At 45.0% G+C, this 259,848-nt stretch overlaps 3 protein-coding genes across 28 annotated transcripts; 2 read left to right on the forward strand and 1 right to left on the reverse strand.

Annotated features, from left to right (window-relative positions):
• Positions 1-112,171: 112,171 nt before the first annotated feature.
• Positions 112,172-173,886, forward strand: SUPT20H (SPT20 homolog, SAGA complex component). Of its 24 annotated transcripts, none has more exons than XM_053301184.1 (24): positions 112,314-112,467; positions 114,587-114,680; positions 119,886-119,921; positions 121,599-121,657; positions 121,759-121,825; positions 127,357-127,486; positions 129,667-129,770; positions 132,768-132,884; positions 133,005-133,058; positions 134,731-134,870; positions 136,311-136,467; positions 136,555-136,611; positions 137,058-137,129; positions 141,475-141,629; positions 148,390-148,422; positions 149,603-149,723; positions 156,851-156,946; positions 157,409-157,517; positions 158,515-158,670; positions 160,657-160,726; positions 161,486-161,640; positions 164,354-164,412; positions 166,200-166,310; positions 173,418-173,886. In XM_053301184.1, the coding sequence occupies exons 2-24, from the start codon at positions 114,678-114,680 to the stop codon at positions 173,712-173,714; spliced, it is 2,358 nt and encodes a 785-aa protein (XP_053157159.1). In that variant the 5' UTR covers positions 112,314-112,467; positions 114,587-114,677; the 3' UTR covers positions 173,715-173,886. The 24 variants fall into 24 exon arrangements, with proteins under 24 accessions (XP_053157151.1, XP_053157159.1, XP_053157156.1 ...); XM_053301181.1 differs by lacking the exon at positions 156,851-156,946 and adding an exon at positions 168,025-168,130 and having other exon boundaries at positions 160,414-160,726; positions 173,418-173,626; XM_053301183.1 differs by lacking the exon at positions 156,851-156,946 and adding an exon at positions 168,025-168,130 and having other exon boundaries at positions 160,414-160,726; positions 173,421-173,626.
• On the reverse strand, positions 173,623-201,986 carry EXOSC8 (exosome component 8). Its single transcript, XM_053301202.1, has 11 exons — positions 201,662-201,986; positions 199,030-199,066; positions 196,902-196,965; positions 188,488-188,561; positions 187,011-187,056; positions 185,385-185,490; positions 185,258-185,303; positions 184,359-184,455; positions 182,743-182,860; positions 179,984-180,090; positions 173,623-174,036 (listed from the first exon to the last, which is right to left on the reverse strand). Exons 1-11 carry the CDS (start codon positions 201,682-201,684, stop codon positions 173,921-173,923), a joined length of 834 nt encoding a protein of 277 aa, XP_053157177.1. The 5' UTR covers positions 201,685-201,986; the 3' UTR covers positions 173,623-173,920.
• Positions 201,987-202,072: 86 nt separating this feature from the next.
• ALG5 (ALG5 dolichyl-phosphate beta-glucosyltransferase) lies at positions 202,073-243,074 on the forward strand. 3 transcript variants are annotated; one of them, XM_053301200.1, is made up of 10 exons: positions 202,073-202,268; positions 204,001-204,172; positions 204,301-204,347; positions 204,439-204,507; positions 213,387-213,479; positions 215,414-215,527; positions 216,883-216,942; positions 221,227-221,378; positions 224,106-224,191; positions 242,844-243,074. In XM_053301200.1, the coding sequence occupies exons 1-10, from the start codon at positions 202,209-202,211 to the stop codon at positions 242,879-242,881; spliced, it is 891 nt and encodes a 296-aa protein (XP_053157175.1). In that variant the 5' UTR covers positions 202,073-202,208; the 3' UTR covers positions 242,882-243,074. The 3 variants fall into 3 exon arrangements, with proteins under 3 accessions (XP_053157175.1, XP_053157174.1, XP_053157176.1); XM_053301199.1 differs by lacking the exon at positions 242,844-243,074 and adding an exon at positions 230,704-231,957 and having other exon boundaries at positions 202,075-202,268; XM_053301201.1 differs by lacking the exon at positions 242,844-243,074 and adding an exon at positions 230,704-231,957 and having other exon boundaries at positions 202,171-202,284; positions 204,001-204,170.
• The last annotated feature ends 16,774 nt before the right edge of the window (positions 243,075-259,848 follow it).

The raw sequence follows: 259,848 nt of genomic DNA on the forward strand, positions 1-259,848 counted from the left end.
AGTTGGCAACCCTACTCAGGAGTGAGGGTCAGGGCCTCATCCCACCCCTGCAATGCATGCTTCAAACAGGCCATTTTAAGTTTCTGAGATACCTGGGGGCAGCATGTTCATTGAGTCCCTCCACACTTTCTCATTACATCCTCTGTCAATGTAAATTTTTTCCTCAGTTGAGACGTACTGTTGAACAATGTGTGTGTGGCACCCTCCATGCATGTGTAAAGCCCAAGGCACTTGCTCCTCCCTGCAAAGGGGCTCATCTCCAAAGCAGGGGGAGAGAGGCAAGAGCATTTCTCTTTCTCTGCTCTAGAAGCAGGGATGGGATGGCCTCCCCATTAAAGGCAGGAAGGGCTATGCCCCCACTCAGTCATCTTTATTACGGTCATAAACCAACATAAAATACAGGGGGTGATTACACAGTGCAAAGTGTAATGCCTAACAATATGTTAAAGGCCTATAGAAACATTAAAAAGCATTTAAATGCATAAAAGGGCATACAATAGCATAAAAAGGCATACAAGACATAAAGGCATATAAAGCATAAAAGGGACAAAAGGGGATGATAAAAAGCACAAAAAGGCATAATTGCAATAAAGCCTAAGTGATAAACACAGGAAGACTATTTAACTCACTCTCTCTCTCTCTCTCTCTCTCTCTCTCTCTCTCTATATATATATATATATATATATATTACTATACTATATATATAAAGTCTCACAGCATCTAAATATCTAAAAGATATTTAGATGCCGTGATGTGTCTATACCTACAAAGATTAGAATTGTTTGGACAATGGTTTTTCCCATGACACTCTATGCAGGTGAAAGCTGGACTTTGAAGAAGCAATATAGAAAAAGTATTGACACTTTTGAACTTTGCTGCTGGAGAAGACTGTTGAGGATACCATGGATATTTAGGGGGAAAAACAAATCTAAATATCTTTTGTCCTTTCTGCCCTATGGTCTGTGCACTCAGAAAAAAGACTATCTAACAGCTCTATTAAAATATGAAAAATTAGAATGTCTCTTAAAGGTAAAGTGTGCCGCCGAGTCGATGTTGACTCCTGGCAACCACAGAGCCCTGTGGTTTTCTTTGGTAGAATATGGGGGGGGGGGGTTACCATTGCCTCCTCCTGCGCAGTATGAGATGATGCCTTTCAGCATCTTCCTATATCGCTGCTGCCCGATATAGGTGTTTCCTATAGTCTGAGAAACATTCCAGCGGGGATTCGAACTGGCAACCTCTAGCTTGATAGTCAAGTCATTTCCCCACTGCACCATGTTAAATCAACTACCATGAATGAGACATCAGATTATACTTGCTATGTATACAGTTTGCATAATTGTTGAAAATGGAGAGTGAGCCTTGGTTTCTGTAATGCTATAGAAAGAAGATGCAGTAGTTTGGCTTATTCAGTGCAGAGCACCAATCATTCTTTAAACCATTATGACGGTGAATTGATTTAAACTCATGTTTTGAAAAACTGACGAGGTTCAACATCCCACCTTCAATTGTCTGAGTGCTTTCATCCATGGCAGTTAATACTTCGAAACTCAGGAGAATTTGGTATTTCCTCTTGCCGTCTCATAGGTTTTTTCTGGATTTCATCCAGACTCCCCCAGTATGGAATAGAGAGTTCCTCAGATTAGTTTATTCTGGCTTTATTCCAGACACTTCCTCAGTCATTTGTCTTTGCTAAAACTTGCTCTGCTCAGCATCTCAACAGGAGGAGGAATTATTTGCAAAATAAGTGAAGGGAAAATGCCAAGGGAATTACTGATGGCAAATAAAGTAACTGGAAAAACTCTGGGCCAAGATATTCCACAGGTGACTTTTTAAAAGTTAACTTATAAGGCACATCAGATTTGTCTGGTTACAGTTTGGTGAGACTGGGTATAACCATGACTTCAGGCTGCTATAGAGGTGGTGGATCCATTGTCAATTTGGTGGGTTTCTAAAATGCTCTTCATCAACTAGCCTTTCAAAGCTCCCATTGATCTTTGGAATAGGGAGCAGACATGATGGCTCTGAAGTAATGTGTACCAAAGCCTGGGTCAATTCTAGAGATGTGCATGGAACCAGTTGGCCCGGTTTGGTTCAAGTGCAAACTCCACTCGAACCCTACTGGGCCAGTTTGGTCCAGCAACCTGGTAAACCCCCTCAAGTTTGGTTCGGTTTGAGGGGGTTCACAAACATTTAAAGGTCTTAAAATTTATTTATTTATTTTACCTTTCCAGCACTCCATGGGGTTCCTGGAGGTGGCGGGGAGGTCCGTAGGGGTTCTCCCTCCCCCACCGGCCTTCTATATGCACCCCAAGAGCCTGTTCAGCCGGGTCTGCACCGGTTCGGGCGGTCTTTGGTGGGCTTTCAGCCTTCTCCCGGTGGGGCAGCAGCCATGTTCGGGGCTAGGCACCTGAGCGCACCCCCCCCCGTGAACTGTTGGGGGGGTTCAGTCCAGTATTAGACCAAACGGGGGGTTTGGTTCGACCTCGAACAGGTTCAGGGGCGAACCTGTTTGCACATCCCTAGTCAATGCTTCTTCATTCCAGGAAGTTGAAGAGAAATGAAACAGCTGGGACAATTGTTTAAGCTGAGCAACAATGGTGATAAATACAGGAATGATCCTCAGGTTGAGTAGGTCAAGTTGATCATTGAATGTAATTATATAGCACAGACATATATAGCACGGATATGGGGAGGGGTTCGGGGTGTGTGTGTGTGCACTTTCATTTTCTCTTCATCTATTATATTTGCATTTTATTGTATTTTATGATCTGCAGGTATTGTTGTAGTGTATGGTAATTACTGGTCGTAGACTGAAATAAACCATTCATTGAATAGTTTGGTGATGAAGGGACCAAGGAGCAAAAAGAGTTTCCTTAAGACTGGGGTGTTAGAGAGTTCATGATAAATGTCTTTATCTGCCCCAGCAACAGCGGAAGTGCACAGGTAAGGAGAGCACTGCTAATCAATATTGTCTGGAAACACAGACTTAAAGTTCCAAATAAAGTAGTTTATTTAGGAAATCCATCAGGGAGATAGATAAGGCCTACATGCTTGGTTGCTAGCTTCATACAGGAAGGGGGGGGAGGGGAAAAGACAGAAGTCTCTCTCTCTCCAGGTGAGAGAATGAAACTTGAGACTAAAAGTCTAACAAAGGGGAATCAGAGTAGAGGAAGCATAGTCAGAGGGGGAATGCCCTTAGTTGCTGTCTCTACCCTGAGTGATCAATAGGTTGCTGGTGCTAAGAGTCAATCCCATCTGGAGTTGCATCTGCAACATGGTGGACATTTTAGGAGGGTTCCACAGGCTCCAAGTAGCCATATACTAAGGAGCATACAAATAACCTAACAGCCTTTACAGATAAAGCTTCTTCCCTGTATGGCTAATCTACTTTTTTAGCAATATATATTCCTGGTTTCTTCCTTTTTAACTGTATTCTTTGGAATTGCTATCCTTTGTTCACTCACTTATTATGGAGAACCCAGACATTTTTGTTGCCAGATCATTGCATTCTGGTGTTTTCTGTATTATCTTCAAGCCTTTCAAAGTGAGAAGAGGGTCTGCTGCAGTTAGATCAATGGCTTTGCACACTTACTTATATCCCAAGTGAATGTGGGTTGTGCAAAAACTTAAGGTTTTCCTACTGTTTCCTATTGTTCCTTGCACAGCTTCCTGCAGACACCTCGGTCTTCTACATTTAAAAAGTTGTTCTAGTAAGAACTAATCTGCCTACTTCCCTTTAACTTTCTCTACAACTGGACTAAATTTATTTCAAATCAAGGTCCACAAGTTAGATCACTTCACCTGAAATGTTCATGCGTCTGCCATCTTGGATTGGGGTAGATGACATCATTACAAACTGCACCATTGAGGTGTTCCTGTGTGTCACTGACTACAACTGTAACTCATTTGGTTCAAATTGGTTAGACAGTCCACAAGTTAGCAGTAGCATATTTGTAATGCTTTTCCTGGTTGGTCAATTGACGGAGAGCCATGGCTGGCTGGAATTCTCCCCTTTGTTCTCACTCTGAAATGTATTGAGCAGGGAGCAGGAGAAAGCTGCATGTGACCTGCAAACACTACCAAGCAATCATGTTCTCCTGCCATCCTCCCTTGCCCATTATTCTTGCCGCTTTGTAGTCAGTGTACAACACTGCAATACCATCTGCTGGATACTAGGAATGCTCACCAAGCTTCTCTTTAAAGATCGTAGTAAAAGGTTAGAGCTTGCCAATCTTTTATCTTTATCAAACCTTGAAAGGCTTTTAAAACACCATTTCAAATTTGGCCACTGCAAGCCCAATGGTCAGGAAAATATAGCTTGATAACACACCGAAAGTGGAAAGTATTGCAACACCATCACTTATTTTCCATCTCTAGAAGTGTAGACCTTGTCAACAATCGTAATGAGCATCTCTACCCAGAACCCCAGATGATACTGACTGATTAGCCCAGCTGGCACATGTATATATCCATCTAACTTGTGTAACGTTTTCCAGTATTTGCCATGGCTATGTACCTCCTTCCTTTCTGACCACATAAATTCCTGTGATCAGAGTACTGTTTTGAGCAATGGGGTCCCTTTGGGCCCCCGCTTTGCTGGTTAAATAACAGAAAAGAGTTGAGGAAAAGAGAAAAACTCGAGGAAGTTGAGGAGGGATTTCTGACTGCAGAGCAACCAGGAGCATTCCCAGGCAGCAATTTTACTTTCCTTCCCCAAAGAAGGGCAGGTGAGCATTCACATATCATCCAGAGTTACATCACAGTCATTGCTAGCTATGGGGAGCTATCAGGTTTTTCATTGCACATTGGAGCTTAGCCTAATTTATATCCCAGTTATACAAATCCACTTTTTGCATCTGAACTCAACTGAAGTATCTGAACTCAACATCTGGGGATGCCCCGCTAGAAGGGAATGTGGGAGGCTTCTCAGAGCTGGAAACCTCAGTGACTAAGTCCACGACAGGTAATGGTGTGGGTCCCTCATTCTTGGAGTTTTCAACCAAACAGCTCTTCCCTGCCCGCACAGAGACTTGTTATGCGAGCGGCAAAGAGTCAACTAGGAAAATTCTTGGCTGGAATATTGCTGGGTGGAACGGGAAGAGAAATGATGCAGAGTTTATTACCTTCATCCAACAGTGGGCTATTCTAGTGTTTCAAGAGACGTGGACAAAAGATGAGATCCATATCAGCGGCTATACCATCTACTCACTGAAAGCCCACTCGGATACTAATAGGGGAAGGCTGAAGGCTGGTTTAGTATGTTGTATCTCGCTAGCCTTTAACGTAGAATCCATCCGATTAGCTGACCTTCCCCACTACACTGTGGCAATTTTGATCAAGGCTAGGAGTGGAGACCTGTTATTGTTCAATGTTTACTTGCCTCCCAGTCAATCAATTAATTCCACTACTACGATTTGGGAACTGTTGGATACATATATAACTGAAGCATTATTGAATTTTCCCCATGCTTCTATAATTCTTATGGGGGATTTTAAATCCAAATGTGGTACCAATGATAAAACATTGATGGCCTCGCATTTTTGGAAATGGGGAGATTGCACAGATGGTGCCTCTCTCACTAACCGTTATTCTAAAGATACATTTATCAACTCATCAGGAGCCCAATTGCTCTATTTAACTAAGATACATGAGTTGACCATTTTAAACGGTACTATACTCCCAGATATTCCGGGGGAATATACGTTTCTTTCCTCGCGGGGAAATAGTGTTGTGGACTATGTTATGATTTCCAAATCTATCCTTCTCTACGTATCCTCCTTTGAATTGGGTGAGCAAATTTTTAGTGATCATCTTCCTATGAACATTTATTTAGACCTTCCTCAGGAAAGGAGGAGTAATTTGTTCCCCTGTGCTTTTGAGGATAGTTCTGCTAATCTAAGTTGCAAAACAAAATGGTCAAATGGGGTAGAAAATGAGATTTCTAGGTTGTATGATTCTCCCGAAGGTAGAGATTTATTTAACTCCATTGTGCAAGTACACCCGGGACCTCAAACAATTGTTGCTTATGGAAAATTAGAAACTGCTCTTATGCAAAAGTTTTTACACTGTAGTAAGCTACATTCTTCACAGGTTTATAGTAAAAGAGCAGCTAATAATTGGTTTGATCTGCGTTGCAGGGCATTACGCAAACAACTGCTGAGTATCTATAGAGAATATAGATTGGGCACAGAACAAATAGTCCCACCAATCTATTATCAGATTAAAAAGGCATACAAAAGTAGTCTCAAATCTGCTAAACAACAAGCATTACATAATGTCTGGAACAAGCTTATTATGGCCACTACTAATAAAGATAGCCATACTTTTTGGAGATTGGTTTTGGCAACCGGCCGGGTTAATATGCCTTGCAGAATCTTGGCTAGATCGTGGGAATCTCACTTTTTTGCGGTCTATAATGATGCCCAGCCTAGCCAGATCTTTGACAGGAGGCCAACGGGACAGCTCCCCAGTCAGAGGAGGAATCCTCTGATTGGGGAGCTGCCCCGTTGGCCTCCTGTCACTCCTGCAGAAATAATGGATTTAATAGGTCGTCTTAAATTTGGAAAAGCTCCTGGTCCTGATCTTCTTCTTCCAGAACTACTAAAAGCCAATATAGAATGGTGGGCTTTAGTTCTAGCTAATTTATTTACATCTATTAATAGTTCAGGAGTTGTCCCAGAGCAATGGAAAACTGCAATAGTTGTTCCCATATTCAAAAGTGGTTCCCATTCAGATCCATCTAACTATCGACCCATTAGTTTGTTGTCAGTGGTTGGCAAATTATATGCTTTGTATCTTTTGGATAAGCTTGAGGCATGGATTTCAGAAAATCAGATTTTCGGGATTGAACAAGCGAGCTTTAGAGCAGGCTGCTCTAATCTCGACCATTGATCATCCCGCACTATCTAGCAAAGAAATACTCTAGTGGCCCCAAATGAAAAATTTTTGCTGTCTTTATCGACTTAAAATCTGTGTTTGATTCTATCTCCAGATACCTATTATGGTCCAAACTTGAAAAAACAACAGTAGATAAGAGATTGCTATTTTTGATGATGCAGCTTTATTCCAAATCTTCGTTACAGGTTAGATATGCTATTAATGGGGCCCTAACTGATTCAATGCCCTCTACTTGAGGGGTCAGACAGGGCTGCGTCTTGGCCCTGACACTGTTTAATCTCTTTATTAATGATCTGGCTCCATTTCTGGAGAGTGTGGATTCCCAAGCTCCGAAGCTGGCTAACAAATGAGTGCCCGTCTTACTCTATGCCAATGACACAGCTGTGCTATCTCAGTCCTGATTAGGTCTGCAAAACTGTTGTGAGCTTTTGCCAGCTACTGTAATGATAACAAACTAACAGTTTTTTTGTTTTTTTTTTAAAGGTCCTGGTTTTTTCTAAATCCAAAAAATTATATAAATGGTTAATAAATCAGAACCGCACTGAGTAGGTTTACAACTATAAATATTTAGGCATATTATTTCAATATAATCTAAATTGGAAAACCCATTGGCTGTCCTCAATTCATATAGCCCGTAATACTCTCAGTGCCTTTTTGCGTTTTTATTACTCTAAAGGGGGTCAGTTTATTCCCATGGCACTCTAGGTATTCCGTGCTAAGATTGTGGCCCAATTACTTTTTGGAATCCCGTTATGGATCCAGGGAGTAACTGCTGAACTGGAGAGAGTACAGTCTATTTTTTTAAGAGCAATTTTTGCAGTGCCTAGGTGCGTGTCTTACTCTGTTCTATGCTTGGAATCTGGGTCTTCTTCCATAGCCTGTAAAGCCTACTCCATCTACTTTTGCTAGATGGAGTAAACTATGTTCAGAGATTCAGGAATTTTCTTTTTTCCAATATTTATGGGTGGATTCTTACCCTAACCCTTGGTTAACATATGTAAATAACAAAATTATGCAACTGGGCCTTTCTCCCTCAGAACTTCTCACTTGGGAACATAATAAGGTGAAGGAAATATTATTTCTCCGGTTGCATGATACTGAATGGCAGGAACTTATGTCTTTGGCCAATAGGATTTGCTCCCCTTTACATTTTGGGATTTTGCCACCTTGGGGAGATAGAGGTGCTAATTATTTAACAACACTGCATTTTTCTAAGTTCCGGGTCTCATTTGCTCAAGCCCAGTTTAACGTGTTGCCCTCTTCTCTTTTGGAATGGAGGTTTGCTAAAGATCATCCTGTTACGGTTTTTTGCCCTTGTGGCGCTGGCCTCCCAGAAACTGTCACCCATGTTTTGTTATATTGCTCTTTATATCGGGATGCCAGAGAAGAACTTATTTCCCCTCTGTTACTTCAATTTCCTGGAAGGTGTGAGCTTTTTTATACATATTATTGTCTCGTAGATTTAAGCTCTGAGACTACAAAAATTGTAGCTAAATTTTTCTATATTGTCATTAGGTTAAGGTCCCTATTAAGCTCTTAATTGCGAGAGCTGCTTATTGTTTTTAAGTAATTTATTATGAGTGATTGTACTTTGTTTTACTCTGTTTTAGCATTGTTTATTGATTGTTGTATCGGACATACTTCTTGTTACTTCTATTTTTGTTGGCCAATGGCTGTAATAAAATTGATGATGATGATGATGATGATGATGATGATGATGATGATGCACTTTTTGCATCGTTTTTGTTGTAGTTGTTGTTGGCTAACAGATTCCCTCTAGGATGCCCCTCTCCCGTGTTTAAGCCCGCTGTCTAGGAGTGCTCCGGGCAAGTCTTTCATGAAATGGGGCCAATGGACAGCTTCTGTAGTCAGATTTTTAGAGAATCAGAGAGAATAAAGAACAGAGCCAAGCAGTTTTCCCTCTAACAGGGATTCCCAGATATTGTTAACAATTCCCATAATCCTCAGCCAAAGGCCATTACAGCTGGGGAATGCTGGGAGTTGTAGTCAAAAACATCTGGGAATCCCTGTTACAGGGAACACTGGAGCCAAGGGGAAATTGGTAAAAAAACAAATTGCTGTAGTTTGTAAGAGAAGCAGGGTTATACATGTCCTTTTTGACTAACTTTTTCTGGGCTGCAAGCAAGATTGGAGACCCACGGGGTACAAGAGAACTTCTGGTTGCTTGTGGGAGTCAGGAGACCCAAGGAGGTAAAAAGAGCACTTTAGGGTCTGCAGCCAGAGATTCAAGCAGCCATGGATCTCTGGCAGTGCATCCACAGAACGTTCTCTCTCAGGGCTTTTCAGTGGAGTGGGTGACATTTGGGACAGAGATCTGTGTAGCCATGATCTCCAGAAGCAGTCCACAGATGTGCTTAATATTTATCTCTGGGATATTGTGCTTAATATTTATCTCTGGGATATTGTGGTGAACTGGTGTTCTGGGTTGGGGTCCTTATATCAAAATTGATAGGCAATGATGTAATAATTGGATATAGTCTAGCTCTATTCCATTCAAAGGGAACTCACAAAGAAAAGTCCCATTTTTGTGGCCCCACGCCATTGCTGTGAAGATACGAAGGAAGCTTCACTCCTTCTTTAGTTGTGCTTCTTCTTTCCATTCTATTGTGTTGGTAATTTAGGGAGGACACTTTACTCAGTTTCCCAGCGATCTGAATCTTAGCTTTTGGCAATCAATTAAGAATTGTAGGTTTCCTCCACTAATTCAACCAATGAGACAAGAAATCACACCCAGCTGGAAGATATATTGCAATCACTGAGGGTGAGAGAAAGAATCACTTCAGCTGCGGAATATTTCCTGAATTAGAATTTTATTTGGGAAGGTCTTTTGGCATATGTATACTGCATTTGGGTGTTTCCGATTTAGCTTTCTCAGAGTCTTCCTATGTCACTGAATTCCTCAAAGACTTTTCCAGTCCATTATTAGGAGGTGAGGGAGAGGACCTAAGCAACTTGCACTCAAGTTGAGTATTATTTGATTCAAATCCATTTTTAAAGTACCTTTTCCAATCTAGTTTCATAAATCTGGACCCACAGTACTGGTTCTACCTGGGAAACTCTCTGGTGTGACCTGGGCTGAAGAACACCTGTGTTCCCACACCAGGGGTGTCACTATAATTGAGCGGATAGGTTCAAAGAACCCGGGCCCCTGAGGGGTCCACCCAGCTCCAGCCCTCCCTATCTTCTTCATTATTTCCCACACCCCAAAGGGCCACCAAAGAGAGGGGTCAACACAGGCCTCATCTCCCCTAGCTATGCCACTGTCCCACACCTATGATAGTTGTGCTACAGAAAATAAGCAGGCTAGACTTGTTTTAGGATTTGTATATTGATTTCCTTGTAATGCATGCATTTGCTGGGGCCATGGCATGTGACTAGTGATGGCTTCTCAGTGCGAAGCATCTGAGCATCTGAAAAGACAGTAAAAGACAGCTTGGAAGGCAGGCAGGACTTCTGATAACATTCCACCTTGGACTCAGAGGGTGCGTGGAAGTTCACTGTGCACTTTGCAGCTCTGCATCTTAATAGTTATTAGCAGGGCTATTGCACAGATTAAATTTAGGCTAAACTTATACATGGCTCTCAGATATATAATGTAGAGCCAAACATGTGCAAACCATACACCAGATGTTCAAGAAGCAATTATCCTCTCTGCCAACTCACGACTAGCAAAATACATGATGATTATACACAAGTTCAGAATAAACCATGTTTATTCCAGGGAATGCTTTATTAATGGTAGCAAGTGTGGATTTTGTCCCTTTTGTTAAGCAGGGTCTGCCCTGATTTGCATTTGGATGGGAGACTACATGTGTGAGAACTATAAGATATTCCCCTTTGGGGATGGGGCCGCTCTGGGAAGAGTATCTGCCTGCTTGCATGTAAAAGGTCCCAGGTTCCCTCCCTGGTATCTCTAAGATAGGGCTGAGAGAGACTCCTGCCTGCAACCTTTGAGAAGCCGCTGCTAGTCTGTGTAGACAATACTGAGCTAGATCGACCAATGGTCTAACTCCGTATAAGGCAATTTCCCATGTTACTAATATTTATATACCACTTTCCAACAAAAAAATTCACAAAGCAGTTTTCATAGCATGAAAAAAATGTAATATAAAAGTACTTTTTATTGGAAATTTTAGCATTTTAGTTACACCAGTCCAGCTTAGGGATGGGCACAAACCTGTTCAGAGGCCCTTTTAGGGGCCTCTGAACTGCAGTTTGAAGGTGGGGGTCATACCTTTAAGGGAGGGGGAGGGTGTCCTTACCCCTCCCTCCACGTTTCTCCACTGGCACTCCATTTTAAAAGTGTTCGTTGGGGCAGCAGCGTACCTGCCGCCCCGTGTCCTCTTCAGCCGAAAGAAACAGGAAGTACCCGGCGCGCATATGCAGGAAGTACCTCATGCCCAGCAAGTAACAGGGAGTCCCTTGAGCCCAGCATACGCGCTCGCACCTGGCATGCACACACGTGCCAGGTACTTCCTGTTACTTTGGGCTGAAGAGGACACAGGGTGGCAGGGAGGGATGCTGCCGCCCAGATGGACACTTTTACAATGGAGCGCCAGCAGGAGACATGCAGCGGGAGAGGAAGGGGTAAGGGCACCCTCCCCGCTCTTAAAAGTATGCCCCCCCGCCTTTGAGCCACCACCCCCACCAGTTCCACACACATCCCTAGTCCTGCTTCTTCAATATAGATTCTATATCCAAAATCGAAGGTTCTTGCTGCAATCATTTTTTAAAAAGCAAAAATTGAGCAGTCAGCGTCAGTTTTTGATCTGACATGACCAGGAACGTAGGTAGGGGAGAGGGGGCCTGTGTTTATCCCTCTCCCAGAGGCCCTTAGAATGAGGAAGATAATGAAGAAAATAGGGAGGGGTAGAGCTGAGGGGCCCAGGTTCATTGAACCCATTTGCTCAATTATAGCAACACCACTGGACACAACACTTTTCATTGTCAAAAAAGAAAAAAGGCAGAGATTAGTTCATACTGAAATAAAAGAGGAAGCTGCAGGCCAAAAGGACCCTTCTGGCTGATACATTAGTGTCAAAACAGGAAGTGGAAATTTATCTTTTCCCACTTAAGTTGCAGCTTTTGATTCTCATCCTCTGGATAGATCAGGAGCCTTTTTAAAAGGAGGCCAGCAGCTTGGGTCAGAGGCTCTGTAAACAAGCCACTTGTGTTGGCTGTAAGCCACGTTAACTTCATCACTCTGTTGTATTCCGCAGTTTGACACACCTAACATTAGCTTAACATTCAAAACCCAATTTTAAAATCTTTTGACTTAGGCTCCTTCCGCTTGATAAAAACTGAGTATCATTTTCACAGTCCTTGAAGATAGTATTATGATTTCCCAAATGAGTCTTTGTTGGGTTTTGTAATATGTCTGTGTGTTTCCCCCTCTGCTACTCATATCAGCCCTGCTTAGCATTTTCCAGATTATATGGTGCAACAGTTTCACAACGAGTCCGTTAAGTGCCCATTCACATTTCTCACTGCGCTGTGCTGTCACCAGGGTGCCATCCATATTTCCATTGCTTTGATTCAGGTTTTATTTATGCGTTTTGGCCTGTAACATTGTAAAGCTGTTGCAGAAAAGTGCTGTGTGTTACCGTTGTATGGAGGCTTTCCCCATGTTTTATGCGTTGCAACTCGGTGTGGTCTGTACAGTTCACTTGGATTTGCTGATTTTTACAGCCGCTTTCCACCCATTCCTGAAATAATTTTGCCGCTCATGGAAAAAAAATGGAAAAAAATTTCAATAGAAGTTCTTGTGCAAGGGTGCAACCCATAATGGTGGAAGGATGCAACTTGTTTCTCATCTGCATTCAGCTTTTTATTTCAATCGCTCATGTTTTTCATGAAGACTTTTATTTTTATTTTTTTGCACATTTATGGTGTGGATTTGCTAGCTCATTCGGCAGATCAAGGATCTGTTGAGATATAAAGCCACACAATATATTTTTCTTAATATATTGCCGCTTCCCAGTTTTTCATTTCTGCCTTCAGCCCTAGGTTTCGGCCACATTTGTCTCTGGAATTTGATATGTAAAGCCGCCCCCCCCCCCCTTAAAAATATATAACTAACGTATTTCCGCTCTGTTTCATTTCCACTTTCGCCCTTGGCTTTTGATCCCATTGGTCTCACGCCCCACTTGTTTGGTGCTTCTGCTTGCACAAAGGAAGCACAAAGGTTGTTGCACCTATGCACAAAAGCACTGAGAAATGTTGTGGTTTTTTTTTAAGTTTGTCACATCAGTGGTTCCCCACCCCCTCCATAACCCTATTGGCTGGAAATGGAGGGGGGCAGTGAATGTGATCCAATATGGACACCTCCTGCCTGGAAAATCCACTGCAGTGATGGGCAATGCAGACAACCAAAACCCTGTCACGATGCATAGAAAACTGAAGTCACTGCACTCACAGTTTCAAACCGCTGCCTAATTCTGCTGCCCTTTGCAACACCATAGCCATTGCAAATCTCGTATTCCGGAAAATGCCCTGGAGAAATCATTTGCAAAAGGGAATCAGCATGAAGCACAGAAGGAGAACTTGCCATGGCCCCTATTCAAACCATCCCCATAACCAGGGACGTAGCTAGGGGAGAGGGGGCCCGTGTTCATCCCTCTCCCTGACGGCCCCCCAGAGTGAGGGAGATAATGAAGAAAATAGGGAGGGGTGGAGCTGGAGGGGCCCTCAGGAGCTGGGGGCCCATGTTCTTTGAACCCTTTCGCTCAATTATAGCTATGCCCCTGCCATAACTGCTTTTAGAAAAAGAAAAAGAGATTCAGAGAAACACTCTAGGAAGGATCTCCCAGGTCACATGCTGTTTGGCCCGAACAAAGCAGAAAAGTAATAACATTCAGTAAGTGTAAATGTAAAACAGGATCCAATAAAATTACTGTAATGGGCAAAAGCAGAAGTTTGGAAAACAAAGAGGCGAGTCTCACGATCAGTAAGATTCGGCTTTAGGGGGTTTGCAGGGAGAGCGGGCTTAGCCAGCTCTCCCTTCAGAGGATTGCCCGTGGAGTCCTGGGTGGCTGGATTGGCTGCCCACACAACTGCCGGCTCCCGTCACGGAGCCAGTGGGGGCTGTGGGGATCGGGGATCCGGGGCCGGGCGGCCCCCAGAAGTTCCAGGATGCCCCGCGCAAGTGCGTGGGGCATCGTGGAGAGACCCCCAGGGTCGGGAGGCTTGTTTCAGCCTCCGGGCAGGGGTATCCTCATGTGTTGCCACGATGCAGAGCCATGGTGCGGCAACACACGATAAAAGAGACGGGGTTAGTGGAGCGCTCGCTCCGCTAACCTTGGCTAAGGGGAAGGGGAATTTGGAGGTTTTGCTGCCGGGAGCCATGCAGTTCCCGTGGCAGCAGACGATCAGCAAAAAGCGGGCTAGGCTCCCTTAGCCCACTTTTTGCTGATCGTGAGCATCTCCGCAAAGTTTTACAATAATTTCAGGTTAACCTGCCAATAATTGCAGGTTAAGAATGCAACTTGCTGTTTAGTACCTCCAACATCAACTTAACAGAACTCATGACAGGCAGGGAGGTATGGAGGTCCTTGCACTCACATTTGTTTTAGGGACACACAGAAAATGTACTCTGATTTCTGTAGTCACAATCTTTGGAGGGGCTGGTGTGAGCCTAGGCCTATCCCATTGTCTCATGCAGCGAAGAAGACGGGGAGCTATCCCATGAGACCAGGTGAAGCCATGTCCTCAAGTAGTGAATGTGCCACAGAGTGGCAAGTGCAAGCATCTCGCTCAACCCCTGCTGCAAGCATCACGAGTGCTCTCACTTCAAGGCTACTGCTACCGCCCCATCTCTGTCTTTCACTCTGAACATCTTTCTAGGACAAACTTCTCTTTGGGACAGTTAGCCTTTTCAAGTATATTCAAGGGCAGATCGGATAAGAAAGACTTGGAAATTAGCCTAATTTCCAAACATAATAACGGCTTTTGATTTGGAAAGATTTGCTTTTGGAAGTGGCGGGGGGGCACAGTGGCAGATTTAAGGAGAGGCACAGAAGGCACTTGCCTTGCCCCCCTAATCCTGCATGACGATTATCAATCTAGTTGGATATAGACAATTGAGGCCAAAATGGCTATCTTGGGCCTCTCCCCCAAGTCTTTGCTTAGCATGATCAGGCAAAAGCAACCATCAAGCAGCACATTACAGACATGGAGCGACAAATTGATCTCAGCAGAGTTCCAAACTTTTACATCAGTGACAGGCTCAGATATTCTGCTTCTCCTGAAGCATATCTCAATCAACTAGAGACCCTAAACCATAGAAGGGCGTTCACTTTGGCTCGCTGCCATGGCCTCCCCTCAGCAAAGCTAGAAGGCTGCTATAGAAGGATCCCTTTTGCAGAGAGACTATGCCCCTGTGGCTCAGGACAGATCGAAACTCCTGAGCATGTCCTTCTATACTGCTTGTTCTGTAAAGATATCCGCAGCTCACTTATCCTCCCATTGCTGAACAAGTATCCAGGTCGTCCAAGCCAATTCTATAGTTTCCTGCTACTCTCTGATTCTGAGCCTGCCATGACATACAGTGTTGCCAGGTTCTGTGCGGCTGCGATTGGCATCCGTCGAAGGTTGACGGGCTGTGAGCCCTTGTAGCCCCAACCGGAATCCCAGTGACTCTGGATAGACTTCGTATTTGCTCACGGCTCCCTTTTCTTTGATTTTATTGTTCTTAATGCCAATTTTTTTGCTTTTATTGTTTTTATTGCTATTATTGCTTTTTTATTGTTCTTAATGCCAAAAATTTTATTGTTCTTAATGCCAAAATTTTTGCTTTTATTGTTCTTATTGCTATTATTGCTTTTTGTAATTTTTAAGCTGGTTTGCTCGGTTTTATTAATATTTTATGCCCCCCATTGATCGTTTTCTCAGTTTTTTAAATCCTCTATAATAGAAATAGTATTAGTTAATTACTAGCCAACATGCACAGAGCATCTGTGCGCTCTTTGGGGCCGGCTGTTCCACCCATATCCTGTACCACTCTTTCTTGACCCCCTCCCTCCTGCCCCTGCCCCTCTTTCCCCCCTCCCCCTGATCCCCCCTCCCCTCCCCCTCCCCCTGCCCCCCCGCCCCCCGCCCCACTCTCTTTCTCTCTCCCCTCCCCTCCCCCATGCTCGCTACAGGGCAGCTGCCCCACTCGCTTCCCTGCCCCTTGCCCTCTCGCCAGCTCTCCTCCTCTCCCCTCGCCTGACCATCCCGTCGCTGCCTCCTGCTCCCAGTGGCCAGGCCATGCCGCCGCCTCCTCACCTAGGATGGGTCAGGCCGTCCTGCCCCCGGCGCCTTCCAGTGCCCAACCGAGGCCGCCGCCGCCGCCTTTCCCTGGACGGCCGGCCAGGCCAGGCCATCCCGCCCCTGGTGCCTTCTAGCACCCAGCCAAGGCCACCACTGCCGCCTCCTTACTCGGGATGGCCTCGCAAGGCCAGGCCGTCCGCCCCCGGCGCCCTCCAGCACCCAGCCGAGGCCGCCGCCGTCCCAACGCCACCTCCTCTGGCCATTTTGCTGCTCGCTGCCGCTGCCACCTCCATTTTTTCGCCCGAGGCTAGAACTCTCACAATGTGTCGCAAGAGTTCCGCTGCCAAATCCAGGAGGACACGCATGCCGGCTAAGAGAATTAAACATATAGATTATCCTTTTTTAAAGCTTTTTTACCCTTTTAGTATTAACATATATGTGATTATTTTATCTGTTTTATAAACATAATCATTCTAAATTTTGGACTTTTTATGAATTTTATGGTTTGCAATCCGTAATTACTATCAGTCCCTTTAACACTAAACTGTATATGAAATTGTATGCTGTTCTCTGACTGTAATAAAGGTTGATGGATTGAGTAGGCACTTGCCTATGCTGGCAAAATTTGAGGAGCGGCAAGCCGGGGCATGCAGTTATTTCTGAGGAAGGAGGGGAGCTGGAAGGCGCTCTCCCTGACTGCCCCTTCCCTCCGCGCAGCAGCGGGCATTGCTAAAAGGGGGGACGTTCCCCTTGCCTCACCACCACCGTCCTCTCTGCAGCCACTGCCAGACCATCCTGCTGGGGCCACGCAGCAACATTTTAAAGGTAAATGGAGGGTCTTTCCCCTCCCCCCACTTGCTGCAACTGCCACTGCAGCCACCACTGCCCGCATCCCGCCACACAGCAGTGGGTTTCAGAAAGAAAAAGGGAGGACTTTCCCCTTGCCCCCCTCCACCCTTGCCCCCTCCACTCTTGCCCCCCCTCCACCCTTGCCCCCCCTCCCCAGCTGCCCAGAAAGGGGAAGCAAATCCTTGGCCTTCTAAGTCCAATAAAAGGCTTAATCTGCCCCGGGGGGAGCAAGAAAAGTTAAGGTTGATCCCCTTTCATTTGAACTGAGCCAGATGTGGAAATTGGCAACTTCATGCAAGGGAGATTTCCTATAGATGAAAATGTTGTCGTTCCTGGTCCCATGCCCTTCTCAGGATTTCTTCTGAGAAATTTTGCATCCCTTTGTGCAAAAAGGGATTTGAAGGAAGTTTAACCATCACCAGGTCAGCTGTGAACAATCATTCCCAAGTCCCTATTGGAGATTCCCTTAGCATGGTGCCTGTCCCTTATCATGCCATGAAAAGGAAGGTATTGAGTAGGTCTAAATCATGCTAATTTTATATGATCAGTCAATGCCAGAGCCAGGTTGGAGGGAAGGGACTGGAGGGTGTGACTGAACCGGTCCAATGGTTTGAGCAGCTAAGGGGTGGGGGTGGGGGTCTTGAGAATCTCTAAGGGGCAGCCAAGGGCTGGTGAGAGAGGTTAAAGGGTTTTACTGCTTCCCCGCCCCCCACCAGGCACAACCCATAGCTCAAGCATGTGTCACGGTGCCTCTTTATTTATTATATAACATATTCATATATCATCCTTACTTGGTGTTTAGAACTAAGTAAGAAAAGATGGGAAGGGGCAGGTACATTTCATCAGCACACAGATGCCTCTGCCATTGCAGGAATGGTGGTTGGGTATGATCATGGATAGCAATGGATCTCTGTCTGCTTCAGCATGATATGTTGGGCCTCAACAGCAAATGAGAGAGTGCTTTAGCATGTGATGTTGAGGCAAGTAGGAAGGCTAGGTAGTTTTGGAGAGATGCGGGGGGAGGGAGAGAGGGAGGAGTGTTACAAATGTACACCTGTGTAGAGTTTAAAATTATATAAGCAGGGGCTACAGCTAAGGGCCAAATAGTTGTTACATGCAGATGCATATAACATCCCCTTGAGAGAGGTGTTCCCTCTAAGGCATGAGCATGTGCAAGTTTTTTGATGTCCGCTCAGTCAATTTTAGATCCCACCCAGGTTGAATCAGGAAAACCCAGTTCTGAATGCATGTGTGCACACACTGCCTTGGTACTGCCACCCTGAACAAAACTCATTCCACACACAAGTGGAAAAAAATAGAGAGAACACTGCTTGAAAGGTTTTTATTTTAATGAAAAGCAGCCTTAGGAGGTTGTAATCAAGTAAAGGAGAGCAATCAGGGGAGGGGGAGGTACTTAGCCCTTTCCCCTCTGATGGTTTTTCTACTCACGATCGCTTCCCTCCTACTGTTTTCCCTCCCATGGAGAAAAAGATATATTAATTATTAGTATAATTTTTACATTTATATCCCGCTCTTCCTCCAAGGAGCCCAGAGCGGTGTACTACATACTTGAGTTTCTCTTTCACAACAATCCTGTGAAGTAGGTTAGGTTGAGAGAGAAGTGACTGGCCCAGAGTCACCCAGCTAGTATCATGGCTGAATGGGGATTTGAACTCGGTCTCCTCGGTCATAGTCTAGCACTCTAACCACTACACCACGCTGGCTATAGAAGTCCTAAGGGCCAAGCTACCTGTGCTGTATGGCTGTCCCATTTCCTCCAGCCATGAACAGTTTTGTTCCTGACTTACTGAACTTGCAGGCTGTCCAGATGGGGTTTTTCTGGTGTGGCAGCTCTGGGCTGCCCTTCAGGTGCTATTGACGTCCATTGGTCCTGAATCCCAGTCTTTGCTGGCCCTGGCCCTCTTTCTCCAGTGCGTCTCAGCCCTGGTGGGTCCTAAAAGGGTACCAGAAGCCCATCAGCAATGACTCCACTGCATTCCTGCAGTGAGCCCCTGCAGGAATTCCTGCATGAGCCCCTGGTGGCGCAGTGGTAAAACTGCCGCCCTGTAACCAGAAGGTTGCAAGTTCGATCCTGACCAAGGGGCTCAAGGTTGACTCAGCCTTCCATCCTTCCGAGGTCGGTAAAATGAGTACCCAGAATGTTGGGGGTGGCAGTAGGAGAGAGGGTGCATAGCTACCCCCTGTCTCGTGTTCACACACACACACCAACTCTAACCACACAATTTACTATTTTTCTGGGTGGACACCAAACTGATCTACCCAAAGCAGGCTTGGTTTGGGTTCTATCATAAACCCAACTGCCCCCAGTTCGGTTTGTGATTGAGCCATTGAAACGGCTTGGCGTCAAACAGTTCATGCACACTCCTACTTTCCTCTCTCTTTTCCCAACATGACCGTTGTGCTAACAGGATGCTTTGGCAACATGTGTATGGCTTCTGTGCTTTGGGACCCTTTCTCCCCAAAACACACACACACAAAGGACCCAAAGAAAGAGCTGTATTATTTGACAGAGATATGCCAGCATGTCTTCAGGAAAACTGGTAATGACCTCTGGATCTCCATGCTCATCATGCAAAAAGGCATGATCATGAATAAAAGATTGACCAAAATGGCCATATAACTGAGTCTGACTGCTATTGACAAAACTTAGCAAAGATTTCTCAACAACAACAAAAAATTAGTTCAGACCATCATCACTTCACACAGGTTCAAGTTTTCTATTCAGCTGATATCTGAGGACTAAATCCTCTACTTCTGATGAAGCCAGGATGTTGTAATATGTCTTGGACCTTTGTTTCCTTTTAGATATCATGTTAACACTTTTCACACTGGTGGGGTGGGGCAGGGTATACTTGGAGCTTGAAAACTACTGGAACTTTGAGGAATCTAGACTAGCCTCTCTGCAGTGCTCTCTCTTGGGGTAACTGCTGGAGTTTGCGCTGTGTCATTCCCTATGTTCCACTCCTTCCTTCCCAGCATCTACAGCACTCATCACATTCTACTGAGCAAACTAAGCAAGTTAATATTCTTCCTTCCTCTCTCAGCTACTGCTGTCATTGTCTTTCTCTAGGGCACTTTCCAGGTTAACCCTTGCCACAACATCACTACGTATCTGCAAGGTGTGCTTCTGTACTTCCTGTAATAGTAAATAAATATCTGTAGTAGTATTGTGACACCGCATTCCCTGCATTGATAGCAAGGTGCCGTTCACATTTCCAGTGCTTTGCTTCAGATTTTATTGCCACGTTAGAGTCTGGTGGCGCAAGTACATAGCTCTATTTCCCCGTTGTGGAGCTTTCGCAAGACTGCTCCCCCTGCTGGTGACTTTGTGCAATAGCCTTTATTTACGGTTTCAATATGCTCTGCCCAGCATCGAAGCATTTTACCGCAGCTGAGGGGTAATCTGGAATGTGCCCTGCTTCATTTAGTCTGTATTAAAACTACTGTGTCAAAACTACTGTGTCAGAGGTCTGGCAGACACACACAAACTTCACTTTTTACTCAACAATGCCCATGGGAAGGGGAATCCAGGAGGCTGGCTGTTTGGCTAGTCTCACTGAGAGACAAAACCAGAGAAAATAAATCCCTGGATTTGTTTTATGTGTGTGTGTGTCAAACCAAGCAGCTCTACATGACCGAAGCAAGGGTCTGGCTTCCCTCCCTTCAGGCTGCATTCTGACACCCTCCTTTAGCAGTCAGCATAGTCAGGTTTTGCTCTTTTCATGTCCTCCTCCCCTCGGCAGCTGCTCACCCATAACCTTTGTCCCCTTAAGGAAAAACTGCTGCATCAACCTACAATGGTGGTTCGTATTGGCTACCCACACTGCCATGGGAGCCACGCTTTACATAACTCACTCCCCCTAAAACTGCTCCTATGCTGAAGTGTTTAGAGACATGTCAATTTAGCCAAAAGCTATTGGATTAATCATTTAATTGACTAACAAACATGTAATTAATCAAGTAAAATCCTTTAATCATTTGATAGCTCTAAGAGATGGCAGTATTTCCCTGGTGGAAAGCTTTAGTTGGCGAGAAGGAAGCAGAACTGCCACCCTAGCAGCTGGCTGATACCAGGTCACCTGGCAGGTTTATTTGTTTCAGAAATAAACAGAAAGGGATCCCCCACCCCACCCACCCACAAAGTATAACGGAATTATCTTTGGGCCAAGCAACACATTACAATACAACCACGTGTAATTTTAGTCTGGGAGCTATTTTTCTGCTGCAGACAGAGTATCCTGGGAACTTGAGATACAGCAGGAGGCTTTACAGACAGGGCTTTTATTTCGAATCCATTCCAGACTGGAGTGTGCCAGTCCACTTATTAGCTGGATTTACCCCGAAGTCCCTGCGAGCTATCAGGGACCAGGACAGACAGGACTTTGTTTTCCCCGAATGGAGGCTGCACATTCGGGTTTATGTCCAGCTTTTAAAAGGTGGGGGGAGGGGTCCGGGGCTTCTGTTTTGCCCTGCAATTTCTCTGTGATGTGTGGGGTGGTCATGCCAGTAAATCAGTGTTTTTCAAAACTCAGTGAAGGGAAGTTTGACAGTTGTTTTGGGTATGGTCTTCTCTAAGTGATTTGCAATTCCAAGCGCAGGGGTGTGGGAGGTGCCATTGCAGATTGGTGATACTCTGTTGAGGGAGTCCAAAAGGGGAGGGGAAGGGAGAAATTCCTGAGTTAAACAGAAGCACAAACTGCAAAATGTGTGCCTTCCAATGTTTTACATGGGCTTTAGATATGCAGAATGGATGTAACCTGAGCCCTTTTTTGTCTGATTGCATTAGGTGGGAATTTTTTTTGTCTGATTCCATTAGGCTGATTCCATTAGGTGGGGTGGGGACATGAGGTGATGAATGCAGTCACTTACAAAGGCAAGGGTTAAGCGTCCTGCTGTTTTATCCAGCTGCTGCTTGGCAACTCATCATGCTGTCCTTCTTCTCTTAGCTGTCAAACTTTTTTTAAAAAAAAAAACACTCTCTTGCCTCTTCCTCTGTGGTGTAATTTGTGATTGGTTGGAGGAAAAACCTGGAGCAAGTAGGTGGGAACGTACAGGAAAAAGATCTGCCAAGGAGTGTGAGGAGGAGCCGACAGCTATGTGAACTGTCAATTTAATCCCCCAAATAAAACATCGTGCGAATCTGCTGCAAAGCAGATTCGCTTTTCAAATGCCCCACGGCATGAAGCCATGTGTAAATAACTCCCAGGCTTTACCGTGAGTTTACTGGGAGGCTTTACTGCGAACTTGAAGTTGTCCCCCGAAACCAACACAAATAGTGGATTTTTTTACTTCGGATATAAATCAGGCTACACTCTAACACGCAGTGAAAAACCCAAATTGTCTGTGAACCTCTCCCCGATAACACACAGGGACTTGGGGGTAAATCTGGTCGATTTGTGAACGCACCCCCTCCATTCCAGAGGGGATGCGAGTGTGAAAAACTTCCTGGGGAGGGAAAAATGATTTATTAATCTTTCCCTCCTCAGCTGCTTTCCCTCTGGAACTCCTTGTTCCTCAGTCACTCACTCCCCCTGCAGAATGATGTAAAGTAAACACAATCCAAGAGGAAGTTAATAAATTGTGTGGTTAGAGCTGGGTGAGGAGGAACACTAGGCAGGGGTTTGCAAGGCCCCTCCGACTGCCACTGTTCCACAGCAAGGATGGAATGCAGTGGAGTCATTGCAGTTGGGCTTGTGGTTCACTGTCAGGACTCACCAGGGGTGAGACTCCTCGCCCTTGGAGAAAGAGGATCAGGACCCCAATGTCAGACCCAGCAAAGACCGGGATTCGAGATCAAAGGGAGTCAATAGCACCTGAAGGGCAGCCCAGAGCTGCCACTCCAGAAAAACCCCATCTGAACAGCCTGCAGGAGCAGTGAGTCGGGAACAAAACTGCTCAGGGCTGGAGGAAATGGGACATCCATACAGCACAGGTAGCTTGGCCCTTAGGAAATCTATATCTTTTTCTCCATGGGAGGGGAAACAGGGGGAAGGAGGCAACTGTGAGTAGAAAAACCACCAGAAGGGAAGGGGCTGAGCCATTGCTCTCCTACACTTGATTACAATCTCTTCATGCTGCTTTTCATTAAAATAAAAAATTCTCAAGGGAACGTTATATGTACCTGCATTTAACATCTAGTATGGCTCTTAACCACTGCTTAAATAATTTTAAACTTTACATAGCTGAGGTTTTGTAACACTCTTCTCTCTCTTTCCTCAGCATCAAATGCTGAAGCCCTCTCTCATTTGCTGTTCAGGCCCAATAGATCATGCTGAAGCAGACAGAGATCCATTGCTATCCATGATCATACCCGACCACCATTCCTGCAACGGCAGAGGCATCTGTGTGCTGATGAAATGTACCTGCCCCTTCCCATCTTTTCTTACTTGGTTCTAAGCACCACCAATGTCAATTTAAAATTACAGTAATCATGGTCAATTATTGCTAAGTTCTGGGACATACTTTTACAAAGGATGTATAAATTTCTGAAAGTCTCTTCTTGCCAATTCTTAAATTATCTTATTGGCTTATTTGAATCCATAGACTAACATGATAAAATTCAGAGAAGGATTAATGACAAATTTTGAGATTCCAGAACTTTGGGCCAAACTCCATTGGAACGATAACAAATGTGCATTAGTTATTTATCCTGTTTAATCATTACAATGCTGCTTCTGCATTATAATTTCTATTTAAAGATTACAATAAACATAAATACTTGCCAATATGTTAACTTCTCTGCATTGTCTCTTGCATTGTCCCGCAAGCAGCCTGGGTCCATGGACACTGCCTTTGCTGACCGCCTACACAGAGCACAACTTGCTCTTTTTTTTTTTTTTAGCTTGTTTGTTTTACCTTGATATGTTTTCTCAGAGGGGTGGAAAATAACTTCATAAGTATGCAAATTATACTATAGATATTCAAGCTTTGGAAGACCACACAAACTGAAACACTTTACAGGTAAGTGGTTCCCAGGGGGATAGTTTACCTTTCCATGCTGATATTATTAGGGTCATTAAGGCTTTTCCTGATGGCAATAAACAGTGCTGTGACAGCACTTTCCCAAGCTCAGTTTTATTTATTTATTTGAAACGTTTAATATACCGCCCACTCTGAAGACTCTGGGTGGTGTACAAAAACTTAAGAGAGCAAGACAGCATTAAAATTACATTCTAAATTAAAAACTAAAGTAACTAACATAAAGAAAAAAACCAAAAAGGTAAACTACAGGGTAAAAGCCTGGCGAAAAAGAAAAGTCTTCAATAGAGATTTAAAAATCAATAAGGAAGGAGCTAAATGAATCTGAAGGGGAAGGGAGTTCCAGAGAAGTGGGGCAGCAACCGAAAAGGCCCTTTCACAGGTCCTAGCACCCCAAACCTCTCGGAAATCAGAGACCAGTTTTACTCTGTTCCCACACACTTCAGCTGGCTTCTGTAGTCCTAGGTAGATAGTACAAATCCACACTCTGTTCACATGCACAGCAGGTTCCTAGCACACCTTTCTCTGCACCACCAGAGCTGGCCAGGTCAGCAGGTGGTGCTGAGAAAATCGTGCGAGGACCCTTCTGTGTAGGTCCTTTTCTGTGCCCAGAAAGAAATAAAGAAAACTTAAGTGTGTGCTATGAATGAGATTTTTGTAAGGATCCTTCAAAGGTTTCCTTTTACTCTTCTTAAAACAACCAGCAGTTTGAATCCTTTATCAAATGCTTTCCCCCCACCCTGCGCTTTAAAAAAAATCATTTTGTTTGAACCATGATCAGAGGAATGGTCACTTGTGTGAAATATGTGGTGACAACTTGGTCCTGCTCAGCATGCATTGTGTTTGATGAACTGTGCCAGGATTTTGAAAATGAGAAATGAATCAACAAGAAACTTGAGCAGAGCTTGTTCTAAAATACAACAGAACCTAGCTTGATCAAATCTGTATATTTTAATCTGGTGAGTTGAAATCTTGGAATCAGGAGAATGTCATCCAAGTTATGAACATAGGAGTGACAAGAATACTACCTAGAAATGAACCATTTAATATGCCAGAAAAGTTTTGTAGAATGCAAGAAAACCATGCAGTGAACTCATAAAACAAGTTGTGTGTAATTCAGCTTTAGCTATAGTGAAATACACAAGCTCACTGGCAAGGACAGTGTGAGCCTATACCTGCAATGGAGCCAGAGGGTGAATGGCTCCTAAAGCAAGAGCAGAGGAGAGGCCATGCTGCCAGTGATCTTGGCAGGATCAGGCCCCCGAACCGGCTCGGTAGAGGGATAACAGCTGGGATCACCAAGCTCCCAGAACGCTTACCCTGGAAGACCAAACTCTCACTTGCAGGTGAGGAGAAAGATCACTTTGTTCTGGAAGCTGCCAAAGCTTGAAGTCCAACTGGCTCACTGGAGCTTGTGGACAGCTATGTGGGACAAGAGTCTCCTGGTAAAGCAGAAGACTATGTGGAACAGGAGTGGAAATAACTCCTGAACGACCTGGGCAACAGGAGAAGTGCCATCCCTTCAGGTGAAGAGGGACTCTGGCAGAAGTGACCCCAGGGGTGGGGGTGAAGTCAACCTACCTCGGGGGGAGGTAGGAAATCAATAATGCAGGCTACATTGAAACTTACCTGATCATTTGTTGATATGTTATAACTCCACCCTGCTGTTGCATCCATGCTCCCCAGTGGTACCCCAAGTCTATTTGATGTGGCCTGTAGAATCCAAGGGAAAGAGATGTGGTATGCAAGGACAAGGCAGTGGAGCGGAATCAGGAATATTAATTAATAGTTGAATGAAATAGCTATTATGTACAGAGAGGCAAGTGCAGTCTGCCTTCCGTGTTCTTGCTGCTGGCTGTTTTTTTTAGCCCCGCCTCTCCAGGACTGGAATATATGTAACTAAAGCCCCATTCAAAAGCTGGCCTGGATCAAGGAATGGATTAATCAAAAACACCACATGGCCCTGTCCCTGGAGGGCTTGGGTGACATCATAGGCAGCTTGAGCATCTTTGTGAAAGCAGTAGAGGACATTATGGAGAAGTACAAGAAACAGGAAGCAATCATACTTATACCTCCTGCTCTCCCATTTCTCTGAATGTCCAAAGCAATCTGAATTCTTAATTTTATTCCAAATGACTCCTCCCTCCTATACAGGAGAGGAAAAATGGGGAGGGCAAATCTCAAATGCCAGGAACTGTATTCCTGGCCTGACATATTTCAGCTAGGTCTTTGTCAAGAGCTCTAAAGGACAAACATGTTAACAGGCAATTACTATATTTTCCATAGTTACAAAAACATTACTTATATCTCCAAAACAACACATATTGAAAACACAGAAACCTAACAGACTCAAATGAAGCAAGACAGACAACCCAAACAAAACACCTTATATCACTATGAAACACTGAATGGATTATTAAATAAATGTTATACAACAAAAGAAAGCACTGTTCCAATTTGAAACAATATTTTCTTTTGTTGTAAAGTAAAGTTTGCCATCAAGTCAGTGTCGACTCCTGGCAACCTGTGGTTCTCTTTGGTAGAATACAGGAGGGGTTTATCATTGCCTCCTCCCACGCAGTATGAGTTGATGCCTTTCAGCATCTTCCTATATCACTGCTGCCCAAGCCAGCCGCTCACCAGCCCGACTGGGCGGTGCAGCTTGTTTGCCTCAGCCCCCTTCCAAGGAGCACGTGACACCGGGGAGCCCTTGTGATTGGCTCCCCTGGTGCTCCAGGGGTGGGGCCCAAGCAAGAAGCAGCACAGAGTGCATGCGCCGAGTCAGTCAGACCGACCTGGGATGAGGGTCACAGCTCGGTGGCGTGGAACGCAAGTTGACCTGGGATTACCTGGGATGCGGGTCATGCTTACGGGGCCCATTGACACCCCGGGAGGGAATGCCTTAGTTAGCCAGCAGGGATTTCACTCACTCGGGAGGCCATTCTGTTTCCCCTCCTGCGGTCGGGTCTGGTCTGCTGGTCGGCCACAGGCAGGAGTCTGTTTGGGGGGAAGACTCACAGCTGGGATTGGCACTAGGGCTGCGTGGCGGTGCGGGGAGTTAAGCTAGGCTAACGCCCGGGGAGGTAAGCTAGACTAACCGCTGTGGCAGGTACAGTATGGAGGGAAGCAACAGGCACAGCTTAAAATTGGTGATGCACCTTAGGCATCAAAGAGGAAGAGTGGATCCCTTGAGGCTTGACTGATCAGGGATGCCGCACGGCCCCTCTTCTCTGCATAGCGACATCTTTCCGTATGGCTTGGCAGCGTCAGAGGGGTATCATTAGTAACAGAGATCTGACCTTAGGGCTTAGGAAGGGCGGCACCTGCTTTGGAGCGAGGGAGCCGCATGGAGCCAAGCTGCTAACGCCATAGTCGTCTAGGCCAAGGCGGCCACTCTCACAGCCGGCTTTCTAGGAACCGCACTGTGGTTAGTGGAGCGCCAATCCCAGCTGGGCGCCATGTTGGCACTTAAAGATTTATGTCTCAATAAATGTGGCCAATTTCACCAAAGAATCTTGTGTCCATGTCTCCTTGGGTCTGGGTGCAATATAGGTGTTTCCCGTAGTCTGGGAAACATACCAATGGGGATTGAAACCAGGAACAGGGGCGTATCTAGGGTGGGGAAGGCAGGGCACGTGCCCCAGGCGCCACTTGAAGGGGGGCACCATTTTTTTAAATTAAAAAATTTAAAAATGGCCACCCAAAACAAAATGGCCACCGTGCATGCTCAAATGGCCTCTTTGAGTCCCTAGGCCATGCCAGGCCTCGCAGAGGCCATTTGAGCATGCGTCGTGGCCATTTTGTTTTCAGCCATTTTTTAAAAAAAAAATTTTTAATGGCCACCGCACATGCTCAAATGGTCCCTGCGAGGCCCTAGAGGCCAGAGGGGGGAGGGGAAACTTTGCAGGGGGCCCCCCCAGCCTTTAGGAAGCCCCTCGAAGGGGCTACAGGTGAATTGTTTTTTTAAAAAAATTAATATAATGTAAGTCACTGTACACATATTCAGATTGGCACTATGTACAGAGAATCAGGGCTTGTGAATACTGAGCTGAAGCTTATGAGCTAGGATTGTATTCATTTGCTCTTACTTTGCTTCTTGTGATAAGTGAGTTAAATATAATATGGCTATTAATGGTGAGTTTGTCTTTGAATCAGTGTGAAATCCTTAGTTTTAAGGCCCACTGGGAGTTTCTTGCTCTCTTTCTCTCATTTGAACTGTCTGAAATACTAGAATATATTCCAAGCAGGGACACAGTTTACTCTGCATATCCTTTAATTATTTTCAGAGTATCTGGGAAAAGTCAAATTCTCCATTTATTTTAAAAACTTATGTAATAGTGATGCTACAGTGCATAGTAGAGAATTAGATAGGCACTTCTGTTTAGTCTTCCAAGTATACCTCCACATAGTATTTGGGTATTTCATGAGCTCCAGCATACTGAAATTTGTAGTTTTCCAGCATTTTTTGGTCTGGCTATGTCCACTGCCATATAGTTTTTGAAATATTAAAAGACTAACAAGCTAGACTTGTATTTTTCAGCTGATATTATGGGTGTCAGATGTTTGGACAGGGGGCCCTTGTGCATCAGAAAAATATGTTCCAAAGGGCTGTGAAACCCTCAAGGACATCTTTTGGGGACACACAGTGGGCTTCAGAGGGAAGGGGAAGTCAAAATGTTCATTTTGACTGTCATTGGACAGTCTCCCACGAGTGCAATGGAGCAGCAGCAGTCTGGATGCTGACATGGATTCACATGTGCCTTGTCAGCATTGGTATCAACCAGTGTCTTTATGCCACCTTTATGCATTATATATTTTGTAAACATTCCTATGGCAAAATATAGTGATGTGCGGTTCGGTCCGGATCCGGACCGGTTCGTCCCGAACCGGTCCGGATCCGGCGGTTCGATCCCGGACCGAATCGGGCCCTTCTGGGACCAATCCGGACCGAATCCGAGTCGGTTCGGCTCCGAACCGGCTCGGGTTTCCCGAACCGGTTCGGGAGTTCAATTGAGTCTCTGGAGTCAGTGGAGTGTCCCTTTAAAGTTTGAAGTGTGTCCTCCATTTTGTGGCTCATTCCTGAAACTTTTGCTCCTAGCATCCATTTTGTGATGCTATTTTCAGGCATTGTATTGGCTGCGCTATTGATCCTTTGATTGGCCAGAATGAGTCCTTTGGTCTGGTAGGCTGCTTGGCTGTTGCACTGTTGAGAGCTGGCACCCTGTTGGCCGTGGGGGGAGTGCAAAGGTGGGGGCTCCCAAAGGAGGGAATTTCAAACCTATATAAACCCAAGCCTCTTCTCTGGAAACTTCTCTTGGCTGCAGTTGTGGGATCATCTCTGAGACCTTGCTTGCTCTTTTGCTGCTGGTGTCTGCTGTGAGTCCCTGCTGACTGTGTGTCACATTAGTGTGTGTCTGTCTCTCTGCTCTCTCTGTGTGTTGTTGTGTGCCACCTTGTCCATCTGCCCTCTGTCTGTCTCTGTCCAAACCTCTTTAATACTTTCCCCTCAACTTTTTCCAACTTTTCCTGTTGTGTTTTCTGTTCTCTTCACCCTTTCTCTCTCAACCCTTCTCCCAAAGTTTTGGCTTTCCCTCCCCCCCCCCACCCCCATCTTCTGCATTGCTTTCCTGTTTTTGTGCCTTGCCTGACTTTTGTTCCACTTTTTGAGTTTCATTCAATTATTGCTTCTGTGTAAATTTATATATTTGCTGATTTTGGTTTTTAATTAATAACTTCTGCTATTGTTATTGCTGGCTGCCTGTCTGGGTTGTGTTTCTGAGGATTTAGTTTATATTATTGCTGCAATTTGATTCCTTGTGTTCTGATTTTGATTGTTAATTTGTTCCCCTCTGGCCCTGCTCCTAGCTTCCCCCCCCTCCCTCCCTCCCACCCAGATAAGATTGTTTCCCTCCTGTGCTGCTGCCTGTTGAGCCTTGCATTCTTTGGATTTCTTTGTGGAATTAGGTTCTGGTTTTGGTTTTGCTCCCTTTGTGTGTCCCACCCACTCCCCCAGTCCCTCCCCCTGGTAGTTGTTACCCCCCCCCCCCCCGCCCTGAGACTTTCTGGCTGCCCTTTGGTTTCCTTTTTTTTACTTTGTGTATAGATTGTTTTGATTCAAATTTGATTGTTCCCCTGTGTGGTCCTGCTCCTAGCTTACCCCCTCCCTCCCCTCCAGAAACCCACTCCCCCCACTGCCACCTCCTCCTCCTCCACTCCTGCCCTGCCTGCCCCCTCCCACCCAGACTGAGTGTTGTTCCCCATCCTCCCTGGTGCTGCTGCTGCTGCCTGTTGAGTCCTGTCTTAGTTACTTTGGTTTTTTGTGTGAAATCAATTAGCTTCTTTTGGTTCTGGTTTTGCTGTGTGTGTGTCCCATTCCTCCCTGCTGGTTGTTGTTGGTTCCTCTCCCCCCCCCCAGACTTTCTGCCCATTTTTCCCAGGTGTTTTTTTTGGGGGGGGGCTTTTTTTCATATTGTTTGGTTTGCTTTGATTGATTCATTGATTGTTCCCCTCTCTGTGTGGCCCTCTGCTCCCAGCTTCCCCCCTCCCTCCCCTCCAGAAACCCACTCCCCCCACTGCCACCTCCTCCTCCTCCACTCCTGCCCTGCCTGCCCCCTCCCACCCAGATTCATCCCCCTTGACGCATACTAATCCCCCCAAAACACACCCTGCCCTCTGGTCTCTCCCCCTCTTGCCCCCCGACTCCCTGCTACATACCCCAGACCCCCTGAAACACACTCCACCTCCCAAACACCCTCTGTTGGTCTCTCCCCCTCTTGCCCCCCGACTCCCCGCTACATACCCCAGACCCCCTGAAACACACTCCACCCCCCAAACACCCTCTGTTGGTCTCTCCCCCTCTTGGGACCGTCACCGCTGCTGCTGCTGTCCTCCTCCCACACCCGAATCCCCCTCCCTGCTGCTACATTACAGCTCCTCCTCTCTTCTTCCTCTCTCTCTCTCTCTCTCTTTCTCTCTCCTCATCCCTTCACTTCTTCTTCCTCCCACAGCTGCAGCCACACAGTATCCTACCTCCGACCTCACCTGGAGGTCCCCGCCATCGGTTATTTTTCTTTTGAAAGTTGTTTTATTTCATTTGTCTCTGCTTGGGGGTGAGTTGAGCAACAACACATAAATAGTGTGGTCTCCTCACTTCTGCCCCTCCATCGTTGAACTACCCCGGTTGCCTGTGCCTCGTGCGGCCGCCCTGTTGTGTCCCAGCCCAGGGGGTTGGCTGTTGGCGGCGCATCCGTGACCAGCAGTGAGCGGCAGGAGAAGGACCGGAAGAAGAGGGGTTAGTGCGTGTGCAATTGTGCACCTTTTGTTGCCCCCTTTCTCTCCCTAGCTGGCGGTTTTAAATAGGGACACCCCTATCTTGAAATGCATTTGGGTGTGGGGAGGAGGGAGAGGAGATGTACCGTTGTAACTTGTGTCTTCATGCCCAATAAAGAAATTGCTGCTGCTGTGTGTTGCGTTGCATTGCATGCGTCTTGCAGGTGGTTTTTGAACAGGTGCCTTCTTCCAGAGTGTTTCCTTGCCTCTGGGGCAGTCTGAGTGGGGTCAGGGGATCGGATGCTGCCACTACATGCTGGGCCAATGCCATGCCAGAGTGCTTCCTTGCCTCTGGGGCAGTCTGAGTGGGGTCAGGGGATCGGATGCTGCCACTACATGCTGGGCCAATGCCATGCCAGAGTGCTTCCTTGCCTCTGGGGCAGTCTGAGTGGGGTCAGGGGATCGGATGCTGCCACTACATGCTGGGCCAATACACACATATGATGATGATGTTCAATCCATGATGCTGCCATCAAGTGTTTGCTGCTGCTTGCTTGCCATGGCATTGGGCGGGCAGAGTCACAGAGTGGGTGGGTTCAACCTCTGTTTAGGTGTGACTGGGTTCTGGTTTTGGTTGTGTGCAATTTAGAGTCACTAAATAGGCTGCATTGAGTTTGATGCTCCCCCCACAGGAGCATTACTTGAGAACCACCCCCCAGAACCCACACTTTGTGTTCCAGTTCACTAAATAAGGCTTTCCTCCTTTGATCTGCAGGTTCCCAAGCGTTGACTGCGTCCCTCCCCCACCCCCGGTAGGTGCTGTGCCCTCCCCCCATCCACTCTCCCCCCCAAAAAAGTTAAAAACTTGCCACCCACACCACAACTACTCCACCCAACTGCCCGTGCCACCCACACCAGGGGTCCACCCTTTAACCCCCTATTTTTTTAAAAAACCCTCCCAGACCCATCTCCCCAATTGGCTTGGTTGACTCCCGAGTTCCAAATTCTAAAAGGACACCCTCCCCCTCACTTCAATTGGCTTCCCCCCCCCCATCAAAAAGTCTTCCTTTCCCCCCAATTGGCTTCCTTTTTAAAAAAACAAACTCCCCCCCCCCGCCGTCTCCAAATCAGCTGCCTTTTTTTTGGCCCCTAAGCCCCTCCAAATTATTTTTTTGACCCTGTCTCTGGCCTTCCTCCTAAAGTCTCCCTCCTTCTGACCTAGCAGCATGTCTGAGCGCCGTGTGGCGGGCAGGGCTCGCTCAAGGCTGGCAGGCAGAGGTGGGAGAGGCCAGGTGCGGGGTGCGCCTGCGGCACGGGGAGGGAGAGGATGCGGGGAGCCTGAGGACACCCCAGTTCTCCCCATTGGAGAATTCTTTGCTCCGGCCCCATCTTTGGTGCGCAGGATTCAGTTCCCCACGCCTGCTGCCGCCAATCGCGGCAGAGGCAGAGGCACCGTTAGGGCTGTGGCGGGTCCCTCCTCGCCGGCGGCACCAGGTGCTGCTGAGCTACCGCCAGTTGTTGAGGTGGAGGAGACTGTGGAGTTGGAAGAGCAGGTAGAGGGCGGTGAGGACCGTGCGGCTGGCAGCGATGCAGCCAGGTTCTCCCTCCCTCTGGGGCCCCTTCCCCCTATCCTTTCGCCGCTCAGTGGGGCCCCCCCTCGTGAAGCCCGACACTCTGGTGGGGAGCGGTCTGGCGAGGTGGTGGAGGAGAGGCCTGCCTCTCCGATGCCAGTTCAGCCGGGCCCTTCCTCCGCTGTGGAGGGCGGAAGGGGCGGGTTGGGTGGCAGCAGTGGGCAGGCAGCGGCGGCCGCCCCCCCCTAGGACTGCAGCCACCCTGCGAGAAACGGCCTAGGACGGCGCCCAGGGCGCAGGAGGCCAAGGGCAGTGGTGCATGGGTGCATTTTGAGGTCCCTCAAGATGACCCATTCCACGCCCGCTGTGTCCACTGCAGGATGCTTGTCAGCCGTGGAAGGGACCCTGCGCACCTGGGTACGACGCCTATGTGGAGACACATAGAGCGTCACCACCCAGGTCTCAGGGGACAGGCTGGCAGCGCTAGTGCGCCTTGTGCATCTGCCACTAGGGTGGGCAGCGGCAGTGTGCCAGCCAGTAGGCAGGCTACACTGCCCGTCCAGCGGTGGACACAGTCCTCGGGCAGCCAGCGTATTGTTCGCGTGGACCATCATCACCTCACCCGCCTCATAGGGGAGATGATTTCCACCGATGACCAGCCGTTTCAGGTGGTCGAGAACAACGGCTTCCGCCGGATTCTCCAATACCTGGCTCCCGAATACGTCATCCCCTCAAGGACCACGTTCAGCCGGAACGTGGTCCCCTCCCTGTACCGCCGGTGCAGGGAACTCGTGTCGGCCGAGCTGCGTGCAGCTCCGGCCGGGACAAGCGTGCATTTCACGACTGACCTTTGGACCAGTGTCAGTGGGATGCACGCTTCTTTCCTGGCCCTCACTGCCCACTGGTGGGGCCCGGAGAGTGAGGGGACCTCCGCGGGCGATGCTTCCGGGTCCGGCGCGGCTCCTGCTGCACTACGGCACAGGTGGGCCGTCCTGCACGTGGAGACGATGGACACGAGGCACACCGCGGAGGAGGTGGCGGCCGTACTCGACCGCCAGATAGAGGAGTGGATTGGCGGGTGTCCACACCTCTCCCGCGGCTTCATTGTCACCGACAATGGAGCCAACGTTACCGCCGCTGTCGAGACAGTCATGGACTGTGTGAACATACGGTGTATGGCACACACGCTCCATCTGACCGTCAGGGACGCCCTTGGCCTTAAGGAGCTGAAGGCGTCCCAGGAGAAGGGGGCCCGCCCCATCCCAGTTGCTGTTGCTGCCACGGCCACGCTTGTGGATAAGTCTCGCAAGCTGGCCGCCCACTTCCACCGCAGCGAGAAGTCCAGGAGACTGCTTCGCCAGAAGCAGGATGACCTTGGCCTTCCTCGCCATCTCATCCCTACGGATGTGGAGACGCGGTGGACACCTTCCTCCTGTTCCAGCGCCTGTTGGAGCAGGAGAGAGCCCTTTTCGCCCTGGCGAGGGACGAGTCCTTGGATGTCTGCGACTTCTCGAACGCAGAGTGGAAGCAGATGTCCGAGGCGGTGTCGGCACTCGAGCCCTTCCAGCTTGCCACGAAGGGCTTGTGTGGCGACACCACTCCCTTGAGCCAGGCGCTGCCCACAGCTGTTGGTCTCGAGAAGCTGATGGGTGGACTCCATATCTCTCTGACCACGCCAGAGGGTCGTGCTCTGGCTGGGAGGCTGAGGTCTGGGGTTGACAAGCGGCTCGTTGATGTGCTGGGAGACAGGGAGGAGTATGTCCTCGCTTGTCTCTGTCACCCAGCCCTCAAGGGCAATGCCGTGAGTGCCGACGACTTGCCCAGGTGGAAGGGCATCCTGGTCGAGAAGGTTAGGGAGGAGGAGGCCGCTAGGGCCCGCAGAGACCAGGGTGTTGGTAGTGGTGCGGGGGCAGCCCTCGCGGCCCAACCCGCACCCAGCAGCAGCATGGGCGGCCAGCCGGCGTCAGCTTCCCCTTCCCCTCCCTCTTCCCAGTCCAGCAGCGCGGCATCCCAGGCGGCGCCATCGCAGCAGCCATTTGCTACCGACTCGAGATCCGCCCAATGGTTTCAGCGGTTCTGCTATGGCGCCATGCCTGGTATGCGGGAGGCTCGACCTGCCAGGCCCCCCTCCAGTGCTGAGCAATGCGTTGCGCAGTACTTGGAGGAGCCTGTGGAGGGAGACGGCGTGGACTGCGCACAGTTCTGGGCGAGCCGCCGCCAAGTCTGGCCGGACCTGGCGGTGGTGGCTGTGCGCCTCCTCTCCTGCCCCCCAACCAGTGTCCAGAGCGAGCGGGTGTTTTCACGTGCCGGGGACGTGGTGACACCCTCTCGCTCCCGCTTGGACCCTGGTCTGGTGGAGCAGCTGGTCTTCCTTAAGGTGAACCTCCCCCTGTTGGGCTACCCCAAGCTGGAGTTTGAGCCGGGCGAGTGATTACCGTGGGTTGCCCCATGGTTGGTCACCTGCCTGGCTCGACCTCTGTGCTTATCCCTACCCTCCCCCCTTCCACCTCTAGCTGAGCTGACGTGACAGATGCTGAGCCGTGCCAGCCAGTCGCAGCATGTAGTGTGCCCACACAGAGATGCAGTTGTAGTAGTAGTTGTAGTGCTGCGACTGGCCAGATGTTTACAATGCCCACGCCCACCTAAAAAGAAACCCAATGCTGACCAGCACGGGCCCTTTATCTATCCACCTGTCAGCATTTGGGGACCTGGCGTGGGCACGGCACACCCCCCCCCAAAGTAGCACAGCCCACAGAGTAATAGACTTAGCGGCAGCGGCGGGTATACGTTCAAAAATGCAGTGTAGATATGTAAATACTGTATGTAAATAAACATGTAAATAAATTTTTCTTTTAAAACCCCATGTTAAAATCAAGCCTCAAAATTATGCAAAAGAAAGAAAAAAAGGTGACAAACGGAGAACAAAATGATGAATGCCAAATGAATTGATTTTATTGAAAATGTTACCAGAAATCATGTGTGGGGGGCTTGGTTTACATGGAGAAAATGATTGGGTGATTTTTTCAAATGAAACGAATGAATTATTATCATCTTATGTTCATCTTGATTGTGGTCACTGTTGATGTTGGCTGATGGCAAAAAAACCCAAACGATCAGAATAGCAATGAACTGGCTGCCAACACAACATATTGATTGATAACTGTGCAGGGGGGGAATTGGGTCTCTCTGTGTGTGTGTGGTGCAGGCTCAGTCTGTCTCTTCCTGTTGTGTGTCTGTCTGAATGGATGCCTAGCACTGTCTCTGTGTGTGGATGCTTTCTGTGTGTAGTGTGGTGTGTGTCTGTCTACATGTTTTTTTTCCTCCCCCCCATGCCTCCTTCCATCCTTCCCCTCTCATCCTCTCCCCTTCCTCTTCACCACCTTCCATCCTCCCTCCCTTCCAGCCCACCACCGCCTCACCTGCCCCTAACCCCGGTCTGGCAGATGATGAGAGTCTGGTCTCTCCCACCGAAGCACACACGTGAGCATGTGTGTGCACAAATATGTGGCTGACCAACTCTGAGCCGGACCCTCCCCCCTTCAATCCCCTCTACATCCCTCTCCCCCTCCCCTTTCCTCCCCCCTGCCTCCCTGCCTCCCTGCCTCCCCCCTCCTAGCTAGCAGCGCACACATACACACACAAAACACCTGTGGTGGCAAACACCACCAGCACACATGCACTCACACTGGTGCCACCACCTCTGCCTTGGGCCTCTGTGTCCTTGAGCAGATATGTGGTGGTGGACCAGAGAAGCATTTCTTTCCAGCAAGGCAAAAGGCATGCACTCACTGCACACACACACACACACACACACACACACACACACACACACGAAGAGGTGAAAAGACGAGAAGAGGCAACTTCTAGAACCAGCAGCAGCAGGTGAGTGTCGTGTAATTGTGTTGCTTCCCAAGGCCACTGCCCATGCTCAATGCTCAGTCTGCTGAAACTAAAGAACTAGCTACAATCATCCTTCCTCACACGCAGCTCAGCTGCACAGCACACTGACTAACTAGACACTACAGCTGGTGGTAGAAAAAACAGAAGTCTAGATTCTAGAAGATGTCCTGGTGGATTTTAAACTTTCAAATCTGTGCTAGGATTGCCTTGCCTCCTCCTCCTCCTGCTGCCTGTAATTGTGCCCTCTCCCCTTGCAGTTGCGCCGTCGTGATGGGTTGGTGATGTGCGTGCGCCGTCTACTTAGCTCTCTCCTCCTCATGTTGGCTGGGCTTGCCAGGCACTGGCTGGCAGCAGCTGTTGGCTGTGTGCTAGGCTCAGGCTGTGGCGCGCGTGACTGGACTGGGAATGTTATTGTAGCGGCAACACTGGTTGTGGTGGTAGCAGTAGTAGCTGTTGTTGTTGCTGGGCTGGTGGCTGCTGGCCTGTGCTGACTCTGCGCACTTGGTCTGGTCTGGTCTGGTCATTTGGATGCAGATGTAGGGTGTGTGTGCATCATCCATGCGGAACATCAGAGCAGAGCAGAGCAGGTTGGCTGGCTTCTGTCTGTCGGGCCTAGTCAGTGGCAGGCACTGAGTGAGGCGGTGGTTTCTTTGGGCATCACGTCACCCATCATGCAGAGCGGCAGGTCTGCTGCTCTGCTGCTCCGCCTCCTGCTTCTTCTCTGTGTGTGCTGCTCTTGTGCTTAGTGTGCTGCTCCGCTGCTGCTGCTGTGCTGGCAGGCAGCACAGCAGTGGCCTTTTTGTTAGATCAGAGAGTGGGTGTTGTCTCTCTGAGTGTCCTCCTCTTACTTGCTTGGATAGGAGTGGTGGTAGTAGGTAGGCATTAAGATGGACTGACTAGGTGTTACGTGTTAGGGCGCCCAGAGAGAGGGGCCAAAAAGATGGGGTGGCAATTGTTGGGTTGCTCCTAGTATTATTGGTGAATTTCTGAAGAAAAATTTTTTTTCCATTGGCTAGAATGGGGGTTCGGGGCTACCCCAGACCCGCCTCTGTGGGGTGGCAGCACCGCCAAAGTGGGTCCGGGGCCATGGCAAAAATGCCCTCAGTCCCTCCCAGCAATCCCCGTAGAGATAGGAGTGATGGTTCTGTTGTTTTTCTGAGGTGTTCTGAGTGAGTGTGGATTCTGTGATAGCAAATGAGAGTGGATTCATGGTGTCTCATTGGAAATCTCATAAGCTATCATAGAATCTACACTCAGAATACCTCAGAAAAACAACAGAACCATCACTCCTATCTCTACGGGGATTGCTGGGAGGGACTGAGGGCATTTTTGCCATGGCCCCGGACCCACTTTGGGGGTGCTGCCACCCCACAGAGGTGGGTCTGGGGCAGCCCCAAACCCCCATTCTAGCCAATGGAAAAAAAATTTCTTCAGAAATTCACCAATAATACTAGGAGCCACCAATTGCCTTGGGATTTTTGGGGTGGAGGACACCCATGGGTGGCTACCACCCACCCCAGCTTTTTTGCCCCTAAGGGCTCCACATTGTGAGTTATGGGCAAAAATTTATTTTTTGAAAAAAAAATTGTAAAAAATCAGAGGAAGGTCCAATCGACTTGAAATTTGGGTGGCAGGTAGAACACAATGTCCCCTTCAAAAACAGCCACTTTTTGTGATCCGAACCAGTTCGGTTCAGATCTGAACCGGTTCGAAACCGAACCGGACCGGGGGGGTGGTCTGGCAAAACCAAAACCGAACCACCCCGGTCCGGTCCGGACCCGGTTCGGACCCGAACCGAACCGGGAGAACCGGTTTTATGCACATCCCTAGCAAAATACATGTGTTGCTACATTGTATTCATGACAGAATCATGCCATCTTCTCCATAACTGGCCATTGATAGCCCCTGATATAGTTTGATTGATTGGTCAGTCAATAAAAGATATTACAAAAACAACATAAAATGCTAATGCTGTTTCCTTTTAAGGAAATTGAAGTGTGCTCCTTGGACTGCCATGTAAGCATACTTTGAATCAGTGTCCTTGAAAGCATATTATGTGTACAAATAAGGCCTAGGGGTGTGCATTTTGGAATTTTCTTGTTTTGATTTGTATCCAAATCGAAACATCCCCGTTTTGTTTTATACCCAAATTTTCTGAATCTGAATCAGCCCTGTTTTGTTTTGTAGCCAAATTTTCTGAATCCGAATCCGAATTGATTTGGATTTTTTAAAAGGGTCCCAGGGCAAAAAGAGTGGGTGGTGGTGGTAGTGTCCAATGGGTGGAAGCTACCACCCAAATTTCAAAGGAATTAGGCAAAGGGCTGATTTTTTTGGTGAATTTTTTTAAAGTTTACACATCTTTAAGAATTTTCCCATAGGGAATAATGGGGATTCCAGCAAAAGTATCGCTTCAAATCAAGGGGAAAGGGATGACCCAGAGCAGAGTGTGGTGGGTGGTGGTGCCCAATGGGGGCAAGGAAACTTCCAGAATTATTTCAAAGGAATTGGGCAAAGGGCTGATCTCTTGTGATTTGTTGAAGTTTACATGTCTTTAAGATTTATCCCATGGGGAATAATGGAAGTTTCAGCAGCCCCATAATTCCACTTGGTGGGCACCAGGGTTGCCTAGAGCGAGGGGTTGTGTAGTGCAAATAGGGTGCCAACCACACCCACACCCACAAGCCTGTGGGGTACTGGGTTTTGTTGTTTCTGAGGTGTAGATTCTCTGGTAGCATGTGAGATTTTCAGTGAAAAACAAGAATCCACTCTCATATGCTACCAGAGAATCTACACTCAGAACACCACAGAACCAGCAGAACCCCATAGGTTAGCAACCCTTCCCCTGGCCAATGTGGGGTCAGTAAAGAGTGGGAAGAAGCAAAAGAGCCAATGGGGAACAAGGAGGGAATTGTCAGCAGGTCAGCCCATGATTTAGGTCACTGATCAGAAGGCTGGAAGGGTGGGAAATTCAAAGAGATGTCAAACACAAAATGGAGACTGATTCAGAGATCACCACAAAATGGAGGTCCGAAACAACAAAACATTTTGTAGCTGAAACAGGGACGTTTTGTTTTGTATACAAAACTTTTGGATCTGGAAAATGGGTGTTTTGTTTTGTCTACAAAACATCCGAAACAGGCTGTTTTGGGTACAAAACGTTTTGTATCCGAAACGTTTCGCACATAAGCCCTATTCACAAGTTACGTTCAATGCACAAACAATGGTACACTTCATATCTGTAGCCTGTGTTTGAGGGGCCTGTACCCAGGTCCAGCTTTTAAATGAATCCATGTACAAGCATTCACAGAAAAATGTGTACATGTGTAGCATCTGTAACATATGAACATAATCTAACATATGAACATAATCTAACATCTGAATAGGGCTATAGATATAAAGAAAATCAGAATTTATCTGATGGCCTTTTCAGCTCAGTACAGAAAGGAGTGCTTACACATGCATTGTAGAATGTGGAGCTGGTTTTATCACCTTTTTGAGACAGAGGAAGCTACTTATGGATGTGGATTTTAAAACATCAGCACATGTGGTACAAGAAGTCCATATAGAATTTTGTGACCCCTTCTTTGCATTTGTGCACCTTTTGGAAGCTTGGAACTCATGAAGCTATAAAACGAAGGGATTATTGAAAGAATAGTTGGGTGCTTTTAGATTTTATGTATTAGCCCATATGAAATATTAACATAATGGGTATTATTGGTTATTTTAATGTGTATGTATATGTGAATTTTGATGATTTTAAGGATTTATGTATTGATTTGAGTATATATGTGGGTAATTCTAAAACAGTATATATTAAATATCCAGCAACTTTCATCCTTTGGTATGTTTTGAGAAAAATCCTTACAATATTAGGTTGCAGTTGAATGTGTCCCCTTAATGTCTTTTTACAGATTTATTTAATATTGCATACAGCAAAGGTTTTGTGTGGGTGGGTTCTTGTGGTACAATATAGTGTTTCTATTGGACTCACCTAGGTCCTTCTTCTTTTTGTTGCCATTCTTTCACCTGAAACATGTCCTTTATTTTTATTTAATTTTTGTTGGGGGGGGGACTCTTTAAAAAGTTGAAAAACTTCTGTGGAGAGGGGTGGGAAAGTTGACCTCATGACTGTAAACTATGAGAGCAGGTCGGCCCTTCCCCGTGCCAGGGATGCACCTAGGCAATTGGGGTGCCTCCAGCGGCCACCCTGCGCCCGCCATGCCATGCCTCTGTTTTTTGTTTTTGCATAATTCAAGCCACCATGGCATGAGTGTGGCTGAGGGGTGGGCCGGGGGGTGAGCTGAGCAGGACTTGCCTCCCACCCCCCGGTGGTGGTGACTGGAGTGACCACTCGGCCTGTCCATTCGGCCCAGAGGCTCTTGTTTACTGTGAGGTGCTACAGCGCACCAGTGCAGTTAAAATAGATTGCCACAAGCCCATGATGCCACGCGCTAGAGCGCCTCACAGTTATCAAGAGCCACTGGGCTGAATAGACAAGCCCAGCGGTCACTTCGGACAACACTGGGGGAGCAGGCAGGCAAGTCTTGCTAAGCTCACTCCCCAGCTGCCACTCCTCGCTTAAATTATACAAAACAAAAACACCGGACGTGCGGTGTGGTGAGGCGGGCACAGGTGGTTGCAGGAGGGGGCCCCCCCCTGACCATTTGGAGTCTGCCCCTGGAGGCCATGGACCAGGGCCCCAATGTCCGGGGGTAAGAGCGCCTCTGCCTCCCCCAACAACCAGTCAATCCTCAAGGAAAAACATTCTGAGCAAAAAACACTCTGAGCAAAGTGACTTTCAACAGCAACTGAGTGCTTCCGTATTTCTATGTGACACCTTTTTGCTTCCTGCTAAAATAATATACTGGAGAGTAATTGCAGTGCTGTTGGTGGCAGCAGCAGCCAGAGGGGCAGGAAGTGAGGGATACATACCAGCTGACAGAATGTCAACAAAACATTAAGCAAAAGCACTTCCAACAACAACATACGGTTTAACTATAGTGGCAGAAATAATAGCTGTAAGGAGGCAATCACTAGAATGCCTAAAAATGTAAGAGTAGCATCTTTAGCAGGATTCATCCATCCCCTGTGGGGCCATGAGCTACCATGGTGGGTCTTTTGAGAGGACAGAGAGGAGGTCCCTTTGTTCATTTTAATGTGCAGTACATCAAACTATATGCAGCAGAAACTAAGATTTTGTACAGTTGGGCCTATTGAGTTTAATAAGGAAGTGGGTTGTTTCCTAAGAAGAAACAGAGGGGGCGGGGATAATTGTTTGCTTTCCATTGTCATAACCTTATAATAAAAGTACATTACAGCCTTCTGTTGCGTCCTCTCATTCTTTGTGGGCCATCTTTATTTTTTGTGCTTCCCCTCTTTCTTTGTCCTTCTTTTTTCCCCTCCCTCCCTCTCGGGCACTTTCGATTCATTCGCCTTTTTCCTTCTGTAAGCAAATTCTGAAGGAAGGGGATGCTTGTGGGTAGGGGTGGGCTGCAGCCGCTGCTTGTGCAGTTGGACACAAAGTTTATAATAAACCTGCATGCTTCCTCTGTAACATGTAAGAATGCAAAGGCAACAGCCACACCCACTGCATGTCCCCAGCATCTGGGATTCTGCCTGTGCACCTGGAGGTTCTCTATAGCCATCATGACTAATAGCCACAGAGGGATCTCTCCTCCTCCGTGAATGTTTCTAACCCCCTTTCAAGCCCATCTAAGCCAGTGGTCATCACCACATCTAGAGGTGGTGAGTTCCACAAGTTAATTGGCTTTCTTTTTGTGTATTCTGAACAGAGACAGGCCTCAGTGCTGAATGTGATTTAGAGGAATTTCCTAGCTAAAGGACTTCAGCAAGTGATTAGGTGGAAATCTAATCTAAGTGATTAGGTGGGAAATTAGCTGGGGACATGCAATGGATGTGGCTGTTGCCTTTGCCCTCTTACATGTTACAGAGGACTCATGCAAGGCTTATTATAAACTTTGTGTCCAACTGTACAAGCAGCAGCAGCAGCCCACCCCTATCCACAAGCATCCCCTTCCTTCAGAATTTGTTAACAGAAGGGGAAAGTCAAATGAATAGAAAGTGACATGTGGGGAGCAGGGAGGGCAGGACTGGGATGACTCGCCCCTGGTGCTCTGACACTTTTGAGCTGCACCCCCAAGACAGTGTTTGGATTCAAACCAGAGCCAGCATGGCCAGTAACAGTAACTTGTGATTTCACAGTCAGCCACAGAATTCTGCCATCATGGTTCCCCTTGGAAACCTGCGAAGATTCTGCAGCAGGCTCACTTGGCAGCGTTTTAGATTAGCTGAAGCATCTTTGATAAATTGGCTGTCAGTTTATTAGCAGCTTATCAGCTTAGTTGTCAAGATGGGTGGCTGTTGGTCATGTGTGGCCTGCAGGCAAGTCTCTGGCATGGTGGGTGAAGCAAAATCTAATGGCGGTGTGGACCTGGTTTTTAAAGATGCCCTTCCGTTGTTTTAGCCTGTCTGGGCAGAGAACTGAAGCCCAGCCTGCTGTGTTCACACGTGTTTGTGCTCCCTGTGGGAACTTCAGTGGTCACAAGTTCACCACCACTATTCACACCAAACAGCTTCTCCTTGAAATGCAGGCGGCCCTCGAAGGTCACCTGCTTGGCTGATTTCTACTGTGTTTCTTAAGCTTGGAGGTCCTAGACCACTCAGGAGCTACTGGCTGGCTCCTGTGGGCCCACTTGGGGGGTTGTGGGGAAATCCTGTCCACCAGTTGAAGCTGACTTCAAAAGCTGCCCCCCAGCACTCCCATGTTATTTCCAAGAACATGCCTAACCTTTTCTTCTTTCATGTTCCCATAGGTCTCACCCAGAGGCAGAACCAAAGTGAGTTGCTCTCTTCTCTACCCTTGACTCCTCTTAATGCTTTTGGCTCTGGTGTGGCCAGCTGAAGGGATGGGCGTGGGGGGGGGGGAGTGATGAGCGGGAGGTGTTCAGACATAGCCCAAACCCAGGTGTGGCATACATTGCCTCATCAAGGTGAGCCCATCTCCTTTCCATGTTCAGAATGCCAGTAATTGGCTGCTGAATCAAATGCCAATTTCATCAACTGTCTCCTTGATACCTTTGGCAGGCTGCCTCCCTCCTATTTAAAACACAAAACAGCATGTATGTGTCCCTTTGGGGGGGACTTTTTAAAAAGTGGGGAAACTACACTGGAGAGGGGTGGGAAAGCTGGCCTCATGTCTGTGAACTACGAGAGCAGGCCCACCCCCCGCCCCGCCACAACCAGTCAATCCTCAATGAAAAATACTCTGAGCAAAATGCAGTGAGTGACATTCAACGGCAATTACATTCACTGCTCCCAACTATGGAATCATCCAAAATTAGCAGGGCCAGCTAGAAGGATTAGGAGAGACGACATACTTGGCTGCATGCGAATTAAAATTAGAGGGAGGGCACATACTAGTAATACCCCTAGTAATACTAGTAATACCCCTAGTATTACTGGGGGAGGAGACCCCCTCTTTCCTGTGATTTGCTACTAAGAATATTTCTCCTTATCTCTGCAGGGATGAAGATGAAGAGGGGGCACTGACAGGTAAGTGGATGATGAGAGTGCCTGCTTCTCCTCAGGGCTCCCCAGCCCCCCAGGGAAAGCCTCCTTGGAGAACTGTTTCTCTTAGACAATGGAGAGAGATGGGCAGACATCCATCTGATGGATGAATAGCAGGAGGGCAGGTTCAGCCACCTCTATCCTTTGCTGTGGATGCAGCCAAAAGTGTTAGAGGAGATGGGGGGGTGCTCTGTGAGTCACATCTAGCTATCCTCCATTCAAGGAGGAGATGGGGAAAGGACTGTGGCAGCAGGCAGGCAGGTTTGGTCATTCTCCTTTAGAGATTGCCCACTTTTGAAAAAGTCCAAGGGGGAACCCTTTGCCCACACCCAGCCCCAAAACATCCTCTGGGTCTTTTTCTCCCTGCCTTCAAGAAGAGGAAGCTAATTATTTCCAAAGTATCTCATTTTTTGACAATTACATGGGTCAAGATGGAATTGGAGGATCACCTGAAAACAAGGGCAACATTTCCTGGCCAATGTGCTCTGAGCTTGGTCCAAAGAGACTCTTTCTTTCTCCGACAACAGTTTTCTACCTCTAGGAGCCAGGCCCGCATTCCTGAGATCACAGCTTTGCTTCCTGCTTATGGCATCCAGGCAGATTTTCAAGACCCCCCACCCCACTAGGCCAAGAGGCTGTAACAGGGGGTTGGTTCGTGAACCAGAGATAGTCCATGTCAACCATCAGCTCCCATTCTGCTCAAAGGAGAAGCTTCTTTCCTCACACAGAAGGGAGAGCCCATAGCCCAGTAGTGGAACAATTGCTTTGCATGCACAAGGTCTCCTGCTGAGACTTCATCATCTTCCGTTAAAGGATCTTAGCTAGCTAGGAAAAGGCCTCTGCCCAAGAGTGGCTGCCAGCCAGACAAGGGCAAAGAGAGCCAAGAGTATGACTTGGTAGAAGGCAGCTGCACTTGTATGTACAGCAGACAGAGCCTGGCCATTGCACTCCCTTCTGAAGTGCTCTTGGTGAGGGCTGTCTTGCCAGTCAGTGCTATGCAATGTACTCCTCTTCATTCCTTGCTTGTTTCCTTGGGTGGCCCACCTCACCCACAATCCCAGGCTACTTCCCTGCTGGCTAACCTAGGCAGAAAAGGGAGGCCATTTCTATCAGGCCTACAAGCCATGATCATTTCCTGATTCCTGCTTTATTTCCTCTCTTTCAGGTCATCCCAGAAACCCAACCCATGTTGCACCATTTTCTGGGGGACTCCCCAATGTTTTGGGGGACACTCTGGGGAAAGAGCTCACTGACTCCGTGACTGAACCCCTTCCACCACCTCGTATCACCAACAACATCCTGGGGGAAGAGCTCACTGAGGAACCCTCCGTGACAGAACCTCTTCCAGCACCTCGCATGACCAATGACATCCTGGGGGAAGAGCCCACTGAGGAACCCTCCATGCCAGCACGCGGTCCAGCACCTCACATCACCAACAACATCCTGGGGGAAGTGTTCATTGAGGAACCCTCCATGCCAGAACCCCTTCCAGCACCTCGCATCACCAACAAGATCCTGGGGGAAGTGTTCATTGAGGAACGCTCCGTGCCAGAACCCCTTCCAGCACCTTGCATCACCAATAACATCCTGGGCAAAGTGCTCATTGAGGAAACCTCGATGCCAGGGCCTCTTCCAACACCTTGCATCACCAATGACCTACTGGGGAAAGTGCTCATTGAGGATACCTCAGTGCCAGGTCCTTCCATCCTCACAGACACTCCAAAGGAAGCAGCTTCTGTGTCAGAGCCCTTACTAGAGCCTTCCATTGCTGATAATTATCTCCACCAAGAAGTAGAACTCCTCAAAGGGTTACAGCATGACTATGTCCAGCAGCGTAAGTATTGTGACACCTCAGAAACCTTTTGCATATACACCCAGCACAAAGATCAGCTGCAGTTTTGATACCCAGCCCAGATGATGGACTAAGCCCTAACACTGCCCTTTTTGCAAGTCACCAGTACTCAGCCTGGTCAGCACATACAACAATTGTTCCTTTTTGTTCTATTTGTTGCAGAACTGAGGGTTCGCCGCATTTCCCAACAGTTCCCTAGTTCTCTCCAGGCCATCAACCTGCAAATTGGACACACGCGGACAAGGCTCATCCGCAGTGAAGTTCGGCTGCAGCGGTGAGAAAGGGAAGGTATGGTCACAGCATGCCCCTGAAATTGCTGCTAGGCTAAGAACAGCTCTTTTGTTTATTTCATGTTGAAATGCTTGATTTGAGTCTGCATCTAAGGTTTCAGTGGGGAGGCCTGTGAGTGGGTTGTCAGTGCTTGCTGAAGTGTTCCTTCGTTTTCTGTCTTTCATGTGTCCAAGCTCCAGTGCCTGTAATCCAAGCAGCTTCCCAGAGTGAGCAGTGAGGGCAAGTGATGGTGGGTGTGGTAGGATGTCAGCCTTTGCAGGTGACCTCCTGCTTCTTCTTCTCTCTTGCAGATGTTCCTGCAGGCCCTGCTGCACTTCTCCAGCCCTCTGGGTCTGATTCATCATTGTCCTCTGCCTCCCTTGAGGTTGCCTCCATCCCACCCTCCACCTCTTCCCTCCTCCTGCATCCCTCTCCACCTCCTCCTCCTTCCCCACCTCCTCTGGAGCCAGACCTCAGCAATGTGAAAGAAAATCTGCAGAGTTTGGTAGAGATGCAGCTGCGTGACCATAAGTCTCACAGAGGCAGCACTCCATAACCTCTACCTTTTCCATCCTCATTGTGATTTTACAATCTAAAAAACTTATAGTCTAAAAACAGAGGCAGGGATACAATAGAAGAAGTAGAGGGAAGCTGAGGTGGGGGCAAGTGGGGGAAAGATGTGTATGTATTTCAGCTGCACCTCCTTAGGACCAGGGAGACCCAGCTTTGAATTCTCATCCAGTCATGAAACTCTCTGGGTGACTTTGGGCCAGTCACTTGTCCCACAGCCTAACTTACCTCTTAGGGTTATTGTGAGGAAAAAATAACCATGTATAAACCTCCCTGAGCTGCTTGAGGAAGAGCAGAATATGAATGCTAAAAGGAAAACAAATATCAGCCCTTTTGAGTTTAAGCTGAGATGAAACAGGAAAGCAAGGAGGAGGATATACAATTGTGCATATTGCAAATCCTCCTTATAGTGTCATCAATGTACATGGGCAAAAGTTCTCTGCCACCAGGAGCATACAGTCTAAAGTTTGGCTTTGGAGAGAGAAGTGAGGAAGAGGAGGAACGGGAGAGGAAAGCATATGGGGCATTCAATTCAAGCCGATGGAGCTGCCTCTACTGAGGCATTACGCCAAAGGCTGCGCAGTGGAGGTGGGTTTTCAGGTATCAGATAGGAGAGAGATGAGGGGCCACATCTGAGTGGCTGTTCCAGACCCAAGGGTCAGCGAGAGGGAAGAGAAAGAGTTGTTTTAGAGAGCAGGAGACCTTCAGGCAGAGAAGCTGGAAGAGCAAAAATCAACTTGACGAGGTGCAAGTTCACCGGGGGGGGGTACATAGCCATGGAGGGTTTTCAAGACAGAGAGGAGGAGTCTGTGCTGGGCATGGAAGGGGACTAGAAGTCCCTGCAGGGACTGACATGGTGGAGGACAGGCCCCTTCACCCTGTTTGTTTTCTCTCCTTCAAGGCCAAAGAGACCTCCACAGCTGCCAGGAATGCTTACAAAGCTTCAAGGCACTGAGGGGACAATTGAGGCGGCTAAGGAGCAGACTGGCCAGGGTGGAAGCCACTATGGGGATCGTGGTTCCTCCAAGGGAGCTGGACGTTGCTGAGGAAGAAGGGGAAGGCAAATTAAAAGAGACAACTGCGCTACTATTTACATAAGTAGCAATAAAATGATAGAACAGCAATAAAACTTGCATATTTATTGTTGAAAAAAATAAAATGTTTTATTTTAAAGAAAATACATTTGTCTTGCTTTGAATATTCTTTGGGTAGAGTTGGGTAAAAAGGTCTTTGGGTCAAACTCAGCTACAGAAAAGACTCTCTTAGCCAGTCCACTCAGGGCCAAGAGATGTTTGAGAGGTTCAAGATGTAGCTCAAGATAGACAGTTCCTTGCCAGGAGGCCCATACAGAGCTTGTCTGCCCCAACATGTATGGCTAGGAGGCTGGATTTTGGCCCTGAAGAGGGATCTGCCCCGTGTGGAAGAGGTTGGAATGGTGATGCGGAAGAGGAAGCTTGATTTAGGGCAGGGCTGCACAACTCCAGCCCTCCAGCTGCTGTTTGGCTACAGTTCCCATCAACCCTGACTATTGGCTACTGCGACTACTGGGGACTATGGGAGCTGTAATCAAACAACAGCTGGAAGGCCAAAGTTCGAGGCCAAATGTTATTCTCCAGCCCTCTTTTTTTCCACCAAGAGCCAAAGCAGCAGCTGGAGGCTTAGATCCAGGCAGAGTCAAACTGAGTGACTGATTCGGCCCTGGGGGAACAGCTAGGAGGTGGCACCTCCATTTCCTTTGCAGGAAGAAAAGCCGAGGGGGTGGCTCTCTGTAGAGCATGACAGGAAAAAAACAAAAAAGGCAGCCTCCATATCAGGCCACCTCCCAGGACCTTCCAGCCTTGCTTGTACTCTGGCAGAAGAACCCAAGGAGACCACCTTTATATCATGAGAGCTCTGTATCAGACCTCCACCCAGGGCAATCCATCCCTGCTGATACTTCAGGGAAAGAGAATGAAGAGGCCCCCTACATAGCAGGCTTCCTCCCAAATGCAGGATCAGCAATGAGATTAGACCTTTAGCCTCCAGGCTGTTTTTCTGCCGGAGAAGAGAGAAGAAGGAAAGCCTGAAAGACAGCACTTGTCACTGCAGATGTTAGATTTGATATGACAATGAAATAAGACAGCAATGCAGGGACCACTGCATTAGCTACACAACTCAGTGGTCGAATGCCTGTCCTTGACCATCTCTAACAGCCCTTAAAGATGGTCAAGTGTAAGGACAAGAATATGTTTGCTCTTGAGGCTCGTTGTGCATGCACTGAGAAGAATCATTAGAATCAACAGAAGATGCCTTCTTCATGGGATACATTGGGCTGGGTGTTTGCACCTAGAACAACACATCACCATGTGCTGTGCCCATGAATGCAGTAATGCAAAGAGGTGATGTTTCAGACAAATGGTGCGCCTGATTCAGACAGCTCTAGGCAACAAGCTTGATACACTGGCAATGATTCAGGAATATCATCCAATCTTCAATGTCAGTTTCCTTTTAAAAGTGAAGAGAGAGTTTCTGTAATCCTGACACCATTATTACATTTTATTAACATTATGCTAACTGGATGGTCATACATTGATTTTCTGAAAAGGATTCAATTTCCTGGCCAGAGTGACCAACATTTAGTCTACTAATTGTTTTAACTTAAGAGAAATAAACAGCTCCAGGAGATATGACTGTTTTGGATGCCCCTTAATAAAAATGGAACTACTTTTATAGAATTTCCTTATTTTGCCAAGACCAGATGGCTGAATTTTGAAAGCACATTTAGCAAATAGTTTCTCTCTCTCTCTCCCTCTCTCTCTCTTTTCTTCTGATAGAGAATAGTTCATATCTGTATCAATATATGCCAGCCCAGGGCCAACTCCAAAAGTAAATGGGATATTTGGCCCAGGGGTCGGGGAGCCAACAAAACAGCAGCTGAAAGTCCCTTGCTGTTGCCTAGCAACTAATACACATCCCTTTGCCTTGGCTCAGCAAAATTGCCAAATCAGATCTCAACATGGACGTCACAAGCCACTGCACACCTAACCACGACAGTGCCTGCAACGAGGCAAGAAAGGATGCATCTTGTCATGTTGTTTCATGTTTCATGTTTCATGTTTCATGGATGCATCTTGTCAAGAGAAAGGCACACCACCTGCATTCAAGGGTGGAGCTTGGGGGGGGCAGCCAGGGCACGTGCCCTAGGCGCCACTGAGGAGGGGGCACCACACCAGTTCCTGCCACCCCCACCCCATTGCCCACCGGCCCGGCCCCAGGGCCCCTCAGCCACTTGCCATCCTGCTTGCCTTGCCCTCCGGCTCTGGCCTAGGATCCGAGCGGCCTGCAAACTGCAGAGAGCTCTTCTCCCCCCCCCCGCCTCTCAGCTGATTGGCAGGTGGGCGGGGCTTCCAGAGAGGCCTCTCTGTAGGCTTCCCTGAAGCCTGAACTTGGCATTCCCCTGCAAGCCAGGAAGGAGGCAGGATGGAAGAGTCCTCTGCAGCAGACTCTCTGCCCAGACCACCCAACACAGCTTTTGCAAGGTAGACTGTGAATTCCTTTTTGTGGTTACCCTCCCCCCACCCCAGGTATATAGGGATCTGCTTGCCATAGGGCTTTGATATGGGTGGGGGGGGAGAGACTGAGAAGTCTCTGAATATTTAATTTAAAAAAGATTGAAAAATTTCTGGCTTTAAATTTCTGGCTTTTTACTATCTAAAAAGGCCTGTTGCTTGTTTCATGGCAGAAAATTACAAAAACTTCTGGAACAAACAATATTATATTCATTCATTCATGTATAAATGCACTTATGTTCAAGTTGTTTGGCAACCCAGAAGGTCTGAGTGAGAACTGTGAAGCATGTGTTGTGCTTTTATTTTATTTTTCTTGTGTGTGAACTCTCTCCAATAACTCACAGGACTTCAGGGTACATCTGGCCAACATTTATTTTATTTTATTTATTTTTACATTTCTATACTGCCTTTCGTTAAAAGAAAACCCCAAGGCGGTTTGTGAATGCAGAACATGTGAATGCAGAACCTCCATTTCAGAGGAGATGTGTGTTAAAGGGCTTTAAAAGCCTCATGTGAAAAACCTCCTGCAATCAAACTTTACTGAATTTGTTCAAGAATTCTGAGAAAACAAACATAGGCTCACCCTGCATGGTTGAAAGTCTCCTTTGCTAATCTGCAGCGAGGGGGCCATTTTAATAATTAGTGTTTCTGGTGTGTTCTAGGCATTAAAAGTAGCACAAATATATAGTACTCAATGTATATCACTATATATTGTGAAGTGTCCGTGTGTGTATTCAGTGAAATGTATTTCCAGGAAGCATACTTATTTTGAAATATCAGACTTAAATCCTTGGGGGCCTGGGGTGCATGGAGGCCCTGGACATTGAGGGGCTGGTGGCCCATTTTAAAATCTCATCTTGGCCCATTCCAACCTTGCTATGCCCCTGGCAGTCACTACACATGGGTTTCTGCACAACACCTGCACAGAAGAAACTTCCGAGTAGAAAATGTGTCTCTTGTAAACTGACCTTGAATTTTCCATCCATGACTGGGATATCTGAGATTTAGAATCAATAATAAAAGAACAGCACACTGCTTGTGATGTGAAGGGGCAAATTACAACGATTTCTTAGTCGGGCAGTCGGTTTTGGCCCTTAGTCGGTTTTAGCCCTGGCAGAACTTGGCTGTCTGCTCCTGTTGAAAATTCCTCTATCTAGTGTGGCAAACTAATGTATCCTCCTCCCTCCTGGTGTCAAAGTAAGCATTAGTGTGGTGAATGCACATATACCCCATCATGAGCCAACAGTCATCACAAGACAAAGGCTGGCTGGCAGGAATCATTCACTGGTTTATAGACACACACACACACACACACACACACACACACACCCCACCACCACCACCTTCTTCCCCTATTTTGCTAGTGGCTATTTGGGCAGGTGATCCTCTAGTCTAGGACAAAGTCATGTTTTTTAAAAAGCATGATATGAGACAGAGAAAATGACACTTGGAATCCTCACATAACTCCTGACTGTTGTTCTAAGTCTTTTACAGAGATGGCTCATGTTTTCAGGTTTTGATCAACAACCATGCCTAGATGGTACAGTGTTCCTTTTAACAGGGATTTCCAGATATTGTTGACTACAAGTCCCATCATTCCTGTTTGGACAAGGGCGCAATTTCAGTGCTTGCCCTAGGCGCTATTTTCCCTAGATACGCCTCTGACCAGGAATCTCTCGCTCCCTAGGCAAGTTACTTCCCTGCTGCATCATTTGGTATACATGTCCCTTAAAAGTTGAAAAAGGTTTTTTAAAGACTTGTGTTGCTCCTTGGGACTGAAATCTGTCACAAAATCTCAGCTTGCTTATATACACATCCTTTCAGAAATTCAGAAGATATTCAACTCTTAAGGGAGTTTGTTGTCACACTCCCTAGGACTGTCCCATTCCTGCAAACACTAAACTTCTAAGAACAACTTTACATATATTAAAATACCATTTAAAAATCATTTAAAGTAATATTTTACTCATGCAAACTTAGTCTGGATAATAAATCTTCCACATCTATATATTTAGGTGGCTATTACTACGTGTCATGGAGATGCAGCTCATGGCCCCGCCACTAACATAAACCTAGTTGGTGGGGAGTAGACAGGGCCTTTTTGGTGGTGGCCCCTCGGCTTTGGAATGCCCTCCCTGAAGGACTTTGTCATGCTCTCTTCCTCAGTGTTTTAAAAAAATAATTAAAAACATCTTTTTAAAGAGGCTTTTTAATGTTTTATCTGCTGCTTATATCTGGCAAGTTCTTTAGTTTTTATAGTTCTGTTCTTAACTTTTTATTAATAACTTTTTAATTTGAAACTTTTTTATAATTGTAATTTTAAATGTGCTTTTAGCCTGGTCTTTTAATTTGTTTATTAATCTTTTATTTTACAGTGTATCTATTTTATTCATGTTATGAGCTGCCCCAAGCAGTAGTGTATGGGGGTGGGGTTAATAAATATTTTAAATAACAAAATAAAATCTCCTTAATAACCATCTACCTTTTGAAGCTGGTGATGCTAAATTCAAAATAACTGCAGTGGACACCCCCCTCCCCACTTCTCCCAGTGTCAGAGAAAACATGATCAGACATCCAGGCATTCTCCCCAGGGAAACACAGAAGTTCAGGAGCCCATGGAAGGAAGGGGGAGACATTAATCAATAAATGTCAAGGGAATCGTTTTACTGAGGTTTATAAAGCAATGAATTGTTATGTTTTAATCAACCGCCTTTTGGCTTCTAGAACAAGGAGAATTTGGTTTTGCATAATTCTGTACAAAAGCAATAAATTACAATGTTAATGTTGTTACATATGTTGACTTTTTAACAACATATTATAAAAGTATGTGCTAAATATGTGATGTTTAGCAAGAAAAGCAAACAGATTTGACTCTGCACTTCTCAAACAATGCCTGCAACATTCCACTAGTCTTATTTTATTTTAGCACTTGGCAACAAATGAGGATTTTTAATTGGAAAAGGCTTTCTTTTAATTTTCAAGCCTGCAAACACTGTTTTCAATCCATAACCGCTGGATGTAATTTGTCTTACTCTTTTGTTGTGCCAGAAACAGGATGCCATTGAGTTGATGTGAATTATGGCAAAAGAATATACTGAAGTATACACTTTGGTTTGTGACTTTGTTGGCAGAAAACAACTTAGGAAAAGAGGCACATCATACAGTTCCTCCTTTTTTTCTTTTTACCACCCCATTTCAGTCCTCAGCTATACTATATGTTCAGCTATACTATATGACAAAAGCCGGGCTATCCGGCGTGGCAGCCCCAGGATTGGCCTCGATCCTGATGCTTCACAAGACCAGGGTAGGGCTGCGCAAGTCCAGGTAGGGCTGCTTCTGTGAACAGCCTTACACTATAATGCACCTTGGCCAGTTTTCCTTAAGCTGAGACATAGAAAAGGTGGGCAAAAATGTACCTGTGCAGCACTGCAAGCACCAGGATTTCTAATGGACCAGGAAGTACATAGGAACATAGGAAGCTTTCATATACTGAGTCAGACCATAGGTCCATCTCGCTCAGTATTGTCTACACAGACTGGCAGTGGCTTCTCCAAGGCTGCAGGCAGGAATCTCTCTCAGCCCTATCTTGGAGAAGCCAGGGAAGGAACTTGGAGCCTAGATGCTCTTCCCAGAGCGGCTCCATCCCCTAAGGGGAATATCTTACAGTGCTCACACTTCTAGTCTCCCTTTCGTATGCAACCAGGGCGGATCCTGCTTAGCTTAAGGGGACAAGTCATGCTTGCTACCACAAGACCAGCTCTCTTCCCAAGTACAGTGAGGGAGCGGCATAGCAAGTGAGCAGCGGCGGCAGCAGGAATGGCTGGCCAGATGGCCAGCAGGGGGGAGAGGGAGGCGAGGGCAGGATGACACCATAGGCAGGGGCGGTGTGTGTTCTTTGGATGCATCTGCCCAATTATAACTCTGCCCCTGTTGCTTCTACAGGCTGTCTCTGGACACTTCATGCAAAAAGTTGCTGAAGTGTTTACTCTCTGATTTGGAAACAAATGCTTGAATAAATTTCTGTCCTGAGTTTATTGCAATTTAGTTTCTCTAGCAGATCCAATAGATTTCCCCCCCCAGAGTAAAAAAATATTCTTGCCAATCACATGCCAATCAATCATGGAATTAAAGATGCATTTTATTCACCAACGAAAGTGCCTCTTGCAAACCACAAATCAAAAGCAAAAGTAGTTCCCTTGTGATTTCTGAGCCAGGAGGCCAGGCAGGACTGTGTATCAATAACATTCCTCCAGGATGCACAAAACAGCAAGGGTATTGTGAATGTATAAATAATTTGGTGCAAGTATTTGTAGACAAACAACTTTTTAGTGACATGGACACTTTTATTGTTCAAGTTAGAAACAGCAATTTCACAGGCTCAAAACCACAACTTCTGCCAAGTCATAGTTAATACTTTGTACATATTATTTATGTACTTAAATGTTGGTCCCAACTTTCCCCAAAGGCTCAGGGTAGCTTACATTTTAAAGCCAAAATCCCAATAGGGATGTGCATGGAAGTGGTTCAGAGGCCCTTGGGCCTCCAAACTGGTTCGGGTGACCAGCGGTTCCGCCGGTTCAAAGGTGGGGGTATGACTTTATGGGTGAGGGAGGGTGACTCACCCCTCCCAGCACTTTCCCCTTGCCAGCGCTCCATTGTAAACCAGTCAGGTGGGGCGGCAGCGTACCTCCCTGCCGCCCCGTCCCCTCGTCGGACCTGAAGTAAGCGGAAGTACCCAGCGCACAACACAGAACACACATTTCAAATGCAGTGCAAAAATGGCCAAAAAGAAGGACTGACCCAGAATCCACTGCTAGCCACAGTGCCTGCGCTGCAGTAATATCATTGGCACAAGTTGCTCTCTCTCACACACAATTATGACTCCTTACTTCTTAACATTGCAACAGCTAAATAAGGATTCTGCAGAATCCTTATTTAGCAGCAAGCATAGCCATACACTTAACAAGAGCAAAATCAGGCACATATTGACTGAGTACACCTTGCAATGCAGGTTGCAGAGCAGACCAGAGCAGTGAGTGAAGCACAAATTAGTCTCAAGGCTGGACATGGAGCTCATCACAGCAATCACCAAGAAATATCACACACACACACATGTGCCATTGCCCATTTCTCACCACAACACTATCTCACAAACAAAACAAACCACAACTCAAGGAAGGAAGGCACCCAAGTGTCTCCACTCCATTCATCTGAGATCAAGCAAAATCAGATAGTTATAGCAGCAATAGCACAGCTTATTATACTTGGAGCTGAGAAAAGGAAACCACAAAATCAAACCTTTCCTCCTTTCCTGATGTATCCTCTTCTTCAAGAAAGGCACTCTATAAGGGCTCTCTCTGCCGCCCAGTCCCTTTCAATACATTTCAAAATTCCCTCCTTTTGTGTTCCAGCCCCCCTCTTTCCTCCCCCCAGTCAATGGGGGCACAGTTGCCCAAGGCAACATTTCATTTGTTTGATAATAATCCAACCAAGAAGCAAGGAGATCGCAAGCCAATTCGAAGCCAGTGTAAGAAAACCAATCAGCAATGGAAAAACAGGCTTCCAAAATGTCGTTTGAAACGTCAAAACATTTCAGCTGAAACAGGGTTTTTCTGCTCCATGATTGAAACAGGCCCTTTATTTAAAGAAGGTTCCGTTTCAAGCTTGAAACACTTGAAACAGTCCATTACAGGTTGAAATGTTTCGATGTTGAAACATTCTGCACATTCCTACTGAAGATATTACTGCCAAGGTAAGGATATTCCAATATAATAAACTTGCAGCTCCTGATTCAGAGAATGGAGTACTTCCTGCTCCCCCTCATAAATGATTATCTTCTGCTTTCCTGTCTGGTAGAAAGAACTCTTACCCAAGGAAAGTATAAACTAATTTTCTGCTCTGTGTATCCTAGACTTTTAAAGGTGATTGAAGAAATGAATTGTCAGTAAAAGATGGAGGGCAGTATTTTTCCATGCCAGATCTTCTAAAGTGTACCCTCCTGCAAATGATTGTTCTACCTTTTGTTTTATTTGTTTGAGCTTATATATTGAACAATAGCTCTCAATATAAGTTGCATCAAGATACAGTTCAAAAGGTTTTCAGCCTTGGCTTATTTTTTCCACAGGCACAGATTTTTGCATTGTGTTTGAAATGTGTGTTCTGTGTTGGGAGGGATAGATTCCCTTTTACTTTGTGCTTCTGCAGTGTTTTTCAAGGCAGGGTTGCAAAATGTATCGCAAATTGCAGTGCAAAACTTGTGTGCAGTGCACTCTGTGAGTGCAGCTCGTTCCGGCCATAGGGAACAATGGGGGAACTCAAAACACCCCATTGTTCCCCATGGGTAGCTCCCAAGGGACACCAAAGTAAGCTGTGTGGTAGGGCATGATGGGTACTACCTACCACCCAACCCACAAAATAAATGGGCAATTTTAAACACATTTTCAACCTTTCCCCCAAACCCCCATATGATCCTATGGTGCAATGGCTGAAACACTTGAAACATTTCCTGTTTGTTCCATCAAAACAGCCGGGGTTGGCCGCTGTTTCGATGAACCGTTTCAGCCATCTGTGTTTCATTTCAAGCTCAATACAGAACACAAAATCTGTTTCCTGCATATCCACAATCTGTAGCTGCCACACCTCACACAATTGTTCAAGTGCAATTCCAGCATTCACCATAAGCTGGCAGAATTTGAAAAATTAATTGTTTCCAGACATGAGCACTGCAGACATAGCATCTCTGTTCTTTAGAAAGGTATTCAGTGCTTACAATAATCCATTTTATGCAACAACAAACAATTGTGGTGGGAGCAGAGGTAGAGGTTTAGACAAAGAAGCATGATCTAATATTTAGTGCTTCTCAACTCTACATCACTCAGTACTAATTAGAGAACTATCTTTCAAATTTTTATCTGGCTAATATTTTTCACTTCATAAGTTATTAATAGGCAGCACACCAACTACTGTTGGAGAGAATGTGGCTGGCCGATTAGAGTCTTGAAAAATTAAATACTGACAAATCACCAGGGCCAGATGGCATTCACCCGAGAGTTCTTAAAGAATGCACATTGTTGATCTCCTAACAAAAATATGTAACTTTTTCCTACAACCAGGCTCTGTGCCAGAGGAAATTACAGGCCAGTTAGCTTAACTGTCTTAATATCTGTCCTAGTTAAATTGATGGAAAGTATACTTAAGGATATATTTTTTAAGCATATAGAAGAACAGGCCTTGCTGAAGGAGAACCAGCATGGCTTGCCTCACCAACCTCTTGGAGTTACGTGAGAGTGTCAATAGGCATGTGGAGAAAGGTGACCCTGTTGACATTGTGTTGTATTCTATCTAGTAATCTTTTGTATTTTGTTGTTTGGATGTTTGTCCAAGTGGGGATCCTGTAGAGTGTGTGTGTGGGCAGTGTGGAGTCAGAATGAAAGAGGGAAAGGAGAAGGAGAAAAAATGGAGTTGCTTCTGAATAAAGTCTTAGTTAAACCAGCATAGTATTTTCTTAGTATATCTGGACTTTCAAAAAGCTTTTGAAAAAGTTCCTCATCAAAGGTTTTTTACTAAACTTAGCAGTCATGGAATAAGGAGGCAGGTTTATGTGTGGATTGGTAACCGGTTGAAGGACAGGAAACAGAGTAGGAATGAATGGACAGTGTTCACAATGGAGGGAAGTAGGAAGTGGGGTCTCCCAGAGAAATGTACTGGGATCAGTGCTCTTTAATCTACTTATAAATGACCTGGAAGTTGGGGTAAGCAGCAAGGTGGCCAGATTTGCAGATCACTAAACTATTTAGGCTAGTGAAATCCAAAACAGATTGTGAGGAGTTTCGAAAGGATCTCTCAAAACTGGGTAACAAAATGGCAAATGCAGTTCAGTGTAAGTAAGTGTAAAGTGGTGGACATTGGGGCAAAATCCCTCAACTTCACATATACACTGATGGGTCTGAGCTGTTGTTGACTGACAAGGAGAGAGATCTTGGGGTTATGGTAGACAGCTCATTGAAAGTGTTCACTCAGTGTACAGCAGCTGTGAAAAAGGCAAATTCCATGCTAGGGATCATAAGAAAGGGGATTGAAAATAAAACAGCTAATATTATAATGTGTTTAGACAAATCTATTGTACAGCCACACCTGGAGTACTGTGTACAGTTCTGGTCACCATATCTCAAAAAGAATATTATACAACTGAAAAAGGTTCAGAAGAGGGCACTCAAGACGATCAGGGGTCTAGACCATCTTCCTTATGAATCAAGGCTACAACATCTGGGGCTTTTTAGTTTAGAAAAAAGGCGTCTAAGGGAAGACATGATAGAGGTCTACAAAATTGTGTATGGTGTTGAGAGAGTGGATAGAGAGAAACATTTTTCCCTCTCTACGAACACTAGAACCAGGGGACATCCCACAAAACTTACTGCCAGGAAATTTAGGACTGACAAAAGGAAAGAGTCGAGTCAGTGTTGACTCCTAGTGACCACAGAGCCATGTGGTTTTCTTGGTAGATATACAGGAGCGGTTTGCCATTGCCTTCTCCCGCGCAGTATGAGATGATGCCTTTCAGCACCTTCCTAATGCTTTTTCACACTGCACATAATTCATCTATGGGATTCTCTACCATGGGATGTGGTGATGACCACATCATGGGATGTGGCGATGGCCACCAGTTTGTATGGCTTTAAAAGGAGACAAATTCATGGAGAACAGATCTATCAATGACTACTAGTCTTGATGACTATAGGCTATATCTCCATGCTCAGTCAGGATCGCACCCTCTAAATACCAGTTGCAGGTGAGCAACAGCAGGAGAGAGGGTATGCCTCAAGGTTGGAGCTATAATTATGTACAGGTTCCAAGAACTCATGTGCAGCTGCCGACTGGCCGCCGCGTTCAGTGTGGCAGGCATGTGGCGGCGGCCCCCACACCCCCTTTCCCCCCACTGTGTCTGACACCCCTTTTCTCCCCACCACATGTAGCTGCAGCAGCAACAGAAGTCTCCCTCAGGGAGCAGCCCAGGGTAGACTGACCTGCTCCCGCTCAGCCACCACTACCATCACATGCATGGTGGGGAGGATCACACTCTCTTTCTCCCCCACACTACCCCTTGGACACCACACTGCTGGACAACATTCCTCCTATTTTTTCCCCTCCCACCCCCCAAAACTGCAAATGCTTTCCTGGGAAGGGGTTGCGACTCGCGAAAGGCTGGTCAGTCTGGGGATCCTGGCACTTTAGAGAAGGGCCAAGGTCGGGAACGCTAAGGTCAGCGTTTCCACAGTTCCGTCTCCAGAGACCGGAGAGATGGCCAGAGTTGTGTTCCAGCAATCCCTTAAACGGGATTATCACACGTCCAGGAGACAGGGATGCCACGGTGGGCGAGGGTGAGTCGGCTGCACCTGGAGCCACCTATGCTCTTCCTACACCACTGGTATGCCTTCATTGCCACCACTGGTATGCCTTCATTCTTGCCTGCGGGCTTCCCAGAGGCATCTGGTGGGCCACTGTGGGAAACAAGATGCTGGATAGATAGGCTTTGGGCCTGATCCAACAGGGCTGTTCCTTTTTCCATTGTAGGAATGCACTTCAACAGTTTTCATACAAAATAATAATTCATATATTTAAAAATTGGCTGGCATGATAATGAAAATTACTCAATGTATTTCCAATGAAATTAAAAGGACACGTTAGTCAATACCTAACATAGCCTTTTAATTTCAATGAGACTGCTTTGAGTAATCTTCCTCATCATATGGAGTATGGTAAGTATTACCTACTATGGAGTATCTCTTACCTTTTGATCCTAAGGCACTTTTGCTTGGAATTCTGAACATGGAGGAGATTCCTGCAATTAAAAAGGAATTTCCTCCATATTGTTTTCTTTCTTCTGCGAGCCAGAGCCCTAGTTAGCCTTAAGATGAAAAAGCAAACACCACCCTTTTTTAGGGAATGGTATAACAATGCATGGGATTTACTTACTATAGACAAAATAACAGTACAATTGAAAACTATATTGAATTCCAGGCATAACAATGTAAACTGCTTTGTGAACTTTTTGTTCAAAAGCAGCATGATAATAAGGGCTGGCATGGTGAGAAAAAACACTCAAAGTAGTCCCAGCAAAATTAAAAGCATAAGATTGGCAATGCCCAACTTGTCCTTTTAACTTCAGTGGGACTACTTTGAGTAATTTTCTTCATCTCAGCCAATCATCATCATCATCATCATCATCATCCCCTGGTGAGGCACTACCTTGGCGTGGTTGTGGGGCTTGCATGCTCTGAGGAAGGTGAGAGCTATGCCAGAGGTCCAACCATACTGTACAGGTCTCACCAGAAGAGCCAGACAAAGAGTGCCTCTCCTATCAACAATATGGTGAGACATAACTTTAATAAATCTATACCGGATCGGTCGTCACCCGGGTAAACAAGGACCGCGCCAGGTGCTGGAGTCCCTGGACATCTGGTGGCAAGTGGGCTACAGGATTCAGGATCTTCAGTTGAGCAACCAGGGCTGGAGACTGCAAGGTTACTGGAAGAAACGTCGCTTAACCGAAAAAAATATACAAAAAATGCCAACAAGGAAATAATGATCTGCTATTACAAGTCTAGTCCAACTAGAAGAGGTTATTTAAAAAGAATGTACCAAATTTGGAAAGAGAAGCAACCAGATACAGAAATAACAGAACAAAGGCTAGCAGACCAGAGAAGATTCATAATAAGAAATAAAGTATTCACAGGAGTTGAGCTGGAAGAACTGCAAAGAGCAACACAAGCTCAAGATATGGAAGAAGAATTACCACCAACTTGAGAAGTTGCTCAGGCGCAGGTGGAGGAGGTATTGGAAATAGAGGATGCCACTGTTGCTGAACTGTTTCAAAATCAAAACCGGGCAACCTCCCCTTTGCCTTCACCTCAAAAACCCAAATGCCATTTAACAGAAAAGCAACAAGAACCAAAGCAAAAAATAACTGAGCACATGAACCAAACAACCACCAGGGTTCAACTTCCAGCTCTAAAAACAGTTGCCAAAAGACAACTTGCTCAGGCATTAAAAGATGTCAATGCTGCATTTGCAGAAATAACAACCAATAATTTGCAAGAAACAAACCAACTAATGTACAGTGCAGAAACAATAACAACACAAGAGCTCGGATATAAGATCAATGGACCTGTAAAAAAAGAAAGCAGTACATCACCTAAATGGAAGATTGGATTAGAAAATAAAATCTCCAGGCTTAGATCAGATGCTAGTAAATTGAAAGATATGAAAGACAAGAAGCTGAAGAATGAAAACACCAAACAGTATCTGATCCAAAAATACCACCTAGATTCAAGGAAAATTAGAGAAGTCCTGGAAATAATAAAGCAGCAAATAACAGCAGTGTCAAAGAGGATTAGCAGATACGAAGCCAGAATTACGCAACACAGGAAGAATCTCCAATTCCAGTCGAATAAGAGACGTTTCTACCAAAGCATAGAAGGAGAAACTGCAAGAAACCTAGAAACATCAAATAAAGAAGAAACAGTGCAATTCTGGGGAAAATTATGGGACAATCCAATAGATTATAATAAAAAAGCAGGCTGGATGAAAGAGGTCGAAAAATGTAACCAACAAATGCAAGATCTAATAATAACAACAGAATTAATAAGTGAAAGAGCAAAGAAAATTAAAAATTGGACTGCGCCAGGTGATGATGAACTGCATGGCTTTTGGCTGAAACATCTAACAAGCCTTCATAAACAACTATCAAAACAGTTCAATCACATTTTGCAAGGAGGTGATATTGAACAATGGCTAACAACTGGGAAAACTCATCTCATCATGAAAGACCCAGCAAAAGGTGCAGTTCCAAGTAATTATAGACCGATAACCTGCCTGCCAACCACGTTCAAATTATTAAATGGAATAATAGCAGATGAAGTGATGCAACACTTATTAACTAACAAACAGCTTCCAGTTGAACAGAAAGGAAATTGCCTGAACACCAGAGGCACAAAAGACCAGCTGCTGGTTGACAAAATGATTTTAGAAAATTGCAAGAGAAGAAAAACAAATCTAAGTGTTGCGGGGATTGACTACAAGAAAGCCTTCGTTTCGTTGCCTCACACATGGATACTAAAATGTTTAGAAACAACTGGTGTCAGCAAAAACATTCAGATATTTATTTTAAAAAAGCAATGAGCATGTGGAGTACACAGTTAACAATCAATGGCGAGACACTTGGACAGGTTAGCATTAGAAGAGGCATTTTCCAAGGGGACTCACTATCCCCTCTGTTGTTTGTAATCACCATGACCCCACTTTCACAAATACTAAACAAAACAGGCCTCGAATACCAAATATCTAAAACATCAAGTCAAATCAACCATCTGCTGTACATGGACGATCTGAAGTTGTATGGAAAGTCCCAGTCAGAAATCGAATCACTGCTAAACACTGTCCGTATTTTCAGTAGCAATATAGCAATGGTGTTTGGACTAGACAAGTGTGCTGCATTAATAATGAACAGAGGGGAAATAAGAAAAACAGAAGGAAAAGAACTACCCAATGGAAACAACATCAAGAACCTGGAAGAGAAAGAACATTACAAATATTTGGGCATTTTCCAGGCTGATAACATTGCACACACTGAAGTTAAAAGAAAAATTGGAAGTGAATACATCAGGAGAGTTAGAAAAATCCTCAAGTCCAAACTCAATGGCGGGAACACCATACAAGCCATCAACACCTGGGCTATACCTGTTATCAGATACACTGCAGATATAATAGACTGGACCCAGGCAGAGCTAGAGACGCTAGATCGTAAGACCAGGAAAATCATGACCATCAATCATGCTCTGCACCCTCGCAGTGATGTAGATAGGCTATACCTCCCTCGCAGCACAGGTGGAAAAGGAATGCTGCAAGTCCATCAAACAGTAGAGGAGGAGAAAAGAGACCTTGAAGAATATATCAAGGACAGTGAAGAAGATGCACTTCAAATGGTCAATAACGAGAAACTATTCAACACCAATCAAACAAAGCAGGCCTACAAGAAAGAACAAGTCAAGAACTGAGCAGAAAAATGGAGAAATAAGCCCCTGCATGGTCAATATTTACACAATACAAGTGGAAAATCAGACATCACCAAGACCTGGCAATGGCTTAAGAATGGCAACTTGAAGAAAGAAACAGAGGGTTTAATACTGGCTGCACAAGAACAGGCACTAAGAACAAATGCAATAGGAGCAAAAGTCAAAAAATCCACAACAGCAAGTGCCGCCTTTGTAAAGAAGCAGATGAAACAGTGGACCACCTAATCAGCTGTTGTAAAAAGATCGCACAGACTACGAACAAAGGCATGACAAGGTAGCAGAAATGATACACTGGAACATCTGCAAAAAATACAAGCTACCTGTAGCCAAAAATTGGTGGGACCATAAAATTGAAAAAGTTGAAGAAAATGAAGATGTAAAAATATTATGGGACTTCCGACTACAAACAGACAAACATCTGCCACACAATACACCAGATATCACTGTAGTCAAGAAGAAAGAAAAATAAGTTAAAATAATCGACATAGCAATACCAGGGGATAGCAGAATAGAAGAAAAAGAAATATAAAAAATCACCAAATACAAAGATCTACAAATTGAAATTGAAAGGCTGTGGCAGAAAAAGACCCAAATAATCCCAGTGGTAATTGGCGCCCTGGGTGCAGTTCCCAAAGACCTTGAAGAGCACCTCAACACCAAAGGGGCCACATAAATCACCATCAGCCAATTACAAAAAGCAGCTTTACTGGGAACAGCCTATATTCTGCGACAATATCTATAACAATTGACAATAAAATTCTGGCATCCTAGGTCCTTGGGAAGGACTCGATGTCTGGATAAAACAAACCAGTCAATAACACCTGTCTGACTGTGTAAACAAGAAATAATAATAATGATGTCTTTTTTTAGATACACACACCCTTCTTTTAAACAAAAGCAGACGCTGTTTAATGGAAACAATGAGACCATCTCAGTAAGTGACCATCTGAATTTACCTCTTTGCTGACTTTGAGTTTCTAATATTTTACTATCTATTCCCCTGAATTGCTATTACAAACAATTAGTCTGTAATATGCTTTGGAAATTGTACGCCGCTCTACTGTTTTGCAATCCCTGCTGTTTTAGTCTTTGTATGGTTTAATTTGTTGATATTCCCAACTGTTCCTGAAGGAAGCTGTGTTTTTAAGTTAAAGAATTCTACCAAGAAAATCTTAAACGCAACAAGAAAGTTGCTTTTTTAGAACCTTGGAAAAGACTTATGCAATAAAGGTCAGTCATTACTGTTTGTCCTGCCACATACACCCCCATTGCCCTCCTAGTCAACTTGCAGCTCACCCACCCACAGGCCTTCCTGAAAGTGAACAGCTGCTGACAAGCGGAAGGACTCCTTTCTTAGGGTTACACAGATGTCACCATTTCCTTCTAACCAACTAACCCTGGGGTGTAATCACACAAGTCTTAGTCACTGTCAGAGAGGCTGATCAAGTGAATCATAGACTTCTAAGGTTGGAAGGGACTTTGGAGATCTTCCAGCTCAACTTCCTACACAGTGCAGGAAAGAGGTGTACATGGTTGGGTAAATCAGTTCCTTAGAAATACTAAAACTTATGTGAACATTAAGTACTCAGTGACTCACTTGTGGATGGATTCCATAGAAATGTGTTCTGTATTATGTCATTTGACATGAAATTTTTGGCTGTGGTAGTTGGTCTAGTATGGCTATCTCATCATTTGATGTTGCATGCACTGACCAATAAACATCACATTTGAAAAAATAAAGATTAAAAACATTCAAAAATGTTAGTATATTATTAATGGTAAGCAAGTCTTAGCTTGGTCAGTACCTGGATGAAAGGGGGCCTAGAAACTGTTTAAGCTGCTCTGAGCTTAGGAAAGAATGAAATATTATAAGAAGCTCTGAAGTACTTGAGTAATCTTAATCTATGAAGTTAGACATAATGAGAACTGAAAAACAAAGAAGCTAATCTTCTTTCCTCATCCATTTTAGTATTTTTGCCCTCATATGCTCAAGCACCTCTCTGCAATCTTACATGACCTGCTCTTCTTCTTAAGTTCATGCTATTCCTCTCCTTTCTTCACTCTGAGGCCGAGTTCAGGCATAGCATGAAACCAGAGGTTGGCGAACCTGAAATTTCAATTTTAAACTGTACCGTGACTCACCAAGCTCCAATTCATCACCCTTATCCCTGGCACATTTTCCTTCTGATGTTTTCCTTCACTCTTTCTTCTCTACCTCTTGCTCTTACCCTTCAGAGATGGATTCCTCAGCCTCTTGCTTTCTAGTTTCTTCTCACCAGCCCTTCTGATCTCTATTCCTCACTCCATTTTCCATTCACAAAACTCATTGATGTGAGTTTGTGCTGTTTACCTGGTTTTTCTAAGGGTCAAACATGCAGTTATTTTTGTTTAAAAGAAGTGCAGTTTATTTTTGTTTAGAAGAAGTGTGTTAAAATATGAAAACATCTATTTCACAAAAGAATAGCCATGGGGAGCCTGATTCTGATCAGGACACAGCAGGGTGTGTTTCCCAGACAGCAGACTTTTACTACGAGGCTTTACTGCAAGTTCAAAGTTGCCCCCCAAAATGATGCAAAAAGTGGATTTTTACACCCCCGGACCTTTGAGGATACCATGGACAGTCAGGAAAACAAACAAATGGATCATATAACAAATCAATCCAGAATTTCCACTCAAGGCACAAATGACCAGGCTCAAACTATCATGCTTCGGACACATTATGCAAAGACCCAGCTCCCTTGAGAAGTCTATAATGCTGGGAAAAGTTGAAAGACAGAAAAGAAGAAGACATCCAGCAGCAAGGTGGATGAACTCGATTACGACAGCAGTGAATGCACCACTGAGAGACCTTAAAGGCCAAGCTGAAGACAGATAATCCTGGAGAGAATCTATCTATGTGGTCGCTAAGAGTCAACACCGACTTGATGGCACTTAATCAATCAATCAATCACACTAACATGTAATGAAAAACCTGAATCGTGTGTGAAGTGCTCCCCAATAGCTTGCAGGGACTTAGTGGTAAATCTGGCCAATATGTGAACACACACCCTCCATTCTGGAGGATATGCAATCTAAAAGCCCTGTGTAGAAAATGCCCAGGTTAACTTTTTCCCCTCAGGCTGCTTCTCCATTAAAAACAACTCCCTTCAAGCATTACCACCTTTGGACAATTTTATGAAAGGTAGTATATAAATCTAACAATTAATAATAAAAATATATTACTTACCCCTAAAGTGGAAGTTTGGAGGGTTTATCATCAAATCCTTTCACCCCTCCCCCCAAAATGCCATGCTTTCTTTTATACACTCTTAAACTCAAGTTGCCCTTTCAGTTATTTCTTCTCCTCTTACCATTTCTAATCCTGAGTTGACTTGCATTTTTGTCCAAGAGAAGAGATTTGTCTGAACAATTGTTGCTTCTTTATATTTTTTTTCTCTTTCTTAACTGTGATGCGTTTTAGATTAAAATTCTTCATCAATATGGCTTTACTACATCCCAGATATCAGGACAATTCACTTAAGAAGTGACATTAAATTGAAAGAACTCATCACACTTTAAGTAATCGTCAGAATGCAAAAGGACATTATCTGACAGACACACATTTTTATTACTGGGACAAATAGTAGCATGGGGGTGGACTGTTTTTCTCAGGAAAAAAAGCTCAAAGTGAAAATAACATATACATACACACTGCAGTCCCAATGCAGATCATACGCTCTCACCTCAGAGGCTATTTGGGGGCGGGGTGGAGATGCATCTGTACATTTATTTATTTATTTATTGTTAAATTTATATACCACCATTCATTAAAAACAATCCCACATTTCCTTTACAACACTGCTTACAGCAGGCTCAGACTGGCACACAGGGCAACAGAAATTCGTAATCTTGATTCCTTACTGACCTTCAAGAGAGCCCTTAAAACCTATCTGTTTGGCCTGGCCTTTCGGGGTTTTTAATCAGTTTTAATTGTTTTAATGTTAACCTGGTTTTCAGGGTTTTAATTGTTTTGATAGTTTAATTGTTTTTTAAAATGTTTTAAATTGGTATTTATATTTGTATCTCTGTTTTAATTATTTTTAATTATTTCTGTTTTAATTGTAAACTGCCCTGAGCCACTTCGGAAGGGCAGTATAAAAATCGAATAAATAAATAAATAACAGGGCATATTCCCAGTACGCCCCATCCGCAGGGCATCCCGTGTCCCGCCGCACTCGGCAGCAGTGAATACTCCCAAGTACCCATTCTGCTCAAAACCCAGTACCCTCCCCACATACATTCCACCGCCCTCTCAGTGCCCCCAGTCCAGCCCTGGCTTACAGTGTTTTAAAAGACATATTGAAGCCAGTAGGCAGTAGCATCACTTCAATGCACACTTCCAAAACCACATTGCATCATCAAGCAATTAAAAGAAACAGTTCCCCAGGGAAGTACGGAGTCCTAAACTGCTTCCCAGAAGCATGCTTCTAGAGCAGGTATTTATTGGCTTGTGTCTTTTATGTACCTTTTCCTAGTTCTCAAAATTGTCCTGTTTTCTGATCTAAAACTCTGGAGCCCCTCTGGGGGCCTATAAAAGGAAGATGAATCATAGGCGCATATCACACTAGTTAGGATGGGTAGAAAAATAAACATAGATAAATAAAACGGGGCATTCCACATGACCTCCTGGCTGCTGCTGCTGCTGCTGCTGCTGCTGGGCTCACTGCGGGGAAGGCAAAAGCTCGCCTACCTTCCCCAGCAGACAACCAGCCGCCGGCACCCTCCACTCTGCTGGGATGTGCACAGAACCTGTGGGGGACTGTTCAAAGGGGGGGCAATACCTTTAAGGGTGGGGGAGGGTGCTCTTAGCTCTCCTGCCGCATTTTCTCCACCGGTGCTGCACTTTCAAAGGGTCCGGCGAGCAGTGTACCTCCCTGCTGCCCCATTCCTTTGTTGGACCAGAAGTGACAGTCATGTGTGCATGTTGGTGCGAGCGCGTGCACATCGCATGCACGCCCCATGTGCGTGCAAGCGAGTGTGACGTGCATGAGCATGCACCCAACATGAACACATGCTCCTGGTACTTCCTGTCACTTCCAGTCTGACGAGGAAACGGGGTGGCAGGGAGATACTCTGCTGCCCCACAGGACCCTTTGAAAGTACAGTGCTGGCAGGGGAGACATGGCAGGAGGGGTAAGAGCACCCTCTCCCACCCTTAAAGGTATCCCCCCTGCCTTTGAACTGGCCAAACCGCCAATCATTCAAACCTGTTCGGAGGCCCATAAAAGGGCCTCCAAACAGGTTTGTGCACATTCCTACCACACATCCACACAAGTGTCGGTGCAGCAACAGCAGGAGCTGAGAGTGGGAGGACTTCCCCCCTTGGCGGGCCTGAGGGAAGCCTCTTAACCTGGCAGCGATCATCCAGACAACCACCTGTCAAGGCTAATTGAACCACAGCTAAACTCCAGGTTAAAAAGCAAGGCTAGGCACAGGGGCAGTGCTGAGATGGGGCTCAATCCTGCGTTTTACATGAGCAGTCTAGCCCAGATTGGACTGCCCTAGCCTAGGCTAGGTTGTGTGTGTGAGATCAGCCTCAAGGCCTGTCCAGTGTAGCAGAAGCTGGAATTTGGTCCATAGTTTGTTTGTGGTCCTTATTGTGCAGAAATGTTATTGAATATGTCCAGCCAATAGGTGGCACTAGCATTTGCTAACAGTGATCCTAATTAGAGGCAGAGACTTTTCTTGTTGAACCTGTCTCTTCCTGTAACATAATAAAAATAAGTCTTTCCTATAATGGCTGCCTTCCTTTGAACTCCCATGACATGATGCCAGAAGTTTTGAATGCACAAACATAGGAAATGGATCACTTTCCTGCGCCAGAAGCCTTCAGCTTCAACAATCCTGCTTTCTGGCCAGAATGGAAAGAAAGATTTCCCTGCTTCAGACTAGCTACAAAGCTCCACAGAGACAAAGGCATTGTACAAGTAAGTCCCCCTCTTTAGGCCATGGGAAAGGAAGCAAATAACATTTATAAATCATTTACCTTTGCTGAAGAGAGTCATAAGAATGACGATGAGACTAAGTTAGATGACCACTTCATTCCGAAACAGAATGTGCTCTATGAGAGGGCTTGCTTTTATGAAAGGACTCAGTAGCCTGGAGAAAACGTTGAGTCATTTGTTAGAGGACTGTATGAGCTCTCTGAGCACTGTGATTTTACAGACGGGAAGGAAGAACAACATCTCAGAGACAAGCTTGTCCTTGGCATTCTAGATAAGGGGCAATCAGAGCAAATGCAACTCACAGAAAATCTAATTCTTCATAAAGCCATTGAAATGGCAAGGCAATCAGAGTAAATAAAAGGGCAGATCAGAGAGCAGAGGAAATCTGAAACCAGTTTGGAAGAAATAGCCTTTTATCCACAAAGATAAAAGGAAATGCAAAATTTAAGTCTGTAGCTGCAAGAGCTGAACAAAAGGAACACCAAATAAAGCAGCCCAGCCATTTCAAAAGCACACTTCAGCAAAAAGGCATACGCTCCCAGTCTGCATGTATATGATGAGGGAGGATGCATGACACTAGAGGAATTTCTCCAGCTAGAGGAACTCAGTGCAAGAAATGTTTAAAAATAGGGCACTTTGTACTTGCATGTCATACACAAATGGTACAAGAAGTTACCACAGAAGTGGAGGGCCAATTTTTCTTAGGCTCCATTCCCTCCCCCCACCCACCCAAAGACTCTGAACCTACCTGGAGGATTGATTTAGCAATGAATAGCAACACTGTAAATTTAAAAATAGATTCAGGCGTGGATGTTTCCGTTATATATAAGAGCCCCTGGTGGTGCAGTGGTAAAACTGCTGCCCTGTAACCAGGTTACAAGTTCGATCCTGACCAGGGGCTCAAGGTTGACTCAGCCTTCCATCCTTCCGAGGTCAGTAAAATGAGTACCCAGAATGTTGGGGGGCAATATGCTAAATCACTGTAAACCGCTTAGAGAGCTTCCAGCTATAGAGCGGTATATAAATGTAAGTGCTATTGCTATTGCTATTTCAGAGGAGACCTATGCTAGCCTCCAGAATCCTCCTCCCCTACACAAAACAAAGACTGTTCTATGCAGCCCAGGAGGTCCCTTAGACTGCCTAGGACACTTTATAACACAAACCAGTCAGAAAGGCAACCAATATGAGTTTTCTGTGTTTGTAATTAAAGGCCATGATCTGAATAATCTCCTTAGTTATGCAGTAGCTACCAGAATGGGGCTGATGAAAGCTGAGAAATAGAAGGGGTGTTTGGGGACATTGGCCTACTCCAGGGAGAACCTGTAGACATTGTCTTAAGACTGAATGCTAAGCCATATAATGTCCACGCTCCCCACAGGATTCCCATTCTTTTATTCCACAAAGCTGAAAAGGATGAAGGCACATGGCATAATTAAAGAAATCACAGAGCCTACACCATGGTGTGCTCCAATGGTCCCAGTCACAAAGAAAAATGGGGGGAGGGATCCGTATACATGTAGATCTGAAAAGGCTCAATGAAGCAGTAGTTGGGGGAAAATATGTTGGAAGTTAAAGGAGAGGCATTATTGATGGAGATTTCTAAAAAGAAAGAGAACTTTTATGGGCCAAGGATAAGAAGAAGATTACTCAAGTCATTAAAATGCTTCAGCAACAGCTCTCTATGTTAGTATTAAATCAAGTTGAATGGAACTTAAAATATGCGAAGCAAAAGTCATTTGAATTTGCAAACAAACCAGGCAAGTTGTTGGCTTGGAAAATTAGAACTGAGAAAAAGAATAAGTATATATCCAAGATACTAACAAAAAATGGGCTTTCCTATGATGAAAGGGAAATAAAAAGGGAATTCTTTAGATACTATTCTGAATTATATAAAGGAAACAAAGTAGAAGATATACAAATCGACAAATTTCTCAAGACACAAAATATTCCAAAACTTTCTAAGGAACATATAGAAATTATGAATGCACCGATATCAATAATGGAAATAACAGAAGTAATAAATCAAAGCAAGGCTAATAAGGCGCCAGGGCTCGACGGGCTACCAGCTTCATACTACAAATCATTTAAAGATCAAATATTACAGCCTTTGCAATGGCTGATGAATGATATTTTGCAAAGAGGGGTTATGCCAGAGTCTTGGAAGTATGCCAATATCGCAGTAATCCAAAACCGGATCAAGATTTAACGCAAGTCAAGAACTACAGGCCAATCTCACTCTTAAACAATGACTACAAACTTTTTGCCGCCATTTTGGCAAGGAGAATGCAGGTTATATTAAGACTTTTTATTCATGAAGATCAAGCAGGTTTTTTGCCAAAACAGCAATTAAGAGATAATGTGAGAACAGTTTTGAATGTATTGGAGTATTACGAAAAACACAATGATAAACGATAGCTATGATTTTTCTGGACGCAGAGAAAGCTTTTGATAATGTCTCCTGGCAGTTTGTGTGGAGGCTATTAGATGTAATGGGAGTGGGTAACAATTTCATTAGGGCTATCAAGACAATCTATTCAGAGCAATATGCTAAAATTATTATAAATCGGGAACTATCAGACAATTGTAAAATACAAAAAGGAACTAGACAAGGATGTCCACTTTCCCCATTACTTTTTATATTAGTACTAGAAGTGCTTTGTAGAAATATTAGAGAAGATGATCAAATACAAGGCCCAAAAATTGGGAAACAGGAGTATAAACTAAGAGCCTTTGCGGATGATGTAGTGTTTTTTCTAGAAAATCCATTAGAGAAGATCGGAAGACTCGGAAAAAATACAACAATTTGGCCAACTAACTGGGTTTTATATAAATAAGACTAAAACGAAGGTGTTGACAAAAAATATGGCTCAGAAATCTAAGGATAGATTTTTTGAAATAAATGAACTGAAAGTGGAGAAGAAAATTAAATACTTGGGCATCTGGTTGACAAACAAAAACGCTTTGTTGTTTTTAAATAATTATATTAAAATATGGAATACAGTAAAAACTGACTTGCAAAGATGGTCTAGAATGAACTTATCTTTAATGGGAAGAATTTCAGTTGTGAAAATGAATGTTTTACCTAAAATGCTGTTTCTTTTCCAGACTATTACTATAATTAATATTTTAACTTATTTTAAGCAATGGCAAAAGGACATAACCAAATTTGTTTGGCAAGGGAAAAGACCAAGAATTAATTTTAAAAATTTAACAGATGCTAAAGAAAGAGGTGGTCTTACCCTGCCAGATTTAAGGTTGTATTTTGATGCTGTTTGTTTGACGTGGTTAAAAGAATGGATAACATTACGAAATCCTAGAATACTTGATCTGGAAGGATTCGATAGAAGGTTTGGATGGCATTCATATTTGTGGTATGATAAAAGTAAACTACATAAAGATTTTCTTAATCACTATGTAAGAAGAAGTCTAATGAGAGTGTGGGTAAAATATAAAAAATGGTTGGAACCTAAAACTCCATTATGGCTATCCCCAATTGAAGCTTTAGCACGTAAAGAGATAAATATGCAACCGGAATGGGGTACCTATAGGGATTTGTTATGTTTCCAAGAAAAGGGCTGTAAATTAAAAAACCTAATTGAAGTACAAAATTTGGTTAGTGATTGTTTTCAGTATCATCAGTTAAATGAAGTTTATAAGAAGGATCTTAAAGTTGGATTTGATGATCAAATGTCGAGATTTGAGAAGGAGCTGTGTGAAAATAATGAAAAATTAGTTTCTAAGATGTATAGGCTGTTCCTTTTGGAAGAGACAAGAGATGAAGTGGTTAAAACGACTATGATAACATGGGCTTAAGATGTGGATCATAATATAGATATGGCAGCTTGGGAAAAATTATGGGAAATGGATTTAAAGTTCACTGCATGTTATACTTTAAAAGAAAATTATTATAAGATGATGTACAGGTGGTATTTGACACCTAAAAAATAGCACTAATGTATAAAAATGTTTCAAACAAATGCTGGAAATGTGGACACTGTGAAGGAACTTTTTTCCATATGTGGTGGTCCTGTAGGAAGGCAAAGGCCTTTTGGGACATGATATATAATGAGTTAAAGAAAAAAATTTAAATGACATTTCCTAAGAGACCAGAATCCTTCCTGCTGAGAATAATGCAAGGAGAGTTTTCCACAAGAAATTTAACATTCTTTATGTATGCAACCACGGTGGCCAGAATAGTATATGTGCAGAAATGGAAGGATAATGAATTGCCCTCAAAAGAAGATTGGTTGATAAAAAATTTGGAATATGCTGAGATGGCAAAACTTACAGTACTGGAATGTTTTAAAGAAGATTGGAAACCATTCTTATTATACCTAAAGAACTATTTTTCTAATATTGATTTTTCAACAGGGTTTGAAATTTAGTAATATTAGCAGGTTGAGTAAAGTAAAATCGAGTTTGTAAGGTATAGGATATATGTTTTGAATTACTACAGCAATGGTTGAATTGTATAGTTAGTGATTCGTGCGGATTGGTGAGTGGGAAGTCAACATTTGTTTAATTGGATGTAACGAGATTGTTAAGATATTGTAAAAATCAATAAAAAATTTAAAAGCAAAAAAATTTTTTTAAAAAAGAAAGGGGATTCTCTTACCACAGAGAATTTCCAACAGGTTAAGGAGCCTAGTATTTTGAGCTGCGTGTACTGCAACTAGAGAGTTAGGTTTGTTCCAGGAGATCTAGTGAGATCTAGCGTGGACACTTTGAATTGCTAATCTACAGCAACTGCCTTTTTGGAGCCAGTGAGGATGGCTACTTACCTAGAGGGAAAGCTCAGGCTGACTATCCTGAACGCAGACAACTATTTGGAATGGAAAACCCGACTGAGGCTTGCATTGCGCACTGAAGGACTTGAGAAAGTTACTGAGGAAGACACACACACACACACCCCAGAAGGAACCACAGCTGCTGAGAAGACTGCTAGAGAAAATTGGCTGCTCAAGGATTCTAAAGCTGAAGCTTTGATCGCAGCTTCTGTGAGTAAAAATTACCTTTACACCATATGTGATCTTGGAACCTCAAGGGAAATGCTAAGCAAGCTAGATTCCTTACATATGAAAAAGGGGTGGGCATACACCTTTAACTTGAGAAGGAAAATGCAGGATCTCCAGTATAAAGACGGGGACTGTTTTGGCACGCATGTTGGACCACTTTGGGACTTTTTCTTTCAATTTAAAGCTGCAGGGGAGGAATTTACAGAGAGTCAGAAGCTGGAAGCTCTGTTCCTAAGCATGCCCCCCAGCTATAGCAATATAATCAGCCAATTAGAATTCCACACCACTCTAAGCTTTGAGGAAGCAGTACAAACATTATCTTCTGAAGCAAACAGAAGAAAAGATTTGAATTCTCGCTATGAAAGTGGCAGCTTGGCTATGAAAGTGGCAGCTTGCCAATTCACAGCTGCCAAGCTGTGAATTGGCAAGTAACTTTGCTCTTAAAGCAACAATTGGTCATTCCAGAGGAAACCCAAGGTGGGGAGGGAATGCTGCAAGAGGAAATCGCATGGGCCCCCCACATTTGCATACAAAGAGGTCTGGCTTCATTGCCAAGGAAACTCAGTCCAGAGAGAGAGGTCACATGCCAGCCAGCAGGGAGACTGCTCCTGAAATGAGGCCAACTGGGACTAATGCCTTTAGATGTTTTCTGTGTAACTAATTTGGCCACAAAGTGGCAAACTGTCCCAAGAATCAGACAAAGAAAAGTAACTTTACAGAAAGGTATTCAAACAAGAATTTTAATGTTTGCCTGATGCAAAGTGATGAAAAGTTCATTTTTGATACTGGTTCTTCGGTTCATATATCAAATAATTTGGATTTCTATACTGAACTGTTTGATATTCCTGAAGAGACTGTTTATTTGGGCAATAATACTACAATTAAAGCCAAGAAGAAAGGTGAAGGAATTTTGTATTGTAAGTTACTGGATGGATCTGTTAAACCTTTTTTTCTTTTTTTCTTTTTTGAAAGATGTTTTGTATATCCCTGGCTTCTCAAGCTCCTTGCTTTCAATATCCAAGCTAGAGAAACAAGGCTGTGAACTGTATATTAAAAATGGACAATGTGTTGTTACCCAGAATGGAGAAGTTTGCCTTGTAGGCTCTAAATGCAAAGGCCTATACAGTGTGCAGGAGCAACCTGTATCAAAGACAGACAGAGAAAGACCAGCCCAGTCTAAACCTGAAGCATACCAGCCTAATGAAGTGAACCTTGCTAAGTCATGCCTGCAAGAAAACTGCTTGCAACTGTGGCATAGACACCTAGGACACAGGAGCTATGAGTCAATCCAGAACATGAAGGAAAAGGGATTAGCTAATGGCATTGATTTTGTACCATGTGACATTGTAACTAACTGTGTTTGTTGTCTTGAGTCCAAAGCAGTTAACAAGCCATTTCCTAAGCAGAGTGAAAGGAAGACCAGAAGACCCCTGGAGCTGATCCACAGCGATATATCTGGACCACTACCAGCAACCATAGGTAATCAAAAATATTTCTTAACAATCACAGATGATTTCTCACTATATTCAGTTGTGTTTCTACTAAAGGAGAAATCACAGATGCTCGAGAAACTCCAGGACTACGTGGCCATGGCAAGCAACAAATTTGGCTGGAAGCCAAAGATCCTGCGCACAGACAATGGAGGAGAATATATGTCCAGCGCCACACAGCAGTTCCTGAGAGAACATGGAATCATGCATCAAACCACAGTAGCTTACAGCCCGTCCCAAAATGGAGTCTCAGAAAGAAAGAATAGAAGTCTACTGGACACGGTAAGATGCATGCTTGCTGACGCACACCTCCCACAGAAACTCTGGGGAGAAGGCATCATGACTGCTACATACTTACAAAACAGAATGCACACAAAGCCTGTAGGAACAACACCATATGAACTTTGGCATGGTCATAAGCCGTACATGATGCATCTGTGTGTCTTTGGAAGCATGGCTTACTCATACATCCCAAAGGAAAAAAGGACTAAGTTAGGGGCTAGGGCCACAAAAGGGATTTTTGTAGGCTACTCAGCACAATCCAAAGGCTACAGAATTCTGGATCCTGACACCAACAAGATAACCATAAGCAGAACGCTGTATTTTGATGAGAATGAAAGAGCTACACCTTCAGAGGGAGCATACACTGAAGCAAGCAACCAGACCAAACACCCTGATGACTGGATTATGCTTCCTGATCTCAGAGGAATAGAGCAGGAGGAGACAGCAGATCCAGATCCAACCACACTCGACACAGAGACCCCCAGCGATCCACCAGACGCACCTGCAATAATGGAAGAGACCACAGAGGGTGAGGTGAGGCGATCAACGCGCTCAAACAGAAGTGTTCCAGCCCCGAAACTGTCCTACCTCGCAAGAACAGCAGAGCAACCAGAACCTTCATCATGGGAGGAAATATCCCAGCTACCACAACCAGAAGCCCAGAAGTGGAAACAAGCTGCAATTGAAGAGCTTGAGGCTCTACAGAAAAACAAAACCTGGACTCTTACTAAGTTACCTCAAGGAAGGAAAGTTATAGGCTGCAAATGGGTTTTCAAACTCAAACATGATGCTGATGGTGAGATTCAGCGCTACAAAGCCAGATTAGTAGCAAAAGCGTATTCACAGAAATATGGAGAAGATTATGATGAAACCTTTGCACCAGTGGTTAAACATACCACAGTAAGGACTTTGTTAAGTATTGCTGCTAGCAAAGGAATGCATGTTGAACACCTAGACGTGAAAACTGCATTCTTGCATGGCGAACTAGAAGAGGACATTTACATGCAACAACCACCAGGTTTCTTAGAGAAAGGCAAAGAGGACTATGTATGCAAACTGCAAAAGAGCATTTATGGTTTAAAACAGGCTGCCAGAGCATGGAACATAAAACTAAATGATATGCTGCTTCAAGCAAACTTCAAAAGAAGTGACGCGGATCCCTGTCTATAGACGAGATGCATAGATGACAAGTGGACCTACATTTTGGCATATGTTGATGATTTGATTCTTGCCTATGAAAATCCAGATGACAGCAAGGAAATAATGCATCATCTGAACAGAGATGTGGAAGTCAAGCAACTTGGCAACATTACACACAGAAAATTAAAGAAATTACAGAAAATTAAAAATTACAGAAATTACTTGATAAACCTGCTCAGACTGGAAAATGCGAATCCTACACCAACTCCAATGGAAGTGAACTACATAAAGCAAGAAGATCAAACTGAGCCACTATCTGACAACCATAGATATCATGAAGCATTGTGTAAGCTTCTATACATTAGTACACTCACTAGGCCAGATTTGAGTACAGCAGTTGGCTTACTTCACAGAAAGACTGCATCACCAACAGTCAAGGACTGGAATGCAATTAAGAGACTTGTTAGGTACCTAAAGGGTACTGCACACTTTAAGCTCAAGCTACCAGCTAACAGTCAACCAAAACTAGAAGCATACGTAGATGCAGACTGGGGTGGAGACCTAACAGAAATGAAATCCACCAGCAGTCACATAATTTTCTATGGAGATGGAGCCATAAGCTGGTCAAGCACAAAGCAAGACATAATAGCATCATCAACCACTGAAGCGGAATATGTATCAGCTGCACAGGGCTGTCACAAGATACAATGGCTGTGTCAACTACTGAAAGACCTAGGTAGAGATGTACCACAGCCCATACCAGTGTATGAAGACAACCAAAGCTGCATTCAACTCTCCAAACAAGAAGATGTAAAGAGGCATACCAAACATATTGATGTGAAGTACCATGTAATGAGAAGTCTGCCAAAGGATGGACTAATCAAGCTGATCTACTGCCAACAAATGAAATGCTTGCAGACATACTCACTAAGCCACTACCAAGACCCTGCTTTGAAAAGCTGAGAGAGAAAATGAATCTTGTGAACTGAGTCACGAGACATCGAGAGGGGGTGTTGGAAGTTAAAGGACGTTGCGCTGTCTCTTGTCTCAGACAGTGGGGGACAGACTAGTGAATCAGAGGGCTAGAGGGTCAAGACATTGGTCATCCCTTCTCTATTGCTCTGACACTATCCCTTTGGATATGTAGATTGCTAATCTTGGGGACTAACTTCCTTCCAGCCACTTCCTCCTTCCTCTCTCTCTTCCCTACCTGTCCTTCTACCTTGCTCCTCTCCCTGCACCATGTGAGCAGAGAAGATGCAGAATCCATCTGCATCCAGATAGATAGATAGATTAGAGATCCTAACTCCTCACTTTACTATCTAGAATGGAGTTCCTTAATAAATGCCTTATATATTGATTTGAAACTATGAATTGGCCCCAAGTCACTTTACTCTCAGCATACACACATGCCTAAGTAAATTCCGCTGTGTTGTGCCTCTGTGCACTCTGCTATAATGAAAAGGGATTCTCTTACCACAGAGAATTTCCAACAGGTGTGCTCCAATGGTCCCAGTCACAAAGAAAAATGGGGAGAGGGATCTGTATACGTGTAGATCTGAAAAGGCTCAATGAAGCAGTAGTTGGGGAAAAATATGTACTCCCAATGCTGGAAGATCTACTTCCAAAAGTGACTGGGGCTAAAGTATTTTCCAAATTAGATGCTTCAAGTGGCTTCTAGCAAATATCTCTGACAGATCAGAGTGCCAAACTAATGACCAACACCCTTTGGGAGATTCTGTTTTCAGTGCTTGCCCTTTGGGATCACCAGTGCTCCCAAGATCTTCCAGAGGAAGATGACAGAACTTCTTAGGGACATAAAAGGGGTCATGGTTTTCATGGATGACATTTTAGTACATGGTGCATCACTAGAAGAGCATGATAGAACTCTAACACTCATCCTAAATCTGATCCATAAGTCTGGATTTAAACTAAACAAAGAAAAATGCATTTTCTGCCAAACTGAAATAAAGTAGGGGTATGCGAGCTGGCTCGACCTTGAGCTGGTTCGATTCAGTTTGAGGGCTTAACCTCAAACCGGAATGGGCTTGGCTTGAGGTTGAGCCAACCCCCCGGGCCAGTTTAGGGGTGCCAGCGACATTTTTTTTAAGGTGGACTTACCACCACCGAGGTCTGCAGTGGCCTCAGGGGGTGCTTCTGTGTCTGCAGAGGGTCTTTGGAGACTCCTCCTCCCCCACCAGCCTCCCTCCGGTCTCCCACGGGCTGGTTCAGCCCATTTCAGGTCCATTTTGGCACTCAGTGTGCAGCACTGCGTGTGCAGCAGCCATTTTTGAGGCCGCTGTGCATGCAAAGGGGCCATTTGTGTGGCTGGGTTCCAGCCATGCAAATGATCCACGTGCATGTGCATGTGCGGTGGCCTCAAAATCGTATTGTCATGCCACAAACAATGAGGAAATCCTAGACCTTATTCACCAAGGCCATCAGGTCTTAACCAAATGCCATGAGCGCGCCAAGCAGACAGTATGGTGGCCCAGTTTTGAAAATGACTTAAAGACCAAAGCCTCATCTTGCGATTATTGCAGAAAGAATAGATCAACTCAACAAAAAGAGCCTTTGATTATGACACCGTTGCCTGCTAGACCTTGGAAGGACATTGCAGGCCTGTGTGAATTTCAAGGCCGACACTATTTGGTCATTGTAGACTAGTTTCCACAGGGCCAGCGTAATGTCCGAATGCTGGCACTGCAATTTGCCTGTTCCCCAACTGGAGTTGAGGGAGGAAGCTCCTCCCTCACTCTGGCTGCTATTAGTTGTGCAGGCTATCCTTCAAGAAAGAAGGAAGCCCACACAGCCAGTTCCTCCTCCTCTCTGCTGCCAGCAAGACTGCAGAGAAGGCGCTCTCTGTTTTGTTAGAATGAGGACAGGAGAGCAGGGGAAGGGGGTGCAGAACCGCAGGTCCATTGGACCCACAGTTCCACACTATGTCCCAAGGCAGCCATGATGTCTATGGGGATGTGCTCCCACAGAAATGGAAAGAGGTCATATGACCACAGTGCTGGTTCAGTTGCAAGGGCTAATTTTAAAAGGCTGGGGAATACCTTTAAAGCCCTAAATAGAGCTTGGGTTCAGCATACCTAAAGGAGAGCTGCCACCCATACTTTCCTCCTTAACCTCTGGGGATGATATCATGTTCTCTGTATCTCTGTTTAGAGGGACATTCAGTCTGTGAATGCACAGATTAGGGGACATCCACACTGTCCTCTCAGTGGTAGCATCTACATTGTGAAGCAACTCTGGGTTCAGATTCAAGAATAGTCTTTTCCCTAGTGAAATACATATTTCTTTTATTTGGCACATTCTATACCACCTCATATGTAAATCTCTGGGCAGTGTACAGTTTAGTGAAACAGATGTAATAAACTCCCCAAAAAGTCCAACATTGTCACATTTAATTTCAGAAGAGGAAATCTCTCAAAAAAAAATTTTTTTAAGGAAGCTGAAAGTCAAAATAAAATATATATGGCAGATTAAAAAAGGTATGAAGTCCAAGAGCATGGTGAATGAGCAGGGCCAAGGAACCTATAAAGACCTAGACTTTCTTTCAAAGGCAAATGTTCTCCTAAAAAGAGAAGAACAAAAGAGGGCACAATTTTGCCATAACAAATGCAAATTGACAATACTGCAAAAGAACTTGGACAGATACCCAGGTTGTTGTTGTTACATTTATATCCCGCTCTTCCTCCAAGGAGCCCAGAGCGGTGTACTACATACTTAAGTTTCTCTTCCACAACAACCCTGTGAAGTAGGTTAGGCTGAGAGAAGTGACTGGCCCAGAGTCACCCAGCTAGTTTCATGGCTGAATGGGGATTTGAACTCGGGTCTCCCCGGTCCTAGTCCAGCACTCTAACCACTACACCACGCTGGCTCTCTGAAGAACCAGGACAAGTACAGATGTCAAGAGATAACATCGTGCTGACTGACAGCACTGAAAAAGCTCGTAAATAAACATGTTTTTCTTCTAACAAAAATATGCAATTCCCCAGTGAAATCACCCCCTTTGCCAGGGGATCAAACGGTAGCTAATGCAACACAATTTTTTTCAAAAATAGACTTGACAGCCACCTCTCAATCTGCCTTTTGCTGTGGCCTTACTTTTTAAAAAGTCAGGCCAGGGCAAAAGGCCAGGGCAAGGTGTCTGGTTGAGTAAGCATGGTTGGAGATAAGTGATATTTAAAGTTTGAGCCTGAGGCACCCAATCTTGTAAGGGTTTATGGGCAGGCTACTTCAATATATATAGCAGAATATTTCAGGAGCTAACTCATTCCCATTACAGCAGAAGCTAACAGGGTCTCAGGGGCAACTGCTTGTAAATGATAAGCATGGAGACTGATTTAAGGTTAAACTATTCTACTTCATTTAGACATTCATGATGATAGGAAAGACGTATACCTTACCTGCTAGAGAGACCTAAAGAAGCATTCGGGGGGGGGGGGGAGTCACTCCCAGGAAGTTCCTAAGTACATTCTATCAATTGAGTAGTCATAGAGACAGAGATAAACAGGAAAGAGAAGGAGACCTTAACTGACTATCACTATCACTACTCCCAATGCCCCTAGTGGTCATTAGAGTTATCAGTTCCAAAGGCTGATGGCATCTGGAGCTAGATCTCCAACAAGCACTCCCTTTAGGAGTGAAGAGGACATGATGCAGCTTGGCCCCTGCACCCGCCCAGGTCCAAGGTTAGGAGGCGAAGAGGCAAAGGCAGAATCCAACAAGCATGTTGGAACTCCAGTGTGCATGATTGCCCTTGTGCAATGACACTTCCACTGGAAATAATGGAATTAGTATTGTTGGGCAAGTGCAAATGCACAATTTAAAAAATTTGTGCAAGAGCACTCGTGGGTGCCCACAATCATATTGATGATTCAGTACCACCTGTGTTACTCTGCTCATCATGTCAGTCAGTGTATACTTAAAATGCATATAATCTGGTAAAGACTGTTGCCATCATGAGCTCTCTACCATCTAAAGAGAAGAATGCAAATAGCAGAGGGTGGTAGTGAGGGCCTTAACTTTTTTTAAAAGTTGTTCTAATAAGAAATAATCGGCCTGCTTTCCTTTCACTATCTCTACAAATAGACTACATTTGGTTCAGCTCAAGGTCCATAAGTTAGATCTCTTGCACCTCAAATGTTCATGCATCCACCATCTTGGATCAGGATGGATGTCATCATTACAAACTACACCACTGAGGTGTCCGTGTGTGTCACTCACTACAGCTATTCCAAATTTGGTTCAAATTGGATAGACGGTCCTCAAGTTAGTGCACTTTTGCTTCAAAAGTTCACACGTCCACCATCTTGGATCATGGTGGATGACATCATCACAAGCTACACCACTGGGACAATCTCCTCACGTCAGGCACTGTGGGTTAGTCAGCTGGGGAGAAAAGGCCCATGATGTCTGCTGCTCCAGGGGGAAAAGAGCTGCTGTGCAAGTTTGCTTCTAGTCCTGCTTGCATTCTCTTTTGTCTCTAGGCAGCCTTGGCCTCCAGCAGGACTCAAAGAAGTTGTCAGTCCATGCAGGGCCAGAAGAAGGTGCAGGATCCAAAACAGGCAGGAGTCAAGGTCAGAGCAGCAAGCAGGGACCAGAAGACGACGAAGACAAATCAACACCAGCAATCAGGGAAACAAAAGCAATATATAGGAGCTTGGGCCAAGTCATGACACAAAAAACACATTGCTGAGATCATGTCCTTTTCAGATAAAACAGAAGGGGACAGAGCAAAACCGCATAAAGAGCAGACGGGAGCCTGTGCCAGCAGGTCAAAGAGTCAAAAGAATAGCATACATCAGGGGAGAAATTCAGTATATCGGTGCTTGTATGCCAATGCCAGAAGCCTCCGAGCCAAGATGGGTGAGCTGGAGTGCTTGGTTGCTAACACAGAAATAGATATAGTGGGCATAACAGAAACATGGTGGAACAGTGAGAACCAGTGGGACACTGTTATCCCTGGGTATAAACTCTATAGAAAGGACAGGGAGGGGCGCCTTGGAGGAGGGGTAGCACTGTATGTTAAAGAAGGGATAGAATCTAACAAGCTAGAAAACCTAGGTGGACTAGAATCCTCCACAGAAACCCTGTGGGTGACAATACAAGGCCAGAAAGGGAACATGCTACTAGGGACGTGCTATCGCCCTCCGGATCATAATGCCGACAGTGACTGGGAGTTGCAGGAAGAAATCAGGGAGGCGTCAAGGAGAGGCAGGGCTGTAATTATGGGTGATTTCAATTATCCACACATAGACTGGGTAAATTCACATTCAAGTCAGGACAAAGAGGTCAGATTTCTAGATACGCTAAATGACTGTGCCCTAGAACAGTTGGTCATGGAACCAACCAGAGAGAAGGCGACCTTGGATCTAATTCTGAGTGACACCCAGGACCTGGTGCGTGACGTCAGTGTAATCGACCATTTAGGGAACAGTGACCACATTGCCATCAAATTCAGCATACATGCGGGGAGAGAATCACCAAGGATGTCTAACACAGACATTTTGAATTTCAGAAGAGGAAACTTCTCCAAAATGAGGAGTATGGTGAAAAGAATGCTGAAGGGGAAAATCAGGAGAGTCACTTCGCTCCAGAGTGCATGGAGTTTACTCAAAACCACAATACTAGAAGCCCAGTTAGACTGTATACCAAAAAGGAGGAAAGGTACCACTAAGTCCAGGAGGATGCCAGCATGGCTAACGGGTACCGTCAAGGAAGCCATAAAAGGGAAGAAGACTTCCTTCCGAAATTGGAAGGCCTGTCCAAACGAAGAGAACAGAAAGGAACATAAACTCTGGGAAAAGAAATGCAAGGTGACAATAAGGGAGGCAAAAAGAGAGTTTGAGGAACATTTAGCCAAAAGTATCAAGGGGAATAACAAAAACTTCTTTAAGTACATCAGAAGCAGGAAACCTGCCAAAGAGGCAGTTGGACCATTAGACAATGACGGAGTGAAAGGGATTATTAAGGAGGATATGGAGGTTGCAGAGAAGCTGAATGAGTTCTTTGCATCTGTCTTCACGGCAGAGGATACTGAGCATATACCTGTTCTTGAACCAGGCTTTTTAGGGATGGAGGCTAGAGAGCTGAGTCAGATAGAAGTGACAAGGGATGATGTTCTAAACTGTCTGGAAAAACTGAAAGCTAACAAATCACCAGGGCCGGATGGCATCCATCCAAGAGTCCTCAAAGAACTCAAATGTGAAATTGCCGACCTCCTTGCTAAAATATTTAACTTATCCCTGAAATCGGGCTCTGTACCAGAGGACTGGAGAGTAGCAAATGTAACACCGATTTTCAAGAAGGGATCCAGGGGTGATCCGGGAAGTTACATGCCGGTTAGCTTAACATCCATTCCAGGTAAATTGATGGAAAGCATCCTCAAGGATAAAATTGTAAAGCACCTAGAAAAACAGGCCCTGCTGGGAGTGAGCCAGCATGGCTTCCGCAAAGGTAAATCTTGCCTCACCAACTTTTTGGACTTCTTTGAGAGTGTCAACAAGTATGTGGATCAAAGTGATCCAGTTGACATAGTCTACCTGGACTTCCCAAAAGCTTTTGACAAAGTTCCTCATCAAAGACTCCTGAAGAAACTTAGCAGTCATGGGATAAGGGGACAAGTACATGTGTGGATTGCTAACTGGTTGAAAGACAGGAAACAGAGGGTAGGTATAAATGGAGAATTTTCACAATGGAGGGAAGTAAGAAGTGGGGTCCCCCAGGGATCTGTACTGGGACCGGTGCTTTTTAATTTATTCATAAATGATCTAGAAGCAGGGGTAAGCAGCGATGTGGCCAAATTTGCAGATGATACCAAACTCTTCCGGGTAGTGAAATCCAAAACGGATCTCTCCAAACTGGGGGAGTGGGCGACAAAATGGCAAATGCGGCTCAATGTTAGCAAGTGTAAAGGGATGCACATTGCGACGAAAAACCCCAACCTCAAGTATATGCTGATGGGATCTGAGCTGTCGGTGACGGACCAGGAGAGGGATCTTGGGGTTGTGGTGGACAGCTTGTTGAAAGTGTCGACTCAATGTGCGGCAGCTGTGAAAAAGGCCAATTCCATCCTAGGGATCATTAGGAAGGGGATTGAAAATAAAACGGCTAACATTATAATGCCCTTATACAAAACTATGGTGCGACCACACTTGGAGTACTGCGTACAATTCTGGTCACCACATCTTAAAATGGACATTGTTGAACTGGAGAAGGTACAGAAGAGGGCAATCAAGATAATCAGGGGCCTAGAGCACCTTTCTTATGAGGCAAGACTACAACACCTGGGGCTTTTTAGTTTAGAAAAAAGACGACTGCAGGGAGACATGATAGAGGTCTATAAAATCATGCATGGTGTGGAGAAAGTGGAGAGAAAGAAATTCTTTTCCCTCTCACACAACACTAGAACCAGGGGTCACTCCATGAAATTGATTTCCAGGAGGTCTAGGACCAACAAACGGAAGTACTTTTTCACACAACACGTGATCCACTTGTGGAACTCTCTGCCACAGTATGTGGTGACAGCCAACAACCTGGATGGCTTTAAGAGGGGTTTGGATAACTTCATGGAGGAGAGGTCTATCAATGTTTACTAGTCAGAGGGCTGTGGGCCACCTCCAGCCTCAAAGGCAGGATGCCTCTGAGTACCAGTTGCAGGGGAGTAATGGCAGGATAGAGGGCACGCCCTCAACCCCTGTCTGTGGCTTCCAGCGGCATCTGGTGGGCCACTGTGCGAAACAGGATGCTGGACTAGATGGGCCTTGGGCCTGATCCATCAGGGCTGTTCTTATGTTCTTATGAGACTGAGGAACAAGAGCTTTATGGCTTGGTGGACGGAGCCCCTGGGAGTCAGCTGACTGAGTGCTCAGATGGGCTCATACTGCAGCCTAGATGATGTCCTTGAATCACTGTACTCAGTGGAAACAGAATACTGGTAAAGCAGGAGATACTAAGAACAACCCCGCTGCATCAGGCCCAAGGTCCATCTAATTCAACATACTGTTTCACACAATGGTCCACCAGATGTTTCTAGGGAGCCCACAGGCATACCTTATGAAGGCATACCCTCTCTCCTGCTGTTGCTCCCCTGCAACTGGTATTTAGAGGGTGAGATCCTGCCTCTGAGCCTGGAGCAAGAAGAACTGAGCCTTTTGAGGCAAGGCTACAGCGTCTGGGGCTTTTTAGTTTGGAAAAGAGGCAACCATGGGGAGACATGATAGAGGTGTATAAAATTATGCATGGAGTAGAGAGAGTAAGCAGAGAGAAATTTTTCTTACCAGCCTGGTTGGCTTTAAAAGGGTCAATCAATGGCTACTAGTCTGGTGGCTATCAGCCACCTCCAACCTCGGAGGCAAGATGCCTCTGAATATCAATTACAGGGGAGCAACAGCAGGAGAGGGGGCATGTCCTCACCTCTTTCATATTGGCTTCTCAGAAGCATCTGGTGGGCCACTGTGGGAAACTAGATTGGCCTTGGGTCTGATCCAACAGGGCTGTTTTTATGTTCTTCTATAGCCTATAGCCATCAAGAGTAGTCACCACTGATAGACCTGTCCTCCATGAATTTGTCTAAGCCTCTTTTTAAAACCATCCAAACTGGTGGCTTTCACCTCATTCCATGGCAGAGTGTTCCCCAGTTTAATTATGTGCTGTGTGAAAAAGTATTCCCCCTTTGTTAGTCCCAAATTTTCTGGCAATCAGTTTCATGGGATGACCTCTGGTTCTAGTGCTATGAGAGAGGGAGAAAAATTTCTCTCTATCTACTTTCTTCACACCATGCATAATTTTTGTAGACATTTATTAGGCACCTCCTTAGACACTTTTTTTCTAAACCAAAAAGTGCCAAATGTTGTAGCCTTGACTCATAAGAAAGGTGCTCTAGACCCTTGATCATCTTGGTTATCCTCTTCTGTACCTTTTAAAGTTCTATAATGTCCTTTTTGCAATATGGTGACCAGAACTGTGTACAGTACTCCAAATGTGGCCGCATCATAGATCTATATTATGCATTATAATATTAGCAGGTTTTTTTGCAATCCCCTTCCTAATGGCATTTGCCTTTTTCACAACCAAAGGGTAGCTTAGGGAGTCAGGTACAGCATTAGAGGGTGCTTCCTCTCTAGTTGCAGGGGTCTGCAAAAGGCCTCTGATATCTAAAATAGACAGCCCCACACAGCCACTCTTGGCCGTTCCCAAGACTCGCAGCCGAAGGTCTTCATTGCCTGTCATTTTCCCAGCAGGTTTTTGCACTCCTTCACATTCCTCCTTCGGGCAGCAATCCCATTGAATCAGCCCCTCTGGATCTCCCTATGCCCAAAGGCAAACAGGATATCCTCCTGATACCAGCTTCAAGTATCAAGATTGGCCCATCTTTTTGGTTAAAGTTCCTTTATAGACCAGTTTTGACCACTCAGATAAGCTTATCTATTTGTCTGGTTCCTTTTGAGTCCATCTCTCCCCTTTTAATCCAATTTTTCCATTGTCACACATGGGAAGTGCTTCTAAACAATCAATAACTCAAAATATCCCACCCAGAAACCATTTTAGTAGTTTTTGTCCTATACATTGTCCCTTCCATGTTCTCTGACACATGGAAATACCCTGCATGTTCAAATGAAATTATGATTTAAAAGCATCGTTCCGTATTCAATAAAATATCATTTTTATTCAGATTTAAGTCTGTGGGTGTCAATACAATGTATCCTTACTGTCTGGTCAAAGCAAATTGGTCCACACTGCCCATGGAAAATAAATGGAATCAGAAGGGCTTGGCAGGTGGGCGAGGAAGGTTTTGTTACCTTCCCTTCCGTGCAGATGATCCATGGAGGGCACTGGATGTGCGGATTGAGCACCCAGACAATCCTCCACTACCTCCAGCAGTGCAGAGGGTTGGTGGCTAGAATGTGTTGTCCCCCCACCCCCCGGGAACTCCCATAATACACCGTGTGAGTACACAGTAGGGATGTACGTTTCATTTTGGATACAAAACATTTTGTGCACAAAACAGGCCATTTCAGCTGTTTTGTAGCCAAAACAAAACATCCAATGCTCAAAACAGAAATTTTTGTAGCCAAAACAAAACGTCCCTGTTTCGGATACAAAACGTTTTGTTGTTTCGGCTGTTTCAGAACTCCGTTTAGCAGTCGGGAAAAGTCTTTCTCCTTCGGTCTCCATTTTGAGTTTTGACATCTGTTTGAATTTCTGGCCCTTCCAGCCTGCAGACTGGCTAGCAAAAGCATGAGCTGATCTGCTGGCAATTGTTCCCTTATTCCTTTTAAGGAAATTTGAGGATAAAATTTACCATCATCGGCTAGTGGGGGGCATGCATTTACCTTCATTGGCCAGTGGGGCAGTGTGCATTTCATTGTTGTTGTTTCACACTGTTGTGCGTAGATCAATTGCATTTCGGTGGGGTGTGTGTGTGTGGATATGCATGACCTTTGGAAATCTGACTGGTTCTTTGCAAAGCTCTGCTGTTATTAAGAGCATAAGAACAGCCCTGCTGGATCAGGCCCAAGGCCCATCCAGTCCAGCATCCTGTTTCGCACAGTGGCCCACCAGATTCCACTGGAAGCCAAAGACAGGAGTTGAGGGCGTGCCCTCTATCCTGCCATTACTCCCCTGCAACTGGTACTCAGAGGCATCCTGCCTTTGAGGCTGGAGGTGGCCCACAGCCCTCTGACTAGTAGCCATTGATAGACCTCTCCTTCATGAAGTCATCCAAACCCCTCTTAAAGCCATCCAGGTTGTTGGCTGTCACCACATCCTGTGGCAGAGAGTTCCACAAGTGGATCACGTGTTGTGTGAAAAAGTACTTCTATTTGTTGGTCCTAGACCTCCTGGAAATCAATTTCATGGAGTGACCCCTGGTTCTAGTGTTGTGTGAGAGGGAAAAGAATCACTCTCTCTCCACTTTCTCCATGCCATGCATGATTTTATAGACCTCTATCATGTCTCCCTGCAGTCGTCTTTTTTCTAAACTACAAAGCCCCAAGTGTTGTAGTCTTGCCTCATAAGAAAGGTGCTCTAGGCCCCTGATTATCTTGGTTGCCCTCTTCTGTACCTTCTCCAGTTCAACAATGTTCTTTTAAAGATGTGGTGACCAGAAGTGTACACAGTACTCCAAGTGTGGTCGCACCATAGTTTTGTATAAGGGCATTATAATGTTAGCCATTTTATTTTCAATCCCCTTCCTAATGATCCCTAGCATGGAATTGGCCTTTTTCACAGCTGCCACAAATTGAGTCGACACTTTCAGTGAGCTGTCCACCACAACCCCAAGATCCCTCTCCTGGTCCATCATCGACAGCTCGGAGCCCATCAGCATATACTTGAAGTTGGGGGTTTTCGTCCCAATGTGCATCACTTTACACTTGCTAACATTGAGCCGCATTTGCCATTTTGTCGCCCACTCCCCCAGTTTGGAGAGATCCTTTTGGAGCTGCTCACAATCCGTTTTGGATTTCACTACCCGAAAGAGTTTGGTATCATCTGCAAATGTGGCCACATCACTGCTTACCCCTGCTTCTAGATCATTTATGAATAAATTTAAAAGCACCAGTCCCAGTACAGATCCCTGGGGGACCCCACTTCTTACTTCATTGTGAAAACTCTCCATTTATACCTACCCTCTGTTTCCTGTCTTTCAACCAGTTAGCAGTCCACACATGTACTTGTCCCCTTATCCCATGACCGCTGTGTTTCCTCAGGAGTCTTTGATGAGGAACTTTGTCAAAAGCTTTTGGGAAGTCCAGGTAGACTATGTCAATTGGATCACCTTGATCCACACACTTGTTGACACTCTCAAAGAAGTCCAAAAGGTTGGTGAGGCAAGATTTACCTTTGCGGAAGCCATGCTGGCTCACTCCCAGCAGGGCCTGTTCTTCTAGGTGCTTTACAATTTTATCCTTGATGCTTTCTATCAATTTGCCTGGAACAGACGTTAGGCTAACCGGCCTATAACTTCCCGGATCGCCCCTGGATCCCTTTTTGTAAATCGGTGTTGTTGTTGATGTGTGATGTTGATATTATTTGGGGTGGATTTGGGGCAGAAAGGGGGCTTTGGGAGCAGAAGAGTGGGTCAGGTGGTAGTGCCCCAAGGGGTGCCTGATGCCACCCAGATTCCAAAGGAATTGGGAAAAGGGCTGATTTTTAAAGAATTTATGAAGTTGACATGTCTTTGGGGTAGATTCGAGGCAGAAAGGGGGCCTGAGGGGCAAAACAGTTGGTTGGGTGGCAGTGCCCCAAGGGGTGCCTGCCACAACCCAGATTGCAAAGGCATAGGGCAAAGGGCTGATTTCTTAGGAATTGTTGAAGTTTACACTTCTTTAAGGTTTTTTCCCCCTAGGGAATAATGGAGGTTTCAGCAGACCCATAACTCCACCTGGGGGGCACTGGGGTGGCCGGGAGCAAGTGATGGTGTAATGCACATAGGGTGCCAACCACCCACATGGGTTGCTAAACCCATGTGGTGCTGGGTTATGTTGTTTCTGAGGCATTCTGAGTGTAGATTCTCTGGTAGCATATGAGATTTTCTACAACAAAATGAATCCACTCTCATATGCTATCAGAGAATCTACACTCAAAACATCTCAGATACCAGTACCCCTTGGGTTAGCAACCCATGGGGGTGGTTGGCACCCTATGTTCTCTATACCACCACTTGCTCTGGGCCACCCTGGTGCCCCACAAGTGCAGTTATGGGGCTGCTGAAATCTCCATTATTCCCTATGGGGAAGAACTTCAAAGATGCATATACTCCATTAAATCTTTAAAAATCAGCCCTCTGCCCAATTCCTGTTAAATATTTATGGCAGCTTCCTTGCCCCCACTGGGCACTACCACCCACCCTACTCTGCTCTGTGCCACTCCTTTTCCCCCCAACATGAAGCTATACTTTTGCTGAAACCTCCATTATTGCCTATGGGGAAAACCTTAAACTTCAAAAATTCACCAAAAACCAGCCCTTTGCCCATTTCCTCTGAAATTTTGGTCATAGCTTCCACCCATTGAGCACTACCATCCCCACCCACTAGTTTTTCCCTGGGGCCATTTTTTAAAATCCAAAATGTTTTGGATTCGGATTTTGCAATTTCGAACAAAGAACAAAATGGGTTTTTTTCAGATTTGGGCCAAAAACAAAACAGAAAAAAACCAAGACACACAACCCTAGTACACAGTGCATTGTGGGTAACCCCCGCCACCAGGTCTGGCAGACAACCGAAAAAACGGGAGCACTTGCTCCCTTAACCACATTTAAGCTGCAGGCTCCGCAGGCAGGTTTGCTGCCATGACAGTGCCAGCAGCTTCGTGCCTCCCACTGCTTCTCATGAACAGCCAAGAGGGGGTTTCTTACAAGCAGCCTCATCAAATTAGTCAGCTTAGAGCATCTTTGTTTGTCAAGATGTGTAGCTTTATGTTCCTCCAAATCAGCATCAGTACATAGGTATTTTTGGTGCACCAAGATGGAAAAGGAGTATTCCTCTCAGCATCTTTTCCAGCAGGATTGCTTCATGCTTCTCAAGGAAAGCCTGCAATCTGATCAGGACTTCATATTCCCCTATAAATGGCATTTCAAAACTATAGAATTATATAACATCATTATATAATCTTGATTACTCAGACTTGTAACTGTTAGAAAGGCATGTTGTCGCGAAAAATTACTTTGCACCAAGGGTGATTCATGCTTCTCAGGGAAAAATTCTGGACACTTGCTCAATGGTATGTGTTTTAACTTCCATTTCCTTTGTGCTTGTAAACTTTAAAGTGCTGCCATTGCTTCTATGGAGCATATCAATCTATTCCATACAACTGGCCCATCTTTTAAGTTCAGAATAGTCAAATAACCCCCAAAATGTAACAATAATCCCTATAACTGATGATAGCATGTGAATTCCACCACCCCCTTTTTGTATGAAAGTAGATATTCTTCAAAGGAGATTAGAACAAAGGAGTCTCTATATGATGTCTCCACAAGAGGCATGAAATGTGTTCTGGATTGATCCAAAAAACATTCAAAACATTGAAAGATCCTGCTGAAGTCAGGATCCATATAGCTGTAATGCAGACATACATTTACACTATTAGCTAAAAATAAACACTTGGACAGCACAGGGAATGACATTGTGCATTCCTGGCTCCTAAAGGATAGGCTTAGTTTTTCCTACTTCTCTCATACATAGATCACATGGCAACCTATATCCTTCCCTGCCATGTACCTTGTACTAAAAATCCTAAAGGATATCTACTTGCCAATCTACTTAATTTGCTGGAAAGCTGTCTGCTATATTCATTCCAACAAAGTGAAGCAATTATTTGAAGGTTTCCATACATGAGTGACTTAACACACAAACACGCACGAGAGATGCCACTGCAGTTTAAGCTCCTTTTCTAAGGCATAACACAAAGCAAATATTATAATTAAAAGCTGGGGGGAAAGTGATCACAAGCTACAATAAGAAACAGCTGTGCTATTCCACAGTTCCAGTCAAGGGTGGGTGGCTAATTTATGAATTTGTCATCATCAAAATATAAAATAAGACTAGCAGCCGCCTACTGATAAGTGACTTGGAATCAGAATTGTCATAAACAGGGTCCTCAGGGCTCTCAAGCTTACTTGGGGACCTATGTTCACCACCTATACTGGCTCTGTGTACACATTCAGAGACAGATCGCCCCCATCTTGACATAACCATTCATTTGTAATGATGTGTTTAATGTCTAGGAGACAGAAACACCCAAGGCTTAATTTTGGCTCTTTAGAGCCTACAAATGCAACGGCTTCTTGTCTAATTTTTCTAGTTTCTAGTCAGAGTCCAAAAATGAGCCTAGAATATTGTGTTGATGGCTTCAAGTTCCCAGAAGAATCAAATGTTTTAATGTAAACCACCCTGAGCCTTTTGGAAGGGCGGCACACATTTTTAATAATAAATAAATAAAATAATAAATAAATAACTACCCAAAGAGTGGCCTGAAGGTGCATGAGACTTTTCTACTCTATAGTCTGCCTATGAAGCTAAGCAGATCTGTCTGCATAAGTTGCCTGGATGGGACACTGTCTGTCTGGAAGCCATATGTAAGCTATTCTGGGCTCTGTTGGGGAGCGGAGAATAAGACATGCATATGTTATGAACAATAACCATATCCCCCCCCCCCCATTTATTTATTCTGATGAATTTACACTGATCTAGGTTTTTAGGATATTTCTCCATTTCAGATATTTTTCTTTGGCCTCGTATTGCATTTGTTAAGCACTTGAAGGAAAGTAAGTACCCCAACCCCCACTTTTCAAATATGTATAACAAATTCAAAAAACAAAAGCAGAAAAAAATAGAGTGAAAAATTAGACAAAACAATAATGCCTCTAAAATATAAGAAAAGCTCATTTAAACATGTTGTAACGTAAAATTGAAGTATATGTAAAAGCAAAACATGACATAGGATAAGAAAAATTAGATAAACTGTGCCACCATTTACATACAGACTCCCCTGGAAAACCATTCAACAATTTGCAGCAACCAGCTATTTGAGAAAATAAAAATGGCTTTGAGTCTCTTAGGTTGTATATATGATGACTTTGCAAAATCTATATTGTTAAGAAACCGTGACCATTTCTCCAAAAAGAAATAAGTAAACACTGGATATAAAACTCCCTTATTTGCACAGAGAGATGAATGGTTCTTTTGGATCTCTAGGCGGCATTCAATACCATCAACCATGGTATCCTTCTGATCACCTGAGGGAGTTGGGGATAGGAAGAGTTTTACGAACTCCTAGTGGTTTCATGAACCACTGCTTTGTAGTGGTTCCGTTCCTATCTCTCAGACAGATTCCAGATGGTGGAGCAGTGACGATTCCTCTTCAAAATGGGAGCTATTATATGGGGTCCCTCAGGGCTCCATTCTGTCACCAGTGCTTTTTAACATCTATTTATTTTGTTTTGTTTTATTTTTAAATTTATATACCGCCTTTCATTAAAACAATCCCAAGGTGGTTCACAGAAAAATTAAAACAAGACTAGAAAAATACACAGTTAAAATATTAAGCTAAAATATAAAAACATGAATCTGACTAAAAATTTAGAATACAAGCATACAAAATACAATATACAAAAAAGCAGCAATAAAGATAATCATATAAAAGCCTGAGTAAAAAGCCAAGATTTAACACACTTTCTAAAAACTGTGATGGAGACTGAGGAGCGAATAGCCACCAGGAGAGCATTCCAGAGTCCGAAGGCAGCAACAGAGAAGGTCCTGTCATCTATATGAAACCACTTAACATAACATAAGAACAGTCCTGCTGGATTAGGCCCAAGGCCCATCTAGTCCAGCATCCTGTTTCACACAGTGGCCCACCACATGCCGCTGGAAGCCGACAGGCAGCAGTTGAGGGTATGCCCTCTCTCCTGCAACTGGTACTCGGAGGCATCCTGCCTTTGAGGATGGAGGTGGCCTATAGCCCTCTGACTAGTAGCCGTTGATAGATCTCTCCTCCATAGATAACATAGATAACACTCCATAGATAACACCTTGCACCCTGTATGATCCCTTCTTCTGTATGATCCCCATCATACATTGAGGCCATCTGGAGAGGTCCGTCTCCAGTTACCACTGGTACGTCCGGTGGTGACTCAGTACTGGGCCTTCTCTGTAGCTGCTCCTGGCCAATGGAAGGCACTCCCGGCAGGTATCCACAGTTTAGTCTTGCCAATGATCAATGAAAAGCCCTCATTGTGTATGGAGTACTCTCCGATAGCTCGCAGGGACTTCAACTTAAAGCTGGGAGATATGTGAATGCACATTTGCCCTTCCATAGTTAATCAAAGTAAAATTGCCATCTGGGAATGCTCTAGGAGGAAGGGCGTTCCCTTGGATTTTGTCTGTGGGCTTCCCAGAGGCATCTGGTGGGGCAGTGGGTGAAACAGGATGCTGGACCAGATAGGCCTTGGGCCTCATCCAGCAAGTCTGTTCTTATGTAAAGTGGATGCTCTACTGAGCCATTCATGGGTGTTTTCCCAGTTACAAGCTTTGCACCAGTAGAAAGTGTTGCAAAGTGTCCCGGAATGGTGCAATAGTTTCAAACCGTGAGTAAAGGGTTGTTCAATGCTTTGCTGTAGGCTGTTGGCCTACCACATTGCTGTGCACTGCAATGTGGTTTTCAGGTGGTGGGTGTCCATATTTTCTTTGAATCACATTATCTGCCCCCTCCTCCTGCTCCATTTTTGGCCAATGGTGTTGAAGACGGGGCAGAGGGATGACCTTTAAAAAAAAAAATCTGGACTGCTGTGCAAAGCCATCAAGAGTGCAAAGTGCCGTTCTAAAACAAAAATGAAATTGTGCAAGTGCTCCAGCAAAAGAGCCCCTACAAACATGGCTGAAAGGGTGGTGGCGGGGGAGTCAAAGCAGCTGTCCACCTTGCTTTTTGCCCCCCAAAAGCAGTGAGCAGAGCAAGCCCAGGCAGAGCCTCTCAGAGCCGCCTTGCAAAGATGGTAAATAAATCAAATATAAATAAATAAATAAATAAATAAATAAATAAGAGCCTCCACCGCCACCTTCACTTGCAGCAAGCTCAGTAGAGCTGCCACCTGACCTCTCCCTGAGCCCTGGGGAGGCAGGAGCGGGGAGCGCTCCAGCGGACAGCAAGGAGGAGCGGCCTCCCAGCTGCTCACTGCTCCCGCTTTACACAATGGAATATTGCGCGGTGGGGGGGGGAATATAAAAGATAACATAAAGATAAAAATAAAATTGAAGCGGGAAGGGGCAATACGGACAGATCACACAGAGCCCCACTGAATGAACCATCCACACCACTTAGACCACGGAAACATTGTTGCCATCCTCCTACAGTGGAAGAATACAGCTACTTTCCTACAACGCAGATGCAACATTGCACCAATGAAGCGCAGCAAAATAAAACCCGGAATAGGGCATCAGAAATATGGGCAGCAACTTACTGACAATGATGGTGGACTGCAGGCAGTACGGAAGCACACTTAGTGGACAGGCTGAGAAACGGTTGCGGCGTGTAATCTAGAAACCGCCATGGAGTGAGTATCTGCAAACAGAAGAGCAATTCAATCAAAGGCGGCGGAGTGTTTTTCTTTGCAAGAATTCACATCAAAACCAGGGATATCTTTCCTTATCTTGTATCTGTCTTCTTGTAAATACACTATTATGTTAACTACTAATAGTTCACTATTATGGATACCAGTTGCACTACATCTCTGGTGTGCATTTTTTGTCTGTGCTTGTGGCTGCGCATGGTGATAAAACAGACGTTCTCAACAAAAACAGAAGTCCCTTCTCTAACTTTAGGATGACTTCATGTGCAAATTGTATTTCTGTTTTTTGTTTTCTGGGGTGCGGGCACTGGTGCTCTGTCCCAGCTCCTTTTCATCCCGCTTCAAGTCTTAATGTTAAGAACAGGGCTCTGCAGTTTTGTATAATGCTACAGAATGGGTGAAGACACATTTTTTTCATTAAGTCTTATTGTGGAAAACTGAACCTCCAGAGTGTCCCCATCTCTTATTTTAAAGTCCTTAATCTTTTTATCCAAGCTTTTTAATTGAACTGTGGTTTTAAATTGTTCTAAGTTTTTTTACTTTTGTGTTTTAACTTGTTGTATGTTGTTGTAAACCGCCCAGAAATGGGGTGGTGTACAAATTAGTTTGATAGATAGATAGGTAGATAGATCTGGGATTTTGTTGGGAAATTCCCTAAGAACTTGCCCACCAGCACTTAGGAGGGCAGTACTTCGTAATACTAAGAGATTAACTATTGGCTTGTTCACCCGATTGCTGGCAGGATTGGGGAGGAGGGTGCACTTCTCATTTTTGGTTGTCTGCTTGCAAACATTAAGGTAGGAGGCAGGGGAAATGATCATGTGCAAGGCAACCATTGGGGAGGACAAGCACACCCTACACAGATTTCGTCCCCAGCTTTTTACTGAGGTAGAAGGAAAAGACATCCTACTCAGCTTCCAACCCACACACAATCATTCTCCCTGCCTCCTACCTTAATGTTTGCAAGCACATGACTACCAATGGGAAGCACGACTGGCTCACCTACCCAGGTTAGGCACTTTTTGTTGGACCTAGCATCATCAGCACTCAGCCGCAATGTCTCATAGTGACCAGGCCGGGGTGTGTGTGTAGGGTCATGGATAAAAGTGCTGGACTACTCCCCTCTTTGTTCTTGCAGTGTTAGTCTCCATTTTGTCTCTTCACAGATGGCTGTTTGTTTTTAAATCTCTCCCCTTTCCACCTTAAGCTAAGCTTCCCTGTCCTTTTGTAATTTCTAAATCAATTCTTGTTGTTCTTCAAACTTAAAGAACTGTCTCCAGACCTCTTGCTTGGCTGAATTCTCCTCAAACTAGCTTTGCTCTGCCAATGGGAGTTGAACTGCCATTTCCCCCCTAAACTTTTCCTATGCCGCCAGCAGTCATGTGAACAGGTCTGGTGTCAAACTCCTTCCCCTTTGAAAACTGAATAGAACCTAGCTGGAGAGAGACAGAATTTCAGCATTTTCTTCTGTGAAGACTAGTAGACAACCTTCCCCCTCAGACGCAGATGGGGTGCTGAAGCTGAGAAAAGTATGAATACAACAAATATTTATATACCACTTTTCAGCAAAAGTTCCTAAAGTGGTTTACATAGATACACATAAATCAATACATAAAATGGCTCCCTGTCTCCAAAGGGCTCACAATCTAAAAAAAGAAACATAAGATAGATACCTCCAGCAACAGCCACTGGAAGGATGCCGTGCTGGGGATGGATAGGGCCAGTTGCTCTCCCCCTGCTAAATAAAGAGAATCAGCACTTTAAAGCGTTAGCAGGGAGCAAATTTGGCTAATCGGTTAGCAGGTTCACACATTTTGTGAACCTGCTGTATCTGCAGGTCACCCTGAGTCTGCAAGTACTTCCCATTTGCCTGTAGGTTCTCCATCCATCTAAGATTCCCAGCTCTCTCAGAAATAGTATATAGTAGGGATGTGCCATTTCGGCTGTTTTGTAGCCAAAACAAAACACCCAATGCTCAAAAAAGAAAATTTTGTAGCCAAAACAAAACGTCCCTGCTTCGGATACAAAATGTTTTGTTGTTGTTTCGGCTGTTTTGGAACTCCATTTTGCAATCGCAAAAAGTCTTTCTCCTTCAGTCTCCATTTTGAGTTTTGACATCTGTTTGAATTTCCAGCCCTTCCAGCCCGCAGATTGGCCAGCGAAAGCATGGGCTGATCTGCTGGCAATTGCCTCCTTATTCCTTTTAAGCAAATTTAAGGGTAAATTTTACCCTCATTGGCTAGTGGGGCAGTGTGCATTTACCCTCATTGCCCAGTGGGGCAGTGTGCATTTCATTGTTGTTGTTTCACACTGTTGTGTGTAGATCAATTGCATTTTGGGCGGGGGGGGGGATGTGGATGTGCATGACCTTTGGAAATCTGGCTGATATTTTCCAAAGCTCTGCTGTTGTTGATGTGTGATGTTGATGTTATTTGGGGTGGATTTGAGGCAGAAAGGGGGTTTGGGGGGCAGAAGAGTGGTTCAGGTGGTAGTGCCCCTATGGGTGCCTGCTGCCACACAGATTCCAAAGGAATTGGGAAAAGGGCTGATTTTTAAAGAATTTCTGAAGTTGACATGTCTTTAGGGCAGATTTGGGGCAGAGAGGGGGCCTGAGGGGCAAAACAGTGGGTTGAGTGGCAGTGCCCCAAGGGGTGCCTGCCACAACGCAGATTCCAAAGAAATAGGGCAAAGGGCTGATTTCTTAGGAATTGTTGGAAGTTTACGCTTCTTTAAGCACCCCCAGGGAATGATGGAAGTTTCAGCAGACCCATAACTCCACCGGGGGGGCACAGGGGTGGCTGGGAGTGAGTGGTGGTGTAGTGCACATAGGGTGCCAACCACCCCCATGGGTTGCTAACCAATGGGGTGCTGGGTTTTGTTGTTTCTGAGGTGTTCTGAGTGTAGATTCTCTGGTAGCATATGAGATTTTCAACGACAAACCATGAATCCACTCTCATATGCTACCAGAGAATCTGAATCTACACTCAAAACATCTCAGAAACAACAGAACCCAGTACCCCATGGGTTAGCAACCCATGGGGGTGGTTGGCACCCTATGTGCTCTACACCACCACTCGCTCTCGGCCACCCTGGTGCCACCCAAGTGCAGTTATGGGGCAGAAATTATGGAGGTCCATCATTCCCTATGGGGAAGAACTTTACAGACATGCAAACTCCATTGCATCTTTAAAGATCAGCCCTCTACCCAACTCCTTTGAAATAATTCTGGCAGCTTCCTTGCCCCCACTGGGCACTACCACCTACCCTACTCTGCTCTGGGCCACCCCTTTCCCCCCAACATGAAGCTATACTTTTGCTGAAACCTCCATTCTTCCCTATGGGAAAATTCCAATACTTCAAAAATTCACCAAAGATCAGCCCTTTGCCCAATTCCTCTGAAATTTGGGTGGTAGTTTCCACCCATTGGGCACTACAACCACCACCCACTAGTTTTTCCCTGGGGCCATTTTTAAAAATCTAAAATGTTTTGGATTCGGATTTTGAAATTGGTGTTTCGAATTGGCTGATTTCGAACAAAGAACAAAATGGGGGTGTTTCGGATTCGGGCCAAAAACAAAACAGAAAACAAAACAAAACGAACAACCCTAGTATATAGATCTTTCTGGATGAGCCAGAGAACATCTGGTGTAAAAGATGCCAGTGTCATGAGTGACACTGTGCTCTACCTATTCTGTACCATACTTACATGACAGGCATGTCTTGTCCTGTCATTCTGCTCTCCTTTTCCTTCTATGGACAAAAGCTCCTCAAGGATGCTTCAAACATACTCAATTTCCTGCACTTCAGTGTAAGGAGAAAAAATGAAAATCATCATGCCCGTCAGCAGTCATTATGGCTTCTCAACAAATGTAGATGAAGCACAAAAGATACATTTGTGATCATCATCACCACAAACAACTGTCTACATTTTTGGAAATTCAGAATGTTTGCAGCAAAAGAGAAATACTGACAGTATCCTGAGAGGTTCCAGCATGGATATGCTCACAGGCCGGAACAGTCATTAATTCCTGAGGCAGAACTGGCAACTTTACTCTAAGGATTTATAAGGGCGAGGACAGATGTATATAATTTGATTGGGGAGCCTGCTGTGGGTCTGAACTCTCCCCTTTGTGGACAGACATACTAGCTCCCAAGTTGAACTGAGTTCAAGAGCAACTTATTATTCCCGTTTCCAGGAACAGGCAGCTGTGAAGAGTGCTGATTGGTTGGTCCTTGCATGAATCATGACACCACTCCCCCTCAAGCAATGTTTCAGGGGTTGTTGTGGTTTTTTTAATGGCTATTTTTAAAACGTGCCAAATAAATGTTTAAATGGATAAATATGCTGGCTGCCTGGGGGGAAATCAAAAGCCTGCCTGAAGCATGAGAGAGGGACAAAAGCCCATAGGGGAATAGGAAACAAGAACCTGTCAGTAGAGGAGCAAGTGTGGGAAGGAGGAGAGATCACTCTGCAGCAGACAAATCTCCACCCAGTTTTGGAGGAAGTGTTCCCCCTAAGACAGGGCTGGGATTATGGGAATTGTAGGCCAACATCTGCAGCAGGAGGGCCAAAGTTGAGCAGTATATGTTAAAAAGAAAATCTTAACTTTCATTGTCTTAGGTAAGTTCGAAGGTCTCTTTGTTGTATACTCCGAGGCTGAGAAACAATAAGATCGTTTTTACTAACATTGGATATATAGTTATGGACTTGTTTGTAAATTTAAACATTTTCTATCCTACCTTTCCACAAAACATGCTCTTTAGGGCAGCTTAAAAATCTCATTAAAAATGAGCAATATATTCAATAAAATAAAAATTCAATTTAAAAAAATCAGCAATATATCACAACCAAATGAAAACAGGTTAAAATAGCAGCACTTCTTGACCAAGTGAAGTCAAAGGAACATAGGAAGCTGCCTTATTCTGAGTCAGACCATTGGTCCATCTAGCTCAGTACTGTCTAGACTAGGGGTGTGCATTTTTGAATTTTCTTGTTTTGATTTGTATCCAAATTGAAACATCCCCGTTTTGTTTTATACCCAAATTTTCTGAATTCGAATCAGCCCTGTTTTGTTTTGTAGCCAAATTTTCCAAATCCGAATCGATTTGGATTTTTTAAAAGGGTCCCAGGGCAAAAAGAGTGGGTGGTGGTGGTAGTGTCCAATGGGTGGAAGCTACCACCCAAATTTCAAAGGAATTAGGCAAAGGGCTGATTTTTTTTGGTGAATTTTTTTTTAAGTTTACACATCTTTAAGAATTTTCCCATAGGGAATAATGGGGATTCCAGCAAATGTATCACTTCAAATCAAGGGGAAAGGAATGACCCAGAGCAGAGTGTGGTGGGTGGTAGTGCCCAATGGGGGCAAGGAAACTTCCAGAATTATTTCAAAGGAATTGGGCAAAGGGCTGATATCTTGTGATTTGTTGAAGTTTACATGTCTTTAAGATTTCTCCCACTGGGGAATAATGGAGGTTTCAGCAGCCCCATAATTCCACTTGGTGGGCACTGGGGTTGCCCAGAGTGAGGGGTTGTGTAGTGCACATAGGGTGCCAACCACACCCACACCCACAAGCCTGTGGGGTACTGGGTTTTGTTGTTTCTGAGGTGTTCATTGTAGATTCTCTGGTAGCATGTGAGATTTTCAGTGAAAAACAAGAACCCACTCTCATATGCTACCAGAAAATCTACACTCAGAACACCACAGAAACAGCAGAACCCAGCACCCCATAGGTTAGCAACCCTTCCCCTAACCAATGTGGGGTCAGTAAAGAGTGGGAAGAAGCAAAAGAGCCAATGGGGAACAAGGAGGGAATTGTCAGCAGGTCAGCCCATGATTTAGGTCACTGATCAGAAGGCTGGAAAATTCAAAGAGATGTCAAACACAAAATGGAGACTGATTCAGAGATCACCACAAAATGGAGGTCTGAAACAACAAAACATTTTGTAGCCGAAACAGGGACATTTTGTTTTGTATACAAAACTTTTGGATCTGGAAAATGGGTGTTTTGTTTTGTCTACAAAACACCCGAAACAGGCTGTTTTGGGTACAAATCATTTTGTATCCGAAACGTTTCGCACATCCCTAGTCTAGACAGACTGGCAGTGGCTTCTCCAAGGTTTCAGGCAGGAGTCTCTCCCAGCCCTACCTGGAGATGCCAGGGAGTGAACCTGGTGCTCTTCCTCCGAGCTATGGCCCCATCTTATATCTTAACAGTGCTTGCATATAATCACCCATCCAAATACAAACCAAGGTGGAGCCTGCTGAGCAAAGGGGACAATTCATGCTTGCTATCACAGAACCAGCACTCCTATTATGTAAAGTTGCCTTATGTACCAAGTCAGACTGTTAGTTATTTCTACACAGATAGACAGCAGCTCTCTAGGGTTTCAGGGTGTCTTTCCCAGCTCTACTTGGTGATGGCAGCGACTGAACCTGGGATCACCGTTTGCATGCAAAACACCAGTTCTACCACTGAGCTATAGCCCCCTCCCATAACCTAGAGCAATAAATATTAACCACCATCATAACAACAATAATTAATAATTGTCACACATTTGCCTTTGGCCACAGGCTCCAACTGCCTCCCTTTCTCTGCTCCTGTTCAAAGACTTTCGAAGTAGCCTCAGAAATGCTGGGGAGGGGTTAATTGTCACCCTATTCCTCCACCACCCATCAGTGGGAGGGATCAGATCACTCCTTGCAGGGAGTCTCTAGGGCCACCCACTCCCATCTCTCCTGACCTCCTCATCCCTGGCTGTCCAAACTTTAAATAAAGCCCTGCAGTCAAGGTGATCCCAATCACCCTCTCCCAGCTCCACTCTCTCCAATCTAGCTGCCTCTGTCCACCCTCCTTCAGCTGTGGCCCATCTCGCTGGCTGTTGAGGCCCTCCCTTCACCTCTTCGCCACCAGGAGACAACCTGCTGGGCCATGCTGGGCCATCAGTTCCCGGGTCTTCTGGCCAGGGAAGGTCCCAGTCGGCTTTGATTGTACCCAGGTGTGTTGCAGCCTCCATCTTCTTGGCCCCGCAACCGGGTGAGTAATTGGGCCCTCCCGCGGCCGAGAAAGCCAAACAATAATAATAAACCCTAACCGTAAAAAATTGGATGAACAGGACCGACATGGCACGTGAACATCCCGCAGGAGGGAATTCCATAGAGGCAAAACCACAGAAAAGGCCCCTACCTCTAGTAGTAATTCACCTAACCTCCAAATACCCTGGTCCCAGCCTGTTTAGGGCATTATCACTGTTCCCTCTAACAGGGATTCCCAGATGTTGTTCACTACAACTCCCAGCATCCCCAGCTGCAATGGCCTTTGGCTGGGGACTATAGGAGTTGTAGTTAACAACACCTAGGAATTCCTGTTAGAGGGGACACTGGGTTTTATAGGTCAGAATCAGCACTTTGAATTTTGTGCAAAACAAACTGGGAGCTAATTAACACCCTTCAATAAAAGTGAAATGTGCTTGTTATGGCTGGTCCCCATAAGCAACCTGGCTACTATATTCTGCATCAGCTGAAGTTTCTGTGGAAACCCAGTTTCAGGCATCATCCTCTTCCCACACTGCACCATCTGAGACAGGATTACTATTAAACCTCCTAGCACTGACAAAACATAGCCCGTCACTGTGTTGTGGCATACAAGGTGCAACCACGATGTTGCAGCCACTTTTCCACACGGTGGCCATGTCAGTCAGGATCTTCCCCATTCTACCAGGAGTGGAATGCTTTCTCCAATTTCACTACAGACAGAAAATGAGATTGCCCAAACACCCAAAGGACAGCCCCATGCACATCTGGCAAGATGTGCACATCTGGCAAGAGCTAGCCAGAAAAAAACTACAGCAAAACTGGCAGCAAAGGCGCAGCTGGAGTGAGGGAACACAGATGACAGGAATTGTACTTGACATGGATGAGAACATTCTCCAACCAGTGTTTTGTTTGTTTGTAATATGCGTCACCAGGAGGGGAGGAGAATGCTTAAGATGATTGTCCTCCAAATCACAAATTCTTGCCTCACAAATTTCTTCACACAGGAATAATTCACATATTCATATATGGTTCTGCATGGCTAACAGAGGAAGCAGACCTCCAGAATGCCTTAACAAGCTTACTTAAGGGAGGTGGGGGTGATGAATTGAGACTTCTGTTATACACACACACGCACGCACAAGCAGCTGATAGAATCTATTTAACTTTAAAACCAAGTTGATACCATCATTTTCTTTCAAGATCAGAGACAGGGGCGTAACTATAATAGGGCAAGGGGTAGCAGTTGTCTGGGGGCCCACTGCCTTGGGGGGCCTCCCAGAGGCAAGTGACATGACTGACTCCTCCAGCGACGCACCTGCCCGGGCCTCCTTCAGTTGTATTCATCCTCTGAAATTGATGTGAGTGTTAAGACCTGGAGCTACCAGAACAGCCTGTCTTTCTCTAGTACCATTAAATGACTTGCATCATCCACAATTTACAAAACTTTTAAAAAATAGTTTAGGATGATGTTCTATTGTGGCACATAGGTTTTATATAAATATATATTTATATATTTAAACCTATATAAATTTTACTATGCTTTTTGTTACCACTCTTCAGCCTCTTTTAAGATTAGTGATGAGCCCGGACCGTTCCGAAGGCCATTCTACAGGCCTCGGGACCGGTCTGGACACGGGCGGTTCGGGGTTCGGGTGATTCGGGGTGGGGGGTTCCTTTAAGAGAGGGGGGAAGGTTTACTTACCCCTCCCGCCGCTTTTCCCCTCCAGTGCCCGTAGTTCTGTTAATAATTGGGGCGGCAGGATACCTCCCTGCCGCCCCTTCTCCCGTTTGGCTGCTGATCAGAAAAAGTCCCTCATTGTCTTGACAAATCTTTCTTTCTGTAGGCTAGAGACAGAAAATGTTAATTTCCAATTTTAAAGGAACCTGAGCAACTGAAAGTTATTTTGGAAACCAAAGGAAACAGTAATTAACAGGTATTCAGTACACCATCAACCCCGCTTGCATCTCTCCCTTCATTCAGTAAGACCTGTTACTAAATTATGCATACTGTTCACTTTGAGCATGTGCTGAGTATCAGACCCCAGTCCACTTTGTAGGAGTCCAAGTATGTCCACAATTTGTGAGCATATGCAGAGTTATAAATTTGTTCATAGATTTGATAATAAAGTTAAATAGATGCTATTAGCAGCATGTGGAGTGAAGCAAGCAACAATCCAAGGAGTCTCAATTGTTTCTATCCCCCTCAGTGATGGCTGGCTGCTATTGCTTTTTCTATATCTTCTTCTCTTGAATGAGGATCATACCGGGAAACATAAAGGTCATTTCTGGACAGTCAGCTGCTGTGTTGAAGAAAATAGAAAAAGACCCTCATGAGAATTTTGGATAATATTTGAAAGTTCAGAAGAAATGCCTCAGAATTCCCCCTGCCCCCTTATATTCTCATATTCTATGAGATTTTGGAGAATATTTGGGGGGCATAAACCTTCTAAGTCTGAAACCCACCCCTGCACACAAAGCTGCTTTTTAAAGCCAGCTCTCTCCCAGCAGTGATTACTTCCAGTTCCTATACTGGGAGTCAAGGGCATAGACTGGATACCTGATTCAGATCCTCATGTGTCTCTATTACACCCCAGTAAAATGTGTATTAAGATTACAATTCCTGATGGTGGAGAAAGCAGCCTGTGAAAGGAGCAGTAATGCAGTCCTGACCCCTAGTGGACAAATAAATAATCGGGAAACCATTACTACAGTAGTCAATCCCATGGTTCAAGGGATTTTCCTCCAGATTCCAGGGGCAAATCTATCATTGTGCATCCATGTTGCAAGAGCATGGGCCATCCAGGGCCCGGTGGAGGAAAGGGGGCTGCCCTGGGCCCAATGGTGTTTAGGGGAAGCAACCGCATGCCCTGTCCATAGTGAGACCTCCACCCACCCCACCGTTCGCCACTTGCCCCACCATTCACCATCTGCCTGTTTAGGTCCCCCGTTCACCCTCCCTCCCTCCCTCCCATCAGCCACTTGCCTCTGCATCCCCACAATCCATCACAGTCACTGCCACTGGCTTGCTGCCCTTTGCTTGCCATAGCACACTATGATGGCACTACAGTCTGGCACCCAGGCCATGGATGGGAGTGTGTGAGATTGCTGGTGGGAGTGGTAGCTGCCAAAAAATGTGGACATGGGCCACCACCACTGCCAAATCACCTGCATTATGGTGCCTGTCCAGCAATCTTGCATTACCACCACCCATGCAAACCAGATCTCTCAAAGACACTTGGAGGTTATCTAAAACCATAAGAATAGAACATCAGCTGTAAGATTAAGGAAGGGGGGGAACAAACAAGCCTAATAAGAGGGTGCCAGCGTGTAGTACAAGGTAAGCAATACAAGGCAAGAAGGATGAATAAATAATGGGGAAACTATTACTGCAGTAGTAAGTCCCATGATTCAACGGATTTTACTCCAAATTCCAAATTGTTTGGAGATTTTACCACCTTGAGCTGATCCTAACAAACCAAACAAAAGCCCCTGCCATTTCATGTTACATAATAAATATGTGCCAATTAACTTCAGTGGAATGTTATATATATACACACACACACACACACACACACACACACACACACACGGGCTCTAAATCCTAAAGTGAGTCATAGCAAGGTTGGAATGGGCCCAGAGACAAGATTTTTAAATGGGCCCCTCGCTGATATACACACACAAACACACTCCACAATATATCGTGCACTCACACTCACATCCCCATTATGAATATGGTGAATATCTAGTTCACATTGAATGTAGTTCACAGGGGCGGATCCAGCAGGAAATTACAGGGGGTGCAACAAGAATTTTCCCCCATAAAAGATGCCCCCGCCCCATATATATATATATCTTGGGGCTTGGATTTTCTCTCTCTTGCAAATACACTATGCCAGGGGGTGTCCAACTAAAATTAGGTGGTGGGCCAGATTAGATTCTGATGCACCTCTGGTGAGCCACACATAGCCTTGTGCCCACCTCACACTACCTATCTTCTTCTTCCTCCTCTTCCTCCTCCCTGCTCTTTCTCTCATTCCTCCCCCCCCCACGTTAAATTAGCTGAATTCACTACTTTTTACACTAAAATACACTCAGGGAAAGATTGTTTTTTTAAAAAAAAGTTTTAGAAGAAATTCAGAACATAGCTGCTAATACCAGCTTTTGCATGGAAAATCCTATCACTCTTCCTCTCTCCCTTACAAAGATGTTGCTAGGTACTTAAAAGATCCAGGGCTTTGGCCCACAGCCTCCCACACATTTTGATAATGAAACCCTTTCATGCTCTCTTAAAGGTATTCAACACTCTCCTCCCCACTAGCTTGCTTCACAGATAAAAATTAATTTCCTTTTTCTCCCGCATCAGATTTCTCCTGTATCCTACGCACACAGCTGAGAACCAATGTGGTGTAGTGATTAGAGTGTCAAGACTAGGACTGGGGGATTTGCGTTCCCCATTCAGTCATGAAACTCACTGTGGGATTTTAGCTGAGATTCACACTCAATCCCCTCCAAACCTGCCTCACAGGATTGTTGTGAGGATAAAAGTGGGGAGGAAGAACATGTACACTACCCTGACCTCTTTGGAGGAAGAACAGGATGTGTCATTTATATAAATATATGAATGACTTTTAGCCACATGCACTCCAGTCCTAAGCATGTACTCAGAAGCACATTCAAATAGCGTTTTTTACACCAATCACAGCAGCATGCAATTCAGTTTGATCTTTTATTTAGTACATTTCATTTAAGCACGAAAGTAAAATGCAAAAAAAAATCATATGCAACTATAGCGTATGTCTATATACTACAGTATATATACAATGTATAGTGTGTCTATATGCTACAGAAAGAAAAGCCACCACTTCGATTTCAAATAGGACAGCAGAATGTCATATATGGAGTTACCCCAATTTTGCAGAATTTAAAGACAACCAACCATTTCATGTGCAATTTAAGAAGGAGTTTCTTAAGAACTAATTTGCAAAGCCTTATTTTGAAGCAAGTGTATACACAGTACAAAAAGAGACTTTTGGTGGGGGAGCATGCTACAAGCACAAAGCAAAATAAAATAAAATAGTAATGTTTAAAAGGGGAAACATGTTAAGAGAACAATTTTCTCATATTTTGCTATTTAAGCCATTGTGAGAACTCTTGCTAAAAAAGCAGCATATAAATATTTTTAATAAGGGCGGGGGGAGAGAAACCAACACACACAGAGACCAGATTAGAGCTATAAGCAGTGTAACTTCAAGAATAACCCCTGCTAACTTGGCAAAGAGGCACCTTTTAACATGGTGATTCTCTTTTATTTAGCAGGGGGAGAATAACTGGCCCTATCCACTCCCAGCACAGCATCTCCAGTGACTGTTGCTGGTATCTATCTTTAAAAAAAAAAAAAAAAAAGATTGTGAGCCCTTCAAATTCAGCATAACATCTTATTTATTATTTCTCTGTGTAAACCGCCCTGAGCCATTTTTGGAAGGGCGGTATAGAAATTGAATGAATGAATTAATGAAAAGGAACAAAAACATCCATTTTGACAGACCATCCCCACTCACATTCTTTTCAAAGCTTTTAATATTTTTGCACTAACTAATTTCCTCACAACAAGGTATACTGTTGGGATGGGGAGGGTTTTTCTTGCAAGTTTGCACTAGAATAGTTTTGGCATACTTTGAAAATGTTTTGTTTTTTAAAAAAGCTTAAGAATTCTCTCTCACACACACACAGGATGGGACTTTTCTCACATGTACAACACACACACGGTTCATGGGGGTGGGGGGAGAGAGCGAGCAGCATGGTAGCTTGATCAAGGGGAACAAATCACACACAAACCAAAGAAACAGCAAAGGATTCATTTTTTACAAATTGTCTTCTTACTTTCATTCTTGGAGGAAGACCAACAAGCCAACAGACAGCTTCCTGGGCTCTGTAGTTCCATAAATTTCAAGTGGGGGGCGGAGCACAAGATGCCAGGAGAACCAATAGGGCTGGGAGAAAAGTTAACCCTTTCTTGACTCTCTGCTACTGCCGAAGTGCAGATCTCCAAGAGACTCAATATGGGACTGGCCAGTCCAAGCGGAGGGCTCGGTGTGGAAGGAACCCTGGGACTCTGACTGAGCCTTAAAGCTTCCCTGGCTGAGAACTCTGAGGCCACCTCGGCCTCCTTTGGCAGAGGAAGGTGGATGGCTACACTGAGAGCCTGACATAGTGGTGCCACATTTTATCAGACTCTGAAACTAGTTAGCACCTCATGTAACACTAGTTTACATGTCCTGCAGCATAATGCAGGCACTGCCCATGCCACTGTGGGGCTTCAGCACATGCAGCAACAGTGCTGTGCAAGAAGGCAATACTGGTACTGCTGACTCTTGTGCAATTGTACATTGCACAGTACTTCCATGATTCCCAATCCTTGTGTGAATGGCAAGAGGTCAGTCGTTCTGGTAGTGCCCTCTTGCCTAGCACTGTCACCATGTGTGTTGGATCCCTGGAGTAACACAGACAGTTCTGCATAGCACACATTACACTGCGTAAGCCTCTGCCTTCAACTGAAGCATAACCACAGAGAAATAAAAAGTGTCCATATTGTGTGAATCTGTTTAACTGCAGTAGTGTGTGCTCCAAGTATCTATTTGCTAGGGACCATCCATATTTTCTGCTAGTGGTCTGTTGTATTCTATCCAATATCTTTTATGTTTTGTTGTTTAGAAGTTTGTCCCAGTGGGGCTCCTGTAGAGGGTGTGTGTGAGGGAGTGGAGTCAGAAAGGGAAAGGGAGGGGAAGGAGAAGGAGAAGGAGAAGGAGAAGGAGAAGGAGAAAATGGAGTTCTTTCTGAATAAACTCGTAGTTAAATCTATATACAATTAATTTGTGTTCGTGAAAGAAGCAGCTATAAAATGGTCCCTGGTAAAACACTGTTCCAAGTGAGACATTAGCCCAATTCAGACATTATGCTGTACGAGTGTACAGATGTCTGTACACATGTTCATGTGAATGACTGTTCCTCTTCCATTTAAAATGTGAATCTGGATACAGGCCCTTCAAATTCAACATAACATGCGGATGACTGTACCTGTGTACACTGTACACCTGCTGTACAAGCATTGAACATAATGTGTGCATGGGCCAAATATTATTGGGGGAGTGGGGAAGCTCCCTTTGGCATCAATGGAAGCTTTCCCCCTGGGAAAATAACAGTCATGGAGAGGTATAATTTCAGCAGGGGCCATGGTGGGGGCAAGGGGTTAAAATTCCTCCTGTGCAATCCCAATCAGGATTCACCCCACCTAGTTAGCATTTCACACACACACAGTTACACATACCCCCCCCACACACAATTGCATGATTTTTTGTAATGTGTAGAATGATCCTACTTCAGAAGCCAGTGCAAGACAAGTCAGTGAAAAGAAAATGAAAGTTACCTATATTTCTAACTTTACTGCTATTTTTCTATAAAAAGTGTTTTTAAATGCAATGCAGTATTTAAATAATACAAACTTCAAGACAAATCCCAGAGGGGTGGCCAATGTTAGTCTCTTGTAATAAAAACAACCAAGAGTTGCAACAAACAGATTTACTGTAGAAGCTTGACAAAGTGGGCTGCGGTTCAGGGTAACTGGTGCCACAATAAAACTGTCCATTTTTAAGGTATCATATAGATGACTATCTATGAAAGGGAAGCATGATTACAAACTGTTTCTGAGGTTAATTCAAGGTAAAGTGTGCCATCAAGTTGATTTCAACTCCTGGTGCTCAGAGCCCTGTGGTTTTCTTTGGTATAATACAGGAGAGGTTTACCATTGCCTCCTCCTGTGCAGTATGAGATGATGCCTTTCAGCATCACTGCTGCACAATATAGTACCAGCAGGGAGTTGAACTGGCAACCTTCTGCTTGTTAGTTAAGCAATTCCCTGCTGCACCACTTGATGTTAATTACCAGTCCTTGGTAATTAACTATGCCACTTGATGTTAATTACCAAGGTGATTCAAAAAAGTTTTGCTAGTCTCACAGACAGTCACTGGCAAACCTGTGGACTACAGAAGTCTCCTAACTGTCAAGTTAGTGAAATTAAACACACAGAGACTTCGTTGTCAGGACAAAGGAATTCTTCAAACAAATGTCTAGCCGCAGACAAAAAGGATGCTGCTCTCTGCTGGTGACAACAGAAACAATAATATATATTTTTAAGGAAGTATATATATTGCTCAAAAACAATTGATATAGTAATTTTATATAATATTGTATAGATACTAATATATTATATCAATAATATAATTCAGGAATACAATATTGAAATCAGAAGGGAAAGTATCTGCTTATGTTTACACAGCTAGGAATTCAATAAGATCTAGGGACAATTCAAAACCCTGCCTTGCAAGCTAACGAGTAAGAATTTCTGATAGATTTATCTTCAGGGTAAGGGCACTGGCTACACATAAAGAGACTGAGCATGCTCTTTCCTTGCCAGCTCTTCAGGCATTTCACAGCACTTCCAAATCGCCTTAAAAGACACCATTGTAGCCCTACCCCCTCTTTGCATTTCAGAGTTATTCCGTTACAAAACAACACATATAACGACATCTGATGCTTTTCTGCAGAATTTGAATTTACTTTTTTCCTGTTTTGAAGAAGGTAAGAAAATATGCGGGGAGTTGTGGGCAGAAAGCAAAGCGGGCTTCCTTGGATCCTACGGAGCATGCGCGGCTACATTTGAGCATGCTCACTTGTACCGGAAACAAGGGTCTGACGATTAAGAGAACATTACCCTACACCGGAGGGAGGCTCAGGAGGTAGGTCGGTGCCAGGTGTGTGTGTGTGTGTGGTGGTCCCTCTGCAGGCAGTGGCTGGGGGGGGGGGGGTGTCCGTCCTTTTGCAGAAAGGGGCGGGGCGGGCACCTTGCGGCCGGGGCGGCTCCGCGCCCACCACCCCCCCAGGCAAGCAAGCGAGAAAGGAACGGAGGCTGCTCCTCTTCGCCTCCGACTTCGTTCCTGTTTTCTGCCGCTTAATGTTCTGAGAGGTGAAGTGATTCGGGGGTCTCACAGGAGATGGTGAGGGAGCGCGGCAATGCCCTCTGATGTGGTTATGGTACAAGTGGCTCTTGGCTTACTGCATCTCCTTGCATCCACCCACTTCCTTTAAGGAATCCGAGGCAGTGTGTCTGCCCTGAAGGGCCCTCCCCTTAATCTTTCTCCCCCTTTATCCTCACAACCCATCGAGGTAGACTGGGCTGAGAGAGGATGCCTGGCTCAGAGTCGCAGACCTTTCTGTGTGCCTGAGCAGGGATTTCAACCTAGCCGCCTTTTGGCCTGGTTTGATGCACTGTCTCCTGCCCTGAATGTAGGACTTCAAAGGTCGTTAAAAGACAAACCAATTTCTCCCTTCCCGAATACTCACATTCCAAGAAAGGGAGGGCAAATAGAAAAAAGGTTTTGCAAAAGTAACGTCAGAATAGTCCTGATATTTATTTAAATAATAACTGAAAACATCAAAAACAGTAAAATAAAGTGAGATCTCACCAAATAAACCGAGTTGTATTTTTTTTAAAAAGACAAAAGCCAAGCATCCAATATATAATATACAAAATATATAAATGTGAGACCTGAAGACTGCTAATAAATAAAAATACTTGAATTTTGGAAAGAAGGAAGTTCTAATCCAAAATGTAAGTGGACAGTTGGCCAGTGGTAAATCATTGGCCAGACACATTGAGATTGTGAATATGGAGAGCACTGTGGAAGCACTGCCTACACTATCACCTGTTGTTATTGTTTTTTTACCAGTGTCTTAGGAATGAATGAATTGTTATGAATTGTTCACAATAATGGAAGCTTACTTCACTGAGAATGAGAATTATTTATTATTCAATAACCATTATTCATGAAGAGAGTGTGCGCACACTTGCATACCAGAACCAAAGCCAACCCTGTCTTAATCTAATAGGACTTTAGACATGAGGATATTGGGAGTTGTAGTCTAGCAACAGGGTTGGTTGCCCCTGCTGTACCCACTTATCTGGGAGTAAGTGCCATTGAACTCTGCAGAACTCACTCCTAGTAGACAAAAAATTGTGTTGGGTGTTGTCTTTTCTAAACTAAAAGACAATCTCATACATTGGCTGTTATAGGAAAAATGTTAATTTTGGTTGCCCATTTCTAGACAATTTCAGCATTACTTATTTACTTGCTGTTTTGTTTTCAATCCCTTAATAATTTCTAATGTAATTTGCCTTTTTCATTGCTGCTGTTTGCTGCTATATATCTTAACTGAGCTGTCTGCTATGATTCCAAGATCTCTCTTTCTGGTCACAAACAGTTCAACCCCCTTGAATTATATGAAGTTGGGGTGGGGGTTGCCCCAGTGTGCATCACTTTATGCATTGAAATTTTATCTGCCTCTGATAGCAGATTTCTGAGCTTCTTGGTTACCCTTAAGTGGGCTCAAACATGCTCCCATCCTTTGCATGTGAAGCAAGGAAACCGTTTTGGTTGATGGTTTAGGACAAGCTGGGATTTCTCATGATGCCTGGCAAATCCTATTTTGTTAGTATTTTCAGTCATTTTGGGATACAGTATAATTTTTGTGTGTATCATTGAATGAATTTCGAACTTTTGCCAAAAGGTTAGGCTTTCCAACACAAACCTCCTGTGAATTTGATCTAAACCTGAATGTTGCTAAATAAAATTCAACTTTTCTTTTCTTTTTAATCCTTTAGATTAGATTTGGAGAACGTATGTTCCCCAATTTGATTTAATTCTAGCACAAATATTTGGTAAGCCCTATGGAATGGGCCCATGGTTCATCTCCAGTGTGCATTTTCTGTGTGCTCCTAAATGCTAAGATAAAATTTCAGTAGACTGTGCCTCTTTTCCTTAAAGTGATATACATTTTTCCTTTCCTCACTAACTTCAGAGTACCTCAAATGGACATAAAAATGTGACATTCTGCTTTCTGTGCCAAGCTCCAAACATTTTTATTGACTTCTCACTAGGCATCAGCCACCATGGTAAGTTAATTTCTTGTTGTATTTTGAAATTCTTTCTTTGAAATGTGTACTGGATGCAGTGTTCTCTCTAACTCTTTTCATCTGTGATTTTTGTTTTGGGCGGCAGTATCAAGGCTGTGTGTGTACACACAGTGGGATTTTTGTTTTGGGCAGCAGTATCAAGGCTGTGTGTGTGCACACAGTGGGACCTTCCTGATTAAACCTGAGTGGGATCTAAAATCAACTGGGCTCATATCAAAGAACATGTGAGCGCATGCACACACGCATGTCTTAGAGGGAACACTGCTTGGATGGAGGAAGTCTACTGTTTTCTTCATTTGCAGTTAAATTAACAACATGAAGCTAGTTTCAGTGAAACGCATATCCTGCAAACAGGAGACAAGTGTACTCATGTGCGCCTGCAGCCAAGGTATGCATGTGCATCTTTTTTCAAGGCTCCTTTTTCCAGGAGTGAGAAAAGCAAGAAGATGTGTATGTTGTTTTGCTCTAATAGTGCAAAGATTATACAGCAAAATGTGTGGATGCTGTAGATGATTCGTCGGAGCCCAGCAGGCTCAGATCTGGAAGCAGTGAGTTGAAGGGGCCAGAGGTAAATAGTATGGTGCAAGGGGTCAGAGGCGGGTAATGTAGTCTGAGGCAGGCAAGAGGTCAAATCAGGTAAACCTGAATGGCCAAACGTAGGAGATGTAATCTGATCAGTGGCAAGTTTACAGGAGTCACCAGTCTGAGCGTGGAGGTAAGACAGTTTCTAGAATTCCTACTTTGTCAGACAAGGGCCCTGTTATTACCTAACTTGCTTGAATTCATATCCTACATGCAGTTGCATGTCCATGACCCAGCGCACCAATTCACTTGGGATACTTGTACTTGAAGCTGAGGGAATTGTGCAGATGCTCGAGGAAACTCTTTTCGCTACCACTGGGGAAGTAGGCAGCTACCTGCCCAGTGGAACAAGCCAAAGTTGCTAGCACCAAACCTTGTAAGCATGGATAACTCTTCAATCTGACCCAGACAGTGAAGCATCAACATACAGTACTTTAGAGTGGGGGTTCCCAACTCCAGATGTTGCTGATCCCCATCATCACTAGCTATAATTTATTGTGACTGAAGGGATGGTGGGAGTTCTAGCTCAGCAACATCTGGAGTCTCCACAGGTTGGGAACCCCTGCCTTAGAGTGACAGAGTAAGAAACAAGGACTTTTTGAAAAGGAAAAAAAATGTTTTTTTGGTTTTTTTTTTACAGAGCACAGTGCCAGAACCTGGTTTTTAAGATGGTTGCAGTAGCAAGATTGAAGGCTCTTTCCAGAGAGAGAATAGGAAGGAGAGGGAGGCAGGGGCTTGCAGATGATCTAGACTCCTGCCAGCAACCTAGCTGCTGCATTCTGATTTTGTCTTTTTTCTGCTTTTCTCTTGGGCAGCATTTTTCTTGGTGCACTGCTGTTACAGTTTGGTATTCATTTTCATTGTTTTTATTTTATTATTGTAAGCCATCCTGGATTCTAAGAAAGGCTGGTTATAAGTCTTCTAGAACCCAATCAATTCCGTACCAGCTGAAGTTTCCAGACACTTTCTAAGGTAGAGTGCATTACAGTAATCCAATCTGGATATAACCAAGATGTATGACTGGTAAGATCTACTCTTGGAAAGATTGTAGCTGGCACATTAGCCTAGCTGGGCATATGCACTCCTGACCAAAGCTGTGATCTGCTTACTCAGGAGCAATGTGGGCCTAGGGGAGTTACTCAACTACTCCTTAAGGGTAGTGCAATTACTGAGGCGGTGCAACTCAGTCCAGAGTAGGCTGACCACTTTACCATGGTTAATAGATTGTCTGCTCCTTTTTTGTAGCATTTCCCTCTCAAAAGCAAATTCTGCACTCTTGCTTTTGTTATCAGCTGTGGTTAAGGCTAATGAATTGATGATAGACCAATTAGGATGGTCTACCCAAAAAGGCTGCTGGACCCAGTAGAGTTCCAAAAGGCCTTGGAGGATTTCAAAGTTGGTGCTGCAGGTAATTCTGTTGATGCCCTAGTGGGAACCTGGAATAAGGAACTTGCCAGAGCAGTAGACATTATTGCTCCTAAGCGTCCCTCCAGACCCACTTCAAAGTCGGCTCCCTGGTATACCGAGGAGTTGCGAGGGTTTGAAGCGGCTGGTTAGGCAACTGGAGCACAGGTGGAGGAGAACTCGGCTCGAATTTGACAGGATGGAGCATGTGACCCACTTGAGGGCTTACGCGGAGGCAGTGCGTACGGCAAAAAAGTTCTGGTCGGTTCGCATTGCTTCTGTGGATTCACGTTCGGTGGAGTTATCCTGTGTAGTGAGGAGTCTAATTTCTACTCCTTCTGTTTCTAATCGGCTCCCGGAGGTGCTCTGCTGTGATGCCCTCAGTGGGTTCTTTGCAGACAAAATCTCCTGTATTCGAGCCGACTTGGATTCCACTTTTTCTGCAGGGTCTACGAAGGAGGTGTCCAGCAATCCTTCTTGCAGTATTAGGTTGGATCAGTTTCAATCTGTGATTCCTGAGGATGTGGACAAGCTGCTTGGAGCGGTGCCGTCCACCACTTGTTCTCTGGACCCTTTCTCGACTTGGCTGCTTTGATCTAGCAGGGAGATTATTCGAGGAGGCCTGGTGAATATCATAAATGCATTGCTGAGGGAGGGTAAGGTGCCTCCATGCTTGAAGGAGGCAATAATTAGACCGTTTCTTAAGAAGCCTTTCCTAGATCCCTCGGCGATGGATAATTATAGGCCAATCTCTAATCTCCCTTGGTTGGGCAAGGTGATCGAGAGGGTGGTGGCCAACCAGCTCCAGGCGATTTTGGAGGAAACTGATTATCTAGACCCATTTCAAACTGGCTTTAGAGCGGGCTATGGGGTTGAGACAGCCTTGGTCAGCTTCATGGATGACCTATACCGGGGAATCGTCAGAGGGAGTATGAATGACTCTGTTGGTTCTCTTGGATCTCTCGGCAGCATTCGATACCATGGACCATGGCATCCTTCTGGGTCGCCTGGCAGAGTTGGGAATAGGAGGCACTGCTCTGCAGTGGTACCGCTTCTATCTCTTGGGCAGATCCCAGATGGTGGAGCTTGGTGACAGTTGCTCTTCTCAATGAGAGCTGTTATATGGAGTCCCTCAGGGCTCCATTCTGTCACCAGTGCTTTTCAATATTTACATGAAACCTCTGGGTGAGGTCTTCAGGAGATTTGGTGCTGGGTGTTATCAGTATGCTGATGACATCCAAATCTACTTCTCTCTTTCATCTGCTTCATCAGGAAATGGCGTTCATTCCCTAAATACCTGCCTACAGGCAGTAATGGGCTGGATGAGGGATAACAGATTGAAGCTGAATCCAAGCAAGACAGAGGTGCTCATTGTAGGGGCTCAGAATCTGAGGGATGAGTTAGATCTCTCTGTGCTGGATGGGGTTACACTCCCCCGGAAGGAGCAGGTACGCAGCTTGGGGGTACTCCTGGATCCAGGCCTCACTCTGGTAGCTCAGGTGGAGGCTGTGGCCATGAGTGCTTTTTATCAGCTTAGGCTGATTTGACAGCTGCGTCCATTCCTAGAGGAGGATGACCTCAGAACAGTGGTGCACCAGCTGGTAACCTCCAGGCTTGACTACTGTAATGGGCTCTACATGGGGCTGCCTTTGTACGTAGTTCGGAAACTTCAGTTAGTTCAAAATGCGGCAGCAAGGCTGGTCTCCGGGGCAACCCGGAGAGACCATATTATGCCTGTTTTGAAACAGCTGCACTGGCTGCCGATATGTTTCCGAGCAAAATACAAAGTGCTGGTTTTTACCTTTAAAGCCCTTAATGGCTTAGGTCCAGGTTACCTTAGAGAGCGCCTTCTTCGGTCTGATCCCTACCACACGCTAAGATCATCTGAGGAGGTCCAGCTCCAGTTGCCACCAGCTGGTCTGGTGGCGACCCAGAGGCAGGCCTTCTCTGTAGCTGCTCCTGGACTGTGGAATACACTCCCTGCAGACATCCGTAATTTGAATTCTTTATTGGAATTTAGGAGAGCCCTTAAGACCTACCTGTTCTGCCTGGCCTTCCAGTGTTCTTAAATTGTTTTAAAGGGTCTTTGATGTTTGTGAGCCGCCCTGAGCTATTTTGTAAGGGTGGTCTAAAAATCAAACAAACAAATAAATAATGAGGATCAACCATGATTTGAAAACAAAATGATTGGAAGCCAATTCACAACTCTGGTTAGCCTTAACAATGATTCTTGTCAGTGCTGACATAATATTCTAAAGCAGGACAGAACTATTTGCCCTCAGGTAGGAGGAATGCATAATCCTGTAGCTCACTCATGATCTCTTAACAATAGTTATTAATAGTTAGTTAATAATAATATTAATTCAGCTGTACCAGAAGCACTGCCAGTTACAGGTGGACCTCGTTATCTGCGGAGGTCCTGTTCCTGTCAATTTCCGCAGATAATGAAACCACTGATAACAAGGCATTATTGAATGAATGGGAGTTGCGGCCTAAGGTTCCTGGAGGGCAGAAAAAGGCAAAGTAAGGCTGAAATAGGAGCAAAAAAGGAACGTACTATGCCCTCCAGCTGTTTAGCAATGCCCATGCAAACCCCCAATTTGGCCAATTTTGCATGAAAAATAGCAGATTATTATTTTTTATTTTTACGTATGAGCCACAAAATGACTTCATCAAAATGGTGGCTGGAAATGACCTCAGAGGTCATTTCTGGCCACCTAAGAACTGTTGGTACGTGGATTTTAATCCTTCATTTAACCACGTATACCAAGGTCAGGTGTCCATTGCCCTACTGCGGTTGTTGGGACCATTTGTGACCAGGTCTACCTGTATACGTTGCAACTTTCTATTCTGCTTATATGCTGTTTTTGCAATCCAAAATGTGGATAAGCTTTCAGCTATTTAAATATTGTCTAACTTTATATATTGTATGTGATGGACTTATTAATAATTTGTTACTTATACCCCTGTCCTAATCTTGTTTACTCAAAATTCTGCTTGATTTCAATAGGATTTATTTCCTATTCTTATTCTAAGGATTGCAAACTTAGAATATTAAATAAGGTGTTCATTTTTATAGATCACAATGCTTTACTTGTTGAATAATCCCTGGTCATAGCAGTGATATATTAGAAGAATCTGTATAATGATTTAATCAGTTAGCATGCTTTCTGAGATATCTTTTTATCATTCTTTCAGCAGCAAGCTTTAGAACTTGCATTGGATCGTGCTGAGGTAAATAGTCATCATATTATCTACATTATACATTGGTTTCATGATTATAGTATTCTGTGGAAAGTGCTGGTACTGTTGTCTGTCACAGATTCTCTTATGTATCTGGAATTGTGGGTTTTCCTCATTCATCACTAGAGAACCTCACAAACAGCAGTACCAGCACCTTCCACAGAAACTATAATAATATAAGGCCCATTCACACACTATGTCCAACACTCATATAATGAGTGTACAGTGTACACAGGTACAGTCATTCACATGTTGAATGCAGGTACAGAAATACACTTCCTATTTGTACCATGCATTTGAAGAACCTGTATACAAGTTCACTTTTAAAATCAGCACTGGTAGTCACACAAAAAATGTACAAGTATATAGATATCTGTACACTTGTACAGCATAATATCTGAATCGGGCTATGGTATTCCACCATTTCATTATGGTGTTGATCTATAGATACTTTATTCTCACTTAAAATTACATGCTCTCAATTTATAGAAGCTTCCAATAAAATATACCTTTCATATATTTTAAGAAAAATTGTAGGCTGATGGTAAAACCAAATTATTCCAGAAGAGTATAATAAAAAGTTGCTATTTGTAGATCTCTGCAATGTGAAATACTATGGGTATAGAAAACACTGCAGAAACTAAAGTCCATAAAACGAATGAATAGAAGCCTGCAGACAAAATTATGACTGGTAAATTCCTGTACAGTAATACTTTATCTTCTGTCTGTCACCTAGCTATCCTGTCTACAAAGCATCGGATATTTTTTCTCCCCAGTTCCTCTCTCCCTTCTCCCTCAGTGAGAAGAAAGCACAATGTGTGGCAAGGCTTCATTGCTTAAAGCATAATCCAATACGATAGTTTCTTTTTAGATTGTGAGCCCTTTGGGGACAGGGATCCATCTTATTTATTTATTATTTCTCTGTGTAAATCGCCCTGAGCCATTTTTGGAAGGGTCGTATAGAAATTGAATGAATGAATGATATAGTTATTTTGTTATAAATTAGCTGTTGAAATAAAGATTCTGGGTATTCAATAATTTTAAGAAAGCAACACTTGTGACTTCCATTTGTGTGGCCTATATTTATTTATTTTTACATATCCCACCCAACTGACCAGTGTCCTCAAAGCAGTTTACAAAAAGAGTGTTAAAATCAAAATCTAAAACAATAAAAACAAAAATAAACATGACAATCTAAAACAATTAAAGAGCCAGTAAGCTGATACAGAGCCAGTAGCACAGCAGCAGTTACAAATTAAAAGCCTCCCAGAAAATGAACATGTTTGCCTGGCCTTTATTTAAGTGACGCTTTCTTAAAATTATTGAATACCCAGAATCTTTATTTCAACAGCTAATTTATAACAAAATAACTATATCATTCATTCATTCATTCATTCATTCAATTTCTATACCGGAGGCCACCAGGTCTCTAGGGAGGGGGTTCCAGGATTCCTTGAAGGCGGGAAAGGCTCTCTCCCAAGTAGTCATTGGTTGCACCATTGTGGGCGACAGCACCTAGAGGAGAGCCTCCAAAGTTAATCTTAAAGAATGGGCAGGAATATATCAGAACAGTCTCTCCTTCAGGTAGGCTGATCCTAAGCCGTTTTGGCTCTTAAAATTGTTTGCACATTTGTACACCTTTAAGTGTGTATTGTTTGTTTGTTTCAGTATATCATTGAAAGTGCACGTCAGAGGCCTCCCAAGCGGAAATATTTATCCAGTGGAAGGTAGGAAGTATTTAGTGCTTACTGTTTATCTTAGCTGATATAATGGTTGTTTAAGTGTGAGTGTTCATATGCCACCCAGCATAATTTTTTTTCCAATTTAGAAAATCTGTATTTCAAAAATTATATGAACTCTATCTAGAAGAATGTGATAAGGAGCCTGAAATAAAGGTAAGTTGAATTTATTTGCCAAATACCTAATCTGTGCTCCCCGACTGGTAATAAGCATTTTGTCATGGGGCAATGAAAAGCCCCACTCTCTGCCTGTTTCCAGTCTCTGTGTCTTTGCTCAGGAAGGAAAGTAGCATTATTTTGCAGTACTAGCTATTTGAAAACCAATAAACTCCTTCTATATCCCCTTGGATATAATAATCTCGGATAGTAGTAATCCTTTGTGCTTCTTCATAGGGTGGTGGTCAGTTTATCCCCTGCCATGCTTCACGGCACAGCTAGCTATCCTCATACTTGTAAAGTTTTGCATAGGGTGAAACAACCAAGTCCATGTTTGTCCATGTGGAATTTTAATTAATAGTATCCGTCAGATAAACGTCCATCTCTTGTTCCAGGCTTTCTTGGTAAGTACAAACCAGAGCTGAGAAAAGGAAATATGCCATTCTCCTGCCAAACCCCACCTGTAATCAGTTTAAATGTCTTCTAAACATCTATAAAGTTAGCTACTATAAGCTTTCTTTGGGAGTGACTCCAGAGAACAAAGAGCAAGCCACTTGTAGGTAAAACTCTTCTCCCAGCACCCATGATTGGAGCAAAAACCGGAGAGCAAACATAAACTTAATGTCATTTTTTTTAAAAAAAGAATTATTTAAGAAAAATAGTTTGGAGAGCTTTCGAGGTAACCTGTGACAGCTGCATTCTCAGATGCTGGGTCAAGGACATCTCTATGGGTTATTCTCTTCATGTGCTCCTAGGCAGGACTATGTCAATTAGCTAAAAGAAACAGATGACTACAAGAGCCTGAGCAGGATAGCCCCACTCCAGTTCTTTCTGTCCTGCGTAGCTCCAGGCAGCTCCAAAAATTTTCTCCTCTTGATTGCTAACCCTTCTTATTGCTAATTTTCCTTGGCTGTCATACTCAGCTTTATTTCAGATTCCTACTATTTTGTGTCCTTTTTTCTCCTTCTAAAAAATCTTAAATAAAAAAAATACCTTCTCTATTTTCACGTTGGTCCCCTAGGCTTTTCTACTTGGACCCCTCCTTCCCCCTGCTATGGAGCATGCAGGAGGGTACAGAATGATCCTGGTGCCAACAGAAAAAGGGCAAAGTGGCTTCCTTAAAGTAACCAGGGCACTTGGATCGCCACCTCCACATGTGTTGGTACCGGCCACTTCAAAGCCACTCAGACCAAATGTTTACTAGGCCACTGCGAGTTTCCCGCCTTTGAGCTGCAAAACTCGCAGCAAAATGGCCCAGCGCACCTCTGGGAGCAGCGAGACCACGGAGCAAGGAGGATCATTGGGAGTGCAATCGCTCCTTTCAGCAAGGCTAAGGTGAGCAGCAGCATTTCCCCTGGCACACCCTACTCCCACCGGAGTGGAGATGAAGGCCTGGGGATCTTCTGAGGTGGCAGCAGGGAGCTCCATTATGGTGCAAGCAAGCAAAAATTGCATCAAAAAAGGAGAGGCCTCCCAACTGCCAGTGAAGGCACGAATGACGTTGGCAGCAGCAACAGGGTGACTGGGACCAGACACAACACCTGAAACAATCTGAGAAGCTGCTGAGACTTCACCTTGTGGGGAGTAGCCCTTTTGTGGGTCTCTCAGAACCAGCCCTCCTCCAATGGCAGGCGGGGTTCAAAAGTGCGTTTGTGGACACTATCCACTAGATCAGGCTCCAAAAGAAAAGTAAAAAGTCAAAGAAGTGTAGAAGGGTCTCCTCTTCATCTGGGAACACAACTTCCTCTGATTCAAATAGCCCATCACCCAAAACGACAAAGAAAAAGAGGAAACATGCCACAGGCTCGGATTAAAAAAGAATAAGAACTCCTTATCCTCTAAATGCAAAAATATTAATCAACGTTCCTCTGACCTATCAGGTCCGGACTCTGGGGACCCTGACCTACTGAACCCTATGCCCTTGGTCTCTGATAAGCATAAGCATAAGGTCACAGTGACCCCTTGATTGATTTAGAGACTGACCCTGAAGGAGAGGCAGAGGGAGGAAACCAGGACCCTGACGTGGTCCCAGACAAGGAGGAGGGGGTGAAATATCCAGACCCTGGAAATGTCTCTTAGTGTCTGTGACATTTCTAGGACATTTCCCTGGAAAGGTCTCATAGGGTCTGGGGACAAGGATCCAGACCCTGGAAATGTCTCATAGTGTCTGTTTGTCTCAGAGGACTTTAACCCGCTTATGACAAGGGTTGTAACCACTGTTGGGTAACAAATGAAGGTAATGCCACAATCAGCACAGTTGGCTAAGGGTGACCTGGTCTTTCCTAAGTCAAGACCTAGAGACATGCTATTACCCATGCCCGATCTTTTTACAGAGGTAGTAAAGCAGGAATGACTTCTTCCTGGTGGCTAATAGGAAGCTGATGGCTGTAGCAAACCACTATTACACTTTCCAGCAGGAGCCATTAGATTTGCTTAAAACAGCATCCACAGATGCACTGGTTGTGCAGTTAATATTGGAATAGTTGGTACCTAGGGATTGTGAGGCTACCCTAAAAGATCCCTCAAACAAAAAAGCCGAATCTGCGCTCAGGTGGGTGCATGATAATTTCTCATTAGCCACTTGTTCCTCAGCCACAGCCTCCATGGTAGCAAGGGCATCCCTGTTGTGGGTAGATGACTTGCTAAATGACCCACATTCTCATCCAGTTAAAATAAGGCAGCAGTTGGTTAAAATTCAGAAAGCACAAGCTTTTGTTGCACTAGATTCCATTAGGTTCTCTTCCAGGGCTTCTGCAGCATTGGTAGTCAGAAAGAGGCATCTGTAGTTAGCTGGCAGGTAGATGCTGCCTCCAGGAACAACCTGACGGCAGTGCCTTCTGACAACGCCAAGTTGTTTGGCGAGACAACACTCAAAGATATTTTGATTAAAATGAAAGATAAGAGAAAAACAATGCCTTTGGCTCCATGTAAAACCGACAGGCCCACCTGTAGAAAACCATTTCAGCCCTTTTGAAGTTTCTGGCCTTCTTTCAGGGGCCGGGAATGAGATTGCAGATCACAGCGTGGTGCTTGGAACCATCCACGCTTCCCCTCCAGAGGTTTTAGAAACAACAGACAGGCCTTTACTCAAGGGAAACATACCAAGCAGCAACACTGACTTGGGCCATACCTGGCTGTGGTGGGGGGTGGGCAGAGTTCTTCTACTCTTGGGAAATCTCCATAACGGACAAGTGGGTTCTCAGCATAATTCAGAGGGGGTACAGGATAGAACTGGATGCGCGGCCTGCCCACAGATTCCTTCCAACACTGACCGTGCTCTCACTCTATTACCAAACACACAGAGCTCCAAAAAGCAATTCAACATCTGGTGGGTATTGGAGCAGTAGAGCCGTTATGGAGTTCCTTCAAGAGTGGTTCCACGCTGTAAGGAGGGAAAGAACATCTATTCTATCTTGTTTGCCGGCCCCAAAAAGGACGGCTGAAAAAGGTCAGTCTTGGACTTAATGTATCTGAACAGGTGGGTCAAGTGTGAAAGATTTGGGATGGAATCATTAAGATCTGTGGCAGAAACGCTCTACCACTTGGATTACCTCTCATCAACAGACCTGAAGGAGTCGTACTTACACATATCGATACACCACAGTAGCCGTCATCTTCTCAGGTTCAAGAATGCCAGAGGACACTACCAGTATGCTTCTCTTCCATTCAGTCTATCATTGGCCCTTGGGTCCTTTACAAAGATGTTGGCTCTGCTGATGGCCTACCTCCATATTCAGGGAGTCAGGATATTTGCATAGTTAGACAACTTTTTGATCCAGTCTCCTTCAAGAAATTGTCAACCAGGCAAAAAGCCAGATGGTTCCGTCCCACGGGCTTCAGCACCTGGGGGTGATGATCAATACGAGCCAGGACTGTCTCTGTCTGTCTCAATACAGATTCCACAAAGATAAGGGCAGCACGCTCAGCTCCAACAACTCTATTGCTCACACTGGTGCGGATTTTGGGTCTGATGGTCACGACCGTGGAAGCTGTCCAATGAGTGAGGTTCCATTTAAGAAACCTGCAGTGGTTTCTGCTACCACATCAGATAGCCATCTCAAGGAAAAAGGTCCCTACTACTGCACCTACCTCCCCATGTCTGTCAGTCTCTACAGTGGTTGTTGCTTCTTCAAAACCTGTTACAGGGCGAACAGTTTCTGGACCTACTCAAGGTGTTAGTAACTACAGACTTACTTCATTTTGCCCACACCAAAAAAAGAAACAATGGCACAAGTTGGATGTTTGTCAGTGCTCCCCAAAATATATAAAACATTGCTCATCCTTCAGGACTACAGATTCATTGTTGGTATTATTTTTACCTGGTTGCAGGGGGAGGGCAGTAACTTCCTCGACCATCGCCTGATGGATTAGAACCTGCATTGTACTGGCTTATGAGACACTGCAGCTTCGTCTCATAGGCCTTCGGCTACGAGTATAGTTGTGCACTCCACAAGGGTGTGGCTATGTTGGCTGCTTTTTCAACAAATGCTCCGGTCTATGAGATTTGTAAGGTCGCAATGTGGAAAAACCTTTCAACATTCACGAGACACTACAAAATGGACACTTATGTTTCTGCACAAGCAGCATTTGGTAAAAGAGTTCTTCAGCTGGTGCTTCCCCAGAAGTAAACAGGAGCACTCCCTCCCAAGGTGACGTACAAGCTGTCGTATGTCCCATAGAGATGTCCTTGACCCCAGCAGCTGAGAATGGAGCATTGGTTTACTTACCATGAAGGCTTCTACTGGCTGCTGGAGTCAAGGACATCTCAGCCCTCCTGGCTTAGCACACTTGGGAGACCATCTTATCGACCTTCCTGGCATTTCCAACTACTCGGATATTACAAAGTACACTTCAGCTAATGGATGCTAGTGTTTTCACATCAGGTGGAATATTTTTCACGAGTACTTTGAAAGTCTGTTCTCCTGTTATCTGTACATTCATTTTTCTGGCATAACATTTGTTGTTGTACCCATTTAGAACTCTGCCTGAAAGAAATGGGGTGGGGCTATCCTCCTCAGGCGTTTGTAGGCATCTGTTTCTTTTAGCTAATTAACATAGTCCTGCCTAGGAGCACATGAGGAGGATAACCCATAGAGATGTCCTTGACTTCAGCAGCCAGAAAAGAAGCCTTCACGGTAAGTGAACCAATGCTCAATTCTGCTGACATTCTGTATAGTGTAACTTCAGTGCTATCAAGCGACCAGGGCTACTGTCCCCACAAAAGGCAAGCTTGGGGCTGTTGGGGGTTGAGCTTTTGCAAAACTCCTTAAAACAACGTGTGGGCACTTACATCACATTGTTTCCAATGGAAGTCATGCTGCAGAAGTGCCCACCTGCTCTTTTAAGGAGTCTTGCAATGGCTTGCTGATGCCGACGTTTCACAGTGCAGAATGTCAGCCAGTGTCTGTCACCCAGCCAAGTGGAATATGAATTACGAAACACAGGTAGACCATGATTAGAGAATGGTGGAGTGTAGCTCATAATGCTGTTAGTTGCATTCATTGTTTTCATGAGAGCTGCCTATTTTAAAGCAGAAGCTGAGACGAAATGTGAACTTGCTGGAGAAGCTGGTTATGCAGGAGACGTTGTCATGCCTGGTAGTGAACCTTTATCCGGGGAACGAAGGGTATTCACTAATGCTCAGAGGAAAGAATGGCTCAGGTAAAGATAGTGCTGAATAGCCGTTGACCTCTTGGTTATGCTTTTTGACTAAGCAGTACTTAATGTGGTTTTCTTAATCGTTAGTACTATTATTGTCTTCAGCTAAGAAAACATGCTAAAAAGCATCATTCTACACAATATTGTAAACTTTTTTTGACTTCCTGTGTACTCCATGTCTGTATTACTTTTCCAGCAAGTAGTTCTTGCTGTATTTAATAAAATAAAGTTCAGGCTTGCCTTTCTCTAGATTATTGATTCATTGAAATCATTTTTAACCTTCCTCTCCACTGCATGCATCTATCTGTCTATCTGTCTCTCTATTTTTACACTTACAGTGAGGGAAATAAGTATTTGATCCCCTGCTGATTTTGTCCGTTTGCCCTCTCACACAGAAATGACCAGGCTATAATTGGAATGGTAGGTTTATTGTAGCTGTGAGAGACAGAATAACAACAAACAAACCCTCAAAAGCCCAGTGCCCAAAAGTCAGCGATGGATTTGCATTGTAGTGAGGGAAATAAGTATTCTATCCCCTATCAACCAGCAAGATTTCAGGCTCCCAGGTGTCTTTTCACTATATGCAGGTAACAAGCTGAGATGAGGAACACCCTCTGTAAGGGAGTTCTCCTAATCCCAGCTTGTTACAGTACCTGTATAAAAGACACCTGTCCATAAAAGCAAGCAATCACTCACCTTCCAAACTCACCACCATGCCCAAGACCAAAGAGCTGTCGAAGGATGCCAGGGACAAGGTTGTAGACCTGCACAAGGCTGGACTGGGCTACAAGACTATCGCCAAGCAGCTTGGTGAGAAGGTGACTACAGTTGGCACGATAACTCGCAAATGGAAGAAACACAAAATAACTGTCAATCTCCCTCGGTCTGGGGCTCCACGTAAGATCTCACCTCGTGGAGTTGCAATGATCATGAGAATGGTGACAAAGCAGCCCAGAACTACACGGGGGGAACTTGTCAATGATCTCAGGGCAGCTGGAACCATAGTCACCAAGAAAACAATTGGTAACACACTACGCCGTGAAGGACTGAAATCTTGCAGTGCCCGCAAGGTCCCCTGCTCAAGGCAGCACATGTACAGGCCCGTCTGCAGTTAGCCAATGCACATCTGAATGATCCAGAGGAGAACTGGGCGAAAGTGTTGTGGTCAGATGAGACCAAAATCGAGCTCTTTGGCATCAACTCAACTCGCCGTGTGTGGAGGAGGAGGAATGCTGCCTATGAGCCCAAGAACACCATCCCCACCGTCAAACATGGAGGTGGACACATTATGCTTTGGGGGTGTTTTTCTGCTAAGGGGACAGGACACCTTCACCGCATCGAAGGGATGATGGACGGGGCCATGTACCATCAGATCTTGGGTGAGCACCTCCTTCCCTCAGCCAGGGCATTGAGAATGGGTCGTGGATGGGTATTCCAGCATGACAATGACCCAAAACACACAGCCAAGGCAACAAAGGAGTGGCTCAAGAAGAAGCACATGAAGGTCCTGGAGTGGCCCAGCCAGTCTCCAGACCTTAATCCCATAGAAAATCTGTGGAGGGAGCTGAAGGTTCGGGTTGCCAAACATCAGCCTTGAAATCTTTCTGACTTGGAGAGGATCTGCAAAGAGGAGTGGGACAACATCCCTCCTGGGTTGTGTGCAAACCTGGTGGCCAACTACAAGAAACGTCTGACCTCTGTGATTGCCAACAAGGGTTTTGCCACCAAGTACTAAGACATCTTTTGTGAAGGGATCAAATACTTATTTCCCTCTCTACAATGCAAATCCATCGCTGACTTTTGGGCACTGGGCTTTTGAGGGTTTGTTTGTTGTTATTCTGTCTCTCACAGCTACAATAAACCTACCATTCCAATTATAGCCTGGTCATTTCTGTGTGAGAGGGCAAACGGACAAAATCAGCAGGGGATCAAATACTTATTTCCCTCACTGTATATCCCACTCTTCCTCCAAGGACATGGTTATTTTTTTATCCTCACAACAACCCTGTGAAGTAGGTTAGGCTGAGGTAACTTGTAAAACTTAAAATTACAAAGCTATAAGATATTTTGCTGCTTTTTGCCAGAATTAGTATAAGGAAAGGAAGCATTGTGTTGTCACTAACTCTTGTAAAGAAAATAAATACCATATTCTTGCTGAAACGTATTCTTTTATTTTAATGCAGATTCAGAAACCATTCGGCTTCCTTATGAAGAGGGAGAGCTGCTTGAGTATTTGGATGCAGAAGAGCTGCCCCCTATCTTAGTTGATCTCCTGGAAAAATCTCAGGTTTGAAAGACTTTGCAAAGGGTGGTATCAGTTGCAGTTCCTGTATATAGTATATGATCAGTTGGCTCTCTGCACCCACTTTCCTTTCTGGAGATCAGCTTGTAGAAATGTGATGATAGTTTTTAAGGGAAACCTTTTTCCCCCTAAACGTTGCCATGGTTCTGTTGAATAACATAGTTATAACATTTCATAAAGCTTTATGGGCTCAGTTCAGGCATGGCACCAAACTCTGGTTGAGGGCATAACTGTAGTTTGGCATAATGTCTGAATTGATACACTATGGCTGAATTCAGATGTCACATGGAACCTGAGGTAAAACCACCTCAGATTGGTCCAGTGTGACGTGATAATTAATTAATCAATTAATCTTTATTATGGTCTCAGACCAGCATAAAGTATAGGAGTGATTACATGGTAAGAGTAAGATTAAAGAAATGCTTGCATAGATAGATACTTTATTTACGGCCAATGGCCAAAACAAACTTGCATATAAAATAATATATATAAAAACACTAAGTCAGTGTTAAAACGTAAGAGTGATTACATGTTAAAAGTGAAATTAGATAAGAAAGGATTACATATAGAAATTAAAAATTAAGAACATAAGGACTAATAATACTAAAAGGACTAAAAATAGTATGCATGAGGGCCTCAACACCTGAGAGATGATAGAAGTAAAAGGCATAAAATTGTAATAAGATTAAAAGGTAGCAAAAATATATAAAATCCTGAGTAATAAGACTGGAAATCTGCCAAACTGACAGTATAATGAGCAGTAGAAAGAGGAGGCACGTGAGCAATTACAGCACCTTCCCAGAGTCACAAAGAGTCAGATTAAGGCTGGAGGGGCTCACTGCCCATCATCTGCTGACAAATGCTGATCGCAGCTGCACAGTACCTGGCAATGCTATATGTAATGGCAGGCTTAGGGTCGGAGAGTAGCAAGGAGCTGTAGAATTGACTTGGACGACCTGGGTAGTTGCTTAGCCATGGAAGAATGAGAGAGTCACAAATGTCTCTATAGAATGAGCAGTATAGGAGGACATGCTCAGTAGTTTCAATCTGCCCTAATCCACAGGAACATAGTTGCTCTGCAAATGGAGTCCCTCTATAGCGGCCTTCCAGCACTGACGAGGGGAGGCCATGGCAGTGAGTCAAAGTGAACGCTCTTCTGTCGTTAGGGATCTCCAGTTGGGTGAGGTATGCTGCTGGAGAGGCAGAGTATCTAAGCCCGTCAGTGATATAAAATTTTGGAACACTGCTGAGATCAGTTTGGCGCTCAGTGTCTATAATGCACTGTTTGATGGTTTCTTTTGCCTGATCGTAGCCCATGTTGAGCAAGGTCAAGGGGAGGCCTAATGTAGCTATTTTTGCCTCAGTTGTCTGAATCCAACTAGATTGGTAATCGTCATGTAAGGTTGCGGTGGAGACGGGGGGTGGGGGGAGAGACCAATGGGCAAAAGGATAGTCTGAGCCAATAGCAGAGTGATCACCCACACCCTAGCCTTAAACTTGATCAGGCCTGTCTCCAGGCGCAAAGTGGCATTGGAGACACATCTCGTAACACGGAGCACTGCTCTCAGGAATTTAGATTGTACACGTTCCTTCCAGACATTATAGGCACAAATAATAAACTTCCACATGGCCTAGGCACTGTCAGTAATGAGACCATATTTGAGAGGTCTAGAAATGATGTGTCTTTTGGAAAAGGAAAACAAAAATATGAACCTTAGCTCTGAACATCTTTACATACGCCTTAGGACATATGTAACAAATCCCATGGTACATGGCACATCTTGTGAGAGTTCTGACAACACTCTGCGAGAGAGAGAAAGTGTTCTCCTACAGAGTAGGAGCTGAGGAACAGATGGAGGGGCAACTGTTGCCAAGGAGGAGCTGGAGGGCTGAAGAAAGAGCAGTGGCATTGCTCACTCCCTCGGTTCATTCCCTCAGCTCCAACCACTGGCCTCGGATGCCTTGCTGAGTCCCATCCAGTCTGCATGGATGGCCCTGGGTACTCTCTCCCGCCCCAGCTTGGCCATCCTTCTCGTGAGGAGACTCGGCAGGACATCAGAGGCCAGCAGTTGGAGCTGAGGGAGTAAGCAGTGGTTGGGTGAGCTGAGTGTGGGGGATTGGAGGAGAAGGGGTGGCTGAGAATGGGGTGGCTGACTCTGAGCAATAAAGCAGGGACTGTGGTGGGACTTGAAGGAGAGCAATAAAGTCCTAGCATGCAGATGTTCTGCACTGGGCCAGCTAGAGGAGAATGTTTCAGTATTCAGAAATACAGTCATATTGTGCCCTGAATACCTGAGTAAATTCACATGTCTTGAACAAAATCCAGAGTATCTATTATATTAATTCTCCTGGGTGTGCCTTGGAATGTGCGTCCCAGTGCCCAGCTGATTGGCTGGGTGGCGGAGGCGCCTGATTGTCTGAGGCGCATCCAGGAAGATTGGTTGCCACCGCGGCAGCAGACCTGGCCACAGAGGCCAGAGGTAGCGGCAGGCCCAGCCCGGACAAGGAGGCAAGGCCCAGGAGGGGGGAAAGAAAGTGGGGGCGGGGGAGAAGTGGCGGTGGGGAGGAGAGGCGGCTAGGCCCAGAAGCGGAGACTGTGACAGAAGGTGGGGGGAAAGAGGTAACCGCTGGCCCCAAAGAGCACACAGATGCTCTGTGTGGGGTCGGCTAGTTTATTTATTATGTATTTATCATATTTTTATACCGCCTGATATGTATATCTCTAGGCAGTGTACAAAACTTAAAATATTTAAAAGTTACAAATTAAAATATATGACAATAAAAACAATAGAATAAAATTATTAAAACAAGTTTTAAAAATTATTACAATTCTTATTAAAAGCCTGAGAGAACAGGAGGGTCTTGAGGTTCTTCCTGAAAACAAACAGAGAAGGAGATGCTCTTATTTCAGCAAGAAGCTGAATACTTGAGTAAAATCATAATGGCCTTGTAAGAAATAGATTTGTTTTGTTTTTAAAATAGATTAATATTTTCCACTGTGGATGTGTCATAACGGAAATACGTGACTATAGACAGTCTGGTAATCCGAAATCTTCAACATACCAAAGCAAGCACATTCTTTTGCGCCCAACAATGCAGGTATGCTCTTCCCAGCTTCCAAGACTGGCATTGCTGTAATTTTAGAAAAGCAAACCTGATGCTTCATATTTAGAAATCCTTTATTTCATGAGTACCTAAAGGTTTCCCTCCTTCTTCTAGACCTTGATTTGTGATGTGCATTCCATTACAAGTGACAACCACAAATGGACGCAGGTAATGCATTAGCAACATCTTGGGTGACTGCAGTGTTAGTTTCAATGGGTGGCATTCACCCTTGTCTTGAGCTAGCATAAATTAGCTGTTGCGCTCATGTAGACACAGCACATGGACCTTGCGCAAAGAAATGCACCTCTGTTCTAGATGAAACCTTCTGCTAGTGCAACCTGTTATTCAATCTATTGTGATAGCTTCTTGCATGATCCCGTATATATATTCATATAGGAAATTCTGAGCTATGTGAATTTGAGTAGTTCCTCTTCCACTAGCACAAGAGAACTTCAGACTGCAGGTGGTGGTGGTGAGGGGTTCACATGACTGAACGCTCTTACACACACACACACACACACACACACACACACCTACCCCTACCCCTACCCCTACCCCTACCCCTACCCCTACCCCTACCCCTACCCCTACCCCTACCTTGAAAGAGAACACTGTCAGGGAGAAAGCTAGACTGGAATCTTGTCCTGGACAAATCTTCTATCTGTATATTTCTCTTAGGCGTACCCATCGCAAATCCCATGCATGGCAGCTCTCGCAAGAGTTCGTGAGCAGCCGCTGGATAACAACGGGGATGGGCAGCAGGGAAGAGAATGGTGACAGCAGCCAGGCCAGGGGCCCTGTGGTGGGGGGAAGATGGTGGTGGGTGGGCCAGTCGGCCAGCAAACAGAGAAAATGGTGGGGGTGGGCGGGCAGAAGAAGAAGGTGGCTGGACGGGAAGAAAACAATGGTGGCAGTGGGTGTGGGGGGAGCAGTGTGGCGGCGTGGCAGCGAACTAGAGGCGCAGATGCACTGCACCTGGCCCAGCTAGTAGGGTATATTTTTTTATGAAGGAGTATTTAGTCATACGGGTTTCCATCTGCAGTCTAAAGTGGCACAGCCCAGACACAGATTTCTAGGCATAGATTCTACCATCTCAGTGAGAATGAGGCTGTAGTGAATTGAAAGGTTAGTACTATTCCATGTTTTTCTAGCGATCAATATTATTGGGTATGATAGCATAATAATCCAGGTTAAAAGTCAATAAAATGTATCTCATAGTATTTGTATATAAGCACATGTGAAGCTGTTTAGTGATTTTGTTAAAGATAATGACAAAAATGCTGTTCTAATACAGAAGGACCTTGATATCCATGGATTCAACATCCACGGATCTGCAGTTGGGTAATAGACACCCAACCTTGGCATACATGAAAAAAACCATGTCAACCGCAGAGGTAATTTCTGGCTGCCATTTTGTGTTCCCGAGCCTCCAAATGGCTCCAGTGTTTTTTTAAAAGAGAGAGAGAACAATTGATTTTCAGCTGATTTTCAGCCAATTTGGGGGCACAGCGTGACTCGGGGAGTGTTAGGAAGATTCTTATAAACCCCCCCCGATTTGATATTTTAAAAATGCCCCCCCCCCATGGGAACCTAACCCCAAATTCCTCATTGCCGCGGTGACTCAATATTCATGGTTTCCGTATCTGGGGTTGTACAGTGGAATGGAACTCCTGTGAATATTGAGGTCCTCCTGTATGTTCACTGTGCAACCCAATTCAGTGCATGTTTCCTTGAAAACAAATCCCACTGAGTTCAGTAAGAGTCACTTGCTAGTAAACATGCACATGATTGTAGCCTTCGTGTTTTAACCACTTTTGAAGTTTCTTTGTTTGTATTATAGGAAGACAAACTTTTACTAGAAAGCCAACTTATACTAGCTACAGCGGAACCTCTGTGTCTAGATCCTTCAATCTCAGTAACTTGCACTGCAAACAGGCTCCTCTATAACAAGCAGAAAATGAATACTCGCCCAATGAAACGGTATTAGAAAGTGGTAATCTGTGTTGGATCTTATAAACATTTTTTAAAGATGGCATAGGTTTCTGTCGTGGGAATAATGTTTAGCTTTTATTCAGGTTTTGTACCATTTTAGCTGATTTTTAAAAATGCCTGAAGTGACTGAGAACATTTGCTACAAGTTTCTTCTACTACTACAAATATTTATATACCGCTCTTCAACCCAAGTTCTCAAAGCACTCTCCAAAGAATCAAAAACAAAACAAACCCTTAAAACCTAGATTGTTCACACATAGAGGCTATTCTCCTGACCTCTGAAAACCGGGGCTGGGCAAGGGGAGCCCAGCCCAGTTTTCGGAGGTCATGTGCTGCAATGGGAGCCACGTGCCTCCTGGTGGCAAACCTCCTTTACTGCCCACACCCGTAAAAGAGGTTAGCAGACCGAGCGCTCTGCTAAACCCACATCGGAGACCCTGAGTCACCACAGCGCAGCTCTGCAGCAACTCATGAGTAGACCCCCGACTGGGAGGCTCCTACAAGCCTCCCAGCCTCGTGGGTCTCACCAGAATGCCCTGTGCGCTCTCACAAGGCATCCTGGGATGTCCGGGGGCCGGGAGGCTCCTGATTTCTGCCGCCCCTACTGGCTCTGTGACAGAGCCGGTAATTGTGTGGGTGGCCGATCTGGCTGCTCAAGGCAAGCTCCTTTTTTATGGGGCAGTGATGGCAGCAGGAGGACAGCCATGAAAAAGGGTGTTGCTGAAAATGGGTTGGAGCAGGTTTCCCAGTGCCGCCACCGCTGCCCTCAGATATTTATATACTGCTCTTTAGCCAAAGTTCACAAAGCCGTTTCCATAGAAAAATAAATACATAAATAAGAGGTGCCCTGCCCCCAAAGGGGGTTCACAATCACAATCTCAAAAGATACATAAAGCAGATACCAGCAGCAGCCAAGGGAGGGATGCTGTGCTCGGGTTGGAGAGGTCCAGTTGTTCCCCCCCCGCTAAATATAAGAGAATCGCCACTTTAAAAGGTGTCTCTTTGCTCAGTTGGCTGAGGTCATTCTGGAGTGATGCTTTGGGACTGGGGGAATTTCAGTGGCAAGAACGTTTTCCACGGCTTCCACTCCTCCTCGGATTGCAGTGGTGAACGGAGGAGAAGGCACAACAGTAGCAGCGAAACTCCAGTGTCAGAGTAGACATTACATTCACTGACATTACATTGCTCTGAAGCAATGCTCTGAAGAATCAGACATTGGATGAATAACAGTGATGCGTGTTTTCCAGCCTTCTGGTGCTGAGGGCCAAGTGAAAACTTAAAATGGCTGGGGAGAAAGGGGATTGAGGATCCTAAGCATGATGCCATACGTGCTTGTGTGAATGCAAGCTAGTACAGATGTGATCCTTAAAGGTGTTCTTTCCAACAGTCTCTTTAATATAAAGGTGCTCTTCCATTAATATTTTTTAGGTGCTTCAAAAGATATTCCAGGTCATCTATGAATCGACAGCAGGAGGTGTCTCACTGCCCAACTCCCCTGCAGCTCAGGTTGCTTGATTATTTGCAAAAAAGGAAGGAAAGAAAAGGAGCCCAACAGTATGACCTCAAAATTTCCAAAGCTGGAAATGTATGCATATTTTTAAAACCTAAGATTGCAAGCCAGATACATTTATTCTAATGGCTACTGTTCTTATATCTTTCTTTTTCTTTTTAGTGTGTAGATATGTGGAAACGGAATCCTTGCTACTTGATTGCACCATCTGAAGTTGATGTAAGTTTACAGCTTTATAAAACTGGCAACATCAGTAGAATTTCACTTGTCAGGTTTGTCTCTCACTTCGGAAAGGGGAGGAATGATAAAACATGCCTTCTCTTTTAATTACCATATGTACTGAGAGAGGAAGAAATCTGCAAGATACACATAAAAACTGAATTTAAAACCTTGTCTTTCCTAGAAATTGCTCATCCTCCAACTTGAGGATTATTATACAGATATAACTGGAGAAATGGGAGGATTTATTTGTTTGTCTATTTATATAACTAGTGAAACCCTCATTGTCAGATTTCTGCACCATCATCAGTATGGTGTTTGTGTTTAAAAATTTGTCCTTTTTGTCCACTTCTGTTGCTCCATTCCTAGTTAAGAATGCTCAAGCAATAATTAATGCTGTTATCCGTTCTCCCGAATTAATTCACTGTGTTCTAATACTTTTGAAGGTGGAAAAATATGCTAAAGTGGAGAAGTCTATGAAGCCTGATGACTCGCAACCAAGTGTCTGGCCAGCACACGTGAGTTAACAGTAGACCTTTAGTTAACTTTTTCTCATAGTTAAGAGACGTTTTGCTCCAAAAGATAAGAACATAAAGAACAATCTGTACTTGAGTGTATTTAGGTGACTAAGGGAAGATTCTAAAAAGAACTGAGCTAGTTTGAGGTGATGAAAGAGGATGTTCTAAACTGTCTTGAAAAACGAAAAATTAACAGATTGCCAGGGCCAGATGGCATCCACCCAAGAGTTCTGAAGGAACTCAAATGTGAAATTGCTGATCTCCTAGCAAAAACATGTAATTGATCCCTACAATCAGGCTCTGTGCCAGATATCTGGAAAATAGCTAGGCTTCCAAGTTCCCAAGTAGCTAAGTAGCTCTGATTTTCAAAAAAGGATCCTTGGGGGATCCAGGAAATTATAGACTGGTTAGCTTAACTTCTGAGCCAGCTAAATTGATGGAAAGCATACTTCAAAGCAGACAGAATTGTTAAACATATAGAACGACAGGGCTTGCTGAAGGAGAACCAGCATGACTTCTGCAAGGGCAAGTCATGCATCACTAACCTTTTGGAGTTCTTTGAGAGTGTCGACAGGCATATGCATTAAGGGTGATCCAGTTGATAAAGTATACTTGGACTTCCAAAAAGCTGAAATAGATATAGACAGGGGGAATGTGTCCCTGTTGGTTCTGCTGGACCTCTCAGCAGTGTTCGATACCATCGACCATGGTATCCTTCTGGGCCGCCTCTCGAGTATGGGAATCGGAGGTACTGCATTGCAGTGGTTCCAGTCCTTTCTTGGGGGGAGGGTCCAGAAGGTGGTGCTGGGGGACTACGGCTCAGCCCCGTGGCCATTGGCCTGTGGGGGTCCCGCAGGGTTTGGTCTTGTCCCCCCTGCTGTTTAACATCTACATGAAACTGCTGGGAAAGTTCATCCGGGGATTTGGACTGAGTTGTCAGCAATATGCGGATGACACTCAGCTCTATCTCTCCTTGTCATCTGATCCTAGGGAGGCGGTGGATGTCCTGAATCAGGGGCTGGAGGCCGTGATGGGTTGGATGTGGGCTAATAAACTGAAATTGAATCCGGACAAGATGGAGGTACTGTTGGTCAGTAGGAGAGCCAATTGGGATGAGGAGACTTTACCGGTTCTGGATGGGGTTGCGGTCCCCCTGAAGGAGCAAGTACACAGCTTGGGGGTACTGCTGGACCCGGCTCTGCTTTTGGAAGCTCAGGTGGAGGCAGTGGCCAGGGGTGCCTTTGCACAGCTTCGGCTAGTGCGCCAGCTGCGTCCCTTTCTCAAGAAGGCAGATCTGGCCACAGTTACCCATGTCTTAGTCACGTCACGGCTGGATTACTGTAATGCGCTCTACGTGGGGCTGCCCTTGAAGAATATCCGGAAACTACAGCTAGTACAAAACGTGGCAGCTAGGGTTTTATCGGGAGCTGCCCAGTGGGAGCACATCACACCCATTTTGAAAGAGTCACACTGGCTGCCAGTTTGTTTCCAGGTCCAATTCAAGGTGCTGGTTTTGACCTTTAAAGCCTTTAACGGTTTGGGCCCAGGGTACTTGAGGGACCGCCTGCTCCCAAGGGTTGCTGCCCACTTGGACAAGGTCATCTGAGGGGGGCTCTGCTCCAGGTGCCAACAATGAGGGAGGCTTGGCTGTCGTGCACTTGGGACAGGGCCTTCTCTGTTGCTGCCCCCTGACTTTGGAATGCTCTCCTAGTGGCCATTCGCTCCTCGGACTCCGTCACCGTTTTTAGAAAATCTTGTTTTTAGAAAATTGTAAAATCTTGGCTTTTTATCCAGGTTTTTACATGATTGTTTTATTGCTGCTTCTATGTGTTTTACTTGCGTATAGATTTTATGTTTGTATTTTATAGATTTTAAATTAGATTGGTTTTATATTTTTAGCTTAATATTTTTATTGTCATTTTTATTGTATGTTTTTTAACTTTTGTAAACCGCCTTGGAATTGCTTTTAATGAAAGGCGGTATATAAATGTAACAATAAAATAAAAAATAAATACATAGGGAATAGGTTTATTACTAAGAAGAAGATTCAACAGGAGCATAAGAACAGCCCTGCTGGATCAGGACAAGGCCTGTCTAGTCCTGCATCCTGTTTCACACAGTAGCCCACCAGATGCCTCGGGGAAGCCCACAGGTAAGAGGTGAGGGCATTCCCTCTCTTCTGCAGCTGCTCCCCTGCATCTGGTGGGCCAGTGTGTGAAACATTATGCTGGTCTAGATAGGCCTTGGGCCTGATCCAGCAGGGCTGTTCTTATGTTCCTGTTGACTCTTCTTCCTAGTAATAATTCCCTATTACAATTTTCCCACCATCAGAACCTGGTATTTTTTTGAAATTCTTTTTAGAACAAGATGACAGGTTTGGATATCATGGCGAATCTTGGCTTCTTTTTAAACAAAGATCAGAAGTATAAATGTTTTTCTCCTCATGCATAAACCCAAGGATGTTGGATAGAACCAAAATTATACCATGGTTCCAAGTATGGCATCTGAACTGGGCCACAGTCATTTGTCTTGACCTTTTTTCCAAAGGTGGAATAAAATTCAATTAAACTACTTCTCAGTCTGTTGGGTATCAACTACATCCACCTTTTTTTCTAACTGTTCACATACACATGTAGAGAGAGAGTTTCTATACAATTTTCCAACCTGCTCACATCACCTTGAATTATCTCTTCCTTTTATTTCTAGGGATGTGCATGAAACAGATTTTTGCATTTTGTTTCAAGCTTGAAACACAAAAGGCTGGAACATTTCAAGTGTTCTGGTCATAGGTAACAATGGGGAAACTCTAAACACCCCATTGTTCCTTATTGATAGCTCCTAGGGACACCAACGTAGATTGGGTGGTAAGGCATGATGGTTGCTACCTACCACCCAACCTACAAAAGAAATGAGCAAGTGGGCAATTTTTAGTTATTATTTTTTAAAACTTCTCCCAAAAGGCAGAGGTTGCAAAAACACTGCAGAAGCTCACAGTAGAAGATTATTATTAGAAGATGATGATTAATTAATTAATTCGATTTCTATACCGCCCTTCCAAAAATGGCTCAGGGTGGTTTACACAGAGAAAGAAATGAATAAATAAGATGGCTCCCTGTCTCCAAAGGGCTCACAATCTAAAAAGCAACATCAGATAGACACCAGCAACAGTCACTGGAGGTATTGTGCTTGGGGTGGATAGGGCCAGTTACTTCCCCACTGCTAAATAAAGAGAATCACCACATTAAAAGGTGCCTCTATGCCAAGTTGCTTTCTCACACACAATTATGACTCTTGCATTACTTCCTAGCATTGCCACAGCAGCACCTTTAGCAGCAAGCATAGCCAAAGAGCCAGCGTGGTGTAGTGGCTAGAGTGCTGGACTAGGACCGGGGAGACCGGAGTTCAAATCCCCACTCAGCCATGATACTAGCTGGGTGACTCTGGGCCAGTCACTTCTCTCTCAGCCTTCACAGGGTTGTTGTGGGGAGAAACATAAGTATGTAGTACACCGCTCTGGGCTCCTTGGAGGTAGAGCGGGATATAAAATGTAAAATTTAAAAAAAATTAAAAAAAATAAGCTCAACTAGAGCAACTTCATTTTGACTGAGTACACCTTGCAATGCAGATTGCAGAGCAGACCAGAGCAGTGAGTGAAGCATAAGTTAGTCTCAAGGCATGGAGCTCATCACAGCAATCACCATGAAATATTATACACAGAGATTGAGAGAGTACTCACTGTACAGTTCTTGCCACTACACTATTCTCACAATGTGGCTTCCAGCGGATTAGTAGCCATTGATAGACCTGTCCTCCATTAATTTGTCTAAGCCCCTTTAAAGTCATTCAAGCTAGTGGCCATCACCACATCCTGTGGCAGAGAATTCCATAGATTGATTATGTGCTGTGTGAAAAAGTCCTTCCTCCTGTAGGGGTCGGGTGGGTGTGTGAAATACCAACCTAATTCCAATTTCTGCAGACTGTGCGTAAACCAGGAAAAACAAAGAAATAATTCTTGAATAGGTATCATGTTGCACAGAATAAAAAGTAAAGTATTTACTTTTGGATAGAGAAACCATAATATATCTATCATTTCCCATTCCCCAACCATCTCTTAACACTCTGGGGGATAACCTTGGTCACAACATCTCTGCTAATTTAGCAGAGCTCTGACTCTGCCTGAAACTTTTATTTTGTTTTTTAAATTCTCTTTGTGATTAGGGGCTTTGAGAACCTCAAATTCTTGTCTTTGAAGGGCTGTCCAGTGGGTTAACCTTATTTTAGTCTGCATATTAGAAGAGTCTTTCAGAAATTGACTGCTTGTATAAATTATTTTTCTCTTTGATAGGAGGTAAAAGATGATTATGTCTTTGAATGTGAAGTTGGCAGTCAGCTTGAGAAAACAAAACTGACCATTTTTCAGTCATTGGGAAATCCATTATACTATGGTAAAGTACAAATGATTAAAGGTGATGAAGATGAGAATCCAGCAACTCCATCGCAGTAAGTGGCTTTAATCTTAGTTTTTAGAAGAAGTCATGTTGGTTGATATCCAAACAAACACTGCATTTGCGCCCATAACATTTTGCATACACAATGGGGCAGGATGACTTCCATCTGTGCCTCCCAGAAATATGTCCCTGAGGGTCCACAGTGGGGTGCAGGAAGAAGGGAGGGTTGACAAAATTCTTCTCTCCCTCATTGGATGTGTGAAATACTGGTCTGGATTTCAGCCACTGTCTACAAGAATGACTTTTTGAACAAATTTCTGCTGATTTATGGAATTTGCTTTTTAAAACCTTTATATTACAGAAATGGGGGTGGGGGTGGGAAATACTTCAAAATGTAGTTGGTTGACATTTTGCCTATTCATGTACAAACTGTTGAAGGAATCCTAAAGGCTTAAATTTAAACACACTTCTGAGAGCAAAGGTTAAAGGTGACAATTTAAATGTTAACACTTGACACTGACTTGTATTTAATTCAGGTCATACACATAATTGTCTAGTCTACTGTAATTTCTGAATTTCAAAACCTGGTTCACACAGAGGTCTAAGATGATCCCTCCATATGTGTACTGAAACCTGCTGCTGACTGTAGCACTGTATAGTTGCTACATTTGGCCAAAGAGCCCTGTTCCAACCCTCCCTCTCCCCCTGCTATCCACTCACTCATCTGATAGCAGCATAAGAATTCTTGCAGCATCGGATAAGAACAAGGAAATTGCTGCAGTGTATTTAAGGTTGAAATTACATATTTAACGAATGCAGTTAACTAATGAGTCAAGTTTATCACTAGTAATAGTAAGTTTATTTCGGTCCTTAGACCAGCTTAACATTTAAAATTTACAAAATATTCAGGTTGCTAGTACAAACTCTACGAAGTTTGGATGCAACAAAATAAAACTTGGCCACATTAATAGGGGTAACAGATTTAAAATTAGACAGCAAAAAATCCAAGTAAAATTGATCTGTATGGCCAGGATGATTCTTTAAGAGAGGAGCAGTGAACCTAATACAAGCATCCCTATAAAATTGACAGTATAGAATAACATGAACTGACTCTATATCCTCTGAGCCACAAGGGCTACGACGCAATGCATACGGAACTCATTTATATTTCCCGTGTAGGAGTGCAGATGGAAGGGCATTCAAACGTGAGAGGGTCAAGCAAGTTTATCACTGTAAATATGCAGTGAGGAGAGAGTCAGAAGGTCGAAAAGGTACAGGCAAAGTCATTCTGGGATAGTCCAGTAACCATTTGTTCTTCGACATGGTCTCTGTCTTCTACACAAATGGGCTATGTGCCTGCACAGAGACCTTGTCGGAATCTAACAAGCTCAGTTCTCCTGCTTCGGGTGGGAACACCGCCCCCAGCCGCTATATGCAGCTGCGCCACTCCTCATCCCCTCAGTCTTTCTTGGTCCACGCTTCAGTGAACATTGTGGAGTCTGCAGCTCAGCAATGAGTAGGATTCAGCTATCCTCTTGTTTTTCTCCCTGCTTCTTTGATTTCTTTCTTTTAAAAATTCTCCATGTAGTAGTGTTTTCTGTTATTTGCATTTTGTTTTTGCAGGTTTTTCCCTACTTTGGAACTCCGATCCCGGCCGGGACAGAGTGTGGTGGCTGGTCGGCCTTCAGCATTTATGCCGGGTACAACAAACTTTAAAAAATGTGTCTGCTGTGGAACTAAGATCCCTTCCCCCGATACTCATACCGAATGTCTCTTCTGCTTGGGGGAATCCCACATTGTCGAGACCTGACTTCATTGCCCAACAGTTCATGAAGCAGGCTTGCAAAAATAGGGCTTCTCACCTGCACACAGCCCTGTGGGATCTGGCTCTCCATTCTTCAGAAGCCTTGTCGCTGAAGCGGTCAGTGAAGATGGTTTAATCAATGCAATCGGAGTGTGAGGAGATTGAAAACCGAGCCTCGATACCGGTTTTGCAAGTTACATCGAGACTTTTCGGTGGGTCATCACCTCCCTTCTATACCCAAGAAGAAGAAGGCGGAGGAGGTTCCTGCATCGGAGGCCCCTGTTGCCAAGAAGACTAAAGTGGCCTCGGATCATACCATGCAAGAATCATCCATGTCAATGCGCCCTAGTTTGCCTGTGGTAATGGAATCGTTCAATGTGCCCCACAATCAAACTTGGTTGATTAGAGAACTTTTGGTGGCGACGGAGGAACCAGGATATGCTTTGTCAGAGGAGGCGTATTCGCTGACCAGGCCTGCAGAAGATGCCTCATGGCTACCTAGAAGACGGTCACCCTCTCGGGCCCAACAAGAGCACGTTCCCCCTAGGGACCGTTGTACCCATTGAGAACGGGAAGAACACCCCTCAATTTACAGACGGGACCGAACCTGGGACTGGTGTGACCAGTCTTATCAGGATTGATACCGGGCGCCGGAGTATCACTTCCCCTTGAGCGCAGTTGAACCATCAAACAGTGAATTGCACCAGGACTCCGAATCATATGATTGATAACAAGTAGACTGGTAGTCTGACTATTCCTATTATGCCCGCTCCTACTATAGCTCCTGCTACTCAGAGGATCCTGCATATGGGAAACCCTTGGCTATGAGGGGTTGGCGAGAACCCCCCTCATATTCAGAAGGGAGGCCACGTTCCCACTCACCGCAACGCTCCCCGAGGGACCGTGCAGAGCATCGCAAACTGCCCCCTTCAGTTCCGGTGATGTGATACCTCAGGCCATCTTGCCTTCCCAGATGCCAGCAACAGGACTTTCCGCTTCGGTACTGGACAGTCAAGGTAGCAAGCCAGGCTCCCCTTCGGGTGCAACGCCTGTACCACAGGACTCTTATGAGAGCGATGTTATGAGAATATGAGAGCGATGTTAGCTTACAGGACTCTGAGGTGGTTTCTCTGGGATCATCCCCGCTCGACGTCCAGTTGGACCCGAAGCCAGTCTCCCCGTTGGAGGACCTCAAACTGTACATGACTTATGTGACGCAAATGGCTTCAGCCCTGGGCGTGAACCTGGGGAACCGATAGAAAAGAGAGCTGGACCTGTTGTTCAGCCAAGGTACTGACCGCTTTGCCTCTGAACCCAGCATTGTTAAAAGTCATTTGGGGTCACTGAAGGAAACCGACGATGCTTTCCCAGCCTAACAGGTGTCTGGAAAACTTCTATAGGGTGAAGTTGGACAATGATACATCATTTCTGAAGAACTACCCCACCCCGAATTCAATCGTTATGGAGGTGTCCCTGCAAAGGACAAGAGTCCACAGCCAGATGGCACCCAGTGAGAACTGGGTGGCAGAAAGTTAGACTCTTTTGGGATGCGACTTTACTCCACCTCAGCCCTACATTTGTGGGTGACCAATTATCAGGCTTATAATGTCCGATATAATCATTTTTTGTGGGAGAAGGTGAGTTCCTTTCTGGATCTCCTCCCACAGGGCAAGAGGGATCCAGCCAAATCGTTTGCCCGCAAGGCTATCCAAGTAGCCAAACAAGAACTTGATTCAGCCCCACATTCGGCGGAATGCGTGACTAAAGTGATGGCAACGTCAGTGGCGCTCAGACGACATGCTTGGTTGCGGTCATCGGGACTGTACTATGAGGCCTGGGCTAGCGTCAAGGACCTGCCCTTTGAAGGCTCTAGCCTCTTCTCTGAGCACACCGATGATACACTCCAGAAGGTACAGAAATTGAAGAGCACAGTGCACTCCATGTCCTATTCTTCCCTGACTAGCAAGACACAGAGGACTGCTAAGTGGTCGCCTTATCAACCGTGGAAGGCCCCATCCCAGCAACAGTCACCTTCGGAACAGTCCTCTCGTGGCAACAGGTTCCAGCCAAGATACAAGTTGGGTGGCCAGCCCAGTAAGCCGGTCTGTATCAATTATCTAGAGCTGTTGGCCATTTCCAATGCTCTCAAAAGTTTCCTGCCCCTAATTGGGTGTCATTCAGTGTTAATACAAACAGACAATACGATGGCGAAATCCTATGTCAATTGGCAGGGCAGCACATCCTCGAGGATCCTACTGTTTCTGGCACTGGACCTATGGCATTGGTGCATGGCACATGCAGTGTCGCCTCAGGCAGTCCATATTCAGGGTGCACTGAATGTCCAGCCAGACACTCCGAGTAGTTGGCAGTGGCCTCCAACGAGTGGGCATTGCATCAAGGTGCAATGAGGGACATCTTTCATCTGAGGGACATATTTGTAAATTGTGGGGGGGGGGTCCAAACTCTGGGCCTATTTGCTTCCCAGGATAACACATAGTGTGCCCTCTACTGCTCCGGGCAAGGGGATGGCGAGGGTTCTCTGGGAGATGCCTTTGTCCTGTCTTGGACAGACCCTCTTCTATGTGTTTCCCCCGTTTCCCCTCATTCTGAGGGTCCTGCGCAAACTGAAGGCGGATCGGGCCAGGGTAATTCTGAGAGCCCTGTAGTGGCCCAAGAGGCCTTGGTTTCTGACTCTGAGGCGCTTGGCAAGGGACTGGCAACGTCTGTCTGTCCAACCGGACCTGCTGTCTCAGGAACAGGGATGGGTGCTTCACCCAGATGTTCAATTCCTCCATGTGTGGCAGATCTTGCCGACTTCCTGTTGAGACTTAAGGAAGTTTTGGTTGCTGCTAGAAAGCAGTCCACATGGAAGTCGTATGATCACAAGCGGACCCATTTCACTTGCTTCGCTTCCCTTCATGGGTTTGATGCCTTTAACCCATCTTTACAGGCTATTCGTAATTATCTATTGTCCCTTAAGGAATCTGGTTTAAAGTTTTCATCTCTTAAGGTGTATTTGGCTGCCATTATAGCACATTCTCCCTCTGACCACACATGTTCCTGGACAATCCAGTTATGTCACCAGCTTGAGACCTGTTGATAGTTTTGGCTGGTCTACTATGGCCGCCGTTTGAGCCTTTGGCTTCAATTTCCTGACCTGGAAGGTTGCCTTTTTGGTGGCCATTACCTCTGCCAAGGGGTTGAGTGAGTTAAGGGTCCTGAGGGCTGACCAGCCATATCTTCAGTTCCATAAGGACAAGGTTGTACTCAGGACGGATGTCAAGTTCTTGCCCAAAGTGGTGTCTGTGTTTCACCTTTCGTCCCTACTCACTTTGTCCGTGTTTTCTCCAAATCCTTCCTCGGATGAGAAAAGGAGGTTGCACCGTTTAGATGTTCGAAGGTCATTGTCCTTCTACATTCAGAGGTCTGCTGAGTGGAGAAAATCTCATTCTTTATTTGTTCTGTATGATGGGCCCCGTAAAGGTCTCCAAGTCTCGGCCCAGTCCATGTCTAAGTGGATAGTTTCCACAATTGAACTTTGTTATCAATTGGCTCATAAGCAGTTGCCTGCAACTATTAAGGCACACTCTGTTCTGTCAGTGGCGGCCTCTGTGGCCTTTGATCAGGCGGTCTCGTTGGACGCTATATGTCAGGCGGCTACTTGGGCTTTGCCCTATTCATTTATCTGTCATTATGCTATTGATACCAGAGCATGGAATGATGCTGTATTTGGCAAGAGTGTCCTGTAATTCATTTTCAGTTAATGTACTTGTTTCTACAATAAAGAATTCTGGCAAATTATATATTGCCTCTGTTTTTCCCTACTCCTCAGGTGCTTACTTGTTATGCACTCATTTGTGTAGAAGACAGAGACCACGTTGAAGAACTACAGGTTGCTCATATGTAACGTTGGTTCTTCTAGTGGTCATCCGTACTCCTACACGCCTCCCTGTCCTCCCTGCGGGGTTAGGGAGTTCACTGAAGCTGGACTCTGTGACTGAAGGGATGAGGAGTGGCGCAGCTGCATATAGTGGTTGGTAGGGATGTGCACAAAACTGGTTCACCCGGTTTGGTTTGAATTCGAACCGGGAGGGGGATGTTCAGTTTTGGGTTTGCACAAACCTCCAAAAGTGGGTGGGGTGCTAGTTGGCACCCATGGGTGCCTACCACCCAATCCCCAAAGCAATCGGACACACGTATATTTTTAATAAATATTTGAAATATTTTTAATTTTCTCAAAGGGTATAATGGGACTTGAACCAGCCCACAAAAATTTCAAAAATTCCTAAAAAATCGTACGAGAGTCCGATTGCTTTGGGGGTTGGGTGGTAGGCACCCATGGGTGCCAACTACCACCCCACCCACTTTTGGTGGTTCGAACCGGTTTGAACTGGTTCTAATTGGAACACACACACCTCCAATTTGGTTTGAATTCAAACCTGCAGCTCTAACCTGATGGCTGGTTTGGCTCGAATTTGAACCATCGAACCAAAGTGGTTTGAATTTGAACCGGTTTGTACATCTCTAGCGGTTGGTGGCGGGTTCCCGCCCAAAGCAGGAGAATTGAGCTTGTTAGATTCTGACGAGGTCTCTGCACAGGCGCATAGCCCATTTATGTATAAGTACAGATGACTACTAGAAGAACCAACGTTACAGATGAGTAACCTGTAGTTTGGAAGTGATCTCTTGATGATTAGAGAGGAAGGATGGATCCCAAAAGGCTATTTTTATGTTCCTGTGCTCAAGGATCCTGTTTGACAGACCATCTAGTTGAGCAGGATACTTCCCCACCATGTCCAGACAAATCAATCTAGAATCTACTAGCCAGGGTATGAAGGCAACAGCCTCTCCCTGTGGGTCATCCCCAGCGCCTGTTGTTCCCGTGTATATTGCTTCTGAATGTCATGGTTCTATTTAGCTAACCTTGCAAATAGCCTTTGATAAAAAAATATACACTTCATTTCATCTGTTCTTTCTACGTTAATTACCATACTGTGTTCTCTTTCAGTTTTCTTATTGGCTCAAAGTCAGAAGCAGAAAGGTAAATAAGCAGAGTTTTCATGATTCCACATTTTTCCTCAAGATATGATGAATGCTATTTACGTAGTCGTGAATGCAGTTGCTCTGCACAAAACACAGAATATTAAACCTGTAAACCATAATGTGTGGTTTCCAAGTTTATCTTCAGCTTTGTTGGTATAATGCCTAGTTTGTTTTGTATTATCCTCCCTGCCTTAAAGAGTCCTGATGATTCTAGATAGAAAGATGCTCTGGAGTCTTGTGTCTTTTTTCTTTCTTAAAAATTTCCTTGTATTCCCTTGCTGGAATGTTTTTCTACATCTTGCTAAAACCTCTTGTTGCCTTTTTTCTGTGGAAGGTGTACTCTTACCCCTCTTATAAGTCAAGGCAGTTTGTTGTGAAGTTGAAATTACTTCATGTTAAAACATATTGCCTTTGTTTAAACAATACTCAGTTTTACCAGGCTCTCATCAGTTTTATGCATGTTTTTTCAGAAGTAAGTTCCACTGCGATCAGTTGAACCTATTCCAAAGGAAATATGCATAAGATTGTAGCTTTCACCATTTAATCTCTCTCTCAAAATATATTTTTTTAAGCACCTGTGCCTGAAGAGGTAACGTGTAACTCAAATGCTTGAACACTTTGAATATCACTATAGTTGGCCTAGTGTAGCTTGCAGATGAGACTTTTCTTTGTGACTGCCCAATTTAGTTACCAAGTCCTCGCAAGGGGGTTGGCTCTCATCCATGCTTTTTTCTCTGCCATTTATTGGAAGCGTTCCAAGCCCCACCCATTTTCTGTTCTATCTTCCCATCATACTCATAAGTTGGCCCTTGTGCACAAGTGAGCCTTTGCTCCTGTGCAGGCTACAGTCTCCATTCCTGGCTAGGGGACCATTAGGGCTTCTGTCCCCTTGGCTGGGCTGCATTCATCTTCCAGCATGGATACTGTTCTTGAGCCCTGTGGCCTCAGTTTGGTGCAGATATTGTGGGGGAAGATTTTGCACAGAAGTTGATCACATCCAACTGTAGTGTTTAATTTCAGTCCCATATTTTGTTGACTGAAAGCAATGAACAGGGAACGAGAGTCCAAGAATAAAAACGTCCTTACATTTCTAGTTTTGTGTACCCTGTTAGACAACCTGCATGTAATACATCTACAATTGAATGAATGAATGAATTGTTTTTAATGTTATGTTACAGAGTAGTCAACCAGTACCAGGAGCTTCTTCAAAATGAAGCCAAGTGCTCAGTAAAGATGTATCATAACTCAAGTGGATCAGTCCACCATCTGGGTCAGCTTTCTCCTGGCAAAGAAATGGAAGTAAGTTATTACTGAATAATAGAAAACCTTTTTTTTTAAAGTGCCACTTATACAGGATTCCATTTAATCTGTGTTTATCATATGCTCACTTTTTAGTAATTTAAGTGCTTGAAGTTTGACCCCTCCACACTCTGCATCTGCTGTGGATTGTTTTCCTCTGGTGCTGGTGTGCATACTTCCTCCTTGAATATTTCCTCATGACAAATTAAACACCAAAATATTGTGAGCAGCTTTCCTGATTGCTGAACAGGTTGAACTGATTTACTCTGTCTAGACCAGCTGAATCTGTCATTTTGGGAGTTCAGGTACCATCACCATGTCATATAGAAAAAGACCGATAGCAACATGATATAATCTGGCTGCAGCTCTGAGAAATTGCTATTTCTCTGCTGGAACTGGGACACTTGGGGTAGTGCCAGACACAACTGGGGTAGTGCCAGACACAACACAAATGGCTACTCCCTACGTAAAATCCAACAACTGTGGAGTATGGTAAGCTACTTGACCTGCCACTGTTGGTCATTCTTCCCAGCCTCGGAGTACTCTAAACCTGGCAAAGGGTACAGCCCCTATTTTCCAAATAACATTTTGAGCCCAGCACAGTTGAGCAAGACAAGGTCACTTTCTCTGATGCCTGGAGCCGAGGACATCTCTCATTGGGTTATCCTTTCCCACGTGCTCCCAGGCAGGTCTAATGAAATTCTGTTACTAGCCTTAAGAGCCCAGGACGGATATCCCCGCCCAGTTCTTTTAGTCCCGCTGTGCTCCTAGGCAGAGATTGTTTGTATTGCTCCTATTATTACTTTAATACTTTAATCTTTTAAAAACTTTCATCTTCCTCAGATCTTTCTCCTTGCACCTTAACCTTAACCTATCTGTATCACTCAAAACAAACAAACAAAAAACCCGTTCTGTCGTCCTTTACCTCTGTGTGTCTTTTTCAATGTCTGTTGCCTGATGGAGAGACAACAGGCTATTAGGCATATTTTAGTCCCCATGGGGAGAAGGACCTCGGGCTTCCCTTTGCTACTAGAGTGCTGGGTTTGCCTCCGCTGCAATTAGCTGCCGTGCCATTAACGGCTGCACCATTGAATGAGGACACCAGTGCAGGGGACGCCGGATTGGGTCCCCTGATCCCCGTGGATAAGGACGCCAAACTGGGTCCTTCATTACTGGCCCATGCGACGAGGAGCTCCATGAGGACAAGAGATTTTCAGCCGGGTAGCGTGGGCCAGACCTTGGTCTCGCTCTCACCTGTCCTGAGCTTGCGAGAACAAATAGTAGTCATTGCAGCCGCTGCGACATCTAGCAGTTCTGCAAATGGTGGCTCGGCAATTTCAGCGGGAAACCCTGGAACCACCACGACTCAAAGCAGTGCTTCTTCCACGGACTGCCATGGAGCCAGATCCAGACCCAGAGGGCTAGAATCCTCTTCGGTACAGAGAGGAAGTAACTCAGGACCAGTGAGATCCCTCCTTGTCATGGCTAGCCAGGGACCCCCCTTACCTAACCCTCAAGCTGCCCTGGACTTGCAAACTGTCCAAGACTTGCAACCTTTTAATCTGCCTTTAGATATGCCTGCTACCTGGCAGAATTGGATTAAAGAAACTTTGACTGTATCTTTGAAGCAGGTTATGAAAAAGGGGGAAAGACCCAAGAAAAGGGGCAGGGATCACTCAAAATCTCCCTCCTCTTCTGAGGAGTCTGCCTCCCAGCTGCCCAGAAAAGCTAGGCGCAAGAGAAAACATACTGACGTTGATGGTCTTAATAGTTCTCATCCACAGGATCGGGTTGAATTGGTGGATTTAAGAGGTGGTCATTCATCTGAAGGGCCTGGTGGGAAATCCCCTGATATCACATCTAATAATCCTTTGCCACCACTGCTTCCAAATGAGCCACTGACTCTTGTTTACCCTGTATCACCAATTCCGTCTGGTACAGGAACTGCTCCAATTACAGTGCCTACTCCCATTACTGCACCAAATCCTGTTGCAGTGCTAATACAGGGAAATCTTCCTATAGATAAGAGGGGAAAGGAGAGTGGTTGGATGATCAGGATAACCCTGCATCCACACTAACTTAACGCTTATTTTCACAGGAGGATTTTGGCCCCCTAGTGTCTAGAGCCGTCAGTGCATTAGACTTTCAGACACCGAGCAATCCAGACTATGCTCCCTCTACTAAGGGATCTCTGGTTTTTCCTAAGCCTAAAAGCAAAGAGCTTCTATTACCACTGCCAGATCTGCTGGCTGATACGGTTAAGGAGGAATGGCTACTCCCTACGTAATTGTTAATTGGTGGCAGTAGCCAACAAACATTATGCCTTTCAGCAAGAGGCCATGGACATGTTCAAGGTGCCTCTGGCAGATGCCCTCGTGGTTGCACTATTAAATGGGGCATTGTTACCTAGGGATGGGGAGTCAGCCTTAAAAAATCAAAATTAAAAAATTGAGGCTTCTTTTAAAAGGGCTAATGAGGCCTCATCCTTATCCATTAGGGCCTCAGCTGCCGCATCCATCTTAGCCCGGACATCTATGGTATGGTTAGATGACCTCATCCAAGACCCTTCTACTGACATATTTATGAGTACGTTTAAGGCACCAGCTTATTAAAATCCAGAAGGCGCAAGCCTTTGTCTCAGATGCAACACTGGATGCCCTAAGATTTTCCTCCAGGGCTTCTTCAGCTATGGTTGTAGCATGTAGACAAGAGCATCCCCCTCCTAGGAGGTCTTTTCAGTTTTCAGTACCAGTCCTTTGGGGCTTTTCGACCTTCCTTTTGAGGGAAGGACAGAGATTCCAGAGACCAGCGTCCTTGGTGGAATAGACAGCGGGGTGGTAGGGCCTACAAATAGGGCAGACAGGCCTTTACCAACCAGCCAAAACCTCAAAAGCAGCAATGACGCCCCGTTGGGGAGTCTGGGAGGTCGACTGTCAACCTTCCTTCAGAAATGGCAGGAAACGACAACTGATCTGTGGGTACTCTCAACAATAGAGACAGGCTACAAGATAGAGCTAACAGGAGTTCCTCTCAACAGATTTTTACCAACTCCAAGATCACGTCGGCTTGTCAAACACTTGGGCCTTCTAGACGCCATCCAACACCTAATGGTTATAGGCTCAATAGAACTTGTACCTACCTATCAACAGGGACAGGGTATATATTCAATAATTTTTACTGTTCCCAAAAAGGACGAGTCTCTCAGGGCTGTATTGGACTTAAAATTCCTGAACCGGTGGGTTCCAAAGCGCAGGTTTCACATGGAATCCCTTCGAACAATAACGGAAGCATTGCAACATCTGAACCTGTTAGCTTCCATAGATCTAAAGGAAGCCTATTTACACATCCCGATACACTCTGAAAGTTGTCATCTGCTCCGCTTCAAATACTGTGGGGTGCATTATCAATACAAGGCACTTCCATTCGGTCTGTCCTCAGCCCCAGGAATATTTACCAAGGTGCTGGTACCTAAGACTGCAGGGAGTACGCATTTTTTGTTACTTGGACAATCTGCTTCTGAGGTTTCTGTCCGAACTGTCGGTGGCAAAGGATCTTCACATGACGTTTCACACACTAGAACAACAAAGGTTCCTCATAAACACAGAAAAGAGCCACTTTCTACCTTCTCACTGGATTCATCATCTCAGCGTGTTGATAGATACCCATAAAGACAGACTATTCTTACCAGACGAATGGGTAAGGATGTTAAAGCAGGAAGTCACAGAGGTTCTGCAGGCTCTCCAGGCCAGACTGTTGTCCCTTGCATGTCTTCTGGGTCTAATGGTGGCCACACTGGATTCCGTACCATGGGCCAGATATCACCTGAGACTGTTACAATGGTTTCTTCTGAAGTTCAGAGTACCCATCTCCAACAAGATCAATATAGCCATCTTTGTTCCACAAGAGATTCTAGCATCCCTTCAGTGGTGGTTGATGGATACCAACATCAGACGAGGAAAGGAGTTCCTCAAACCAACTCGAATCATAATTACAACCGCCTCCAGCAAAACAGGATGGGGAGCCCATTGCCCATACAGAACAGCCCAGGGTACTTGGTCAATGGAAGAGAGGATGCACCACATCAATTGGTTGGAGTTACGAGCCATACACCTTGCCCTGATAGCATTCCAGGGCCTGCTTATCAACAGCCATGTGTTGATCAGAACAGACAACATGACCGCGAAGGCCCACATAAACAGGCAAGGAGGAACCAGATTGTGCTCTCTCCAGACAGAAGCATCCCTGATAATGTCCTGGGTAGAAGTTCATCTAGCATCTGTCATGGCTCACCATGTCCAGAGGGATCTCAACTCCATTGCAGACTGGTTGAGTCGGGAACAACTGCTACCTGGCGAATGGGTGCTCAACAGGAGGATCTTCATGAAGATCACACGATGGTTCAGCCCTCCAATGGTCGACCTCTTCGCATCAACATTGAACAAACAACTTCCCAGGTTCTTTACCCGGTTTCCGTGTCCGCAAGTGGAGGGAGTAGATGACCTATCAGCCAAATTGCCTCAGGAACTACTGTATGCATTTCCACCGACTCCACTCCTGGCCAGTTTCCTTCACAGAGACTGGTTACTCAGGGCACAAATCATCTTAGTAGCCCCTTACTGGCCCAGGAGGCCATGGTTCCCAGAACTTATATCACATGGCCATACAGGAACCATGGCTCCTTCCAGTGTCGGCAGATTTTCTCCATCAAGGCCCAGTCGAACATCACGAACCAGGCTGGTTTCAGTTAGCTGCCTGGAAACTGAGCGAGGAATACTAAGTAAGTCTGGATATTCTAACGCCTTGAGTACTATGCTAGCCTCCATGAGAGATTTCACCAAGCGTATATATCAATACATGTGCAGAGCGTTCCTACCATGGGTGACAAGGCATTCAATACCTCGTGGTGCGGCATCCGTTAAAGATCTCCTCGCATTTCTACAGGACAGATTAGATAAGGGTCTCAAAGCGAATACCTATGTGTATTCTCGGCGGATTCTGTATGTCTCATTCCAAATCCATTCGTCAGGCCAAAGGTGTCTTCAACCTATCACCATTCTCAGGATATAATACTGCCATCTTTTTGTCCCAAACCAGTCCATCCAAGGGAGCAGGAATGGCATAAGTTAGATGTTCACAGATGCTTAAAGATGTATTTGAGGCGCACAGAGGGGTTTAGGAAATCGGAATCCCTCTTTGTTAGTTTCTTACCAGCTTCAATGGGAAGCCAAGTATCCTCACAGACTCTTGCCAGATGGATACGTGCTTGTATTTCCCTCGCATACAAATCTCAACAACTTCCAGCTCCAGAACACATTCTAGCACATTCAACCAGAGCGGCAGCCACTTCTGCTGCCTTCTCGACTAACGCTCCAGTACATGAGATACGCAGAGCTGTAACTTGGAAGGTACCATCGACATTTACGAAGCACTACAAGATTGATGTGTTTGCCACTGCACAGGCGGCATTTGGTCACAGGGTGCTTCAACAGGTTCTTTCTCTGGAATAGGCAGGGATACTCCCTCCCAGAGAGTTTTTGGCCAGGGTTTTGGTATGTCCCAATGAGAGATGTCCTCGGCTACAGGCATCAGAGAACAGAGCATTGGTCTTCACTTACTGTGAAGACTCCTCCTTTTTGCTGGAGCCGAGGACATCTCGGCCCTCCCAGGTGGTGTCCTGACCTACTCCATGGGAAACCTAGAAGTTTAAGAGCACAAGTCTTATTTATGTGGGATCTGTGTATCTTCCACTGTTTTCATCTGATATTTATATATATGTTATTTATTTATTATTACATTTATATCCCACTTTTCCTCCAAGGAGCCCAGAGCGGTTATATGTTACCTGGGGGGTTTTGGTAGTTATTTTGTTCTGTGCATGGCCTAAAAGTTCTTTTGGCCTAAAAGAACTGGGCGGGGGTTATCTGTCCCGGGCTCTTAAGGCTAGTAACAGAATTGCATTAGTCCTGCCTGGGAGCATGTGGGAGAGAATAACCCAATGAGAGAAGTCCTCAGCTCCAGCATAAAGAAAGAGCCTTCACAGTAAGTGAAGACCAGTGCTACGTTCTCTCTACCTTCCTTCCTCTTTCTCCTGGTTGTGGAATGATTAGTGGGGCACACATACCATTCCTCTGTAGATGGAAATTTCCGCTGCCTATTTTTAAAAAATATGGCTGTTGCAGTCTTTCATGTGGCAATTTAGTCCAGGCTCATTAGCTGCCTCAGGAGATGAATGAGAAGGGGAAAGGTTCTGAGCCATTTTGTAGAGGAGGGCTAGAAAAGAAAACCTAGGGAGGGTATAGGGGCTGGAGTTCTTTGCCTCTCTTGACAAAGGATTAGGCACATCTAAACTAGCTGTAGTACGCAGACCACATGTGATTTCAACTTCTTGGCATCTTTCTACATTTTTTGTCAGAGGAGTAGTTTTTTATGCATGAATAGAGCACACTAGTCTTAAATCTATAACTGTGTGTAGAATGTATGTGGAGGGAATGCCAGTCTGTTGCAGAGACCCCCATGGGTGGGCAGGGGGCAGAGATGTGAATTAATTCCATGTGAAGGCCTGACCAGCTGATATTGGCAGATGGGTTTGGGTGGGTTTTGTTCCTGCTCCAGTGTTGTTTCCAAATGCAGAGCTTTTATTTTTCCTATATGAGTGAATAGGAGGCATCCATTTTAATGGAAGAAGTAAAGAGGGTGCACTTGGGGACATAATTAGGATGGAGCTAAACCTGCCCACTGTGTCTCGTGAACCCAGAATCCAGGGTTAAAAGCAGGTTTTGTCCCTTCTTAGCTATATCTTGGATTACAGCCCATATAATTTGTCTAATAGAACCAGAGCAGCCCCCATTGACATAATCTCATCCTATCCTCTGTTTGTTGGCCACGCTGGAGTATGACAGAGTGTTAAGAGCTGACAGATATAGATTGAAGATGCCATTACCCGTGGGTTAGTGAACACACAAATAAATGATGAGGGACACTTGAGTTCATTCTCTCTTCTAGCTGAGAAAGGGAAGAACCAAAAATAATGAGACTAGAGGAAAAAATTAATATCCCCTGAGAAACAGAGCAGAAAGCTGATCCTGCAGAATACTTTCACTGTCTGCCTCTCATTTGTCCACCATCAGAACAGACTGCATGATGAAAGAAAAAAAAGTGGAGTGGCTCTCAGTCCAAATTGCCTGAGGAAGGAACAGTTTGAAGTTTTCCTTCAAAATGAGATGGTAACATAAATGAAACTAATACTCGGGGTCCCCCCCCATCAAACATAAGACCCCAAACCGTATTATTATTTAAGATATTTATACCCTGCCCCTCCAGTACACTACTGCTCGAGGCAGCTCACAACACATACATTGTAAAATAAAACATTAATAAACAAGTTAAAATATTAATACCATCAGGATTTAGAATGGTAATTGCTCCAACATTGACTGAGTTAATGTAGGGTTGAATTTGCATGCCATAGCAATGAGGTTGCGTTTTTACACTGTGATTCTTTGGATTTCACTCTGGTTCTAAAATCTGGGTTTTCTGTATATTTTCTGTCAAAATATAGTGAGATTCACATTAAGCTTTCCTAGAAGTAGTAAGTGGAATTCCCTCGCTCTGAAAATGAATGTTTTACATCTTTTGATGTGTCAATGTAGCTTATGCTTCTGGTGGGGCTTTTCTGTTGTTTTTAGCAGCCTGAGAGTGTGTCTGGTTTTATTCAGTCTTCAGTGCTGGGAAAAGGTGTGAAACATCGACCTCCTCCTATCAAACTACCTTCAAGTTTGGGAAGTAGCTCTTCAGGTAAATATTTCTTTGCATTTCTGTTTTGTTTTAATGATTGAGAATTATGAGGAGAGGGGTTTTGCTTTCTAAGTGTGGCTTTGCTGATAAAAAATGTATGTTAGAATGTGCATATATATTTATTAGGGATGTGCAAAAGGTTTTGAGTGTTCCAAGCTCGAAACAAAATGCCCTTAAAATAAAAAGCCTCTTTTGAGCTCGAAACAAAACGACCGCCTTTTGAGTCAAAACGTTTCAAGTATTTCAATCGCTATTTTGGAGAGCTGTTTTTCCAGGGAGAGCTGGTCTACTGATTGGGGTCAGCGGGTAGACTAGCATGTCGGCCCGCCTTAGAGGCTTGGCCTGCCTGCTAACCCCAATTGGTAGACCAGCTCTCCTTGGAACAACAGCCCTCCAAAATGGCGCTCGAAACATTTCAAGTTTGTTTCATCAAAACAGCCAGCTTGGCCATTGTTTTGACGAAACATTTCAAGCATTCTGCACTTCGTTTTGAGCTTGTAACAAAACAAAACATCTGTTTCATGCACATCCCTAATACTTATAGTTTGCCTCACTTGCCCCTTTACATGCTATACTCTGCTCTGGCAATGACCAACTTCATCAGCCTGCGTGATGGGACCCCACTGGCTAAAGCTGCTGAAGTCACCCTGGTCATGACTTTATTGTGTCCTCACCACAAGCAGTTTGACAAAAAGAGTTCTCCCCACTCCAGCTGAGGAGGCCAGCAAGTGCCTCTTCCAAAGATAAATGAGAGGTCATCATTGAGGTATCTCATGCTTCAAATCATCACAGAGATGGAGAGGACAGGCTCCATCCCTGCTTCAGACAAATCCAGGCAAAACTTGGTTATTAATGCTGGGAGTGGCAATGGCAAAACTCACTGTTTCCATTGTGCTTACTTCTTGTGTTGTACACCTGGTGGAGCACATTTAAGTGAGAAAAAAATCTTTCTGATGTTGACTTGCAGATCATAACATGGATTAATTGTGGTTTTTAGGTAATATTTTTAGTGCACAGCAGTCAAGTGGCCTCCTAAAATCCCCAACTCCTCCTCCCCCCAAGCCTCCGAATGTGTCTCGGAAACAGTCTCTGGATCTGAATCAGCTGAGCATGCTCTCTCCAGCTGCTACATCTCCTGCAAGCTCTTCACAAAGTGAGTCCCGCCCTAAATTCTCCATTAAGTCTTCGTAGCTTCTCATGGTACAATTCCTAACCAGCTGACTGGAGAATCTAAATGTCCAGCATATCCTAAGTTGTATATCAAGTTGTGCAGCACTTAAGGCAGGCATCTTGTTGACTGTATGTACTTTGTTTGCTGTAACCGTACTTGTTTTTCTGTATAAATATATATGTATGCACGCTTTGTGTATACGTTTTAATCTGTTTTATGCAACCAACGTTGGTCTCTCTCTTTGACACAACTTGATGATTGATGTGACCATTGAAGCTTCCAAAATACAGCTCCACTAGTGTATCAACAGCAACTTATTAAGATCAAGTTTCACTGACATACTTTTAAGTAGCTAAAACATTTTGAATGTCATCAGAAATGGTACAGTTGTATCTCTGTGTATGTATATAACATGATCAGTCCCAAGGTGGCAATACAATAAACTATAAATTGATTTTTTTAAACACTCCTACACTGTTTTACAAATCATTACTGGTGAAAAAAAGTGTGAGAATAATTTCAGCACACCCATGACATTTGTTAAATGTTTCTTTTCTTACTTGAATAACAGCCAAGCTGAATTTTTGGACAGAATTACTGAAGGAACAACTTGTAGATTTTAGCTGAGTTTAAAGTATTTATGTGTCTTATGAGCAGATTTATAAGGGAAAAGAGAGACTCCACAAATGTAGCTTATAGATAGTTGTCTATTTAATTATTCACTCAGCTGCACAACATAGTCTTTTGACTTGACTGTGGCATAGTTTTAAATTTTTTGGATGGCTCAAAAGGTGTCAAGAAGGTTTTTCTACCTTCTTCTTTTGCACAAAGAAAACTTGTAAGGAAGCTTTGATCAACTTTTCCAACAGTCTGATCCACACACAAACCCCCATCATCTTTTTCTTTTCTTTTTTTACATTGATGGTACGAATTGTGTAAATCTGTTGCACATAATTGCTGCTGTAAAAAAGGGTTTTCATCATAGCTTCTGGACATTCACATTTCTTTCCTTTCTTTCTGCAGGACATGAAAGCTAAATATAACAAAACATACAATAAAAACACCTCGAGCTTTTGAGTGTTTTGTTTACATGCCGAATTCATTCTCATATATATATATATATATATATATACACACACACACACACACACACAAATATATACATAAACATACACACACACGCGCGTGCGCACACACACACAGAGACAGAGCACACAATGTTTATCTTCTGCCACAGGCATTGTTACTTTCTTCCTTTGAGGTCAGGCAGGCCAGTTCTAGATAACTGTTTTTCTCAGTTTAGTTGTAGTCCGTGTTTTTGTTCAGTCTATGTTCCTTTCTGTTTTAATATTTTGCCAATGTGCAGACATTACATTCTATGTGCTGGACAAAGGTTTTTTGAAGCAAACCATTTTGATTAAAGAAATCCCTCTGTCTGACCTGAAGGTGTTCATGGCAGGCGCATGGCTTAAGTGTGTTGTCAGTGTTAGAGTGACCTCGTGGAACAAAGAGATCAGGTTTATTTGCAGCATTAAGCAGAGTGATGTGGTTTATGTGCCATTTGCTGCATCCTTGCATCTGTCAGAAGTAACCGTTATTAACACTTGTCTACTTTCTGGGTTTTGTTTTTTTAACTGGAGCAAACTAAGATTCCCTTAACTTTATTTTACAAAAGGACTGGCCTTTTATAACAAACTAGCGCTTTTTATTTTTCTCAATGAGCAGGGACTGGAACTCCTAAACCATCTCCTCCTCCTCCAACCAACACCCCTTCATCGACCCCACACCCTCCTGATGCTCAGAGCTCCACTCTGGTCACCCACTCTGCCACCCCTCCTCCCCAAGATTCAGGCTTCGCCCCTCAGTCCACTTTGCTAACCCCGCTTGCTCAGCAGCAAATGTCTCTGAGCCAGGCACTGCCTGTAATGACCATTCCTCTTTCCACCATGGTAACGTCCATTACTACAGGAACCTCCTCCAACCAGGTCATGACAAACACTGCAGGACTTAACTTCATCAATGTAGTGGGCTCTGTGTGGTAAGTTGGTTTCAGTACAGTCCTTCAAAGTTTCTCTCACTTTTTATTAGCTTCCATTAATTATGCTGCACTGAGTGTGGCTGATGCATTAAGGGCTTGGGAAGAGTTTGGCCGTTCATCTAATTGAGGGCCAGGTATATTGTATGATCGAAAGAAAAGGCTCGTTAACTGTTAACTGCCTTCTTTATGTGAAAGTGAGTGCTTTGTGCATCAAATTCTTAAGCCTGGATAAATAATTATAATTATGTGAGTGAGGCACAAAGCAAGAATTTGCTATGAGCTTTATAACAACACTTCTAACTGGCATACAATTTGCCTTTGGATTTGAGAGCATTCCCTGCTTTATTCTCACAGTCATTGGAATAGTATTGAAGGAACAAGAGAACTGCGTGGTGCTGTGCATTTCACATCCCAGGCAGTTCTTCATGTCTTCTCCAAGATGCCCTTTCGATGCTCTGCTAACTGCATGGGAGCTGTTTATCCATTAGCAGCTCCCGTGTGGCTAGGAGGACATCTAATCAATGTGGTATGGGCTCAATTCGTCCTTTTAAAAAATCTTAGACAGAGAAATGTATCTTCCAAACATGTCTACATGTTTTTGTAGATTAATGAGGCCTAATAAAGTCAACTGGGGGCTATAAACTGTATAACCTCATAGCTAATAACTGAATGGCATTGCTGTGAGGCATTGCTATCCCTCTGCTCCTTCAGGCTGTGTTATGCTATGCTTGTATAATGTCCACTATTCCTTTTGTACAGTGGAGCACAGACATTGATGAGTGGCTCAAACCCCATTCTGGGGTGCAGTACTGGTGCAATTACCCCTTCAGGCATAAACCTAAGTGGCATTTTACCATCAGGAGGTCTGGTGCCAAATACACTACCTGCTACAATGCAGTCCACCTCTCAGCCAGGTCAGTATGAATGTCACCCATGGTTGTGTGAGGATGGCAGTAGTGCATGGCAGGAGACTGCTTTTACTTTATGGAAAACAATGAACAAGAGGATTGATTGATTAGTGAAATTGTGCCATTTAGTACTTGGTGATAGGAGCCGCATCTGACTTGAATTAGGATTTACAAGATCTGAACTGGTGCTCCCCCAGGGCTTGGTAGAGAGTTCTATTATGCCAGATGGTGCTAAACCTCTGAAGGCTGAGACCCAGAGATATTTATGCAAACAGTTGCTACTGTACCCCACTTCTGTCTTTCTCTGTATCACTTAGACACTTTCCTCTGCCCGCTTCAAATCTTGTTAATTCTAGGAGTCAAGTGCCACACTATGTGGGATCGTAGCCAATCGTGTCTGCAGCATTACAAAGGCAGAGCAAGAGCTTTGCCCTCGCAGTGAGTTGGGAGACTATCTGTGCTGAAAGCTTGCCACACAGCCCAGTGGGCGGGTGTGGGGGTGAGGAGGACAGGGAAATGATTTTTGCTTCTCTCCCCTTCTTGCAAAAGCCCTTTTTGCTTTCACAGATGGGACTCTCAGGGACATATTTGTGGAAGCGGAAAGGACTTTTGCAGGGAGGGAAGAGAAGTTAAAATGGCTTCTCTATCCAGCGTGGTGTAGTGGTTAGACTGCTGGACTAGGACCAGGGAGACCCGCGTTCAACTCCCCATTCAGCCATGAAACTAGCTGGGTGACTCTGGGCCAGTCACTTCTCTCTCAGCCTAACCTACTTCACAGGGTTGTTGTGAGGAGAAACTCAAGTATGTAGTGCACTGCTCTGGGCTCCTTGGAGGAAAAGCGGGATATAATAATAATAATAATAATAATAATAATAAATAATATCCCCCTCCCCATGTGCTGGGCTGTGGGGTAAGCTTTCAGTGTAACTAATCTCCCAGCTCCCTGCGAGGGTGAAGCTCTTGCTCTGCTCTTGTAATACTGCAAATGTCAGCCAGTGTAAGGTTTGGTAGGCCCTTCTCTGTTTTCCCCTGCCTGCTAAGCCTAGGCAAGTAGTGATACCCTGTCCTTGGAATGCTTTGTCAGTCTTTATACAAGGCACCCACTGTTTCAAGTTTTAGACACAAGGTAAAACAGATCTTATTTGCCCAGTCATTTTAATGTGGTGTATTGTTTTATTGGCTGCTGCTTTTGGAGTTTTTAGATGACTTTGCTGCTGTGCCTTTTTTAGTTTTTTGCTTTTGTAGCTTGTTTTATCTTGTTTGGTATTTATTTTCTGAGTATGTTGCTTTGAAAATTTTTTGATGAGGCAGGGCGTCACTGTATTTAAACAAATAAAATGTGCTTTTACCTTTTCTTTCCATGATGTGCTGAGGGTTTAGGAGCAAAGGCTGGAGAACCTATTGGGCGAGGATTCAAAATTGCCAGCTTTCTTTACACCGATGCCAGATGTGTTGCAGAGGTGCACTGCAGATGCTCTGTACCAGTCTGCTGAGCCCTAAGAGCTTAATATAAAATGTACTTAAAACCCACAGAGCTCCTTTCTTTTCCAATTATTTGCATCGGCTGCAGTTGGAAATCTGTTCAACTGACTTATCAGATATTATTGACAGGTCAGCTGACCACCTGTTACTTGGCTGTAGTCAGATACTGGCAAATATTTGATGAAACCAAAGATGCCACTGTGTGGGTGGCAGCTTGTTTTCTGTCTTTTGTTAGCAAGTGCAAGAATGAGGCCTGTTGTACCTTAACCTAGCAGCATAGTAAAGCTTCTTCTATTTCCCACCTGCCATAACTGCAGGCAGGTTCCAAAAATGAACACAAGAGCCATCACAGTGATAAAAGTCACACCCATGACACTATCTTGCTTGCTGAAGGAACCTGGTTTCCATATGATCCAGCTTGCTGGCCTATAAAGCAGCTGTAAGGGACTGGGTTCTCGTCTAGAAAGCTTTTAACTGTTAAGTTCTGAAACAATGAAATTAACTAACTTGTTTTTGTAATCAGTATAAATATCAGAAGTTAATGTTTTGAAAATGCTTGACCATTATTCGACCAGTCAATTGACCAAATCATCAACTCGAACTTTAAAAACTAGAGAATAAGCAGGGGGGATCTGTAGTTTGGTTTGAAATTAAGACAGCACTTTTTGCTTTATACAGGCAAGCCCCATTATTCATGGGGATTCCGTTCCTTGACTACTACCACAAGTAACGAAACTGCGAGTAACGAGGCATTGTGCCTATGGGAAATGGGGGGTTAGGTTCCAAAATGGACAAAAAAGGTTAAAAAATAGCAAAAAGACAGCCAAAACAAGTGAAAAAGGCTAAAATAATTGAACATGTTTACTGCAACGTGCTCTGCAGGATCTACATGTGCCCAGGCATGTTCCCCAACACTGGAAAAAGAAAGCCATAAAAAGGAAATAAATGAGCCACAAAATTGATCCTACTGACAAAATGGTGGCCAGAAATCACCTCCCACTTCTGGCCCTCAAGGAACCGCGGATACACATGTTTTAACCCTTTTGTATCCATGGATAATTAAATTGGGTGTCAATTAGATACCCACAAATACACAAAACTGTGAATCGCAGTTCCGTGAGTAACAAGGTTTGCCTGTAATTTGTCATGTATTATTACTGTTATTGCCTAGCAATTCTGTTTTCTCCCAACTTAACATGTAACTAAATGCAAAAAATAATATTTACTTAAATCTCAGCAGGTGGTCCTTTTGGTTTAAAAAATGCTCCAGGCCTTCACCCTTTGAATCTGCTACAGGTAATTGTATGGTGAGGTACTTAGAACCATTTTCTATGCTGGTCTATCTAACTAGGCAGTTAGTTTTGGTGTGAATGCAATGACCTGTATCTCCTTTGACCAGTAATGAAAAGCATAGAGGTTGTTGAAAATATTTCATTTGTTTGTTCCACATATGCAAATAGAAGCCTGAGGCAATGCAGAATTTGCTAGTGTTGAACCTACTGAGGAGGTTGTGCCTCATACTTGTTGATCAAGATGAGGGTAGAGCACTCTGCACATTATCATAGATGTGTTCTCAAACTGTCATATGTATTAAAGAATCCCACCCAAATAATGGGGACGAAACAGAATGCAAAATGAATAGAAGTTCTAGGGCTGAAAAATGACTTCTAAAACTGGTTCCCAAGCCCGGTACTAGTGACTCCAGGTTAAATTGAAGCTCCAGTTCTGTGTTTCTTGCCAAGAAAGTGGCCTGACTTTTTAATTCTGGCTCCTGTGTATTACATTATATGATTCAAGCTATTTTATTTTCCTTGATCATTGGCCCTCTGGAATCATCTTGGCATCAGGGACCAGATTTCTGTTTGAGAAGTGATCCATGAGAACAGAAATGGCTGGTTCAAAACAGCTCTTGACATAACTATCTCTGCCAGAATATGGAGTTGTGGCAAAGATGTGTGGTGATTGGGCTACTTAAATCAGGCTGGCTCCCTTGACACTTGAATGAGGAAATAAAGGACAGGAAGGTGTTGCAACAAAAAAATGAGAAGGGGGCTTGAGGGTGGAGTTACATGTTTGATGGAGACCTGGGTTTTTGAAGGCAGTTATCTGCTGAAAAGCTGTGAAGGGATTGGGGGAAGACTATAAAGGGCAGTGTGGGAAGCGGGGAGCAAGAACACAGACAAAGGTTGAGCTCTCTGGCCCATGATTTCTCCACTGCAAACTGCCCAAAGAAAACAATGCCAACATATTTATATACTGCTTTTCAACAAAAGTTCCCAAAGCAGTTTACATAGATATAAATAAATAAAGGTGGCTCCCTGTCCCCAAAGGCCTCACAATCTAAAAAGCAACATAGGTTAGCAACAGCCACTGCAGGGATGCTGTGCTGCGGATGGATAGGGTCATTTGCTCTCTCCCTGCTAAACAGAATAACCATTTTTAAAAGCACCACTTCCAGAATGTGTGGTGCTCTGACACAGTGACTGGGTAGGCAGTTTTCTTTGGGCTGCAGAAAGTAGGGCTGTTCTCATGACCATTAATTGGGTAGGAGAAGCATCCTACCCTAGCTCGGTAGCTGTGTGCACTCCCATTTTCAGTTCACGTGTAAATTAGAAACAAGGTTGGTGGCGCCAGTGTTGTGTGCTTAGCAGCAGCTGGGTTGGAGGACTCTCTCCTACCCAGAAGATGTACTTAGGTTTTTAACAAGGTAGGAGGAAGAGTCCTCCGAGGCTTCTCCAACCTTATTCACAATTGTGAGAACAACCCTAAAGTAATTGATGGTAGGAGCTGTATTTGTTTTGGTGTTGACTTCTGTCCTAGTTGTGAACTTGATCTTGATGCACTGCCATGTTTTCTTGAATTGGAGATGAGGAAGGGACCTTTCAGGGGAGCTTTGTAGCAAGCTTTATTTTTTTTTAACATCGCTGCTGACATCGCAGCAAAATGGGCAGGACTTTTCAAGAATGACACATGGAATATACAAAGAAGCTGAAAATATATGTATATATCTACATTTTCATTTGTCGTCCTCACTGGAGAATAGTGAAACCTGACCGACACCTCTTGTCTTTAAACCTGAACAGCTTCCAGGTGGCTCGCTGATTTTCAACCCTCTCCAGCAGCACCAGCAACAACTCTCCCAGTTCTCTTCTCAGCAGCCTACAACCTCTACTCCTCAGCAACAGGGTGATCAGGTTGGCATACCTGTAGCAATGCATCTTCTATTCAGTCTTTGATAATGATAATATGGCTGCATACTTGAAAACAATATCATGAAAACATAGGACCAATGGGGATATGTACTTGCTCTTGTGATCCACCTTGCAGTGTTCTAGGGTCAAAAGAGTTTTGGTTACTTGTTGCTCATATTGGCATGGAAAGGACTTGGTATAATCATAGCTGAAGCCTAACTCAAGTGGAGTTAACCTCAGTTAGCTGTACTGTTGAGCACATTAAGCTGTGGTCAGCCCATTGACCCGTCTAGCTGGTCCTGTCTATTCTGACTGGGAGTAGCTTTCACGCAGAGGTCTTTTCCAGCCTTGTTACTTGACCTTTCATTAACTGGAAATGCTGGAGATCTTGTGCATATCAAGCCTGGCTACTGAACCAAGCTGTGGCCCTCCCTCAGAAATTCTGATCATTTGAAGTTGGCTTATGCAGAGTCAGACCCCTGATCTGCGTAGTCCAGACTGAACATCTGAGGCTGACATCTGACGGGCTGTGGCTCTCCAAGGTCTCAAGCAAGAAGTCCTTTCTACACCTGCTACACCTGTGTGCTTTAATCAGACAGACAGACAGACAGACAGACACACACACACACACACACACACACACACACACACACACACACACACAATATCTGACAGCAATTGGGGTGTTTCTTGACTCCCACCAATAACTCAGTGCACACATCTTTTCAGATGATTAGAAATGAAGATAATGAATCTGTCATGCTTGGAAAAGAGACACAAGCGTGCTTCCACACAGCCATCTTATCAGTTCCACACTTATTCTAAGTGCTGTGGTGCTAGGGATTGTTTTGCCTAAGGAAGGCTAATAAGGGTTTGTGTGGGACAGACAAGATTACTGAATATAAAACAACTTGTCTCTTTTGAAATCAAACAATTTAAGTTAACTGAAAGTTGCTCATCCACCTGAGCAGATAGGATCAGGAAAATCAATGAAAGGGAAAAGATAAGTTTGCAATTGGTTATTCTTTTTCTGCTAATAGATAAAAGCTGATTTATAAGGGTTTGAAATTGAGAGAAAAGTAGTGTTTTATAGATATGCAGGCCTATCTTTGTATTTTTGTCAGACTCCTGTCAAGCTCTTGAGTAGATTGTTTCATCAGTTGTTACTTTACAACTTCAAAACGGAGATTCATACATAGTTTGTCCAATGCTGACTGCTGTTTAAATGCACATGAAAGGCAGGAGAACCACCTTTGTTCTAGTAAATACCTGGAAAACACAGTGGCTATTAGGCATGATAGCTGCCTTGCTACTTTGACAGTGAATTCTTGGGGTTGCACTTCACCTAGCATGTGGTCTTCAAATTACACCATTTCGTATGGATAGCTCAAAGTTACTTGAGAGGAGTAATCTTTCAGACGTGTTCATGGACCCACCTCTTTTCTAAAGATGGGGCAGAAGTGGTCCTCTGCAGGTGATGTCTTCATAGCCCACAGACATTCACTGCATGGGTGACAATAGAGGGCCAGTACAGATGGATTGCTGGTTTTGTGCAAATCAGTAGCCAACTTGGGAATGTGGAGTTTCTCATCATTTACATGCTCGCAGCCCTTGACACCTAGTTAAATAGCTTGTTTTAAAAGGGAAATAAAATAAACTTAACAGCATATTCTAGTGCCATGTAAGAAAGCAAGAATCAACTTCTGTTTTTTGCCAGGGTTCTGAGCAAGGTTCCACAAATCAAGACCAGGCCTTATCTGCACAGCAAGCTGCTGTAGTTAATCTGAGTGGAGTAGGGAGTTTTATGCCGCCTCAGGCAGCAGGTATGTATATTCAGGAAGTATTACCCTGGAGCACTCCATTACAAATCTGTTTCTTGCTTGCAGAAAAAACCACGGATAGTAGCATGTCCTGGTAAATATTCACAAACTCTGCCATGTAGTTCGCATATTATAACCGGGTCTGTGCAGCAGTCTATCCCATGGGTTAGGTTAGATTAAAGGGAAAGAAGTAGATGCCGCTGCATGCCTAGCAGAAGGGACACATATTTGATATCCAACAGGATGCTTCTTGCACAAGTCTTTGTTTTGCCAAAGCTGTAGAGCAGAGGGAGACCAGGAATTTGTTTCAGAAGTCTTCCTGGAACTCCAGGAAGAACCCAAGACAGACTGTCTGGAGCAAAGTTTTGCAGACAGCCTTCAGACCCAGATCAAGTTAGCTGGACATTCTGGATCTGAAACTTTTCTTCCATACACAGTAAGGATCTTCTGCCAGTAGAGCAACACTAAAGGACTAGATATTGCCCTGGAACTGTAGAGCTGTGCTGAATATACATTTATTTCTGTCCTGCTACATCTCAATAAATAATACTGAAAGTACTATAGTAAGGCTCCCTGCCCCCTTTTATCAGTTTTACTAGAAAAACCATTTAGCTTCTGAACATTTGTGCTGAGGTTCATAGTAGACCTGTGCATGTTCCAAACGTCGAGATGGTGTCTGACCTGATCCCACAAATGTTGGTTTGGAATAGGGGTGTGCACAAAACCAGCTAGCCCAGTTCGGTCATGACCCAGCCATGCAGAGGCCCATTGAGCATGCACAGTGGCCTCCAAAATGGCCACTACGACAGGGGTGAGGCCCAGAACGGGGCAAAGACAGCAATTTACAACATAATCGAGGCCAGCAGGGGGAGGGGGAACCTCTGGAAACACACACACCCTGCAGCCTCGGAGAGGCCCCCAGTGGGGACAAGTTTAAAAAAACAAAAAATTTAAACTTAAAATTGTGAGCCCCCGCATCCTACCAAACGGCCAGCGGGAGGGTCTGGTCTGGCACCAAACCGGGGGCAGGGGTTCAGTTCGATATCGAACCATCAAACCAAACATGTTCAAACTTGTTTGCACAACCCTAGTTGCACATCCTTTGGACCCTTCGTAATGTTGGGTTGAAACCAGATTTTTTTCCATAGCAAAAGTCCCCATAAAAGTCTCAGGAAAGTTCTTAAGTCGCAAACCTCCCCCAGCTAAAAGGGGAGCTCTGAAAGCTGTCCCACAAATAGGTAAGGAGGGCCAGAATCAATGTATTTAATTATATATGATTCCAACCTCCCTTTGATTTAAAGTTAAATTTCAAAAATTAACCAGAAATTCATACTCACTGTGAAACCCTGAAGAAAAATAATGTAACACCTAATACACAGGGGAAGTGATGTTACATCAAATCTAAGCAGAAGTGACGTAATATCAGAGAATCTCAGAGCGGAAACCCAGAAACTGGCTGCGTTATTTTTGAAAACATTTTTTAAAACTGTTTTTTAAATGTTTTAAAAATGGGCTAAAAATGTTTTTAAAAGGAGATTAATGCATGGGCAGGCAGACAAATAGAGGGCAGAAGATGGGTGGGTTTTTTTTGGTGTGTGTGGGTTTTTTTTTGCCAACTGTGATCACAGGGTGGGGGTCGGGGGAGAGAGCAGACTCCTGCTGCCATTTGGAGCTTTGGAAAGCTCTGGTTTTTCCTGAAAGAGGTTTGAGAAGTCCAAACTAAAATGAGCTCCCCTAATCTGGATAAGGAACTCCTATGATCGACACTGCAGTCCTAGTTTATAGGCACCAGAAAATGGGAAACCAGCATTAAGAGATGCTTCAGACTCTGGTGTACACACTGGTTTGTTCCTTGGTTGTACACTTGAATTTTCAAACATCCATCAGTGTGTATCAGGGTGCAGAATATGGAGAAATCTGAGGTAAGTGAGGAGTTGTCAGAAGCTGAGTTGTACAAATTCAACCTTCTTTGCAGAGTCCTAATTTAGTCTTATTGCACTCCCATGAACGAGTCTGACATGATGTTAAATGAGTTTGCCCTGCACTTTTTCTATTTTAATGGTACAACTGGGGGCACAAACTAGATCAAAAGTATAGAAAGGTTTTAACACTTTGTGTACCAGTATGGGTGCTCCTTTCGCTTGGAGAAAAAAGCTTCCATTGGTACCCAAAAGAAATACCTCCAAATAGCACATATGGGATGGGAGTGCATGAAGTTCCCCCTTCAGTTCTTCTCTAGTTCTCTACTTAGAAAGAGAGAGCAAAAGCAAAAAAAACTGCATCAGAAACCTTGGAAGTAACATTTGATTCTCAGTTTAGACTAGATTCCTGAAGGCACTCTGTATTTAGTGGCTTTTGAAATAAAATTTCTAATAGTAGATCCTAGGAGTGTGGTTTACTTGATAATCAATAAATAAAAGGAGCAATGCATCATAAAAAATAGTACTACTTTGAGTCTTGGAGCTAGACGTTCTGCAGCACTCTGATTGATTTCAATGATATTCTAAAAAGCTGCTTTCATTTCTGAAAATACTGCATAAGGAGCACTTCTTTAAAGCCTTTAAACATTTAAATACAGTTATTTTGTGTTCTTACAGGTTTTACTCAATACTAACCTTTCTGATCTCTTGTCTTTTCTGTCCCTATATCTTCCTCTCCTGATCCTTACAACTCCACCCACACCTTTACCTGCCTGCTTTCCTCTTCTCCTTTTGTAGTGTTGTCTCAGCTTGGCTAGTGGTGTGCCCGAACCGGTCCGGCAGCCATTCCAAAGAATGGCCGAACTGCCGGACCGGTCCGGCCCTGCCTGGTTCGGGTCCGGGTGGGGGGTATGTCTTTAAGGGCGGGGAGGGCTTGCTTAGCCCTCCCGCCTCCTTGCCCCCGCCAGCGCCCGTATTGTACAGTATAGGGGCGCTGGAAACCAGCCAGCCCCCCCCCCCCCGCCGCCGCGGCGAAATAACCCCTAAAACCAGCCAGCCCTCCCTCCCTCCCAGCTAGCTGCCCGCCCACCCACTCACCCAGTCGCTCACCCGGTCGCTGGATAAAAAGCGAGAGGAGCTCCGGCACAGAGCTCCTCTTGCTTGGAAGGCCTCCAGCAGAATGGTGGCTTGCGCGCGCATGCGCGCGCCGCAAACCACGCCATTCTCCGGAGGCCCGGTCTACCTGCCGGGAAAGGGCCGGGTAGACCGGGCCTCCGATCGCTGGGTAGACCGGGCCTCCGATCGCCGGAGGCCCGGTCTACCCAGCGATCGGAGGCCCGGTCTACCCGGCCCTTTCCCGGCGGGTAGACCAGGCCTCCGGAGAACAGCGTGGTTTGCGGCGCGCGCAAGCCACCATTCTGCTGGAGGCCTTCCAAGCGAGAGGAGCTCTGTGCCGGAGCTCCTCTCGCTTTTTATCCAGCGACCGGGTGAGCGACTGGGTGAGTGGGTGGGCGGGCGGGCGGGCAGCTAGCTGGGAGGGAGGGAGGGCTGGCTGGTTTTAGGGGTTATTTCGCCGCGGGGGGGCGGCTGGTTTCCAGCGCCCCTATACTGTACAATACGGGCGCTGGCGGGGGCAAGGAGGCGGGAGGGCTAAGCAAGCCCTCCCCGCCCTAAAAACAAGGCCCCCCTTCGGTGCCGGTCTGGACTTCTCCAGACCGTGCACATCCCTAAGCTTGGCTGTCCCATAAACAAACCTAGCCACAGCCTTCTCCAGCAGAGAGTCCGGTTTTCCTCTGTTTTAAAGTAGAGGCAGATACAAGTAATCCAGCAACTTCACCCTGACTGCTTTGAAAATACAGTTCTTGGCTCTAAGCACAAATGCCCCTTCTCAATTTAACTAAAACATCAGTGGACAATACAGATGCTGCAGTTCAGCACATTATGAACAGCAATTAGGTTTCTATCAGGGGCATAACTATAATAGGGCAAGGGGAAACAGTTGTCTGGGGGCCCACTGCCGGCAGGGGGCAGAGGCAAGTCACAGGACTGATTCCCCCAGCTGTGCACCCACCTGGGCTTCCTTCAGTTGTATTCATCCTCTGAAACTGATGTGACTCTTAAGACCTGGAGCTACCAGAACAGCATGTCTTTCTCTAGTACCATTAAATGACTTGCAATTTATTATGCATTTTGTTACCAGCCTCCTTTAAGATTTCTTTACTTCATGAACTGAGCTTCAGTGACGGAGGGGTCATTTTAAAATCTTGTCTCTGGGCCCACTCTAACCTTGTCACACCCCTTGTTTCTATCATTCTAAAAATGTCGTGACTGAATTTTTCTCTGGCCAAACGTGCCAGTTTCCTGATTGGCAATATTCAAGGAGTGTTTGTGGCATGCTGGTAAACTACATTGTGCCTCGTGCTAGGTACAGACCTGTTAGCCTCAGACAAGGATACTATACACTAGATTATCACAAGAAATGTAATATTGCAATTTCACGTAAAAGTTACTGTATACTTTGAACAGCCCTGATTCATATATTTAAAAATCCTTTGTGCACAGGAAGTAACATTTGAACTGGTGGGCGTCCATATGGATGCCCAATCTCAGTGAGGCTCTGTTCATGGACTGCTTGGAAGACTGGATGTCAGTATGGATGCCCTGGCTTATGTAGTGTTTCCCACATAAAACTGTGATGAGGTGGTTCCATGCCGGAGATGTTTCCATATATTAACTAGAACATAGCTTTGAGGGAAAGTATTACAATCTATGGTGTATTTAATCTGCAGTTGCTGAGTTCCTGGAAGGAGTGAAGTTGTCCCCTCTGGAAGGTTATAGAAAGGCCCTCAGCAGGTTTCTGTGCCACTGGTGCTGCTTGGTTGTCTTCATTGTCTCCATATATAGTTCCTCTTGTGGACCTCTAGCTTGTCAGCACTGAGTTGCAATGCCAGAGATACCTTGTGCTCAAAGGCCCTGGCTGAATGACTTGTGGAATGACTTGCTATGCCTTACATCCTGTTCAGAATCTGGCATGTTCATATGAGGGAGGAAAGACTGAGCCAGTCTTTTAAAAGTTAATAACAGGACTTTTCAATATTGAAAAACCAAAACTGTGATGAAATTTCAAAAAAAATTTGCAGAACTTTTGGTACTCCCCCCCCCCCACACGGCATATCCAAATGTCTCTGCCTGATCATTGTTAGACAAATGAAAGCTAGGCAACTCTGGACTGTCTAATGCCTTACATGCTGCAGAAAGCTAGCTATTGTCTGCTCCTGACTTGCTATTCCATTGTTTTAATTCTGCCTGAAGTGAAAAAGCAGCTCTAAAAAGTGACATATTAAGTTTCTTTCCTTCTCCTTTCCTGGCAGCAGTTGCGATTCTTCCACCACCAAATGGTTATGGTGGCAGCGGCGGCACAAGCAGCTCAGCTCCAACACCATCATTCAGGCAGCCAGTCAGGAAGTAAAAAGAAGCACCTCAACACTGTCAAAGTCCTAAAACTTGCATTTGAGATTATATCTTTAAAGGGATTTTTTTATTATTTAAACAAAATAAAATCTTTACATTTTCTGGTGGAGTTGAATTTGAGTTTATACTGTGAAGCATGCAAACTGTACATGGCAACCAACCAATCTTGTGAGATACAGAATTTTTTTTCTAATTAGCTTAACACTGGTTTTTGTAAGGAAACTAAAACATTTTAAAGTAGCGTTTTGCCAATTTGCAAATAGGCAACACTGTACATACTTGAAGACAGAATATCTTAAAATAATGGACTTTGGAAAAGGATGTTTGAAATAAAGGGACTGTGAGCACTGTATAGCCAATACTTTTTTTTTTTTAACAAATCTTTAAAGTGATCACTGCTTGTTTATGTTGGCGTTACACTTTTGATCACTTTATCCATTAGTTTCTTCACTTCTTTGTGTCTTGTCTTTGCTCGACTGATACAGTCTTGAAGTTTTGCTCCCGTCAGTGCACTTCCTCCTAACAAGGAAACAGGAACAAAGACATGCACAATGAATATTCCATTGCCTTTGCTTTTGAACACTACAGCTTCTTTCACTGGCTGGTTTCATAATAATAATCATATTAGAGAGCGACACATGACAAACTGGATGCAGAGTCAGTGCCAGTTCATCGCCATCCGTTACTAGAGGTGAAGGCAATGAGCCACAGCTTGCCAGCCCAGATGCAGCCTCTCCCCCCCCCCCCTTGCCAATAGATGGGGCCTGCTGATCACTGCCTGCATGCCACGAGGCAGCACTTCGCATGCATTCAAGCACCAGCCTCTCTTCACCACCATGCGAGTGCCCGCTTTCTCTCACACTGTCTCTATCCTCCGTCTCGGCAATTTTAGTGCTTGGTGGGGAGAGACAGTAAGCTGGCAGTGGCAAAGAAGAGAGGTCAGCGTGTGAAGCTGCCAGTGTTTGGATGCATGCTAACCACTGTCTCATGAGGTGCAACCAGTGGGGGAGAAGAGGGCAGCATCTGAGCCCCTGAGGGGGTGCCCAGGGCCAGGTGCCTACACTCGAGGTGTGCTCGTTGCCCAAGACAGTTGCTTCACGTGGCCGCTTGACAGAGCCACCCCGCTGTGCCTAATACAACTTAATGCTGTTTTTGTTTAAATGTTGCATGAAGTTCTTCATTAGCCAATATTTACGAGAGATGGAAACGGAGCATTGTTCTTCACTTACCATGAAGGCTCCTTCTTGATGCTGGAGCCGAGGACATCTCTCTTTGAGTTATCCTCTCCCACATGCTCCCAGGCAGGACTAATTAAATTCTATTACTAGCCTTAAGAGCCTGGGACGGATAACCCCGCCCAGTTCTTTTAGGCCAAAAGTGCAAGTAGCACAAAATCCTGAAATAACTACCAAATAAACAGGTAACATAACATATATATCAATATAGTCATAGATAGGTTGTGCCCTTAAACTTCTAGGATTCCCATGGAGTAGGCCAGGGAGGGCCGAGATTTCCTCTGCTCTAGCAGCAAGAAGGAGCCTTCATGGTAAGTGAAGACCAATGCTCCGTTCTCTGATGCCTGGAGCCGAGGACATCTCTCATTGGGACATACCAAAGCCCTGGCCAAAAACTCTCTGGGAGGGAGTGCCTCTGCCTACTCCCGGGGAAGAACCTGTTGGAGCATCCTGCAACCAAATGCCGCTTGTGCAGAGGCGAACACATCAATCTTGTAGTGTTTTGTAAATGTCGATGGTGCCTTCCAAGTTGCAGCTCTGCATATGTCCTGCAGTGGTGCATTCGTTGAGAAGGTGGCAGATGTGGCTGTCGCTCTGGTTGAATGTGCTAGAATGTGTTCTGGAGCTGAAATATGTTGGGATTCGTCTGTGAGGGAAATACAAGCATGTATCCATCTGGCAACAGTCTGTGATGAAATCTGGCTACCCATTGAGGCTGGTAAGAAACCAACGAAGAGGGATTCTGATTTCCTAAATCCTTCTGTGTGCTTCAGATACATCTTTAAGCATCTGTGAACATCCAACTTGTGCCATTCCCGCTCCCTTGGATGGACTGGTTTGGGACAAAAAGATGGCAAAATTACATCCTGAGAGTGATGATAGATTGAAGACACCTTTGGCCTGAAGAACGTATTTGGAATGAGACGTACAGAATCTGTCAAGAATATGCATAGATTCTTGTGGGAAGATAGTGCATTCAACTCTGATATTCTTCTTGCAGAAGTAATTGCCACTAAGAAGGCAGTTTTGTAAGATAACACTCTTAAGGGTATGGACCTGATTGGTTCAAAGGGAGCAGTTTGAAGAGTCCATGATGGAAAATGGTGGACCACTAGTGGTGATAAAAGGGTCACACCCCTAAGGAATCTTTTGATATGGGGATGATTTATCACCCTGGATTTAGAGAGACCTGCTATAACCCTGCTAAGGATGCAGCTTGCCTTTTTAAGGTATTTGCTTTGAGGCCCTTATCTAACCCGTCTTGGAGAAATGTGATAAGGTCCTTGATGGATGCCGCACCACGAGGTATCGAATGCCTTGTTGCCCATCATAGGAAAGCTCTCCACGTGTATTGGTATATACGCTTGGTAGAATCTTTGGTGGAAGATAACATAGTATTCAAGACGCTGCTAGTATAACCAAACTTGCTTAATATTCCCTGCTCAGTCTCCAGGTGGCTAGATGAAACCAGCCTAGCTAGTGATGTTCGACTGGACCTTGGTGGAGGTGGTGTGTTGACACCGGAAGGAGCCATGGTTCCTGTGTGGCCATGTGATATAGTTCTGGTAACCATGGCCTCCTGGGCCAGTAAGGAGCTACCAAGATGACTTGTGCCCTGAGTAAGTCGGACTCTGCGAAGTAGGCAGGCCAGTAGTGGAGTTGGTGGAAATGCATATAGGAGTTCCCGAGGCCATTCCGCTGATAGGGCATCTACTCCCTCCGATCTGACCAACACATGGTAGTTGATAATCAGGAACCGGGACGCTATCAGGGCAAGGTGAATAGCTCGTAATTCCAAACAATTGATGCTGTGTAAGCTCTCTTCCATTGACCAAGCGCCCTGGGCAGTTCTGTGTTGGCAATGGGCTCCCCATCCTGCTTTGCTGGCGTTGGTAGTAATTATGACCGAGTTGGTTCCAGGAACTCCTTGCCTAGTCTGATGTTGGAATCCATCAACTACCACTGAAGTGATGTCAAAATTTCTTGTGGGACAAAGATGTTGATATTGACCTTGTTGGATATGGGTACCCTAAACTTTAGAAGAAATCATTGTAATGGTCTCAGATGATATCTGGCCCACAGTACAGAATCCAGTGTGGCCACCATTAGACCCAGGAGGCATGCAAGAAACAACAGTCTGGCCTGGTGGGCTCGCAGAACTTCTATGACCTCTTGCTTTAACATCTGTACCCATTCTTCTGGTAAGAACAGTCTGTCCTTGCAGGTATCTATCAACACGCCGAGATGATGAATCTTGTGAGAAGGTAGAAGATTGCTCTTTTCCTTGTTTATGAGGAATCCATGTTGCTCTAGCATGTAGAGTGTCAGCTGAAGATCCCTCACCGCCGACAGTTCTGACAGAAACCTCAGAAGGTCGTCCAAGTAACAAAAAATGCGTACTCCCTGCAGTCTTAAGTGTGCGATTGGTCATGTACTCCGCAGTATTTGAAGCGAAGGAGATGACGACTTTTGGAGTGAATTGGGATGTGTAAATAGGCTTCCCTTAAATCTATGGAAGCTAACAAGTCTAGATGTTGCAATGTTTCTGTTATTGAATGAAGAGATTCCATGTGAAACCTGTGCTTTGGAACCCACCAGTTCAGGAATTTTAAGTCAAATACAGCCCTGAGAGACTTGTCCTTTTGGGGAACAATAAAAATTATTGAATATATACCCTGTCCCTGTTGATGGGCAGGAACAAGTTCTATTGCACCTATAACCATTAGTTGTTTGATGGTGTATAGAAGGTCTGAGTGTTTGACAAGACAAGGTGATCTTGGAGTTGGTAAAAATCTGTTGGTAGGAGCTGTTGTTAGCTTTATCTTGTAGCCAGTCTCTACTGTTGAGAGGACATACAGATCTGTTGTCGTTTTCTGACATTCTTGAAGGAAGGTTGACAGTTGACCCCCCCAGACTCCCCCAATGGGGAGTCATTGCTGCTTTTGAGGTTTTGGCTGGTTGGTAAATGCCTGTCTGCCCTGATTGTAGGCCCTACCACCTCGCTGTCTGTTCCACTGAGGACGCTGGTATCTGGAATCTCTGTCCCTCCCTCGAAAGGAGGGGCGAAAATTCCAAAAGGACTGGTACTGAAACTGAAATGACCTCCTAGGAGGGAGACATTCTTGTCTACGTGGTGCTGGGGGAAGAGGCATGGCCTTATGCTTATCCTTAGACTCTACCAATACCTCTTTTAGTGCTTCCTCCCCAAGCATCTTTGCCCCGTTATAAGGAACTGCAGCCAAATTTGACTGAGAAGCAGCATCTACTGGCCAATGCTTCAGCCATAAGTTACGGTGTCCAACAACTGCAGCTGCAGAAGCCCTGGAGGAAAATTTTATGGTGTCCAGGGTTGCATCTGAGACAAAGGTGCCTTCTGGCTTTTAATAAGCTGGTGTCTTAGGCTAAAAATGTCAGAAGGGGAATCTTGTATGAAGTCATCTAACCATACCACAGACACCTGGGATAGGATGGATGCGGCAGCCGAGGCCCTTATAGACAAGGATGAGGCCTCATTAGCTTGTTTAAAAGAAGCCTCAAGTTGTTGTTTTTTATCATTTTGGTCCTTTAAGACAGACTCCCCATCCCTAAGTAACAATGCCCCATTTAGTAGGGCTACCACAGGAGCATCTGCCAGAGGCACCCTGAACATGTCCATGGCCTCTTGCTGAAAGGCATAATGTTTGTTGGCTACTGCCACCAATTTACAATTACGTAGGAAGTAGCCATTCCTCCTTAACCGTATAAGCCAGCAGATCTGGCAGTGGTAAAAGAAGCTCCTTGCCTTTAGGCTTAGGAAAAACCAGAGATCCCTTAGTAGGGGGAGCAGAATCTGGATTAATAGGTGTCTGAAGGTCTAGCGCATTGATAGCTCTAGACACCAGGGGGCTAAAATCCTTCTGTGAAAATAATCGCTGAGATTGGGTGGATGCAGGGTTATCCTGATCATCCGACCACTCTCCCTCTTCCTTGTCCAGTGGATCTAAAGGGAAATTTCCTGGAATTGGTACTGTAATAGGATTTGGTGCAGGAATGGGATTAGGTACTGCAATAGGTGTCGCTCCTCTACCAGAAGGGATTGGGGATACAGGCAGGTTCGTAGCCAGTGCCTCATTTGGAAGAAGTGGTGGTAAAGGATTGCTGGGTGTAATGTCAGGGGATTCCCCCTGCCACAGGCCCCTCTGATGAATGTCCACCCCCTCTTAAATCCACCAATCTAACTGGATCCTGTGGATGGAGATTATGAAGACCATCCACATCAATATGCTTCCTCTTGCGCCTAGCTTTCTTGAGTGGCTGGGAGGTAAACTCCTCAGAAGAGGAGGGAGATAAGTGGAATAAGCACGGCTTTGCTTAGCAGCCGTTCCTGGGCTTCCTGCCGAAATCATCGCGCTGCTACTTGCAGAACCGCTAGATGTCGCAGCGGCTGCAATGGCACTCCTTTTTCAAGCAGGCTCGGAATAGGTGGGAGCGAGACCAAGGTCTGGCCCATGCTATCCAGCTGCAAATCATCCCTAGGCCTTATGAAGCTCTTTGTCATGTGGGCCGGCAAGGAGGGACCAGGTGTGGCGTCCTTGACCGTGGGGAGCAGGGGACATGATCCGGCATCCCCTGTATTATCGGCTTCGTTAAGGGCAAACCTGGCGCTCTAGTAGCAAACGGGAAGCCCGATGTCTTTCTCCCCGTGGGGACTAAAATACGTCTAATAGCCTGTCATCTCTCTATTAGGCAATAGACGTTTAAAAGGGGATACACAGAGTAAGAAGAGACACAAGGTAACGGACAAGTGGAGGACAGGACGGGTTTTTTTTAAACGATACAGCTGAGGTAAAGATGAAGAAATAGTATGAAAATATAAAGCAGTAAAGAGCTAAATAGAGAACAACAAACAATGCAAGAGTAATACAAACAATCTCTGCCTAGGAGCGCAGCAGGACTAAAAGAACTGGGTGGAGTTATCTGTCCCGGGCTCTTAAGGCTAGTAACAGAATTTCATTAGTCCTGCCTGGGAGCACGTGGGAGAGGATAACCCAATGAGAGATGTCCTCGGCTCCAGGCATCAGAGAATGAAGATACAACTTATACTAGGATGCAGTTGTAAGCACAATCAAACCAATACCATGTTGCATTTGTTTTTGCAGAACTGAAGATGTCCAAAAATATTTTATGATGGGTCCAATTCATATGGCTCAAACAAGCTCTCAAACTCATTTGTAATAATTTATAAACAATACCTGGTTTATAAACAGAACACAGTTGGCCTTCTTCATCAGTTACAATTGTTAAAGTTCCAGTTGCCAAGTCTTCCTCTTCTGCAGTTGGGTCAACGATCACTAATGTGCTTTTAAGGATTAAAAAACAAACTGGAGAGTGAAGAAATTGTATATAGAGATAACAACCATATTTAAGGTGCTGGACTTGGGGTTTATGCAGTCCAGTTGTGGCACACAACTTTCAGACAGAACAGGACAACCAATGGTGAGCAGCACTGGGCTATCACAATTGTTTTTCTGGGGGGGGGGGTCCAGGCACTCTTTGAAACCATTCCTATGGCAAGAGGTGGTGGTTGTTTTTTTAAAGAGACCCTCACAGTACCACATCCCCCCAAAAATTCTAGATAGCAAATGGCAGTTGGATGAGTGGTTGGGACAAGATTTGAAACCATTCATTATCATATCAAAAATTATCTACAAATACAGAATTTCTAAATCAGTAACTAAGAATACATATAATTATGGAATATACTATAATTTCCATCAGAAGATATGGTAACCCCACCTACCAGCCATTGTCTTTTTAAAAGTTTCAGCCAGTGGGGGTGGGGGGAGTAGTTTAAACTACCTCACTTCAAAGTAGTTAATTACTTTACAAAAAGTGTAGTTAGTAAGTACTTAAATTACTTTTACAGTAGTTTATGCCCATCAGAACCTAGACTAATAATGTTGAAGTTGTAATTTCTAGCACAAGAATTAAGCCATGGGCTAATGTAATTCATAACAGATTGGTTATGAGCCTCACTGCCCATCGAGATTATCTGGAGAGAGATATCTGCAGTTGCCACCAGTTTGTCTGGTGGGCACTCAGGGTTGGGCCTTCTCTGCTGCCACCCGAAGGCTTTGGAATGGGCTCCCTGCTGAAATAAGAGCTTTTCCATCTCTGACAACTTTTTTTTAAAAGGACACATGAAACACACTTATTCACCCAAGCTTTTAAAACTAGAATTGTGGTTTAACTGTTTTAATTTGTTTTATTATTGTGGTAAACCACACAGAGACATGAGGGCATTGTACAAATATATTAAATGAGATTTCAGGGGGTGTTGTACAAATATTAAATAAAACCAGGCTCTCTTCCAAAAGGGAGGGTTATTAATTAGAAGACACTCTATTGTTTTCAGTAGAAGGAATACTCCTCTGAGTGGAATACTCCTCTAATAGAAGGAATATTCCTCTGATTTGCCTGAATGAAGAGGAGTACCAAGCAAAAAAGAGAGAGAGAGGAAAACCAGGAGTAGGCTGGTACAAATAACTCCCTCACACCCAGCATTGTGAGGTCTCATTTTTTATTTATATAAAATTATTCTCACCAAAGAGTCATCAGTTGGGGTTCTCTCTTTGATCTTAACCACTTAGCAGCAATGAGGAAACCTTTTTGAACCTCACATGCAAGCAGACAGCCAGGCCCACAGGAGCCCTCACTGAAACTCCCTGACTAACAAGCTTCTGCTGAGGGTTGGGTCAGGAGGAGGCCCTTGGCAACAACAGCTGATGTGGCATGCGGGGCTGCACAGGCTGTAACACCCAGAAAGCACTACCTTTTCTGGTGGTGGAGGAGAACCGGGGCTTCAGCAGGGAGGAGGGGATGAGAAAAATAGTTTTTTGTTGTGCAAATGCTACACTGGGTGATTCATTTCTGCAGATGAGATTAAGAAACCCAACTTGTCAAAGCGAGCATTAATCAGGCTCCTGTTCTCAGGAGTAGGGGGAGTAGGTGACAAAATGGCAAATGAGGTTCAATGTTGGCAAGTGTAAAGTGATGCACATTGGGACGACAATGTGTCCAACTTCAAGTATATGCTGATGGGATCTAAGCTGTCGGTGACTGACCAGGAGAGGGATCTTGGGGTCGTGGTGGACAGCTTGTTGAAAGTGTCGACTCAATGTGCGGCAGCTGTGAAAAAGGCCAATTCCATGCTAGGAATCATGAGGAAGGGGATTGAAAATAGAACTCCTAATATTATAATTCCCTTATACAAAACTATGGTGCGGCCACACCTGGAGTACTGTGTGCTATTTTGGTCACCATATCTAAAAAAGGACATTGTAGAACTAGAAAAGGTGCAGAAGAGGGCAACCAAGATGATCAGGAGCCTAGAGCACCTTTCTTATGAGGCAAGGCTACAACAACTGGTGGGTCTATTTAGTTTAGAAAAAAGATGACTGTGGGGAGTCATGATAGAGGTCTATAAAATCATGAATGGTGTGGAGAAAGTGGATTGAGAGAAATTCTTCTCCCATTCACATAACACTAGAACTAGGGGTCATCCCATGAAATTGATTGCCGGGAAATTTAGGACCAGCAAACGGAAGTATTTTTTCACACAACGTATAATCAACTTGTGGAATTCTCTGCCACAAGATGTGGTGATAGCCAACAACCTGGAAGGAATTAAGAGAGTGTGGATAACTTCATGGAGGAGAGGTCTATCAACGGCTACTAGTTGGGGGGCTATAGGCTACCTCCAGCCTCAAAGGCAGGATGCCTCTGAGTACCAGTTGCAGGGGGGTAACAGCAGGAATGAGGGCATGCCCTCAACTCCTGCCTGTGGGCTTCTCAGAGGCATCTGGTGGGCCAATGTGCGAAACAGGATGCTGGAATAGATGGGCCTTGGGCCTGATCCAGCAGGGCTGTTCTTATGAGTATAGGCAGTACTCTTCTGCTTCCCCATCAACACTCCTTTAAGGTATAAGTGTTAACATAATTATCTACTTACTCAAATAGCACAAATGATGCAGCCACTGGTTGCTTTCTAACAGTCAGAGGAGTCTTCTCTTTTAAGTTAACTTCTGCTAAACCAGTTTCTTCATTTATGCTGACTGCAGGCAATTGCACTAAAATAATAAGGACAAATATTGAGCAAGCAGAGGTAAGTTCTTGGTATAAAGGGACTTTCTTGATGAGCAAAGCAGGGAGGATGTGGGCATTTGGAAGCAACATGGAAGGGAAGCAGGATGCAGCACCATGCTTCCAATGTATTGTTGCTAATTGTAGATATGCTTACCCTCTGGCTTTGGCTTTTTCATGCCAAAATGCATACTCGAGGAGTCTTGCATAAAAATAACATAATCTACCATTTAGAAACATGCATCATCTGGAAGTAACTTACTGTTCTCTTTACCTGACACTAACAATCAAAGCAAGTTTTAGATAGATAGATTATAAGAACTGCCTTGCTCAATCAGATTAAGGGTCTGCTTAATCCAGCATTTTAGCGCTGGCTCTAGTTTTGAAGGGGCCCTGTAGGTTACTGCTTCATTAGGCCCTCCATCCTTTGGGGACTGTTCTGCAAAAGCAACCATTCTTTTTAACAATGCCATATCCCTACCCTCGTTGCATTATGCAGCAACAGGAGCATTGTATTATTGTTAAAATAAGAAAAAAGAAGATGGCAGCTCTCAAGGAATGCTCTGCTGCCCCTCTTGCCAAGTTAAGCCCTGGGTGCGGGGGTTAATGGGGGGGGAGGGGGCGCATCCACCTCATGCTGCTGCCTTCTGTCTTCCTCCTCCCTCGCCCTCCACTCACTCTTTGTCTTCCTTCTACCCCCTTTTCTCCTCCACTCTTTCTTTTGTCTTTGTCCTCCTCCTTTCTCTTCCTTTTCTCACCTTTCTCCTTCCCTTGCCCTCCACTCACTCCTCCTTTCCTTCTGCCCCTTTCTTTTGTCTGTCATACTCCTCCTCTCACTCTCCCCTTTCTCATCTTCCTCCCTGCCTTGCTCAACACTCACTCCTATCTTCCTTCTGCCCCTCTTTCTCCTGTCCTCCTCCTCCTCCTCCTCTTCTCTCACTCTCTTCCTTCTTCCTTTTCTCACCTTCCTCCTTGCCTTGCCCTCCACTCACTCCTTCGGTCTCTATCCTCTGAAGAGCCACGAGGATGCAATGGGGAGGAGCATGGCAGCATGGGAGGAAGAATAAATACTTCCTTCCAAGCATGGGGTGTAGGGAGAGAGAAACACTGTCAGTGGCCACAGCAGGAAGGAACCAGCCAGCCAGCTGCATCAAGTGGGGAACAATGCCGCTGCTTTAGCACAGAGTGGCAGGAAGAATCCATGCTTGCTGGGGTTGACGCTCAGCTGAGGGGCCAGGAAATGAAGCTCCATGGGATGGATCCAGCCCACGAGCTGGCAGTCTGACACCCCTGCAATAGGCATTCCAGCTCCTGTTCCCATGAAGACATTCACCCTGAGGGGAGTCCATGCCTCTACTAGTTAGTGTTTAGGTCCTTAAGGAGTGCCATCGCATACTTGGAGAACACCAGACGACTTTGGTTTCTGGCTTCTTAATCATTTAAATTCCAAACTTTCATTTAGTCTATGAATATGACCCAACTTACCATTTTTCAATGCTACTAAGAAAGCACACATGCAGGCATCCAGAAGGTTTCCATCGTAGTCTAAGCATATAATGTCGCAGTACAGAACCCAAGCAAGCTAAGGAAATAAAGATCTGCTGATGTAAATACTTTTAAGTATTTGCTTTTAAAGGCACCACAAGAATGAAGCTTTTGCAACAAAGCTGCATAAATCAAAACACTCCTTCACATCTCCTCTCCAAAGAATAAGACTGAAATTAAAGTACATAAAGATGACATATTTGTGATTAAATAAGAAATTAGGACTTAACAAGAATGTTCATTTTCTTTCTAATCCTTGATATACCTACATAGCAGGTCAGCTATTTCGCTGTTACTGTATTTTACGGACTATAAGACACTACGGACTATAAGACGCACCTTAATTTTAATCCAGTTTTTCAGAGTTTTAACATATTAAACTGTTAAAACATATAAGACGCTCCTGAATTTTGGCGGATATTTTTTGAGGAAAAAAGTGAGTCTTATAGTCCATAAAATACGGTAATTAAACTCAGTTCTTTGAAAGGTAGGCAGCATCTGTGCTGAGGAGACCTACAGAACCCCAATGACTGGACCCTGAAAAAGGCTGCTCCAAAAGACTGCGGTGGGGTGGGATCTGGAGGCATGGGGGTGCATGGTCTCTATATTTTTAACTTTTGGAAGGGCAGTATAGAAATCAAATAAATAGATAAATAAAAGTTAGAGGCTTTCCTCTTTAACACTAGCAGCATTAGGAGTAGGATAAAACTATCACAATGAATATTATATCTAATTAGCCTATGTAATACAACTTTCCCACAGATGCTCAACTAGTTATTAACATGGAACCATCTGACTCCCTGATCAATATTCACTGTAAAGACTTAACTTTTACTCACCTTTCCATCTACAATGCACAGATCTTCTTTCATTATTACCTGTGAACTAAAACAGTAATGCGGTGAAAAGGAAAACCCAGTTCCTCTCACAATTTCCTTGAAAAAGTTAAAGCACTGCATTTCTTACTTTTCAATCACATCTGCAATAAACTGGCTAGCTGCCTGAGCCTCTTCCCCTGGAGGTCCAGGTCGAAACCGTGATGAACAAAGTGGAGGTAGATCCACATTAGGAACTAGGCAGGAATAATTAGGAATCAAAGTCAGCAAGAGAGTTAATAAAAGACATTTAGTACAATACTCAGTCCTCAATATTTTATGTTCCAAACTTATCCTTAGAAAAAAGGAAACCTATGAATTTACATGTATCCCTTATGGATGTAAGGAACATGTATATGTATATAAATAGAAACTGATGTACACCCCAGGGAAAAGAGATTCAAGTCCTCCCCCTACTAACACAGGACACCCTAATGAAATAAGAGCCCCTGGTGGCGCAGTGGTAAAACTGCCGCCCTGTAACCAGAAGATTACAAGTTCGATCCTGACCAGGGGCTCAAGGTTGTCTCAGCCTTCCATCCTTCCGAGGTCGGTAAAATGAGTACCCAGAAATGTTGGGGGCAATATGCTAAATCACTGTAAACCGCTTAGAGAGCTCCGGCTATAGAGCGGTATATAAATGTAAGTGCTATTGCTATTGCTAAGTGCTATAAAAAAGGGAAGCTGCCATCCACACAGTGGCATTCTTGGCTCCATGGGATATTTGATACTCTCCCTAGACTCCCATAGGGCATTCCAAGCTCCTAGGATGGCACCTCCTCCCCGAGCAGCAGGCAGGTTCCACTTTTGATTTCACTGCTTGGGGGCGGGGGGGGGGGGACCTTGCTCTCCCAGCCTTGTAAGCTGGCCAGCAGAGCTTTTTCCTTCAGCTCTGCTGAGTTCAGTTTTTTTTCTGTTTCTCCTTATTTTTCTCCACTTTCAGTACCCAACCCTTCCTAGAGAGGACCTGGTTCTTCCTTGGAATAGGGGGTGGGTAGTTTTTGCTTCTGGCCACGGTCAGCAATGGTGATGCTGCATAGTACTGGAGCATGGCAGAGACTCACAGCCAGCTCCGAATGGTTCCTGCAGGTTGAAGGACGTACATCCAGCTCTAGGAGCAGCAGCAAGCTGAGAAGGGAGGCCGAAATGCTCCACCATCCTATTGGCTGACCACAAGGCTGTAGACGGGCACATCTGTGTCCTATGCCAAGTTTGGTAGCAAGGCAACAAGTGTTCCAATGCTCAAGCAGCCTTGCAGATGAACATGTCTACAACCAGCACCAGAAAAGGCAGAAAGTCACCAGGAGCATGGACACTAGTCCTAGTTGCTCCCCCTTCCTATAAGGCAGGCAGACAACATCAGCACAGGTGTCCACCTCACTACAATGGAGGAAAGTGGCATTACCCTGGTGGGGTATACAAGTGGCATACAAACACCAACCCTGCAGGGTGAGCTCTGGGCACTCAAAACTGGTGCAGCATAGATGGCCATGGAGGGAATGAGTAATTAATCCCTACTGGCCCAATTGTATCCATTCTTTGATTTTTCTGGGGATTTGGGAATATTTCATGCTTTCAAATTAAATGCAAGGTGAAAACATGTCAGGAGCACAATTCCATCAGCACCATACATGCTGATGGAATTGTCCAGTCATCAAAACACTTTACTGAAAAACAATTTGTAATTTCAGAGGGAAAGTGAATAAAGAATACTCACCAATATATCCCTTGTTACTGGAATCAGCAGGAGGCGCTGCAAATTCCTGTATGCAGTGTGTTGGCAGCAAGAATGGCAAGAAATTTAAAAATACGTGTTTTATTTTCTGCTGCTTTTAGATGGATTGTTTAAATGCTTTCATTGTTTTGTTGTCTTTTATTGCACTTTGTGGGGATGGGGTAGTATTTTAATTTATTGTAAGTTATCTTGAATTCCCTGGAAAACAGGCAGCGTATACATTCCTAAATTAAATAAATAGTCTTTCTGGATCTTTTCTTAAACCTAACACACATTTTGGGTATCAAGACAAGACTTTGTTCCCATAGTTTTTAATTTAATAAATTAATTATTTAATACATTTAATAAGTTAATTAAATTTATTATTTAATAAATAAATAAATATTAATTTAACATATTGTTGTGCTGCCCACATCCTGTGTCTCTGGACAGTTAAATAGCAGTTTGTTTATTTTAATGACAATCAAACAAATTTGGCACTATTTCACTAAAATCGTGGATTGTTTCTGTGTTGTGTTCACATTTATCAATAATCTAACACATCCAAATGGGAAATCCTCTTAACAGTATTCAGATTCTTTTTTCAAAAAAATTTCCTACAAGAAAACCTTGCCAAACCATATATTCTAATTTAAAGCTAAATTTCCAGTTCTGTCCATTTTTAGACAACTGCAAATTCTCTTGAATTAGGATAATTTATTTCCTCTTTTTTATCCTTCCCGCTTCCAAGATGCTAAGGGCAGCTTACAACAATAGAACATGCATTTTTAAAAATTATGACAGAAACCACTGAGAACTTTTTTTTGTTGAAAAACCAAATACACACACACTTAAAACATGCAATGCCCATAAATGCTTTACTCTGGCTACCAATGCTACATGTATAACTCCAATGATGCATAATCTCTGCCTCAATAGGCAATTCCAACAGAGACATATAGAAGCAGACAGGAGAAAATGAGGCTCGATCAAGGCAGAGTACAATTTTTGAAATTAAGTAAATTTAAAATACACGAATTCTGGATCTAAAAAAAAGAGAGAGAGAGATTCTACCAGCCAAGTGAGTGTGTACCCAAGTGAGTGATTCTACCAGACAAGACAGCCCCAGATTGAATAGGCCATTCCCACCAAGCATAATTCTGTACTTTGCAAACACAAAACAGCTTTATGCCAAAATTGGTTGGTTTCCGTGCAAGCTGCATGCCACCTGAACAGCTGGATCAAACATTCTTCTCCACACACCCACTTCATCACTTCAATGTTTGGAGAAGGCATTCAGGGGACACTGTCAATTAGCTGCCTCATTCTGCTTTTCCATTGATCAACAAGGCTAACAGCAGCAGCTCAGAGGAAAAGTCGTAAGTAAATCAAATAGGGTACTGGTCTATTTGGCTCTACAAAGACTATGCAACTTGAAGTTATATTCACTTTTTAAAAATCTTTTCTATTCATAACTTACAGCCTTTATGCCACATATCACTGTAGTGTTTCCTAGCTTCACAAGGGCTGAGCCATCTGCAGTAGTTATTGAACCTGAAAAGAGAAAGGAACATTGGTAGACTTACCGTAAAGGGTTCTTTTTCAGGGTATAGGGAGGTCATCCTAACGTGATGGGTTTGTCAGCCTCTGCATGCTCTAGACAGGACCAATCAAAATTCAGGCGCTGTTTATATAGTCAGGCAGCTGTCAGTCAATCCCCAGTTCCAGGACTGTAGTAGAGATTTAAGTAAAAGGACAACTGACACCTAGAACGTCAACCATAGCAACCCAAGGAAAAAAATAGAAAAGGTAAACTTTAAACCTGGGAGTTGCCCCACTTCTCTGAAATTCATGAAGAAACAGACACCCCCCATCCGCGGGAGGGCCGGATGACCTCCCTATACCCTGAAAAAGAACCCTTCACGGTAAGTCTACCAATGTTTCTTTTTCTATGGTATAGGGAGGTCATCCTAACATGACAGGACGTACCTAAGCAACAGAAAAAACAGGGAGGGAAGTGGATGGTTAAACCACCTGCTGCAATACCGTTCTCCCCACTGCTGCCTGCGCTGCATGGAAGGACGGAATTTTATAATGTTTAACAAAAGGTGACACAGAAGACCACGTCGCCACCTTGCAAATCTCTTCCAAGGGGGCCCAAAGCAGAGAAGGCAGCAGAGCTACTGGCACTCCTTGTAGAATGAGCCATAACCCCTAGTGGCACCGGCTGGTGTAAAGAATCATAGGCCAAGGCGATCATGGCCCTAATCCATCTGCTCAAGGTTGCTTTAGTGACCCTAGACCCCACAGTGGAAGGTTGGAAAGACACAAGTAAGGCATCAGTCTTTCTAAAAGGACTGGTACGGCCAATGTATATCCTAAGAGCCCTATGCACATCCAACGTGTGCCAAGACTTCTCCTTAGGATGAGATGGTTTAGGACAGAAGGATGGTAGGACCACCTCCTGGCTCCTATGGAAAATAGAATTCACTTTTGGTAAAAAAAGTCGGATCCAGTTTTAAAACTACAGAATCCTTCTGGAAAATGCACAACTCCTTACGTATCGACAAAGCAGCCAGCTCAGAAACTCTCCTAGCCGATGTAATAGCCACCAGAAAAATGACCTTAAAAGAAAGCAATCTTAAAGATACCTCCCTGAGGGGCTCGAAAGGAGGTCTAGTCAGAGCATTCAAGACCTTGTTGAGGTCCCAGGAAGGAAACCTATGCACCAGAGGAGAAGCCAAGTTGTTAGCACTGCGCAAAAATTTGCTATAATGAGGGTGCAAAACCGACGATCCAGGAACATACAGATTTAACACTGAAGATAAAGCTGAAGTTTGGCGACGCAAGGTGTTTGGGCGAAGCCCCATATCAAGACCAGCTTGTAAAAAACCCAGGACCTCCACCACCCCTGCAGAAGGAGAGTGAACCCTGTGCTTAACACCCCAGGCACAAAAAGCTGACCATGTGAATTGATAGACATGGGATGTAGATGGCCTTCTAGCGGCCAGAATAGTATTCTGAACTTGTTCAGAATATCCCTTGGCTTCTAATGCCCTGCGCTCAATCTCCACGCATGGAGTCATAACCATGCTGGATCTGGATGAAGCAGGGGCCCCTGAGACAGAAGATCCAATCTCAGAGGAATGGACCAACGTGGTAGAGTTGACAGGTTCAATAGGTCCAAAAACCACGGCCTGCGAGGCCAGTAAGGGGCTATCAGAATAAGTTTGGATCCCTCCGCCAAGAACTTGGCTACATCCAAGGAGATTATCAGAACCGGCGGAAAGGCATACAGAAGACCCGGAGGCCATGGCGAAGTGAAAGCATCCACGGCCTCCGCTGCAAGACACAAAAAGATCCAACACCAGCAGCCCCAGGTTGTCTACAATCTGATCAAAGACAGCAGGATACAGAGCCCACTCTGCATGATCCAACCACTGGTGACTCAGCCAGTCCACCTGTAAGTTTGCTACCCCGCTCAGGTGTTCTGCCACAACAGATCTCAAATGCTGCTCTGCCCAAGCAAATAACAGATTTGATTCTCGCATGAGAGCCCTGGACCTGGTGCCCCCCTGATGATTCACATGGGCCTTCGTGGTCACATTGACAGTTCTTATAAGGACATGCCTTCCCTCTACCAGGTCCTGAAAGTGGAGAAGTGCCAAGCGAACTGCTTTCAACTCGAGCCAGTTTATGTTGTTCCTCAGATCTGCTTGGGACCACAATCTCTGAGCGTGGTGAATGTGACAATGAGCTCCCCATCCGGACAGACTTGCATCTGTAGTGACAATCAGCTTGTCCGATGTCTCCAAGGACAGACCTCTTTCCAGTGCCGGCGACAGCCACCACTGGAGCGAAGCCTTGACTTTGCAATGCAATTGGATCTTCAAATGCTTCTTTTCCATAATTGCCATTTGGAAGGGCAGGATATCCCACTGAAGAGTCCTGGAGTGCCATCTTGCCCAAGGCGTGCACTCCAGGGACGCTATCATCATTCCCATGATCTGAGCAAGAATCATGGGAGGACAGCTGCGTTTGTGTAGCAACGGTGCGATGACCGAGATTATTTTTTCCTGGTGTTAAGGACACCGTGGCCGTCCGAGTGGTGAACAATGCTCCCAGATGTTGGAGGCACTGAGACGGTTGTAAATGGCTTTTCTGACGGTTTATGGAAAAACTGTGCTCCTCCAATATCTGGACAGACCGCTGCACATTCCAGGTAGCTAAAACCCGGGACAATGAACGAAGAAGCAGGTCGTCAGAATACAGATGGATATGGATACCCTGGGTACGGATGTGTGCCACGACTGCCACCATCAGCTTGGTAAATACCCGAGGTGCTGAGGAGAGCCCGAACGGAAGAGCCCTGTACTGATACTGTCTCTGATTGTAAGAGAACCTCAGGAAGCGGCGATGTTCCGGATGAATTGGCACATGCAGGTATGCCTCGGATAGGTCGATGGACGCCAGAAATTCCCCTGGTCGAACCGCAGCCTTGATTGACTTCAGAGATTCCATGCGCAAAGATCTTTTCCTGACATAACGGTTTAACCGCTTTAGATTCTGGATCGCCCGCCATGTGCCATCTTTTGGGGGCACTAAAAGATCAATGAAAAGACACCTACACATGATTCTGTCACCAGTACGGGTTCTATAGCTCATATATCCAGCAGATGCTAGATAGCTTGATCCATCACTGACCGCTTTGACCAAACCTTGGGTGTAGGTGTTACCAAATAAAAATCAGGAGGAGGTGTCACAAAATCCATGGTGTACCCCTGGCGAACAGTGCGAAGAACCCATTGATCGGAAGAGGCAGCCACCCAGGCCTCTGAAAAATTTAGAAGTCTGCCCCCCACCAGAATTGCATCATTGCTTATGATTTTGTTGACTAGTGTTGGGAAAAGCTCTGGACTGGAATCTGTTGTTTCCTCTGCCACAATTGTTCCAGGGCTGACGCCAGGCAGGTCAAAAGGACTGACCTTGGTTGTCTCTGGTGTTGTCTCTGTATTGATTTCCCTGAGGTCGAATAAAGGACCTGTTTGGACGAAAGGAAAATTGATGCAAGGAAGAGTTCCCACGAAATGGTCTGCGAAAATCACTACACCCCCTGGCATTTTTTATCTTGGTTTCTTAGTAAATCATCTCCATTCTTGGGGAGAATTGTGCCAGTGACTAGGGCCACTACTGCATCCACTAGGGGCACTTTAAGGATCTCCATGACCTTCTGGGCTGCTAGACAGAAGCACTTCATGGCTGCAGAACCAAGTGGTGGAAGCCTTTCTAGAAGCCAGGATTGTGTCGATGACCACTGAAAACAACCAATTTTTCCATAACAAGGACCTCTCAGCTTCCATGCTGAAGCCATGCCGGATTTGGAGGCAGAATCAGGCCCTGAGAGAGCAGGTCCACCCTTACTGGTAAACTGACAGGACCCTCCACTGCCATGGCTACCATTTCTGAAAATCACGGTCTTCTTGGCCAAAATGGTGCCACCAGAAGAAGAGTTGCCCTGAACAAACAAAGCTTGTGAAGACATCACGACAGCAGAGGAACCGGCGGAAATACATACAGCAGCAACAGAGGCCAAGGGACCAATAGAGAGTCCACCATCTCCACCCCACTCGCAGGGAACCATGAGTAAAATCTGTGTAACTGTGTTCTCTGGTGACACAAACAGGTCTATCACCCAACCAGGATGTCAACCAGTGAAACACGTGTAGGTGAAGAGGCTCTGCTGGCTAGATTTCTTGCTGGCTCAGTCAGCTCGCTTGAATATTCGACACCCCACTCACATGATGAGCCCAAATGGATTCCAGATGTGACTCTGCCCAGGAAAGGAGTTTCACCACCAATGCCTGAAGAGAGTGAGACCTGGTGCCCCCCTGGCAGTTGATGTGCACCTTCGTAGACATGTTGTCTATGTGCACCACAACATCCTTTCCCTGCAGAAATGGGCTGCATTTTAGCAGCGCCAAATGGGCTGAATTTTTAGCAGCTCTAGCTAGTTGATGCTGTGACGGCCCTCCTCCTCCGACCACCGGCCCTGTGCGTTGTGGTTGAGGCAGTGTGCCCCCTAGCCCGAGCGACTCACATCTGTGGTGATGAGAATCCTTTGCAGTTCCAGGAAGGACTTCCCCCTGGTCAAGTTTTCTGAAACTGTCCACCAGACCAGCACCTTGCAGAGAGAAACCAGAAGCTTCACACATCTGTTCTGTTTTGATGCAATGTTCATTTGATAAGGCAGAAGGAACCATTGTAACCTGCATAGATGGAGCCTGGCCCAGGGAACTGTATCCATGGCAGCCACCATTAGACCCAGAAGTCTGGACAATCGCAGCACCTGGGCTCTCTGCAATGATGCCAGTTCCCCTGCTAGACCCCTGCGCACCTGCACCCTGTCCTGAGGAAGATACAGACAGTGGTCCCAAGTATTCACCTCCAACCCCAAATGCCGGAGACACTGGGATGGAGTGAAGTGGCTCTTCTCCTCGGTGACCAAAAAGCCATGTTGTTGGAGACAAAGAGTGGTTTTCTGCATTGTTAAGTTTAACTCTTCCGGAGTTCTGGCTTGAATGAGCAGATTGTTCAAGTGACAATGTAAGTGAACGCCCTGAAGGTGAAGATGAACCACCAGTGGAACCAGTACCTTCATGAACACTCTCGGAGCAGAGGAGAGGCTGAATGGCAATGCTCTGTACTGGTAATGTGCTCCCTGATAGCAAAAGCGTAGGTACTTTCTGCTTTCCATGTGAGTAGGGACGTGAAGATATGCTTCCCTTAGATCTGTGGAAGCCAAGTAATCTTCTGCCTGAAGGCAGGACAAAAGTCCAAAAGGCGGCCCCCCACAGCTGCGCCTGGACCATCAGGATTGTTGCCTGGGCCCCTTGGCCTTGTGAAGGAGGATCTATTCTGGGGAGGAAAATGTCATCTGCCCTGTACTCTAGATTTAGTCCAATAAGGCCTATGAGACTGGGGTACTCCCTTGTGTGACAGAATGGGCGGAAGGCCCTAAAAGATTGAGAGAAACTGCAGTTAGATCCCTTGTCCTCCTGCTTCTGGGATGAAGGCAAGGCCTTGTGCTTCTCTTGTGTCTCCACCAAGACATCTTTTAGAGCAGGGGTGGGGAACCTTGGCCCTCCAGGTGTTTTTGAACTACAACTCCCACCATCCCCAGCCATGGTGGGAGTTGTAGTTCAAAAACAGCTGGAGGGCCAAGGCTCCCCACCCCTGCTTTAGAGCTTCATCCCCAAACAGCTCCCCCCACCCCACATAAGGTACAGCTGCAAGGTTAGACTTGGAGATGTTGTCTACTTCTCAATATTTTAGCCATATATTGTGTCTAGCTGATATACTAGCGCATGCAGACCTGGAAGAGAATCTGACATTGTCCAGAGTTGCATCCACCGTGAAGGCGGCAGCCTTCTGCAGTCTCAGGAGCTTGAGTCTCATTTTAACAGGATCAGCAGGCAGATCATTCAATAACTCATCAATCCAAAGCAAGGATGTTCTGGACACAAGGGAGGCCATGGTGCCAGCCCTAATAGCCATAGAAGTAGATTCGTGAGCTCTCTGAATAGCTGCCTCCACCTTTTTGTCAGCCAGGTCCTTGAGGGTAGTGTCCCCATCCTTTGGGACCTCTGCTCCACTGAGGAGGGCCATGAAGCCCATCTGTAAGGGGGACTTTAAGCAATTCTAGAGTCTCATCCTCAAATGCATAAAACTTGTTAGCCAAAGAGGAAGCATGCTTGGATGCAGAGGGCACATTCCATCCTTCATGTATAGTATCAGTGAACCCTTCGGCCATGATAGACTTGGTCTTAGGTGTCTTGGGTTTGGGGAGAACAAGAGAACCCCTGGAGACCACAGGTTCCTGTTCTAAATTTTAAGCCTAAGGCTGCAATGGACTGGTTAATGAGCAACTGAAAATCCTCCATTAAAAACAAGCATTGAGTATAGGGTTTTTTGCATTATCGCCTGATATTTCCCCTTCTTCAACTGAAGAGGAATCCTGAATAGACACAGTACCAGCCATGAGGGATTTGTGCCCAATGGGGTGGAAAAGGTCCAGGGAATCTTTGCCTGAATCCTCCAAGGACCTGGGTTCTCTACTTTTCTTATGTTTCAGGCTCATTGAGGTTTTAAGTTTTTTAACAGATTCAGCCTGAGTTGAGGGAGAGGAAGATGAGCTGCTCCTCCTATGCTCCACCAATTCCTTCTGGGAAGATAAAATGGCCACAATAGTCTGCTGGATGGCATCCTGCATCCAGCTTTTCCAGTCAGGAGGCAGACTGGATGGCCCCTGGGAGGCTCTGTTCTCTGCACCCTCTAGTGGATTTTGTATAGATCCAACTGAGATTGGTGCAGTCCCCTCCCCACTCCCTGCAACAAGGAGCGAGCTCACCTACAGCTGGTAGATCCTCAGCAACCACCTCCTGTCCCACAGCCCCAATGTCTCCCTTGGTGCTGTCCTCCAGGGGGTCTGCAAGCCAGGATGAATTATTCTCTGCACATGCCTCCTCCAAATCACTTGCTCTCTCCACTCTAGGTGTCCAGCCCCTTTGTTGTTTTAAGAGCATGGGTCTGCATGTGGGGGACATAGGAGGCATAGGAGGCCTGGCTTCTTCTGGGCCGGTGAGAACAGAGGAGAGGGGGAGCATGTCACCAAAACCACCCGGTTTCATTTTTGCGAGGGCACTCCTTCGCTGGCTTCCAATATGCTCTGTTTGTGCCCATGTTGGGAGTGGGCATGTTATTTCCTTTTGTGGAGGCTGTGGCTGGGGGAGCTCCAGTAGCTGGAGTCACGCCCGGAGTCCTCCTCTTCTTTCATTCTTTCCGTGACATTAAGAGGGGAAAGCCGCTGTGGCCTGTGGCACCAGCTATGCTCCCTCATGCCCTTTCCAAAGTTGTTTGGGCTGTTTGTGGGTCCTGAGTCCTTGGCGGGAACAATTGGTGCCGGGCTTGCTTGCTATGCAGAGCAAGCACACCGCCCCTCTTCTGCTTTTTCTTCTATGACATTTAGTCAGAGGGGCAGCAGAAGACACAGAAAGGAGGGGAATGGAGGCTAGGTGGGAACCGGGCAGGGGGGAAAGGAGGGAGAAGTGGGGACAGAAAACTTATAATAATTATTATTTTTTAAGGTGGAACCCCCAGGATAAAGGCAGCAGAAGTCTGGGCTGACAAACAAGGGAAAGAACACAACAAGGAAAAGACAAACCAAGCATTTGCAGGACAAAAACAATAGAGCTAAGTGACGATGTCTCACTGGAACAGAGGCAGGACAAAAAACTGAGGACTGCCCACCCAAGGGCTATATTAAGGTTCTTCAGATTTGTTTGTCCTGCCTTGTGGAGCAAGTAGGGGGCATAACCCACGCTGGGTGACTTCCTACACTGGCAGAGAAAGATGAGCTGAAGATTTTGATTGGCCCTGTTTTGGGAGAGTGGGAGGAACAACCCATCACCAGATACACTGCTCCACTGAGGGAGAATTATAGCTGAGTGTCATCAGTATTCTGATGGCATCTCACTCTAACTCCTCAGATGACCTCACTCTGTTTTCAAGATGTTGAAAAGCAAGGGGGACAAAATGGAACCCCGTGGGACCCTGTAGCATAAATGCCATAAGGCCAAACAGTAGTCCTCCTGTGCTACCTTCTGGAATTGGCCATCCACATAGAAACAGGAGGACTGCACACAATTCCCTACCTAAAAAGCTTATCAAGAATGATAGTAACAAAAATTTCCAAGAAGTCCAGGAGAATTAACAGAACAATGCTTGCCTGCCCTGCTCCTGGCAGAAATCATCCTTCATGATGACCAAGGTCTGTTATTACCTGTGTGTCTCCACCTCTTATGCTTCCTATGGAGCTGTTCCACACTAAACACTCACCTATGTTGACAGTTGTGGTTCTGAATTCACCAAGGTCCCTTCCATCAGGCCGACAATTTTCTTTCTAAAATAGATCATCAATTAAAACAAAAAAACAAGATCAGACACACAAATTAAAGTATACAGTTATTTATATATCAGCCTGCAACAGAAGAGCTCCCCTTTCTCTGCTATCTCCCTTGTGTCTATTTCTAGACTGCATTTCACTCAAGACAAGAACGTGTCCATTCATCAATTTTAAAGTGCCATGTACATAGATGGTGCTATAGATAATAAATAAACCAGGCTCAAAGATCAATATACAACAGAAAACTGAGAGCCAATCATATTGTTGATCAAATGGATTCTTTTCTGGGTTTCAGGAACCCTCAATGTCAATAGCTCTCAAACACACCGTGAATGCTAAAACATCTCCATGGACCCAACTACTTCAATGGCATTTTGGGCAAATAGTAGGTTTGCAAGATTAAGTTGAATAATTGGTTATCTTAATCAACTAAAACCCTTTGGTCAATTACAAATAACCCTGATAAATTGGAGAGCAGCTCCTTTTAAGTGTTAATACAAGTACTTGCAGAAATTGCAGCAAGTAAAAGAGGCATTCTCCTCTTCCCTCTCAATATGGGTATATGAAGTTGATGAGGGCTGTGACATGAATGAATATCAATTAAAACAAAGGTGGGTTTTTTCTTTAGAATATTTGTTCATATTAATGCAAATATATATATATTTAATCAACTGCTTAAGACACTTCTACAATTAACCAACTAGTAGATAAAAATCCATCAATGACTACAGTTCAGAGTCACTCTCTCACACACAGAGAGAACTTCCACTGCCCAAATACAGAGTCTTCCTCCATTCCGTCCACAGAGGAACCTCCACCAGCTGACAATCTAGAAAGGCCACTTGTAACAACAGAGCAATATCTGCTCAATTACCGATTAATATGCAAACCAACATGAAATTAATTAACAGTTTTCATTTTTATATACACACCTGATAAATGATGCAATTTGGATTTTCTAGCAAAATTCTACCATCGCTAACTGCTAATTAATAGATATGTTTGCAACAGCATTACTGAATTCAAGATCTTTTGTATGAAACTTAATATGACCCATCTGAAAATTATATTAACTTTAGCATGCCCATTTATATTCATCTATGCTTTCAAGGCATAGTCATCTGGAAAAAATTTTTAATTACAACTTTGAAACTGCCCAATTTGACTGGTACTGTATCAGCTATTTATTCATTTTATGAACTAATACATTATTCAAACTGTTCCATGGAAGATATAACACCGTTGAAGATGTTCTAGTATGGGATTTATTAATTTTTTTGCCACATAGAATTGCTTCTAGGAGGGTTCCAAAATATAATTTCCATCACAAAGAGCGAGTACAGATAATCTTCTCTCAGATTTTCTGTCTAAATGCTGTGGGGGAGTGAGATTAATTTAATTTACTCTGCTCACCATAGATGCCCATCTTGACTATCCACACATAGGTGTAACAGGATGTAAAACCCAATACACGTAAAGACAATGTGATATATTCCACATAAAGGTAAAGTGTGCCGTCAAGTCGATTTTGACTCCTGGTGCCCACAGAGCCCTATGGTTTTCTTTGGGAGAATACAAGTAGGGGTTTACCATCACCGCTGCCTGATACAGGTGTTTCCCATAGCCTGGGAAACATAACAGTGGGGATTCGAACCAGCAACCTTCTGTTTGTTAGTCAAGCATTTCCCTGCTGTGCCACTTCAGGTGGTGCATACATGTGGCAAATTGACAATGCAATTTTGGGTCTTCACACACTGAATGTTAAGTGCATACACCCAATTCAAACAGTACAGCCATACACGGTGTCTGCCCATCTTAGAGACGAGAGAGGCATGACAAGACACCATCTTACTCCCCATCACTCCTAGGGAGATTATTCAATTCCCTTAAAGAGGCTGGAAAATCAAGTGTCATTTGATTTCCAAATCCAAATTAATCCAACGGCCACTGTAGTTCACCTCATGTTAAACAAAGAAAGATTGACAATATTTCCATACCATGTCGGCAGGTATGTATTTCAAACATAAAAAGGGGTGGGGGGGGAATGCACTTTGCACTTACTAAGAATCTCCTGTAATATTCCAAAGGCTCCACAGTTCTGAAACACAACCAGTTTAAAATAAATTAGGGAAAAATGTTTTACAAAAACATCATCCAGAGTCTGGTACATAATTCTGTTCCCAAAGCCTTCTTTCAGTAATGCAGAACATGAAATCTAAGCTTTCAGACATTCCATCATTTGAGTATTATAGTTGAAGAGGTGGACTCCCCAGTGAGAGAACATTACATCCCGAAGTTTCAGGAAAGAGAAGGGGCTCTAAGGCAAAGAGTCGTGAGGTGTGCACCTATTTCTATTAGGATACTATATGAAACTCCCCAAGCTGTAAGAACTTGTTTGTTGAAAAGAGATTTTATATATATAATGGCATGACTCGAGTTAGTGAGGGAGGATGACCCCATTATGCAGCATAATGGCAATGTGATCCTCTAAACCAGAGCTTTTTTAGGTCTTCCCTGAAGATATTATACGGAGGTATCTCTGAAACATTCTGTTTAGGCTGCAATCCCATGCATGCTTAAAGGTAAAGTGTGCCGCCAAGTCGATTTCGACTCCTGGCGCCCACAGAGCCCTGTGGTTTTCTTTGGTAGAATACAGGAGGGGTTTACCATTGCCTTCTCCCGCAGAGTATGAGATGATGCCTTACTTGGAAGTAAATCTCACTGCACACAGTGTAGTGAAACTTACTTCCATGTAAGCACCCACAGGATTGCACGGTTTAGTCCAATATTTCCAGTAAACTAATTTCCTGCAATTTTTCTGCAAACCCAGATTCAAATTCAATTTTTTAAAAACACAGCAGGTCTTGAATATGGCAGAAATGATTAAACAAAATCGATCACCATTCTATATTAGTGCACATTCTACTCTTTTGGGAAGTGCACAAGCAAGCTAAAGATTAAGACATTTTGTCTCTTGTTTCTCCCCTTTCTCGATTTCTGGTTGAAGTTTCAGGCTATGGGTCCTCAAATACAAAGGTCACCCCAGGAGTGTGCAGCTCATAAATGTGCTAGAAAAGACATCATACTAGTTCTCTATACTGTCCTTCCCCAGGCTCATTAATGAGCTATGCTCAGAGGCTACTACACAGATGGACTTGTTAAGCACCACTTCTCTTAAATGAGTATCATGAGCCCCAGAAGTCACAAACGTCGACTCCTCATTGATGCCTGGGGATTCTGCCTTGCTGAGCAAAACGGGAGTTCTTGGGAGTTCTGGGGGCTGGACATAAGAACAGCACTGCTGGATCAGACCCAAGGAGGCCCATCTAGTCCAGCATCCTGTTTTACACAGTGGCCCACCAGATCCCTCCGGGAAGCACACAAGCAAAAGCTGAGGGCATGCCCTCTCTCCTGCTGTGTTACTCCCCTGCAATTGGTAATTAGAAGCATCTTGCTTGATGCTGGCCTATAGCCCTCAGACTAGTAGCCATTGATAGACCTGTCCTCCATGAATTTATCTAAACCCCTTAAAGCCATCCAGGTTGTTGGCTGTCACCACCACTACTACAGTAAGGTAAAGTTGTGCTGTCGAGTCGGTGTCAACTTCTGGTGACTACAGAAGCATGTGGTTTTCGTGGTAGAATACAGGAGGGTTTTACCACTGCCATCTCCTGCGCAGTACAAGATGATGCCTTTCAGCATTTTCCTATATTGCTGCTGCCTCGAACCAGCAACCTCTTGCTCCCTAAGCAAGTTACCTTCCCTCTGCACCATTAGGTGCCTCTACTACTACAGTTGTGCCGTCTAGTCGGTGTTGACTCCTGGCAACTACAAAGCCATGTGCTTTTCTTTGGTAGAATACAGGAGAGATTTACCACTGCCTCCTCCCATGCAGAATGAGACTTTTTGCATCCCACACTGCTGCCCGATATAAGTGTTTTACCAGCAGGGATTCAAACCAGCAACCTTTTGCTCCCTAGGCAAGTTAATTCCCTGCTGCGCCATTAGACGGCTAGCGACTACTACAGTACTGTTACATTGTATTACTTGCATCGATGTCCTGTGAATTCTGGGGCCATACCTAATCCCAGATACATGAGGTTTGCTCTAGTTACAGCAAGCATAAGAGCCTTGCGAGATCAGGCCAAGGGATCATGTAATCTTGATTTCCACAGGGATCAACTGGATGCTTCGAAAAAGATCACAAAAGGACCATGAAAACAACAGCCCTTCCCCACTTTTTATCTGCCAGCAAGCAGACCAATCCTCTTGGAATTGGGATGACCCTTAAGCGGCAAAGCAGGGAAATGCTTGACTAACCTGCAGAAGGGTTCGAATCCCCGCTGGGAAGATGCTGAAAGGAATCATCTCATATTGCGTGGGAGGAGGCAATGGTAAACCAAAGACAACCACAGGGCTCTGTGGGCGCCAGGAGTCGAAATCGACTTGACGGCACACTTTACCTTTTAAGAAAAAGGCCATCTAAGGCATCGCCACCAGATCTTGTGGCAGAGAACATCCATAGGCTGCTCAGCTATTAATTGTGCTCAAGTATTTTCTTTGGCGGAGAGGGGAGCCCCTGCACAGGCTGTAAGCAATCGAAACACCACTACCGCGTGTCCAAAGCAGGGACACTGAAGAGGAGCCCGGTCAAGCTCCCGCAGGAAGGGAACGGAAGGGAGCCGCCACTGACCTGAATCCCCCAGCTGCCGCCATCAGCGTCACCTCAGCGGGCCGCCTACTGGGAGACTACTCGGACAGAGGGAGCTTTGGGCCGCCAGCCGTAGAGGACGATACTGAGGCCAGGCGGGGAGCACGAGACAGCAGGCAGAGAGAAGAGCACTTAGCGTGCACTTCCGGCAAAAACCGAAAAACGCGCCCACTATCGCGATTAGAATATCAGTGGTTCCCAGCCTGGAACCACTTGACGAACTACAACTCCCGTCACCCCCACCTACAATTTATTGTGTCTGGGGATGGTGGGAGTTGAAGTTCCTGAACAGCGGGCGCGAGCCAGGTTTGCCCCGCCCCGCCAAAGGGTTTCCACAATAGAGAGGCCAAAGGGTAGAGCGTCCCCACTCGGCGCGCCCGCTCCGTAGCGGCTTTCAACTTCACACCGGAAGTGAGACTGTGGCGCTCTCTAGTCCCTTCTTGGCGTCCTAGATGTTGCATTCTTCCGCCTCCGTGTCTTTTTGGGCTGCTGACGGCACCTGAGCAGGGCAGGGCGGAACTGGCAGGCGATGGAGCTGTTGTGGCTGCTCGAGGGGCTGGCGGCCCTGGCAGTCGCTGGGCTGGGTCTGGTGAGAGGGAGCTCCGGTACTAGACCGCTTGAGGAGAAGGGCGCAGGCAGCATGACTAGCCCTGCAACAACCGGGTCCCCTCCCCACTGTCCTCCTCCCTGTCTGTCCCTGCCCCATCTCTTGGCCATATGAGCCAGGACTTAGCCTCTCGACTCTTTTCAATGGGTTCGGCTTGGGAACGAGTGAAAGGAAAGAGCAGCTATGAGCACGTGCAAAGTGCCCTTTCGCCCACCGCAACCGCCTTAGGGTCAGAGGACTTGGCTTCCCGGCAGCCTTTAGCCGGGATATTGCTCTCTTCCCAGCGTTTAATAGCAGAAGCTCTTTCAGGCCCTGCAAGCGGATTGCCAAGAGCTTTCTGTAGGTTGTAATCAGAGTGGCAACCTCACTGAAACTGCCCCCTTATCGTTGTTCTTTGTGGCTAAAAACCCCTCTGCCATAGCAGAGTTGTGCTTTGTGGTGCTTCCCTTATTCACTGTGGCAACTGGCTAGAAAATAAGCAGTTACTGTTATGACCTTGTGCTTATAAGCAGCTGGCATAGCTGATTACCATGAAAAGTCACCATTCAGTAATTTGTATCCATGTCTGCAAGACCCAAGTCCACTGTGGAAGCATACAGTATGTATGGACTCCAGCCACTGTTGCTTCTTTTCTCTCTCACTAAAGTGGCAGGACTGGGGACAAAGCATAACGTCTTTTGCTTCCCAGCTTTTCTGAGAGACTGAAATTGAACAAACAGCTCAATGTTTCCCTCAAGGCTAACTTCAGTTCACTGGCAAGTGCCTTGGGTGGGCCCCTCAAGTTTTATCTTAGCAGCAGGGGCAGCAATGTCCCAGATTGCTTCTCAGAGGCTGCCATCTTTTAAAATCAATAATCAATAGTCTCTGTGTCAGGACCACCACATTATTGGTAAAATAGAGGATAGCCACCATGGCTGCTGAGATATGTTTTTGCCCACTGCTGCCTCCACTAAGTTAAGCCCCCACAAGGGTTTCCAGGAGGCTTACTTTGTCAGCAGCAGTGGCTCAGAGTACTTCTCAGTGATAACCACCATCGTTTTTATTTCAAGAGGTTGGGCAATGGGCATGGGACTCTGATGACCCAGGCCCCTGGCCAGTGTCACACTTGGCTGACCTCAAGAACGACAGCTCAGAATCCACTTATATGTTATATGTGCCTTATAGGTAGATTCCTGTCTGCCGATAAGAGTCCTGGGAAAATGCATGGACTTCCTATTCTCTGACACAATTTGAAACAAATAGGTCACAAACTGGAGGTTTATCAAGGTCCTTGGTGGGCTACAGCTTTGAGGGCCTGATGGAAATGTTTGTGGTGTGTTTGTGCCTGCACTAAGGTGCAGTCTTGAACAGCCTTACCTGGGAGTAAGTACCATTGAACTTGGTGAAATCAGTTTTGCTTCTAAGTAAATGTGTAGAGTTGCACTGTAAGTTATTTCTGTGGAATCTTATTTGCAAAAGCACAAGGCACTGATGTAGGCTGCAATTTCTACAAGAGCTCAAAAATGCTGTGTTCCAGTTATTTTAATGAGTTTTTTGTTTTGTGGCTCCACTGCTTTTACTTGATAGCTGCCTTTCCTTGGTTGTTGAGTTTCTTCTTACTATGTGTGATTTGCTTTTCTATTTTGAAATGATTTTCTCCTTGAAAATGCTGTTATGTTAATGTAATGTTATGTGAACTTAGACCTTAGCTGCAAATTTTATTCCTTCATTCCAGATCGTTGTTATTGCACATATAACTGCAGTAAAGACCCCAAATCTTAATCGACATGATGATGAAAAGTTCTTTCTAACTACTGAAGACAAGAAGGAATCTGTGCCCAGCATCCATGACCCTCCAACATGTGAACTTTCAGTTGTTGTACCTTGCTATAATGAGGAAGAACGGTGTAAGGATCAATCCTTGTTTTGTCTCTGTCTCTGTGTAACAGTGTTTTATCTTGACTTTAACTGTTTTTCACTAGTATAGTTTTACTCAAACCAGATTTTTTTATTTTATGGTTTTTTTCCCTTACAGTACCATCAATGATGGATGAAGCTTTAGACTATCTAGAAAAGAGGCAGGTATGAAAGAGTCACTGGTGTTCTGGTCCACATGGTGAGAAAGCATATGATGCTAGGCCAAATGCACAAGTTTCATTTTTATTTTTTGTAGAAGCAAGATCCTGCATTCACATATGAGGTCATAGTGGTTGATGATGGCAGCAGAGATCAAACAACAAAGGTTAGAGAAGTATTTGTTTTCTATAGACTCGAGTTATAATGCTGACTATGTCTGTTTTATTTGAGAAGCAGTTTTAGTTTTCTGCAAATATTTGGAATTACGATGCTAGTAAGATATGGAGGCTCAGAAGCTAGAAAATAAAGAGAAGCTCAAATTCTCGGTTGTTGGGGCCAAGGCCATCTCTACGGGTTATCCTCATCACGTGCTCCAGGGACAGGACTTAAGTTAATTAGTTGAAGAAAGACCCGGGCTGAGGAGGATGACCCCACCCAGTTCTTTCAGTCCTGCGTAGCTCCAGGCAGGCTTTCTTCTCTCGCCGTTTATTCTAGCCTTTTCCTTTCGCAGTTTTCTACCTTGCTATTTTCCTGTGCCTACTATTGCTTTTTTTCCTTCTGCTTACCTCTCCTGCAAAAAAAAAAAAAAAAAGGATTGTTCTTCCTTTGTTTGTCTCCCCACTTCTCCCTCCTCCCCCCCCCCATATGGAGCTATCAGGAATGCCTTTGCATATTTGTGTTCCTGCTGGGAAGCCGAAGAGGGACTTTCCAAAGGGCACTAGAGTGCCCAGTTTGTCCCTTCCACTGCCGCCCCCACCGGCTGCCAGAGTGCCGTCCGAAGGGGAGCCAGTCGCCGCGCATCTCCCGCCCTCGGGCACTGGAACGCACTCCTCAGCCTCTGAGTCCAGCCCCCCCTACTTCCACCAAAAAAGCCAAAAAGAAAAGGAAGCACACTAAGGCTTCATCAAAACAGTCTAAGGCCTCCTCCCCTCAGGCCACCAGGGCTCACTCATCTGAACTCTCAGATCAGGATTCTGGGGATCCAGACCCTTCAAAGCGCAAGCCCGCATTTCCATTGCAGTATGCCATACCTATGGCCTCTGGCAGGGGCTCCCACATGGAGGAGGTTCCGATGGATTCAAGAGAAGAGGCGCAGACACCAACTACCCCTTTGGATAAGGAGGCGGGCGAATGGTCAGGGGGCGAGGGCCTGAACCCTCTCATGTCTCTCAACACCTGTTTGGCCCAGAATAGTGGTGTGCATGGTCCAGACGCAGCATGGTCCGGCACTTGCGGGGGTGTGACTTTAGGGGGGGGTAGTACTCCCCCCCCCGCCGCTCTTCCCCCTCCGGCGCTGGTACATTTAAGAAGCTTCTTGGGGCGGCAGAGTTCCTCTCTGCTGCCCCTGCCCCCGTCATTGTTCATTAATGCCTGCAATGCCGAAGAGCTGGCGGAGCGCATGCGCCCTTCGCGGAGCGCGCTCATTTCTGCTGCGGGCGCGCGCCGCGTGACGTATGCGGCGCGCACACCTGCGGCATAGACGAGTGCGTGCGCCGCAAAGGGCGCATGCGCTCCGCCAGCTCTTCGGCATTGCAGGCATTAATGAACAACGACGGGGGCAGGGGCAGCAGAGAGGAACTCTGCCGCCCCAAGAAGCTTCTTAAATGCACCAGCACCGGAGGGGGAAGAGCGGTGGGGGGGGGGAGTACTACCACCACCACCCTAAAGTCACACACACTTCCAGACCGCCGGAATTCTGGACCGGTCCGGCGGCGTTCCATATGGCCCCCGAACCGAACCACGCACACCACTAGCCCAGAAGACTTTAACCCTTTAATGACTAAAATCCTTACAACTATAGGCTCGCAATCCAAAATCCAACCTGACTCTACTCCCGCTTCTAAGGGTGACTTAGTGTTTCCCAAGGCAAAACCTGAGGACATGCTTCTCCCCTTGCCTGACTGTTTCATGGAGAGCATTAGGGAGGAATGGGCCTTACCCATCTTGGTACGCAAGCCCATGGTGGCAGCGGCGCAGTTTTACTCTCTTCAACAGGAACCAGCATCTCTTCTGAAAACTCCAAATACAGATGCGCCAGTGGCTCAGCTGGTCTCAAATTTGCTGCTGCTGCGAGATGGAGAAGTCTCCCTCAAAGATCTGTCTGACAAGAAAGCAGAAATGGCCCTGAAGCGGGTACATGACAACTCTTCTTATGCTACCAGGGCGTCAGCTGCTGCATCCATGGCTGCCAGGGCTAGCCTCCTCTGGATCGATGACCTCCTTGCTGACTCCCAGATGGTCTCTCCCTGCTTTAGACAGCAGCTGGTTAAGTTGCAGAAGGCCCAGGCCTTTGTGGTGGACGCCACTTTCGATGCCATCAGATTCTCTTCTAGGGCTTCTGCCACATCAGTCATGGGAAGGAGGCATTTATGGCTTAAAAGCTGGCAAGCGGACGCCACCTCTAAGGTTAACGCCAAGAAACTCTTCGGGGAGGCTGCCCTTCAAGAAGTCCTTGTAGAATCCGCTGACAAGCGGAAGACTATGCCTTCCGTACCCTGCAAACAAGACAAGCCAGCATTCAGATGGTCCTTCTAGTCCTTTCTGCCCTTTCGCGCCTCTTACAGGCCCCGGGATCAGGACCTCAAGCTGCAGCGAGGAACCTGGAACCAGCAGCATTTCCCTGCCAGAACCCAGGGAAATAGACAGCCTTCCTCTCAGGCGAAACAGTCCAAGCAACAGCTATGACTTGGGCCAGGCGCTCCTGGGAGGTCGCCTTTCCGCCTTCCTGCATGCCTGGGAGCAGACCATGACAGACAAATAGGTGCTCAATGTGATTGAGCGAGGCTACAGAATAAACAGCCCCCCTCCCCCAGATTCCTACCTACCCCACGCTCAAACTCTTCTACCAAACACTCAAACCTGACCCGCGCAATTCGACACCTCGTGGAGATCGGAGCCATGGAGCGGGTTCCTCAGGACCAGGTGGGGAGGGGTGTTAACTCTATTCTCTTCACAGTGCCAAAAAGGGACGGCTCATTCTGAGTGGTGCTGGACCTAAAATTTGTAAACAAGTGGGTGCGGTACAACAGGTTTCGGATGGAGACGCTCAGAGCCATCATGGAATCCCTACATCATGGGGATCTTCTCTCATCAGTCGACTTGAAGGAGGCTTACCTCCATATCCCGATCCACCAAGACAGCAGATCCCTCCTGAGATTCAAGTATGCGGGCATCGATTATCAATACACCACACTTCCCTTTGGGCTGTCCTCAGCCCCCAGGGTATTCACAAAGGTCCTGGCCCCGCTCCTGGCGAACCTTCGCCTGTGTGGGATCAGGGCCTTAGTGTACTTACTGCAATCTCCTGCAATCTCGCTCCAAGATGCTGGCCTCCGTCGATCTGCAGACTACCCTACTCACTCTACGGCGCCACGGCTTTATTATCAACGTTCAAAAAAGCCAACTGGTCCCTGCACATCGCCTTCGCCATCTCGGAGTTATAATCAACACTCACCAGGATCGTTTATTCCTCCCACACGACAGATTTCTGCTCCTGACTTCAGAAATCTGACAGGCACTGGACTCCCATGCAGTACCCGTGATGTCTCTCACAAGAATCTTGGGCCTCATGGTCGCCACCCTTGAGTCTGTTCCCTGGGCCAGGTTCCATCTTCGAACCCTCCAGTGGTTTCTCCTGCCTCACCAGACAGCCATATCTCTAAAGAGGCAAGTTCTGCTCACCCTTCCTTCAGCGGTACGTCACTCCCTCCTCTGGTGCCTGGCACCCCAGAACATCCTGCAGGGCAAATGATACATGGACTTATCCACGCCTGATAGTAACCATGGATGCCAGCACCAGGGGATGGGGAGCCCACTGTCTTCAACACTCCACTCAGGGCCGATGGTCTCCTTCGGAGCAGAAGCATTCCATCAACTGGATGGAGCTGAGGGCCATTCGCTTGGCGCTCTCCAGCTTCCAGGACATAGTCCCAGGGAAAGGATGTCTTTGTGGAGACAGACAATCGGCAAAGGCCCACGTGAACAGACAGGGGGGCACCCGGTCCAGATCACTACATCAAGAGGCGACCCTCTTACTCTCGTGTGCAGAGGAACACCTCCTCTCCATCACAGCACATCATGTCAAAGGCGGCCTCAACTCTCTGGTGGACTGGCTCAGCCGAGAGGACCTCCTTCCGGGTGAGCAGTCACTTCACCCCCGCGTTTTCAATCAATTGACATGCAGGTGGGAAACCCCGGAGGTCAACCTCTTCACAGCTCCCATCAACACAAAGCTCCCGAGGTTCATCTCGAGGTTTCTGTGCCTGACCGTGGAGGACACAGACGCCCTGTCCGCAACCTGGCCTCCGGGGGTCCTTACACCTTTCCACCTATCCCTCTCCTAGCGCGCTTCCTCAGATGCATCAGGACCTCGAAGGCAGAGGTGATACTGGTGGCACCCCACTGGCCCCGTCGCCATTGGTTTGCCGAGCTTCTCTATCTCAGTATCGCGGAACCTTGGCACCTCCCAGCCTTCCCTGACCACCTATCTCAAGGACCAGTACACCACCCAGATCCAGGTTGGTTTCAGCTAGCCACGTGGAGACTGAGCGGAGGATCTTAGCGGAGGAGGGGCTCCCCCAGAATTTCTCCACTACTATCCTGGCCTCACGCAGAAACTCCACTAACAGAATATACCAATGCACCTGGAGAGCTTTTCTACGCTGGTCCTCCCACCATCATATCAAGAAGGGCACAGCCTCTATGACTCACCTTTTACTATTCCTCCAGGAGGGCCTGGATAAGGGGCTCAAGCCCAACACCTTGAAGAGACAAGCAGCCTCGCTGATCGGCTTGATTGCCAGCACCTCTCGCAGGTCTATGCTTGTCCATCCCCTCCTCAAGCGTTTCCTCCGTGGAGTGGCGCTGCTATCACCTCCAACATCTCACCGTTTTCCCTCTTGGGATTTACACACCGTTCTCAGGGCTCTGCAGCGGACACCGTTCGAACCTATCAAATCAATCTCTCTCAAAATGCTCTCCTTCAAGCTAGCCTTCCTGGTGGCTGTTACTACCGCCAGACATGTGTCAGAGCTACGGGCCTTGTCTATTCATAAATCTTTCTGTGTGTTTGCAGAGGACTCTGTCCGCCTCACCCTGACCCCTTTTTAAGACCTAAGGTCCTGTCACAATTCCATCTCTCTCAGGACATATTCCTACCTACCTTCTGTCCACGCCCTCTACATGCCCAAGAAAAACTGTGGCATAAGCTGGACGTCCGCCGTTGCCTTAAAACATACATAAAAAGGACTGCTTCCTTCAGGAAATCCGAGACTATGTTCATTTCATACCTACCAGTCTCCATGGGTGAGACGGTCTCCTCAGCTACCATCGCCAGATGGATTCGAGCCTGCATCGTCTCGGCATATGAATCCCAACAACTGCGACCCCCAGCTAGGCTCACAGCCCATTCCACTTTGAGCGGCAGCTGCATCTGCTGCATTCTCTACAAACGCTCCTCTGCATGAGATATGCAAGGCTGCGACTTGGAAGAATCCATCAACCTTCACGCGGCACTACAAGCTGGACACCTTTGCCTCTGCCCAGGCAGCGTTTGGCTGACGTGTTCTTCAGAGCGCTCTCCCCCAGGATTAGTCTAGTCCAGTCCCTCCTGCGAGACGTACAGCTTTGGTATGTCCCATAGAGATGGCCTTGACCCCAGCAACCAAGAACGGGGCATTGGTTACTCACCATGAAGGCTTCTTCTGGTTGCTGAGGTCAAGGCCATCTCGACCCACCCGTTCTGTTCTGGACTGCGTCTGAGGGAGACGTTCCTGATCTCGGCGTAGCAGGGAGCTGCCACCTGCAGACTTGAACACTGGGGGTCTCCCTTCTCACTGCCCCCTTTTCTCTACCTGTAATACCTTCTCTACTGCAGTCTACTGGGCTTGTAAGAACTGGGTGGGGTCATCCTCCTCAGCCTGGGTCTTTCTTCAACTAATTAACTTAAGTCCTGCCCCTCGAGCATTTGATGAGGATAACCCGTAGAGATGACCTTGACCTCAGCAACCAGAAGAAGCCTTCACAGTGAGTAACCAATGCTCTGTTTTCTGTTTCAAATCTTATTATTAAGCTTATGTGATCCTTTGTGATAAATAATTCATTCAAAATAATTCACAATTGGAGATAATCCTGTCAAAATAAGCATTGACATGTCCATCAAGTCAAGCTAATTAGTGAGTTATTTAGAATAGGCTGTGCTCAAACTTATTTGGTTTATTTTAGGCCACATTTTATATTGGGAGATTTCTGACAATTAAAACACATAAATTAACAATTTGTATGCGCAGAATGGTGCTCACTAAAGGGATCAGTCCTCTCCACTCTGGCCCCTAAGCCCCCTAAAATGGCTTAGGGGCCTGAGAAAGAGCATTCTTGGAAATGATGGGAGGAAAGTCCCTAAAAACTGGATAACACTCATTACAACTTTACCAAGTCCCATGTTCCTTACAAAGTTGGCAGTGCTTTACATTGTTTTGCCTTTACTAATTTTGTAACTGTTTTTAGGTGTTTGAATAGTGGTATAGACATTTTATTTAAACTCTTAATGCCACCGTTCGTAACACTGGATTTGTGTAGTTTTCTATGCCCCATTCCGAACATTGGGCCAGGCCATAAAATATTTTAGATTATTGTACACTAATTCCTTGTAGACTTCTGCTCTGGAACAAGTTCCTTAATCTTGTTTTAGCATTTTAAAACTTTCCCTCTTCCATTTCTTATATATTGCTACCGTATTCTTTAATATTTTCATGTTTGTTTACCCATTTTCTTAACATTCTAGACCTGTTACTGAAGCTAGTCTGTGTGCTATCAGTTTCATTGCATCTTAAAAAGACAGTTGCGCAACCTAGTGAACACACCTATGATTATTCTCTAAGTAGATATTTTTGTGTACATGAGTTAAAGGATTAGTGCACATACAGCTATTGTTTGCCAGCATTCCTGGAAACAGAGGGTCTCTGAAACTGGCCTTTTAATTATTCTCATAATTAGCAAGCAGTTCCCAACAAGGCTAGTTCATGGATTCTGACTTTTAATCATTTTTATTCCTGAAGGCTCAGGTTGCAAAAAGGTAATGTTGTGTTGTTGAGTCGGTGTCAACTCCTGGCAACCACAGAGCCATGTGGTTTTCTTTGGTAGAATACAGGAGGGATTTACCATTGGTGGCACAACACTCCTTAAATATAACTGGGACTAAAAACACTTCTGCAAGATATGGTAAATGAAAGCAAGCCACCACATCTTTCTTGATTGTTAGATGTTCGTCTGAATGAAAAGATTTCCATGGTGTCTAGAAAATGCTTGGACTCATTGAGTTTCTAGCTAGGGAAACCTGAGAAGGATCCCAGTAGACAATTCTATGTCCACTTGTCTTAGGTTCAAACTCTATTGTATGAATGAGATATAATTTCATCAAGCTATAAATTCATCAGTGCACCAGGGTAAACCCTTCTATCCTGGAAAAAAAAATCTCATACACAGTTTGGGAATAGCTCATCTACTCTGCATACAGAAGGTCCCAGGTTCAATTCCTGGCATCTCCAGGTTGGGCTGGGAAAGATTCCTGCCTGAAACCTTGGAGAGCCGCTGCCAGTCAGAGTAAGCAATACTGACCTGATGGACCAGTAGTCTGACCTGGTTTAAGGCCATGCATCTATGTACAGTGTAGGTTCAGACATCATATGGAACCAATTTCAGTTCCACACAATGTTTCCTAGCCTCAGAAGCATGCAAGCTGGAAGATTCTACTTCTGATTGTGGTTGGAAACAAACCAAGAACAGCCATGACTTACAAATCCACCAATATTGGTTTATTCCAAGTAGAGTGCTTGAAATAAACTGAGATCTGAATCCAAGGTTTGAAATGGGTTCCAGATTTCAGTTTAATGCAAGCACTCTACTTGGAATAAACCAATATTGGTCAGTTTGGATGTTGCGACTGATCTTGGTTTATTTCCAACCACAGTTGGAAGTAAAATACTTTTGACTCACATGGGGCAGAGGAGCAGGCAGCATGCATTCCCAAAGCTAGGTTCACATGCAGTGGTCCCTCTTAATTTTTTCATCTCTGTGCGGAATGAGTTTTGTTCTGGGCGGCAGAATCAAGGCATTATGTGCGCACCTGCATTCAGAATGGGGCCTTCCTGATTCAACCTGAGTGGGATCTAAAATGAACTGAGCAGACATCCAAGAACTTGTGAGCGCCTACACGTGCGCACGCCTTAGAGGGAACAGTGTTCACATGGAATCCACTCAGCGAGCATGAGGAATGACAACTCTTAATAGGCCCAGCTAGTCATTTTTCTGCCTTTACATTTGCATGAAATGTCTTGATTTCTTGTGCAATTCTTGCCCATGCTGTGGTGTTTCTGAAATATAACCATTATTTTTCTGGATGAAAAATTAGGTTTATGTACATTATTACTGACACTCTTCCCCCCCCCCCATAAATAACTACTGTCCTCTTATTTCCATCTCCAATCTTCTCCCCTCCTTTAAAAAAATGTAGCTATTTATAGAATTGCTCTGCATGACAACTTGCTGTGTGTTTGTTCTGATACTACCCTGAACTTTTTCTCATGTCACAACACAGCGTTCATTTTGCATGAAACCATTGGTGGTGTTTCCAGTATTGTACACCTTTCTTTTTTCAAGCTCTACCAAGAGTGTTTTCTCTGAAGGAGAGAGAGATATAAACCCATACTCGGTATATGCACCCTAGACCTAATGCTTGAAAAATATTAATTGCAGGTGTGTTAAAAGTGTTTAATACATTCTGTTCCCAGTAAAGGAATTCTTGTGTTTAATTTTAGTGAGAGCAATATTGGGCTGAGGGTGAGCAACTTAATAGGAAAAAAGAAAGAGAACCTCAGATGTCTGCGTGGCTTTCCTTTTGTATCTCCTAAGGAGGCTTCTACATTGCATTGTTGTTCATATTTAATACATATATTTTGCTGTGTCATGAACATAAATGTAGATAAAGAGTTGCATCTAATTCCTTTTTGCTGCTGCTGATTTTTTTCCTGATTTACATATGATTGGTAGGTTGCCCTGAAGTATACCCAAAAATACGGTATTGACAAAGTGAGAGTCCTCCCTCTGGTGAAGAATCGTGGAAAGGGGGGAGCTGTCAGGATGGTAATACATTTAATCTGTTCTTTTTAGCCCAGATTATTATTTCCTTTGGGCGTGGGGGGATCAGCCACAGATGCTTTTCCTGTTTTGAGAATTTATATTAATGTTAAAACAATAATTGAAGCCTAAGTGTTGTGATAAAATGACACATAACCATTTTGCATGCATTTCCATATGAAGGGGGTTCCTGTAGTGATTATTTTTGTAAGATGATACATATTTAATAGCCAGGCTGAAAGAAGTGTGGGGTAATTTTAAATGTCTGTGTTCTGTGAATGTATTTAATTTGGCACGCTGTTTCTGTTTATAATCATAAAATGTTTCTAATTGTTTTGAATCTTGGAAAGAAATACAATAGAAACTGAAACTGAAATAAATGCATATAAAATAGTTTAGTTTCTTTGGCTACACAGGATCAGTTCTGCATCTGGCTCCCCCCCCCCTTCAATGCACTGAGGTCATCCATTTGGCAAGGAATCAATGTGCTTCCCACTGTATCCATGTAGGAAGCCCAGTGGCAGTAGTCCTTTACCTTTCTAGAATAGGTGTAAGAGGACAATGTAATAATGATATGAAATAGATGCACTCCAATTTAGCAGGCACATGTGCATCACAATCCTCATCTGAGCCCCATTGACCTGGTTGGATATGTTTCCTGTCTGGAGCCATTGATGATTGTGCATAACTAGGACTTTGCCTCATTGCTTCTCTGCACAACTGTCGATTTGGGGTTTACATTTGAAACCCAAAGAGAGCTCCATGAATTGTGTTGGTGTATTCAGCTCTTTCAGAAGATAACAATATCCTGTTTTTCTGAAAAGGCATTTTGAATGGCTCCTTTCAGAAGGATTTTTAAAGGCACCAGTACGGATTTGAACCAGGCCAGCCAGTTCTGTGCACATCCCTGTTAGAGATGTATAAACTGAAGGAAGCTGAGGGGGCTACAGTGAGGAGGACAGGGCAAGAGGAACCCCCCGCACCAACAGACCTTTGCTTGTACTCTCTGGATTCAACCCAGTGTAAAAAACATAGCTAGAAGTAAGCATTGTTAATGAGGGGATTGATTTGTGTTTCTGTACTTTTTTAGATCCTGTGTTGTTATCCTGGCATGTTTGGGGAAATGAGAAATGCTTATCATAATCCATTATCTGCAGATGATTCCCCCCTCCCCCCCCCCCCGCCGCCGCAAAAGAAACCAAACCCTTTTATCATGTGGTTTTGTGGGGGAAGCTAAAGTTGCACAATAGAGATGGGGGAAATGTTGGATGGCAATGAAATGTCTCAAGCATGCTTATATTTCATGTATTAAATGTATGTTTTTTCAAATGTGTAGACTGCTCCCAATTTCCATCTCTGGGCAGTTTACAACATCAAACAGATTAAAAATGAAGACCTTAAAACAATTTAAAACCACAGTCCAGTTAAAAAGCTTGGGTGAAAAAATAAGTATTTAGAAACTTGCTAAAAGTTATCAGAGATGGGGAAATGAAATATGTGGACAACAGCAATAAAACTTTAAAGCAGCATCCATAAAAACACCTTAAAAGTAGCAGTCATAAACCTTCCTTAGGAGCAGCAAAATTATTAAATTTTCAATTTAGTCTTTAAAAAAAAAAAAAAGGAGAGGAAGCTCCATAAGAATAATATATCCATAAGAATAATATATCCATAAGAATAATATATCCATAAGAATAATATATAATATATATAATCTCCATAAGAATAATATATCACCGTTTCCATGCCATTACTAAGAAGTCCCTCTCCCTGGCCTGACCTCATTTGGGATAGAAATCAGGGCCTGTGATCTTGATCTTCAAGGTCAGGCAAGTTCATAAAAAATGAGAATTGACTTTCTATAGTCTTGCAGCAAAATTTGCTCTGGTAAATATGAATATGCACAAATATAAAACCTTAAATGACTATCTTGCCTGCAGGGTGTCTTCAGTTCACGAGGGAAAAAAATACTCATGGCAGATGCTGATGGAGCCACAAAATTTGAAGATGTTGAGAAAGTAGAAAAGGGTCTTGAAAGTCTTCAGCCTTGGCCAGTGAGTTTATGTTCAGTCGCTTCCTTTTTTTCCTTACTTGAAATAAAAATAAAAACCTTCTCTGTATGTTGGTATACCCAAACCAAACAGGGTGTGGTTCAGACTAGTAACAGAATTCGCCAAACAAGATCATCCTGCCCAAGAAGTCCAATCAATATGTACATCATATTGCCAGTGTAAAAACTGCATGTATGCTGATGTACTTTTATATCCATTGAACATGTTGAACTTTTGAACTATCTGGGCAGTCCATTGTCCTGATCTTGTTTGGGGAGTGCACATATGCTGGCATATCTGTTTGCTAGGGTACTTTTGTGAGCCATTTCAGTGTGGTCCTTCAACCTCTTAAAACTTAATAGGCACGATCCGGAGAAAGCCGAGCTTGTTTATTACTTGCTGAAATCGATGAGACTTGAGTACAGTGGTCCCTCGACTTACGAAGTACTCGACATCCGAAGATTTCGACATACGAACAACAAAAAATACCGGAAGTCGTTGCCGGTTTAGATGCGGCTTCCTCGACCTACGAATTTTTAGATGCGGTTTCCTCGACCTACGAATGTTTCCGGACCTCCGTGGATGCGCTTTTCGACTTACAAAAATTCCGACCTACAAACGTGCGTTCGGAACAGATTATCTTCGTAAGTCGAGGGACCACTGTACATGGTTTTAACTAGAGTGCACCTATGCCGGAATGATGTATTTGCAAATTTAGTTTGATGTGCTTTCACTGGTGAGTAAGACTTTTTTGTATTTGGCTTGGCACATCGGTCTTCTTTCTATCTTCCTTGTGCCTATCTTATAATAGAAGAGTGGTATGTAAGAGCATTCCCATGCCATACCAACATAACAACTAGCTTCCCTTACTTACTACTGCTTTTTCTGTTATTGTATCTCACCTGGGGTTGACTCAAACAGATTTTTTTTAATATAACTTTAAAATTCGTTGTTTAAGTTGATTTCCATTGCCTAAATATGAATTTCTTCCTTGTGAATTAGTACTTGACCAGTTTGATCACCGCTTTGATCATTCTTCCGTTCTAGGTTGCCTTGACTATTTTTTTCTTTTAACCTGTCGAGTATATTCAGTCCAATTCCTATCTTTTTGGTGTATGCATAGATTTTAGTGTGTGGTTACTTATTGACCACACACTAAATCTCTCTCTGTTCTCTAAAGATATACAAAAGGTCTTCTAGTCTGGAGATACGTTGCATGGAGAAACCTAATTTGCAAAAATTCTCACTGCTTAATACTGGTTGTGTGTGTGTGTGTGTGTGTGTGTGTGTGTGTGTGCGCGCGCGCGCGCATGCATGTGTGTGCTTTTAACAATTGTTAATGCACATTTTCCTTTTAGAACCAGATGGCCATTGCTTGTGGCTCTCGGGCTCACTTGGAGAAAGACTCAATAGCACAGGTAAGCTTCTCTTTGCTGTTACTTCTGCACAACACATTTTGGATAATATCCAAATATTCAGCCATGAAAACTAGCTGGGTGACTCTGGGCCAGTCATGTCTCTCTCAGCCTAACCTACTTCACAGGGTTGTCGTGAAAGAGAAACTCAAGTATGTAGTACACCGCCCTGGGCTCCTTGGAGGAAGAGCGGGATATAAATGTAATAATAATAATAATAATAATCCTTTTTTTATTCCAATAGTTTACAGTAGTAGAGTTGAGGTAAAATTTATTGGCTTTGTCCACTTTCAAAAGTGATTTAAGGAGACTGGCAAGTATCCCTGACTTCACATTTTATTTGAAATGTGTTGGACCTGATAAAGACAACCGTGAGGCATCTGGGAGTTTCCTCACCCCGTGATGCCTCTCCTCTTCACTAGTCTGATAGCTTATGCTGCAGAAAAAGAGGTTTCTTGTAGTTCAAAGTAGTGAAGAACACACCTCCCTTCCTGAGAAGTCATCTCCCCGTCATCCTATAATTTTCATGATTTATGTTTAATTGAATATGTAGAGTGTAGAACTTTCAAGCCAAAAGCAACCAGCAGTTTGGCTCACCAAACTCCAGTTTTTACCTTTCGTTTGCACAATGTTTCGCTGCCATGACCTTCGGTTTGGCCACTGAAGCGTAAGATCCGGAGGTTGGAGGACTGCAATTGGAACAACATCTGTGATGTGATTTAAAGTTTCAAATTGAAACTGCGGGTTTGCCAACATCCAGTTTCATGTTACATCTGAATTTGGCCATTCTTTGAGACTTTGACAATCATGTCAGATGTTAAGCATTAGCAGATTTCTAATGGGGTTGGACAAGAAGGGTAATACTCATGGATCAAGCATTCAACTTGACTAAAGATTCAAATATTCTAAATCTCCCAGAGGTTAAACAAATGCTATAAGTAATCAGTTTTGGGACTCCCTTATTCATGGGGAAAACTCTCATTTCCATTGGTCAGGAAAAAGTAGTCGTAATGAAAGAAGGCTCTGCATCTTAGAACATTAGTGGTGTTTGACCTGTGCACAGAATAACCTCAACTATTACAATAATATGGCATTGTTTTGTGCTTATTCTTTTAAACAATGATGTGGAGGTTTGGGGGAAATCATGGATCAGAAAATTTTCCAGGAAAAAATGTGATGCCCTAAAAGATTTGTGGTTGGATGTGACACGCTTGTTTTACTTATATATTTAGTAAACAAAACTAAAAAGGGTACCCCTGTTAATTTTATGTGATATATACATATTTCAAAAGCATTCCTAAATAACATACAAGTATTTGGTAATGTTTGTTTAGTAAAAAATTAACTAAAGCAGATTTATTGTGGTTTTAATGTTCAAAGAAATGTAATTTGTAAATTCTATTTACTGGGATACTTGTAGACATTTAAAGAAAATGCATGCACTTCCCTTGTTTAAACTTTCGGGGGGGGAAACATTAAGGCACTGTAAACTGCTGTTGACATATTAGTTGATATCCAGACCAAAATTGCTTGCATCAAAAAACACTACATGCGCCCCATAGGAGAGGATTGTTTTTTTCCAATCTCCCTTTCCCTCTGCAGGCCACTATGCCTCCCAAAAATTGCAGGATCTGAGTCCACACTATCTTAGTCTGGATATTGGTCATTCATTCTTGTACACCCAGAGTTCTGTGCATGATATGCCACTATTCACCACTCTATAACTGAGGGCATTGGGGCTCTTTCAGATTCATTGTCTGCAGACATATTTAGTACTAGTATTTTTAAACCCGTTAAAATAACGGGCGCTAGTACCTTTCTCCCCCCCCCCCCTTTCTTCCTTCTCCCTCTCTCTCGCCCTCCTTTCCTTCCTTCTTTTTTTTTCTTTTGCTCTCTCTCTCTTTCATTCCTTCCTTTTCTCTCCCTCTCCCTCTCTTTCCTTTCCTTCCTTTCTTCCCCCTCTTCTCCTTCCCTTCTTTTTTCTTTCTCTTTCCCTCTTTCCTTCCTTTCTTCTCTCTTTCTCTCTCCATTCTTTCCTTCTCCCTCCCTCTCGCCCTCCTTTCCTTCCTTTCTTCCACCTCTTCTCACTCCCTTCTTTCTGTTTTCTTTTCCTTTTCCTCTTTTCTTCCTTTAACAGGCTCGCTCTTTGGGGCTGGCTGCTCCTGTCTCCCTTCCGTCTTTCTTTTGTCCTTCTCCCTCACTCCTTTCTCCTTTTTCTTTCTCCTTCCTTCTCTCTTTCTTTCTTTCCATCCCTCCCTCCCTCCTTCTTTCTTTTGTCCTTTTCCCTCCCTTCTCTCTCCTTCCTTCTTTCCATCTTTCTATTGTCCTGTCTCCTTCCCTCCCTCACTCCTTCCCCCCCCCTCTCTCTCTCTCTCTGTCTCTCTGTGTGTCTTTGCCTTCCTCCTTGATGCTAATTGGAAGCTTGATAATATAAACTATGTTTGTTGGCATACATTATGGGGTTGCTATCTTTTAGCAGCATTAAATCACTGCATGAGAGCACTGTCAAAAAACCTCTTTATTTCCTTTTAGTGACTTCTTACTGCCCCCAGTTCAAGTTTAATAGAAAAGGACATGATGTAGTTTTAATGACAGGAAACCAATGTCTTCCAAATGAATAAATTCCATCACTGGCTGCCACAAAGTGTGCTAATTTTTTCCTTTGATATATTAAAAGCTATAAAAGTCTCTTTTAAGCGTGCAGCTTACAGTCATAGTCTGCCCCACTGCTGCACTGAGAGTTGATATAAAACTGTTTATACCTTATACGAAGACAGTCAATGAATCTAAAAGTGGAGAGTTCCTGGGTAGGGAACACTGTCCTCACCGGCGCCTCTTCATAGTCTAACCTGAGAGGAATATATGGCAGCGTCAGCAGCGTCTAACCTGAGAGCTCAGCGCAGGGAGATGCAACACCTTGCTAGTCATGTGGGGCAGAGACACGGAGCCGAAGCCCACTCCCTGGCTTCTCGGCAGCAGCATGGGCAAGAACGCGAGGCTGGCGGGCATGGTGAGGCGGCAGGATGTTCCAGGGCCGCTGTTGTTGTTGCTGCTGCTGCCACTTCCGCCGGCTGAGGCTCGGGCCAGAAGCGGCAGCTCTTCTCGGGGCTCGGCAGCGGCGGCGCTGTGAGGGGGCACAGCGCGGCCGAAGGGGCTGCAGCCAATCCGGCAGCGCATCCTCCTCCTCTCCCTCTCCTGGCGGTGGGCGAAGAAGGGCAGCGGCAACCGCCATGGAGGCGTTGTCGTCCGCAGAGTTCTGTGGCCCGCCACTGGCCTCCGCAGCTGTTGGCCATCTCCACAGCGGGCTCCCACAACCCGCACAACCCCCAGGGCACTGCAGCCACCTCTCAGCCGAGCTGGGCCGAGCACCGCCACCCGTCACCACCACCCCCGCTCCCGCTGGTTAATCCCTGGCCCTTCCAAATCGGCACCTCCGCCGAGCATGCACATTGTGACATGCGGAGCTTGCCCGGCCCTGGAGTGGGCCTCGGGACTGTGGAGTCCCCTCCGCTTCCTTGTTCCGCCAGGGCGGAAAGCAGCAACTTCTCTGGGGAACGGAAGGGAAGCTCGCCGGGCAGAGTCACAAACATGGCCGCCTGTTCCCTTTGTCCGTTTCTGTCTCGGCCGTTCTGCGCATGCGCTCTGCGCATGCGTAGAACAGCCAAGGGAGGCACGGACACACGCTTGGTTGTCCACGGACGGACACCAAGCCTTTTATTAGAGAGGATGATACAGTTGGAGGGGACCATGAAGGCCATCTACTCCAACCCTCTGCTCAGTGCAGGAAATACAGAGCTAGAGCATCCCCAACAGATGGCTGTTCAACCTCTGCTTGAAGATCTCCAGGGAGAGAGACTTCCATCCCCGAAAATTGGTTCTGTTGTGAAACCATGGTGGATCGAGCACAGGGTGGCAGGAAGGCCAGGACCCTGTGAGCTCATAATGATCTCCAGCATCTTCAGCTAAGGCTGCTGGAGGAATATACAGATAAGCTACTGCCTCTCTAGACTCCGGCCCATTGATGTACAGGGTAATTTCCCAGGGTAATTTCCAATGCTGCTTTCAACAAGTTTATTTTTAAAATTGATGTACTATTTGTCCAAAACCAGTACTGTAGATCTGTATTATATCGCAGAACTTGTGTGTTCTTATAAATATCTCACAAAGGTGTTACTTTTGAACCGTATAGCTTCAGTAAGGATCATACAGCCTTGTGTGGGAGTTTGCTGTGCATGTTTAGCCAGTTCTTTCAGTACAAGAAACTAATATTTTATCTCTTTTCTGCAGCGGTCTGTCTTCCGAACAGTTCTCATGTATGGATTCCACTTTCTAGTATGGTTTCTTTGTGTCAAGGAAATTAAAGATACCCAGTGTGGTTTTAAACTATTAACCCGGGAGGCTGCATCCCAGACTTTTTCTGCTCTTCATATAGAGCGCTGGTAAGTATCTTCTTTCTCAGTTTTAAATTAATGTGATCTATTAGAAATGGTGCTACTAACAAATGGAGGTTCAAGAAACTAGTGATGTGCATGGTCCGGAGAAGTCCGGACCGGCACCGAAGGGGGGCCTTGTTTTTAGGGCGGGGAGGGCTTGCTTAGCCCTCCCGCCTCCTTGCCCCCGCCAGCGCCCGTATTTTCTAGTATAGGGGCGGTGGAAACCAGCCGCCCCCGCCGCCGCGGCGGCGAAAGAACTCCCAATGCCAGCCCTCCCTCCCTCCCAGCCAGCTGCCCGCCCGCCCGCCCGCTCGCTCGCTCACCCGCTCACCGCATAGGAAACGAGAGGAGCTCTGGCACAGAGCTCCTCTCGTTTGGAAGGCCTCCGGCATAATGGTGTTTTGCGCGCGCGCGCGCACATGCGCGCGCCGCAAAGCACACCGTTCGCCGGAGGCCCGGTCTACCCGCCGGGAAAGGGCCGGGTAGACCGGGCCTCCGATCGCTGGGTAGACCGGGCCTCCGATCGCCGGAGGCCCGGTCTACCCAGCGATCGGAGGCCTGGTCTACCTGGCCCTTTCCCGGCGGGTAGACCAGGCCTCCGGCGAACGGCGTGCTTTGCGGTGCGCGCATGCGCGCGCGCAACACACCATTATGCCGGAGGCCTTCCAAACGAGAGGAGCTCTGTGCCGGAGCTCCTCTCGTTTCCTATGCGGTGAGCGGGCGGGCGGGCGGGCAGCTAGCTGGGAGGGAGGGAGGGCTGGCACTGGGAGTTCTTTCGCCGCGGCGGGGGGGCGGCTGGTTTCCAGCGCCCCTATACTAGAAAATACGGGCGCTGGTGGGGGCAAGGAGGCGGGAGGGCTAAGCAAGCCCTCCCGCCCTTAAAGGCATACCCCCCACCCGGACCCGGACCAGGCAGGGCCGGACCGGTCCGGCAGTTCGGCCATTCTTTGGAATGGCCGCCGGACCGGTTCGGGCACACTACTACAAGAAACTATCTAGTGGTGCCCAGACCATTATTAATATACTTTAATAGTCTGGGCACCACTAGTACATTAATAATGGTATAATGTACTACATAATGGTATAATGGTGTAAGGAGAGGAGAGCTGGTCTTGTGGTAGCAAGCATGGCTTGTCCCTTTAGCTAAGCAGGGTCTGCCCTGGTTGCATATGAAAGAGAGACTAGACGTGTGAGCACTGTAAGATATTCCCCCTTAAGGGATGCAGCCACTCTGGGAAGAACAGAAGATTTCAAGTTCCATTCCTGGCTTCTCCAAAATAGGGCTGAGAGAGATTCCTGCCTGAAACCTTGGAGAAGCTGCTGCTAGTCTGTGATGACAATACTGAGCTAAATAGATCAATGGTCTGACTCAGTATATGGCAGCTTCCTATGTTCCTAATGTACAGTCATCCCTTGCCAATCTCAGGTTTCCCAATCACGGTTTTGAGTATCCGTGACTGGGAAATTATGGTAGGTCTCGCCAACTGCAGTTTTACTGTGCCCAACAAGAATGCCTTGGTGTGAATATTGAAGTCCTTTGAAGCGAGATTTTTTTCCCAATTTGGGGTGAGGTTTTTGTCACTTTTGGTGGTTGGGTGGTCATGTTTGGGGGTCCCCTTCACTCCTCTTACTGACTTCTGGTGATTTGGGGGGATTTTTTCTATTTTATACTGTATTTTGCAATCCTTGTGCAACCATGATTCCTGTAACCCCCTGCTTGCCAATGATTTCAGTGGCTCTCCAGCTGCGATTTGGCCAACCGTGAGGTTTTCCCAGATTTTCCTCGGGATTGGCGAGGGATGACTGTACTGCAACATACTATCAAGTGGTGCCCAACCGTTTTGAGTCTTTGTCTGTGTGGAACATCTAGAACAGAACAGAAACTCTTTCTACCTAATGGGCTCCCTGCTGGAGATGCTCCCTGTTATTGCAGATGCTTAGGATTTTAGTGCCGAAGGACTTCAACAGCATGATGTAGTGGTTAGAGTGCTGGACTAGGACCGGGGAGACCTGAGTTCGAATCCCTATTCAGCTATGATACTAGCTGGGTGACTCTGGGCCAGTCACTTCTCTCTCAGCCTAACCTACTTCACAGGGTTGTTGTGAGGAGAAACCCAAGTATGTAGTACACCACTCTGGGCTCCTTGGAGGAAGAGCGGGATATAAATGTAAAAATAAATAAATAAATAAATAAACATCCACACCAAGGCATCCTTGCTGGGCATATCTCAAGGCATCAGAGCCATTGTGACAACAAACTGTCCCAACACGTTTGTGGTCCTACAGACAAAGCAGGTCATATGTTTGATATGTCAACTATTCTCACTTGTTGTGGACAAAACAATTGAAAAAAATCAAGCATTCCACAGATGGGGGATCAGTCAAGTTGACCTATCCTTAAAGCATAATGGATCTGGATGTTTCAGAATTATATGGCAAAGTTTGATTTGGGAAACTGTGCGTTTTTATATATAGAAATAGCTGCTGCTTATAAAGGAGGTGGACTGATATGCCTAAATGTGTTTCATTTTTTTTATTTCAACAGAGAAAATAGTGGTTTATGGCATGTATACCTTTATTGTGTGTGTTCCAATAACTTGCTATGCTCAGAATAAACTCTACAAATATATGTAGAATACTACTACAAATATGTGAAAGGTTTGATGTGACTTCAACACAGTATCAATGAGTATTCATTCTGCTGTTCACATTGCCCATTCATTCATTCTGCAGGGCATTTGACGTGGAACTTCTTTATATAGCTCAGTGCTTTAAAATGCCAGTAGCAGAGGTTGCTGTCAACTGGACAGAAATTGAAGGTCAGTCTTCCTTTATGCTTTTTTCACTATAGGGACTGTTCTAGAAGATATTAACCTGGTTTAATCAGGTTGTCCTTCATAGGCTGAACATTGCCACCTAACATAAGTACATTAAGAATTATTTCCACAAAACTATCTTGGGCAATTTATCAAATGAAGAAGCTTGTTCCCTCCCTCCATTATTATTATTATTATTATTATTATTATTATTATTATTATTATTATTATTTTGCAAGCTCTTTCTTGCCCCTCTGCTTCCTGTTATGGCTTTCCCATTCATGTAAGTATGTCCCATGTTCAGACTTCCTTTAAATCAGGGATGCACAACTTTGGCTCTCATGCAGGTGTTGGACCACAACTCACATCATCACTGGCCATTGTGGCTAGGGGTGATGGAAGTTGTAGCCCAAAAACAGCTAGAGGACCAAATGCTGCTTTAAATAAACACTGGGTTTAATTTTCCTCATATACTTAGCTGCTTCCTCCAAGGTAGGAATTATGACTACTCTGAGATCTCTGCTTGCCAGCAATGCTGGGAGAAAGTGTGCTGGGGTCAGACAGCTGTTCCCTTTCTCTCTGTTGCCATTGGCAGGAAGAAGGAGGTCTCTATTTTCCCTACTCTTATCCTAACTTGCCATTAATGCTCCTTAGGAGTGAGTGTAATTCTTAAGTTACCCCAGATATTGTACTGAGCCTCAGTCTTGTAAAATTACATTAATGTTATTCCTATTTTAATTTTAAATATTAAAAAAGGGTATCCACATTTGTGGAACACGTCCATCTTGCAATCTTATATAGGCACATTAAGCTTGTTGGTTACGAAGAAGGATTTGTTCCACAAAATGAGTTCTAAAAGACAATACATATCATTTTCAGTTTAATAATATTAATATCAGAAAACCTCAAGACAGCCTCTCCTCCAGTTCAATAACACCTATCTTTTTTCATAGCTTTGTCAACAACTCTTGTGTGTTTAATACCCAAACCCACACAGCTAGTTCCTTGTTCCCAAAAGAGCTTTGGGGTTCATGTTTCTCAAGCAGTAGTTTTCCTTGCCACATGCCAAACTGTTTTTGAAACTGAGGGAATGTTCAAAAGCTGTTTGCCTGCAATTCAAAGGGGAAAAGTTAAAAATCCCACTGTGTATGTCCCAGCATTTAGGAATGCTTAAAGTAGCTCTTTAAGCATAAGCTTTCACTAAGAGGTGGAGGAAGAACTCAGATAACAATTGTATTTGAGCAGGTTAATTAGATTTTTGCTGAACTGTCTGTTGGATAAGGTGCTTAGGACTAGGTGGTATATCCATGCTCAAAGGTGCAAATCAAATTCTATTATTGTGCTTTCTTTGCTTTCACTTTAGTGATTTTGGAAGGAGATGAGCTGTTTCTCTGCTGGTGTAACCCAGCAGTGGGTTATCCCTACCCACATGCTTCAGAGGGCAGGACTCATGCATTTGCTCTCCCCCCTGCTAAATATAACAGAATCCTCACTTTCAGAGGTGGCTCTCTGATCAGTTAGCGGGGGTGAGCAAAGTAGTACTTCTACTAAAATGGTTGCAACAGCATTCCTGAGAGGCATTCCATTGGATGCTATATGTAGAACTGTGACATGGTGCAGCCATTTTCTTTCATCAGACTTTATGTCCTGGATAGAGATCTCGTGCACACTCACAACTAAGAACAGCTGTAATGTGTTCCATTCTTTTCCTCATACCTTTTTTCTGCACCTATCTACGCTTCGTCCTCCTCTAGCACCTCTCATTCAGCAGCCTTCCCTTTGCTTCCAGTTTTGGTCAGCTTGGCAAAATCAGCATAGGATGGCCCATCTTCTTCAATTTCAACTTGAAATGCCTTTGAATTTTTTATAGTGTGCAGGAAGAAGATTGCACATTCCTTTTCAAGCATCCCACTCGAAACTCCTTGGTAGTGGGTAATAGATCCCGGAGAAAACACTCTGCTCCTGTAGAAAAGGCAGGCAGAAAGACTCTGTGGGTCAAAAAGTCTATTCCTCGTCTTGCCTTGCCATTAACATAGCCAGTTATATGGCCTGTATTGCCAGATACCAATATTCTATTTGAGAAAATCTTAAAGAAGACATCAAGGCTGACCCTGAACCAATAAAATCTAAGTTTAAGGAGGTACTCTCTAAGTCCACTGTTACCCGCCAACACCTTAGTACAGCAAAATACCTAAAGAAACTGAGTGAGCGAGTGCTATCTCCCTGTATAGACATATTTGACTTCGCTCCTCCTCGCTCAAAATGGGCATGTGATACAAAATAGAAGACCTCCCTTTTGATGGAGATGGTTTATTCAGTTCCCAGATGGATGACACAATGGAGAAGATGAAAAAAAAAATCTAAATTTACAGCTAAGATCTTTACAGCATCTTGCACTCCGCAAGCCTACTCTCAAAGATATAGGAAACGTGGGAGACAAATATTTCCGTTCAATAGACTAGATTGCAGGGAGTACAGGAAGCCATTTCAATACAACCCAAGACGGTCCTATACTCAAACATAAGTAACAAAAAAACAAGCATCGGGACCAGGTTAAACAAAACCTCTGATCCTTCCCTTCTTCCATCTACCTTGGGGAAACCCTTCCGCTATCAAATACACCCCTTTCGCTCTGGTTTGGCATCATATTACATCCTATGCTTGGGTGTTAAATATCATCTCCACCGGATACACAATAGAATTTACCGGCGGGGGGCCGGGGGGGAATACACCCGTACAGCTCATTGGCAGAAGTAGAAGATCTGCTGAGAAAGGGTGCAGTTTCTCAAAAAAATCAACAGAAGGGTTCTTATTCCAGATATTTCCAGGTCTCAAAAAGGAACAACGGTCTCTGCCCAATTCTGGACTTGCATGACCTCAACATTCATTCATCAAAAAAAAATTTGTGTGATCATTCCACAAGGCAGTCTTTCTCTTGTAGCAGAGGAAGAATGGCTAGCTACCTTGGATATGAAAAAAAGCTTCTTTTTGTATAGGAATTTGGCCAAAGTACACACAATTTCTCGGCTTCACCTTAGGAACCCAAGCCTCCCAATACACCCTTCTCCTATTTGGCCTATCAACAGCATTTAGGGTCTTCACAAAGTGTATGAGCGCAATTATTGCCTATTTAAGGACTCAAGGAGCCTCAGTTTTTCTGTACCTAGATGACTTTGGTGCCCTCAACAAACAAGGAGTTTTTGTGTACTCAAATAGAATACATCTTACTTCTGGAAGACTTAAGTAAACTGGAAAGAGTTGAACCTTCAGCCACAGAAAGCAATATGTGCTGTTCTAGACACTCTAGTAAAAAGAGCTTTCCTCCCAGAGGAAAGAAGACTCTAAATTGTATGCTTAATTTACTCATTTGGAGCTGATCCAAATCAGTGTGAGAGCCATCCAAATAAGGCTCTTGGGTTTGATGGCATCCTGTACAGCCACCATAAGATACTCCAGGTTCTGGATGAGACTACTGCAAATGTGGTTTCTGTTGGTATTCACAATGAACATACAGTCAACACATGTGGCTCCTCATTCCACAAACTGTACTGGATTCCCTCCACTGGTGGACTCTGCCAGGGAACCTTGTAATGGGTGATCCTTTTCAGTCTCCTTGAACTATAACAGTACCCCACTCAGGGGAAGAGGGAGCTCACTTTGCCGGGCCATGCGCAGGGTCTGTGGAACCACCACCAATCTGCCCTGCACATAAATTTCCTAGAGCTCCTGGTGGCTTTTCTAGCACTCAGATCTTTTCTTCCATGGCTGAAGAACCAAGGTTCAAATTCTACTGGGCAACACCACGGCAATCACTTACATCAATTGACAAGAAGGGACAGTCTCCAGATCCTTTTGCAACTTAGCAATCCAGCTTTGGGACTGGAGTGTATGTCACCAGATATACCCTCTGGCTCTACACTTAAAATACACCGAGAACGTCCTTGCAGACAACCTGAACATGAAGATGGATTCTCTTCATCAACATGAATGGGAGATCAAACAAGAAGTACTCTCCAATCTCTTCCTTCACTGGAGGACACCACAATTCGACATTTTCACGACTGCGATAAACAAATGCAATCTTGATTGCTCGAGAGTAGGTATTGGTCGGGGGGAGGTCTCTGGGTGATGCTTTTCAAATCCCCTGGAGAAAACACATATGCTACCTCTTTTCCTGTTACTGTCCAGAGTACTCAGCAGGGTCCTGCAGGACAAAGCAAGATGCATCATACTTACCCCATGGTGGCCAAGACAACCATGGCTCCCTCTCCTCCTACAACTGTCCAAAGGATCCCATCACAGCCCTCCTCAGCACCACAATCTCTGTCTCAGGTGGAAGGTCATATCTTCCATCACAGCCTTAGAACCTTCAACTTGATTACTTGGAAGCTGAACTTCTAGATAATGAGGCTGTCCTCACAAGCAGTGTGGAGAGCCGAGGAGGGTTTGGCCCACTCTCCCCACACACGAGCACTCTGCCCTCCCCGGACAGTCGGATCAGCTGCCAACATGATTACTGGCTCCGTCATGGAGTGGTGGGGAGGGATCAGGGGCTGCCCAGCCCACAGAAGTCCCAGGATGCATTCTGGGAAGACTCCCTATGCTGGGAGGCTTGTTGCCCAGGAAAACAGGGTTAGCAGAGTTCATTTTAGAGGGGGGATTAAGCAGACTAGCCACTGGGCTCGCCTTCAAGCCCGGTGGTTCTCACGGCTGCTGGAAACTGGGCTGGGTTCCCTTAGCCCACTTTCCAGCGGTCATGAGAATAGTATCAATATCTTACTACATGGGAGGAAGGCCTCCACCAGATGAGATTATGGCTGTAAATGGAAAAGATATGCTTATCACACCAAAGTCAAAGGTTTTGATCCCTTGAAGGCTTCTGCATGGCAGGTCCTTCAGTACTTAATCTCACTGAAACAGTCAGGCCTCTTTAATTCATCTGTTAAAGTCCATTTGGCAATATTCTGCCATCCAGACTGTAAAAGAGTCTTAACAATTTGTTCCCTCCAATACGGAAACTAGTTGATCCGTGGAGCCTCTCTGCAGTACTCTGTACACTAACAGAGCCTCCATTCGAACCTCTAACTTGAACATCCGTTAAGTTGCTTTTCCTAAGGACAGTATTTTTTGCTAGTTATTTGTACTGCACAAAGGGTCCGTGAACTCACCACCTTAAGAATAGATTCCCCTTACACAAAATTCTACTCAGATAAGATTATTATGAGAACAGACCCTTCACTCCTAAAACAGTTTCTGAGAGTTCCTGCCCAACCTTCCTGCTTATCAGATGTTACTGCTTAATGTACTTATCTTATTTTTTGGCTAAAAAAGATCAGATCTTCACATTGGTCAGTCGACAACCAAGCAAAAGGGCACTCTGGCACCAAAAATACCAAGCATGCTTGACGTGTGAAGGGCAGATCTACAAAGCACTTTGGGGAGCTTGCAAATCCTTGCGCGGCGGCTACTGTGTGGGTGTATAACCCATGTTGTGGATGGTCCCAGATCACCCAAAGATCACCTGTAAGCAACCTTACTTTCCACTCTGCTTACTAGGTCTGTGCATCAGCAGAAATATAGGATCAGTGCCAATCCAGAAATAATATGGAAGGAAAAAATCAGGGAACCAAGTAGGATCTCTCCAACACTATCATCTGTATTGGGTCAGCATTGACCCAATAATCTTTATCAGAAGCCAGTGTAAAGAGAGAGTCTCTGCAAGCTGGCTTCAGATTTGAATTTAAAGGACTGCACCCTCAAAATCAGGGGGTTGAGGACAAGATAAACTCCCCAGGGAGCACCAGTTGGCCCAGTGGGTGCTTTCTTGGGGGAGGGGTTCTCTTGGGGGCCCCCCCCATACCTCAATTTCACGAGTGCTGTACTTAAAACCCAGAAGACAAGCTCCCAACATAGTTTTTAAGGACTGCACTTTGGCCAGTAGGTGCTTTGCGGGGGGGGACTATTGCCCCCTTCAATTTCAGGGGTGCAATCAAATACCATCCCTGAGTGAGAACATCTCTCCAAACAGCAGGATTGGTTTCCCCTCTATATTACTATCGGAAGTAGAAGGAGTTCAGATAGGAGAGCAGGGATTTTAGTCTGAATCCCGACTATTGGGGCTCCCTGGTGCTGTATCAGAAATCCGAGAATACCTGATGATCGTCGTCCGGTCCAATATTTATTTCAGGTGGATATGATTGCACAGTCCTACTGCTTACTAACTCCCAAGCCAGTCTCTCTCTGTCGCTCATGCGCATACAAACATCTGCTTCCCACCAAGAACACAAAAATTGCTTGTTCCAAGTTTAGTCAGCAAATATACTATCCCATGACATTTTGAGCTAATTACTACATTTCACTTTAGACTTATAACTTTAACTGCTTCAGTGTATATACATTGCAATTAAACAGTCACTTCTACTAAGGCTGAAAGCTGATGAACCTGAAGAAACAGCGATCTCTCAGTCATTTGACAGATTATAATAATTTGTCTTTCCTGTTTTCAATACTCATAGGTTCTAAGTTGGTTCCCTTCTGGAGTTGGTTGCAGATGGGCAGGGACCTTCTTTTTATACGACTGCGATATTTGACGGGGGCCTGGCAGCTTGGAAAAAGAAAAAATTAATTAGATTTGCACTCATCAAAAGGATTGTTTTATATAAAAACTGTGGTGAATTATTTCAGCAATATGAAATAAGGGGAAAGCTGAGGTTACTCTTTATTCTTGTTGTTTTTTGCTGAACGTTGTGAATCTGTTCTTTAAATTGCCAAGAATATTAATGTCCTATAAATGCCTTTTCAAGTATTCTACTTTTTGCAACTGGGGATCAGCTGTTTTACTTTGGTAGCAACTTTTAAAAATTTTGTTCCTTGTTTGCATAAGATACTGTTGGGAAGCCAAGAAAAACATGTGGTTTTAACAAACAACCCATGAATTGCTGTTTTGCTATAAGGCCTGTCACTGGAGCTATCCAAAACATTGTTTGTGTATTTATGCACAAGAGAAATCTCTTGAACATACAAGGTGGTTGCCTTGATTGAAATAGGGGATAATCCCCAAAATCAGTGGATTTGAATGTTTGCTGCCTTAAAGTTACTGGACACTGAAATTTCCAAAACTGCAGCATCCTTTTTCTAGGAGTACAACAGATGAAGCAAAGTTGGACACTTTTAGGTTCTGTTGCTTTTAGTGGAGGAATATTGTACATATGTTGAATTCTCCCATTGAATTTTGCAGGTACAAAAGTGCTTAACTTTAGCTAGTATACACTAAAGGTAACATCTGTGTGAGAGAAGGTATGCTTAATAATGTAAATAAGTTTAAGACCAGGAAATGTTTGTGCAACAGGCTTTGCTGGCATCAGATTTTTACATTAATTATGACCAAGGAGAATTATGATTGTGTACTAAGATTTGAATACAATAGAAAACATCTGTAATTCCAGCAATTTTTCAAGATTTTTTCATATGTATCATATATCAAGGAACATGAAATTTCAAGATGATTCTTTAAGCTGTTTGAGGATCAAACAGCTGAGATCTTTTGAACTGCTTTCTCAGACTACTGCCATATTCATAGTCTAGAATCTAGACTCTTTGTTTCTTATGGGTAAAAGCCAAACAGAACACAATATGCAGAACTGCACACATTTGTTTTAAGATTGGCTTCTATTTCTCCCCACCCCCTGTCCATTGTCACACTACTTCTGTAACAGTATTGTCAGGATTCCCTTAGCTTTTCTGAATGAATAAAGATATATTGAAAAATTCCCAGTCAATATATTAGTCTTTTTAAACTGGCTACTGCATTAACTATAGTAAAGGAATAACCCTTCAGTTTGGGGGTATGTGTTTGGATACATAACATTTAGATTTCATCAAATTCTAGAGCAGAGGCATAGGAAATAATTTTGCTAAAGGTCATTTGAAGTCTGTGACAGATGTTCTAAAAAGACATGTACTTGACTGGTCTTCTGGAAGGGCAAAAGTCTTAAGCCATCCTTACACTTCATGACTCACGCCACCCTCACCTCCCTGCCGTGAAAAAGCCCTATAGATTCAAATCCTACATCTGTGTACCAGCTTTAATTCCCCATTTGTACTGACTTTGTCTGATTGCAGTTTCAGTGGAAGAATTTGGCACAAAAGAGAAAAAGCCTTACCCCGCCCCCCACTCTTATTGCATCCTGGCCAGGTATAAGGAGGAGAAGGGTGTTTTCCTGCTGCTGGCTTTGTGGTCTCTATGTGGTTACATGTATGGGAATTCTGCATATCAGAAGATGAAAGAGCTTTGCATCCCCTAAACACTAAGCATGTTCTTGCATTCTGTTTAGATGAAACTTCATATTTATCAGTAAACAATATTGTTTGGTACTGAGGTCCATGCAAGGGCAAAAATGTTTTCTCCTAGCCTCTGGCCCACAGGGTAACTAATGATAACCTTAGCATACCAGCTAGCTAAGAAATGTCTTGCTTTGTTAATAAGTCATTTCACCAGAGTGGTCTCATCCACTGCTGCTGATGTGAGCAGCATCCCACTTCATGCCCTATGCAAGGTAGCTACTTGGTGAATGTCACTGATGCTTATTAAGCACTTTTTCCTGGATAAGAGGGCCAATGTTCTTTGGGCCACTGTGCAAAACTGGGTGCAGGGCTGGATGGACCTAATCCAGCAAGGCTGTTCTTGTGTACCCAACAATCCCCAACCCTGCTGGGCTTCCATTCATTCATTCATTCATTCATTCTATAGATCTAGTATTTATCTACAGAGTAAAGAGGGCATGGTAAAAATCACTTAGCTTTAATATATTATGTATTCACCTCCTGGAAAGCTTTTGTTAGTAAATTTGATATAGATACCTGCAATGTTTACACACAATACTTCAGGGCAGGGTGGGTGGTCACATTTGTGAAGAGTAAAAGTCATTGATGAAACAGACCTAACTTTTTCTCTAATTTTCACAGCAGATTATACTGTTGAACAATATTCAGCAGTCTCTCCCTGGCATCACAGCAGTTCAGTCATAGCTTTTTAGTAGAATCCAATTAAATGATACAAATAGCCTTTAGTATGTGTGAGATCTAGAGCAGGGATTCTCAACGTTGGGTCCCCAGATGTTATTGGACTTCAACTCGCATAATCCCCAACCAAAGGCCACTGGGGCTGGAGATTATGGGAGTTAATAATAATATTAATAAGTCCAATAATATTTGGAGACCCAGCATTAGATTAGATTAGTTTATTACATCAAAGATCAGCAATACAATTTAAAACTTTACAGAAAAGTACGAATACGAAGAATACATAAAATAACAATCAGAAGGAGAACAAATCCCATTTGCATATAAAGATAGCTGTTATCCAACATCCTAACCAAGCCAAGAATCTAGAAGACAGGGCAGGAAGTTAGTTGCTGTTGAGTCCTAATAGCAATAGAGCAGAACTTAGCCACCTTATATGCAATAGAAGGAATTTTATCTGCAAGTAAAAAAGCAACATAAAATTCTTCTGAACGACCAGGTAAAGATAATACAATTGGAGTTAATAAAGTCTGTCGTATGTCCCTGTAGAATAAGCAATGCAACAGAACATGTTGTACATCTTCAACATCCCCTAGACCACAAGGACAAAGTCTGTCACTCCTTGGGACCTTCAAAAATCTCACAGAAAGCACTGCAGAATCGTGTCTCGTCCTGAAAAAAGCCCTTTGATGGCGGGAGTAGATTAAGGTTTGTAAATAAGAAGACGAACCTCCAAAAGGAAAATCAAGTCTCCTCCTGATGTAGTCAGAAATAAGACTAAGGTCATTCTGATATTCTATGTCCAGAATTCTTTGTTTCAACACCTGTACAGCCTGGTCATAATTTAAGAGGGAAAGGTAATCTTGAGAAAGGCCCAGGGCTGAAATTTTATTCTGGACAGCTTGCATCCAAGATGACTGAAATCTATCAGCCAGGAACAGAGAGATCCAGCCTTGAGGGGGAAAATTGATCTTAAGACAATAGATTAAGATTAAGATCCATGCCCTGGCTTCAATTCTCTGAATCCCCAATTCGAGTCTCAGCACCGCGTTAGAAGAACATCTGGGGGCTCTAAGAACTGCCCTGATGAATTTAGATTGCGCAACTTCCAACGTCCTATAAGAAGGGTACGGGCCAAGTTGGGCACCATAAAGAAGCTGATTCCTAGATTTGGCTGCAAATAACCTTAGGGCAGCTGGTATAACCTCACCACCCTTGGTACAAAAGAATCTCAAAATGGCAGCGGAACTCCTTCATGCCAATTGAGTTACATGGTCCATGTGGGCCTTCCAAGACCTTCTGGCATGAAGAATCGCACCAAGATACTTGTAGATGTTGACCTGCTCGAGTCGATGGCCCTCAATGGACCAATGCATCACTCTAGGCCTTCTAGTGACCCAGCATTGAGAATCCCTGATCTAGACTCTCTTGCATTTCTGTACTAGCATGTATTCAATATGGCTTACATGTTTTATTTACAAAACAGTGAAACAGCATATTGAACAGCCAAGCAATGTTTTTTTCTCAGTCCAAATCGTACCATGTCTTATTCTGACCACACTGGTTTTTTTCATTTTTTAAATGACCATTGTGAAAAATGTCAACTTTAGTTTTATCATAATTAATTGTAAATTTGTGTGTCTAGACTTCTGAGGACTATTTAGGAATGGGAGAATAAGACCAAAGTTTCCAAAGTGGTTTTGCGTCGATATGAATAAAATTGCTCTCTGTCCCCAAAGGGCTCACAATCTAGAAAAGAAATATAAGATAGATACCAGCAACAGCCACTGGAGGGATGTTGTGCTGGGGATGGATAGGGCCAGTTGCTCTCCCCCTGACAAATAAAGAGAATGACCACTTTTAAAAGGTGCATCTTTGCTCAGATAGCAGGGGACATAATAAAAGGGAGATTCTTCTGCCAGAATCCTGGAGGCAGGGCATGGGAATTTATAATATGAACTGGACTATATTGTTCACAAAAACCAATGGAAAATAGAGTGCCACGATAACCTTTGTTTTGTGCCTGTTAACCGGAATTGACCAATAAAAGAACCTGAAGGGAGAGTGTACTCACTTTCTGCGAGGTACAATAAATGCAAATGTTTGTCACTGTTAAATAATTTAACCACCAGCATTAGCTGTCAACTATGATGTGGATGTCCACTACAGATCTATCAGACAGAGGCTACCTCTTCTTGCTACACAAGGGGGATCACAGTTCTTTTGTGAAGAACTGGTTCACATCCTTGGGAATCAGTGTTCAAACACCAAAACTTTGAAGTATGAATTGCACATAATTTGTGGTTAGAGTGTAGATTTTATCTAATTCAGTAGGGGTAGTTATCATATGGACTGTCAGTCTCATCCTGCAGCCTTCAGCAGGTGGTGTTGGAGCTCCTGTATGTATCATGGAACTGTAATAGGTATCTACAGTACAATGTATTTGTCAATGGGAAGAAGAGGATGGAAGTACAGAGGAGGTGGTTCACGAGCTACATTTTGCCCTGGAGGGTATTATGAGGTAGAGAGAGCTGGAGCAGGTTGTGACGTGTCTCCTGGGTTTTTTGAGGACTGGAGACAGAACCGCACATTTGGTATAGTAGTTCTAGCATGGTTGACAGATTTGTTTTGTGAAATGTAGTCGCCGAGGAGCCAATTTGAAAGAGGAGCTGGCGCACAAGGAGAAGGGCTTCTTAATACCTTTCCCTCATGCTGTTTTGCGGCAGAAAGTCTCTTCTCCCCCCCCCAGGTAATTTTATCTCCACGAGGGAAGGCATATGGAGATCCATATCTTTTCCCCATCGGGAGAGTGAATGCATCTACATGTAAAATGTAGTGCCGCTTCGAGTGATAGGATATTGATTGGTCCTGGATGTATTAATAGTTCCTTGTCCAGTAGGTGGCAGTCACGGAGCACAGTCTAGCACTGCCTGGCCATTAAACAGCAGGAGCGGACAAAGGATGTTGGCCACAGCAACAACGGCGGAAAGAGGAAGTTCCCCATCGACACCGGTGAGGAAGAAACTGTGCCAAGCACGGTAGCAAAGGGTGATGTGATTATTCACAAGCAGATGTTCCATGCCCGTCACGTGCAAAATGCAAATGTACTTCGTCAGTCCGTTGGCGCGTGGTAGAATTCGCATGCCAGTAATCTGGTGCACGACGTGGGACGCTGACGTGCTGCTGGCACGCATGAATGGATTGATGTAGTAGATAAATGTATTAGCATGCGATGAGGAGAGCCTGTGGAATGCTCGTGCACTCCAGATAAGCACTGTATTTGTTGTTGGCCAACATACTTCTATACTTCTTTCGACCATAAGGGCAGAGAAGACTAGTTTTAACTGACGTGGTAAACCTGTTCCTGACCTGTACCTGCTCTGTCTGCTCATATGATGGAATGTGCATGCTGATTCATTTAAAAAGATGGCTTGCCACCGAAAACTAGCGTTTCAGGAAGAAGGCTAGGCTAGGCCCGAATCCTCCTCTATGGTATATATGTTCTCTCTTTCTTTCTCTCGCTATCTAACATTCCACACCAGCTGGAGTGTAGGAATGTTGGACTTTTGCTTATATATGTTGGGGTTCAGATGTGTGTGCCTTCCTAAGCCTGGATAAAGCGTCTTAGACTGCACTGCAGGCGAATTCATATGAAAAATACACTTCTTTCAATTTATGCCGTCTTACTAACGCCTAACGTGCGAATGCCTGCTAGTGTGCACTCCTGCTGACACAAGAGTCCTCCTGTCCCTGAGGGACCTGATCTCGGCACGGGCCAAGCCCTCTCTCGCAATCCCGGACTCCCCGGGGGGGGGGTGTCTGGCCACTCCTAAGATGGCTGCTTCCTTGGTCCTCTCCTCTGCCCTTCCTGGGCTGGCCGCCGCACAGGTGTAGTATCACTTTGCCATATCCATCAACAAGTGGTACACTGTAGGGCTTTCTGATAGGCTGGTGTGTTATTCTTGTTGGAAATTCTCTGTGGTGAGAGAATCCCTTTCTCTTTATAGCAGAGTGCACAGAAGCACAACACAGCGGATTAGTTAAGCATGCATGTTTGCTGAGAGTAAAGTAACTTGGAGCCAATTCATAGTTTCAAATCAATATAAAAGGCATTTATTAAGGAACTCCATTCTAGATAGGAAAGTGAGGATTTAGGATCTCTAATGTATCTATCTAGCTGGATGCAGATGGATTCTGCATCCTCTCTGCACATATGGTGCAGGGAGAGAGGCTTGCCATGTTGCAAGGTAGGCGGGCAGGTAGGAAGAGAGAGGGAGGGAGGAAGTCCCTGAGATTAGCAATCTACACATCAAAGGGATAGCATCAGAGCAGTGGAGAAGTGATGACCAATGTCTTGACCCTCTAGCCCTCTGACTTACAAGTCTGTCCTCCACTGTCTGAGGCAAAGAGACAGCGCAAAGTCCTTTAACTTCCAACACCCCCTCTCGATGTCTCGTGACTCAGCTCACAAGATTCATTTTCTCTCTCAGCTTTTCAAAGCAGGGTCTTGGTAGTGGCTTAGTGAGTATGTCTGCAAGCATTTCATTTGTCGGGCAGTAGATCAGCTTGATTAGTCCATCCTTCTGCAGACTTCTCACTACATGGTACTTCATATCAATATGTTTGGTACTCCTCTTTAAATCTTCTTGTTTGGAGAGTTGAATGCAGCTTTGGTTGTCTTCATGGGCTGGTATGGGCCGGTATGGGCTGTGGTACATCTGTACCTAGGTCCTTCAGTAGTTGAAACAGCCATTGTATCTCGTGACAGCCCTGTGCAGCTGATACATATTCCGCTTCAGTGGTTGATGATGCTACTATGTCTTGCTTTCTGCTTGACCAGCTTATCGCTCCATCTCCATAGAAAATTATGTGACCACTGGTGGATTTCCTTTCTGTTATATCTCCACCCCAGTCTGCATCTACATATGCTTCTAGTTTTGGTTGACTGTTAGCTGGCAGCTTAAGCCTAAAGTGTGCAGTACCCTTTAGGTACCTAACAAGTCTTTTCATTGTATTCCAGTCCTTGACTGTTGGTGATGCAGTCTTTCTACAAAGTAAGCCAACTGCTGTACTAATATCTGGCCTAGTGAGTGTACTAATGTATAAAAGCTTACCCAATGCTTCACGATATCTATGGTTGTCAGATAGTGGCTCAGTTTGATCTTCTTGCTTTATGTAGTTCACTTCCATTGGAGTTGGTGTAGGATTTGCATTTTCCAGTCTGAGCAAGTTTATCAAGTCTTTAATTTTCTGTTCTTGGTTGATGAGGAAACTTCCATCTTTCTCTGTACTTGAATGCCCAAGTAGTGTGCAGTTTTGCCAAGTCGCTTGACTTCCACATCTCTGTTCAGATGATGCATTATTTCCTTGCTGTCATCTGGATTTTCATAGGCAAGAATCAAATCATCAACATACCCCAAAATGTAAGTCCACTTGCCATCTATGTATCTTGTGTATAGACTGGGATCCGCGTTGCTTCTTTTGAAGTTTGCTTGAAGCAGCATATTACATACATAGTCCTCTTCTAGTTCACCATGCAAGAATGCAGTTTTCACGTCTAGGTGTTCAACATGCATTCCTTTGCTAGCAGCAATACTTAACAAAGTCCTTACTGTGGTATGTTTAACCAATGGTGCAAAGGTTTCATCATAATCTTCTTCATATTTCTGTGAATACGCTTTTGCTACTAATCTGGCTTTGTAGCGCTGAATCTCACCATCAGCATCATGTTTGAGTTTGAAAACCCATTTGCAGCCTATAACTTTCCTTCCTTGAGGTAACTTAGTAAGAGTCCAGGTTTTGTTTTTCTGTAGAGCCTCAAGCTCTTCAATTGCAGCTTGTTTCCACTTCTGGGCTTCTGGTTGTGGTAGCTGGGATATTTCCTCCCATGATGAAGGTTCTGGTTGTTCCGCCATTCTTGCAAGGTAGGACAGTCTCGGGGCTGGAACACCTCTGTCTGAGCGCGTTGATCGCCTCACCTCATCCTCTGTGGTCTCTTCCATTACCTCAGGTGCGTCTGGTGGATCGCTGGGGGTCTCTGTGTCGACTGTGGTTGGATCTGGATCTGCTGTCTCCTCCTCCTCAATTCCTCTGAGATCAGGAAGCATAATCCAGGCATCAGGGTGCTTGGTCTGGTTGCTGGCTTCGGTGTAGGCCCCCTCTGAAGGTGTAGCTCTTTCATTCTCATCAAAATACACCTCTCTTCTTATGGTTATCCTGTTGGTGTCAGGATCCAGAATTCTGTAGCCTTTGGAATGTGCTGAGTAGCCTACAAAAATCCCTTTTGTGGCCCTAGCCCCTAACTTAGTCCTTTTTTCCTTTGGGATGTATGAGTAAGCCGTGCTTCCAAAGACACGCAGGTGCGTCATAGATGGCTTATGACCATGCCAAAGTTCATATGGTGTTGTTCCTATAGGCTTTGTGTGCATTCTGTTTTGTATGTATGTAGCAGTCATGATGCCTTCTTCCCAGAATTTCTGTGGGAGGTGTGTGTCAGCAAGCATGCATCTTACCATGTCCAGTAGAGTTCTGTTCTTTCTTTCTGAGATTCCATTTTGGGACGGGCAGTAAGGTACCGTGGTTTGATGCACGATTCCATGTTCTCTCAGGAACTGCTGTGTGGCGTTGTACATATATTCTCCTCCATTGTCTGTGCATAGGATCTTTGGCTTCCAGCCAAATTTGTTGCTTGCCATCGCCACATATCCTTTTAATTTCTCGAGCATTTCTGATTTTTCCTTTAGTAGAGAAAAACACGTGTATCGTGAGAAATCATCTGTTATTGTTAGAAAATATTTTTGATTACCTATGGTTGCTGGTAGTGGTCCAGGTATATCGCGGTGGATCAATTCCAAGGGTCTTCTGGTCTTCCTTTCACTCTGCTTTGGGAATGGCTTGTTTACTGCTTTGAACTCGAGACGACAAACACAGTTAGTTACAATGTCACATGGTACAAAATCAATGCCATTAGCTAATCCCTTTTCCTTTATGTTCTGGATTGACTCATGACTCCTGTGTCCTAGCTGTCTATGCCAGAGTTGCGAGCAGTTTTCATGCAGGCATGACTTAGCAAGGTTCACTTCATTAGGCTGGTATGCCTCAGGTTGTGGTCTTTCTCTGCCTGTAGATTCCACACAATAAAGACCTTTGAATTCAGAGCCTACAAGGCAAATTTCTCCTTTCTGGGTAACAACACATTATCCATTTTTAATATACAGTTCACAGCCTTGTTTTTCTAGCTTGGATATTGAAATCAAGGAGCTTGAGAAGTCAGGGATATACAAAACATCTTTAAGAAAAAATGGTTTAACAGATCCATCCAGCAATTTGCAATACAAAATTCCTCCGCCTTTCTTCTTGGCTTTAACTGTAGTATTATTGCCCAAATGAACAGTCTCTTCAGGAATATCAAACATTTCAGTATAGAAAGCTAGATCATTTGAGATATGCACAGATGAACCAGAATCTAAATAAATAAACTTTTCATCCCTTTGCATTAAGTAAACATTATAATTTCTGTTCCTGTTGGAATATCTTTCTGTATTAAAATCCTTTGTCTGATTGAAATCTTTGGTAAAATCAGTCCTTCTTGTCTGATAAAAAGCCTTTGTCTGATTCTTGGGACAGTTCGCCACCTTGTGGCCAAATTCGTTACACAGAAAACATCTAAAGGCATTACTCCCAGATGGCCTCATTTCAGGAATAGTCTCTCTGCTGGTGGTCATGTGACCTCTCTCTCTGGGCTGAGTTTCTTTGGCGGCAAAGCCAGATTTCTTTGTATGTAAATGTGAGGGCCCCATGCGGTTTCCTCTTGCAGCGTTCCCTCCCCACCTTGGTTTTCGGCTGGAATGATCACTGTTGCTTTAAGAGCAAAGTTACTTGCCAGTTCACTCTCACAGCGTGAATTCAAAATTCTCCTTCTGTTTGCCTCTGAGGACAATGTCTCCACAGCCTTTTCAAAGCTTAGATTGGTGTGAGTTTCCAATTGGCTGATTAAACTGCTGTAGCTGGGGGGCATGCTTAAGAACAGAGCTTCCAGCTTCTGACTTTCTGTAAATTGTTCCCCTGCCTCTCTAAATTGAAAAAAGAAATCTTCCAAAATTCCCACAAAGGTAGAAAAACAGTCCCCATCTTTATATTGGAGGTCTTGCATTTTCTTTCTTAAATTAAAGGTTATAAGTTTATTCGGTCATTGACCAGCAAACTTAAATTAAAGGTGTATGCCCACCCTTTCTTCATATGCAAGGAATCTAGCTTGCTTAGCATTTCCTTTGAGGTTCCAAGATTATATATAGCAAAAAGTAGATTTTTACTCACAGAAGCTGCGACCATCGCTTGAGCTTGAGCATCTCTGCGTAACCATTTCTCTTTGAAAGTTTTCTCAGCATTTGTGGGTCCATCTGGGGGGGGGGGGTCCTCTTCAGTAACGTTTTGGAGTCCTGCTTTCAGTGTAATCCTCAGTCAAGTCTTCCATTCCAAATAGTTGTCTGCATTCAGGATAGTCAGCCTGAGTTTTCCTTCTAGGTATGTAGCCATCCTCACCGGCTCCAAAAGGCAGTTGCTGTAGATTAGCAATTCAAAGTGTCCATGCTAGATCTCAATGGATCTCCTGGAAAAAACCTAACTCTCTAGTTGCAGTACACGCAGCTCAAAATACTGAGCCCATAACCTGTTGGAAATTCTCTGTGGTGAGAGAATCCCTTTCTCATTATAGCAGAGTGCACAGAAGCACAACACAGCGGATTAGTTAAGCATGCATGTTTGCTGAGAGTAAAGTAACTTGGAGCCAATTCATAGTTTCAAATCAATATAAAAGGCATTTATTAAGGAACTCCATTCTAGATAGGAAAGTGAGGATTTAGGATCTCTAATGTATCTATCTAGCTGGATGCAGATGGATTCTGCATCCTCTCTGCACATATGGTGCAGGGAGAGAGGCTTGCCATGTTGCAAGGTAGGCGGGCAGGTAGGAAGAGAGAGGGAGGGAGGAAGTCCCTGAGATTAGCAATCTACACATCAAAGGGATAGCATCAGAGCAGTGGAGAAGTGATGACCAATGTCTTGACCCTCTAGCCCTCTGACTTACAAGTCTGTCCTCCACTGTCTGAGGCAAAGAGACAGCGCAAAGTCCTTTAACTTCCAACAATTCTCCCCTATCCCATCAGATTTCTTCCTGTTTGTAACCACTAGGGATTTCCCTTCCGAGGCCAAGCAGTGCACAGGCGCAGTAGCTGCGTACTGAGACATGCATGGCAGATTGGCTAATTTTAAGCCAAATTGGTCTATTTCAAAGTCGTTTGGCTTTTTAAAAAATTGTTTGGCTATTTGGCTTATTTCTGGCTTTTTCACTAGGCCATAAAAAAGCCAAATAAGCCAGACCATTTTTTTTAGTCACCACGTGCTTCACGTCTCAGCGTGCCTCCGTGACGTCATCACGTTGTCATCAACGTCACACACACACACACACACACACACACACACAGCAACTCCAAGTGTCTCGCGCCTCTCCCTCTTTTTTTCCTGCAGCAGGCTCAGCTGAGAAGTTGAACTAGTAGGAGAAGAAGGGAGGAGCTCACCCCCGTTTTGGCATTTTTTGGTGTTTAGCTTAATTTAGCTTTTTTGGGCTATCTTTCAGATTTTCAATCTGGCTGCACGCCCAGTGGCCCGCCCTGAAACCTCCGTGCTGGTTTGGATAGCCTGGCAGATTCCGACCCCCACCCCCCCAGAACGGAGCCCCCAGGAATGAAGGCACTGGGGGGGGTGCAAAGGGAGAGCGTGTGATTTTTAAAAAAATGATCTATCTTTCTCTGTATCGTGCTTTGCACTCTGCTCCAGTTATTCTATAAAGGGTTGCACATTATCCTGAGCCTTTTTTGTTGTGATTCTTTTTTCAAAGTCGAGCAATGGCACGCACGTTCCTTTTGCCGAGTCAGGCCCTTGGTCCGCTTCTCTGCGTATTGTCTACTCAGCTGGCAGCAGCATGTCACAGTCTGGGGGGGGGGGGCAAAGATCTTAATTTGCTGCCAGCTCGGGCTGCCAGTCCTCTGGGACTGGCCTGGATGATGGATCCCCCGGGAACCCGCAGGATACCCTCCCAGTGACTTGTGAAGGCAGCTCTGGAGGTGCTTAAGGGCTCGAGAGTGCGGGGGAGGGATCTTTAGGAACATAAGCAGCTGCCATAGACTACCGAGTCAATGTTGTCTACCCAGACTGGCAGCAGCGGCTTCTCCAAGGCTGCACTGCAGGCTCCCCCAGCCCTGTCTTGGAGATGCTGCTGCCAGGGAGGGAACATGTGAAGGAAACTTCTGCAAGCAGGCAGGCAGGTGCTCCTCCCAGAGCGGTCCCATCCCCTGAATCTCTTACAGTGGTGCGTGCGTGCGTATACCTGTATCCCTCAGCCTGCAAGGAGCCATTAGCTGTCTGGATGGCCAGCAGGCTTCTGCAGCGAATGCTGCTCCCCAGGGGCGTAGCAAGGTTGGAGTGGGCCCAGAGAACAGATTTTAAAATGTGGCGCCCCCCCCCCCCTCAAAGTCCAGGGCCTCCGCACACCCCAGGCCCCCAAGGATTTAAGTCTGATCTTTCAAAATAAGTATGCTGCCTAGAAATACATTTCACTGAATTCACTCACACACACACACACACACACACACACACACACACACACTTCACAATATATAGTGATATACATTGAGTACTATATATTTGTGCTACTTTTAATGCCTAGAACACACTAGAAACACTAATTATTAAAATGGGACCCTCGCTGCAGATTAGCAAAGGAGACTTTCAACCATGCAGTGTGAGCCTATGTATGTTTTCTCAGAATTTTGAACAAATTCAGTAAAGTTTGATTGCAGGAGGTTTTTCACAGGAGGCTTTTAAAGCCCTTTAACACACATCTCCTCTGGAATGGAGGTGCTGCATTCACATGTTGGCCAGATTTACCCTGAAGTCCTGTGAGTTATTGGAGAGCAGTTCACACACAAGAAAAACAAAATAAAAGCACCACACATGCTTCACAGTTCTCGCTCAAACCTTCTGGGTTGCAAAACAACTTGAGCATAAGTGCATTTATAAATGAATGCATAAATAAATATAATATTGTTTGTTCCAGAAGTTTTTATAATTTTCTGCCATGAAACAAGCCACTTCTAGGACTTTCTGGATAGTTTTTTTTGTTTAAGTCAGCAAAATTTCCAAGCTGTTTTAAATTAAATATTCAGAGACTTCTCAGTCTCTCCCTATATATGGGCGGGGGGGGGGGTACCACAAAAAGGAGTTCACATTCTACCTGGCAAATGCTGGGCTGAGCAGAGGGTCTGCTGCAGAGAGCTGTGGGGGCCACTCTGCCTGCCTGCCTCCTTCCTTGGGGCCTCCCTGCAAGCCTACTCCAGTTCAGGCTTCACTGAGGCCTACACAGAGGACTCCCTGGAAGCCCCGCCCACCCACCAATCAGCTGAGAGGCGGGGAGAAAAGGAGCTCTTTGCAGGCAGCTTGTCTGCTGCTTAGATTGCCGGCCAGGAGGACAAGCAGGAGAGAGGGCGAACAGGGCCACTGGCTGAGGGGAGCTGGGGCTGAGCAGGGGGCAATGGGAAGTCGTGTGAGGTGTCTCTGGGGGGGCCCCCAAGGCAGTGGGGCCCCAGGCAACCGTCTCCCCTTGCCTAATAGTATTTACGACCCTGGATCAATGGTTCAAAGATTCAATCTTTCAATGGTTCAAAGGTTCAAAAGTTTGAAGAGTCAAAAGTTTGAAGTGTCAAAAGTTTGAAGATTCAATAGTTCGAAAGTGAACTTTCCTAAAGAGCTCGCACTCTAAAAAGATGCATAAGTTGGGAACCGAAGGTTCAAAAGTTCGAAGATCCAATGGTTCAATGGTCCGAAGGTTCAAGGGTTCAAAGGTTCAATGGTTCAAAGGTTCAAAAATTCAAAGGTACAATAGTTCAATGGTTTAAAGGTTTAAAAGTTCCAAGGTTCAAAAGTTCAAAGATCCAATGGTTCGAAGGTTCAACGGTTCAAAAGTTTGAAGATCCAATCAATGGTTTAAAGGTTTAGAAGTTCAAAGATTTAAAAGTTCAAAGTTTCAAAAGTTTGAAGAGTCAATAGTTCGAAAGTGAACTTTCCTAAGGAGCTCACACTCTAAAAAGATACATAAGTTGGGAACCAGGAACAGCCCCCCCTCCCCCACGAGGGATTTTGTGCTGGGGCTGGATAGGGCCAGTTGCTCCTTCCTTTCAATCCAGAGAATCATCACCACTTTTAAAGAGGTGTCTCTTTGCTCCATTAGCCCCCTAGGGGGTTGGTGTGTGCTTGCATGGAGGTATTAGATTCAGGTTGCTCCCAAGGAGAAGAGACAAGGACGACTGGAGGTTTCAGCTAAGTTGGGGAACCCAGCAGACCACCAATCCAACTCTCCCTCCCCCTGCAGTGACTGTGGCATGAAGGGACACCTTTTCATCTTTATTCCAAACCATGCTTTATTGGCTGCCACAGGATTGGTCTCTGGACAGCTCACACTGGAGCACACAAGAAAATTAGTCTCCACCTGGCATCCAGGATGACATGAGTAGGAGAGCAGTGGAGCCTTGCTGCCGAGACTACTCTGCAAGTGGGGCTTTCCCTGCTGCCAAGCCGACCCTCCCTTGTGTCTCTTTCTAGGGAGAGGGGCCAGTACTTGGCCAAAGAGCCTAGGACAGGCATCCCCAAACTGCGGCCCTCCAGATGTTGCTGAACTACAACTTCCAGCATACCCAGGCACAAAAAATTGTGTCTAGGGTGCTGGGAGCTGTAGTTCAACAACATCTGGAGGGCCACAGTTTGGGGATGGCTGGCCTAGGACCAGGGCAAGTTTCCTTGCAGGAACTTCCACAGCTTTCAGTCATTGCGCACAGGTCTCCCTGCAGAGAGAAACATGCTTAAGGTCATTCACTGTCTACTTCAACTCAGTATATCCAGCATTGTTTCAAGGAAATCAACTCACCCAGCATGTTAAATATTTATTTATTTATTTATTTATTTATTTATTTATTTATTTATTTATTTTATTATTATTATTCAATTTCTATACCGCCCTTCCGAAAATGACTGAGGGCGGTTTACACAGAGAAATAATAAATAAATAAGATGGATCCCTGTCCCCAAAGGGCTCACAGTCTAAAATATGCAGTGTTGATGCTACAACAATGACTCAACATGGCTCTCAAAACATCCTTCTAGATATTCACCCACAATCCCGGGCCATGCACATGTCAAGCTGATCCGATTTGCATTTTTTCTCAGTACATAGTCTTTAGCTCTTTTATTTCAATTTCATTTACCTCTAAAGTATTTTGTGCACTACCCACTCCCCGTACCTTACTGCTTCGGGGGCTCCCAACACTAATATGAGACAATATAAAGTAAACCAATAAAATTCAAGTTAAGACTAAGCTAGAACCACTTTTTAAAGTTACAAAGCTTTCAGAGTTGTAAGAGTTAAGTTAAAAAAATAATTAGATTTGTGTGTGTGTGTGTGTGTGTGTGTGTGTGTGTGTGTGTGTGTGTGTGTCTTAGGAGGGTGCAATTCCAGCTTCTGAGAGTCGAGGTTTCCTGGCAGATCTCCGGTCCCCTCCAAACGTAGCGCAGCTTGGCTTCCTCCGTGTTCCTGGCCGCTGCGCTTAGTGTGGGAGGCAGGCTGCGCGTGCAGCTCGGGGTCCATGCAGGGTTGCTTTCTGGATCACGGGCTGGACCCGCTCCGTCTGCCACCTCTGCCGCCTGCAAAGCAGAAAGGCTGCCTGCTGCACATGCTCAGTGACCAGAGTCCACCATGATACTCCTGCAGCCCAGAGACAAAACCTTGACAAATATGCTACACTTGGGGACCCTCCTGGGAAAGGGTCCTGTTTCCTCCCAAGCTACACGGATAGGGGGGGCACACCGGGGGGCCCTTTGCAGTTTTTCCAGGCTCGGGGCCGCACTTCAGCCGTGCAAAGTCTCTTAGCCCTGAGATTGGGGACTGTCTTTAGCCAGACGAGAAGGGAAGGGGTGGAGTGAAGATTTGGGAAGGGCTGGAGAAGGAGCCAGCATGCCATAAAGAGGGAGCTGCAGGGGCATAACTACTATTAGGCAAGGGGAGGCTGTTGCCTGGGGGCCCCACTGCCTTGGTGGCCCCCACTGCCTTGGGGGCCCCCCAGAGACACCTCACATGACTCCCCATTGCCCCCTGCCCAGCCCCAGGTCCCCTCAGCCACTTGCCCTGTTCGCCCTCTTTCCTGCTTGTTCTCCTGGCCGGCAATCTAAGCAGCAGACAAGCTGCCACAAAAGGTTGATGAGCATGCAGCACACATGAAGTGTGTCCTGTTAAAGGCAGTCACCATCTTAGAGGAGATCCAGCTTGACAAGGCTGTTGGGAGAATGAAGACACCTGAAGCTTCTAACATGCATGAAGCATGTTCCATTCCAGGCAGCCACAGAATGAGAGATCATGCTGCCTTCCGCAGCCGTTGGGAGAACAAAGCAGCCTGAAGTGTCTACTCATGGCCCCTGGATTGACAGAGCATTCAGGGCGGTGAGGAACACAGCCCTTGGTTTGGCTATCTTATGCATCGTCGTTGGCTGTTTTAATTCTTTCGTGGCTTGTGTGTCGCTGCCTCTTGGTTCTTCCATGAGACTCTTTTCCTCCTTCCTTGACTTGTGTGTGGTTGCCGCCTTTTGTGAATTCTGTTGGGAAAGAAGCTAGGTCTTTTATTTTGAAGTGTTGGCAATATTACATGTTTATCTTATAATATGTAAAGTTGGCCTGATGAGAACATATAAGAGTTCTGGAACAACATACTTTAAACAGTTGTTTCAGTTTTATATTATCTTGTGACTATCAATATGTTTTGTGCATATATTCTCCAGTCCTGATGAAGGGCCTTATCTTAAAAGGTGCTGGTAGAGCTTGAGATTTTTTCTGTTATATTGTCTCACATGCTGAGAATTCCTTTTTTCATATATGGTTTTCGCTTTAGCTTGGTCCAGTCAGTATCTTTGAGCCTAACCTGCTACATTGGCCCTTTGGGAGGAAAAAATGCCTGGAGGTCGTAGGGACACATGCTCCGACTCCATTTCTTCTCACCCAGTTTGCCACGCAGGGTTGTCAAGGGGACACAATGGAAGAGGCATGAAGCCTCTTCAATTCAAGGCAGCCACCATCTTAGAGTCTATGCAGCCCAAGAAAGGAGTTGCGGGACTAAAGAAGCTTGAAGCACCCAACACATGTGAAGTGTTAGAGGTTGTTGATTTTTACCCACAATAGGTAGAACAGCAGAGCACTAAGGAATGAGCACACACTCCAGTTACAGAGTAGGTAGCAGAGGATGGTTGGGATATTGCAGCTATTTAAAGAAAACACATGGAGATCCTTGTATGACTAAACACTAAATATTTATTGGTTAAATACACTTAGATAGGAAAGACCTATATCTAATCTAAAGGACTACATAGTGGATAGGTAAGGAGAGAGAGAGATGTTTCCATCTGCTCTCTAGGAGGAAAGGAAGGTTTGTGACTCAGCACAGGAAGTACTGCAGAGTCAGTTCAGGGGTCATAGAGTAGGGACAGATAGGGAGACCCTGACTCACTGTCTCTACTCCCAATGCCCCTAGTGGTCATTAGGACAGTTGGTGCAAAAGGTCGATGCACTGGAAGTTCATCTCCAACACCCCTTCTCATCGCCTATCGCACCTGGTCACGACTCCGATCTTCTCACGAAGCATCTGGAATCTGTCTTTGGATAATGGCTTGGTTAATCCATCTGCCAGCATCTCTTCTGTGGGGCAGTACCTCAGCTGGACCACCCCTTTTTCTTGTAAGTCCCGAACATAGTGATACTTTATGGGAATATGATTAGTTCGAGATTTGATCTTCTCCATTTGGGAAATCTGGATACAACTTTGGTTGTCCTCAAACATCACTGTGGGCTTTGGTTCCTCGATGCCAAAGTCCAATAGTAGTTGGTGTATCCATACTGCTTCCCTGCACGCTTCACTTGCTGAAACGTACTCCGCTTCTGTGGATGACTGCATGACAAGTGACTGCTTGTGGCTACTCCAAGTTATGGCTCCACCTCCATACAGGAACAGGTGTCCACTTGTGGACTTGCGGTCTGTTCTGTCCTCACCCCAGTCTGCATCCACATATCCCACGAGTTTGGGATTGCTGTTTGCTGGAATCTCCAATACATAATGTGCAGTGCCTTTCAGGTACCTTCCCAGTCTTTTGACCGCTATCCAGTCCTTGTTCGTTGGCACACTCACTTTTCTGCTCAGGATTCCTACTGCTGAGGCAATGTCTGGCCTTGTCACTGTGGCTATGTACAAAAGTTTTCTAATTGCCTTTCTGTATTGACTGTTGGCTGGTAGAGGCTGGCTGTCCTCATCTTGCTTCCAGAAGTCAGCATCCATTGGTGCCGACTCCGTTTCTTCTTGCTAAATTTACCTCCAAGCGATGTTGTGGGGATAGAACACACATTAAAAATGTTCAGTTAAAGATAGCTGCTAAATTGGAGGGTATCCTTCCCTATAAAGTTGGCAGTTATAAAGAATCCTGGTGCTTCTATCATGTATACAAACCAGCTCCCATCTTAGAGATTAAGCTGCCTCCCACAGCTGTTTTATTTATTCATTCTTTCATTAAGTGTCTATACCCCCTCATTCAGATAGCTCTAGGCGGTTCACAAATATGAAAAGATATAACTCATTAAAACCAATTTGAGATAATATAAAGAGAACCCTCTCTTCTGTTGAGAGAATTAAGAAGCCTGAAGCTTCCCACACACATCAAGCATGTTCCATACAAGCCTGCTTGAAAATTAGAGATTATGCTGCCTCAGAAAGGTGTTCCGAGTATCTATAAACCTAAGGCTTTTAATGCGCAGGGGTGTTCCATTCAAGCCAGCCACTCTCTTAGGAATTATCCTGCCTTGCACAGCTATTGGGAGAATAAAGGAGCCTCAGGTTTCTTTGGACAGCCTCAAGTCGCACCCAGTTTTCTCAAACTAAAAGGGCCAGTCTGTAGTTACACAGCCCCTGGCCTCAGGAAATTTTCTGCTACAGCCCCTGTGCCGTTGCGCTCAGAAGTCCTGCCCTACGCGGTCCATAGTTCTAGCATTTGTGTGCACAGAGAAAGAACACTGTAAGAGTGGACAGATTTTCACCGTGATGCAGAAGACTGTGGCACCCCAGTGTTCTGAGGATGGGGAGAATCTGTCGCGTTTTGCCCTCTGCAGACAAATGCTACAAATGTGGGCAGTGAGGTGGCAGGGCTTTTGCACACGTCAGCACGGCTGCAGCATCTTCCAAAGGGGTTTGAGTTCTTTTGGCAAGATGAAGCCAAAGCAGGGAGATGAACTCCCTACTCAGAAACTTCACTTCCCCTCAGAAACTGGTTTTTGGAAGGGGTCTGGAAGACCATAATCCCACCACTCTCCCACAAAGTATTCTTTTAAAAAGCCATATCCTGGCTGAGTAGCATGGCTTGAGTGGTTTCCTCCTTTTTCTGAAGCAACAGAGATTTATTATCATTATTTTAGTGAGGTGAAAGCCAAGGCTGGGCATAGAGCCCATCCCCCAGAGGGTTAGAAGCAAGCTCGGAGACAGCTTTCCCTCCGTGACTATTTATTAATTATTCTCACTAAAATGCTGAGGTAAAAGCCACTGCTGGGCATGGAGCCCTTCCTTGCCCTGTGGAGACAGACTTCCCTCAGAGCATTTCTCCGCTGGATGGAAGGAGAGCGGCTGCTGCCTTAGAGGCTTGTGGTTGGTCTTCTTTAGCAGCTGAGTAGTGGCAATGTGGGGCGTGAAGCCCCCTAGTTTCCTGAGGAGAGCCTCTCCACCTCAACCCTGCTGGCCCTCCTGCTGCTGCTGCAATGTGGGTCGTGAAGTCCCCTAGTTTCCTGAGGAGAAGCTCTCCTCCTCAGCCCTGCGGGCCCTCCTGCTGCTGCGACTCTTGCTGCCTCAGCTGTCTCAAATTCTCATTTCTCTATGGCGCTGGCGTCTTGAGCTTCAGCTGCGGGAGGCGGAGCCCGCTATCCAGCTGCTCGCCAATCAGTGATGCGCCTGTCACCCTGCCAACCAATCAGAGAAGTGGGCTCAGCTCCCAGGGGCGAGCGGGGAGGAGCGCAGAAAGCCCGCCAGAATTCCCCCACGGAGGCTTTGCAGCTCTGCACATGTCCGTATCGGAGGCTGCGCACGCCCAGTGGCCTGCCCTGAAGCCTCTGTGCCGGTCACGCTGGCAGCTTCCGAAACCTCCCCCCCAGAAGGGAGCCCCCAGGAATGAAGGGAAGACACCAAGTGGGGGGCTGGCGCAAAGGGAGAGCGTGTGATTTTTTAAAAAATGATCTATCTTTCTCTGTATCGTGCTTTGCACTCTGCTCCAGTTATTCTATAAAGGGTTGCACATTATCCTGAGCCTTTTTTGTTGTGATTCTTTTTTCAAAGTCGAGCAATGGCACGCACGTTCCTTTTGCCGAGTCAGGCCCTTGGTCCGCTTCTCTGCGTATTGTCTACTCAGCTGGCAGCAGCATGTCACAGTCGGGGGGGGGGGGCAAAGATCTTAATTTGCTGCCAGCTCGGGCTGCCAGTCCTCTGGGACTGGCCTGGATGATGGATCCCCCGGGAACCCGCAGGATACCCTCCCAGTGACTTGTGAAGGCAGCTCTGGAGGTGCTTAAGGGCTCGAGAGTGCGGGGGAGGGGGGATCTTTAGGAACATAGGCAGCTGCCATAGACTACCGTGTCAGACCCTTGCTCCACCTAGCTCAGTGTTGTCTACCCAGACTGGCAGCTGCGGCTTCTTCAAAGCTGCCCTGCAGGCAGGAGTCTCACCCAGCCCTGTCTTGGAGATGCTGCTGCCAGGGAGGGAACGTGGGACCTTCTGCAGGCAAGCAGGGGCTCCTCCCAGAGCGGATTCCCCATCCCCTGATTGAATCTCTTACAGCGGTGCGTGCGTGCGTGTACCTGTATCCCTCAGCCTGCAAGGAGCCATTAGCTGTCTGGATGGCCAGCAGGCTTCTGCAGCGAATGCAGCTCCCCAGGGGCGTAGCAAGGCTTGGACTGGCTCACTGAGTAGTAGGGCATTTTCCCTGTGCAACCTCACCTGGTGCGCCCTGCTGCACTCGCTGGGCTCTCCTCGCACCAGCTGCCTGGCTCCCCTTTCCCCCTCTCCCTGTCCTGAGAGCCCCATCTCCTCTCCTTCTGATTGGTTATGAGAAGTAGGCTCAGACTGCCCTTAGGGCAACAGGGCACATTCCTGGTGAGCCCCACCTACCCCGCCCCACCTGGAGAGCCCCACCCCACCTGGTGTGCCCCACCCCACCCCTGCACCCCAACTCCCACCCTTAATTACCCATTCTGCTCAAAACCCAGCCCCCTCCCCACATACATGCCACCACCCTCTCGGTGCCCCCAGTCCAGCCCTGCGTGCGTGCACCTGTATCCCTCAGCGTGCAAGGAGCCATTGGCTGTCTGGATGGCCAGCAGGCTTCTGCGGCTCCCTATGGCAGGCTGGCTCCTTCTCCAGCCCTTCCCAAATCTTCACGCCACCCCTTCACTCCTCTTTCTCCTCCTCTGGCCAAAGACAGTCCCTGATCTTGGAGCTAAGAGACTTTGCATGGCTGAAGGGCGGCCCAAGCATGGGAAAACTGCAAGGGGCCCCCCGGTCTGTTTCCCCCCATCCGTGCAGCTTGGGAGGAAACAGGACCCGTTCCCAGGAGGAGGGTCCCCACGTGCAGCATGTCTGTACAGGTTTTGCATAGTCTGGGGGCTGCAGAAGGAGGTGTCTCGTGGACTCTGGCTGCTGAGCATGCGCAGCAGCCGGCCTTTCTGCTTTGCAGGCGGCAGATGGAGCAGTGGGTCCCTCCAGTAGCCCCAGAAAGCAACCCTGCCTGGACCCCCGTGTGTCTTCCAGGCTCTGGGCTGCCGCTGTGGCGACCGGCCCCCCTGCCTGCGCCCTCTCCGTGGTCCCTTCTTCCCTGCAGGGTTTCCTTAGGCGCTGCTGGCTTCATCCTCCCCTCCCTCCCCACAGGGGAGCTAGTGTGGGGCCTGTAGCATATGTTATTAAAGGGCCCCAAATTAAAAAAAAATACACATAAATATTGAAACATAAATTATTTACTTGCATAGTAAAGTAATTCAATTTTTTTCATTTGCCTAGTGCCCCCCCACCAACCGCCCCATGCCTCCACTCAGCTGAGCCAGCCAGTCAACAAACTTTGCAACACACACACACACACACACACATACATTTTTGTGACTCCTGACCGTGGGTTCTCCTTTGGAGTTATTTTCACAAAGAGAAAGGGGGTGGGGAACAAAGCTCTGAATGTTTAAATTAAAAGGTTCTCAGGAATTCTGTACTTTGAGAAATCTGAACCTATTAGCAATTTTGGCACACAACAGTGGATGCTTGATTCCAATGTGTGCAGAACATATTGGATCCCAGCAGCCATCACATTAAAAGGGCCATTTGACAATATTAAGAATATATGTTTAACCTCAAACCTGACAGGAAAGCAGATGTATACAGTAATCCCTCGACCTACGAACTACTCGACATCCGATGTTTTCGAGTTACGAGCGACAAAAAAGACCGGAAGTAGTTGCCGGTTTAGATTCAGCTTACTCGACCTACGAATTTTTAGATGCAGTTTCCTCGACTTACGAATGTTTCCAGACTTGCGTGGTGCGCTCTTCGACTTACGAAAATTTCGACCTCCGAACATGCGTTCGGAATGGATTAAATACGTAAGTCGAGGGACCACTGTATTTAAAATAGTTGATGCATTGCAAATGAATGTGGTTATGATGAGGTGCCTTAGCAACTTCCATGAAAACAGAAGTATCCAAAAGACAATCTTTTGGCAGAAGGCACAGCCTCTTTCAATCTAAATTACACTAACATGCTTCATATTAAAAGGAGGAAATGCACAAATCATTCAGTGCAACCCTAAGCATGTTTACTCAGAAGTAAGTCCCACTGAACTCAGTGAGCCTTACTCTCTAGTAAGTGTGTTTAGGTTTGCAGCCTCCGTTTATCTTTGGACAATTTAAATGGGCATCTCAATGTAAAGCTAATGAAGTTGGCAACACAGCAGTAGTTATTTCAGTTCTAGAGGAGAGGAAAAGGAGCTCACCTTAAATTTGGCAGTTCCTTGGAAAGCAATGATCACAAATTCCCTGCCAACAGCACTAGATACTAAAGGAGGATATAAGTGACCTTACCCAACAAGACCATAATATAATCTCCCTCCAAGCTCCCCTCAGTTGATCCACTAAACTTTGAGACTTCTCTTGCCGTGCATCTGAGTTACTTCCGGCTTTCTTTTTCCTCTTAAAGGTACACGTTCTCATTGTTTATCTTTACCTTCTCCCAGTCAGTCGGAAAACGCTGGCAACATTCAACTAGCATCTTCTTTAGTTTCCTTTCTTCCGCCCAGCATTCATAGTTAGTTGTTTTTTAATCTAAACTGCTTTTATTTTTTACTCTCTTTGTGTATGTTTTTAAAAACTTTTACAGTTTAAACAAATAAGGACCAACTCCCTGGTGATTAAGTTATCTTTGAGACCCCTTTGCAAGCTATCTGTTCCTATTGTTGTTCTTGCTGCTTAACGTAATAGCTAACCCAATCAACACCATGGTGCCAGGAAGACCTTGGAGCGAGGCCGGAGATGAGAATGGACAGCAGCAGGCAATGAGGAGAGTCAGCAGAGAGCACAAAATAGAGAGCAAAAGAAGGGGCAGGCGTTTAAGCCAGGCGTGAGGGGCCCTAGAAAATGCTGGGCCCGTAGCAAATGCTACATTTGCTATTATGTTAATCTGGCCCTCCCTCCCCAGATGCTCAGGGCAGGGTTTGCGGCGGGGCAGCAGCAGCAGCAGCAGCGCCGGAAAGGAAGGTCCTCCTCCTCCTCGTGTGAACCTGCAAGGAGAGCAGCAGCCGCTTTGCCGGGGCGTCCTAGAGCGGCAGCACTTCTTCCCGGGGGAGGTGGGTAGGCATGGAAGCAGCTTTTCCTGGGACGCTTTGGGGGCTTTGCAAAGGGCGACTCCACCCCACAACCGCCCCCAGCAGCTTTGCCCGCCCCTTGGGCCGCTGTGCTGCTGCTAGGTGGTGCTCTCCTGGCAAGGAGTTCTGCTAGTCAAGCGCTCCCCCATCTCGTGAAGGTCCCACTTGGCTCTGCTCTTCATCGATAGCTGGCAACGAAGCATGGAGGGTTTGGGACTGGGCAGCTGCCGGCCTCTCCCCACACCCCACACCCCACCTGAAATGCAGAAACAACACTTGCTGCCCTTTGAGGAGTTGCACCTTAAGGCTTCCTGCATGTGGAAAATGTGCATGTTTTGAATATGTGACTTTTATTTATTTAACATTTATATACCATCCAAAACCTGTGTTTCTGGACAGTGTACAGTAAAAACATTACAAATTAAACAAAACTGAAATGATTAGAACATTAAAATAATTTTCAGCCCAACATTAAAAGTATTAAATGTATAAATCTAATGAAAAGCCTGGGTGAGCAAATGTCTCCAGTGCCTTTTAAAAAGATGCCAGAGATGGGGAGGCTCTTCTTTCAACAGGGAGCTGCGCATTCCAAAGCCCCTGGGCAGCAGCAGAGAAGGCAGAGCCAATGGCAACCCCAGACTAACCTCTCTCAATGGAACTACTTTGGTCTGATCTAGGCGGGCGATGCTACATTTCAGTATAGCTATACTCTCGGCTTCCATCTTCCAACGCCAATTAGTGCTCATTAGTGGCCTAGTGCTCTAAAAAGCATGTAATGTGCCAATTAAGGTGGTGATATTACTGCTTATATAGCACATAGTGGTTTCTGTGGTAAAAGGTCGGGGGGCGGGTAATCAGTTACCCCCAGCTAACTTCTCCATGAGGTACTGATGGAATTGGTCTCCAAGAGAAGGAGGGTGCAAGGCACGGTGAGGAGCAAAGAGAGGTTAGAGAGTACTTGCAACTGGCCACAGAGGTGGCCTGCAGGATTTGAGATGAACACAGGCCCAAAATAAGCTTTGGGGGTATATTTATCTGCTCACTTCAACATCTGCTACCTGAAATCAGTGCCCTGAGATGAAGATGAGCCAGTCTTACTTGCCTGATGATTTCCAAAGTGAAATAGTTCTCAAGGGCCACCTGTAGGGGTGTGCATGGTCCAGCGGGCCCCCGGTCCGGCACGGGGGGGGACTGTTTCTTTAAGCGGGGTGGTGGTGGTAGTACTCCCCCCCCCGCCGCTCTTCCCCCTCCGGCGCTGGTCCGTTGAAAAATCTTCTTGGGGCGGCAGAGTTCCTCCCTGCCGCCCCTGCCCCCCCCCCCGTCGTTGTTTGTATTAGGCTTCAAAGAGACGAGCTTTGTAAAAACTTTGTAAAGGCTTTAAACTTTGTAAAGGCTGAAAAGAGACGAGCGCGCGCCCCGAGAGGAGGGGCCCGTAGACGAGAGGAGGGGCCACGTGCCGCATGCACGTGACGTATGCACGTGCCGCATACGTCACGGCGTGCTCAGCAGCGTCAGAGACGAGCACGCGTGCCGAGAGGAGGGCGCATGTGCGCCGCTAGCGCTTGTCTCTTTTCAGCCTTTACAAAGTTTAAAGCCTTTACAAAGTACAGACCGGTCCGGTGGTCTGTTCTGTTGTGCCGGACCGAACCGTGCACACTCCTAGCCACCTGCCATTGGGCCACAGCTCGTGGTCTCTCTCTCACACACACACTCACACACTCCTTCCCCAATTTAGTTAGCAGATTCTTTTCCATGAGGATTGCTATCCTCCACCCCAATGCACACAAGTGAAGAAACATTAAGAAATATTTATCCTAACATAAGAACATCCCTGCTGGATCAGGTCCAAGACCTATCTACTCTAACATCCTGTTTCAGTGGCCCACCAGATGCCTCTGAGAAGCCCACCGGCAAGAGCTGAGGGCATGCCCTCTCTCGTGCTGTTACATCCTGGCAACTGGAATTTAGAGGCAGCTTGCCTCTGAGGCTGGAGGTGACCTCTAGCCCTCAGACTAGTAGTCATTCTGTCCTCTGTGAATTTAGCTAATGCCATCCAGGTTTCTGGCTGTCACCACATCTTGTGGTGGACAATCAGTTTAATAGGATGGATGACCCCTGGTTCTAGTGTTCTGCGAGAGGGAGAAAAATGTCTATCACCCTTCTCCACACCATGCATGATTTTATAGACCTCTATCATGTCTCACCCTCAGCCGTCTTCTTTCTAAACTAAAAAGCCCCAGTTGTGATAGCCTTGCTTCATAAGCAAGGTGCTCTAGGCCTTTGATCATCTTGGTTGCCCTAACCTTGCAAACATTTTAGCACTAGTTTATCCCTGGGAAACATTTCTCACTTCCCAAATGGGACCCAGGCTGCAGGCCAGTTTATTCTGAGAAATGCAGGCTGACATGAACTGATTCCATAGCACTCAGGTGGTTTTGAGCCACTTTGACGATTTTAAGCAAGGGATCCATCATGAACTGACCGGGTTCGACCAGCACAGCCCCACTCACCTTGCTGCAGAGGTCCTCAATGGGAGCAGCTGCCCAGCAGGCAGTGCCAAAGGACATCACCAGGAAAGCCATGTGAACACAATGAGATCTTTTGGTGGGAAGCTTTGAAAGCCTATGGGGGCTATAAAGCAGGATAGAGGTATTTTCAATCAAATCTAGCAATGACTAGGACATGAAACTTCACAATCAACAAGCCTGTCTGTGAGAAAGTCACAGCTCATGGGATTTTTGCAGTGAAACTGCAACGGAAAATGGCTCTGGTCAGTTCTTCATGCAGGATAAGCCTATTTGGGAGGGGTGGGAGAAGTACTCTCTTTCCATTCCTCACTTAATAAAAACAGAGCTCCACAGGGTCAGCTTAAGAGGCCTTCTGCATTTCGGTACAGACATAACTTAATGAGTAGGAGTGCACATTCTGATTAACGCTTTGTCAATGGCTGCATGGGAACTCTCACTTGCTGCCGCCAAGTCATCACAGATCTTTCTACTTTATCCTGAACACTGAATACATAACCCATGTTGTCATTTCACCAATAAACAGATTTTCAGACCATAATAAAAGCCTTTATCAGTTTTTGATTCTATCACTGGTAAAACAAACTCCCCCCACCCAAAGCCTTCAGACCCCAAAGCCTTCAGAACCCATCAGAAAAGCCTGCACGGTTGGGGCAAACTGACAGGGACAGGGAAAACTGATAGCCTAGTGCATTGGAAATGGGAACCCATCAGAAAAGCCTGCACAGTCGGGGCAATCTGACAGGGACAGGAAGAACTAACAGCCTTGTGAATCCAAGATGAGGATGCTTTTAAGAGTAAGGTTTGGTGGCACCATCTGACAGGGACAGGGGTAGTGGGATCTGCTGGGTCCCCGCCCAGGAGTGGAAGGATTTTGCCTGGAAACTGATTGGAGCCAAGTTGAGGACTGGAACTCAGGACAGCCTAATGCATCAGAGATGCGGACCCATCAGAAGAGCCCACCTGGTTGGTGCAATCTGACAGAGAGAGGGAAACTTGACGGCCTCATGCGTCAGAGATTCAGAGGCATCTGGAAAGCCCGGCTGGTTGAAATCTGTGTGGGGTTGGGGGAACCACACCTTTAATAGCTGAAACTGTGCCCAAGGAATATGTTGGGGGCAGTGCAATCGGGACTGGATTCCAGGACTGGAACCGAAGACCTACCTGTGCGTGCAAACAGCAGTGCCTCTGCTGCAACCCCACGCAATGAGAGCTCCTCACCTGCTGATAGGGGGACGTGACAGATGCAGTTTTTGCAAAGCTGCACAGTGGATTAGGCTTGAGTGCTGGACTAGGAATGGGGAGACCAGAGTACAAACTCCCCATTCAGCCATGAGACTTGCTGGGTGACTCTGGGCCACTCATTTCTCTCTTAGCCTAACCTGCCTCACAGGGTTGTTGTGAAGGGAAACTTATGCAGTACACCCCTCTGGCCTCATTGGAGGAAGAGCGGGGTATAAATGTATTATTAATAATAATCATCATCTTTATAAAACACCTGTGCGGTGAGTAACCAAACATCTAATAGCTGAACCTGTGATCCTCACCTGCTCATAGGGGGATGTGACAGATGCAGCTAGCAAAGCTGCACAGTGGATTAGGCTTGGGCAGGCTCTCGCAGCATGAAACACTTGCAGGCCCTGCCCAGGTTACTAAACACCTGTTCCCAAAGCACCATTTTTTTATGTTTTAAACATAACTTTATTTATTTATTTATTTATTTTATATCGCTCTCTTCCTCCAAGGAGCCCAGAGCAGTGTACTACATACTTGAGCTTCTCCTCACAACAACCCTGTGAAGTAGGCTAGGCTGAGAGAGAAGTGGCTGGCCCAGAGTCTCCCAGCTAGTTTCATGGCTGAATGGGGATCTGAACTCGGGTCTCCCCGGTCCTAGTCCAGCACTCTAACCACTACACCACACTTGCTAAATGACATTGTTCAGGAAAAAAAAATCTGAAACATAATTTTTAACAATGTTTAATGATTTTTAATTTGATAACCAGAGCGGGTTGGTGGAATATGAGAGGGTCCTGATTCAGGACCTGTGCATGGAAACAGCAGTGACTCTGCCACAGCAGCACACAATGACAGCTCCTCACC

Source organism: Hemicordylus capensis, chromosome 2 (assembly GCF_027244095.1).
Source record: "Hemicordylus capensis ecotype Gifberg chromosome 2, rHemCap1.1.pri, whole genome shotgun sequence".
NCBI lineage: Eukaryota > Metazoa > Chordata > Lepidosauria > Squamata > Cordylidae > Hemicordylus > Hemicordylus capensis.

What these genes read in the sequence shown, in the direction of transcription:
- SUPT20H (XM_053301176.1), top strand. An exon ending in ATAAGGAGCCTGAAATAAAG is followed by an intron (nt 121,826 to 127,356) that starts GTAAGTTGAATT and finishes CCTATTTTAAAG; the next exon opens with CAGAAGCTGAGACGAAATGT. An exon ending in TTTGGGAAGTAGCTCTTCAG is followed by an intron (nt 157,518 to 158,514) that starts GTAAATATTTCT and finishes TGTGGTTTTTAG; the next exon opens with GTAATATTTTTAGTGCACAG.
- EXOSC8 (XM_053301202.1), bottom strand. Translation starts at nt 201,684, where the DNA reads ATGGCGGCAGCTGGGGGATTCAG. An exon ending in CTTAGTAGCATTGAAAAATG is followed by an intron (nt 182,861 to 184,358) that starts GTAAGTTGGGTC and finishes TTATTATTTTAG; the next exon opens with TGCAATTGCCTGCAGTCAGC. An exon ending in GCATCATTTGTGCTATTTGA is followed by an intron (nt 180,091 to 182,742) that starts GTAAGTAGATAA and finishes AATCCTTAAAAG; the next exon opens with CACATTAGTGATCGTTGACC.
- ALG5 (XM_053301199.1), top strand. Translation starts at nt 202,209, where the DNA reads ATGGAGCTGTTGTGGCTGCTCGAGGGGCTGGCGGCCCTGGCAGTCGCT. An exon ending in ACTATCTAGAAAAGAGGCAG is followed by an intron (nt 204,348 to 204,438) that starts GTATGAAAGAGT and finishes TATTTTTTGTAG; the next exon opens with AAGCAAGATCCTGCATTCAC. An exon ending in AGGGGGGAGCTGTCAGGATG is followed by an intron (nt 213,480 to 215,413) that starts GTAATACATTTA and finishes TCTTGCCTGCAG; the next exon opens with GGTGTCTTCAGTTCACGAGG.